This window comes from Felis catus, chromosome B1, assembly GCF_018350175.1.
Source record: "Felis catus isolate Fca126 chromosome B1, F.catus_Fca126_mat1.0, whole genome shotgun sequence".
NCBI lineage: Eukaryota > Metazoa > Chordata > Mammalia > Carnivora > Felidae > Felis > Felis catus.
Genome location: NC_058371.1, coordinates 47,790,501 through 48,035,448, shown reverse-complemented (window position 1 = coordinate 48,035,448; position 244,948 = coordinate 47,790,501). Strand labels below are relative to the sequence as shown.

Below are 244,948 nucleotides of genomic sequence, written 5' to 3'. Positions count from 1 at the left end.
GTGCTTTTTCTGTTCCAGTTCACCACCTTCCTCTGAGTGATGAGTTTCTGGTGAAAGTCAGAAGGCTGGAGAAAGGCTCTAGAGGGAGAGAAAGTCTGGAATAAAGTAGGGAGACCAGTTAAGAGTATTTCAGAGTGAATAAAGACTATAGCCAGACTAGTAAGAGGGAGATGAAATATATGAGAAATATAGAGGTTAAGATGAATGGGACTTAAAAAAAAAATAGCTCACCTGGCTGATAGAAATATCTAGGTAAGGGAAAGGAAACCCTTGTAGGGAGTAAGTTGTTAAGATTGATTTACACCCTTAATTTAGGGAAGAGTGAATGAAAATATCCAAAGACATTGGGGACAATATGACTGCTGTTTGAGAAAAAGATTAGATTGGCACTGGGTGGGCAATGATGTGTCACAGATTCCATGGGCTTGTGACTGGAATAGTTTCCTAGCAGAGAGGGGGGTAAAAATGAATGCAGTTCTGGAAGCTAAGCCTTGGGAATACCTTCATTTTGGAGACAGAAGAAGAAATAGTATATATAAAAACAAACAAGAAGCCATAATAACAACAGATGCTTTGCCTAGGGATTCAGACTAGTTTACTTTCAAAGATGAGGCTTTAGCTTAAGAATGACTTCATCGCTTTCATGGGCTCTAATAGTGACAATATAATTTCTTCCTCTTTTGAAGTGCTATGGTATAATTATCAGTTCTAAACAAGTTAGTGCTTGATTATATTCTGCCTTGCATTGTTCTCTAATTATTTTTTTTTCATGTATAACTCTTGTCTCCCTAGTCTCAAGACCAGAGAACATGTCTTCTGTTTTTTATATTTGCTATAGTATTTGATAATGCTGAGCACATAGTATGCACTTAGTAAATACTTATGTTAAAAAATATTTTTTTTAACGTTTATGTATTTTTGAGAGAGAGAGACAGAGTGCGAGTCGGGGAGGGGCAGAGAGAGAGGGAGACATGGAATCCGAAGGAGGCTCCAGGCTCTGAGCTGTCAGCACAGAGCCTGACGCTGGGTTCGAACCCACGAATGGTGAGATCATGACCTGAGCTGAGGGCGGATGCTTAACCGACTGAGCCACCCAGGCACCTTGAGTGAATACTTAAATTTATATGTAGGATGTAACTGAATAAAAAGATCTATATCGATGTAGCCATTTCAAGTTTTCTAAGTCCTGAAAATAGACAATAAACATAAGTAATAATATTCTTCATTTATAAGTGATGTAAATAAAGTGGAACCATCAGTGGTAGAACCAATGCTATTATTTGGTGTTATTTAGTCAAATCAGATATGTGTTAAACTCCTATAAACCAAGCACCAGGAAGCATAAGAGACATCTCCCCAAAACTACTCTTGTAGCAAGAAGATGTGAAGATTTACTTTAACATGTAAATTTAGATATCATTCTTGGAAAATTGAATAAAAGTGTTCAGAAGACATTAGGAAAATATTATCAGAGCTTAAGAAAGAGGTTAGATTGGCAATTAAGCAGTCTGAAGATGGGGACCATAGGCCCCATGACATAGATAGGATAATTATTTATATTATAAATAGTTATTTATATATATAGTTGTATATATAGTTATTTATATTATAAATAGTTACTCTTTATGTGCATATGATACTATGGCAAAGTCTATAATTATTTGAGGACATTGATTTATAAGCAGCAGTTCATGGTAATTTAGAGAATTTAAAGGATTTCTTTTGTACCTGTTGAAACTACTTTTCAGACAGCTACAATCTTTAAGAAATTTCATCCTATTTAACTTATAGGTCCAACAACTTGAGTTAAAATACCACTAGCAAATGATGCATGATTGTGGGGAATCATAAAGCTGCAGATTAAATCTAATACTCAGGGGAAAAATGATCATCTGTCTGGCCATATGTATTCAATCAACAAACACTTACTGAGAATGTTTTATGTGACAAGTATTGCTTGTATAGTATTGTTAGGTACTAGGACCATGAGGAGCCCAGATATTCTCAGCTACCAAGTTTCTGAGAATCTAGAAGAGAGACAATCAAACGAATAAACTTTATAGTACAGAGACTTCTGATACAGGAGAATTCAAGAGGCACAGACTTAGGAAGACACAGGGACTTTGCCTTTAGTCAGATGTGAATATGCTATCTGGTTTTACCTCTTCCTGAGTTGTGTGAATTTGAGCAACATATTTAACCTCTCTGGGGTTCAGATTCTTACTGTGACACAAGGAGAATCAAGAGTACCATGCAGGCTTCTTGGGAGCATCAGAGACACTGCATTAGCTTTCACAACATGCTGCCTAGTATAGGGTGGATGGACCCAGTAAAGATTGCTGTCCTGCAAATGGCAACAATGATGGTGGTGGGGCTGATGATGAAGCACACAAAGACATTAGGGAGGGCTTCACAGAGGAGGAGAGGATTAGTTGCCATAGTCCAGACCTGCCTAAAGAAACATATCCGCATGAATGCAAATAAATTCAAAGTGGCTGGAATGAAGTTAACTGTAGGATAAGGATTATTTTGTTACTGTTTTAAAATCAGGCCTCTAAAGGAGCTTCCGTATATATAAAGTTAATTTTTTTCTTCCTAAATAATTGAAAAATTGTGTTGGACAAAATGTCAACAAGAAATATTATTTAGAGCCCAGAAGGACCTTAGAAATCCTCCAGCCCTACCTCCTTACTTTATTAATGAGAATATTGAGGTCTGGAGTCGGCGGGGGGTCTTGGGTAGGGTCATACCAGCTTGGGAGTGCCAGGGCTGGGATCCGAACGGGAGAACCCTGATTTTGTCTGGTGCTGTTTCTACCATACCATTCTGCCTGGATAATGAGAAAGGAGTGCCCATTAGCACACGTAGATTGTTATTATTGTAACGGCATGTCAAATAACTTGCCATTTCTTTGACATTGCCAACTTTTCACAAAACTTTCACATCTTTTATCTAATTTGATGGTCACAATAGCCTGTGAAGTATTTAAAAGTAATTTCACTTGAAAAATAAAAATAACATGTACAAATTAGGGCAGGCCCTAAAGAGAATATGTCCAATTAGATGGAGGAAATAGTCATAATTCTCCAATACTGTCTTCTAGGCCAGAGATGGAAGAAAATATGATAGAGAGACTTATGGATAAGGTCTTCAAACATTTTAGATTCCTTGAAAAAGTCACAATTTCTAGTGTTGAATACATCAAGGGTCACAAATTTGCCATAGTGTGACTGATGGTCAGAGAACACGTACCTTCTTCATTTTGCCTATTCAGGTCTCATTCTGATACCACACTGCTGGTTAATGAGAACAAAAATTAATTTGGGTTCAACGCTATATAATATTTGGCCCATACTAATGATTTAAATCTTCCCCTTCGGTAATGCCAATTCTCTCTAGAAAATATGTGGTCCCTCAGTTCCCTGTACCTTCACCCGGAGAGAGTACCTAAGGATATGAGGGGAGAAATGTGGTTTACACAGACTTGGGGTAGAATTGAGGCTTGGGTCTATGGAGAAGTGCCTTCTGGCTCTAGGGAGTTATGGACTCATGTTCTTATCTGCTGGGCACTGTTTGCCTTGCTGGGATTCATGATCGGAGTCTGTGACTGGTGTAAAGAGAAGTCTGGTTGGTTACTCTTGGCTTGGTTAGATCAGGGCCTGTGGGGAGGGGAAGTTCTGGCTGCTCAGGCCTCAACTTCATTTTCACTGGCATTATGAGTCCCTTGAGGTCTGGCTATAATTGTCATTCAGCTCCAGCTTGGACAGGCTAAAAAGCACCTGTGGCAGATCGCAGTGATAGCTTCAATGCCTTACCCTTCCTATTATCCAGGCCCTTTGCCATTGGCTTTGTAATTGCTCTCACTAGGAGGTGGAGTCTATTCCCAATGCCTGCCCCCCTCTGCCCCCAATCTTGTGGTGACTTGTGGTGGACCCTTGTTGTAAATATAGGTTCTTTTCTTTTTAAAAAAATGAGGCAGAATGATGTTGTGTCACTTCTGAGCCTAGGCCCTCAAGAGGCCATGAATGTTTCCTCTTGCTCTGTTGTGTCCCTGCCACTACCATGATAATATGCCAGGGCTAGCCTGCTGGAAGATGAGCGCCATATGGAATAGAGCCAAGGTGACTAATCCATCCAGCCCAGCCTACATCATTCAGAAATCATCTTATCCCAGAAATCCTATCAAGTGCAAATCAGCAACCTAACTGACCACCATATTAATGCGTTACAACTACTAATTGCCTTGGGCTATTGAAGTTTTTTGTTGTTGCTATTTTTGTTATACGGCAAAAGCTAACTGATAAACCATCTCACCCCCAATATGGCAGCTCTCTCTGGAAATCTTGCCAACTTCCCTGCTTACTGTTAACGTCTTTCAGCTAGATGCCAGCAGGAACATACTTGTAGTTGAAGAAGCTGTATTTATTTCTTGTTGTCGTGAGGAAAGTACGGAGTGTCTCAGTAAAAGGGTGTTTGAAATAACCTATTACAGAATTTGGTTTCCATTTGTTAATAAGTAAGCAGAGGCTCCTTTTAGATTGGGTATGAAAAAGCAAATGCAATTCCATGATTGGGTATTTCAAGACATCTTATCTATAGAGGAGAGACTACAATGAGAATAAAGCTTTAATTGTAAAGAAGTAGCAGTCACTTGGGCGCCTGGGTGGCTCAGTCGGTTAAGCATCCGACTTCGGCCCGGGTCACGATCTCGCGGTCCGTGAGTTCGAGCCCCACGTCGGGCTCTGGGCTGATGGTTCAGAGCTTGGAGCCTGCCTCCGATTCTGTGTCTCCCTCTCTCTCTGCCCCTCCCCTGTTCATGCTCTGTCTCTCTCTGTCTTTTAAGTTTTAACTTTTTAATAAAAGTTAAAAAAAAATGTTTAAAAAAAAAAAGAAGTAGCGGTCACTCATTTAGCACAGGGACATGTTAGGTGTTTTGTGTTGCACAGTGACCTTGTTTTTGTCTTGCTGTATCATGGTCTCAGAGCACTGTCCCTTGACATGGTATTCTGGGAGGTCATTTGTATCCAAAAGTAAATAAACTGGCCTGCCTGTGAGCATCAGACCAGCTTGTAATAACACCAAGGTCTGGTTGTAAATGTCAGACGAGTTCTGGATATCAGCGCCTGGCTTTTCTCTTTCTCATTAGCTTGGAAATCCTTCCAGGGGACACACAGGAATTTGTGAATTCTATTGAAGCCATATTTGGGCCAAAGGAGATTCTGGGGGGTTAGATTTCACATACCTTCTCTTTTTCTCAACTCTTTCATTTTTCTCCGTAGCTTTTACCCTGATGGAGGCACTCGTGGGTGGGTATGTGTGGAAGCCTTGAGGTGATGTTTGACAAGCAAATGGAGTGATAGTGGGGAAACACTCTTCCTCCTCTTTGCTGGCATGATCCTCTGTTATCTAATGCCCCTCTCCTGTTCTAGGTCACAGGCAGGAAAATGAGGGGCCCTTTCTCTCAACTTTTATCTGCTTTTGTCTTGTCCCTCAGCAACTCTTGAGCTACGAAGGGTGTTTATTTTATTTTCACTTTAGAGAGGCGAAATAGTGCAGTCTTATGAGCTCCTAAGACTTCCTAGCTCTGCCACATGCTAACCAGATCCTGGACAGAAAAAGCAATCGTTTTTTCAAAATATTACACCCCTTACAAATATCAGTGATTTTTTTCCTCCTCTCAGTGACTGTCTCTACTCATTCTTCCTGCCAGTTATTTCCCTGAGGTGTCTAAGGGGAAGATGAAGTTGGGGGAATTATCTCTGGTTTTGTAAATATGGTACTGAGTAGAGACCCAAAAGTGTCTGTTTCCCTAAGCTGTGGCTAGTCTTTCAATAGACCCTTTAAAATCCATCGTATCTCTCTACTAGGAGGATTAGGAAGAGTGGTTTCCTCCTGAAACCCTCTCTTTATGATCTACAGAAAAAAAAAGATATTTCTCCTAGTACTATATCTTTGACTCTATGTAGGTCAAATAGACTCAGAATGGGGACAGTGTGTTGTAGCCATTAGAGTGCTGAGCACAAGCTCTGGAGTTAAGCTGCCTGGGCTCCATTGGTGACTTCACCAAGAACGTGAGCATGAAACATTTCCTAACCTTCCCACACCTCAGTTTCCTGTATACAAGGTATATGTGTGAAATCAAAACCTGCCTTGTACATGAATGCATTGTGATGATCACATGACTGATCTGCCAAAAGCACTTAGAACAAAATCTGATACCTAATTAATAAAAAGAATACAGCCTGTGAGAACAGTGCCTGCCATATAATGACACAATATAGATATTTACTATGGCTATTATTAATGCTTTTATTTATAAACTAAGACTCCCGTTCTATTAAGACAAGGTTTCTTGCTCTTTCCCTGACCTGTATCATAAATATTCCTTGCCTAAGAGCCCTCTCTCTAGAGTAGGGAATGGAGCATGGGTGGTGGGTCCATTTTTCCATTTTCTAGATCTTTGTTCTCTGTGGTGAACAGCCCCTTTAGGGTACTTGCATGTGATGGATGCTTAATAATTATTTGTTGCATGAATGAACAAATAGTCTATTCTATAGTTCCTGACTTTTCCTTCCTTTATTCAGGGCTTAGAACTATTTAGTAAAATATTGCATGAAACTGTTTTTTCAACTCTGAGAATACCATTGTAGACTGATTTCCAGTCTCCTGAGAGACAGTGGCAGGAAGGTGGCTGGTAATAAGTTTACTATACAAACTCTGTCCTTTGCAGAGAACAGGAGAAATGTCAAGTGGATTTGAATTCACTTAAACTGCAAAGTTATTTGTCCATCCTGTCCATTTCTTCCTCTCTTCTTCCTGCCTGAAAATAATAAGTATTTCTCCATATTTACACATAACAGAGGGACTCACTGATGGATTGATTCCATTTCTATTACCTGAGTAAGAATTGGTCCAATTACTCCTCATTTAATGAAAATTCAATGTTGGACAGTAAATGTTGGAGACTTAGATGCTAAGAGTATACTAGGAAGCCAAGAACCAAGTGAAACAAGAAGGGATGCCTGAGCATCCCCTGAGCTTACTGCCTGGAGTAGGAGAGGTCAGGTGGATTGAGTTCCATCTCTCTGTCACTGCTGTCTGTTGTCATAGCACAACACACATTTTTGGGAATACTCTAATGTTCCTGGCTGGGAAGAAGTTAGGAAGAATAATCTAGAGATTAAAGAAGAGAGAGGGGAATTTCTAGTTTCACTTAGAAGGTATAGCATCCTCGAGCACCTGGGATACTTGGGTGGCTCAGTTGGTTAAGCATCTGACTTTGGCTCAGGTCATGATCTCACGGTCAGTGGGTTCGAGCCCTGCATCAGGCTCTGTGCTGACAGCTCAGAGCCTGGAGCCAGCTTCGGATTCTGTGTCTCCCTTTCTCTCTCTCTGCCCCTCCTCCCTTGCTCTCTCCCTCTCTCAAAACTAAATTAACATTAAAAAAAAAAAAGATATAACATCCTAAGCCAACATCATAATCATACCCTTCAAAGCCAAATGTGTGTCATCCTGGGCTCAAGAGAGCAGTAAATGTACTATTCTATCTGTAGCTGACCTGCCTCTCTCAGGCCCCAGTCTTTCTCCAGGGCAGAGCGAACTTGCACCACTGCTTTTTAGGTGGAGGGACAGCTCAGCAGCGCCACAGGGCGGGCGAGGGATATCCAGTAAGTGCAAAGGTGCTCTGAGGAGCTGTGTGGTTCCCAGCCCACAGGGCAGGAGTGAGAGGGAATGGCAGCATGCCTCTCCTGGGGACTGGGTGCTGGCACCACAGTGCCACCTGTGGAAACCCAGAAGGTCTGAGGGAAACTAGAGCAGTAGTCTCTGTAGCAGATGCTCATGTTCATTGGCCTGCAGGGAGAATATATGATTATTCTCTTTATAGTTAAGTTTTAATTCATTTAAATACACACACACACATGCACACACACACAATATGTTCTAAAATTTTATACCAATCATTTACTCTTAGGGTAGGAAAGGACTTTCAGTGTTGTTCATCTTGTTCAATGCTATCTAGCCCAGTGTCTGGTTGGGTAACTATGGCTGTAAATCAAAACTCCCTAAAACTCGGGGGCTTAAAATTAGTAAGTGTTTATTATTGTACATGAGTCTATGGGTCTGTTAGTTCTGCTGGTCTAGGTTAAGCTCTGCTGATCAAAGTGAGTCTTGTTTATGGTCCGTGTTCAGCTGGCTGGTCTAGAATGGCCTCACTTGCATGTCCTATTGTTGGATGACAATTAGCTGGTGTGATGGAGGTGATTATGGCTCATCATCCAGGAGGCTGGTCTAGGCTTTTCCTCATCGTAGCTGGTGAAGGTTGTAAGAGAGCAGGCTTCTTGAAGCAGAGGCTCAGAACTGGCATAGGTTACATCAACCATATCCCATTGGCCAAAGTAAAGTCACAGCATCAGTCCAGATTCAATGAGGTGGGAAGGGGGAAGACTACTCTCTGATGGGAAGCGATGCCACGTCATATGGTAAGGGGCAAGAATATAGCAAGGGGAATAATTGGGGCCATCTTTATAATTGGCACAACATAGACGATGATTCCAAATACCTTTTTGCCAAATGAATCAATGGCCTTAAAGGACTCCTAGTCTTTGTCACCGTGTGCTTCAGTGCTCTTTACTACATCTTAACCAAATGGTTACCCAACCTTTGCTTGAGCAACCAGGTATACTAGGAAATTTTGCTTTCAATTGTAGCCCTCTTCTTCTGAAGCCAATAAACTGAATTAAACTGAAAAAAAAACAATTATTTACCTATTTGGAGCTTTGTTTCTCTGTGGAATATTGGGAAGGTCTTCAAAATTCCTAATAGATTTAACAGTATATATTCTTTAATGAGATTCTGTGCATGGTTTCTGAAACAAGGATCACATTTCCTCATCTTTCTACCTCTCCCCTCCATTTAGTACAAAGGCATCATGTATTTATGAGGACGGGTGCCTATGAAAACATCTACTCAGTTTTTGTCAAAGACCCAGAGGTCAGAAATTGATGAGCTCCAGACAGTATATTTTTTATATCACTTTCATGATGGTATCGGCTATAGAACATTTCTTGCTGCATGAAAAGAGATACTTCCAAAGAAGTCATTTGGCATTTCCAAGGGGCTCTGCCGACATTCTGAGTTTCCCCTGTGGCAATTCTATGAGGTCAGTAAGGGTTTTCCTTCTTCTTAACTTACAGATAAAGGTGTAGATGCAGGTGGTATGGCCTAGTTCAGAGGATATGTCAATGGTTGAACTCGGATAAAAGCTCATGGCCTGGGGCTCCTTCAGCTAGCTGACCTGTGTTTATATTGGTAGGCAAAGGCAGATTGAAGATTAAGTCCGTGGGCTTGGGTTCTACCCTGCAGCTCTGACACAGCTAGGAGTCAGAGCCTTAGCCTGTACAGCAAGAAGGGATTACAGAAACCTTCCGCTTTAGGTTCTGATCTGGTTGTGAAATCAATTTAGTGGATCGTAGGTTCACATTTTTAAAAAGTGATATAAAATATAATTAAAAAGAATAAAATAGAAAATAAATTGAAATCATATAGTAAATGTTAATAAAATGTATTTTATATAAGTAAATGTGTATTTTATATAAATAAATATGTATTTTATATAAATAAATATGTATATATGTAATAAAAATTTTGATATAAATAAATATGTACATATATGTAATAAATACATATTAAAGTAGTGTATACCTATAGGTATATAAAGTATTATCCTTTAAAGTATGATTTCTTGTTATAGGTCATGTTCCAAACATTTTAAAAGCCATTGGTGTAGTCTAGCCTCCCTTAGTTTAGAACCCAGGAAATTTAGGCTCAAGGACATGAAGTGACTAGACCCAGGTCACACAGAAGTTTGGTGGCCAAAGGTTGGCTTAGAATTTAGGTTTCCTAATTCCCATTGAAGAAAACATAACACAGTGGAAAGAGCAGTGGACTTTGGTTCAAATAAAAGTTGGCTCAAACCTTTGCCCCATTATATACTGGTCATATAATGATTGACAAATAGCTTATCTTTATTTTACAAATGAGAAATCTGAGGCTGGGAGAGGTCGAATCTTACATCTTAGGGTTTAGGTTGGGGGTAAGTTAAATAAGGTGATATAGATGAAATAACTAAGACCTGGCTCATTTGGTAAATAATTTTTCAGTCTAGGTATCCCAAAGACTACCATTACTCCACTAGAATTCATATTTGAATATGATGATTTTAATACTTATTATGCCAAGGTTTAATGATTTCATATAAAATCATATAAAATATGTAAATAAGAAATAGGATATTATATATATATTATATACATGCATATATATATTTGATCATTAAACCTTGGCATAATAAGTGATCAGGAAGCACCTGAGTAATTCTAAATTGAACCTTATGCAACAAATATGTGCTAGGACTTCTAAAGATTATAAGGAAATATAAAGTTAATCTAGTAGAAAAAAATGAGACATATACACATGAGAAGTTACTCTGCAAAACAAAACAGGACTTGATAATTGTATTATATGAATGGCCCCTCAAATAGATGTTGTAACATCTCTGATGAAGGAGAAATATAAAGGAATCGAGGAGGGCTGCCTGAAAGGGTTTGATTCTGTGATATTTGCAGGATTAGTAGAATTTTGAGAGTCATGGGAAGATAACATCATGGGAGTGAGGGAGGGGATAAATAAAGGTACAGAGGTGGGAGACTTAATGGTTTAAGACATATTCAGTTTGGGCAAATGGAAACTACAGACACAGAGGCAGGAGTAAGGAAGCCTGGGATCAAATTGTGGGTGGCCTGGATTGGAGGCTCAGGACTTGGGATGCCATTCCCCGTCGTGGCATGAGAATAGAGTATTTAAACGTGATGAATTCCGAATTCAGTAGGAGCACATAGTTTCTTGGAGATGAAATGTCTGGTTCAATTTTTAGCATGGTAGGCTAAAACGTCACCAGTCATTGTAGCCACATATCACTAAAAAAATAAATCAATAAAGGGTAAGATTTTCAAATTGGCTCAATTTGAATAATTCAAGTTTGAGGCCAGACTGGCTAACGACGCACCTCATGGATCTTAGGTAAAGCAGATTTGGGGCAATTTTTCTGAAAGCGTTAGACAAGAGGTGGCTAAGATGCTAAGCTCTGGAGATCGGTCAGGACGGAGGAGTAACCCAGTCCTGACGGGGGCCAGCAAAATGGTTGGGATGGAGGGTTGATCAGGACCCAGATGAAACTGCGTGAAAATAAAGAGGTTTGTAGAAATGGTCCCATTAGAAGTGACTGATGTCCCTTAAAGTCTTTTTTTTTTTTTTAATTTTTTTTCCACGTTTATTTATTTTTGGGACAGAGAGAGACAGAGCATGAACGGGGGAGGGGCAGAGAGAGAGGGAGACACAGAATCGGAAACAGGCTCCAGGCTCTGAGCCATCAGCCCAGAGCCTGACGCGGGGCTCGAACTCCTGGACCGTGAGATCGTGACCTGGCTGAAGTCGGACGCTTAACCGACTGCGCCACCCAGGCGCCCCATGATGTCCCTTAAAGTCTTAAGAAAATGACTATTTGGAGCTCAGCATGGGCATGGCAGTGGATAGCCTGTGATCACCAGGAAATAGGTGATTTGTGGCTCTCACACTTAACCCAAGGATACAGATGTCATTTCCTGGGAGCGCAGTGCAAAGCCAGTAATTAGTACTTTCTCATTCTTGAGGCTGTGGTCTTGTTGCTGTTCCCATATTCCAGACCCATCCTTCCTCTGATATTATCCAAGTTTCAGCTCTTCTGCTCAAGATAGGACTGTAGTGAAAACAAATATATATATATGATATAAATATTCTCTGTGCTTCTCGTATACAGTATGTGTGCAAAACAATCATATTATTTAATTATTGTTACTGCTGTTCTCATTATTAGTGTTTTTCTTTTTATTACTTTGCAATTTTTATCTTCCTCCTGGAAATATCAATATGTGTTGTCAGAGGTAACTGATGGAAAGCAATAGTAAAAATTTTATTAGCATCTCTGAATAAGAAACACACTTTGTTGATAATATTTGTGTTTCCTCCAGCTTTATTGAGGTATAATTGGCAAATAAAAATTGTGTATATTTAAGGTACACATTGTGATGTTTTGATATATGTGTACATTGTGAAATGATTACCATAAGCAAGCATCATCTCCAAAGTGGAACTCATAAAAGCAGAGTATAAAATGGAGGCTGCCAGAGGCTGACAGGTGGGAAATGCGGAGATGTTGGTCAAAAGGTACAAAGTTTCAGTTATGATCCTATTTGTATTTAATTAGCCTGTCTTCAGATTCATATTTCCAGACTTTTCAGTTGAATTTCCAAATGACCCTGTAATATAACAGCTGATAGAGGGGCACCTGGGTGGCGCAGTTGGTTAAGCGTCCGACTTCAGCTCAGGTCACAATCTCTCGGTCCGTGAGTTCGAGCCCCGCATTGGGCTCTGTGCTGACAGCTCAGAGCCTGGAGCCTGTTTCCGATTCTGTGTCTCCCTCTCTCTCTGCCCCTCCCCCATTCATGCTCTGTCTCTCTCTGTCTCAAAAATAAATAAACGTTAAAAAAAAATTAACAGCTGATAGAGAATTTAGAGATCATTAATTGCCTTCCTCTTCCTCCTCCTCCTTTGGCACATACTCTAGCACCTACAACAAGTCCTACACAGTGTGTTTTCCAGACTCTTCCCGATTATGGCTATCTTTATCTTTTTATGTTCTTGTCTTGCGCTCATCCTTCCTCTTATATTAGGACAGTAAGAACTGAATACAATACTCTGTCCCTGGTTTGAGTTTAGTGAGTCACAGAGGGGTGATTATGTGACTTGTCCAGGACATACAGTTTCTACTGGTACAGTTATATATATTAGATTTGTGACACAAAAATAAAAGTACAAATGATATCATACCCAAGGTAGATATCTTTCCAATTATTGCTTGGCTCCACCTGATTCCTGGTCCCTCTGCCACTTGCTCTATTGAGTCTTGAGGCATCTGGCTCCTCTCTCAAGACATGTCTGGCTCTCTCGGCTCCCCCAGTTTAGGCCAGTCTCCCAGCATTGCCTCTGTTGTTCCCATTATGGCAGAAGTCTCAGCCCCTCCAGTTCTCAGATTCAACCCAGCTGGAGCAGCCGAGACTCTGGTTCAACTCCCCTCTGCAGAACTCAAGTGAAGGGTGATGGGGCACGAGATCTGGTTTCTCCAGTGGCTGCTCAAAGGGCCAGGAAGCAGAGATAGATAAATGGGGGTGTTAATGCCCCAGTGGACAAGGTTTGATCAATGACGAACAGGAAATAGAAGGGACCCAGTAGATTTTTTTTTCTCCTTTCTCCTGCTGGATTGTTCTAAGGTATAATCAGTCCAAAATGCATAGTGGCATTCGGTGTGGATGGACAATCAGCTAAGTTTTCTTGTGAAGTTATGGACAGTGTGATACGCACAACCTTTTATTTGCTTTCCCGCTTTCCTGCCTCACACCCCGTGTTCTCCCTTCTTGCCGGCCTAGCATTGCCATACAAGGAGCAACACGTATGCTGCATCTGTAGCTCTGTCTTCTAGAAAACTTGGGCTAAGCCACGTGCTGATTCTGTAATCATTTCTTCTACAAACATTTACTAATGCTTTCCATGGATTCCAGATTATGTGCTGAGAAGTGTGGCCCTCGCTTGTCAAGTTGTAGTAGAGGGAGTTAATTATTTGTGTGGTACTTATAAATCTGTGTTGGATCACAACTTTTCTCAATGATATTAGTACAGTTGATGTTTAATAGAGATTAATGTGGAATTTGACACTAGGACTTATTTATTTGCTTGTTTGTTTGTTTGTTTGTTTATTTAAGTTTAGGGAGAGATAGAGCATGAGCAGGGAAGAGGGGCAGGAGAGAGAAAGAGAATCTTAAGCAGGCTCCACGTCCAGCACAGAGCCCAATGTGGGGCTTGATCCCACAGACGGTGAGATCATGACCTGAGCCATGAGTCAGACGCTCAGCCAAATGAACCACCTGGGTGCCCCTGGCACTAGGGTTTACATAACACCTTATCACAGCATTGTCTCATGTGATGTAACATATTTCAAAGCATTTGCTTTGTGGTCATAAAGTTCCATTTAATGAATATCTAATATTTAATTAACCATCTTCCTGAATTTGGATATGTTTGTTGTTTTCTTCTTTCCCATCCCCCTCTCTCTTGTCTCTCTTCCTTCTCCCTTGCCCTTTCTCTTTCACACCCTCCTCCTTTCCTCTCTGTCTCCAGCTCTGGGTCCCCTCCCCTTCCACACTCACCTCCTCTTTCTCCTCCTCTTTATTCTCTTGGATTACACACTTAATGCTAGGATGAGCACCTTAGCATGCAAATTTTGGCCAATATGAAAGACAAAGAACCTAGAAATGTTACCTCATAACCCCATTTCCAGAAATACCAATGCAGTGTATTGATGAACAAGTAATGTGTGAGGGCAGAGGGCACCTATGCTCTTTTCCAGGAATTATCACCTTTTACAGCATCTTTAGGAACGTTTATATCTGTTGCAAATATTCCTAGAAATAGAAAATGTGTCAAAGGATAAGGAGTATCTCAAGGCAACTGGTAGGGATGGCTAAATTTCTTCATAAGTTTATCCCTAAAAGTAGACATCCAAATTCCTTTGAGATTTGTTATTTTAATAGGTGGATATAGTGTGTTGTTTCCATGATTTTGTTGGTGTGGTTGAACATAATTCTTTTAAAAAGTTTAGCCATTTTGTGTGTGTGTGAATTGTACATTTATATCTGTTGGGGTTTTAGGGATTTTTAATTAACTTGTGAGAAGCCTTTGCAGATTAGGAATATCCTCTGGTTTCCTGTAGTATTTCTCATAAATACTTTTCTTAGCCTAATGATATTTTTTATTTTATTTTATTTTTTATTAAAATTTTTTTAATGTTTATTCATTTTTGAGAGAGAAAAAGAGAGAGACAGAGACCGACTGAGCGTACATGGGGGAGGGGCAGAGAGAGAGGGAGACACAGAATCTGAAGCAGGCTCCAGGCTCTGAGCAGTCAGCACAGAGCCCCATGCAGGGCTCGAACCCACGAACCGGGAGATGGTGACCTGAGCTGAAGTCCAACGCTCAACCGACTGAGCCACCCAGGTGTCCCTGATGGTTGTTTTTTTAACACATGATTTTACTTTACATAATCAGACATTTTTGAATCCTGTTTCTCACACTTTATATTACATCGACTGTCAACTTTGTCTCATCTGCAAATTAGACCAAAGATACCTTTTTCAAAGCCATAGATTTAAAAAAATAGCACAGAACAAAACACGTTGAATCCAATAAGACAGAGGTCAGAATCAGGCAATACAGGCTGACATTTGTCTGCTAACAAATTTAACTTAGCGATTTATCATTCACAGATGTCTTTCTCTCTTCTCCACAAAATCATTGCAAGAGGCTCCATCTGTCTTGACCTCAGCATGGTGTTTGTGTCCCTGCACAGCACCCTTCCTACCACTTTCTTTTATTTTTTTAATGTTTGTTTGTTTGTTTGTTTTGAGAGAGAGAGAGAAAGAGAGAGAGAGAGAGAGAGAATATGTGTGCGAGCATGAGGGAGGGGCAGATAGAATCCCAAGCAGGCTTCACATGATTAGCACAGAGCCGAATGTGGAGCTTGAACTCACGAACCGTGAGACTACAACCTGAGTTGAAACCGAGAGTTGGATGCCCAGCAGCCTGAGCCACCCCCTTGCCACCACTTTCTAATGGCTCCAGTACAACCATGCAAAATGGAACGGCTGGACTTGTGTTTATAAAAAAGGCAATAATTCTGGAAAACCGCAGAGGCACCCTCTGTTCTCACACTGTAGCTGCTCGTTAATGCGTGCCATAGTATTTCTGGAAATGGGGTAATGAAGTGACATTTCTAGGTTCTTTATTTCTCCTACTGAGAATTGGGACAAAACTGATGTGAATAATCATGCCATACGGGAATATGCCAGAATTCTCTGTCAGCAGAGTCCATCAACCCTGTTTCTGTGACCTCATCCAAACCTTAGGAGCTTCCTCTGGGACAGATCAACTTATATCATGTTAGGAGGCATTATTTTAGCTTGGGCTGTAATTCCTTCTCAACTGTGTTTTCCTTCCACACCCTCTCTAGTTTTTAAATAATTAACCTTGATAAAAAAGGTAGAAACCAATTAGGAATAGTCCTGTCTTTTCTCTGTTGACATAAAATGGTATGTTGAATCCTTGGTAATTATGGTTTCTTTTGTTCTTGTTATTATGGTTTCTTCCTCGTTCTTGTCCTCTCTTTAGACCTGCAAAAATAAAATCAACCAGTGTGAAATCAGCATGTACAATTCTGGGGGCAAGTGTGGGCTGAAGCTGCCTGAGGTTTACGACCATCATCAGACCTGCCCAAGGCCTCATTCAGGCCATGCTATCAATCACCTAGTGCTTTGAGCTGTGGTCTAACATTCCCATTCTGCAGGGGAGAGCCGGGAACCCCAGACCCATATTCAGTTATGCAGTGTAGATCTGGTTGTGTCTGATGTCTATTAACTGATGAGTTTTACTTTGCTTCTCAGTTTCTTCTTGCGGAAAGGGAAGGGGACTACCAAAGTCGTAAGATCGTGCTTCCATCTAGGGATCCTTTTCTTCCTTCCCACAGAACTCCCTGGAAAGATACCTTCACCTTGCTTCGTGCACAGCTTCCCTGGATGTTACCAGGAGACTGACTAAAGGAGACAAAAGACTCTAGTTTGGACAAGAATGTCTCCTGTGCTGTTTAACTTTTTGGGCAATAAATGTTCCTAGAGCTCAGCTGCAGAGGTGGATAACACATACGTTCAGGCTTGAACCTGCAAGCTGTTAAGGGCAAAGAGCACAGGAAATTCAATTCCAAGGTCTAGTTGTTCCTGATCGGACTTGACGTGTGTGCCTGGACAATAAGATTTGTGACCTCAGCAGAATAAATGTAAACCTAATCCCAATTAGCATGTATAAATAGCCCTGCTCCAAGTATTCCGTCTCCACTTCAGACCCTCCAAATGCAGGGGAGGAATGGGGTGCAGGCTGTGGAGCCTGGTAGATCTGGGTTCGAGTAGATCGGATTCTCTCCCATCTCCCGGCACGTCCCTGTGGGCACATCACTTGGCCTCGCAAAGCTTCAGTTTCTTTATCTTAAAAAGGATGACGAAAATAGTAACTGTCTTGTAGCTTTGTGAATATTAAGAAAGCATATGCTTCGCACCGGGCTTTGTATGGTTGTATTTTTTTAGTTTTTTAAAATGTTTTATTTTTAATGATAAAGTAATACTATAATAATTTTATGACTACTAATAAATATTATACAATAATGCATTTTATCTATACGCCTGGACTTTCATGATAAGGATATTAATAGTAAACATTTTTATCATTGTCATCAAGATCGAGCCAAGAATAGAGATGTCATGCATCATTACACGTTTCCGAGGACCTAAAAGCAATTCACAGGCAGGAAGTCCTTCTGACTCTATGTGATATTTTTCTTTTGTCTTTTCTCAGGACAAAGGCATACTGTCTGAATCCTTTCTTCTTGAAATTTATTCTCTTTTCACCCACATATGCCCCTGAACTAGATTACAAGCCACTCCAGCCCAGAGGGTGCCTAATGTATGGTTATATGTGAAGTAGGTTTGGAAAGGCACAGACCAGGCTGAGCTCATTTTCAGAAATCAGTGTGAATGGTGTTGTTGCCATTTTGCAAAGGAGCTCAGAGAGATCCTAGGGGAAGAGACCCTTTGAAGAATGACACAAATTGTTTTTAGACTCAGAAATAAAGCCAAAGTTCTCCACTTAAAATGTATGTTGCTTAGTTCTCTCACTCAACACATACAGACACAACCACAACAAACAAACAAACAAAAACCAAATAAAAAGCCAGAAAATTATTTCTTCTAATGGGAGGAAGGAGCTATGGATTTCCCCCTAGGTAGGGATCTCTGCGTGTATTAGAGGTTAATTGCAGATCACAAAGCTTCCCATTCAGTTGAAATTCGATGTAAAATCTATAACTATTTGTGAATAATAAGTAATGGAAGTGTAATTAGTGATGGTAGTAATCCTAGTAATGGAAACATAAATAGTGAAAATATATAATTTCTTTTTTTTTTTAATTTTTTTTCAACGTTTATTTATTTTTGGGACAGAGAGAGACAGAGCATGAACGGGGGAGGGGCAGAGAGAGAGGGAGACACAGAATCAGAAACAGGCTCCAGGCTCTGAGCCATCAGCCCAGAGCCTGACGCGGGGCTCGAACTCACGGACCGCAAGATTGTGACCTGGCTGAAGTCGGACGCTTAACCGACTGCGCCACCCAGGCGCCCCTTTTTTTTTTTTTATTAATTTTTTTTTCAACGTTTATTTATTTTTGGGACAGAGAGAGACAGAGCATGAACGGGGGAGGGGCAGAGAGAGAGGGAGACGAAAATATATAATTTCCTAAGTATTTTACATGCTAACTACTGTACAGAACACTTTAAATTCTTTCTCACATTTATGCTTTATAAGGAAGCTATTACATGGGCAATTATTATCCTACTCTTTTCATTTTACATATGTGAAAACAAATTCAGAGATGAACTAAATACCCAAGGTGAGTTTAATTCTTAGAAAAATACTCACGCAATACCAGATACTGCCCTGGGGCCTGAGAATATGGCAGTGAATGTAGCAGTCAGAAATCTCTGTTTCTGGGAGCTTCCATTCTAGTGGAGAGGCAAAGGATAAACAAAATAAATAAAATGCAGAGTATAATAGAGGCAATAACTGTTGAAGAGGGAAATAATCTAGAGACAAGTTTAGGAAGTGTCAGAGGCAGGGGGAGACACAAATTTTAGGGGGAGGTGACATTTGAAAAGAGATCTAAAGATTCGGAGGGAACCAACCACGCAAACATCTGGAGGAAGAGCACTTACTTCAGGAAGCGGAAAAAGTAAATGCAAAGTCCCTAGATTAGGAGTACTTCCTGTCTGAAGAGCATTTAGGGGCCAGTGTGATGGGAAGGAGCTCCTGGGGTCAGACATGTGATTGTGGGCCACAGTAAGGTAGGAAGCCTTATCAGGAGTTCTGAGTGGGCAGATGAAATGATCTAACTGATGTTTTTGTTTGTTAATATATTTTCAAAAGTTTGGAATAATTTTAAACTTAAGAGAAAAGAGAGTACAAGTGCAAAGACAGCACACAGTGATACCATATATCATTCACCTAGTTTCCCCTAATGGTAAATAACGCCTTACATAACAATGGTACATTCGAGGAGTGCCTGGGTGGCTTGGTCAGTTGAGCAGTTGAGTGGCCGACTCTTGATTTTGGCTTAGGTCATGATCCCAGGGTCCTGGGATTGAGCCTGGCCTCAGGCTCTATGCTGAGCACAGAGCCTGCTTAAGTTTCTCTCTCTCCCTCCCTCCCTCTGCCCTTCTCCCCTGCCTGTGCACGCTCTCTCTGTCTCTCTCTCTAAAATAGCCAAACAAAACAACATCTCCACTTGGGATTGTCCAGCGTATTCTCATAGTTTGACAAGGCTTATCGTTTTGTGGAAGAATGCCACAGAGGTCGAGTGTCCTTCTCATCACAACATTTCAGAGGGTGGTGACATCTATATGCGCTATCACTGGTGATGTGAGCACTGATCACTCAGTTAAGGTGGCATTTGCCTGGTCTCTCCACTGTGAAGTGACAGTTTGTCTCTTTCTCTTCCTTATTCTTTGGAAGTGAGTCATTCAGTCCAGCCCACACTCAAAGTCAGGTGAATTAATCTACATCTCCCCTATCTCCTTTTTAAGAGATTTAACAGATTTCTCTGGCAGGGAGATCAATTAGAAAACTACTGCACGAATCTAGAAAGAGATGCGCGTGGCTTGGGCTAGGGTAGCCGCAGTGGAGGTGGTGGGATGTAGTTGGGTTCTGGGTATATTTTGAAGGTCAAATCTACTAGGATTTACTGACAGATTGGTCATGGGATGTAAAGAGAGGAGTCAAGGATGCAAGTATGAAGGTGCCATCTGCTGAGATGAGGAAGAGGGCCAGTCCAGAAGGTCACAATGCTGGCAAGTGTAGGGGAGTGAGGGTGTGACCCTGGTTCTGTCTGACTCCAAAGCCCAAACTCTCAACTCTTGAGGTATTCTGTTTCTGTATCTCACTCTCATCATCTGGGAAGTATCTGCTGGCGGAAATCACAATAAAAGTTCAAAGTATTCTTTTTTAAAAGTTTATCTATTTGTTTTGAGAGGAGGGGTGGGCAGAGTGAGAAGAAGAGAGAATCCCAAGCAGGCTCTGCACTATCAGTGCAGAGACAAAGGCGGGGCTCGATCTCACGAACTGAGATCATGACCTTAGCCGAAATCAAGAATCCGATGCTTAATCAACTGAGCCATCCAGCTGTCCCCCAAAGTATTGTGAGTTTATGCCTCTCCCTTTAAAGCTGGTCCTTTCTCTAGTTGTCTAGCAGAGGTGTGTTTCCTCTTGCTCTGCAGTTCCGTGGCAGCTGGCCAACAGCAATACTCAGAACGGGAAGCACTTGGGTAAAGCCAGCTCCTATTATGGTCATCATGGACTTTTACTGGATTCCTTTATTATCTCACTGCAAATGCTGACTTCTTCCCTGCTAATTCAACAGCAACTTTTAAAAAATCATCATTGATGAAATTACCCAATAACACAGACCCTAAAGCCATCCAAATTGGTCCAGGTTAGAAGAACGTGCTATGACACTCAACGCAAGAAAATGACAAGGGTTTTGGAAACCCTTGGCCACACTGACCGAGCTGATTGAACGTGTCACACCCACTCCCTTGTTTATGCCTCTTGTGGATTTCAGTGGGAGCTCTGTAGGTGGAGATGAAGCCCGAACTGTACGACGGGGACTCCCCCAAGTTCAGGTATATGCACGTGTACTTAAGGTACCATTTTCAGCTAATTGTGGGCATGTGCTGGTGGTGATGTAGTTGCTAAAATATTTTCTCCTTATATTTTGAATCACATTCAGACCCCTTATTATGGCAACAAGCCCTTTCCTGCCTCTCCATCATCACAGCTCACACCGTCCCAGAGCCAGAGAATTCTACTTCTTGCCCTGACACTCTCAGTCGCTCGATCCCTTTGTCCTTTGAACTTGTCCCTTTTGCCTAAAATCCTCTTCCCGGGCTTTTGCACAGCTCACTAATTTATACTTTTTTATATCTCAGTTAAAAGGTTACCTTTCCAAGAGTTGCCTTCTTTTCCTGCCAGACCTAAAATGGGGAACCTCTTGATATTCTGTCTTACAGGACATATTTCTTTTCATCGGATGCTTTCTAGCACCGACCCCTGCTTATTTTAGTTCCAGCACTTTGAATAATTTGAAGTTAATATTGCTCATTTCCTTGATTATTTTCTAACTCCCTCTGCTAGAACACAAACTCTTTACTTAGCAAGGGTGTTATTTGCTTCTTTCGAGGCTCTGTCTTCAGTAGCGGGACGAATGCCTCAATTGTTAGTGATCCACAGATATTTGTTAAGTGAGTGGGTTACGTGTCCTGAGGGTTTCCTGAAAACAGATTGTGAACGATTCACTTCATCACTTTAAATTGGAACGTGTGGGAAAAGGCATCTTAGATAAATAAGTTATAGGAAAACCTTTTGAGTTGAGGACTCAAAATGCATGTTTTGAACGGTGTAAGAATGAGCACCTAGAACAGGGTGCTGCAGAAATGTGGATGGGGGGAATCTAGCAGAATAAGGTCAGAAGCAGGTGTTTGAACAGAACTAGTTAATTTCCACCAATATGAAGCAGCCCCGGGGCAGGACACCTCAATTCCTAAGAGATTCATTTCTATGGACTGGTTCTCTGCCACACATCATACACCCAAAGAATCCCAAGATGTTCTACCATTCAATTCCCAGAAGGGTTGTCAAAAAATAGAGAAGGGGGAACAGGAGGGCATGTGGGAAGCCAATTATCTTTAAAAGTTCATTTATTCATTTCCATTCCAGTCCCCTGGGAGCGATGGCAGAATTCTCTAATGGGTACTTGATTTTTAAAGATGGAAACTGAATGGAAATCTGGGCATCTCAAATTAGGGTTTCAGAAGAATCTGTTACATGAAATAATAGCGGGAAAGTATATAAAAACTTGCATCTTCTGGGAAAATGTGTTCATCTTGCAGAACAAGAAACTAAAACCAATATAATTTTGCCCATTTGCAGGTGGTGGAGTTTGATGCTAAAGGCTCAGGGCAGTGTCCTTTTCTTATGAGCCTTATCTTCAGATAAATGTAGGCCATGGAGGTGTGTTCAGGTAGAATTCTCGGATACAGTAGTGGGATCCAAAATCTCTTTAACCTTGGAAGGAGGCGAAGCTACTCCAAATTCAGAGGCAGGAGTGGGCATTCCGGGAGCCCTCTTGAGAGCCAAGCTACCCCTCCAGCTGGATGCTGGAATGAGCAAGGAGGCAGGAGGCATAGGAAGGGCAAAGAGGGCCCATGGCCCCTGCGTCCAATTCAGAGTTCCTAAAATGCTAAGACGTTATGAGATTTGAGAATAAACAAGCCAAAATATGAGATGATTTTAGCAAGAAAACTCCTATCAAGGAGCAGAAGCAAATAAAAGGGGACTCTATACTATATCCATATAGCAGAAACCATTGCAACTTTATTTTATCTCCGTTGGTTATAGAATTTTTTCCCTCATTTTTGTTCTTTTTGTTGCTTTTGTTAAAATTCTGTTTGCCACTCAGTCTTTCCTTGAGGAGATACCCTATTTTTTAAATTTTAAGTTTACTTATTTATTTTGAGAGAGAGAGAGAGAGAGAGAGAGAGAGAGAGAGAGAGAGAGAGAGAGACAGAGAGAACGAGCACAAGAAGGGGAGGGGCAGAGAGAGGGAGCGACAGAATTCCAAGCAGGCTCCACACCATCAGTGCAGAACCCGATGTGGGGCTTGAACTCACAAACCGAGATCATGACTTGAGCCGAGAGATCAAGAGTCGGATGCTTAACCGACTATGCCACTGAATCACCCCTATTTTTTTAATTATAAATTTATTTGTATAATATTCAAGGGGTGCCTGGGTGGCACAGTCGGTTAGGTGTCCGACTTCAGCTCAGGTCATGATCTCACCATTCATGGGTTCAAGCCCCGCATCGGGCTCTGTGTTGTCAGCTTGGAGCCTGGAGCCTGCTTTGGATTCTCTGTCTCCCCCTCTCTCTGTCCCTCCCCTGCTCACATTCTCTCTCTCTTTCTCTCTCTCTCTCTCTCTCAAAAATAAGCATTAGAAATTTAAAAAACCCACCATTTTGTAATATTCAATCCTTGCCCCTTTTCCCCATCACTGTGCCTGACACAGGTGAATGGCCACAAAATGGTCCCCTCTCCTCCTTTCCACTTTCCTTGGTACAAAATGTCCCCTTGCTTTCATACATTCCATATTCTGCTTTCCTTCTAAAACTGAAGGGATTTTTATGGCATCTCACACTAAGGTGTTAATGACTACCCAAAGTATAATTATTCTCGCAGAGCAAAGTGACAGGAATGGAGAGTGTAGAGGGCCTTTTGAGATGCGCCTACTAAGTAGAGTGATTGTGGAACTGACTTGCAAAACCCTTTAGCCAGTGGAATCTGGGATGATGGGATCAGGAGTTAGAGAAAGCCAGTGTAACATTTAGTCGAAGTCGTTGTGTGCCCCATCTAGCCCATTCTGCCTCCCAAAGATACCACCGCTGCCTTCTTCCTAGTGTTTTCTCCAAGGACAGACAGGACTTGTTGGGAATGATGGAGAGAGAGTGACAAGCCTGCAGAGAGGGTCTGACCTGACGGAGAAAGGGGCCTCCCCTCTGTGGGAGCCAATGGAACTCCCCCAGTTGTGCTGAAGGCAGGAGGCTAGCTGCCGCCAGCTGCGGACTGCGTCAAGCGTTGGAACACGTGGAGAAAATGAAATCTAATCTTCAGCCACAGTTGTTCTTTCTTCAATCTGCCGTATCTGCCGGGGAAATCGGATCTGGCAGCTCAAGTGTCCGAGACTGGTACAACGCGTCCTTTCTTGCCTCTTCATAAATTAGACTCTCGGAGTTGCAGAGAGGAATAAAAGAAGGAACAGGAGTTAAAAACACAAGAGGAGAAAGTGGTCTGGGACAAGGAACCCACTAGAATCTGAGTTTCCACCCCCTGCCCTTGGACGTCTGTACAAGGAATTAAATAGTTAGGATACATTAAGGATACTGTATCACGTGGCTGAACTGGGCTTGGAGTCTCCTTCGGAGGAAACCTGAATTGCTGCAGCCTGCTGCTTGCTTCTGAAATGAGGGAAGTAACACAATTAGGGATGTGGCCGTGCATGTATTATCAGATCCCCTTCGCGGCGCCTGGGTGGCTCAGTCGGTTGAGCGTCCGACTTCAGCTCAGGTCACGATCTCACGGTTCGTGAGTTGGAACCCCGCGTCGGGCTCTGGGCTGATGGCTCAGAGCCTGGAGCCTGCTTCTGATTCTGTGTCTCCCTTTCTCTCTGCCCCTCCCCCATTCATGCTCTGTCTCTGTCTCAAAAATGAAGAAACATTAAAAAAAATATATATCAGATCCCCTTCTCCTAGAGGGGTTAGAGGCATTAGAGTTCGTTAGCAGGTGCAGTGTTTGAAGGGATACTTTCGATTCTCAGTTTGCTGCCTTTGTGTGGGTAGAAGAGAGGGGCAGCTGGGGCAATCAATTCCTGTCACAAAGCGAGCAGAGAAGTGGGCCGCCACCCTCAGTTGTGGCTGGGACAGGGGAGGAGCAGGAGGGAGCCCTGTGCCTGGCCGGACATGGCCCCGGTTTAACCCCCCACCCTCCCCCGCGAGGGAGCCTCATTCTTATCCAAGGGAGAGCTCCCATTCCAACTTGGCTTGGCACCTTTGGAGGGGTGCCCTCGTCACCTCAAAGTTTGGGAGGTGATTATATTAATCGGGATTCTCCAGAGAAACAGAAGCAATAGAATAGAAGCAATAGATAAAATACAAGCAATAAATAAATAACCGTACATGTGTGTATATACACATATAATTTTATATACAAAATAATACATAAGATAATATAAATCACACACACATACACACACACGTATACATATGACACTTTATTAGGAATGGGTTCACACAGTTACCGAGGCTGACAAGCCCCAAGTCTGCTCTCTGCAAGATGGACACCCAGGAAAGCAGATGGCAGAATTCTAGACTATGTCCCAAAGCCTGAGAAGCAGGGAAGTCAATCCCAGTGCAAGGGTAGGAGGTGACGGATGCCCCAGCTCAAGCAGGCAGGTAGGAAGAAAAATAGGTGAATTCTTTTCTCTGATTTTTGTTCTGCTCAGGCCCTCAGCTTGGTGAGGCCCACCCACCCTGGGGAGGACAGCCAGTGCACCTATTCAAATGCTAATCTCATCCAGAAAGGCTCTCACAGAAATACCCAGAAATAACGTTTAAGCTGGGAACCCTGTGGTGCTGGCACGCTGACACAAGAAATCCACCATCGCAGTGACTGAGTTGCACAGGCAGGTACCTGTGCCCGCATTTGGTCACCTGCTTTCTCCTCTGAGGATGGAAAGCCTGGGTCAGGGCTGTGACCAGGGCGGGCGAGCAAGGCATTCACAAGGGGCTGCGAAAAAACCTAGTCGTGGAGACAAATACTGTTTTAATGCAATAGTTTTAAAAGGCAAAATTAATGTAGAAAACTCCACAGCGAACCAATTATCAAAATTTTCAATAAAGGCAGGCTCCGTGTTACTGATTTTTCTTTCGCCTCCGGCTTCAATGTTGCACAGCTCGGCACTGACCTTGATAACAACCATTCTGAGGACAGAGACCTTTCTCCCCCAACATCTCTTCCTTCAATAAGGAGGAAGAGGACTTAATAACGTAGCAGCTAGGCCAAGGCTGGAGGCAAGAGCTTGTGCCCCCAAAGATCAATTGCACGAGCAAAGCCTCTTGCTGAGACAGTCTCTTAATTAGCTGAGCGTTCCCTACACTGCCTCCCCCCTGTGAGGTTCCTCGCTGGGTATAAAAGGACTGGCCAATCAGGAAGATTCTGATCCTACCAGGGCAAAAACTGTAAGGTTATCATTTGAGCAGCTGTCTTGGGTGGTAATGCCACCTCCTACGTACTCCTTCAAGATCCTCTATGTACTGCCGGTCTATACTATTTAGACAGCCTCTGGGAAAAGAGTTTGGGTGTCTAAGGAAGACGTTTCATGGCACCTGGTAGATATTAGCTTAAGGCTCTGATCTTTGCTAACCGCGAGACTCCAGGTATCCAGGAGTAAGGAAGGCAACAATAGCTATGCTTTCCACTGGTATGAAAACTAGCTATTCTGATTAACTGATTTTTCTTTTTTTGGGCTTATGGAGTTATGGTGTCCTCTGGGAATGTGTTGTGTTTCCTCAATGCTCTATATCATGAAATATCTTTGGAGCACCCTGGGTGGCTCAGTTGGTTAAGCGTCTGACTCTTGGTTTTGGCTCAGGTCATGATCTCGTGATTTGTGAGTTCGAGCCCCACGTTGGGCTCTGTGCTGATGGCATGGGTCCTGCTTGGTATTCTTTTTCTCTCCCCCCTTCTTTCTGCCCCTCCCCCATTTGTGCTCCCTCTCTCTCTCTCTCTCTCTCTCAAAATAAATAAACTTAAGAAATATCTTTGATGGGGACTATATTATGGATTTTCTCAAATATTATTGTTAATAACAATAAGGAAGTAGAAAGGGCCTTGCAAGTTATGGATTGTTTCACAAGCTCATCTCAGTCCTTGAAATAACTCCGTAAGGTAGGAAATATCATTTCTATTCTATGGATGAGAAAACTGATGTTCAGAAAGGATAAGTTATTTGTTCAAGGTCATACAGTTAACAGCCAACTGGTGGCAGAATTGAGACCCAAACTGAGGTCAGCCAACTTCCCATTCCTGGTTCTTGAAAAAATTCGGGCTTCTTTAAAATCACTCTGGTATATTCCGAGTTCACTCATCCCACAATGCCCCGACTCATTCCAGAAATCTATTAGACATGACTCCTTCTCTAAATTGTGGCCCATTGAGACAGGAATGGTTAAGGAATACCCTGCATCAAATGAAGTTTGCTCATGGGAACCTTGGGTTTTATTCAGCATATGGGAAATATTTGCATAGATTTCTTTTCTCTGGCAGTACTGGAGAGTGGTATTTCTGGAGGGAAGATGGCATGTCAGACTCTGGAGAACAAGTCTGCTGAGAATGTGCCCCTTGAGGTATTTTTATGTATTCAACTCCCAAGTCTGGTGAGACTGACCCTTGGGACCCTTACAAATTCCCACAAAGCTGGGTCCACACGATTTCCTTGCCTGGATGGCAGCAGATACGTTGTACTCAGCAAAAGACAGAGCGAAAAGAAAAAGTCTTAGAGACTCTGGCTAGTGTCGAAATTAGCAACCATATTTTGGGAGACATGACTTGCCTGGCAGCTTTTGTTTGACTGTATGCAGTGATGAGCTGGGTCACCTTGGGGGCCACACTCCAGTAATTAGTGCGGCTCATCGCTGACCAAATACACTTTCTCAGAGACATTATCTTCCAGGCTTGGATTTCCTGTGATCTAAAGGAAACATCTCCTTTATTATCTCCCCTTTGAGGAAATTGTAGGCTAAACCCAGAAACAGGCACCAAATCAAAATCTCTTTGCTCTCACGAGGTTCTGATATTTGCCAGAATTGTGAAACTGGGATCGAATTGCAAGTTTCTGAAAAGTAAAAATCAGGAGGCCTTGAAGGGAAAACGTGTGAAATAAACAGAGACAAGCGCCTAGAAATGAACTAGCTGGTGGTGGTCTGTGGACGAGGTGGGGGGGGGGGGGGGCGGCGTGGAAACAGCAACCTCGTTCTTGCTTCACGAATGATGTCTGTCCACAAATGAGAGAAAAGCCCGTGGCCTCCTGGCACCTTAAACAAGTCCATCTTCCTCTAAAGCATAAGCTTGAAGAAAGCAAGAAAAATTAAGATCAGAGAAAAAGGACAAACACCAAGTGACGGAGGGTTTGAATCCTCCTGTTCTACAGCAGGTGGAGACACTGTACCTTTAACGTGCTGGATAAAGAATTTCTTCATTTTTTTTTCGTTATCTTCTGCATTTCCCCCCTTGCAGCACAGTCCTTTTTTGTAGTTATAGATTTTGCCATCATTCTCAGCATGCGTATGGGGTTAGTTATCGATGAATTATTATTTTTTCAATATTTCCAAAGAAAAAACCTATTTTAAAAGGCAGAGGGACATTCTTAGATCTACATCTCAGACTAATTAATGCTAACAGCAAACTGGGCTTCTGCTACATTTTTTCCACGTTTACTGGTTGTGCTGAGCTCTTCTACCTAAATCCTAACAATACAGGAGCAACTTGGGATGTTTTCTCTAGTCATTATCTAAGGAGATGGAGAGTCTTCTCTTTTTATTATCTGAAAGATAAGAGTCTGAATTGTCCACTCCCAGCTAATGAGTTGAATTACATTTTGAGTTTGTGTCCAGGTGTGCATGTGGGTGTAGGGTCTCAGGATAGGTCACCCCTGAACATGTCACAATGAAACAGTGATTATTTTGAATTGAAGCTCCCAGGGAAACGGCTGGTACAAGGACACTCGGACCCTCCTTAGTCCCCCTGGGAGCAGGAAACAAATCTCCCATATGACAAATACTTTCACTGTACTAGGAAATTAAAAAAAAAATGTTCTCATCACCAGAGACAGGGGCTTTAAAGCCAAGAAAGCTATAGAAGCACACCTTTATTTTTTCCGCATCGACTACCTTAACCTAAATTCCACTTAGAATTCTTTATTAATTAAAGTGCCCAAATGCCTATATTCTTTATCCTGTCAATTCTTCACAAAATTATTGTTTCTTTGTCTACAATGTATGGCTCAGTCGGGTAAGTGTCCGACTCTGGATTTCAGCTCGGGTCATCATCTCACCGGTAGTGAGTTTGAGCCCCACATCGGGCTCTGCAGTGACAGTGTGGAGGCTGCTTAGGATTCTCTCTCTCTGTCTGCCTTTCTCTCTCTCTCTCTCTTTCTCTCTCAAACTTAATAAATACACATAAAAAATAAATAAAATGTGTAAAAACTACCCACCAAGTCATTTCTTTGGTTAACAATTTCAATATTGGACCTCTATGTGCCCACAAAAAAAAACTTTGTGTTTTTGGGGTTTTTTTGTTTTTTTGCTTTTTTTTTTTTTTTTTTTTTTACCCCTGTTAATCTGTCTCATGCCAATGTTATTCCTAAACCAGCTACAAGAATCCTTTACTGGGTAGTGGGGGGAAAGGGGAGTTTCTTCTTCCCCTACCTGGGCATGTATACACACTATGTTCAGAGCAGTCACCTTGACCTCTTTCTAGGACATGATTTACCTCTATTTTGCTTGTGGACCTTCTATTTCTTGCTCGTTTCTATCCTTACCTATCATTCAGATGTGTCCAGACCTTCAGACTTGACTCTATGCATTTTCTGGTAGGAACAAAAGGGAGTGCTCTGACTGAACTTTTCAATCTTCTTCCAGCTGCCTGGATAGGCAGCCCTTCCACGTTAACTTAATTGGAGATTTTTCTTTCCCCATCAATGTATGGGCAGCATTTTCTCAAGACTTGAGAAAGTAAATGGATAGTAAGAAAAAGAAATACATTGACATTAACACGCAACGCGTACTCCTTGTCAAATACTTGCGTCCGACATTTGTCAAAGCTTTTGCCTTTTGTCTTAAAATGCATGTTCTATTCCTTAAAAAAAAATTAAAATGTTATCCCTGCCTGCCCAAGGAAAGGCTTTTTCTGTTAGTATGAACAGTAAAAGGATGAAAGGAATCTCTTAAGTTGACCGAAGATCTTTCCCTGTTTCCCATCTTTGGATCTTTGTTAATGCTTATTTCATCCAGACAGAAAGGTGTTACTTGGGTAAGATACAGTTTTACTCCGAAGCATTTTCCTGGAAACCTGATTCCAATAATAGATTTCTTCCATTTAATAAGCTTGATCAGATTTTCGTCTCAGGAGAGAAAGTAAATGAATCTTTCTCTCTCTAGGTCTGTCTTTCCAATCTTTTCTCCTTTCCTCTCCACTTCTCAGATTTTCTTTTGCATTACTGAATTATTTCTCTGATCTATTATCTTCCTCTTTTGAATCTGATAACAGGTGTCTTCAATCCACCTGCCTGACTGAGGGAACTCCTGAAGCCATTGTAGGTAGGTAGGATAGATACAAATCCATCACAACAATTCTAGGGCTCTCTTTCAGCAGCCAAATCACCAGAATTGCCAGCTCATTCTCTCTGTTTCTAGCTCCCCATGAGGCCCAAAGGCATATGATATGTCAGCAAAAAGAATGTAGACACGAGCCACCGTGACTTATTCTCCCCCCACCCCCAAACTCTTTTGTTGCTATTGATGCCACCACCGTCACACTCTCTAGTCACCTATGCAGTGGTTAAAGTGGCTGCCGTTACCCCTGAAAAGATGGTGGGCAGCTAGACTGAACCACAGGAGCAATGCAATGAACATCCAAGTAACATCAATTTCGTCAACATCCCAAGTTACTTGGTAAGGTTATTTGGGATGGCTAATTTGGAAAGATATAAAGTATTAGCTTTGAATATGGTTTCTTTAAGATTTCAGTAAAAATGAGGCATGATAATTCTCAAAAGAGCCTTTTAAGCAAACGTGATCAGTGATTTGCTGGAGTTGGCACATATCAGCAAGCAAGCGCTGACTGGTACATTTCCAGGAGTTTCGAGAGCAGGTTGTAAAATATAGACATTATTAAAAATTAAATTGTTACAGAAACTTAACTCAAAATGAATTATATGAAAGCAATGGTAATGAAAACTCAAACTCATTACTTCCTAATTATTGTACTATATTTTACTATTATCTATGCTTTCTAGGCTATGTAAATCTATTTCTTATGTGTGGTGGAAATACTATATAGTGTTGTTCTATGGTGCATCTCTTCCTAACTCTGCGTTCCAGAAGGTTCTACTGGTAGTTTGACATTGATCATTGTGAGTCTATTTAGATCACAAAAATGGGCAAATGTTACAAATCAGGGCTTTTCCTCCAGAGAGCTGATTGTGAAAACACTGACCAGCACACGACTGTATGCAGTTATTCCTATTTTATGGAGGTGAGAACAGAAGATCAGAAGGTATAGTAATCTTGCAAAGGGTTCAATAATCCTGCCATCACTGGTCCACAGGACAGCTAGAGCAGGGTGAACGTTCCGGTTACTTTGTTAACTGTTAAGCATTAGTCAGGAACAAGAATCCCTTTCTTTACTCCCCAGGCTCCCTTCTCCTCCTTATCTAAACTTCCTAAAATACTGTCTCTACTTTCTACCACCTTCCTTCCACTCCATTCCCCAGCCAATGCAGTGTGTTCTGAGATCTTCAGCTTACAAATTCCACGCTCTACCAGAGGTAGACGTTACATCACACCTAGAAATGCACTATTAACCTCCACTCAAGTGTGTGAGTCTCAAGATAGAAAAGCCTCAGAACATGATGAGAAGCTATGGGTACACTGGAGCTGGTGTGGGTACCGAATGGGCCAAAAGGTGAAAAAAAAGGGTAAATACAACAGAAAAGAAAGTGTGTTTGTTAAGTCTGGGAACCTGCCAGTCCATGTGTGTTCAGGTGGTATTTATAATGACAAACCTTATCCCTTTATTCTGGTTCGGAGGAGATCCTGGCTTTGACATTTTTATTTAGTAACAATAACATCTAAATACATCTTTCCAAAAGACATTTAAGAAGCTTGCTGAGCCCCCTCGGAAGATTCCCAAATAATTCCCTGATAATATTACTATTATCATTAATTTTCACAATCATCATCATAATGCCATTATCCTCCTTTTCATTTGTAGTGCACCTTATATGTTTTAAAATGCTTTTGCATACTTCTACATGGGAATTATACAATGGCTTTTAAAATCTTGTTTTATCATTGGCTCCATTAAGGCATGGGGGGATAATTTATCCAGGTAACTAGATCAATGTGCAACTCGGTTGGTTTTAAAATTTCTTTTTTAAATCTTTATTTATTTTTAAGAGAGATACAGAGTGTGAGAGAGGAGCAGAGAGAGAGGGAGACACAGAATCTGAAGTGGGCTCTAGGCTCTGAGCTGTCAGCACAGAACCCGACATGTGGCTCGAACTCACAAACCATGAGATCCTGACCTGAGCTGAAGTCAGATGCTTAACCGCCTGAGCCTCTCAGGCGCCCCTGGTTTACAATTTTTTTTTTTAACATTTATTCATTTTTGAGAGACAGAGACATAGCATGAATGGGGGAGGGGCAGAGAGAGAGAGGGAGACACAGAATCTGAAGCAGGTTCCAGGCTCTGAGCAAGCTGTCAGTGCAGAACCTGAGGTGGGGCTCGAACTCACGGACTGCGAGATCATGACCTGAGCTGAAGCCAGAGCCTCAACTGACTGAGCCAGGAGCCCCAAATGAGCCAGCCCGCTCCTCCAACGTGGTTGGTTTTACATGTAAGCTCTGGGGGCACCTGGGTGGCTCAGTCACTTAAGTGTCCAACTCTCGATTTCAGCTCAGGTCATGATCTCACGGTCATGAGATTGAGCTCCACATTGGGCTCTGTGATGACAGTGCAGAGTCTGCTTGGGATTCTCTCTCTCCCTCTCCCTCTGCCCCTCCCCCCCTTATATGTGCACATGCCACTCTCTCGCTCTCTCTGAAAAAAAGTTCTGATGGGAAGTGAACTATTACTCCATGTGATGTGGTACTAGATGCTTTACATACTCTAATATGGGTCCCTCAAGATAAGTATTATCGCTCATATTTTATAGATGGGGAAATGAGGCATAAATAATTAGATGATTTGTCCAATATCCTGTAGTGAGTTGAAGTTAGAGTTGATGATAGAATCCAGCTCTGTGTGATCTCCTTCAAACTAATAGGTGCACAGCTAGACGACATACCCTCTTCTAAAGTTACTTCCATTAGTGGGAAAATGCACAAAAGCATAGCCTGCCATGAAGGATGTTTCACACGTACCCAGCATTCTGGTGAAGTGCTTCCCTAGTGAAGGATTTGGGAACTCAGCACCATAAGAGAAAACTGCAGAAGGGACATCAAATGACCCCAGTTTTTTGTCCTCAAACTCTGATGTTTAGTCACCGGGAGTTCTGTGTCATAGGAAAGCGATCTAAAAATAGCCTCAAAACTTACTTCAGTTGGGTGGAGTTTATAATGCAAACACCAGAGTGTTTCTGCATGACATTCAGTGTTTCCTTTTCTACTCCATTGATCCTTCTATCCCGAGAGAACTCTGCAGGTGGGTTTCCTTGGAAATACAAGCCAAATACTTGGAAGGCGTGAATTGAAAATGCTTTTCTGGGCTTCCACGTGCATCTGTGGGCAAATGTGTTAACTTTATCTGGTCTCCCTGGTGCCTCAGTTTGGGCAGACAGGGCTCTGGTCCATGTGGACCCCAGCTTCCCACAGGCTCCACTGAACCTTCTTTGGTGGAAGGTTGATGTGCAAAAGTGGCACACCATCACTTCTGCTCGCCAAAACAAGGGGTAAAACCAAGTCAGATTCCAGAGATGGGGAAATAGAATCCATCCCTAAATGGAGTTGTTGTACCATTACTCTGTGAGGAGCATCAGGATAGGAAGAGGGATAATGGCAGCCATTTAAAAATAATAATCTATGATAACAGCTAATCTTCAGGTAGCATTGACTTTGCACCACCAAGTTTTGTTAAGTTTTCTAGATGTATGGTTCATCCGATATTCAAACCAAAGTTTTAATTTTCATTATCCATATTTTGTAGATGAGAAAAGTAAAACAGAGAACATCACTGATGTCCCCAAAGTCACACAGCTGGGAAGTGATGAAAACAATATCCACACCCAGGCGGTCTGGCTCCAGAGATTATAATTGTAACTCCTACACTATTTCTGTTCAGAAATTTCTTTTTACGGGGATGACCCTGTGACAGCTCATCATGGAGGGCTTATTTTCATATAGGAACTGAAGGGTCATATACTTACCAACATATTACTTGTTGGTTAGTGCTGGTTCTCTGGATCACAAAGCATGACCTTTGAAACTATTTTGTCACGGAAGTGGAATGCAAGTGAGTTCAGCTTGCATCATTAAAGCGACAAGGAGATTTTATTACATGCTTGAAGAAGGTAACACTGAGTGGCACAATCTTTGAGTTTGAAAATAGAAATGCGTCTTGCTTTTGTAGTTTTCCTTCCTCATTTTTCAGAAGAGGGCATTGAACTGAATCAATCCCTGGTTCCTCAACAGTCCAAAGCCTAAGTCCCATTACCATCATAATTGCGTGTTGATCCAAAGCTATTTAAGGGTTATCTTAATGAGTATGACAAATGTACTACTAACTGATAGTATTTTGGGGTTTTGATTTTCTACACATTCTTTACATATATCTTAAGCCATTTGCCTTTTTAGTTCCTAGGTAAAATAATTGGAAATCTACCATTTTCTTATAAAATGTGCCATTTGGGAAACATGTTCATAGGGCATGTTAATGGATGTTTAGATAGGCATTTCTTTTTTTTTTAAATATATGAAATTTATTGTCAAATTGGTTTCCATACAACACCCAGTGCTCATCCCAAAAGATGCCCTCTTCAATACCCATCACCCACCCTCCCCTCTCTCCCACCCCCCATCAGCCCTCAGTTTGTTCTCATTTTTTAAGAGTCTCTTATGCTTTGGCTCTCTCTCAGTCTAACCTCTCTTTTTTTTTTTTTCCTTCCCCTCCCCCATGGGTTCCTGTTAAGTTTCTCAGGATCCACATAAGAGATAGGCATTTCAATGAAGATTTCTTTAGTAAAATAATAATAATAATAATAATAATAATAATAATAGGACCCATACAATGAAGAAGAAGGTACAAAGGGAAATAGATGGGAAGAGAGGGAAGGGGAAAGTTAGAAAATGAGAAAAAATAGAAGTGGTTCAAAATGACATCTGTTTGGGTATATACAGGCTTGATGAAGCTAACTTCTGGAAACTTTCATTGACATGGGGACTCTTTGGAAAGTGTTGGCATCCTCTGGGGAAATGCGGAAAGGTATCTGTCTTCCAAAAGTGGCCTCTCTGATAGATCCAGCCAGGGCATCTCAAGGGAGATACCAAGGCCTGGACAACTCCTGATGGTACCTTCCATTATTCCGCCACTTGGAAGAAAGAGGTTCAGCATGTCCATCCTTTTATTGGAACTTGTTTTAAAAGAAAAGTGGAGAAATGATCTTTTGCCTGCACAAGCACAGGCAAGACCACAGGATGAAATAGTAGAAAGAGCAGTGGAGAAACAGAGAGTGAGGAAAAGCCTTGTATAGACACTTGCCATTTGATCTCTGAGCTGCCTTTTCTCATCTCTGTAAGTGGGGGGGTGGGGGAGGGGCAGGTGGGTAGAAGGATATTGCCCCAGATGAAAAGTAAAATAATTTTCTAAGTGATTTCTGACGTTGTTAAATCAATGACAAAATTCTAATCTCAGCATCATGGCATTCTGAACTAACGCAAAACCTCTAACACAAATACTTAGAAATGCACATTTTAATCAGCATGTTTATAATGATCAGTTTACCAATTGCTGAATATTTAACCATTAACCCTTTCTGGCCTGTATAAGCTGGCTTCAGCAAACATTAACACAATCCCAAGGTGCCAGAAATAATTTACAACCAGACAAATAAGAGATGTCAACCTGAACCGAGATATACAAATAGATGTAAGATGCAGTGGCTAGGCACTAGGATTTTAACGTCCATACCAGATAAGAGATGTGGCTGTAGGCACACATGAGACTGAAGCAGGCACCAGCGAAAAGCTGGGATCCCCTAAGAGCTGCCCAGTTTGTCAGGTGAATAAGAAAACACCATAAGTCCCAAGAAATGACATGGAAACCTATTTCCTTTATGTTTCGGATAAGAAAAAAAAAAAAACAAAAAAAAACCAATTAAGAACTGAAACTCAGGGCTCACACCATGCCCAGGTATAGCATACAAATTCATTCTCCAGGTACAGACATGAATTTTAAGCTGATAAATTAAAAATGTAAATACTGATCCTGGACAGGTGAATTCTCAGCGGTGCCCAATAGAAGTGAAACAAAATTGCTCTTTAGGGCTTCTATAATACAGGAGGAAAGGGATTCACCGAGGCAAGAAAATAGTCAAGCTGAAGATAAATACTCATTCAAAAATTACAAACCACAGGAGGAAATGAACCATAATGAAGGGAATCAGCAGATACAATGAATTGCAGGATTAATATTCTAAGAACTTGAGTGAGTAAAATAATCTGAAAAAATAAAAATGTAAAAATAATCAGAAAGTTAAAATAGATAAAAATGCAAGAAAAGGATAGTCATTAACAATTAATGAAAATCAATAAAATTTGAAAAGAGAAAATGATAACAGAAATTAAAAACACAATGGAGGCTTCCATTTCTGGAAAGATGGAGTAGATGTACTCTCCCTATTCTTCTAAATACAGCTAAAAACCCTAAAATGAAAATAGGTACACGTATGTATATATACACATATATATGTGTGTATGTATACATGTATATGTATGTATATGTATGTGTGTATATATATATATAATTGTATTACTTCTTATTATAATATATATCATAAGAATATATCATAGAGGGATGCCTGAGTGGCTCAGTCAGTTAAGCATTCGATTCTTGTTTTCAGCTCAGGTCATGATCTCACAGTTCGTGAGATCAAGCCCTGCATCGGGCTCTGCACTGACAGTGCAGGGATTCTCTCTCTCCCTCTCTCTCTGCCCCTCCTCTGCTGATGGTCTGTCTCCCTCTCTCTCAACATAAATAAATAAACATTAAAAAAAGAAGAATATATCATAAGATAACTCGGAAAGATGGGAAAAAAGTAGATGGGCTAGAATCCTTGAGGCCCAAGGAATGATACGTCAGCGAATTCCTAAGGTTTCTTTTCTTTTAGCCTTCTGAATCTCAGACTTGGAACTGAAGAAATTAGATAGCTGGAAATGTTGGGGTACCTGAGTGGCTCATTTGGTTAAGTGGACTTCGGCTCAGGTCATGATCTCACAGTCTGTGAGTTCGAGCTGACAGCTCAGAGCCTGGAGCCTGTTGCAGATTCTGTGTCTCCCTCTCTCTCTGCCCCTCCCCTGCTCACTCACTCTCTCACTCTCTCTGTCTCTCAAAAATAAATAAAACATTAAAAAAAGAAACCTGGAAATGTCAATGATTACAGACAATAAAAGCTCCAACAAAAGCCTCCCCTCTAGAGTCAAAGGACCAAGAAAGGTACGGGTTACAAGACAGCAAACTTTTAGACAATAGTAACCCTACCCCAGTCAAACACCACACAAAAAAGGTGTCTACACCCCCAGCCACCCACAAAGGCTGAGTGAGGGTCCTAGACTTTCACTCTCACCAGGCTGTAAGTAGGAACTCCAATCACACTCACTAGTGTGGAGTCAGAGAAGATTGAGTTGAGACATTCATCCCCATTGTGTGATAATGAGCCCCTAATTCTCATGATGTCAGTGAAGACCAGATGGGGAATCTGGATTCCCCCTGCTCCCCACAATGGTGACATGTCCCTCCCCCTCCCTGCTAGAAGTCTGTCAGAGGATACCTAATGGAGAATCAAACCTCTTACCACTACCATATGGTAGTAAGGCCATACTTGCCCTCACCATGAGGTCAATCGAGGCTGTCTGGGGAGCCACAACTCCTACCCTGTCAAGTGGTAGTGGTAATGATGAGTCCCCAGCCCAGATGTCATTGAGAGGTGAGGGGGAACCCAGACTTCTACAACCACTTGCCTGCCACTTCTCTTGTTAGAGTCGTGTCAAAGGAAGCCAGATAAAATAGAAGGTTTAAGATCCAATGTGTCATAGCATAATGCTCAAATCTCCAGGTTTCAATAAAAATATATATATAACTTGTCATGCCAAGAACCAGAAAAATTTTAAATTACACGGAAACAGCACTACCATCACCAACAAGGGATGCCAAGACCAACGTGACAGAGATGACAAAGCCTTTAAAGTAGCCATCATAAAACATGCATCAATGAGCAATTATGGCTATATTTGAAACAATGAAAAATAATCTCAGCAAAGAAATAGAATACATACAGAGATACACACACACACACACACACACACACACACACACAATGCATGGAATGTTTAGAACAGAAAAATACAATAACTGAAAAAACAAAATGACAAAACCCTCAATGATTGTGCTCAACAGCACACCTATAGGTGATAGTGGAAAGAATCAGTGAACTGGAAGACAGAAAAATAAAGATCATCTCATCTGAGCAACAGACAGAAAACAGACTTAAAAACGTAAACCAGATTCAGATAGCTATGGGAGTATATCAAAAGATCTAACATTCATTTCATCAGAGTCCTGAAAGGAAGGGAGAAAGAGGTTGGGGCTTGGAAAAAGTGTTCAAAGAAATAATGCCTGAGGACTTCCCAAATTTGGCAAAAGGTATAAGCCTACAGATCCAAAAAACCAAGCAGTCCCAAACAACGTATTCCCTGATTTCTTCTCTAAAGAAGTTCACAGCAAGACACTTGATAGTCAAACTTCAGGAAAACAGAAATAAAATAATAAAAGAAGTTAGGAAGGTCAGGACACAGAAAGAACAACAGAAAGAGCAAATATACAGGTAGATACAGTATCTTTTCCTTCTCTTCTCAAGTTTTCTCAATTGTGATTGGTAGTTGATGTGAACATTGCTTCATATGGTCTCAAAATGTATGTGAAGGAAAGATGTAAGACAAGTATATTAGAAGAGAATTAAGGGGCATAAATTAGGATAAGCTTTCTACATTTCACCCAAATGGTAAAATGGTGGCACGCCAAGAGATTCTCTCAAACACTGTTTTTGAGTACAATATGTACTTTTACTGTCACATTATTTCAGGAACTAGTTAAAGGACATTTTTTTAAAGAGCTCTTTCCCCTGCCCCCTTTGGAGCATTCCTTCTTTTGTAACCTCTGTTTTGTAAATGGAGTATTTGCTTTTTGAGAAGATTAATAGTTTTTTTTTAATGTCTCTCTTAGTAACTTGCATATCTACAATACAGTAGTTTTAACTGTAGTCACTATGTTGTCCGTGACCTACATTTCTGTAACTTACTTGTTTTAAAACTTGACGTTTGGACCTTTAAAAAAAAGTTTCCTAATATTGGCATTCTATTTTCCTCAAATTCCTTTTTTTATGATTTGTGTTAGGTTTTTCATGTGTTAGACATGTATCTGATGATCCTTGCTTGTCTAATGCATATTTAGGAATGAGGCCCTAAAAACTATATTTGAAGTGCTATGTGCAAATGGCAGGGCTCATCGAAATTGTTAATAAACAGGAAGAAAAAGCTTCAGAAAAAATAAGGAACCCCAAAAGGTAGATAGTGATTTTTTTAAAACATTATTGTTTCCAATGATTCTCCTCTTCCAATGATCATACATCTCCACCCGTCACATTTGACTTGCCTGTTTATTGTGTTCCTCTGCCTCTGCCTCAGTGACTCTGAATATGACCATTGACATGCTTTGGCAAATGGGATATGATATTTGTCACATCTGAGCACAAGATTTAATTGTGTTTGTGTGAGTTGACTATGTCTCTTTACAACTGCCCTCCACCAAGAGAAAAGCCTTTACAGGTTATGGGTTCTCCTTCATTCTGAATCCGGGGATGAAATGATTGATGGAGCCCAGTCAAGTCCAGCCCAGCTCAGGAATGCCCAGCAGAACCGAGGTCAACCACAGCTCTTATTATAAGGTGAATGAGCAAGAAACAAGTGCCTCTTCATGTAAGTTACTGATATATTAGGGTTATTTGTAAAAATGATGAAATTTACCAGTTAATTAATAAACTAGCCTTTGGTTGTGTTCTCATTCTGCAAACTGACATTGAGCAATATTATCAATACTTTTACCACTAAAATATTGAGGACACAAATGTCCCTTCCGAACCTTTGTGTTTCTTCTGAGCTTCAGACCCGTACTTCTATCTGCCAACCTTGGCTCAAAGATCATTCTATCTAAGGAAACTTTCCTAAATCCTTCCCCTCTGCACTTGTCTGACCAAAGTTACATGTTCCCACTTTGCCTCAGCATCACCTTTTCCATGCCCTTATTTATAATTTTTTACCTTACCTCAATGCAGTTACTAATTTATGTATGCTTTTCACCACTAGACCTGATCTCCTTGAGAGTAAGGACTTCTTATTTCCAGCCTGTGGTACAGAATGGGCCACGCAGTCATGTTCTTTAAATATTTGCTGAAATGATGTGATAGTAAAACTAATATTGGATTCAAACATAAATATTATCACAGTTTTAGAAAAATCTACATTTCCACACATTGGAAATCTCTATAAGACAACAAGTATGGGTAAAAAGAAGGAACATAATGATAATTTTAAGGTATAATGGTTTTCTACTTAGAGAAGCAGATCATTTTCAATTATAGGACGTGCAGCCTCAAATATTCAATACAAATTTATGAAATTCTATTCATTTTACACTTATTGTTTTAAAATCTACTTACTGTTTTAAAATCCCCAATTTTATATTAACTACACAGACTCTGCTTTGAAGAAGTGATGGAAACAAGAAAGTAAAGAGGAAAGAAACCTTTTATCGATAATCTATTTACTAGACTGTGTGTTAGGTATTTTTTCATTGTCTTATTTCATTCCCTTTGAAACGCTTCATAATATGTACCTGTAGACAGACTGGTTTTTAGAGAAGTTAAATCACTTGCCCTAGCCCAGTCATCTAACAACAAGGACGGCCAGGATTTGAACTTTATGTCCCGATTTCTTATCCAGCAGCCTTTTGATGATTTACTCTGCCATCTGTTTAAGAGTCCTTACTGTTGGGTAAACCAGGAGGTCATTATCCTCACTTTCACACCCATATGAGAGGAGGGAAGACAGAATGTTTGCTATATAAATCTAACCATCAACATTCGGGAGAGAAGTCAGCAAGACCCCTTGAGGATATCATGGCTCTTTCTTCCTCAATGAACTGTTTGTTGATACGACGCTTCCTCAGGTTTTCAGTGATCACTCTGTGATTTATCACCCTAATGTGTGTCTCAGTTTAAGTGTTCAAAGTGGGAGAAGAGTTGTCTCAGACAGGCAAAGTGAACTAATTTTCCGCCATTAATAACCTGTCCACTCCTATTTCCTTTCTGGCATGCAAAGGACTACATTATAGGCTCACCGACCTGTTACATTTAATTTGGAAAAAAACCAAACAGACAAAAATAAATAAATAAATAAATGTACTTTTGAAGTCATGAAGACCAAAAAACAAAACAAAACAAAACAAAAAAACCCACATTATTAGAGCAGAACTTTATTTTCACCCTGGGAACTAAAAATCGTGGCTATGATTTGAAATGCTTTAAAAAAAAAAAAAAAGAACATGGGGCGCCTGGGTGGCGCAGTCGGTTAAGCGTCCGACTTCAGCCAGGTCACGATCTCGCGGTCTGGGAGTTCGAGCCCCGCGTCAGGCTCTGGGCTGATGGCTCAGAGCCTGGAGCCCGTTTCCGATTCTGTGTCTCCCTCTCTCTCTGCCCCTCCCCCGTTCATGCTCTGTCTCTCTCTGTCCCAAAAATAAATAAAAAAACGTTGAAAAAAAATTAAAAAAAAAAGAACATATTCTTCGTATAGAAATCATTATTAGAATAGAAATATCTCTGGGTTTTTGAAACTACATGTTGTTACGAATACTTTTTTAGAGCAATGACCTGAAATGCTTGAATATTTTAAGTTTTATAACCTAATTATTGCATCTTGTTTCTCACCAACTTCTGGGTATGAGCTGTCCAAAAGGAAAAGCTGAAGAAAGTGACAAGGAAAGTGAGCTGCCTGGCACAGTAATTCAGTGGTCACTTCAGCTCTAACCACTAGGCTCCCTGCTCCTTTAAGGAGCCCTCCCTCCATTTCAAACATAACACTGCCCTGTGCTTACCCATTTCATTTCTTGGAAATATATGTTTGTCTAAATAGAATATTAAATATATTTGTTACTGATGCATTGATTCCATTGATTTAGTATTAATGAGTGCCCACTGTGTGCCTGGTGGTGGTGTGTGTGTATATGCACATGCATGCACATGCAGCGCCATTAGGGATGATGCGTGGAGAGCGATTAGAGACCTGGGGAAGAGGACTGTTTTAGACAAGGTAATAAAAGAAAGCTCAAATCAAATTTGACTTGAGTCCTGAATTATGAGAAAAAGTTACAGAAAGGATAAGCAACAGGTGCTGGAAGTGGCGAGGAAGATAAGTGCTCTTCAAATATTTAAGCAAAAGAAGGAAGACCAGTGGTGGAGTATGGAAAACAGGGGAAGAGTTCAAGAGGAGGCAGACCAGTTGGTCTATTATTTATGTTGAAGATGTTGCATTCTATTGTAATTTGCAACCATGGAGTTTTAACTAGAGGGGTAATATAATCTGATCAAAATAAAAAGTTAAAGTCTACCAATTGAAGATTTAAATTTTGTATATACTATGGGTTTTTTTAAGCAGGCTCTGCACTGTCAGCACAGAGCTGGATGTGGGGCTTGAGTCCACGAACCCTGAGATCATGACCTGAGTGGAAATCAAGAGTCACACGCTCAACCGGCTGAGCCACCCAGGCACCCTGTACTGGGGGTTTTAAAGTAAAGGATCAGCAGGAATTCAGAAGGTGGCACAACAATTGGTGTGTCTTTTCTTCCACTTCCCCCTTTCCCTCTAGAAAGTGCGTGATTTGGCTTAATGTTTTTGTTATGGCAAGAACCACCCTGGATTGGTGGTTTCCCTTCATATGTCAGTGGAGTCTGATGCCAGGTGGAGGTCGAAATAAATACAGTGTATTAGTTCAATCACTGTAGCCTTTCTTTTTTTATTATTTATTATCAAATTTATTGTCAAATTGGTTTCCATACAATACCCACTGCTCATCCCAACAGGTGCCCTCGATACCCATCACCCACCAACCCCACCCTCCCACCCCCCATAAACCCTCAGTTTATTCTCAGTTTTTAAGAGTCTCTTATGTTTTGGCTCCCTCCCTCTCTAACCATTTTTTTTTTCTTCCCCTCCCCCATGGTCTTCTGTTAAGTTTCTCAGGATCCACATAGGAGTGAAAACATATGGAATCTGTCCTTCTCTGTATGACTTACTTCACTTAGCATAACAGTCTCCAGTTCCATCCATGTTGCTACAAAAGGCCATATTTCATTCTTTCCCATTGCCACATAGTATTCCACTGTGTATATAAACTACAAATTTTTTTATCCATTCATCAGTCGATGGACATTTAGGCTCTTTCCATAATTTGGCTATTGTTGAGAGTGCTGCTATAAACGTTGGGATAAAAGTGCCCCTATGCATCAGCACTCCTGTAGCCCTTGGGTAAATTCCTAGCAGTGCTACTGCTGGGTATAGGGTAGGTCTATTTTTAATTTTTTGAGGAACCACCACACTGTTTTCCAGAGTGGCTGCACCAGTTTGCATTCCCACCAACAGTGCAAAAGGGTTGCCGTTTCTCCACATCCTCTCCAGCATCTATAGTCTCCTGATTTGTTCACTTTGGCCACTCTGACTGGCGTGAGGTGATACCTGAGTGTGGTTTTGATTTGTATTTCCCTGATGAGGAGCAACGTTGAGCATCTTTTCATGTGCCTGTTGGCCATCCAGATGTCTTCTTTAGAGAAGTGTCTATTCATGTTTTCTGCCCATTTCTTCACTGGGTTATTTGTTTTTCGGGTATGGAGTTTGGTGAGCTCTTTATAGATTTTGGATACTAGCCCTTTGTCCGATATGTCATTTGCAAATTTCTTTTCCCATTCCGTTGGTTGCCTTTTAGTTTTGTTGATTGTTTCCTTTGCTGTGCAGAAGCTTTTTATCTTCATAAAGTCCCAGTAATTCATTTTTGCTTTTAATTCCCTTGCCTTTGGGGATGTGTCAAGTAAGAGATTGCTATGGCTGAGGTCAGAGAGGTCTTTTCCTGCTTTCTCCTCTAGGGTTTTGATGGTTTCCTGTCTCACATTCAGGTCCTGTATCCATTTTGAGTTTATTTTTGTGAATGGTGTAAGAAAGTGGTCTAGTTTCATTCTTCTGCATGTCGCTGTCCAGTTCTCCCAGCACCATTTGTTAAAGAGACTGTCTTTTTTCCATTGGATATTCTTTCCTGCTTTGTCAAAGATTAGTTGGCCATACTTTTGTGGGTCTAGTTCTGGGGTTTCTATTCTACTCCATTGGTCTATGTGTCTGTTTTTGTGCCAATACCATGCTGTCTTGATGATTACAGCTTTGTAGTAGAGGCTAAAGTCTGGAATTGTGATGCCTCCTGCTTTGGTCTTCTTCTTCAAAATTACTTTGGCTATTTGGGGCCTTTTGTGGTTCCATATGAATTTTAGGATTGCTTGTTCTAGTTTCGAGAAGAATGCTGGTGCAATTTTGTTGTTTTTTTTTTTTATTATTAAATTTTTTTAACATTTATTTATTTTTGAGACAGAGAGAGAGCATGAACAGGGGAGGGTCAGAGAAAGAGGGAGACACAGAATCTGAAACAGGCTCCAGGGTCTGAGCTGCCAGCACAGAGCCCGACGCGGGGCTCAAACCCATGAATTGTGAGATCATGACCTGAGCCTAAGTCGGATGATTAACCGACTGAGCCACCCAGGCGCCCCTGCTGGTGCAATTTTGATTGGGACTGCACTGAATGTGTAGATAGCTTTGGGTAGTATTGACATTTTGACAATATTTATTCTTCCAATCCATGAGCACAGAATGTCTTTCCATTTCTTTATATCATCTTCAATTACCTTCATAAGCTTTCTATAGTTTTCAGCATACAGATCTTTTACATCTTTGGTTAGATTTATTCCTAGGTATTTTATGCTTCTTGGTGCAATTGTGAATGGGATCAGTTTCTTTATTTGTCTTTCTGTTGCTTCTTTGTTAGTGTATAAGAATGCAACTGATTTCTGTACATTGATTTTGTACCCTGCAACTTAGCTGAATTGATGTATCAGTTCTAGCAGACTTTTGGTGGAGTCTATCGGATTTTCTATGTATAATATCATGTCATCTGCAAAAAGTGAAAGCTTGACTTCATCTTTACCAATTTTGATGCCTTTGATTTCCTTTTGTTGTCTGATTGCTGATGCTAGCACTTCCAACGCTATGTTAAACAACAGTGGTGAGAGTGGACATCCCTGTCGTGTTCCTGATCTCAGGGAGAAAGCTCTCAGTTTTTCCCCATTGAGGAAGATATTAGCTGTGGGCTTTTCATAAATGGCTTTTATGATGTTTAAGTATGTTCCTTCTATCCCAACTTTCTTGAGGGTTTTTATTAAGAAAGGATGCTGGGGGCACCTGGGTGACGCAGTCGGTTAAGCGTCCGACTTCAGCCAGGTCACAATCTCGCGGTCCGTGAGTTCGAGCCCCGCATCGGGCTCTGGGCTGATGGCTCGGAGCCTGGAGCCTGTTTCCGATTCTGTGTCTCCCTCTCTCTCTGCCCCTCCCCCGTTCATGCTCTGTCTCTCTCTGTCCCAAAAAAAAAAAAAAAGTTGAAAAAAAAAGAAAGGATGCTGAATTTTGTCAAATGCTTTTTCTGCATCGATTGATAGGATCATATGGTTCTTATCTTTTCTTTTATTAATGTGATGTATCACATTGATTGATTTGCGAATGTTGAACCAGCCCTGCAGCCCAGGAATGAATCCCACTTGATAGCCTTTTCTATCTGACTGGGGGTAGTAGATATCAAGTGAAGCTGATGAATTGTAGAGTTTATTCACTAACTGGCAGCTGTGATTAGAATGGAAACCCAGGCAGATTTAGAGGTGATGGCCCTTTGAGCAGGAGACCCTGGAATAACAGCTCATGAGCTTCCCCTGCAGCCCCTGTTCCTTGGCAATAACATGCGTTCTCAGCTGTGCTGGCAGGGACCGCATGACCATCTGTCCTAGAGAAATGGCTTTCTGTGGTGTCCTGTCATTCAGTTAAAACTGTTCACAGATCAAGCAAAAGGATGAAACGGTTCAGCATGTCCCAGCTCTTCATCCAGAGAAGGAGTGATATCTGGGTGACCGGAGACAGAATACAAGGTACCGTCCTTCTGAGATTGCCTGGAAGCAGCAGTCTGGAAAATTAATGCAGATTTCACGTTCAGAACATCTGATTTGTAGTTGCTACATTTCCATGGTTATTCTGCAACCCATTAGGCTACTGATAATGTCTGTTTGAGGATATTTGCATATTCATCTTATCTGAAATGTGATTCTTTTCGTCAGTCACTAGGAGACTGAAAAATATTACTACTCTCTCTATATGTATGAGATATTAAAAGTCTACATCTAAGGGAACTGTCTTTCTTTTTTAATCTCTATGTATGATTATGGAATTTCTTATAGCTGTCTTCATATTGCAAGGCTGTAAATAAATATTTTAGCCAGTATTCTTCCTTGTAAGATAGGTAGGAGGCAGGTGTAATTACCCAATCACTTTCTGCAAGTATAGGACCTGATGCTTAAGAGGTTTGCTAAAAGAGTTACACAGAAAGGCATCAGATGAATAGAAAACAAGAGAATAAACTTTAGTTTGATAACGTATTTTTTAATACCTACCATATATTCAAATGTGGTAGATGAGGTTTTTGGCCCTTCCCTTCACAGAGCATGAGAGATATGGTACGTAATTAAATTTGCTAAAATTTAAATTGAAAATGCACTATCAGAGAGGTCACCTAACAGGTAGTTGGAGCTTCGTACCAGAAGGAGAACAGTATATTAAAAATTGAGACTTTATCCTACAATGTGTTGTGAAACTATTGACAGTTTTTAAGCGGGAAAATAACCAAGATTCAGTTAATGGTACTAGGTCAGTTGAGTGGCCATTTGGAAAAATAAACTGAAATTGAATTCCAACTTCACAACTTAACACCAAAAAAAGTTACCAGTGTGTCATAGATTTAATGTAAAAAACGAAAACCTGATTTTTAGAAGATACCAGAGAAGAATTATATATATGCAAGTATTACTTATTCAGAATTTATATGTGAAAACTAAAGCCCCGATGCATAAGCGAAAAGTCTGATCAATTCAACTAGGTTATCAGCATCATTATCATCACCGTCATCATCACAATCATCTATGAACAAACGTCAAAAGACAAACAACAAATAAAAAAAAAGCATACACATAAGGACTAATTTTTCTAGTATTGATTTTCCAGTGAAATAACTCTCAAATAACCCAATAGAACAAATGAGCAAAACACAGTTCCAGAAAAGAAATATAAATGGCTCAAATATGTGAAAAGATGCCCAGCCACACTCGTGATATGAAAAATACAAGTCAAAACTCTACTGAGATACCAATTTCACATACAGTTTGGCACATGTAACGCTGTTGATGAGGGACTGGGTGACCAGGCACTCTCAGACGTTTTGGACAGAAATGTAAATTGTTATAATCTCTAAGGGGAAGCAATTTGGAAAAAGCTAAAATAGAAAATGCCCTTTAGCCATTCTACCTCTCAGAATGTATATCTAAAGATATTCTTTGCATATGTGAAATGATATATCTAGGTTTATACAGAGTAATTTTTTTTTTTTTTGAAATAGCGAAACATTAGAGACAACCTAAGTATCTACCAAAGGGGAGAAGTTATGAAGTATCCCAACCATGGAATATTTGAAACTATATAAAGGCGTAAGAAGAGTTTTCTAATTTCTGATATAGAAAGATGTCAACATTAACTGAAAAAATCAAGGTGCAAACGGGTGCATTGGTATCCTAATATTTATACAATACGGGATTAAAAAGATTAAATATGTTTGCATGTATGTTTCTTGTACAATAACACCTTGTATTGTGAGTTCTGCGAGTGTTGCACAAGACGAGCAAACATTTCTAATAAATGTTAACCCGATGAACCAGCGCTGTCTTGCAATACAAGTCGTACGTGACACCAAACGTCACATGATCACAACTGAATGAATGGTTCTTGAAATTCACTTTGATATACAAGTGCTTTGGATTGCAAGCATGTTTCTGGAACAAATTATGATCGCAAACCACGGGTTTACTGTATGTGCATGAATTATGTCCGGAATAACATAAAGGGAAATTATATAATTTTTTTTACACAGAGGAGAGAAACTGGGTGTCTGGAGTTTAGGACTGCAGAGAGAGTTTTTCCTGTGCTCTCTTCCTTTTGTACCTTTCACATTTTGTGCCATGTGAATACATAACCTATGGAAAAATAATGTTAAATGAAAAGCAGAATCAACGATCAGAAGCCAAACATAGCTCACCATAAGTGAATAGAGAATGCCATAAATTACTCAGTTTTTCCCCATCTAGGTTTTTAATTTAATCCTTATATATCTGTTACAATTTCATTTCATAGGAAAATACATTATAAAGATAATTAACATGTCCACAGTCACACAACTAAGAAGTGACACTTAGATCTGGCTTTATCTATCACTCATTTGGTCTCATTTGCCTTTCAATTTCCAATCCTTTGTCTGTTTAAGTAAAGGTTTCTGTCTGTCTGACTGTTTGTCTTTTCATAATGGGCACTGCGATGACGTGTTGGTGCCCACTTCTATCCTGCACAGAGTATTTCCACTGTTGTCTTTCCTTTCTAGAATTTTAGGGAGTTTAGGGGTAGGGTTGAGTCCAAAGAAAGTTCCTGAAGCATGAGGAAAAGAAACAACATCTGAGTGCAGTGTTAGCTTCCCCCAAGTTAGACTTCACTTTGCCACTCTGCATTAGGTACAACTGGCAACTCTACCTCTGGCAACTTGAAAAACATAATAAATCATTCATCCTTGTTTGAGGGGTCACTTTATTACAGGATGCATGGGGTGGGAAGTGGCAGTGAAACAAGCAGAGGGGAACCAGGGATGCTGCTTTTGTCTGTGCACCCTGTGGACATTATGTTTATTAAGTTCTTCTTTACTTTCAAGGAGAAGATTGTGCCCGGTAATTATATGTCTCTTACTTGGCAGTTCCTAAGAGATCCTCTGACAGATGGGGTGCCAATTATATTGACAGATTCTGTTCCTTGAATTCTATAGTGGCATGGCTTATCCTTGCCCTCTCTCACCTGCTGGGAGCAGATCATTAAAGTAGGTAGAGAGACAGCACCAGGAAAGGTATACAGCCAACAAGATGGAGGGGCCAAGTTTTCTTTTAATCATAACCTCCCTTCCGACTGAGCAAGTTCCAAGGATGAGACTCGTGTAAAACAAGAAGTCTCAGAAGCACAAAGGTGTAAGAACACAGAGAAAGACTGAGAAAAGTCCATGACGGTCTCGTTGAAATGAGCTTGGCTGTGAGGCAAGTCTCTAATTCATGGCTTAGGTTTTTTTTTTTTTTTGTTATTTGATTAAAGAAAAAAGAAAATAGGGTGTCTTCTCTAGTAGAGTTAATTAAAGTCTGGGTTGAAGTATGAAAGTGCCACTTGGCAATAACTCCTGCTGCTTGGGAGCTGAAGGGTCTGATTTGGGTCTTATCCCTCATAATTAGAGGCACTCATGATATTAACTTGGCTAAACAACTGTGTCTCAGTTAAAATAGCTATGAGAGAATATTTCCTTCTTTCAATAAGCAAACATTAAACTTAGAATTAATATCTAGTGTTAGCGAGGAGCAAATCGACAGTTTTACACCTGTAACAAGTGCGAAATGAGTGCAGTCTTTCAGAGAGCTTTAACAACATTGCAAATATTGTTAAAATATTAATATATATACAAGCAACAATTCCACATCAAATTATTTTACCTAAGGAGATATTTGGAAAAATAGACAAACATGCATGTAAAGGATGTTCCTATCAGTGTTATTTACTACAGTTAAAAACTGAGCCTTTTCAGTGTACAAAAAAGAATTAAGTGAATATTCAGCCATTAAAATTATAATGTCAATCTGTATTTATCCATATAAATATCCATGTGTTGTGTGAAAAAAACAGTTTACAAACCATATTTGTGGTGCGATCCTAGTTTTTGATATAGATAATGCACGTATAATGTAAGAACATAGAATAAGATGTGCCCAGCAATTTTCTTTGTCTAATAGACAAAATAATGCCTTTTTCTTGAACATTGGGTTTGTTCACATCTCCTAGTTTCTTCCACTATAAACAAACATGAATTATTTGTAAGATGAACAGAATATTACTCAGCCACAAAAAAGAATGCAATTTTGCCATTTGCAACGATATGGGTGGATCCAGGAGGCATGCCGCTAAGTGAAATACGTCGGAGCAAGACAAATACCATACGATTTCACTCATATGTGGAGTTTAAGAAACAAAACAGATAAACAAAGAAAAAAAGAGACAAGTCAAAAAAACAAGACTCTTAACTATAAAGAACCAACTGATGGTTGCCAGAGGGGAGAGAGGGGGATGGGTGAAACGAGTGAAGAGGACGAAGAGTACACTAACCCTGATGAGCACTGAGTAATACATAGAATGGTTGGATTTTAGTATATTGTACACCTAAAACTAATAGAACACTGTATGTTGGCTATTGCTGGAATTAAAAAAATAAAAATTTTAAAAAGATAAAAAAAGAATAGGCGAAGGGATTTACCAAAGTGCTCTATCTGAATTTTAAATCGCAATGGCAATAAAAGTAAATAATACCAAATGCTGTAGCCAGATAAAACTAGTGTGCTTATTATATACTGGCTGAGCATCTCTTATATTAATATTCGACATGAAGACTGCCTAAGATAAGACCCCACTAAACTTACATCATTTTTCCTTTGCTAATATGTTAGCTTTGAATTGCATTTTGCTTTTTATTTATACGAAGACTTGCTTATCTTCAGTTCGTATCCACATGTTTTCTTAGTTCCACAATGGGAATTAATTCACAGCTATGAGTCATATTAATAGTTATTTAACATTGATAATTTTTATCAAAAGAGAGATTATGACTGATATGATACATAAAGAATACAAAGATGGTAAGAAATTTCGACATTCTGTATTCTTCATTCTTTCTAACTTTTAATAGAGTATTATTCATCAGATGGATATAACAATGATAGTGCATCCAACTATACATATTTCATTAATTTCCTCACAGATATTCACAGAGCAATCATATAAGGTTATGGACTTGGGTGACAGGGTATAAAAAGTCACAATTCATTCTTTTGAAGATCTTTGAATGGGTGATATTTACATATCATCTTACTCTGTGTGATATGCAAGTGACATAAAGTAAGTGTGAACACAGTTCTATGAGAGTTAGGAGGAGGGTAACATTGCTTCTGATTTCAGACACCTAATCAAATGCAATTTGATTTTGTTTGGGCTAGGGGTATTTCTCCAGATGGAAATTGGAAGGAGGTATTTTGGGTAGAGGATCCGCCCCAAGCAATGGGGTAGAAGTGGGGGATTGAAAAGCATGTTTGGAAGATGACTACCAGTTTGGATTGCCAATAGCATAATTTATAAGTAAGTGATTAGCAGAGCGGTGGATTGGGGTCAATATACAGGGACCCTCAATAGGAATCTAAAAATCCTACACTCTGTTCAGTAGTCCTTCAATAAATTGAAAAGGCTGTAGCATGTGAATAGGGTACCGATATAACTAATTTGTGTCTAAGAGAATCTAGCAATACCTTGTGGGAGTCTGGAGGAAAGAAGACCCCTATTTTTAAATATCTTGACTGATCTTCAGAAATTTGTCAATAACAAGTAACTTGTTTCTTTCTGTTTATAATGCTCAGTACTATCTTTTTTAAAAAGTCAGATTGGTATACATTTAGAGTTGCATTGATAGGAGACATATATTTACTTGAGGAAGGCAAAGCAAGGAAGATCATGAACTTAACCTTCAATAAGACTCTATTTTTGTTCCTGTGGCTTTCTCATCATTACAGTTGGATCAGGTCCAAAGAAGTTATTCATATACTGGTTAAGCATTTATTCTGTAGGATCAGAATGTCTGTTTCTGAATCCTATCACTTACTCGATGTGTGAATTGGAACAGGTTACTTATACTTTCTGTTTTTTAATTTAGTTACTTTTAAATGGGAATAATTACTGAACCTGCTCCATAGGACTGCTGTGAAGATTAAATGTAAAAATAGCAAGAAAATGCTTAGAACGGTGTTTGGCTCATAGTAAGCCTTCAATGAATGTCGAGGATATTATTTTTTCCCCTTTTGTAGGAAAAAGAAAGACTGTCTTGTGTCTGGAATTGAATTGGTTATAAATTGCAGTTCTGCAAGGAGAAAGCCAGATTCAGAGGTCGGTTGGTCGGTCGGTTGGTTTGCCTGCGTGTTTGTTTTGGCTAGCAAGAACATCACGTGATATATATAGAGTGGAAGGTGCATTAACACGAGGCTAGAGAATTCATTGAACAGTGTGAGAAAATTTAATTCTCCTAAAAATGTATTTTATGCTTTAAATGGACAAACACGATTTCCAATAACAAAAATAGAGTACAGATTTCAGTGGCTAAATTATTGTATTTATAAATCTCACTTCTCACTCCCAGGAAATACAGGGAAAGAATCTCATAACTGAGCTTAGAAAGTTAGTCTGGTTTAATCTCGTAAGATTTATCCCTCCTTGTTTCCTGTTTATATGGTACTGGATACTGTTGCGGACACTGAAATATAAATAGCAATAGTTATTTACTCTTCTTTCCCCTTGAGTTCATGATTAGGAATACACTTTGAATTCCACTAGTCTTATTATTAATGTTTTTTCTTATTTTTTATTTTTTTATATTTGAGACAGAGAAAGACAGAGCATGAGCAGGGGAGGGGCAGAGACACAGGGAGACACAGAATCTGAAGCAGGCTCCAGGCTCTGAGCTGTCAGCACAGAGCCTGATGCAGGGCTCGAACTCATGGACTGTGAGATCATGACTTGAGCCGAAGTCGGATGCCTAACTGACTGAGCCACCCAGGCGCCCCATTAGTCTTTTTTTTTTCTTTTTATGTTTATTTATTTATTTATTTAGAGAGAGAGATAGAGTGTGAGAAGGAGAGGGGCAGAGAGAGAGGGAGACAGAAAATCCCAAGCAGGCTCCATGCTGCCAGTCTAGTCTTATTATTAATACAATGGTATTTCTTTATCCAAGGTCAAAGATATGAGAAAGCGTGATTTCTTATTTGTACATCCCATTTATAAAATGACATGTGTATCTGGGATTCAGTATTCCTGGGAAGGTGAGAAGCTTGCCAGCATATCACACGCCTAAGGTGAAATGGTAAGTAGTTTGGTTTCATCTTGTGTGGGCATATGGTTTCATGATTCCAGGTGGTTTTAAGGATCATTTATCCAGCTAATATCTGATGAGCACCCACTAAATGCCAGGTACTGTTCAAAGCACAGGATTAAACAAAATAGACAAGGTGCCTGGTCTTGTGGAATTTACATTCTACTTCAGGAGACAGAAGATATATAGGAGATAAGTAAACAAGACTACTCAGATTGTGCTAAGTCCTGAGAAGAAAATAAAATGAGGAACTGTGGCAACAAGTAACATGGAGACCATGTTAGATCAAATCGTAGCGGAAATTCGGAAGAGATGACGTTTGGGCTGCACTTGACCCCAGAGAACCCCTCTGCCCATTACTCCCATAAATCCTTTGTCATAGAGCCCAAGATATTCAACTATGATTTTGGAGTTCTTTTGTTTGTTTATTTTTAATAAACTTTACATTTAGAATAGTTTCAGATTTACAGAAAAAAAAACCTGTGAAAATAGTACAGAGAATTCCCACATGCCTCACACCAATTTCCTGTATTGTTTGCACGTTAAGTTAGTGGGTGCATTTGTCACAATTAATGAACCAATATTGACACATTATTATTAAAGTCCATACTATATTCCTTAGTTTTTACCTAATCTTATTTTTTTCTATTCCAAGATCCCATCCAGGTTACCAATTACATATTGTTACCATGTCTCCTTTGGGGCTACTTAGCTGTGGCAATTTCTCAGATTTTCTTGTTTTTGATAACCTTAACAAATCATAGAGTACAGATCATATATTTTGGAGAATGGCCCTCAAATCAGTGCTTGTCTGATGATTTTTCTCATGATTGAACCGGAGTTATGTGTTTTGGGAGGAGACTACAGAGGTAAATAGCAATTCTCATTATATCTCATCAACAACCCACAAGCAATGGAGTTATCGCCATTGATGCTGCCACAGTCACCTGGCTGCATTAGTATCCATCAGGTTTCTCTACTCTATTATTTGGCAGGAAGCCACTATGTGTAGCCCACATGTAAAGGCGGTGGGAGAGGAGTTAGGCTTTGCCTCCTTGAGGCTGGAGCATGTACATAATTTATTTGGAATTCTGCATGTGACATTGTCTGTTCTCTCTCATTTATTTATTCTATCATTTATGTAAGCATGAGCTTGAGGGTATTTAGTTGATATTTCCATTATAATCCATTATTTACTTAAATTTTTTCAGCTTTGACCATTGGGAGATCTTATAGTAGGTGTTTTGTGTCCCCTTGACATATTGCCATCATTGTGGATTTCTTTCTTTCTTTCTTTCTTTCTTTCTTTCTTTCTTTTTTTTTTTTTTTTTTTTAGAACTTCCTTACTTTCTGGCACTTTAAGGTGCTCCAGGCTGATCGTGTCAATTTTCTCCTGTAGTCTTTAAACTAGCCCTTTCTCTAAGAAGACCTGGTTCTTTTAATAGTATTAGAAACTAAGATCTGGGTGCTGGGTGTACTGATTGCTACATGGTGTTGTTGCTTCTAGTCCCTCTGGTTGACAGAGCAAGGAAATATCTGTGTGTATGCTAATGCATACACATATGTGCATATCTATAAATATTTCTCTGTGTAACCATCTCTGTGTATGCTAAATTATACATGAGTTCATGCTGATGTCTCCAATTCTAATCATCCATTATCTAATTATTCATTAGCATATGGATTTCTCAAGCCTCATCTCCTCACTTGTATGAAAGTTCCAACTGTGGAGAATTAGCTTAGGAATTCTGAGCTTGCACCAATGGGTTAACAAAGCATAAAGAAAGAGAAAGCCACAGGATGAATGCATCCAAGATTAGGTAAACAAGATTAGGTAAAACAGATTAGGTAAACAGGGCAAAGGCCCCCAGTATGGGACAAAGGTAGAAGAATAGGAAATCTCAGGATGAAAACATCCAACATGAGGTAAACAAGACTAGGTATTCAGGGCGGGAGTGCCCCCCAATTTACTACAATAGTAGAAAGCTGCTTTCACAGGAAGGAAGGTCCAAAATAGGTACACAGGTAAAGAGGTAAAGAGGGCTGTAGACTGCAGCAGGGCAGAGTTGCCCTGAGTGGAGCTAATTAGCAAAAGAAAGGTACCTTGTTGACCCTGAGGTAGCATGCTCTGTCTTTCTTGCCTCCTAGGCCAGTTTAGGTAAACAGAAGTGGTGCCTCATGCCTGCCATAAACAACCATCTGCCCTGCCCAGGATTTTGTTTTGTATTGACCCAAACTCCTAACACTGAATATCTTCAAAACCTCCTTTCCCTCACGCCCATGAGTTAATGTTCACAGTTTCACTGTCTCTTTGTGCACATCCATCACACTTGTAAGCCTTCTGATCCTAATAAAAATGGAGCAAGGACCCTTATTTGGGGGCTCTCGTCTCCTCCTGAGCATTCACTTCTCTCGCATTTCAATTCTGTGTCCGCTCTCTTGCTGGACAAGAGAGAACTCCAGACCCAGAGTCTATGACATCCAACTTTCAACAGTGAGACACTGGATCCTCTACCCCCCATCCATTGACTAAATGGTTCAATTACAGTATACATATATAGTGATTTCAGAATTCTTAACTTACGTTCCCATAGGAATTCAACTTTATTAACTAGATTACAGTGCTTATGTATAGTAGTTTTTGTCTTACTGCTATTTGTTTTCTAAAAGTAGTTCAATTTCTGTTTTTTTGGGTTTTGATCAGGAATTTTCCCCCCACGTTTCAGATGGAGAATTCTATTTATAGCTTTATGCTGCTTAAATAGCAAGGAAACTAAGGAGGATTCTTCGTCATCCAATCTTTTTAATGGGTGTGTGGATGGAAAATAGAATAGTATTTTGTGGATGCAAAATAGACCATGAGAAAGTATTGAAATAAACTGTTCTTTATATCAAAGTAATAAAGGGAGAAGGTAGAGGAGTCTAGAGCCATGAACACAGAAAGTTTGCTTGTTAAGAATAGTGGAGATAGAAGGTGATCCATTTGTTTGCTTGGACAATTTTAGAGGAAGGGGAAATGGGCATAAAAAAATTATTCTCTAGGGGCGCCTGGGTGGCTTAGTCAGTTAAGCATCCGACTTCAGCTCAGGTCACGATCTCACGGTCCGTGAGTTCAAGCCCCGCGTCGGGCTCTGGGCTGATGGCTCAGAGCCTGGAGCCTGCTTCCGATTCTGTGTCTCCCTCTCTGTCTGCCCCTCCCCCGTTCATGCTCTGTCTCTCTCTGTCTCAAAAATAAATAAAACGTTAAAAAAATTAAAAAAAAATTATTCTCTAATATTTTCCTCTAAAAATTTTATATTTCACAATTAAAACATTTTATATATGTTCATGGTATGATAAAATAATATGTTTTTTATGTCAATAACAAATATATCAGTACATTTTGTTTAATAGTGTCTTCTTTCTCCACAGATCTGTACTATTGCCTCTTTCATGTATTTCCTTATTTTTATGGGTCTGGATCTGAGTTTTCTATTCTCAATTAGTCTACTTCTATATCACTATGCTGATTCTACATTGTCTTAATTATTATAGCTTTATGATAATTTGATATTTCATTAGATAAATGACTTTTCAAAATTGCCAGGAATATTATTTCATAATTATCTTGGCTTATAGATGGTCAAATTCCATTAAAAAACTCATTGGGATTGTGAATTGCATTGAATTTATAGGTGATTCTAAATAATATTGAGTCAGTGCATCTATGAACTATGTTGCTGCCTTTGTCCATTTGGGCTGCTATAACTAAAATACCATAGATTGGGTGGCTTATAAACAACAAAAATTTATTTCTCATAGTTCTTCAGGCTGGTAAGTCCAAGATCAAGGAGTGAATAGATTTCTTATCTGGTGAGATCCCCTTCCTGGTTTTCATAAACAGGTACCTTCTTACTTGATCTTCACCTGGTGGAAGGAGTGAAGAATCTCTCTGAGATCTGTTTTATAAGGACACAAATTTCATTCATGAGAGCTCCAGCCTCATGAGCTATTACCTCCCGAAGGTGCCCACCTTCTAATCCTATCACATTGGGGGTTAGGTTTCAGTATGTGGACTTGCGGGGGACACAAACTTTAGTCAATAGATTCTGCTCTTAGTTTTCCAAAATCTGTGCCTCCTTGCATGAAAAATACGTTCATTCCATCCCAACAGCCTCAGAAGTCTTAATCTATTCCAGCATTAACCTTAAATCTAACATCTGATTCAAATATCATCTAAATAAGACGTGGGTGAGACTTAAGATACTCTTCATCCTGAGGCAAATTGCTCTCCAACTGTAAATCTGTGAAATCAAACCAGGTATGTGCTTCCAAAATGCAATGGTGGAACAGGCATAGGATATTCACTTCCATTCCTGAAAGGAGAAATAGGAAAGAAGAAATAATTTACAGGTCCTGAACAAGTCCAAACCCAGCAGAGCAAACACCATTAAACCATAGAACTCCCTTATAATCTTCTTTGGCTCAATGCTCTGCCCTCCAGCCCACTAGGGCAGAGTGTCCTGCATTCCAGATATACCTGGGCTGAGGTCCTGCTTTCCAGACATGCTGGGGCAATGGTCACACTTCCTGGACCCAAAGGGGCAGCAGTCCATTCCCTTAAATTTTGCCAGGCAGTTGTTGGGTTCCAGAGGGGTCTAGGCAGCTGTCTCCACACAGCTTTAGGCCATCCTGTCACCACAACTTTGGGTGGCCAGTCCTTGTGAGACCTTTTTGTCTGGGACTCAACCCCAATGGATGTTGGTCCTTGTCTTTAAAATCTAAGTGGAGGCAGATATGCCCCCAGAGCCTGGGCACTATGTGCACCAGTGGAGACAACACTGTATGGAGGTCTCCCAAGTTTGCTTCCTGTGTCCTCCAGAGGGGTGCCACCATGGTCTCTGCTTTACTGACGCCCTCCAGAGCTACAGCTGGGGCAGCCAAGAAGCAAGGCAACAATGCATACTGTGGTGAGATGGTGCTGAACAGTGAGCTCCAAGGTCCTACAGGCATGAAGGTGCCCTCCTATGAAACTCCTCTGCTCCCAGGCCTTGCACTTTGGAACTGTGATGGAAACAGTAGCCCTGCTCATCTCCGAATGGCCTTCAGGCTCACTCTTCCATTGTCCTGGAGAATAGTTCTTGCCTCCTGTTGAGATGGCTTATCCATACTAATGTCCTTATCATTTGGTCTCTTGGACATACCCTTAGTGTTCTTACCAGGTGGATAGTCTGAGAGTTTTCTAAATCTTTAAGTTCTGCTTCCCTTTTAATTAACAATTCTGTTTTTAAACCATTTCTCTCTTCTCACATTTTACTATAAGCAGTGAGGAGAAGCCAAACCATACATACCTTCAACACTTTGCTTAGAAATAGCTTTCAGCTAAATATATCACTTTGTTATTTGCAGGTTTTACTTTCCTCAAAACACCAGAACATGAACACAATCCAGCCATGTTCTTTGCTACCTTATAACAAAGATGGCCTTACCTCCACTGTCCAATATCACGTGCCCCGTTTCCATCCGAGACCTCATCAGAGTGATCTTTTCTGTCCCTGTTTCTACCAACATTCTCTTCAGGATAACTTATGTACTCTCTAAGACTGAGAGTTTTCACCAAAAGGTCTCCTTTTTTCTTTCTGAGCTCTCACCAAAATCACTCTTAATGGTCTGTCAAAGCAATGAGGACTTTGTTGTTGTTGTTGTTGTTTATTTACTTATTTTGAGGGAAACAGAGAGAATCCCAAGTAAGCTCCACTCTGTCAGTGCAGAGCCTAACATGGGGCCAGATCCCATGAATACCAAGATCATGACCTGAGCCAAAATCACGTCAGACGCTTAACCAGTTGAACCACCCAGACTTTTTTTTTTTTTTCAGCAAGAATCTCAAAAGTCTTCCATTCTTTATTCCTGATTATAGCCTTCACATTTTTAGGTATTTGTCACAGTAGCACCCCTCTTCTGGTGCCAACTTCTGTCTTCATCCGTTTGAGCTAAGAACACACTTATATATGGTAAGAGCATACTTCTTGGCTCACAGGCACAAGTCTTGATGAAAGGGGGTAAAGAACTCTCTGAGGTCTCCTACAAGGGATTGTCTTCATGAGATTTAATCACCTCTCTAAAACCCTCCTTCCAAATACCACCACACTGGGGTTTAGGTTTCAATGAGTACATGTTGGGAGGGCGCAAGCATTTAGTCTCTAGCAGTTACAGTTATAATTCTTTGTATTTATTCTGGAGTATCTATTCATTTATCCATTCACCAATGAGATAGTATATAATAAGAATATGGGATTTTTGTGGCTAACGTAGGGTAGAAAGAAAAGATTATTAAAGGACAGGAAACCAAGGAATCATATTGCTATGCTGGCATTATATTGGAAAGATCATCTGTGTTCTATTTGTAATCACCAAGAATTGTGACTGGCAGTGTTGACAGAGTTGGAGAGAGTGAAAATGAGCCAGTAGTTAAAATCTTTAAGATGTGTGTATGATTTGAAGAAGGAATGAGTATGTAGGGTAGAGTCTAATGACTTGAGATTTGATGTCAGGAGACTTTAAAGGAGGAGGGACAGACAGTGGTTTGGATAGAAGTTATGAGAACCATTCAAACCCTACATCCATGTAAGGGCAGACCTGTGGTGTTAGATACTTGAGAGAATTTTTATTCTGTTTTCTTTTTATACCCAGTGACCAGACCAGGCTAGGAAATCTTATTTATAATTCCCTGTGCTGGTGAGCTTATGTGTGTTTTTTCTATAGTTCGCCTTTTCATCAAGAATATAGCCCTCCAATCCTGGCTTTATAGGGAGGAGGGTTTCACTTCCCACTTTGTCTTGCCCAATCTCAAGAAGGTTTCCCGTGATGCTGTTGGCTACTGAAACCCACGTCCTTTTGTTCCAGAACCTGCTACTGTCCTCTCTACTCCCCCAGCAGAATTATCAGACTCTTGTTTATAGTCTGGTTTTCAGTATCTTATTTACTTGGTTTCTGAGATGTCTTTTGTATCCTTTATATCCTTATTCATCAAATGCGTATTTAAAAAGATGTTATTACATATTTTACAGCCTTTTATTTTGCTTTCTATTAGTTGGCCATGATGCTAAAAATGGAAGTTGTTTACACTTGCTCTCTCTCCTTAAAAATGGACAAGCAGAGAAGTTTGTATGAAGACCAACACTTACCATGTAATGTTAGAAAACAATTTTGAAACTATAGCAACACCAATGATCATTGCAACAGTTTTGACCTTCTGTAAAAACATCCCATTTTCCAAACAACACTTTACCATCAACGTATGTACAGATATTTGATATGATGTAGCCATTTCATTTCTACTTTGTAAAACACACACTGCAAGTAGTCTAATCATATATAGCCGTTTATGCAAGTAGTTGTTTTCTTAAATAGAATAGTATACAGGTACGTACAAAAGCATGGCTGCTTAATATTTAAACCACACTCAGATAATGTATTTTCATCAAATAAAAGTGATTTTTTCCTTTTTCACTATTCTATGATAAATATATAATATCAACCAAACACTACTTGTAAAATTCCCTTTTGTGCATCACACATTTGAGTTACATTATTTTAATGTTAGTCCAAAGGAGCGCCCACCCTTGGATGCGGGCAACGGGGCCTGATACCAGACTGCGCATGTGCCCCGGGCCTCCCCGGCCCCACTCCCTTCTGCTCTTTGGAGCACTAACCTTGACGTTTCCTAGATGCCGCCAGAGCCTCTAGCTGTCAGGGTGGCTGTACCTTTGAGGCAGGGCGCTGAGAGTCCACACTCCTTCTGGGAGGGTTGTCTGTCCTCCAACCCTCCACCTCCCTGTGGGGTGAGCCAGATGCGTGGAAAAGCCCTGGGACTCATGCAGCCCCACCCACGTCACTTCCTGGAGGGCAGCCTGGGGACTTTACCAATCTCATTGCAATCAAATAATTCTGTTCTTGGCACTTAGTATTGGATTGGACCATCAGAAAGGTGCTGACTTAGCGATTTGGGGTGACCCCATGTTTATAGAGACAGAGGCCCTGCAAAAAATATTTGTCCATATATCTTAGAAGGGACTTTGCCCTAAAGATGCGTTTTGAAAATATTCTTCCTCCTATTCCATCTCTTTGGTCTGCTACTTCGAGAGTAAAGACTAGTGAGCAACTTCACCTTTATCACTTACTCTTTAAAGGAAAGTGATTCCTGGACGCCGGGGTGGCTCAGTGGGTTCAGCTTCTCACTTCAGCTCAGGTCATGATCTCAAGGCTCCTGGGTTCAAGCCCCCTGCACAGGACCTGGTGCTGACAGCTCAGAGCCTGGATCCTGCTTCGGATTCTGTGTCTCCCTCTCTCTCTGCTCCTCCCTTGCTTGTACTCTGTCTGTCTGTCTCTTTCAAAAATTAAAAAAAAAAAAAAAATTAAAAATAAATAAATTAATTCAAAAAGGCAAGTGATTCCAGATTCCAGTGAATTCCTAAGGCTTCAAAGATCTTAGAAGAGCCACAATAATCTTCCCATCCATGGCTTCTCCTTAGGAAGTTAAGTTGCAGTTACTTCAGGGGAGCCAAAGGGGCTCAATTTCCTGAGAAGTGAATTAATGCCACACCTTCCAGGCCCACCGTTGTTATCAAAATGCTGCAAGGGGGAGCCCAGCTTCTGTAGCTCACTGAGGCTTCACAAGCAATAAGGCCAGACATCAGAAGCCCCATGTAATCAGGTGTGAGCGCAATTTGATGAAAAACGGAGGTAAAGCTGCATATAAATCTGTATGCCTTTTTTTCTTTCCTGTAGCCCAAATGCCAAAATATGGCAAGAGAGAGGCCATTTTCACTGATTTCTGGCCCATTCATAAATACTGGAAATTTCCTGAGAAGCAGTTGTAGAGAAATTTACAGTTTGGTTTTGCTGACCCAGTAGGTTTAGATGAGAATCAAAATGTATTATTGGTTTGTGAGATTTTTCTCTTTGGGGGGCAGTGGATGGATTATGAAGTAGACTCTGAAAACCCATCAAAATCTGTTCATAATGGAGTATCAATATCCTGGAAGCAAAGACGTTGGGGGAAAAAATACTCTCATTTAGAACTTTTTATCTGCTCTTCCTGGACTACTCCTGTCTGAGACCGAAAAGCAAATAGAAAAACATGGCGATTTAAGCACAATAGCAATAGATACAAATCAATTCTTATCCAGCTTTTCTTTATTATGAGCGGGATCTTTGGAGATATTAATTCACTATTCACAACCCCGTATAAATAGAGAATAATGGTAGAAACATGCATTTAATTATCTATTTTCTGTCTGGAGAACAGAGAAGTGTCTGAAATGATATTATTACAGGATTACCCATTCGGTCTCTGAGGAAATGACTGAGAACGGAATACAGGTGACCCGGGGGCTTGTTATTTTATACTCTATGAAACAGGAAGGGGTCTGGAGGAGGAAGCAAGGGATTCAGGAGACCCAACCTCCATATTCCGAAAGACTTGAACAAAGAGTTAGAATCAGATGCACAGCCTCGTGGAGCCCCCTGCTCACCCTGTTTTGTATTCCACGCACAAGGCCTGGAAAAGAGTGGCAGAAAGTCTGAGGAACCGACCAGCTGCCTCGGAGACACTGGTGCTAATTTCTCCTGAAGCAAATGGCCAGCATCTTGTTGATGCAAGAAGAAACTCGAAAGATAAACTGCAAAGGTGAAAGAGAGTGGAGGAGGGGGAAAACAGGGAAAGGAAGGTCAGTTGGGAGGGATCTATTCATTTTCCAATTGGCAGCTTATTCAAGTCCATGGGCACAGTGCTGTCACCAGACACAACACTGTTCACTACAATTTAATAGGCTGAACCTAAAATGAACAGGACGACAGCAAAAGAGATAGACCACAAGGGGAACATCCCTCCACTCCAACTGAAGCTTGACCAATTAATGAAGTCTGTCTCTCCAACCCGTGTTCCTCATTTTAAGCATTTGAAGCTCTGTCATGTTTTAATAAAAGTAAACAGCCATGTGAATAACATACACAGGCATCATGTTAGCTTCCTAGGGCTGCCGTAAACAGAGTGCTGCGGACTGCGTGGCTTAACCGACAAAAAAGTATATGGTCTCACAGTTCTGAAAGCTAGGAGTCTGAGATCAAGGTGGGAGAGAATCAATCCCAGGTCTCTTCCCCAGCTTCTGAAGGATTGTTGGCAATCTTTGGCACTCATTGGCTTATGGATACATCATCCCATCTCTGCCTTTTTTTTTTTTTTTCCACATGATATTCTCTCTCATGGCTGTCTCTATGTCCCACATTTCCCCTTTCATAAGGACACAGTCAAATTGGATTAGGACCCACCCTAATGACCTTATCTTCACTTTATCCTCTGTAAGTTCCCCATTTCCAAATAAGGTCATGCATAGGTATCGGGAGTTAGAACTTCAACATATGAGTTATTTGGGGGATGCAACTTAACCCATGACAGGATGAGTATAATAAGTAACTTAAGTACAGTCTTTATTTAAAAAGGCAAAGAATGAGGGCGCCTGGGTGGCTCCGTCAGTTGAGTGGCAGACTTTGGCTCATGTCATGATCTCAATGGTTTGTGAATTGAAGCCCCACATCAGACTGTCTGCTGTCAGCACAGACCCCACTTCAGATCCTTGTCCCCCTTTCTCTCTGCCCCTCCCCACCTCACGGTCTCTCTCTCAAGAATAAATAAACCATTAAAAAAAAGGCAAAGAACAAAACCAAGTAAAAAATGTATTTAAATTTAGGAAACTAAATTCTTTTTTTTTAATGTTTATTTATTTTTGAGAGAGAGAGCACAAGCGGGATAGGGGCAGAGAGAAGGGAAAAGAGAGAGAGAGAGAATCCCAAGCAGGCTCCACACTGTCAGCACAGAGCCCAATGTGGGGCTGGAACCCACGAACTGGGAGATGGTGACCTGAGCCTAATTTAGACACTTAACCTACTGAGTCACCCAGGGGCCCTGGAAACTAAATTCTAATATAGCTCCTGTGCCATAATTGAAGGAGACCACAACATATTGCAACTGACCGTCTTATTTGCAATTATGATATTTGGGGTATAGTATGGGACTAGTTTGGAGGACGATACCTATAAAGAGTGCCCCTGCCAGAAAAGTGTGAATAGATACTGTAGGAACATAATTTTACAATTGAAAATTGTAAACCCTCTTCACATGAAGCATCATGGTACAGCTTTTGCTAAGAATAAATGGTAACATTTAATATTAAACCATTTGTGTTTTTGTTTTGTTTTGTTTTAACTTTTATGAAGTCAAGTTTGGTTCTGTGCCTTCCCTTTGCAGCACTCCTTCCTGATCTGGTCTTTAACGACTTTACACCTGAGGTGTTGTCTGAGCCAGAAATGGCCAGATTCCCTATACAAAGTTTCTGTCAGGAACAAGGAATAAACATTTCCCAGTGAGCATAATTTGGTTAGGAAACAGGTGAGTGTACTTTTAGCGTGATGCAAAATTGCAAACTGCTCTCTGATCTTGAAAATTATCCCTTGATTTCACCCATATTTATCACACATTGAATATCTTAGGAAATGAATCACCATCACATGATTAAAATAATCTCTATATTTTAATTCTCAGAGTTCCCATGGGAAGAAAACCAAGCTCCTCTATCTGTGAAAAGGAATTGGGCAGAAGGGATTGGAAGTTTTACAGAACGAGGAAATAAAAATGGTTTCAGAACCCTAAAATACTAGCAATATCCAATATTCTAAAAGAGGCTTGGTTAAAAATTGTTGCTGGGAGGTTAGCAGATGCTGGGAATTTACTGAGAAAACACACACACACACACACACACACACACACACACACACACACTCTTTTTGATGTTGCCCCAGAATCAGGATTCAAAGGTCAGGAAATGTCAATTTGCTTCTTGATGTGTTATTCAGAAGAAACTGGCTAAGCACCGAGAGGCTCTCAGGTATGATGTCAACTCCCATGGAGGACAATCACACAGAGAACCATACTGTTGAGTTGAGGGTAGACCATCATTACGTTGTCGTTTTCACTCATGTCACAACATGGCTACAATGAAAGTTATAAATGGCAGGATCACACCATCCTCCCTTTCCGAGCTAAGGACACAGGGGAAGTGACTTTCCTAAGGTCATCTGTGCTTCCTGGAAGATCCTGGTCCAGAATCCAGCTCATAGGAGACCCACACTGATGTTCTTTTCACCAATCAGAGTTGACCCAATAATTTTTAGGTCTGTGTTTGGAACAATTCTTTTATTTCATTCCAGGTGCTTCTTTGAATTTATATTGTGTTAGTTCTACCATCTTAAGTATGAGCGGATATTATCTCTAGACGATTTGAATGGTGTGTGTGTATGTTTGGAGGCTTGTAGAGACAGGGAGACAGAGACAGAGAGAGATTTCAGTCAGTGAAGTATATTGTCAGTCATTTAGCTAAGAGAAGGAATGAGAATCTTCAGAGAGATCATCTGTTTATAATATGTGCTTATATGATCTGACAGTCTCACTTTCCAAAATTGAATTAATAAATCATTCACAGTACTGGCTGGAATAGTTAATATACTTTTTGTGCCCCAGCAGAGAGGAAAATGGCCCTGCATTCCTTAGCTTTATGACACATTAAGCCTAAATAGAATTAATGATTGAGCTTTTGAATCATATTTACTGTGGAGAGGCCGGTGAGCTACGGAAATACACAGGAGACTTCTCATATTATTAAAAATATCTTTTCATTGGCTCAGAGAACTTTTTCTGGGTGTTGAGGTAGCATTACTTGATGACATAAATTGTGTGCGTGTCTCTCTGTATGAATTTTCCAAGTTTTTATGTATATCAAAGCCATCAGAAAAGCATACACATGTTTTATTACTAGTGTTTTGTATTATCATACTATTTACTCTGTCTTGAATCTTCCAAAGCTCTGCATATTCTGTGTGGGGAAAGAGAGACAGAGGGATGGAGAAGGAGAAATGGGGGGAGGAAGGGAAGGAGAGAGAGACAGAGAGACAGATACAGAGAGAGACGCACAGACACACAGAATGACTAGAAATACAATTCTTCTTGTTGGCCTTCAAGGGGTGATTTAAAGGAAAGAAAACGAAATATTTATATTGAGACTCAGCTGTTAAAGAATTTCTGATGTTTTCTAGTCACTGGGATATTATGGAATAGATGTAGATGATGGCAACAACACTTAGGTATTTTAAAGGGTGGAAAGAAACAAATTGGATCAGATTTCCTCTCCTATTGCTAGAGCAGTTACTTATTGAAATGTTAACTGTATCATACCTAATGAATAATGAAATAATAATTCTAATGAAATATCATGATTTTAAAGTCAGACCAAAACATGTAAATTTTACTGTAACAACATCAGAACATGTCTTTCTTCTCTTTGGCAAGTGTCCTAGTCCAGGAAATGCCAGTTCTGTGATCAGAATATATTTTCTTCTGTCTTGTAATTCTAGAACAAGAAAGGTAGATTAAAAGGTTATTTCATCCATTCCTCTGGCTTGAGAATAAACCACATTAAAGAAATCTGAAGTAGATTTTTAAAGTACCCCCACCCATCTACTTTTATTTGCAAAGATACGATGCATCTGCAGAGATATAACGCGTGTGAAGTTTTTTTCTTTTAATATGAAATTTATTGTCAAATTGGTTTCCATAAAACACCCAGGGCTCATCCCAACAGGTGCCCTCCTCAAGCATGTGAAGTTTTTTAAAAGTTAGAGTGATACCTTTCCAGTAAAAATAAATGAACCTTTTGTCTAAAACAAGTCTCTATGCTAATGTGTGCACAACAGGAATGGATATTCCGCTAAATTATTGGACTTTTCAGAAATGCTCAGGAATTATTTTATTCCTACATTTTGATATCCTTGAGCTTGTCAAGATAAAAATATTATTGAAGGAGGAAGTAGGTACAGAAGTAAAATATTTACCATCTATCAAATGATGAGTGATAAAAGAAACTTAAGACAAACAAGAACACATCCAAATAGAGAAGTAGGAAAGAAGAGTGGCCTCTGTGACACCAAATTTACATTCCTCTCCTCAGACTTATGGGTGATATCATATTATTTACCTTTTTTATATGAAAACCTTCTTCTCCTCTCCTCTGAATGTTAATTTCCAAAACCCAGACATTCAGAGGAGAAGGGCATGAAATATGGGGGAACATTTAAAGCTCCTGAGATAAGTTACTTGAGTAAATAGTCATACAGCCTTGTCCAAGATAGAAGGCTGGCTAACCTAGGAAAATATTGTAATCCCCAGAAACCAGAAACTAGAAGTCCAAAGCATATGTGTTTATTAAAAGTGTTGGCAGCTCAGCAAATGTGACTGGAATCACTGAATATCATCTTAAGGCACCAGGCTTAACCTGAACACTAACCCACTCCTCGTAAAGCATTTCTTAGATAATAACCTTCTTCAGAAGGGAAGAGGAAGAGGAACTGCAATTTTGGTCGCAAAAAGCAAATGAACAAACAAAACCCTTTTGTCTTCTTTTTACAACCTAAATATTCATTTAATATACCAGATTAATTGAATTTTTGTAGCCAGTGGCACATCGGGAATGAACTCAACCTTCAGTCCATCATTAAACTGTTAGCTAGTGCTGTAAATGTCTTTGCTGAGTTAATTAATCCCTTAGAGATTTCTCTCCAAATCAGGTTTTTGTCCCTTGTTCCTGAGAAGCTGAATTGCTGGTGACATGCAAAGCTTTTGCAATCCTCAGTTTATAAGTCGAGAGCAATTATGGATGGCAAATTAATCAATTTCGGACGTAATAATCAAGTAGAACCATGGGAGGAAAAAAAAAGACACAAAGTTGTGATTTTTAGTTTTCAACTTTGTTCTACCACCTGGATCTCAAGATAGCAATAGAATTTGTTTTCCTATGTGAGGAGGCCCGGACACTTAGGTTACAAATCCTTGCCAACCTCTAGGGTGAGTGAAATGGGGGACGCTAGTTTATGGTCTGGCTAGGAGGGTGGCAAGACAAGTTCAGTGGGAAGTTGATGAAGAGAAGTACATGGGAGAGAGAAAAAAGGAAAGATGTTTTGTCTTCTAGAGACTAAAGAGTCTACTCTACACATGACTGACTGTATTCCCAGGCACCATGTATCTAGATAGGGTAGGTTAGCAATCGCATATAAGACATCTATTTATGCTAACATAAATAATACAAATATGCAAATGGAAAGTTAAGCTGGCAGGATGCTGACGATATATTTCTAATGATAGAGGAAAAAATATAGGGTATGCATGAGTCAGGGTTCCCCAGAGAAACAGAATCAATGGGAGAAAAAGAGAGAAAGAGAGAGAGATTGATTGATTTTAAGGAATTTGCTCATATGATTGTAGGTGCTGGCATGTTTGAAATCTTTGGGGCGGGTCAGCATGTCGGAGACATGTAGAAGAGTTGATGTAGATTGAGTCCCAAGGCAGTCTGGAAGTGGAATCCTTCCTTCCTTCCTTAGGGAACTTTAGTGTTTTCTCTTGAGACCTTCAAAGATTTGGATGAACTCCGCTCACACTGTGGACGGTCATTTGTTTTACTCAAAACTGCTAATTTTAATGCTAATTACCATCTACAAATATACCTTCAAAGGACATCTAGAGTGGTGTTTGAACAAAAACTGGGTACCATGACCTAGCCAAGTTGACATATGGAATTAACCATAACAGGGTACTAATACAATAAAGAACGTTCTGCAAACTGCTAATCACAGAGCACTGAGTCAAAGAGTATCAACTTTGGAGGCAAGAGATCTGGCTATTTGTCCTGGACCTGCCAAGCAAGCAGCTGAAGACATTACCGATATTTTTTTCTTGGGAAAATAGGTGGATCTTGGTGACATAAAATGAGTTAGGTAACCAAAGGAAGAGAAACCGTTTTCTCAGTGGTGACTCTGAAGTTTCTATAGCACATGGAAGTGAAGAAGTCCTGTAAGCAATGGAATACATCAATCCATCTGGAGTTCATGAGACAACTCTCAGTAGAAAACGAATGTTGAGAGTCATTAACGTAGAGATAGCAACTGAGGCTGTGTGAATGACCAGAAGGGAGATCCAGAATGAAAGAGGAAGTGCGTGACGAAAGAAGGGGATAAGAGGAAGAAGAATCAGCACAGCATACCGAGAAGGGACAGTCATGGGATGAAAACGACTGCGAGGTAAAGAGAATGAGAACCAGCATCATTAGGGAGTGTTATTGGAGGTCAAGGCAGTAGAGGTTTTAACATGAGAGGTGGGTCCAATAATGTCAAACATCACAAGGAAGTTAGGAAAACACTAGGTCTGAAAGTACTGAGTTGGATTTGGCATTCAGTTGGTCACTAGTGTCTTTGCCCATACAGTTTAAATAATGGCTTACATAATGACGTAACACTTGTATTCTGATCTTGTACCATGTTTATACTGTGCTTGGTATGTACTGTCTTTTTTTTAAAAAAAAAATCATTGTTTATTATTTATTTTTGAGAGAGAGAGAGAGAGAGAGAGAGAGAGAGAGAGAGAGACAGAGTGCAAGCAGGGGAGGGGCAGAGAGAGAGGGAGACACAGAATCTGAAGCAGGCTCCAGGCTCTGAGCTATTAGCACAGACTCCGACGTGGGGCTCGAACTCATGAACCATGAGATCAAGACCTGAGCCGAAGTCAGATGCTTAACCAGCTGAGCCCCCCAGGTTCCTCGTACCGTCTTTTCAAATACTTCTTATAGCCTATGAGGCAGATATTCTTATCACTATCCCCATTTTATGGATGTATAAGCTCAAGCTTAGGGAAGTTAAGTATCTTTCCCAAGGTCGCACAGCTGAAGATTGAAACATGGGCCTGTAATTCATTTCCATTTGAGTCCAAAGTCTGTTCTCTTCGTTCTACTACCTCTCCTGTTCAGTGGAGGAAAGGAGGCCAAGCCACTTCACAAGGTCCATAGAATGAATGAGAACTGGGAAGAGGGGGAAATGATTACAGATGATTATTTTCAGGGATAGTAACTGGAGGGGAGATGCTTGTTTGAGAGCTATGTTGATATGAGAAACTCGTGCATGTTTGTGCACTCTTAAGGAAGGAGTGCAGAGAGGAGAGAAGAGAGATACAGAAGATAAAAAAGCAGCCAGAGGAGCAAGGTGTCTGGGGAGTCACAGGAGTGTGAGCCCAAGCAGACCCCTAGAGAGACATACTGGGGAGTGACAAGTGACACCTCTTCCCTTAGACAGGACAGATAGACCCAGAGGTAGAAATAGCAACCTCTAAATGTGGCCTGTGGGTCAGGGGATTGACTGGAAGGAGCTGAGACAAATGAATGTCTTAGGTTGTTCTGCAGGAGGTCAAAGAGGAGAGGCTGTAGGTACAACAAGCAGGAACAGGGGCTCAGGGCACCTCTTCCTTGAGTTCCAGTTCTACCTCTACCCCGCCCCCACTCACTCAAGAGCAGGCAGGCTGTTCTTCAGGACTCAGGTCAATGCCCCCTCTGCAGAAAGACCTATCCTGACCACCTTCTCTGGAGAAGGACTTCCTCTTATTTTTTTTTTAGCTCATGACGTCATGATTTATCAATATTTTATCTGTGTTTTTCTTTTTGCCTTGGCCCTTCACTCCTACCATAACAAAATCTCCATGAGAGTACCTCTATATCTTTCTCACTGCTGTTTTTCTCACACCTAATACGGTGCTTTCTGGCACATAATAGGTCTTCAGCAACTAGGTGTTGATTGAAAGATCGAAATGCCGCTCTCTATTATTCAATAGCTGTGTGAGCTTGGGCAAGATCGTTTCACTATTCAGGCCTCCCTTTTATCATTTGTATATGAGAAATACTTGTCATACCCTATTATGAGGGTCTCATGAACAGAAAAGAAGATGAACACGAAGGAAAGATGAACAAGAAGGGATTACCCTTTTCAGAAACACAGTGTGTCCAATAAATATTAGCTATTATTTTGGGGGGTGTGGGAGGGCTTAAGGTTTAGGGACTGTTGTTCTAAAAAAAAGGTAGTTTAAGATTTTAGAAGGAGCTCTTCAGAATAATAATAGAATCCAAACTGAGATCTTCCTCTCTTCTTGGACTGATGGATTGGTGCCCACTCAGAATGTTGTTTGACAGTGAAGACAAAGGCATGTGCACACAGCATGCAAGTGGATCTTAAGAATATAAACATTTGGTTCCAGGGACAGGAATTAGAAGGGAATTCAATCCAAGTATATTTCCTTTCAGACCGGTGTTGTCCTCTGAACTGGCCTGCCGAAATAGAAAAGTCGCTGCAATATCATATCTCATTACATCCTAGCTTGATGCAGGTTAATACCAAGCAATATGCCCCGTTAATCAAATTTAAGGCACTAAGACTAGAACCTGGGAGTTGTAACCTGAGTCACTTTTCCCCAGGTAAATAGGAATGTGTTTGTCTGTAAATTGCTTTGAGGTACCCTGAGATTTCTTTGATCTCATCACAAGAAATGATGGCCAATACCTTACACGTTGGGGCCACATTGGCATGCCTTTTCTCTTCTTCCATTACTTTTCCCCCCAGACAATAAGATTCCACAGGCTCTGGATTGAAACAAACAAACAAACAAACAAATGCATTACCGCTATCACAAAGGAAGGAGGTAGAGAAAAGGTTACTACCTGTTTGTTTTCTGTGGCTCACCAAGTACCAAAAGTTCTCTGTTGGTTGAACATAGGGTTAGAAGTGTAAAATTCAACTGTGATTCAGGTTCTTGTAGATTCTGTCAGACTGGACATCTCACGGGTCTTGGATTATTTCGGAACAAGTCTGTATGATACCACTAAACCACACATCGTACCCAGAGGCACTGTGAAATCCACTCAAAATTGTTTACTAATATTTAAACTAGACTCCACTTAGATCTAGAGAGAGCAATAATGCCTTGCATAATGTAATTATCCCAACTTATGCATTTCTTTGTGTATAGAAGATATCTATTCTTCATTCATCTTTGACTAGCACAGAAACATCAAAGCTGTCATCATTCTATTTGTCAAGATTAGTTATTTTTTATTCCCCTTTAGTTATTAATAATGCATAAGCAGAGAGATCTTTGGGCTCCTTCTAGATGGTTTATTTCTTTATTCTTCTTATTTCCTCAGCATGAAAATTTATCAAAGCTACCTCTCTAATCTATTGTTCTCTGCCTTGAATGCTCTTTGTCAGATGATTATCTCTGAGGTTTTAAGCCTTTAAAAACACCCTTAATCTCCCTTTATCGCATTGCACTGTATCTGGCTACAGGCTCTCCTAATATCACCCTCTCCTGTTTGTTTACAGCCAGGTCTGGGTGCACCGAGAAAAGGCGGATGTGACCCAGTGAACATTTCTCCAGCAGCTCCTGGGAAACATGCGTTGGGCATCCACTGGCTTCTCATAGACAATTTTAAGAGGAATGATTTTCCGTTTCTACCCTCAAAGTGGCAAAATCAGATTTTCCGATTCCACATTTATCCCATGCCCTTCCCTATGTTTCATAATCAGGAAAGGCGTGTCTCGTTTCCACTGAATCTGCTGATATCCACCCTGCAGCTCGGTGTCTGGCGTCCAAGTTTGGTACGAGGAGAGGGGCACGCTGTGCCTTCTCACACCTCTGCATTCCCTCTAAGACTCCTGCCAACCAGCCAAGACAGGTGCACAAACCAAACCAACATTTTGCACCCAGACTTCTGTGGTCTCTGCTAACTTGCTAGTTACTGCTCAGTATTGTTTCGTAAACATCATTTGAAAGTTTATACCAAAATCTTAGCCATTTCAATGTGTTCCATTCTTAATGTCTCAAATTTACTCACATATACTTGAACACACCACAACCAGCTCTCCTTAAAAATGGGCACACATTGGAATCACTTAGGGAACTTAAAAAATTTTTTGCGCTGCCTGGTTCCCCATCCCAGACCGATTAAATCTGAATCTCTGGGTGAGGCTCAGACATCAGTATTTTGTATAAAATGTCCCCAGATGATTATAATATGCAGCTAAGTTTTGAAAACCATGGTTAACCCACGGTTACCTAGGTGCTGAGTATTTCTGCCTGGCTTACCATCAAGCAGTGTTTGTAAAAGCCCTTTTACTTTCTCTGAAGTTCAGCTCGGGTCTTTGAGATGCTTTTTCTAAAGGTTGGTGCTGACAGTCTGATTATCTGAGTTAATGCGCCCTCACAGCCAATTCTCCCCGGGATCACGGCACGCGGTCACAATCCTATGGTATTCACTTGCAGCAGCTCAGGGATTGGGCTCAGTAACTTAATAACTTCCTTCTAATTTTACTAAGGAAGGCAAATTGCTAGAAAGGTATGGGAGACAAAAGAGCAGAGAGGCATTTCACCTACCCAAAGACAGGAATGTGGAAAGGTAATATTCCCTTGAGATCATCCATCAAGTCATAGAGTAGCCCAACTTCTGCATGTTCAGGATAAAACATCTTCTCTTTCCGGTTAATCATGGTGCTTGAACCACACACGGCCCTGCACGGGCGGTGTTGGTACAGTGTCTGTTACCGCGACCCGACTACACGTGTTACAAGTATGCTTACCTGCAGCTACTGTCATGTCGTGGAACCAGATGGCTTCAGGATGCCGTGCTCCTTACACAAATGATATTCACCTAGAGCCTTGCTTGGAATATAAATTAAAGCATCACTTCACAATAAACTATACATGTTTGGCGATCAATACAGAGCTCTAATTTTCTCAAGTTAATGCCTTTTAATGACAGGTTCCCAATGCTAGCTGTAGACAGTTACATGCAAGATTATAAATCACGGTGATGTCTTAGCTCTGAATTATTAATCTTTGCTCCCCCCTGCATTACATAATTGATAATGACTATATTGACAGTTCCAAGAGGGCTCTGGAGATTGATCTGTTCAGTGGAAGGAAAAGCATTACCGGTGTGGAGTGCAGCACGCAGTGTCGAAATGACATGCTGTGTATTCTAATGAGTGGATTCTGTAACCTTTACTAGCATCCTTGAGTTTTCCAGGCTTTTCTTTCTCCTCAAAAGCTTAGTTGTGGTAAGAAAGTGGCCGTATAAATATGTTATCTTCTTACCATGGATATTTGTTCCCTGTGTACCTTTCAGTCATTTCTGATGACTTTTACTGACGGAAAAACACATTTCATCTCCCATTGGGGTCCACAGATCCAATAAAGCTACATGAGAGAGAACTGAAGTGTATTCTTCCCAGCAGATCCGCGTTCTTTATGGAGTTACCCTGTTTGGTAGCAAATGAAAGGCAGAAGAAAGGGTAAACAAGACAATTTAGGGCAGAGCAGATACCCAGAGGCCCACCACGTTGACTAAATTTTAAAAATGCATGTCTCCTTTGGAATGAGGATTTTATTCATTTACAAAGGAACTTTTTCCCCTATGAGCTGGGCTGGCTTCCTCTGGCAAAGAGGATAAATGCAAATTATTTTACAGTTTTACTTAGGACAAAAAGTCCAGTCTAGAGGGAGCAATCCACTAGGATGTGCCTAGTCTGTGAAGTACATCCACCATACACTCGCCTCTGTACTGCGGGACCAGTCCCTAAGTGGTAACTGGCTTTTCATAATTTCTCTATAAATACAAGCAAGTTGCCAACACCTCAACTGACCATTTTTGTTTACAGCTTTTCCTTTTATTTTACACTTGCCACTGGAGGACTCTGGACGCACTCCACACACAGGAGGGCACCTGTCTGGGGAAAAAAAAAAAAAACACATGCCATTTAACGCAGGTCACTTTCACTAAACCATAAAGAAAAGTCTCTTGGAATAACTGACCTCACGGTCCTTTTCTCTCCTCTTTTCCCTGTAACTCAGAGGAACAAATGACAGATAATTTCCTCAAAGTGATTTTAACTATTACCCCAAGAGTCCATCTGACACTTGGATGGTTATAATATCATTCCCTCTCTTGCCTCCCTCCTTTATCTTTTGCCCACATGGCCACACATCTTGATGGAGTAATGTCAAGGCCACGGGCAGAAACGAGGAGGCTTTACATTTTGCTTTGGGTGGTGTCCAGAAAGTCACGTTATGTTCCTGAGTTCTGTCCCTGCATCTGGGCAGTAAGTGACAATAGTATATGCCCTGACTTTTGGGTCGTATGTGAAACTTCTTTGAAAGGTGTAAAATGTAATGTAAATCTAGGTGCCGTTAATATTGTTGAAAGCTCCATGGTCCCAGATAAATATACCGAGGTTGGTGAGGAGCAAGTCTCCTTGGATTTTCTTAGTAATGTTCGTTAAATCTCGAACAGTGAACCTTTCATTCCTTTGTCTCTCCGTTACGTAGCTAGTCTCAAATGTTTTCTATTTATTATACAGTTGGCAACTTACCGGGTGCTTTCTTGTTCCCTAATTGTTGACTTGTACTAGTCCACGTGGCATCATCATCTGTTGTCTTACCCTTAAATTGTTTCATGAAGGTTTGAATTATTCTCTCAACCACAGGGCACCTGCCTAAATTGTCTAGAAAAGTGCAATGTAATGTAGTCTGTCCTTGATAGATAACAACAGAACTAACAGTCCTGTGTATTACCTTCACATCGTGCAAGGTGGGAAATAAGGTTTATTATCTACTTTTCTACCTAAGCCTCAGAGACAGGCTAGATGTGCTGATGTATAAGAGTTAACCATGTCCCAGATGAGAGTGGTTTGGACAAATCTCATTGATACAATGAGTATCTGCTAAAAATGCACGTTTTATAATTTCTGACAAAGAAAATAAATTGTGTTTTAGTCTGAATTCCTGGTCTGATATCTATGGAAGGAAGGTGTGTTGCATTTTCAGGCATAATTTTCTATTTCAACTAGTCTACATTTGTGCGCAAGAGATTTTTTTTCCTATTTAAATAAATATTAAGGAATTAATGTTCCTCATTTTAATGAATATATCAATCTTCTAAATGTTCATGCACGTCATATATTGGAATAGATTTCAGCTATGGTGAGATCACTGCTAAATCATTTCCAGTTGTATAATCAACTTATGGAAAGAAGATTGACTTGAGGTTACTTGGGGGAAAATATTCCTTCATTTTATAGATGAATTGGAACACTTAGACTAACCACATAATGGCAAAAACTAATTTGACACCGACTATTAGGGAAGGACTTGGTTCCATATCTTTTAAATGCCCTTGTTTTATATATATGGGATACTTGGCTTTTCTCTAATATATTGTTTTTCTTTCTACATGTATTTTGATTAATAATATGTGTACCTCAATTTGACGGATACTATGTTTTCCCTACTTCTCGACATTTATCTTAAAATGGAGGGCTTTTTTGGATTTTCCTTCAAACTAAAACTGAATTTAGATGCTAGTTTTTAAAAACAAGTTGAAGGATCGTAATCTAACTTTGTGGTGATAAATCCTACCTTTCTACTACTTTCTGCCACTCATCTTGCTCCACGGCCAGACCCTGCTTTTTACTGATCTTTAAGAAAACTCTTTGTACTCATTACCAGGCCATCCCCATGCTGCTAGTCTCACTGACCTGTACCCATTTTCAACTATTTGATATTTCCTTCATTGATAAGATTTCTGTATTTCCTTTTCTTGCTCCCTTCTTCCTCCTTCCTTTCCTTTCTTCCCTCCTTCTTTCCAGCATTAAGACAAGTGTCTCTTATGCTATTTAGCCAGTTGTCTTTATTCTACAGCTGCAAACTAAGCATCTTTAGCTCATGAGTACTTGCTAAGTCCATCTCCACCTTCGCTGTCCTCTTCGTGAGGAGCAGTCTGTTTGTTAGGGCTTCTCGATTCACCAAGGGAGCAATGCGAATAGCACTAGCTATCTGCAGATTGACACACGTATGTGTGTTGTTTTAGCTTCTCTGGCAGGGAAGTGGTTAAAGAGCGACCAGAAATGTATCCATCTATTTTATATCCAGTTGCAAATTGATTAAAAATATCCTGAATACCAGTTTAGAGTTATTCTCTAAAAGGACTTCCGATTTTCTAGTGAAGTGATCTGGAAAGGGACATCAAAACAGCGAAGGATGAATTGATATAGTTTGGTAAAGGGTGAATTGTCACGTGTCTTAGTCCATTTGGGCTGTGATAACAAAATGCCATGGACTGGGTGGCTTATAAACAACAAGTACTTATTACACACAGTTCTGCAGGTTGGGAAGTCCAAGGTCAAGGTGCAGGCAGATTTGGTGTCTGGCCATAGTCTGCTTCCTGGCTCATATATGATCATCTTTTTGCTGTCTTCACATGTTGAAATGGGCAAGGAAGCTCTCTGGGCTCTCCTTTATAAGGGGACTAATTCCATTCATGAATGCTCCCTTCTCATGACAGAATCACCTCCCAAAGGTCTCACCTCCAAATATCACACTGGGCACTGGCTTACAATGTATGAATTCTGGGGAGACACAAACATTCAGTCTATAGCATCAGGTTACTGGTATAATTGTTAAATAAGTTTGCTAATATATCTTTCTCTCCTCACTCCCTGATCTTTCATTCATTGGATTATTTTCTATGTTCTATTTTTAAGGATGTGACAATTATTACTACAGGGTTATTAGTATCTCATAACACTCTGATTTAATCTGTTTCTTCAGCCAATATTTATTGAATAACTATACTCAGTTTGTAAAAATTAGCTATTAATTGGGCCACAGTTGGGTGCAAAATGTTACGAGAAATACATAATTATACTCTTTATTTCCAGAAACTTTTCTTGAAAAGTAGTATATTTTAGTCATGGGGTTGTGTGTCCTATATGAAAAGTACAAGTGGCATCTTAATGAATAAGGCATGCAGCCTGCTCTCGAGGATGTGACAATTGAATAGAAAAGCTAAAGCATTTACACAAAAAATTATTTCACCTCCTTTTTATTTCTTCCCAAAGTGCATTTTCTTATTTATTTTGAGACAGTGACAGAGACAGAGAGAAAGAGAGAGAGAACAAGTAGGGGAGGCGCAGAGAGAGAAGGAAGGAGAGAATCCCAGGCAGGCTCCGTGCTGCCAGAGCAGAGCCCCCACGTGGGACTCAATCTCACAAACCTTGAGATCATGCCCTGAGCTGAAATCAAGAGTCACATATTTAACCAACTGAGCCACCAGGCGCCTCTGCCCCTCCTTTATGACACTGATCACTTCACTTAAGAAATGTTGTAGAATTTTTGTCAGTGAAATATATTGGAAGATTTTAATAATCAAATTAGCAAGACTAATTACAAAAAAAACATACAAAAAAACAATTTTCCTCTGACTCACCCTTCTTTATTTGTGATATTCTTCCACAGACTCTTTCTTTCCCAGTTCTCCTCATCTGTTTTCCCTTTATGGTTACATAATAATGCTGGTTCAATTTATATTCAGGTTTGTTTGTTTGTTTGTTTTTAAGTAAACTCTATGCCCAACCTGGGGCCCAAACTCCCAACCTGAAGATCAAGAAAGAAGAGTCACATACTGTCTACTAAGCCTGCCAGCTGTCCCAATTTGTATTCAAATTTTATCTTAGTGCAACTGGTTGATGTATTTTTCCTTGAATTACATTTCCTTTTCGTATTTCCCCATGGAATCATAACCCCTCTATTATGGGTTGAACTGTGTTCCCTAAAATTTATATATTGAAATCCCAAACCCCACCACCTCAGAACATAACTGTAGTTGGAGATGAGGTCTTTAACGAGGTGAATGAGTTAAAATCAGGCCATTATAATGGACCCTTAATCTAATATGACCGGTGTCTTTATCAGATGAGAGAGAGACATTAGGGCACCTGTGCACAAAGGGACAACCATGTGGAGCACCGGTTAGAGGGTGGCCATCTGCTGTCTAAGGACAGAGCCTCAGGAGACACTAATCCTGCTGACAGTTTGATCTTGGACTTCTAGCTTCCAAAACTGTAGGAAAATAATGCCTGTTGTTCAAACCACGTAATCTGTGGTGAAATAAATGGCAGCCTGAACAAACCAATACAACCTCTCTGAACACGAAAACATTTCGGGTATTGTGAGTTCTACCATTTTCCAGAAAACCTGCTCCCTGTTGGACTTAGGCTGGAACCTGATGCACACACCTTGTCCTGGGACTTCACCCCTGCTCTTGGTTGGATCCCCGATGCCTGATTTACTAAAGTCAGAGTCTTCCTTTTTCTTCTTTTACTATCTCTCTCTCTCTTTTTCTCTCTCTCTCTTTTTTTTCTTTTCTTTTTTTTGCCAGCACACACATCTACCAGTAGCTTCTTGACAAAAGTAGAAAGGGAGATATTTTTTTCAAACTCATATAGATGAAAATGTTTTATTTTGCTGTCAGGTTTAATTGACAGTTTGGCAGCATTTCTAATTATAGTTTGGAAGCCATTTACACCCAGAATTTTGAAGAAATTGTTCTATCAGCCTCTAGATTTGAGTGTTTTTGCGGAGAAGTCCAATGCCTTTATGTTTTCGGATCCTTTTTATGTTATCTGATTTGTTTCCTGGAAGTTTATTTTTTCTTGCTCTCTGAATTTGCATGTTGATATGCCTTGGGTAATTTATCATTCAGTATGTGGGGATCTCAGCAAGTCCTTTGACCTGAAAATAATGTCGTTATCTTTTAGAAAATTGTCTTGAATCATTGTACCCCAGATTTAGGTTTAAAAGACCAGTGGGCTCACAAGAGGAATGGTGGGGACCCGGCTGTTTCCTTAAGGGACCACCAAAGGTCAGTATTTATAAGACTTTTTTGGGTGCTGTTGTGGTTTCACCGAGAAGACTACTCTAAACTCCTGCCTGAGAATATTGGCCAAATAGAGAACATTCTGGCAGTGGAGTGAGATTCAGAAGGTTTGAGCATGTCATCAGTGTCTTTCCAGAGCAGTGCCTCTCCCTCATCTTTCCTCTTCGCCAGGTGTGCCCAAATCTGGGCATTTCTGATTCCATTTTTCCACAAATGAACCACCAGATTCTGGGAAGGGGCGAAGTATTTACACACTTCCCATGTGGACTTTCTGATAGACTTTTGGGTTTTAGTTCCATGCCCCACCTGAGTCTTCCTTGATAGCTAAAATCTCAGTATCTGAGCCTTTCAGAGCTCCTGCTGCATGATGCATTTGTTGACATCTCTTTATCCCTCATAGTGCCTCTCCCTTTCTCTTTGTGTTGTGGATTTATCTTTCCTCTCATTTGAATGGGATTACCTAAGGAGCAGAGAAAAATCTCTCATGTAGTCAATGCTCCATGTTTAACCAGAAGTTTTCACTTTGTCTTTGAAATGTAAAATTCTAAAGAGGTCAGAGGAGGAGGTTATTTTTGTCCGAGGGGCTTGAATAGGTCAAGAGGCTTTATGTAATAATAAAGATACTTCTTTTCAGAGTACATAAAAGACAGGACATATGGCTTTTTATTATCAATACAGTCTGTCTAATCTGTAACAGTACTGAAAATGTTGGACTTCTTCTGGCAAGATTGATTATTGATTTTTTTTTTTTTTTTTTGGTCCTCTCTGGAAAAGGCTATTTTTTGCTGCTGATTCTTTCTCATTGACTTGGGAAAAAAAAAGAGAGAGAAAGAAAATATGTAGTGGCTAGGGTTAGATTAAGCTTTCTTTTCATCTCCATTTTCTCTATCCCAAACAGAATTAAAGTATTAAGGGGGAAAGGTGCTTAACAAATAGTAGTTGTTCTTGCCATTGCTATCATTAATCTAATAGAGCTGCTCAAAGTTCTGTGACTGTTCCATTTAGTAATGTCAACATAACCTTGTTAGAGAAAAATGCTTAACTTGACCTTCAAAATGCTTGTCCTTTATATATATATATATATATATATATATATATATATATATATTATTAAATTTGTCTTTTAAGATAAAGTAAATAAAAATTCTCTTTAAAAAACTCTACTCTGTTTATTTACTTCTATTTTTTTTTTGGAGAAACTCTTCAAGGTGGGAACTTCACTGGCATGAAGTGTCAGAATGTATGATTACTTTATGTCTTTGATTACACATTATTGCAAAAATTTAGAAGTTTTATTTTGGTGACATTTTATTTGGAAGAATGTGCCACTTCGTCTGATTGTGTTCTAAATGCTTTTGGTTGTGTTATGTTTTTTTAAGCGGAATCTGGAATTTAATGATTATGAATATAGCCCAGTTATTTATTTTCAGGTTTTATGGAGAGGACTGACATTATTACTTTTTACCTACTGATAGATTTTCCTTGAGAGCTCAAGGGAATGAAGGATGAAGGGACCAGAGATACATGTTAGCTTCCATCACCAGTATTCTACTGAATTTACCCTTCAAAGACCAATGGTGATCTCCTCACTGACAAAGCTGAAGGTAGTTTCTTAGCTTTTATTCTCCATAGAATCTGTATTGCTAAATGATTGAGAGAGCAGTTCTTGAATTTGTATTCTCATTGTCTCAGTTTACCCTGCATTCCCTTTAACCAACTAACCCTTCCCGTTTCTGTGTGTGTGAGCGCATGCATGTGTGTGTGTGTGTGCATGTTGCTGGTTCCCTTTTCATCCTATCTCCTCTGGGAGTCACGCAGGAACTGTGTTTTATTCATCTCACTCTAGGGTCTAGTGTTGGTTTGACCAACATTTGTTGAAATCAACTGAGCTCAATCATTTTTAAAAACCGTGATAATGGATAACACATCCATAAGGATGAAAGAAATGAAGAGAGATGAGATAATGACTTCTTTGAACAAAACTATGCACTTTGGCTCTACTGCTCACCTTAGCTCTGTGTTTCTGCTACTTTTTAGGGACAATTCTGTCTGACCATCACAGAGTTTCCATGACAGTATACATCACAAATATATACACATGTTTTAGATGTGTGTACATACAAAATGGATCTCCATATCTTTTCTCCTTTCTTTCAAAACAAGTCCCTGTCCCCCTTGGTGTTGTCCAATTAGTGCATACTTGCCATTGAGGCCTAACACCTCACTTCTCTTTGACACCTGTCACTTTAACATAGTGCTATGTCTTTCTCTCTCATATTTTCTCAACTCCGAAGTTTTACATCGTAATTTTCACTGCTATTGGCCATCATCCTTCCCTTCTTTTCTTCCCTAAAAACTTATTTAGCATTTAGTTTTCCAGGTTGTGTGCAATAAATAAACCAACCAACCAACTAACCCATGAGTCACTTAGTCAGTGAATATCTACCAAGTACACCATCCCCCAGAGCCCCAAGAGGCGGTCATTGGAATGGGGATTAGTTTAACCATGGTCAAATAATTCATTTCTCCAACTCATAAACAAATCAATAACTATTTTTTATACAGAAAAATCTATGACATTTTCAGAAGATTCTGAGGTTGAATGCACTCTACAATCAGGTTCAGTTTAGCTCTTCACCCTATCGTCTCCTCTTCTGTATATGCCATCCATTACAGACACACAGGTATGTTAAGACCCATTCAGCATACCTTGTGCCTTGAGTCTCCCACCTGTGATCCTCTGCATTTGTTGCAACTCCTTTGCCTGCAGCGACCGTTCTTTTTCTCTCAGCTGATCTAAACATCATGCTGAAGCCCACCTCCTCCAGGAAGTGTCTTTGAATCATGCTAGCAGGGCTTGATGGCTTTCCTTTTGAATTATTTTGCCTTACATGTGGATCACATGGCTGACTGGCTCCTGGGAGTCATTTGGGTTTCAGTCCAAATAAGTTCTCCTTCAGAGGCCTCCCCTGACTGACCTAAGACACGTGGTCTCCCAACCTATTTGCTATCCCATATCCTGCTTTTATCATAGCGCTTACCACTCTGACGCTCCCTTGCTCATATATATTTACTGAGTCTGTCTCTCTCTAGAATGTAAGTTCCATGAGGGAGGGGAACTTGTCTTAGTTCTGTGTATCCCGCACAAATTGACACTCAACACCTATTTACTGAATAAATAAATGAACAATAACATTTAGTGGGTACGTATCTGTAGGTACCATTCTCATTACTTTATATAATATATATTTTCACTAATGTAATACCCATAAAAACCCTGTGATGTATATGGTGCTACTAATACCATTGATAATTATAGTAACTAAGGCACAAGACCATTGTCACCCAGCCTCTAGAGTGGGGAGTCTGGCTCCAGAGCACATAAGCTACATTTGCTTTTCGTCATTTTTTTTATGCTAAAGCCCCAAGTAAGTGGCAAAATAATGACATATACCTTCTCTTCAGCTCTAGAGTAAATTGCTTGAGGATAGGCAACTGAATCTCATAATCCTTTCTGTCTCCTGTAGTGTCTAGAATTATCTTAGTTGAAGTGAGCAAGATTTAGCAATAAGTGTGAGGTCACACATTAAACCTAGCAACACCCTTCTGAGCTGCCTAAATGGGATATAACTGCCTTAAGAAAGGGGGAAAAAATCCCCTTTCAAATCACAGAGTGAATAGCCAGAGAGAAATGGATGCAGACACTGCCTTTTTTCCTGATGGGCTCTTCCCCTCTTTCCAAACTACACAGGCGTCACTAGGAATTAGAACAAAAGAAACAATAATGTTTTATATCTTTTTGTAAAACTAGAACCTGTTTATATATCACTAACCTGGAAGTACTTAGGGCCTGGGAAGCGGAGAATAAATGACAGTTTCTGCCAGTGTTATGACATCTTTCCCAGGGATATCAGAAGATCAGCTTTCTTAAACAATTTAGATGTTTCCGTTTACATCCCCAACGAGGAAGCAATGTAACTCTGATGAACGACTTTCTTTACCAGACCAGACACCTCATTTCCTGCCTTGAAAAATTTGGATTAGCATCCAAACTGTCCCTAGAGGCAAAAAAAAACCCTAAACCATATATATAAATGTATATATACATATACAGTAAGACACCAAATCAGGACTATTCTGAACGGTGATTGTAACATGTTAGAAAAATACCCTGCATTGATTTACGCAGTTTGACCTGATAGTGCTATATAAAGTTTCCCCATTTTAAAATAATCAAATCAATGTTTTAAGATCTGTGAAGTCAAGGCTTGAAATAAATTAAGCAATTCAACCAGAAATCGGTCTGTGTACTCAAAAAGAGCGTCAATGAATTTTGACGGTAATTTTGGAATTGATTTTTTGGGTTAATATTATTATGAGCTTATTATAAGCAGCATGAATCTAAGTGCAGCATTTGTTTCTGTGAATTTCACCTGTGCAGCTAGATGGATTTCATCTTACTTTCTTCTGTTATTATCAGACCATCTCTGTGAAGTCACCCTAGCGTTCAACATCCATCAATGAGTCAAATGGGAAAATGAGAAGTCCAAGCTGTGGTGTGTGTGTGAGAGCTATTCTCTTGCTAAAAATAAAGTTGAGGTATGGCGCTCCAAGGCATGGTGATTGCCCCAGGATCCGTCCCCACTGCAGGAGCATCTCCATTTGTCCTTTTGCATTGTGTTATTGGTAGCCCACTTTGTTCTGTCAAAGCCCTAACTTATGCTGCAAACATCTTCTGCCAGATATCTGTGCTTCTTCTTCTTTTCCTCTCCATGTTCAGGAAGCCTATATCCATAAGATGTTGTTATATAGTTGTCATTTCTGTCCTACAACAAATCTCACTGTAGCAGAGTGTCCTGTGGCTGCAGATGCTATTACCGTTTTCTCTGCTCTCTCAATTGATTTCAAGGCTGGCCTCCCTTTGCAGTCGTGTGCTCTTTCAAAAGGTGTGCAAGCCAGACTGAAGGAAAGGATCGTAAAAGTGTCTGACACTCTCACATCATCTTCACGCAACCTGTCATTCCTGGATAGATTCTTCCCATGTGGATCTTTTGAAAAAATTCTTTTTGTTTTTTTTTTTTTTTTTCAGAGAGAGAGAGTGTGAGAGCACGAGGGGGGAGGGGCAGAGAGAGAAGGGGAGAGAGAATCCCAAGCAGTCTCTGTGATGTCAGTGCAGAGCCCAACATGGGGCTCGATTTCACAAACCATGAGATCGTGACCTGAGCCGAAATCAAGACGTGGGCACTGAGCCATCCAGGCACCCCTTTCCCATGTAGATCATTTTGGAACACTTTCCCCAACTCTCCAGTTAGCTTTTCTCTCTCCCACTGTGTGAAGCTTTTTAAGTGAACTGAGGAAACCATCTGGATATTTTGCAGCCACCATGGGTGTCATGTTTGTTTTCAAAGTAAAAATAAAATGACAGAGCAGATGTTATCTCTCTTTTAACTCTTAAGATTGGCCATTACTGATATAAAAATGGATCCCATCGACGCTTGAATTTTAATATAGGAAAAGTGCCCATGACTTTCATCAATGCTTGGCAATTCCCCAGGTGCTTGCCTCTTTACCCCTTACCCACCATTCAAGCCCAGACTCTCGTTATGTCCCCGGTATGTAACACTTGCCCACTGTTCCAGCTCACAGAAAGTGGCTGTGTGATAGTGATTACAGAGAAGCCATAAGAATGGATGACATTACTGAAAGAAAGTGAGCTGAGCGGGAAGAAAATAAAGAGTGTATTAACCTGTAAGTGGTGAGCCTAATGTACTCATACTTCCCTTCCAGACCACTCTAATTCTCTAAAATGGGATCATTTGTTTTTCTGATACCTGGTACTTGCTCACCTTCTGCGACTCCTCTCTTTCCCCCTCCCAGACAGTTTTCTGGCACTGAACCTTCCTCATCAGCTCAGTCCCAGGGTTTGTGTGACATTCAAGGAGGTGGAGAACGATTCTGCCTGTGTTCTTTCAGCTGGAATGCAGATGTTTTCATTAAGGGCTCAAACAGGCCACACTCATGACAATATCTCCCAGGACACACACAACTCCTTTACCTCTAACGATCTTCTTGTGTCCTTTGGATAATGTAAAAATTATGCGGCATGGACTATGAAAAGCTTTGAGATATAACTTCAACATGTCTTGTGACACCTCTTTGGCTCCTTCGTGTGCATCTATTCTTGCAATATTTGATTCGGTTGTTACTTTTCCTGGACATCCTACGTCTTTTCATACCCTGAATTGCAATTCACACTCTTCCCGGGCTCATCCATACCCATTATGATGAGCTAGTTATCCTTTGTTTGTTTCTTTACCTAAAATCCCCCAGTGCACTTAACTGATCACACACTGCATTGATTTTTGCATATTTCTGCTTTGCTATCCTATGGGGTCCTCCAAATTGAGGACAATCTTTAACCCACAATGTAGGTACATCATCCTTGGCAGTGTGCATGTCAGGTAAAAAGACTAACACACCAAAACTCAAGAAAGAAAAGAAAATACTTCTCATTTGAAGTGTTTCGTAGGAGGAGGATGCCTGTCCCTTTCTGCACCTCCTCGTGTTCATAGCATCCTGGCAAAAGGTAAGTTTTAGAGTTTCCTTATTTATATGAAAATAGTTTTCCTTTATAGTGAGAAAGAACAGAATATGAAGTAAACTAACAGTGGAGGCCCCAATGTAGGGATATAGCTGATATGTAGAAATCAACAAGGCACATTGACCCTTTAGAACCAAGGCAAATTCATGCTCAAGTTTCAGTTCTGGTGTATGTAGCAGGTGGCCAATGTTCCTGTTCCCCTGGGGCTAAATGTACCACATATTCTGTTTCAATCAACATTTCTGTTTTTACCCTGAGCTTTTCATGCAAACAACAACAAAAATTCATCTCTCTTGGCAAGCACCAATGGCAAATTTCTTTGGGGGAAAATGAAATTTTATAAGTGATACTGGGTGGCTCTAGATGTCACTGACAAGGCTGTCATCACTGTCTGCTTTATCTCACAGTGTTGGTTCCTCTCATGTCCTGACTGCAGTTGGGCACAGTGTAGACCCTTGAAGAAGGGGTGGTGGGAAAGTGATGTGTGGGGAGGGGTGAGCTCAGGAGATTACTCCTGCCCCAAGTCCATGAGTAGGAGGGAAGGGGGAGGGCAGCACACATGAGTGGCAGGGGTTGGGTAGAAACCTCTCCATCACATCTCTCCTCACGGTGATCCTGCTGTCACTCAGGCAGCTCTACAGCAGGGGCAGACGGAGCTCTCAAGTGAGAAAGACAACACAGATCCAAAGGGAAAGCGGTGTGCCACGCATCCAGTATAAATGAAACGAGGCATCTATGATACTTTGTTCATTGGGGTTGTGATGAACCTCAAAAGGAGAGGAGACCTGTCTCATTGGCAGTCATTTGAAATACCCAAGCTCACTGGGCACACTGAAGCGAAATGAGCAAGCTCTCATGAAGGGCATGGGGAGAGATGGGGATTAGAATAAAACCACGGATGTGCCAACAGGTGGAAAATACAGCTCTCTTATCTCCTTCCCTCTTCTTTTATGTGCTTGTGAGATAATAGCACATGTTCTCATTCAAACTAAACTATTGACTATGACTTAATGCAGCCACTCGGCCTCTTTTTACTAATTCTAGTGGGATTCGTAATGTTATCTCCCTGCTGCTCAACCCTTCTGAACCTGTCAAATAAGCGCTCTCACAATGCATATTAATCTGAGACATGTGGTTGAAAGAAAGAGCTGATAAGTCCATCTTCAAGATGTGATAAGTATAAAGCATTCCTAAAGAACGAGTATTGTGTTAAACATTTGCAGTATCACCAGGACCCCGGGATATTTAATTAAACACACACACACACACACACACACACACACACACACACAAGGTAATGAGAGGGGAAGGGAGACTCCACCTGTATGTGGCTTTCTTGTTTCTAAAAGTCAGCCATCTTTTGCTGTACTACTGTTAATTAAATATCACATCAAAAGTCATGCACTGATCTTGAAAGGAGGGTGTAGTTAAACACCTTCTTTAATTTACATATGACTTCTGTGTGTGTGATAAACAAAGAGTGTAGGCATTAAGGCAGTCGTAAATACAACATTGGAGGTGTTTCAGTTCCTGGGAAAGTGATGTTGTCCTGTGGAGACAAATTTGTTTTGGGATAAGAAGAAAGAACATGGAAAATAAATAGCTTTCCTCAACACTGCACCGTGAGGCTAAGCTGGAAAGCTTAAATAATCATTCCTGAACAAAGGGGACTACATCGCCAGAAGCCTGCCAGGGGTCCAGCACGCATTTAAAGGGAATTCTGGAAGGCTACTTCTGCCAAGGAAAGTTAGGTTGAAAAATGACAAGTTTCCCTTCCCCCTTGGTAGGCTATAATTTACACTTTGAGAACTATTTTCCTTCCTCCCCTCTGCTTCAGATTTACTAGCTCTAGTTATCTAAGAAGCACAGTGATTTGGCAAACAGAGAGGGGGGCTGAACCTTGAGAAATTGTAGTATCCCTGGGCTCCATGGAGACTGTCAAGCCTTTCATCTCCTCTCCATTAGGTCCGACTAAAAACTCCTTGTGCCCTTTTCAAAGGTCAGGGTCTATAGATATTTTTGTAAGGGGCACGTTTGGACTAAAGAGATGAGCAAGTGTGCTGACAGCAAGAAGCATCTGCAAAAGAAAGAAAGGAAAGGTCACTGGCCTGGAATCCTTCCTCAGGGTGGAGGCTCAGGGCAAAGGGACAAGGACCCAGAAGGAGGACGAGATAACAGAATAGGGGGATTGACATGGGTTTAATCCTGAGCTTATCTGATCACTGGAAAGCACTGGAAAGGCTACTGCCAAAGGAGAAGGGATGTGATGAAACCCAATATGGAAGCCAGGGCAAATGGTCCCTTCTCTCTCCTTTTTCAGGGGTGGCTTACTTTTTGTTTATTTGTTCTTAGGGCATCTGAGTGCCCCACTCAAAGATGATATCAAATATGGGCGTTGGAAGAAATGTGATGATGCCCCCAGTTTATTCAAGAAACATTAAAATACTGAAATGATGCCTAAAAAGTTTTGATGCCTTCTGTGGCATTCACCGCTACCAATGCCTTTTCAGTCTCATACCTATTAAAGAACAGCCTTTATTCTTCTGCTGGTTACTGTATGTGAAATAAAGCTACAGTGGTACCACATAAACAAAGTCCTGGTTTTACCATCGCGACATTCCGATCTTCCATATTTAGTGTTACGTATATCAATAGAGAACATATGCTTTTCTACTTTCATTTGTTTTTTTAAATTTTTTTTTCAACGTTTTTTTATTTATTTTGGGGACAGAGAGAGACAGAGCATGAACGGGGGAGGGGCAGAGAGAGAGGGAGACACAGAATCGGAAACAGGCTCCAGGCTCTGAGCCATCAGCCCAGAGCCCGATGCGGAGCTCGAACTCACAGACGGCGAGATCGTGACCTGGCTGAAGTCGGACGCTTAACTGACTGAGCCACCCAGGCGCCCCTTCATTTGTTTTTAAATAAAGAAAAAGTCCCAGAGATATCTCATATTCTGGAAGAATGTGTAAAACAAATAAGTAGATTAAAAAAAAAGAGTACTTTCAAAAATTGCATAAAAGCATATTGACTGTATCTACCGTCTTTTTTAAATGTAATTCAGAACAAGAGGTAAAGGAATATGTTTCCCTCAGCATATAGGTATCTCAATCTTGAAATGTCTTGAATCACTTTTTCACTGTCTCCTTCTTGATCAGTTGGCCATAATTTTCTAACTTGTTTTGAGCCCCTTGTCCATGCATTTCAAGAGTGCCCACTTCTTTGGCTCACTATTCAAAACCTTTTTTTTTTTTTTCCTTCCCTGTTAGGCTTTTAGTTACTTAACCTCAACCCTAACAAGACAGGTCTGACATATGCTAAAGTGGAAGGGAACCCTCTGACTTTTCATATTTTTTGCTCATTAGCATCTTTTATACTCCACTGAAGAAATAAAAGAGAATAAAGTAACTGTTGGGGAAAACTGTGATTGGACTCTTAGGAGTCTTTGATTTAGGTTTTTTACTTGTTTTTTCTCATCAAAGTACTTTCAGACTTCTTCCCATGAAGATGCTTGTTCTGCATTTGTACATAATTTATCTTTGTACTAAAACCTGCATTTACCTCCCAAAATTTATGGCCTGGAACCAATTGCTTAGTCTACAACAGAATTTCATAATTTTGAACTTCCATCCATTCTAGGTCTCTTAAAAGTAAGTTGTCTCTGTTTTACTTGCACATGTCAGTTTATCAAATAAAATATACACTAGTTGCTTCAAAGAGCCTAACAGTGAGTTCTAGAGATGACAAATAATATAATGAAATTAAAATAATAACTGAGGGGCGCCTGGGTGGCTCAGTCGGTTAAGCGTCCGACTTCGGCTCAGGTCATGATCTCACAGTCCGTGAGTTCGAGCCCCACCTCAGGCTTTGTGCTGACAGCTCAGAGCCTGGAGCCTGTTTCAGATTCTGTGTCTCCCTCTTTCTCTGACCCTCCCCCGTTCATGCTGTCTTTTCCTGTCTCAAAAATAAATAAACATTAAAAAAAATAATAATAATAACTGAGAAATCTGGATATCTTAACAATTATTGATGAAACCAAGAGAGTTTGGATGAAGGGCAGCTATTAATTGATAATAAAGTAATGCAAATTTATAGGAATTGGTTAACTTTAAGAATCAATTTGTTCCTTTTCAGGAAGACTGGGAAAAAAGTGGTTAGATTTCATGTGTAAAGGGTTTATACATTTCTTAATGTTTTTCTTTCACATAGAATAGATTAATTTAGCCACTGCTTCTCTGTCACATGGTTATGGTGATTTTATTTTTATTTTTATTTTGTCAAGTGAATAAATGATTCACAAGAAACTCATCACTTTATCTCCCTTCCTCTCATTGATATTTCACTTGGTGTGTTTTTATTCTTATAAATTACCTTCTCTTTCCCCGTAAACAAAATTGTGTCCCAAGCTTGCTTAAAACAAAGAAACAAGAGGCGCCTGGGTGGCTTGGTCGGTTAAGCGTCCGACTTCGGCTCAGGTCATGATCTCACGGTCCGTGAGTTCGAGCCCCGCGTCGGGCTCTGTGCTGACAGCTGAGAGCCTGGAGCCTGTTTCAGATTCTGTGTCTCCCTCTCTCTCTGCCCCTCCCCTGTTCATGCTCTGTCTCTCTCTGTCTCAAAAATAAACAAACATTAAAAAAATAAAAATAAAAAAAAAACAAAGAAACAAAACAAACCAAAAATCCCACCAAAAACAAAAGCCAAAAAACTGAACAAAACCCAAATATGTCCTTTATTTTCTATTTTCCTAAGATCTACAACCTTAGTTTACAGAAAGCATAAGAGATCCATTAATAAGAAGAAAGCCTCTAAGAAGAAAGTGTCTTTTTAGAGCACTCTTAATCCAATCCTTAGGTACATTTTCTTCTATCTACTCTTTTTTAACAAGAAAACTTGTTAATTAGACACTTATCCACTGTTAAATATTGGTAAGCATTTGGTTGACATAGAGCCTATGTCAAGTTTGTAATTTCTGGGTTTGCATTTTAAGTGGTTGCCATGAACATTTACTTATATTTGCTATAAATCCTTTCTTATTAACTACATCATGTCAGCCATATAGGGGTAATTAATTTCTATCACTCTAAGCCCTGAATCCAGATCCCTGAATTACCATTTTACTCCTTCAGCATTGATGAAGTTCACTTGTTTCCATGTCATTTAAGCATCAAGATGATAAAGTCTATTTGTAAGCATTGAATCCAAGAATGAATATAAGTGCACAGAATCATTATTTTATTCCAAACTAAGGAGCATCCCAGATCAATGCTATGATATATTGTTGAATATATTGTTCTAGTTCTAATGACACACACATTATATTGTCAATTTCAAGTTACTGGGCAACTTGTTCCAAAATGCTTCCATTCATCATATTGACGGTGATGTTAATCAAATTGACTCTCCTTAACAAAAAGCCCTGCTTCATTTGCGTTATATTGCTTTTCTGCCTACGGGGAACATTTACACAATTAAAAAAGCAGATCGAATGCTAATAAAGAAAACAAATGAAGATTTATTCATAATCCTCAAAAGAATTGTAATAATTTAATTAAGGTGTATGGTACTTTTGGAAGGAAAGTGATGAAATGGAAAAAAAATCCTTTGTGAGGTGAAGGGAGGGGCAAAGAAGCTTGTTAAAGAATTCTTTGGCTTTTGTAATATTCATTGATTTAATCTCAAAGAACAATAGACAGGAGTCCATTGAAGATAGAAGTTAGCACTTGAGGAGGAGAAAAAAAGGGAGGATCAATCAAAATCTGAAGCTTGCCAAATACTTGAAAGATATAGAGACAGCCAGGAGGGAGAACAGCAGTCTGGGGTGGTCCAAGGGAATAAAGAAATACTTAATGGGATGAAACTAAGGAGCAAAGAGAATTCAGACTGATAATCAAGTAATGTTTTCTGGCAGCCACAGATTATTCATTCCTAAGCAATGCTAGACTTCCCGTGGAGATGTTTTCCTTTAAAGTTTTATTCTCGGCCATTAAGAGAGAAACAAAGCTTCCTGAATTGTGATGTGAATGAAACGTCAATGTTTGTGAAGACTGTTGGCTCAGCTAAATGTAGAAAGGTCTTTTGGGGGCAAGAATACTAATGAAGTGATAGCATCCAAACCCAGAGTAGACTTTGAGGCACATCCACCCAATTAATAAACCAGGTACAGGAGTATTTGAAAGTAATTTGGGAAGTCAGAACTTCTCTTTAAAGTCATCAAAAATACTAATTCAATCCTTCAAATTTGTATATAATTGAGAAGAAGTTATGACAAACATGGCACCAGACTCATTCCCTCCCAGGCGAATGTTAAATACAGTCTAGTTGAGAGCCACAGCCCTGATAGGTGCAATATGAGTGCATCATGTAGGGCAAATACACATAGGATTGAGTATAAGAGGAGGTCTGTGAAGCCTGGATTCTTCAGGGAAGTCTTTATGGAGTTAGGAGAGGAATAACTGACAAATTTGAATGTGTGAAAGAGGTATGAAAGTATATGGGAAAGGGAAATCCACGCGAAGTCACTAAGATAACCATGAACAGTGTTATTTCACAAAACTGAAATGTCTGAAGTCTATGTGTTCAACTTCCCCAGACAGCTTGCTTGTAGCGAGAGACTCCTATACAAAAAGACCCTAGAATATTATGTTTCTTATTAAAAATAAAACAAACAAACAAAGCTATGGTATATTCATGGAGATGCCTGCCTAATAAAAGGAGTAGGATGTACAATAGAACAAGTACTGCATCAAAACATTTAAGCCATAGATGCTAAACACAGTTCTGCCATGAAATAGCATCAGACTTTTGGTAAGGAACTTCACCTCTCCGGACCATCTGTAATGAAGAGTGAATTGAATAAGACAAGTAAATAAATAAGTAAAATTTCCTACCTGCTTCAACACTCCTCTCCGACTCTACATTTCTAAAATTCTCTTTGGACTGACTAGAAAAAATTGTAGAGTTATACATGTTATAATGATTTGGAATGTGCAAAATATCATCAAGATTGGAGTTTGACTTGGGAACCTATAAAAGATACCCAGTTCTAAGGAGTAGTGAGAGGAACTACCAAGGAGCCAAGAGATTGTTTTTTGTTTGTTTTTTTAAACATAACTTTATTTTTTTTTACAGTGGTATGTTAGTCTGGTGTACAGTAGAGGGATTCAACAATTCTGTACATCACTTGGTGCTCATCACAACGCGTGCACTCCTCAGTCCCCATTACCTATTTCACCCATCACCTCACCCACTTCCTTTCTGGCAACCACCAGTTTGTTCTCTATAGTTAAGAGTCTGTTTCTTGGTTTGTCTCTCTCTGTCTCTCTTTTTCCCTTTGTTCGTTTGTTTCGTTCCTTAAATTCCACATGTGAATGAAATCAGATGGTATTTTTGTCTTTCTCTGACTTATTTTGCTTAGCATTACAGTCTTGAGCTCCATTCATTGCAAATGGCAAGATTTTATTCTTTTTAATGGCTGAATAATATTATGATATTAATAATTATAATTTTTTATGGCTGAATAATAATACCACCTATGCATTCATCAATTGATGGACACTTGGGCTGCTTCCATATTTTGGCTATCGTAAATAATGTTGCTATAAACACTCATGGTGCATATATCCCTTTGAATTCGTGTTTTTGTATTCTTTGGGTAAATACCCAGTAATGTGATTGCTGGATCATAGGGCAGTTCTATTTTTAACTTCTTGAGGAATTTCCATACTGTTTTCCACAGTGGCTGCACCATTTTGCTTTTCCACCAACAGTGTACGAGTGTTCCTTTTTCTCCACATCGTTGCCAACACCTGTTGCTTCTTGTGTTGTTGACTTTAGCCATTCTGACAGGTGTGAGGTGATATCTCATGGTAGTTTTGATTTCCATTTCCCTGATTGTAAGTGATGATGAACATATTTTCATGTGTCTGTTGGCCATCTGGATGTCTTCTTTGGAGAAATGTCTGTCTGAGGAGATAAGAGATTGATATTCTTGTCTTGTTACTTCTTCCTCCCTTTGTCAGTCTTCCTTCTGTTGGCATGGTAAGTTGGGTCCCAGCTTTGAATCCTGTGAAGAGATATCATACTAATGGCAGACAGATGAGGGAACATTTAGTTATACCCTATTTGGTTAGAAGAAAGAAAGAGATGAGGAATTTCGGTGTCATGTTTGGAAAGAGAAGGTTTGATCCCTGAGCTAGGCAGCACTTCCTTCTGTTTGCAACATCATCACTTCTGTAGGACATACCGTAAAGATCTCAGATGGCCAGTGTGTTTCCTTTCACACACACCCAGAGGGATTCAATCCCAGGAGGATAAATTGGAATTGGAGAATCCTAGTTGATAAGGAAGATGTAGAAAATGGGCAGAATGAGGGGCACCTGGGGTGGCTCAGTCAATGGGAGCATCTGATTTTGGCTCAGGTCATGATCTCACAGTTTGAGTTCAAGCCCCACATCCGGGCTCTCTACTGTCAGCACAGAGCCTGCTTCAGATCCTCTTTCCCCCTCTGTCTCTCTCGCTGTCTATAAAAAATAAATAAATATTAAAAAATAAGAAACAATATAAAATGGATAGAATGAGGGAATGGATTAAGTGTAACACAAATATGTCCTGCTTTTCAAAATATACACTTTTTATAGTGCTTATTGTTATTAATCTAAGTTCTGCTTTGATGTAAGGAAAGAAAATACATGCTTGCACTTACCTATGTCCTTTTCTTACTTTTTTGTTTAGAAATATGAAAAACTATTGTGTTGCTCAATGCCAATGTTTATAACTGTTAAGAAGCAAGGTGGGGTTAAAGATGGCATGAAATGAAATTCCTTATATTTTAAGCAATTCGCTGTTTCCCTTTGAAAACATAAATTAAATATAAGCTGTTAGAAAGGCCAGGACTTACCACAAACCCATGTCAAGGAAGACTTAAGAGATAAAGCCCCAGGTATTGGCATGTTTAACTTGTTTTACATAATGCTTTTGAATATCCAGGTTCATTTCTCTAGACTGTGGCACTGATTAATGATTACACAGATGGAGATACCTTGTAAAAATTGTTTAAATAATGAAATAAAGTCTGGACATATTTCATGTCAAAACAGGAAATCTGACTAGTAAACATAAGCGACTAGTTGGATGAAACCCCATCAGTCTGAATATCTCTTATAACTCAAAGATGACAGATTCAGTCTAGAACTAATATTCCAAATATTTAGTTTGTCTTGATAAGGGAATTGATAATAGATAGCGGAAAAGGAACTGGAACAGGTGTAAGAAGTGTTGAGTCTTCTCAACTTGATGCTACCATTTATGGGCTATGTGGTCTTGGGGCAAGATATCTTAACACGACATACACAAATAACTCTCCTACGCAAAAAGTGGAGAGGATAATGCCTACTTTTTCTTACACAGCATTGTGAGGATTGTTTGCAATGAGTTTATGATGTAACAGTAATTACATAATAACTCAGTGCTTGAGTCTCAAGTTCTTAGCTTTATCCTAAACACTATCATCAAATCATCTTTAATTTTTACAAATGACCTAAGAAATCAGTGCTACTTTTTCCATCTTAAAGATGAAAACTGTTGCTCAGAATGGTAAAGGGACTTATGTAAACACACATGATAAGTAAGATTCAGAACAAAGCTTCAAACCAGTTCTTCCTAGTCCTAAAGTCTATGCTTTTCCCATTGTACCATAGTAATCGGGGAAACAGTGGAGTGCCTAACAAGTGGCTTGTAAGTTTCATTGCTGTAAGCAGAATTATGTTGTAAAGAGTCCCTATTGCAGCACTGGTTATTTCTATTCTGATTTTACAAGCAAGGTTAGAAAACCTACCAAAGTCTACCCATGGCTTAAGACCCATTTATAATGCCACTCAGTTCATGAAGTCTTCAGTTAAACTCCCAGATAGTACTATTTGCTTCTTGGTTTTATTAATATGACTTTTGTCAATCTGAAACAGGCTCTAGGCTCTGAGCTGTCAGCACAGAGCCCGACACAGGGCTCGAACCCATGAACTGTAAGATCATGACATGAGCTGAAGTCAGATGCTTAACTGACTGAGCCACCCAAGCACTCCTTAAAATTTTTTTTAATGTTTATTTATTTTTGAGAGAGAGAGCGAGAGAGTGAGCAGGGGATGGGCAGAGAGAGAGAGAGGAAGACAGAGAATCCAAAGGCTCCAAGTTATCAGCTCAAAGCCTGATGTGGGGCTCAAACTCATAAGCCGTGAGATCATGACCTGAGCTGAAGCCAGACGCTTAATGGACTGAGCCACCCAGGAGCCCCTACCTTTGTCATTTTTAATATAGTCTTTGTATTTTTCTATGCCTAGTTTTTCCTTTAGATCAGGGCTGTTCAATGCAGTAACAACTAGTGTCACTGGCCATATTTCATGTGTTCAATAGCCACATGTGGCTATCAGCCCCTATATTATATTCTTTATTATCTTATATATCATGTTATATTGCAGTAGACCATGCAAATGTAGAAACCTCCCACCATGACAGAAAGCTCAATTGGATAATGATGCTCTAGATCAGGTGTGAAAGCTACAGCACATGGGTGAAATCTGGACTGATGCCTATTTTTGTATATGAACTTTTATGGAAGACAGTAATACTCATTCATTTTATATTGTCTTTGGCTGCTTTTGTGCTAAAATGGCAGAGTTGAGTAGTTCCAACAGAGATCAAAATGGCCCACTAAGTCGAAAATATTTATTATCTGATCCTTAATAGAAAAAGTTTGCCAGCTCCTGAATTAGACTACAAGCTGCTTGAGGCGTAAAGCTCCGCGTATGTTTCTTTTATTTTGGGTCCTGGTATAGTAGATTACCTATAATTGAGTTGACATCACATTAAGAAATGAACCTGTGGGAACACATCCAGTAAATGATAGAGTCAGAATTTAAAACGGTGAATCTAACACAAAGCTATCTGCTCATTTCATGCCATTGTGCTGCCTCTTGATCTTCTGGGGTCATTAAAGCACCAATCAGAATGATGACAACCATGAGCCAAGGTTATCAGTAAGGTCTCCTTGCATAGGCTGTATTGTCAAACATGTCTTCTACTTATGGGGCCTTCACCAAAACAAACAAACAAAAAACCACAAAAAACAAACAACAACAACAACAATAAAACAATCACCATGGGTATTAAAGGGAAACAGACTCATTTGGACTCCTATTCCTTTTCTCATCGAATTTCTCTTTATTATCCCTTTTGCTCTCTCTGGGCTAGCTCCAGTGATCTCTTTTCCTCATGAACCTGCAAGGCATGCTTCTGCCCAGCACTTCGCAGTTGCCACTGACTCTGCCTGGCAGAAATACTGGGTAGGGCTATTTAGGTTGTGCACTACAACACGCACAGCTGACCATGGCCACCATGCTGCCTACAATTCTCTTTCTGCAGATATCCAATGCCTTCCTCTTTGTCTTCTTTCAAGACTGCTCATTGTCATTGTCTCATGAGGCAGCCCTTGACACTCCCAATCCCCTTTACACGGTTCTGTTTTCCTTAACAGTTAGATTCGAACATAGTACAATGTTTAACTTATTTATTTTGTTTATTGTTTATTTTCTGTCTTCTCTCACTAGAAAACAAAACTCCATGAGGGCGGATATTTTTGTTGTTTATTGGTGTTCTCAGGGCTAAAAGGATTTGGATCAAAATCCTCCAATCTCTTCTTCTGAATTTCTGTGCTGGCTGGCAGTCTGGATTAATGGCTCTCATAACCTAAAGGGACAAGAATGAAGTACACAACTAAAGTAATAATACTAACAATAAACACTTTTGCTGATGTTTCTCGGTGGTTTCTCCTTTCTTCTTTAATCATAGAGGGCCTTATTTCTGTATATTTATATATACTTAAGTAGATCAGGGAATGAGAGTTGTGGCCAAAAATGAAGAATAAGGAATTGTATGTGTGAGTGTGTGTGTGAAAGAGAAAGGGAGACAGGTTGAGAAGGTGGTATTGACTAGAAAGAATGGGAGAGCTCGGATTTGGTCAAAGGCTAATAAAATGTAAAGTATATTTACTGGGCACACGTATGTATGTTGTGGCAAACATGATGTGAGTCACTGAATGTCCGATGCACTTACCAGATAGTGTTCTCACTATTGGTGCTGTATTATTTTGAGGAATTTCTTGGAAGCTGAAAGAGATTGTTTTTTCCCATCGAAGTTGTCCATTCCCCACCCCCCCCAGCCCCCCGCCAACCAGGAAAACTTAGAGATTGTCTATAAATCAAGTAGAAAGGCAGTAAGAAGCAGAATTCAGGATTCTGTTATCCCTCTGGATCCTCCTCACATTTTACTCTATAAATATAGTGAAACATCAGTTCTATTCCCTTGAATCATTCTTCTTAACTGAAGGAAACAATATCTCGCTGCTATTTCAAAGAATTGATTAATTTTGCATAATCTGGCAGATAAGAAAATCAGGTTCAGTTCTGAGGATCATAAAAAGAGTTTAGTGCAAAGTGTCCTTGCTGTATAATTTAGTGTTGATGCCAATCTTTTAACTGCCTTTGAAGTGGGACTGAAGAGACTTATAATAAAGATAATAAGGCTATGAAATTTAGACCTCGTATTGGCTGAAATTGGATAATTAGTTTAGAACTTCTTAAATTACATATTTAGGAGTAGGAAAGAAAAAAAAGCAAGAACCTGATTCCCAGCCACACAAGCTAATAATTTAATCTGTACAAATTGATGACTATTCACTGGATGCCCACGAAATACTAATCACCTTTATGCAGGGACTGACTGGGTCTAAGTTAGCAGAGAAAGAGAGGCTCTAAAGCAGGGAAGCTTCACCAGCCTAGAACAATCTAACCTCTAGAAGACAGGAGGACAATAAAAAGTCAGGGGAAAAAAAACCATTTACCATTGTAAACTGTTTTTAAATGTATTCATCCATCTTTCCCCTTATTTTATTCTTCCAGTAACCTTGTGGACAGGAGACTTATGCTTAAAGGAGATTGGACAGATTTAAAACAAAGCAAAACAAAACAACAAAACACCGTACCCAGGCGTGTACTCCTTTTTGGTTCTTTTCTTTGCTTTTGGTGTTTCTGTCTAATTTTGTAGTAACTGACCATAATAATGTTGCCCACTTCAAGTTTACATTGTGGGTGAAAAACTGATGAGGGTTTCCATCTGATTCCTGGACCACCCCCGTCCCTATAGCCTCACCATCACCTCTAGCTCTCCCTTTACTCGCCTCAGCTTTACTCTCTCTCTCAGGCACATTACAGATGCAGACATCCCACTAGAGAAGAGTCTTTTTTGTTTTCATTGCTAGTTTTATTTTTTTCTTATTTTTTAAATGTTTATTTATTTATTTTGAGAGAGAGAGAGCAGGGGAGGGACAGAGAGGGAGAGAGAGAGAACCCCAAGCAGGCTCTACACTGTCAGAGCAGAGCCCATTGTGGGGTTCGATCCCACCAATCACAAGATCATGACCTGAGTCAAAACCAAGAGTCACCCACTTAAATGACTGAGCCACCCAGGTGCCCCCATTGCTAGTTTTAAAGAGTACAGAAAGCATCCTGGCACCCCAAATAAATCAACCCAGATCTTTTTTTTAAATATAGAAAAATAAAATACCATTGAGTTGCATTTTCCATGTAATGAACTAACTTTGTTTTTAAAACTCCAGATGAATATTCATTGGGTGCCCACGGAATCTGAATGACACAGGCTTCATGAACTGAATTGAAGTCAATGATCCTTTACTTGGCCTTCAACCCTGTATATGGAGCCAGTTGTATGAAACAAGTCTTCAGATCCCCGAGATAAAACAGGGAATCCTGTATGATGGCCAGTATATGCAAACTGTAGATTATTAGCTGGAGGGGTAAATTTATATAGTTTTCTGAGAAGAGACAATATCATTAGAGTAAGTGTATATAAAACTTCCCCAAATTATTTAGATTCTCTTTATAAAACCACCGAAATATAAGCATATCTAAGTACTTCTGTGTTATCATTTTGCTTTTGAGATCCTCTTTTGGAATTATTCTCAGAGCACCAAGCACACTTTTAATTATTTCTGCCTAATCATAGCAACCTGCAACTTCTGACTGAGGGAGTTGATTTTCAGAAATGGCCAAAACCAATTTCACCAAGTGTAAACAATAGGATGGGTGGTCAGGCTAGCTAATACTGTTTCTTAATCAAAAATAATTGGTGAATATTTAGTATTGAATTGGATTTTTTAAAGCAGTATAAATACTGTCTACAAAGGCAATTCTAGAGTTTGAATTATGATCAGATCAAAGAATATTTGTCACATGCAACATAGATCTATCTTACTCTCTTCTCTTTGAAAGTCTTTCGTTACTGAGAGAGAAGATTATAGAATGAAGAAGAAAGTGTTGTGGGGTTCACCTTCTTTGTTACATTGCTTTAGTGAGTCACCTTGATGAGTCCACATGACATGATGACACTGTAGCAACAGGTTTATAGAATAGCTCTGAAAATTCATATATTATTTTTTCTCTGAGATTTTATCATGTTTGAAATGAGGTTCTTTCCAATAAGAAAGGTTATTTTATATTAGGCCTTTAAATCAGGTACAAATAAAAACAATAAACGATAAAGAAATTAAATTTTGCTTTTTGTCAATAGAAAGGCCTCTCTCCTTGGCAGAAAAACAAATTAAGGCTCTGAGTTAATTTCTTTCCTACAGGGAGAAAAGGAAGGGATTGTCTATTATCTAGTATCTATAACTCCCAGTTTTAATATTAATTTATAGGAGTGAATCAAGTGATTTTTTTTCTTTAAAATATTGCCTTCCCGTATAGGTTTGGTTGGAAGTTAACATTATTAGTGATAAATTTGGTTCTAGATGTGGTTTTTTGGGTGGGAAGAAGGATTTTTATTTAGCATATTAAGCTGATTGTGTATGCGTAGGTGTGTGTATATGTGGGGAGTGAGAGAGTAAAAGGAGGGAAGGAGGGAAAGAAAGAGAGAGAGAGGAAAATATCAGAAAAAATTTAACCTCTCATTTTGGAGGTTACACAAAATCCAATTGACCTTTTTAAAAACATCTAATTGTCATGCACCCAGGTACTCTCCTGGCTCGAACTGGCAGTCAAATATCACAAGAAAGGTTATTCTTGTTATTTCAAAACCTGTTTGAACCAAGAAGTATTGAGTGTCCTTGGGGAGATTCCAATTAAGTTCATCATGGTCTTCTCTTTAATTAATTAATTACTTAATGTTTGTCAAGTGGTTTGAAGATGCTAAATGAAATGTATGTGCTAATTAGTATTATTTGTGAAAAGCAAGTAAGATATAAATGGTTTCTATTTCCTCATAAGTGTATCACTTTAGCTGGCTAAGTTATGAACCCAAAAAAGAGTTGCATGTCTATGCTTTCATAACATGCACAGTCCAAAAAAATGTTTAAACTCAGAGATGCAGCTGGTAAGACCCAGATAGTATTTTTTTCTCTATCTCTCTATCTAGCCTATGCACTCTGGTTTTATCAGTGATAAGTTGTCTCTGTAGAGTAAAATAAAAGTGGTGTGTAAATATCTAGTGGTGTTTTACAGTGTTCTTTGCATTATTTAAGTAAACTTTAGGATTGTATGAGAACCTTGAATTTCTATGTTAATTTAAAAAGAGGGCTTAAGGTTGATAGGAATAGGAGATTGTTTTCCCATGATACTCTTCACTAAAAATTCTTAATAGCTGTTTCACTGTATCTTCTGTTTTACACTATTTGTGATAAAAGGGAAGTTCATTCTAGTTGAGCTCAATTAAATTTTGACCTCACTGTTATAGTGCTCCTGAATATATAATAACTACAGGAAAATACTGGTTGGGACTTGAAACACACACACACACACACACACACACACACACACACACACACACAAAATAGTGTAGAAAATGAAGGGTGACCGGGACAGCTAACAACTTAGATTCTCCCCAATCCATGTCTCCCATTTGTCACTAGATGCCAAGAGGAATCCAACACCAGAAGAACAGCTCAAGTAGCAATTTTTGAGACTCTGAAACATGCAATCTTTGTTATTGAACCTAGTGTAGCTGCAAATCATGTTTTTAAATATAAAATTGCACAAGGTTTTGCAACCTTTAAATCTTTTCTTGTCGTTTTATGATTCTGGTGTTAAATTTTGCTGTGTTAATGTCATCTTCACTTGGTACTATTTACAGCACCTAAATCAATGTTGAGGACACACAGAATATTGAAGGATCAACTCTACTTATTCCAAATACACTTTAATATTTTGACTGCTAGACCAGAGTTCGAGAAATAACGGCGGTAGAATGATAATGAGAAGTTTAACAGTTTTATGATGGTTGAAGCTGACTTTATGAAAGTTGATAAATTTCATCTTGTAGGTTTCAATTTCTCATTCCCTACCGAGAGACGGGGAGAATACATTGATACTGCATTTCAAATTGGCTAGATCAGAAGGAACAGCAGCTAAAATCCATTACAACCCAATTACATCCATCAGCTGAAGCTGTGTGCATTCACTCGTGAACATCAGCATTTAATCCATAAAGAGGAACTAATGAGAAATTTGAAAATGGAATCCACGCATCAGTAAGTTTGGAGAGATTTTTCTGGGATTAATGATCTGCCAGAGCATCTTCAACATGCTGGAAAGCTATTCTCTCTGGGTTTGTTTACTGACCAAGAGAAAAAAATAAGGGGGTTTCCTTCTGTCTACTCATCAAATATTTGAAAGACTTGACTCATCTTAGTCCTTGAAAACGGGATGTCGTGTGCTTTGGAAATAAGGTACGTGTTGATGGACACAGCTGTCTTTGAATAAAAAAAATTAAATTATTAGATGGGGAGTTCCCGCCTAGATATTAGCAGCAAGTATCCTATGCAAATTCTTCCACTTCAGGAAGCAGTGCCTTTTTCACCTGAGTCCTAGGAGCATGTTTAGAGCTGCACATAATGGCAAAAATTCTGAACAGGAGAAATTTAAAAAATAGTTTTCTTTTGTTGTTTGAGTTTTGGTGACTGCATAGATAGAAAATAAATATTCTACTTATTGAAATGCAAGGACTTAAAGAAGAACGAGGCAGTTTATAGATGGTGTGATATAAACTTGTCTACGATTGCGTAAGTTTATATGTATAATTTCTGACTGTAATAGCCATATCATTTGTAAAAACTAAACAATGGATGAAGCTTGAAAATTTGAGGGGATTTATTCTCATCTGGTCATACTGGTTTCTGTCAGCCTACAGTTCAAGGATGTTACTGTATCTGAGGTCTGTAGTGTCGTCATTCAGATGAAAGAAATATGTATTTAAAGTGGACAGGATCTGATACCTAATGATGTTTGGAAGTGGATATAGTTTATATTTTTTAATCACATAGCACGGTATGATTTGTTCCTCTATCTTTGGAGTGCCTGGAGTATGTTTATCTAAGTAGCTGTGAATATAGAACCTCATGATGTCAGTGGGTTTTTTAACAGAGGTTGAAAGGTATGAAATTAAGAGTCCTTGTTTTTTTCTCTCTCCTTATTTTTTTCTAAGTTCCAGGGAGAAGTTTGACCTCTTTTCAAATTTAGACAAATAAATTGCAAAAGGTATATAAAAGAGTTAGGACTGTACATTTGGCAAAAGGAAGCCTGGGAGGAGTTTTTGAGGGGATAAGGTAGATGTGTTGTGAGCGTCACTCTACAGAAGATGGGGTTGAGGTGAGGTAGTGAATGGAACGTGTGGAGATCACAATGGGCCTGTATTTTAAGTAAGAGAGTATTGGCAGTGGAAATAGTATTGGGAGAAGAAACAGTGTTACATCAGAAGTAGAATTGGTAAAAATCAGTGATTGAAAAACCAGGATTTTTGTCTAGGGCTACCAGGTTGTGGTGGTGCCATTATTGAGATAGGGGCCCGAGGCGAGGGGAGGAGATTAGTTGATCTTGTCATTCCTCTAATCTTTTTGAGACTCTTTTTAGAATATATCCACTGAGAAGAGGTGCCTGGAGTGGGCACTTTGGTGGTTACACTTCAAAGGGCTGGCTGCATCTTTGCATCAGCTGACCAGAATTTACACCCTGGTCCCACCTTTCTTACATGTGAAAAAAGAAATCTAGTGAGAGACTTTTAAATAAGAAATTAAATAGTTTCTCTGTGAATATCAAAACACATCCTCAGGCACATTGAATAAAAGTTAAGATTTTTCTTACAAGTATTTCTGTTCGTACGTGTTCAAGAGACCAACTCCATCTAAGAAAGGAGTTGGAGAATTCAGGCCATTCCAAAGCGGGGTGAAGTCACCCTGAGATTGAGAGAAATTCCTGATTGGTAATTTCCTCTTCTCTGGGCATGCCTGTGGTTTCAGAATTAGGGTGTAGAAATATTTATTTTTTTAACCTTTAGTCATAGTAAGTTTTGACCCCATTGACTCAAGAAGGACTTTTCTTAATCAAGGCCATGTTTCTGTGATGGGGAAGGGGCAGAGACAGGGAAATAATATAAAAATTAATGAAAATAGGTGAAGATGGAGAAAAACGACCTGAACTGTACAGATGGATCAATTAGCTGTGTTTTTTAAGTGTAGTTACAGTTTTCAATGAAGTAAAAGTCAGTAATATAAAATGTCAGGATTTATAGTATTTAAAAGGGGTAATAGAATTTTCAGATGCCATTTGAGACTCTAGTATAATACATTCCTGAAGATTCCTGTAATTTGTAACTCAATAAAAGTAATGCAATAGTAAAATATATGAACGGTGTGCCAATGCTTACTTAGTCCTTCCAGAATTAAGATGTTGCTGTGAGTATTTTCTGCTTTCTTTATATCACTTCCTTGTTCCTAAGTTTTCTCGTCCTCTCTCCCTCCATTTTATTTATTTAGCAAGGTGTAAAGAAAAGAGGCAGTAGACATTTCGTTTAGCCACAAATATTGGTATATCTTCACTGTCAGTTAAACAAGAGAAGCTCTTCTGAAGTTACTTCTTCTTACCCCCGTCCTACCCTGCAGCACCTCATTTTACACTTACTGATGAAACGGTGATAAAAGACACAGGTAGTACGTTGTCATAAGACTAGTTAAGGTCTAGGGCGCTAAACACAGTAAGCTTGGATTTTCTTCTCATTTCTTCTTTAGCTTTTGAGATTATTATAGATTTACAGGAAGTTGAAACGGTCGTACAGAGGGGTTCCAATGATCTTCTCCCAAGTTTCCCCTAATGGTTACATCTTATCTTGGTACAATGTCAAAACCAGGAACGTGTGTGATAGTTATGCGATTTTAATACATGTGTAGATTTTTCTAACCACATCACAACCAGGATACAGTACTATTCCATCACCATAGGTATCTCCTGGTGCCATCATTGTACCAGCTTGAGTGAAGAACAGAAGCCTTACCATTTTTTAAATTCTTTTCCCTTCTCTTATGTGTAATTGTCTTAAATATTTACATGTATCAAGATCCACATCAGATATCATTATGTTTGTTGCTTTTACTGTCAACATAAATTAGAAAACTGAAAACAAGAAGGAAACTATTGTATTTACTCATATTTTGGCCCTTTCTATTTTTCTTCCTTCTTGATGTTCTAAGGATCTTTATATCATTTTTTCCCTCTTTCAAGAACTTCCTTTTGACAATTCTTTTAGGGTAGGTCTACCCGAAAACAAATTATTTTAGTGTTTATTCATTTGAGAAAAATCTTGATTTCTGCTTCATGCTTGAAGGATATTTTCACTGGGTATAGGATTCTAGATTGACAGTTCTTGTTTTTCAGCACTTGGAAAATATTGTGCCACTCCCTTCTGGCCTCTGTGGAACCCACCATTATTTAAATTGCTTCTTCACTACAGATAAGGTGTGATTTCTTTCCTTCTACTTTTAATATTTTTTTCTTCTTCTTAGTTTTTTGAAGTTTATGATGTGTACTGGCATGGGTTTCTTCAGATTGTCATCTGTTTAGTAAGTTTAGCAAGTCTTTTCCTATTTAGGTTGAGATTATCCTGGTTCCTGGAAGGATGTGTGGTTTAGGCTATATCCTGGACATTTTTGGCTATTGTAAGACTGTGGACATTGTTTAAATCTTCTGTTATAACAGGTTTTTTCTGACACCACACTGGTGGGGCAAGGAGAGGTGCCACCTTATTAGAGCCAGGTGGGTGGTGGAAGTCCAAGTTACCCCCTTGACCTGTGTGCTGCCTCAGAAGACAGATTTCCTTGCTCCTGATGGGCAGATGGAGGGGAGCAGGCTCTCCACTAGCCTAATACATTATGGCTAGGATGAGGAGGGGTACCTCATTACTGTTCCCCATTTCTCTCAATTGACACTGTAAGCTGAGGGGAGGCCTATTGTTTCCAGGTAATGTTGAAAGTTCCAGCTTTCCTCTTGGTCCTCTCAGTGACATTACCACAATGAGAGGTTGGAGACTGCCTTGTTACTGCTGGGTTGGGATGGATGTTCGTAATTCCCATGGGGCTACATTATTTCTGAGCAGGTATGAATGTCAGGGCTCCCCATTCAGCCTTTTTTGACACCACCCCAGTGTGTGTGTGTGTGTGGGGGGGCGGTGGTTGGAACACCTCATTACAGCCTGGAGAAGATGAAGTCTGGGGTCACCACATGGCCTTTACTGGTGGGAATGGAGATGGGGCTTTTGGTTGATGTAGTTTGGCTATTATCTAAAAGTTTCATGCCTTGCTAAGTTTCCTCTTTCCTGTACTTTAGCTACAAAGAGATGACTTTTGATGGGATTTTTATTGTGTGCTTTTGTTGATATTTCCAGGTTGCTGGCTTCTCTAGCAAATAATCTGGGATATATAGGGCAAAAAGGAAAATCATGAAATTCACAATGTGTCATTCCTTGTGTCTTAAGGTCCTCAATAGTATGCTTCTTCTTTCCATCTTTTGGTCTTCTTATGACTGTTTTATATATAATGTGCAGGGTTTTTAGTTGAATGAAGACAGAAGAAAAGACCATCTGCTCTATTTTAGTCTGGAACTGCAAAGTGATTTAGAATTTCTTAAGCTAGAAATGATTCTAAGGGAAAAATACCAAGGGAGAGAAGACTAATACGAAAAATAAAGTTCTAGTACTGCTTGAAGTTGTGAGTCTCAAAATTTAGACCTAAGCTTATGGAATCTTTATTTAAAACTCACATTTTCAGATTTCTTTGCATTATGAGGAATACTGACAGATTCTACTTCAAAAATAAAGTGAAGAAAGGCCTCACACCATGTGTTACAAGTGAATTCCATTAATCTCATTTAAGATTAGAAATGCTGTTATTTAAGATTAGGAAAAAAAATTATTGAGATGTAATTGACATATAGCATTATATTACTTTCAAATATATAACATAATAATTCAATATTTCTATATATTGTAAAATCATCACCACAATAAGTCTAGTTAACATTCGTTGCCATGCATAGTTTCAAAGCTTTTTCTTTTTTTAAATTTTGATAACATCTAAATATGACTGGTTTTTTATTGGAAAGTCAAACAAAGTAAAGGGAAATTTAATATAAATTCAGTATAAAATAGAAGAGATGAACAAGCATAGAAAGTACACATACAAAAGAAAGCTGAATTCATTTGCATAAATCCAAACTGTAGCATAAAGCCATTGCTGAAAAACTGATTAAATATAATTTGCTAATTGAAGAGCAGTTCTATAATTATTTGTGTATAAACTTTTATTATTAAATACTCATATGTAATCATCTGCAGTATAAGTTGCTGTCAGAGAGAACAGTAGTGAAAGGAAGAGAAAGAGAAAATTAGTGATCAATCAGGAAGACAAATGATTTTTTCCTTGTCTAGGAAAAAGGTGGATATTCCAGAATGGGTGGATGGATAAGCTCCTCAAAGTTTTAAGCATCTAGGCTTCTTCACTTCTAAAGCGGTTCCCTTCTTCTGCAAGATCAAGGCTAGCTTACTGGCACCAAGTGCTATAGCCTATAGAAAGGGGAAAAGAGAACACGAATGGCATACATATACCTTTCAAGGAACCCATACAGAGTTGCAAACATAATTTCCATGCACATTTCATTTGGTGACACCCCTTTCTCTCATACCCTTGCCGACTACTTTCCAAGGATACTATCCCAAATCTCATTCAGTTACAGTATACAACTTGAAATCTGGGATCTCTGTGTAAGGTCCAGTCCTTTCCACATCGTCCAGACATGGCCTCTGGCATCTGATGCAGCCCAAAATAGGAAATTTATCCTCCGCAATTCTCCACACAACAGGATAGTTGCACTGAAATCCTACATTGAGTGAAGGGAAGGACCAGAGGCACACGGCAGTTCTAATTCTATAGCAACAAAGAATCGCTGCTGGCTAGGGATGGTAGAGAGTCTCTACGTTGGCAGTAGTTTAAATTTCCTGGTCAACCTCTGGCTCTGATTTCTGGGAGGAATCCTTTTGTCCAGTAACTCCCATTGCTTCTGACTTTGCCCTCTGAGAAATTCTTCCTGTCCATTATTACCTGTGCACCTATCTGAAATAGAAAACAACAACAACAACAACAACAACAAACCAAAAACCAAAAACCAAAACCAAAATAAAACCGGAAAAACAGAAAAACACTCCTCTTCAGGACTGTGCAGACATCACAGCCTAATTCCTGTGGGCGCCATTTTGGAGATCTTCACATTGCTTTATCAGTGGAACAATCACTGGCTTTTCTAGGCCAGGTATATAGTTCCACTGACAAAGTAATTGCCTCAAAACTGAGTAGGATTTTGGGTTATTTACCTCTAGAAACTTCCATGTGAAAGTTAAAATAGTAATTAGCTTGTCAGATCATGGTTTTTTTGTCAGCACATTTATTAACTATAAATGTTATTGTGAGGCAGTCTGAAACAGCAGGCTTAGGAGGTTGTTCAGTCTGTAAATGCCAGCAATCATAAAATCTCAGTGCTACACAACACCAGGCATTCATTTCACTCATGTCTGCCATTGGTTGCAGTTCAGCTAATCTAGGCTTTTCATTTAGATAACTCTAAGCTATAGGTTGATTCCAGGTATCTCTCATTCTGTTTGGATGAGCACGTCAGCTGGTAATTGCAGAGGCAAAAGAGGGTCTTGGCAAGCACGGAAATTTGCTATACGTCTCAAGGCCCATGCTCAGATGTGGCCACTCACTTTTGCCCACCTTTCTTTGGCTAATGGTAACTACGGAGCCACGCCCAAAGGCAAGAGGTGGGGGAATATAACCACCTTTAGCACGGATACCAAGTCACATGAGAAAAGGTGTGGACACAGGTAGAGTGAAACATTAGGGTCAATAGATGAATCTACCACAGAAATTAACACCATTTATCTAAACTTTGTCCCTGATGGGAAACACTCAATGGGAAGTTCTCGTAAGTCTGGTTTGGCTCTTCCAAACTTCTAAGTCCTGAAATTCCTAACCTCTGAGTCAATTTATATCGCAGATTATAAGAAAAGAGTTTCTTTTAGGCGGTTATATTTCTTCCATTACTGCTTATACAGTTACACTTCCCTGACATTACCTTTCTCTCATGTTTTTTTTTTTAATTTTTTTTTTAACGTCTATTTATTTTTTGAGACAGAGAGAGACAGAGCATGAACGGGGGAGGGTCAGAGAGAGAGAGACACAGAATCCGAAACAGGCTCCAGGCTCTGAGCTGTCAGTACAGAGCCCGACGCGGGGCTCGAACTCACGGACCGCGAGATCGTGACCTGAGCCGAAGTCGGCAGCTTAATCGACTGAGCCACCCAGGCGCCCCTCGTATGTTTTGTTAAAAGCAGCAGAGAAGCTAATACACACCAATGTTCTAATCAGTTATTAAGCCAGTGCCACCTATTCATGCTTTATCTCCATCCAGGGCTACTCCCCTACCATGTCTAATACCGAATACTCTAGATGTTAATGTTCAGTGATGGAAAGAAATCTCCTTCTAGGTACTTTTTAAAAAAAATTCTTAAGTTTATTTATTTTCGAAACAGTACAAGTGGGAGAGGAGCAGAGGGAGAGCGAGAGTGAGAGCGAGAGAGAGAGAATCCCAAGGAGGCTCCACATGGTCAGTGCCGAGCCTGACATGGGGCTTGAACTCAAGAACTGAGACTATGACCTGAGCCGAAGTCTGTTGCTTAAGGGACTGAGCCACCCAGGTGCCCCTAGGTACTTTAAAAAAAAAAAAAATGTGTTTATTTATTTATTTTTGAGACAGAGAGGGAGTGGGAGAGAGCGCGCGCACAAGCAGGGGAGGGGCAGAGAGAAAGGGAGACAGAGAATCCCAAGCGGGCTGTCAGCACAGAGCCCAACTCAGGACTCGAAACTCACAAACTGTGAGATCATGACCTGAGCAGAAATCAAGAGTCAGACCCGTAACCAACTGGGCCATCCAGGCACCCCTCCTTCAAGGTGTCTTTAAGAAAAGGAATTTCCTTTACTACAGGAAATTTGATGCTTACAAAAAACATAGAAGAATGGAGTCAGGGGTTGCCACAGCATTAAAGAATCCAAGGACAATGGTCACAGCTGCAATCCAGACGCCAAGAAGCTGCAGCTGCTGCTACTTCGGCTGCGCATGTAACTGCCTCTCAATAGTTTGGGCAGAACTGGTGACGAGACAAAAACGGGAAGTATGCTACAAGTAAGCACACACATCATCTTTATCTTGCTTGCTCACAGGGAAAAAAACAAAACAAGACAAAACAAAACAAAAAACAAAAAAGCAGGAAACTGCCCTTGCCTTTATGACCCTACATGGTATCCATACTAGCATGTTAGCTAAAACCCAGCCACCTCCCAATCCCAGCTGTGGGTGAGTCTTCCAAATGTACTTTTCTCTATAGTCCAGAAGAAGCAGGGATATGAGGGTGGGAATGGTGGTCAGAATGCCAATTGGCAATGTCTGGCACACAGGCCAAAGGAGCAACCTTATCCCTCAAATCTCAAAAATGTCTGCTCTTGAGAAAAATAAATTTGAAAAACAAATGACAATAGTTAATTGTATGCACAAAGAATGAGAAAATAAAGAAAATATCAGTGAAATCTTACCAAATGGCTTTGTATTATACCAGAAGTTAAGAATACAATTTTCAGGAATTAAATAAATAAACTATGAAAAATGCTTAGGAAGATAGTTCTGAGACTGTTCTCATGTGTACATCACAGAAGAGAATACTAAAATCTGTAAATGTAATGGGAATTCTAATGTCATCAAACCTATAAATAATGAAAATGATGTAAATTCAGAGTTAAGTTTTTTGAAATTTATTTTCTTTAAACAATTTTATCTAAAATGTTGATGTGCTATCATAATGAATATATTAAGAAGGAATATTGTTCATCTTTAAAAGATGGACGGTAAGCATGGCATTACAGGAGTTGGCACTGATTTGAATTATGATTTGACATGTTAACTCTAATTTTTTTCAGTATAAAAATGCAAAAACCTATAAAGAGCTCATCACTACCACCATTTCAGAGAACATTGCTGTTACTATTGACAGTTTATCCTTCCATTTATTTTTCTACACGTTTGACAGATATATTATACATAGCCTGCTTTTTTTTCATTTCAGTTCACCATTTATGTCTTGATTAATACTTAATGACCTTTTTATCCTTTTCTAAGCAATATTGTACTTAATACACACATATGCCTCCTTAAACTGCATAACTACACCAGAAATACTGGAAAAAATGGTGCGCACGACTTAAATTTTCGTCATTCCACCAAATAGCTGTTAAGAAAATTAACAATGTATATTTGAAAGAAAGAGAAAAATGCTTTCTTTTCCATGTAGTGGTAATACTGAATTACCGAACTTCCCAAACTGTTGGAGAAGGTCATAGAAAGGATATGACCTCTGGTGGACCTGCCAGCTGGACCCCGGCAATCAGAGGCTTCTCCCCCTTCCACTGCCCTTGGAGTGTATGTTCTCTCCACCCTCCCCACTGCCAAAGACATGATCAAGGACAGCCTTGAGAGAGTAATGTGTTATTGAAATCATCTGGGCAGTATTCCGTGCCTGACCCTTGTTAAGGCCTCTATATAAACTCTTAAGATTCACCATCAGGTGTTGAGATTTGTCTTGCGGAAGCCCAGGACCAGCTTAGTAGGTAAGTTCTCTCACTTATACCCACCATCTACTTATCTGGAATGCTCTGCCATTTTCTTCGTTGTCTCCCTTCCCTCTCTGTCCCGGGGACTAGTTTCAGGTTTCACCCACTCCTGAAGCTCCCAAGGTTGTGAACCAACACCAGCTTTGCCAATCTCATAATATATAAAGTTACCATTAAGATTTAAATGTGAATTACCTCTATTATCAGTGAGTTTGAGTATCTTTTCATATTTCATCACTTTTTGTTCATTTCTTTTTCTGAAAACTGCCTGTGTATTACAATTTACCATTGGATGTGGTAAGTTTAATTTTTTTAGTTTCCTAGAACTAGAATATATGTGTTTGTATATGTATAATATATATTCTATATATAAAAAGTTTCTTGTCACATTTTCCTTTTTCACTTTATTTGCTGCTCAGAGATGTAAAATATTTCCATACTCTATTCTTTGCAATATATTAATCTTTTTATTTATGATTGTTATGCTTTAAGACACTATCTGCACCACAATTATCAATAACTCTTCTTTAAGTGAGAGAGATGTATTTTTTATTTTTAAATTTTAAGAATTTTATTAAGTTTTAAAGTTTAATTCCAATCTAGTTAACATACAGGTTTATGTTAGTTTCAGGTGTCAATGTAGTGATTTAACAATTTTGTACATTGCTCAGTGCTCATTATAAGTGTATTTTTTAATCCCCATTACCTATTGAGCAGTATGTATTTTTTTAATTGACTCTCTTTAGATATAATTTGCATACAATAAAAGGCTCATTTTGTTTTTATTTTGAGAGAGAGTGCGCCTGCGCACACACAAGCAAGCGCATGCCCTCAAGCGGGGGAGGGGGAGAGAGAGAGAGAGAGAGAGAGAGAGAGAGAGAGAGAGAGAATCCCAAACAGGTGCTGTGCTGTCAGCACAGAGCCAGACATGGGGTTCGAACTCATCAACTGCGAGATCATGACCTATGCTGAAATCATGAGTTGTATGCTTAACTGACTGAGCCTCCCAGACCCTCTCACAAGGCACATTTTAAATGTATAGTTCAATGAGTTTTGACATACATATGCTTATTTAATGAACTTCCTAATCAAGATAGAGATTATTTCCATCCTCACAGGTGCCTGCTGGCCATCTTCCCCACCCTCTGCCCCAGGCAACCACTGAACAGATTCCTACTAGGAGAGATTAGTTGTACCTACTCTGGATTTTTACATAAATAAAATCATGTAGTGTGTACTATTTTATGTCTAACTTCTTTCCCTGAGGATACGACTTTTAAAATTTATCCATCCATGTTACTATATGTATCAGTAGTTAACTTCTTTTTATTTCTGATACCATTCTATTGCATGAATGCAGCAATTTATGTTTTCACCTGTTCATGGACGTTTGCGTTGTTGCGAGTTTTTTGACTATTCTGAGTAAAGCTGCTATGAACACTTATGCACAAGTCTTTCTCTGAACTTATGTTTTCGTTTCCTTTAGGTACATACCTAGGAGTGGGGTTCCCAAGTTTTTGGTAAGGATATTTCAATTTTATATGAAATTGACAAATTTTTCTAAAGTGGGTGTCCTATTTAACACTTCCATCGCCAGTAAGTGGGTACTAGTTGCTTCATATCCTTGTCAGAAACTTGGTAGGTTGTGTTTTGTTTTCTGTCATTCTCATAGTTGTGAAATTATTTTAATTTGCACTTCCTTGGTGACTAGTACAACTAAACACATTTTCCTGAGCTAACTGACAATTCATAGATCTACACTTGTGAAGTATCTGTTGAATTCTTTGACTATTTCTTTTTTGAAATTTTGTCTTCTTAGTATTGAGTTGTAAGGGTTTATCATATATTCTGCATATATGTCCTTTGTTGGATGTCACAAATATTTTTGGCACCCATCATATTCACAATGTAGTGCAACTGTCACCGCATCTATTTCCAAAACTTCTCATTACACCAATCAGATACTCTATAACTATTAAATAATAAATCCTGATTCTTCTCTTCTTCCAGCCCCTGGTAGCCTCTAATCTACTTTCTGACTCTGTAGATTTGTCTATACTGGATATTTCAGAGAAGTGGAATCATATAATATTTGTCCTTTTGTGTCTGGCTTCTTTCACTTAGTACGTTTTCAAGGTCCATCCGTGTTGTAGCATGTATTGGAACTTTGTTCCTTTTTATTGATGAGTAATGCCCTGCTGTATATATACCACTCTTTTTAATCCATTCACCTACTGGTAGACATTGGAGTTACTTCTACCTTTTGGCTATTGGGATTAATGCTGCAATGAACATGGGTATAGACGTATCTTTTTGAGTCCCTGTTTCCATTCCTTTCAAGTGTGTACATAGAAGTGAAGTTGCTGCATTATGTGATAATCCTAGGTTTAGTTTCAGAAGATCCATTATACTGTTTTCCATAGCAGCTGCATCATTTTTATATCCCCATCCACAATGCACGAGGGTTCTTATTTCTCCACATCCTTACCAACACTTGTTGTTGTTTTTTTTAAAATAATAATTCTAGTGGGTGTGGAGTGGTATCTCATTGTAATTTTGATTTGCATTTTCCCTAATGACGAGGGTTTTGTCAGGTGCTTATTGGCCATTAGTATAGCTTCAATGTAGCAATTTCTATTTAAGTCCTTTGCCCATTTTTTAGGTAATTTTTGTTGTATTTAGGAATTCCATGTATATTCTGGATATTAAACCCTTACTAGAAAGGATTTGCAAATATTTTCTCTCATGCTTCAGGTTGTCTTTTCACTTTCTTGATAACGTATTTTTATGACTGAAAGTTTTAATTTTAACGAAGTCTAGGTTATCTATTTTTTCTTTGTTGCTTGTGCCTTTTCTATTCTAAGAGTCTATTGCCAAATCTAATATTAGAGCTTTGCCTCTGTGTTCTCTTTAATGAGTTTTATGATTTTAGCTCTTATATTTAGGTCATTGATTCATTTTGAGTTAATTTATGTAGATGATGTGAGATAGAAGTTTTCTCTCTCTCTCTTTTTTTCTTTTTGCATGTGGAAATCCAGTTGTTCCAGCACTTTCTATTGAAAACACTATTCTTTCTCCATTGAATGAAATTGGCACCCTTGTCACAAATCAAGTAAACATAAATGTATGGGTTTAACTGTGTAGAAGAGAATATTTTAATATTGTGAATTCCAATATATTAATATTAATTTTTCAAAGCCAGTTTAAAAAATCTTTCCCTACACAGAGATTACAAAGGTCTTTTTCTTTTTTTTATTGGTAATTAATGTTTATGTATGATGTGAAGTTGGCATCAAAGTTCATTTTCTTCCATATCGCTATCCCTTCCTTCCATCATTTATTGAAAAGATTCTTTGAAGATTATTGAGAAATTTATTCAATTATGGTGATACATAATGGTGATACATATATGGTGGTATGTATGTATCACCATATGCTGATACATATGGTGATACATATATGATATATATATGTATATTCTGGGTCATCTTTTTTTCCCCACTGATTTAGAAGTCTATCTTTACATCAATACCATATTATTAGATTATAATAGTTTTACTTTTAAAACTTTAAATCACAATTAAAAACAAACCCTATAACATCCTTTTCAAATTGTTATTCTCTAATCTTACTGGTTTGTCAATATTTAACAAAGTTTTTTTTCTGGGATTTGAATTATGGTTAATTTATAAATCAGTTTTGAGAAAATGAACATCTTAACACTGTTGTTAGTGATATTTTGTAGTTTTCAGTATAAGAATGCTGTGTACCTTTATCAAATTTATTCATAAGCATTTTGGTGTTTTTTTTTTTTGTTTTTTTTTTGTTTTGTTTTTTTACTTTTTGAGTAGTCTTACAAATGCTATTTAAAAGTTTCATTTCCAGTTATTGCTAATATAGAAATATACTGTGCACGTTCATGTATGCATGTGTATGTGTATTGGCGACATTGCTAAATTCATCTATAAGTTCTAGTAGATTTTTTGGTACATTTTTAGATTTTCCACATAGGCAATCATGGCAAGTAGAAGTAAAACCATTTTCTTTTTCTTTATCTCTTTCCTTTCCTTTCTGCTTTCAAACTTTGTGAATTTGCTTTGCTTGCCTTATTGCACTGAATGTTACCTTTAATACAACACTAGATAAAAGTCGTAAGAGTAGTAGCCTTACCCTGCTCCCAATCTTAGAGATTCAGTTGTTTTCAACATTAAGTATAAAGTTAGCTGTAGATTTTTTGTACAGGCTACTTATCATGTTGAAGGAAATTCCGTCTCTTCCTAGTTGATGTGTGTGTTCATTTTGAAGACATGTTGAAATTTGCCAAATATTTTATAGCTAATTCATCTCTTAGTTTTTGAAGAGATAAGAAAAATGTGTTAAGCTCTCCTAATTCAATTGTATTTCCATTAACCATCCCTTATATTGATGATGTTTTGACATGTGTTTAAATGATGTGCTACATGGTACACAGATAGTTCTAAAATTTATATCTTTATTGTGAAATATATTTTTCCTCAATAAAATAATACTTTTTAAGCTCTGTTTATATTTTTAAATTTAATTCTAATATGTTTGGTATTAGTATTGAATATTCTACTTTCTCTCATGTTCTCTTTCTGGTGTATCTTTCCCACTTCCTTTTAATTCAACATTTCTTATAAGCAGTATAGGTGTTTGAAAAGTGTTTATTTTATATAGGAGAGATTTTTTCTCTTAATGCTTTAGTTTAATGTTAGAATTTATGTACACAATATGTATGATACAATAGATACAATAAAAGAAAGGAATTTGGCATTGAAGAAAAAGAGAATACATAGCCTTTTTGAAAACAAATAGGACATATTAAATAGGTCAAGAATTAAGGCCTTAACAGAAATTCCAATTAATTCCTAAAGCAGAAATAATGGTCTATATTTCCCAAATATAATTCATTAAAAACAGAAGCCTAACATTTTTACACAGGTAAAAGTCCTGTTCCTTTAAATAAATTGTGAAATAAAGACAAGTCTAAATGTAAATTAACAACTATTTTGATGCTAAAAAGCATTAAGGGTGGCATACATCAAAAGCTGTAGTATCTGTCCGTAGTCCTACTGAGCTGAAAAATGAGAGCTTTAACACCTATATTTTAAAATAAAAATTCAAAACAAACTATGTATACAAAACTAAGAAGCAAGGGGGCAGCTGGGTGGCTCAGTTAAGCCTCCGACTTCTGGCTCAGGTCCTGATCTCGCAGGTGGTGAATTCAAGCCCCGCGTTGGGGTCTGTGCTGACAGCTCCGAGCCTGGAGCCTTCTTCAGATTCTGTGTCTCCCTCTCTCTCCACCCCTTTCCCACTTGTACTCTGTCTCTCTCTGTCTCAAAAATAAATAAAGATTAAAGGAAAGAAAAACTAAAAAACTAGGAGGAGCAAAGCAAAGTGAAGGGAAATAAAAAAATAATAGAGATAAAACTAGAAAGAAGTGAAAAATAGGAATAGAAAGAAGAGGTGATCAAAAAAAAACTCTTTAAAATTACCAATAAAATGCATGAACTTGGGTAACATTCACAAAAAACAAATAACAATAGGAATGAGAAAACAAATGCTATTCTAAATATAGTAACAATTTAAATGTAGTTTGTTAAAAATTGAGCACTTTAGTAAAAATCATTTTTATTGGTACAAATTACCAAATTGCACCTATGGAATGGTAGAAAATGTTGATAGCATATGGAGGAAATATTGGAAGTTTATCTGCCATGACAAGGTGCAAACAGGGTCAGAGTATTCTCTGGGTGAGGTTAACTGTACCTGTAAGGAAAAAATAATTTCCTTGCAATAGTGTTTTTTGTTGTTTGTTGTTGTTGTTGTTTTATAGGATTGAATCTTTCTCAAAGCATTCTTTGGGTGTAATGTAACTCTGATATCAAAAATGAACAAAAATAGTACATGAAACTCATGAACACAGATATGAAAATCATAAATGAACTAGTACCAAATTAATTTCAGGGATGTATTAGCAGACTACTAATTATGCTCAGAAGGTGTAGGTTGAGAATGCAAAAGCATTTCAGATTATGAAACCTATGCATTAATGTAATTAGTACAATAACAAAGGAGAAAAGTGAATAAATATCTTAATATAGATGAATAAAACATTTGATTCATTATAATATTACTGACTCAGAAAAAGGAAGCTTTCAGTAAGCTAGTTATAGAAATATATTTTTAAATAAAAACATTTTTTTAATGTTTCTTTATTTTTAAGAGACAGAACCCAAGTGGGAGAGGGGCAGAGAGACTGAGAGAAAGAATCTGAAACAGGTTCCTGTCTCCTAACTGTCAGCCCAGAGCCTGACATGGGACTCAAACTCACGAGCCGCCATGAGATCATGACCTGAGCCGAAGTTGGACTGTTAACCGACTGAGCCACCCAGGCGCCACTAGAAATACATTTTTAAAAGTTGGTTTTGAAAATCTGCCAGAATCCTTAAGAAAACATCATAAAAGTGAAATATCTTAAGAGTGGTAGGTTGAATAATATATACCTCCCTCCGAGAAAAGTCCTAAATCCTGCAACCTGTGCATATGTTACCTTACACGGTAAAAGTGTCTTTGCAGATGTGATCAAGTTAAGGATGTCAAGATGGGAAGGTGATCCTGGATTATGTGGGTGATTGGAGGTTAGACAGAGGGAAAGGCAATGTGGTGATGTAATCAAGTGACCCAAAGGAGCCTTATGCCATGGAATGTAGGAGGCCTGTGGAGGCAAGGAACCTCTTGGAGGCTGAAGAGGAGACCAGCTTTGGCAGTAATTTATAGCCCTTTGGAATCTGACCTCCAGAACTGCAAAAGAATACATTTATGTTTCAAGTCAGGGTTCCTGGTAATCTGTGACAGTAGTACCAAGAAAATAGATACTGGAAGAATTGTAGCAATCAGAAATCGAAAAAAGGATCCCAGTTACTACGTTAACACTGATATTTATTAAAGAGACCATGCAATAAATTAAAAGTAAAAGAATGTCTGTGTATACACACACACACATATGCACACACACACACGCAGTATGACAAACTGACACACACACACACACACACACACACAAAGAATAAAAGATAAAAAAAATCAACGAGAATCAATGGGAAAACTATCAGAACTAGTAAGAGTCCAGGAAAGTAGCCAGATAAAAATCAATATTGAAAAATCAATAGCTTTCTTATACAGTAGCAATGACCAATTTAAAATGTAATAGAAAAATGGGTCTCATTTAGAATAGCCACAAAGGTCATTAAATACTTATGATTAGGTATGACAAGAAACTTGTAAAACCTATTAGAAAAACTATACAAGGTTACTGAAGGTCATAAAGCAAGCCGCGAGAAAAGGGAAAAGTTGAGTTACGTTCCTAGTTAAAGATGGTTTAGTATTTGAAAGAGATGAAGTATCCCCCAAATTATTCTTCATATTAAAATTAAAATATATGATGATTTTAGGTGTACTATGGAGCAATATGCACAAAATTTGAGATTGCATTTAAAAGGAACTTACTAGAAGCTAGTCCTACCTAATATCAAAACATAGTATAGAATTACAGCAATTTAAACAGTTTGGTTATTGCTGGACATAAGAAAATTGGTACAGAATGTAAAGTTCAGAAATGTCCAGGTTTTTATGAGAATTCAGCTTATCAAAAGTTGGACATATGAAATAGGGGGCAAAAGACGGATACATTACACTGATACTTTCACAATCGGTTATCCATTTGGAAAATGTTATTTAGCTCTCTCCACAACCTCATTAAAACATAACTCAGATGGGTTCAAGAGCCAAATAGAAAACGGGTTTCTAAGGCTTTTAGGAAAACATACAGGAAAACATTAAAAATATTGGAATTGCAATGACTTTCTCATTATAATGACAAGGGAGATAATCTCTGTAGTTGACTGCACATGAATTATACATTACCTATTGTTAAACAGATGAAAATATGTGTACCATCTATGAAAAACAAAGCATTAATCATTAAATACATTACAGATCCTACAAATCAACAAGAAAAGACAAACAGTTCAGTAGAAAAATGAGCAAAAAACTTGAAGAAACAGTTGACACATCCACACACTCATATGCTCTCGTATGCACAAATATAGATGTCAACGTCACTAGTGTTCACATTTGGCAAAAAACCTAAATGAATGATAATCAAAAGTTGGCAGAGTGTTATAGTTAGAACATATTATATAACAAGTTACCCTAAAACTTAGCAATTTGACAACAACATTTATTACCCTAAAGTTTGTGTGGTTGCAATCTGGGAAGCTTGACTGCATGTTTCTGGCTCAAGGTCTCTCCTGAGGTTGCAGGCAAGCCATTGGCTGGAGCTGAAGAATCCACTTCTAAGTTCACTCATATGGTTATGGTTCTTCAGTTCCTTGTGAGTTGTGGGACTGAGGGTCTTTGTCCTTGCTATGGCACATGGGTCTCTCCAAAGGGCAACATGGCATCTTGATTCCCACAGCAAGAAAAGGAAAGAGAGACCAATACGGAAGCCCCAGTCTTTTTATAACCTCTCATCGCTAAGATACTCTGTTAAAACTAAGTCCTGCCTATGATCAAGGGAAAAGAATTATGTTAGTGTGTGAATATCAGAATAGAGAGATGATAAAGGGCATCTTAGAAACTCTCATAATCTTAGTTGGAAAATAGGTTAGTGGAATTAATTTCAGAGAGTAGTATTGTCTACTGAAGCTTGAAAGGCACAAACCTGAACCCCAAATCCTGAAATCCCTCTTTATAAATCTGTTCTATAGATCTATTTGCACAAGTGTTTGAAGATAACATGCATAAGAATGTTCAGTGAAAAAAATGCATTAGTGAAAATGAGAAGCAGCCTAAATTTTCAATTATGGGAAAACAAATTATGGTACAGGGTATCTATGAGTTTGGTGTGGTAGCTAGAATAAGGTAAAGTTATACACTGGCAAGGAAAGTATTTAAGCCATATTGTTAAATGACAGAAAACAAGTTGCAGAACAATGCATTGACTCCAGTGAAATCTCCTTATGTGAATTATAAATAAAGGCAAAATTAAAAATAAATTTAGAAATAAAAATGAGTTCTTGAGTTCATGTATTTAGAAATGGGATATCTTGCTTTATAAACTCATGAGTTTAAAATTCTTTTAGAGAAGACATGTATCATTTAAATAACTTGTTAAAACAAAAGAATACTTATAAGAGTAGATAATTTTTAAAACAATGGTATTACTGATAGCACTTTTAGTTTAATTGGATTCTAAACTTGGCATGCCTTAGGTTTAGATAAACATTACTCCAGACATAGATATTGTTCTTTTATTGACTAGATATAAGTTACAAATCATAGAATCTGAGATTATGTCTCACATCTACAGTAAACTCAAATTCAAGTACTGGAAAATATGTTGCAGGCAGATGTAGATATTATCAGGTCAAGTCATATTTTTATGACAATCTCTGTAGAAAGATAACCTGATGGAAGATTAAATGTGGGAGGACAGCTCAATGGATTTTTCTTCTGATTAAAAAAAAACAACAACAACAAAACAAAACATGAAGTAAGGCAGCCAAGTCGAAGTTTTTAGTATGGCAACAGTTATATACTGCCTCTTCTCTTGACTGTTGCATTTACTATTTGGGTTTCTGCTTTGTAATAATAATAAAATTCCAAATTAAAAAAATTTATTCAAATATAAACCCAAATCTGACAAATTGTAGGTATACAGCTTGATGCAGTTTCACACAGGTGGACACCTACTGTGACTTTCAATCAAAAGAGATTGAATATTAACAGTATTGAGGAGAGCCCTTCATGTATCCTACCAGAAACTACTTACCTTCTCACCCCACTGCAAAATACAATCTTGATTTCTACCATAATACATTTAAAATTTAGATGGATGGGATCATTCTAAATGCATTATATTGTCTGACTTCTTTTTCTCAATATTAGGTTTGTAAGATTCACTTGTGTTATATGTAGCAACAATTTATCCATGCTATTACAGTGAGTGAAAAATTTTGGTGCTTTTCCAATTTTTTGGCATTTGTGAATGATGATGCCATGATCACTTTTGATCTTGTCTTTTGGTCTCATATGTATACATTTCTGTTGAGTATATACCTAGATAAATAGGGCACACATATGTTGTGCTGGTAGATACTTCCAAACAGTTTCTAAAGTGCTTTACTAAATTACATTCATGTCAGTATAATTGCTGAGGTTTCAAGTACTTTGTATCCTCCCAACACTTTTTACTGGATGTTTGTTTTTGTTTTGTTTTAAGCTTTTCTGCTGAGTACTTGATGGAATTGTAACTGGTTTTCATTTATATTTCCTTGATCATCAATGAGATTGAACATCTTTTAACAGTTATTGACCATTTTGATGTTTTAGAGGGGCTTGATCAAGGCTTTTGCCATTTTTTCTATTTTGTTATGTACCTTCCTCATATTCATTTGTAGGAATTCTTTATGTATACACACTATGAATCCTTTTTCAGATAAATATTACAAATGCCTTATGTCCGCTATATTGGCAGGTCAGGGTTAGAAGGTGATTATTTGCTATTTTCAGGGTTAATCCTATACTTTGGCTTGCATGTCTTCGCCCTCTTGTAATAAATGTTAAATAATCCCAACCCATATGTACTCAAGAGAAATTTATTTTTCTTTCCCCACTATATACTTAAATCCACGAACTAAGGCTGCTTTATTCCTAGCCTTAGTCTCTGAAAGAATATAGAGTAATTCCCCGTGACTTTTCTGATCCCTCTTGGTTAAAATCTTAAAGTGACACATTCACAAACAGCTATAATTGGTGAATATGTTTTCCAGTTCTAAAGTCAATTTAGATTCTGACCTTAATTTCATGTTCTGTATTCTTCCCTCTTTATTTGGGTCCTGTTGTGAGTTGTACCATTGCCTCGAGTGTGTCTGTGTGTTTTTACCCACTCTTTCTCCCTACGATGTTGCTCCTTCTTCACCTTGCTGACTATGGTTTAGTACTCTATCAGGGGCAGAGTCTGGGAAAGAAGAAAGGTAAGTAGGATAAGGATTTCCTTTTGTGACTTGTATTATGGTTGGGTGCTTTGGCATTCTGAGTCTGTCAGGTATTTAGCATTGAGTCTCCCATGGATGCTTCCATAAGCTGGCTGGCTAGCTGGTTGGCTGGTTTGCTTGCTTGCTTTCTGTCTGTCTTTCTGTCTTTCATGTTTATTTATTTTTAAGGAAGAGAGAGAGAGAGTGCACAAGCACATGAGTTGGGAAGGGGCAGAGAAAGAGAGAGAGAGAGAAAGAGAGGAGGACAGAGGATCCAAAGTGGGCTCCATACTGACGTCAAGGAGCCTGATGCAGAACACGAAATCACAAACCATGAGATCATGACCTGAGCCGAAATCAAAAGTTGAATGCTCAGTAGACTGAGCCACCCAGGCACGCCTAGGTTTTCAGAGGCTCCTATTGGATAAAACTCTCTGTCCTTAGACTTGGCACTGCACTTTTCCCAGCAGACTGCTACTGTCTCAGCTCTGTTTGTTTTTGATAATTCCCTCTATGCAGATGCTCTTAGAGTACCATGCCTTAGATAAATAGCTAACAATCTCTTGTCTTTACATTTGCCAGTGATCATCAGTTCACTGTAACCTACTCCCAGACCTAGAGGATGCATAGCAGCCTCTGTGAGTGTTCCTGGGAGTAGTTCTTCCCTTTTGACTTCAGGTGAAAGTGGAAGCATATTCCCTCCTGCTACTTCCCCATGAGATTGAGGAGACTGTATTCTCGACATAGTTTTGCCCCAAATCCTTCTTATGAATTCCTGACATTTCTAACACTTCCTATTCTCTTGATGTTCATGAGTCACCCTATTGATTCTGAGAATCTACTTTGCAATTTTTGCTTTATAGACTCTTTTACACTGTGCTTTGGTATCAATCTTCATTTATATCATGACTCCTAAGTTGAAACTGCCAAGTAATATCTTATTCATTCACTCATTTATTTATTCACTTATTCATTCATTCATGTATGCATACATTCAACAAATAGTATTTACTGTGTGCTAAGCACTTCTTTTGGCACTGTGGCTAGAGTAAAGAAAAGAGAAATATCAGAATTCTTGCCCCCTTTCGAGGGAGAGGAGACACAACAAGATTACATACAAGTTACATTGTACATTTGAACGTGGCAAACAAATGCAGAAAAATAAAGCAGGGAAGAAAAATAAGACGTTAATGGGGATATGGAAACAATTATACATACAGTGATTAAGGAAGGTCTCACTGAAGCATATAATCTGAGGGAAGACTTCTATGCAGACTGTTCCAGACCAATGAACTGAGGTGGGAGCATGTGTGGCCTATTCGAGGGACATATGGTGGCCAGTGGCTGGAACAACATGATGGAAAGCACACAGTCACTGGAGGGATAGAGTGCAAGAGAATTGACCACGGTACTTCCCCCTCCTGCCCCCACCCTGAGTAACAAAAGAAAGTTTTAATTTTTTTTTTAATTTTTAAAGTTTATTTATTTTAGAAAGAGAGAGACAGAGTGCAAGCTGGGGAGGGGCAGAGAGAGAGAGGGAGACACAGAATCCGAAGCAGGCCCCAGGCTCTGAGCTGTCAGCACAGAGCTCGACGCGGGGCTCGAACCCACGAACCGGGAGATCATGACCTGAGCCGAAGTTGGACGCTTAACCGACTCAATCACTCAGGCGCCTGATGGAAAGCTTTTAAAGGATTAGAATAGAGTGGCTGCTGACTCAAATTTTCTAAATGATCATTCTGCTTTCTTATAGACATAGACTGTAAGGAAGATGAATATAGAAACAAGGAGACTAGCTAGAAAGCTACTGAAATATTCTAGGCAAGAGATGGTGGATTGGATTAGTGAAGTAGAAGCTGAAGTAGTAAAATAGAAAGGTCAGGTTATGGATATATTTTGAAAGTAGATATAAGAGGATTTGCTGACAGATTTTATGTGGGATATGAGAGAAAGAGAGGAGGTAAAGGCAATGTCAAGATTTTTGGTCCAAGCAACTGGAAGAGTTAATTATAATTAATGGATGTAAGGGGAGGAGTAGATTGGCAGGGGCTGGGAGAAGCTAGTGAACAAGGCCAGGGGTTCATTTTCATTCCTTCATATGTTTAAATTAATTTACATAGATATCTTATTGAAGGTGTTGAGCAGGCTGTTAGATGCATGAATCTGGAGTTCAGAAGTTTAGTGGAAAGGTCTACACTCAAGACATTAATTAGAGAGTCATCAGAGTATGCATGACAGAATTGGATCATCCAGAGAGGGAATATAAATAGACAAGAGAGGAGGTTTTGAGATGGAGTCAAAGTCACACAAAAGGCTAGAACCATGAGAAGGAGCCAGCAAACTGACTATAGGGGTGGCTAACGAGATAAAGAGGGAAACAAGAAGAATGTAGTTCCAGAAGCCAACAGAACATGTTTAAGGATGAATGAATGAGCACTTGGGTCAAATGTGCTAGTAGGTGTAATAAGATCAGAACTGAATTTTGATCCTTGAATTTAATAGCATGGAGGTCACTGATGACCTTGACAAGGGCACTTTTAGTAAAGTGATGGAAAGCCTCTTTGGATTAAATAAAAAAGAAAGTGGGGGAAACTAAAAATTTCAGTTATAGATTACTCAACACAAGTTTTGCTATAAATTATAAAAATGGAGTAACAGATAGAAAGGAACCAGAGTCAAGAGTGGATTTTTAGAAAGCTTGAGTTTGTAACTTAATCCACTTACCTTATAAAGAAAGAGATACAGATCCAGGCGAGCATGAGGGTGAATTTGGCTGGATCCATGTCTTTATGCAGAAGATATAGGATGTTAAGTTAGTGACTAAAAGGCAAAATTGCCTGAAGAACCATGGGAGAAGAGCAGTTAGAGAAACTGTGAGGTGAGGTTACGGGAAGAGTCATCTACATGGACCCTGAAATTTCCTGGATGTGATATAGGAGCAGTGTTGGAGAGGGTTATACCTAGCCTGAACTAAAACAATGAGGGTGGGTTGACCCAAGGGTTGGCAGATGGTTAAAACAAGGAAAGAACATGAGTAGTATAACTGATGGATGAAGGATTGGATTTGGGGTTTCACTAACTCAGAGGGCTTTGAAGCAGGATTTCAGAGCAAGAAGATGAAAGGGATATTCAGAGAAGAATTTGAGAATGCAGTTTTTCCTGCTGAGTTCTAGAGAGCACAGTTGGATGACTTTTCAGAGTGGGGAGGGATTGGAGACCAGAGGAGAGAGTAGGCTGTCTTTGGAGGATAAGAATAAGGAGATGAATGGGGACCTATGATTCTTAGGCTTCCCATGGTCCTTGGCCTAAATTGTAATAAGGAACATAATGAGATTAGTCATAGTGACTCAAGGCCAATAGGTAAGCTGTGATTTTGGGTGTTGGGTGTGAAAGTGGGGATCCCTCCCTCTTCCTAAAGTACGCTTAAGGGCTGATGGGTAAGTCTTACTCTGAGCTCAGAACCAGTCGCCTTCTGGTTCTCTTTCTCATGCAGAATATGCCCCAGATTTTTTTAAATGTTATATTGACTTGTCGTTTGTAGAGTGTATGTGCTAGAAGCAAGCACAAGTCATTTTGACTTTGGTTCAATATCATTGTTTTGGTCATTTGATCAGTTTAAGAATATGACCATATAATCTGTTTTTGCTTAAATAGTAAAGAATGATTAGATGAAGTTTAATATAAGACACAGACTTAGTTTATAGTTTAGGTGCTGCAAAATATGGGGGAAGGACTTTTTTTTTTATTAATTGTGTCATTCTGGTTACCATTAACTGATTAATGTAGGAATTGAAAAATGAAAGTGTATGGTTTTTGACCCAAGGCAAAGGAAGCAACAAAGAGAGGTATAAAGGAGAGATAATCCAGAGATTATATGTGTTCTAGAAAGTCTTCTAATAACATTTCTTAAGATCTTTACCAATTAGAGTCCAATTTTTTACTTCAAAGATAATTTCTATTCTATAGCATTGATTTAGATTTGACACTGTGGAAAACTCAGTCTTATCTTGCACATTATGTTGGCATTTTCCTTCAGCATCTGCCTTCAGACTTTGGAACTGATGCCCAAATGGACAGTTCTGACAGGTGGTTCCTCAGAGAGCCCTATTCCCAGCGCTTCTCATTCAGTAGAAGTGATAGCCAGAGATGGGATAGAAGAACCTGGCAAACAAGAGATAGATTAAACTCACTAGGTGTCAATAATGGACAATGTCAGAGTCATGAAGAGAGTTGGGGGAAATAATTTGGAAAGATTACTAGGGATGAATGTGAGCAACCAGTTTTGTTGGTCTGTTTCTTCAGTGTGAAATTCAACAACATCAGGAGTCAGAGAATATTCTTATCATATTCTTAGACCTATTAGACATAGACATTCTTAGACATATTAGTAATTCTCAGTTATTAAGGAATTAAATTCTGATAGGGTAATAAGGTCTGATTGACACTTGTCTTTGATTTCTTCCTCAGTGTGTTCAGATCATACACACACACACACACACACACACACACACACACACACACACCCCTATCTTTCTGAGTCTTTATTTCCTGGATTTCAATCACTGCCAACAGCAGTACAATCTGATTTATATGTGCTGTAACTGCCTGCTTCTTATTAATTTATTCAAGAAATATTTATGGAGTATCTTTCATGCCCAGGTACTATTCTAGGCACTGGTGATTTAGCAGTTAAACGGGATGGTTAAAGTCCCTGATCTTCTAGAGGCATCTATTCTAGTGTGTGTGTTGACGGGAGGGGAGTAGAAACAATAAATATGTAAGTAAATAATATGCAGACTTGGCATATTAACAACAGGAAATCCAAATTTTAATATTTCTGTCTATGAATCACATAGAATCATGCACCTGTGCTTGGAATATATGGGATCACATGGCTAAGAAGAACCGTAAAGACATGTGACATAAAATATTGCTCTGACTTCATTAGAAGAAAATTTGAGACGGAGGTGGTGATCATAAATTGTATAAAGTCAAACTGAAATAGGGAACTTAGCAATTACTATTAAACCAAATCAATATTTAATTTCAATTTAAAGAGTATTTTACTCCCCACTAACAGCTGAAAACTTGGGCAAACCCTTCCAATTACTCAACTACCCAAACTACATAAAAACTCTAATCATATGAATCAACATTCTTTCTTTTTAGCCTAATTGTTGGTAATCCTTTGTTTACCATATTCCTGCCTTCATGTTTTTAAAGACCTCACTCTCTCTCTGTTCCACTTTTTAATTATATTGATGGGACATGGGTCAAATATAAATTCCATGACTGCTGTCTTTAACAATTATTTTTTTTAAATTTTTTAACGTTTTATTTATTTTTGAGACAGAGAGAGACAGAGCATGAATGGGGGAGGGTCAGAGAGAGGGAGACACAGAATCTGAAACAGGCTCCAGGCTCTGAGCTGTCAGCACAGAGCCCAACGCGAGGCTCGAACTCACGGACCGCGAGATCATGTCCTGAGCCGAAGTCGGCTGCTTAACCAACTGAGCCACCCAGGCACCCCGTAACAATTATTTTTTAAAAATGTTTATTTATCTTTGAGAAAGACATAGAGACAGCACAAGCAGGGTAGGGGCAGAAAGAGAGAGACGGAGAGAGAAAATACCAAGCAGGCTCCATGCTGTCAGCACAGAGCCGAAGGTGGGGCTTGAACTCATGAACGGTGAGATCATGACCTGAGCTGAGATCAAGAGTTGTCCGCTTAACCAACTGAGCCACCCAGGCACCCCAACAATTCTTTTAATGTTTATTTATTTTTGAGAGGGAGAGAGAGTGTAAGCATGGGAGGGGCAGTGAGAGTGAGGGGAGAGGGGGACAGAGAATCTGAATCAGGCTCTGCGCTAACAGCAGTGAGCCCAGTGTGGGGCTCAAACTCACAAATGGCGAGATCATGACTTGAGTCAAAGTTGGACCCTCAATTGACTGAGCCTCCCAGGTGCCCACAATGACTGCTATCTTTTACAGACAAAAGAGGGGCAGAAATCTGAAGATTCCTCAGACTAGGAATAGCTTTGGGGTACATTGACTTCTAGCCAGAGCCTCTTGTGACGTGGAAAGATGTTTTAGCATCAGACCACTGAGCTTAAACCAAGAGCCATTGTTCACTGTACTCTTTCTTTCAGCAAAGTTACCTCTACAGTACTCTCATATGAGATTATAGAGGTGGACAGCCATTCAAAAAAAATCACTTCTGCTGTCAACTAATTCTATCTTCACCCTAACCCACTGAGGAGGCATGCACTATGGCTGGCTATTCCCCCCCCCCCCCCCCCCACACACACACACCCAACAAGCTTACTTTCAAGTTCTCTTTCAGCTTCTTTATTCAAGCGTTTGCCAGACAAAAGAATTTCCTTCTTGGAATTGTATCTTTTCTCTGCTCAAAGTGTCAAGGCAAAATTAGAACAGTAGACCATTCTCTGCAGCACGGACCTTCCACTAATTCCTAGATTTATAGTTTCTCAAATTAATTTTTTGTTTGTTTGCTTAAAGTGGCTGGAAGTTCAGTCATAGTAGCTAAGCTTATCTTGCAATATCATATGTGTGTATTCAGATGGATCCACATTAAAAAAGGAGGAGGTCAGGTTCAGAGATCTTATACTATTTATGTGTCGACATGCACCATATTCCCAGACAAATTTCTATTTCCTTTAACATTTTTAGAATTGGTTCACTTCTCTGGCTATAGCCTTTAATAGTTGTAATTCATTTTTGCATATCCAAAGTAAAGATACAAAATATCCAAAAAAAGAAAAGAAAAGAAATAAAGAAAAAAGAAAAGAAAGAAAGAAAAAAAAGAACTAGAGAGGATCACAACACCTGAACACATGTAGAAAAAAGAGAACACACATACACATCCCCACTGGTCTGGTTAAAATCTCTGAAGACCATTCCTAGTATCCTTTACCATTTTTATATATTGCTTTAAAAATAAATCATAAGAAATATTGGACCAAATGTTACTGAGTTAATGCTGGATGAAGATTTCTCATATATTCCTAAAAAGACACCATTTCTGTTTTCAGATGAAATCTCAAATCTCCTTTGTTTTCTTAAGAAAAAAATATACCATTGGGGTGCCTGCATGGCTCAGTCAGTTAAGACTCCGACTTTGGCTCAGGTCATGATCTCATGGTTTGTGGGTTCGAGCCCCATGTCAGGCTCTGTGCTGTCAGTGCAGAGCCTGGAGCCTGCTTCAGATTGTGTCTCTGTCTCTCTCTGCCCCTCCCTGACTCGTGCTCTGTCTTTCTTTGTCTCCCAAAAATAAACAAAATGTTTAAAAAATATAAAAAAAAAGAGAAAATATATGACATTTGCCAAATTCCAATATACACACATTTACACAGACTTATTTACCTGGTAGTTCCACCAAATATCTAAGATTTCACATAAGGGATACTAAAATAAAAAGGTATGACAGAGAGTAGAAGGTGAAGAAGGGGAACAAACTAACAAGAAATAAGTCCAGGGACATGAAGTAGAGGTAGGGATTGCACTGAAATATCCATCAGCGTCCTCTTCGTCAAGGATGGAACACAAGTTTGGTTCCACGCTTTCTTACAGTCCTGCACAAAGAGAACCCTTCTCTTATAATATGACATTATAGTAGTTAACCAAAAGCAAAGCCAGAAAATAAAAATTATTAATACTTAAAATATATACTTTTTATGAGAGTCCTCCTAAGTGAGATGATGTATGATTTTGCAAAGAACTCCCTCTTAGCATCTTTACAGTAGATGCAGAGATGGACCAGCCAGCTATTTCTGCTAAAGGGCAGCAGTGCAGGTCAAGGATGTAATTTTCCTGTACAGCTCTGTTAGGGACCCAGAACTGGGGTTCCGGGAAGGACCGTCCTCAATGTTGATGGACATTAGAAACAACTGAACAACTCTTCATGTGCGGATATCAAAGTCCACCTGCCTACCATAGTCTTACTTAACGAGTCTGGAATGGAACCCTGGAATATTCATTTTAACAAGAATTTCAGGTGATTCTGGTTAGGCACATATTTAAGAGCCCTTAAGTAACAGTTTTAATTTTTTTTAATACTTGACAGATGATGCTTTTATGACTGAGTCATGTATGTAAGGCAGGCTTCAGAAATCTCCACTAAAAAAAATAAAATAATGATAATAATAAATAAAATTCAGAATGCAAATTAGCCACAATGATGTTGGAAGAATAACCCTACATCTGTTTTAATTATTTGTTTTTAAATAAATCATTTGTAAATTTTACCCTTTGAACTCTCATTACTAATAAATAGCTTCCCGTATATTCCACAACTGACAGGAACACTGCACTGTGTCACCCACATACAAATAAATTACCTGGAGGAACGTGTGGACGACGTATCCTTCAGACAATGCTTGACAAATATAATTTCTTTCAGGTTTTAAAAATAGATATTGAGTGAAGGTAAGAGTGAACTCCCTGACAGATACCTAGAATGTAGCTGTTGTACCTTGCCAATTAAATCTAAACAACATGTTTAAAGAGCAGCGAAGTGTAAGATTTTTATGTTGTGAAAATCGAGGGATCTGATAAGCATGTGCACCGGGAGAGAAGGCTTTCTATTTCCACTTGCCACATCCAGTGTTCTCCTTAGAATGTGTTTTTCTTTTTTTTCTTTTTATGTTTATTTATTAGAGAGAGCATGTGCACGCATGTGTGTGCAAGCAGGGGAGAAGCAGAGAGAGAGGGAGAGAGGGAATCCCAAGCGGTCTTCATGCTGACAGCACAGAACCTGATGGGGGGCTAGATCCCATGACCATGAGGCCGTGATCTGAGCTGAAATCAAGAGTCAGACATTCAACCAACCAAGCCACCCAGGTACCCCTAGAACATGTTTTTCAATTTTCATACATAAATAGGTGTAACCAAAGTGGCGCCTTAACCAAAAAAAATAGCAGTATCTAAGTCATCCAAAGAACACTTAGATTTGAGAAATGTTCACTACGGTCCCTTACAAGGTAAATTATAGTCCCAGTCCTGCCCGATGTGGCTTCCTCTAGAGTATTGCTTGTGAAAGCATAATCTCCAGATAAAAAGCATCAGTATCCATTGGGAACTTGTTACAAATACAAATTCTGGAGCCCCATCCTAGATCTAATGAATCAGAAGCTATGGGGGTGGGGTTGAACAGTCTGTGTTTTAACAGGCTCTCTGGGTGATTCTGGTGCATGCTAAGGTTTGGATACCACTGCTCTCCAGCATACTAAAAATTTGGGAACTGGGAAAATGTATGGAAAATAATAACTTTAGTTTTGGAAAATTAGTTTGTTGTTTCTCTTCCTGCTAACAGAAATATACATGTATTAATTCTAATTATACTGAAAATTCTTATTTCCTTTGTTTCAAATTGTGCTCATTTTTATCTATTTTATTGTCTTTTGAAAGTTGCAGAAGGGTGACTATCAGGAAGACCTATATTTTGCGGGGTCAGGTTAGCATTTTAAAAAATAGATTTCGGGGTGCCTGGGTGGCTCAGTTGGTTAAGCATCTGATGCTTGGTTTAGGCTCAGGCCATGATCCTGTGGTGGTGGGATATAGCCCCAGCCCCACCTCAGTCTCTGGACTGTCAGTGCAGAGTCTGCTTGGGATTCTCTCTCTCCCTCTCTCTCTGCTCCTCCCCTGCTCAAGTTCCCGAGCTCCCCCGACGCCCCCGTGTCTCTCTCTCAAAAAACAAAACAAAACAGAACAAAAACACTTAAAAAAATTTTAACAACAAAATGAATAGATTCAACAGTATAATTTGAAAATGCCCTGTCCACTTCCTTACAGGCTATTTTGTTTTACTTTTGCTTTATTCAGATTTGTGTCCCTACCTGGTCCCTGAATGCCTTCTGCTATAGTGATTCAAGTCAGAAGGACATTAATTTAAATGCTACTGTGTTCTCCTGCTATGCTTTCTTCTACTCCCTTAGTCCACTGGATGTTCTTTTACTTTACCAAATGCATCTTATATTTTTCCCCTTTTTTGTCTTTGTTTATTATTTCTCCTATTCTAGAATACACTTTTCCTTCCTCTTCCATATTCTTCAGGGGGCAGCTGAAATCCCATTTCTGTCCTGAAGTCCTATCTGACAAACTGAGCTCAACATAATCTCTACTGCTTTTTTTTTTTTTTTTTTTGGACTTGTGCCAGGAAATGCCATCTGGACAGATGAAACCTGTCTAGCAAGAATTTGACGCTCCTTCAAATACAGAGGTTGCATCTTCTATTTGAATACACAGCGTTCAGTTAAGTGTCTTGTACACAAATTATACCTCATAAGTTTTTTTTAAATTTCATTTTCGTATTGACACAATCCATTGAATAGATTTAAAACTTCAGTGCATATCAGATACCAGCTGCCTTTTAAAGAAAGGTCATCCAGCCAAGACTTTGTGCCCAATAGACCCAGTTCTGTTTGTATTCAGAAATGAGCTTGGCTGAAGAAATAGAATCCATGAACAACTGTGCTGTATAACAGAAGAGATGCAGGATTTCTTGAGCAGAAATGTAAACATATATGTTCTGGCAGAGAGGACAGAGCCACCTCTGTGAACTGGCTAGAACCTTGCACAGAACAGGAACTCTGCTCAAGGTGGTCCCAAGCTAATCCAAACAAAGGAAGGATGAACACAATGTGGGTTGCCCAGCTCTGGTTTCCATCTGGAGCACCGTTGAGCTGACTTATTGAAGTCTGGGTTCACTTCAAAGATTTAGAAAATGGAGATTCAATCTGACTTATGGGATGATTTCAATCCACTTTATTTTACTCTGGCAATTAACACACATCTATTCAAACCATACTACAGGTAAGAATTTCTTCAAGATATTGGGAGAGATGGTGAACAAAATAGACTGAGTCTTACCCTTATGAAACTTACAGTCCAGTTTATCTGTGTATCCATATAAATATCAACTCCATAAGCATTTCTTTGATTTGTAATACTGAATCATCTGACCAGTTGGACCACTATGCTATACCTGTTATGAGTAGATCACACACCTTTTACTAGAGGGATTTCTAGTAGTCTCATTTTCCAGTGAGTAATGACATACTTTTTGGTGGGTAACGACATGCATTTTAACCTGGGTGGCCCATATTAAATGTTCTCTTTCGGTCTATAATTGACCCGATTGTAATAAAATATATGATCTCATTACTCAGTACTTCAATGCATTATTTAACTGCTAGCAGTACATGTACTGGCCATGGGGGAATGTGTATGGCTCTGTGTACATGAAAATATCTTGTTTGTGCAATACTTTGTCTTTGACATAGCGCTTTCTTTTATGTTCATCTCATTTTATTAGAACTGCAATATGGGGTGCATACTATTATTTCCATTGCACAGTTGAGAAAATGCTCAGCAACTGTGAGTGCCTTGCTCTCCTGTGACTCTCAAGGCCATTCTCTTTCAGTTCCACAAGCTGCTTCTGACTTTACTGAGCTAAATGGGTTGTCCTGAGCTCACCATTAGAGGCTGCTAGCAAGCAAAACTTCGGTTCATAAAGCTCAAATACCATTTTATTAAATTAAAGAGTTTGCTCTTTAATTCCTTGGAATGATTGATTTAAAAACCATAAATCAGACCCATTACTCTATTTGACAGAAAGGTTAAAAAAAAAAAAACAACTTAGGAAATGTGTGAACTTTGTCAGTAACTATCATACAGAAAGTCAATGGAAACCCCAAGACATCTTTAATTTTTTCACTGTAGAAAAGGTCACCTGATTAAAATGAGCCTTTGATGATAACTTAGCTGTGGTATGGAAGGCAGAAAAGTAGTGATTTATAGAGTTCACAAAGAATGCTCTGGGAAGCGTTAACCATCCCAACATGCAGACATCAGCCACCCTGAGCCCTCCCGCACAAGGGATTACTAAACTCGTTTTCATGTTTGTAACCTAATTAGGTCTTCAGAGATAGTCTCCTGAGGCCAAAGACTAACAATATGCCAAACCCCAGTGCTGCTTTATTCACATTAAAAAAAGAGCTTTCAGTCCTTTGGGAATAACGGTTTCATTAAAGCAAGAAAATTCCAGGGAAAACCAATCGGGTTGTAAAGAATTTACATCCTTCCTTTTATAAATGATTCTCTCAGCCCTCTCTTTTTTAATCTTCCTAAAAGTTGGCTGGTTTTTTAATCTTCTTTAAACTGTCACTTCCCTTCCTTTCTCCCATTTTGCCCAAGTATAGTCATTTTGATATATTTGCGGCAGCCAGGAACCCATTGCTGAAGACGTATGTTCTAAATATTTTCATCGGATTCCATGTAGCTACATAACGTGTAGAGACATTTTTCAGTGGTGCTGGGTACTGTCTCGGGGATTCAAAAGTACCCCTTGAGGCACAAAATCCTCTGTGTTAAACCTAAAATAGTAATGTTCATTTCAATCATCTAGATTATAGCTGTAGAAATGTCCTACGGGTTAGATTTTTATCACCAACGACACTTCTATATCCATGCTTGCTTGAGGTTTAAGCCTTCTTAATGTGTTTTTCTTTAGCAAGCAACCAGTCTAACTCACCTGCTGTTTCTATGAAATAGAGCAAAAATGCAGCTTGATGAAACTTAATAGCTGATCCTTGTTTAGATATAATCTTCTCAATCAAGTTATTCCAGCGGGTGCACCTGGTTTATGCTGTAACTGTTTCTCTGGAGTGGAAGGTAGCAGCGAATAATGTGGGAGAACCGGGGAATGGTTGAAGAAGCCATGGGCTGGGGTAGGGTATTTCCCAATGGCTATGAAGTGCCATGTTGATGGGGAAGAGTGATGCGTAAGCCCCTTGCCACAACACCCCATCCTCAAATTGGTTCAAGGTGGCTGATTACCCAAAAGGCTCTCAGAAACAAAACAAAACAGAGCTCAAGTCAAATATATTTGAAAATGAAAGCATGAAGTAGTTGTCAACAATTACCACCAGAATCAAATGCTGTGCAAATTATATATTTGTGTACATATTTCCTCCATCGTGGCACTGGTTCATTGTCATGTGAAATATATTCTAGCAAGAATCCTGTAGGACTAAGCTTTTTTAAATGACTGAATAATTCTTATGATCATCGTAGTGAACTATAACTCTAAACCCTTTCTTTTTCTTGTGCTTCATATATTAAATACAGTTTTATGAGACTTTTTTATCTTTAATATATCAATTATTTTACAGGCACACTTAATAAAAAACTGGGTACTTTCTACAAGGCATGGCTGGAGGCTGATAAATTGATACCTTTGTAAAATATAAATGAAGGGTCACCTGTGGTTCAGATGACATATAAAATGGGGGACACACAAAGTTTAGTCTATGAGAATGGACCTCAGGGCTACCTCTATATCACTCTGGTGATTCCCTTTGACTATTTATTCTCACAGATGCTTTAGGTATGAATAGCATCTACTGGTCGAAAGCAACTTGTTTATCAAAACACCCATGTAGTTGGGTTTCATGAAATGTGTACTGTTTTTTCATCAAAACCATGGTCTTGTCATGAAAACCTTCATAAATCACACTCCAAGAACAGCTCCTTAACTGCTTACTGTTTTCTTTTCAAATACCTATAGTTCATCTTCCCGACAGTTCTGACAGTCGTGTGCCTGCAGCTTTGAATTCCACATGTTGTAAGTAGCTTAAAACTTCAAGCCAAAGGAAAAAAATATATATATATATATATATCCATGGTAGAGACCCTAGATTCTCATGTGCTACGTCGTCATATGCAGGCAGAGCTCAAAGACGAGGTTCTACTAAGGGTTGAGAGTTTCTATTTTATCTGAGGGAAGATAGAACACTAATAATTTTCATTACTGATGATCATAGCAAAATCTGCTGTATTTTTAGGGTCAGATAATTTATATGCATTTATTGTGATACTTAAAATAGTTATATTAAGGTGAATATTATTGTCTAAGGAGTAAGAGATGACAGACCTGATGTCCAAGATGTTGTAACACCCTCACGATACAGCCAGGGAGTGGAAGAGCCAGGAGTCAGGCCTAGCTGTTATTGAAAGTCTGCCTTATTTCCATCTTGCCATGCTGACCTTCATTCCATTTATCCCATCTAACTTGGAAGGAATGATTATCCTAGTTTGCTCTCATTATTAAAAGGAGTCGGTTGAAATTGCAATGTCAATCAAGAACATTCCAGAAAGGTTCTGCCAAAGGTCATGGTTGACAAGGGGATTTCTCACAAAGTTAGCTGCCATATGTGTCTATAGTCTGTGTTCTGACTTTTTGTCTAAGAATATCATTCAAGGTGTTCTGAGCTCTGTGTGGCAGGTGAAATTTTCTTCTTCAAACCCAAGGCTTGGGATGAGCCCATAAGCTTCTCTTTCTGTCCTCACTCACCTATGACTAGATAAATACATAAAAGGAGGGGACAGAATCCAAGCCTCCACTTCCAGCCACAGTGGGCAGGCCCTTGAAGGACACCGTGGATTGGAGGTCACTGCCTGAGTCCCATCTAGGCGGGGCCATGCTAGAAGAAGTTACATTTAACCTTATATTTAGGATATAAGATATTAGAGTTTGAAGGGAAATACAGCACTCTCATATTCTTTGCTTGACTGGGAGACCATCCTCCCCGTGAAACATCCAAGCTTTCCAAGAAGGATTATAAAACAGGGCTATCATGGGGTAAGGCTCGGATTGCCATGGAGCTTACATGTAGGGCATGTGAGTTGTTAGAACTATAAGGGGACCCTGTGGATTTATCACTTGCTCATCTGATGAGGGAACTGAGTCCCAGAAAAATTGACAAAACGTTGGGTTAAAGTCCTTGACTGGTCTTCCAGGCCCTGTTGAGTCTGGGCCAACCTTGCTCCTACTCTCCCTCACTGACTCTGCTTCACATTCACTGTATTTCCTGAACACACACTCACATATTCCTGGCTGCCCATAACACCTCCCCCCACACCCAGGGACTTGCTGGCCCCAGTTCATCCAGTTCTTAAACACTTTCTTTGGAGACTCCATTTTCACCTTTCTCTATCCCTGTGATATTGTGATTTATAACGAGTATATATTTGGTCTTCATCCATGGCTCTCGACTCCTATCTCCTAAACCTTTGACATGTCCTGAGCAGTAAGAGCAACAGAAGCATCTTTTGTTATGATATTTAATCTCCGTCCTCAGTTCCTGAAGTAATTTCAGAGCCATAAGGGTGAAATGGGTGTCTTGTTATAACAAGCTGACTTTTGGAAATCCGTTAAAGAAGAGTGAGACTGGTTGCCAGGGGAACCAATTACAAAAAGAGGGTTGGTAACTTTCAGTCCCAACCCGATTCCAAGGGAAAAGAGAGGTCTGGAGGTTGAATCAATCACCAGTGGCCAATGATTTAATCCGTCATTCCTATGTAATGAAGCTTCCATAAAAACCCAACAGTACAGGGTTCAGAGAGCTTCCACGCTTGTAAACCAGAATACATCTATGTGCCATTGAGCTGGGCCCCAAACTCCACAGGGACAGAAGGTCCTTTGAGACCTCGCCCCAGGTATCTCTTCATCTGGCTGTTGATTTGTATCCTTTAATATCCTGTGTAATACACCTATAATTTGGGGAGTAAATTCATTTTTTTGAGTTTTGTGAGCTGCTTTAAGAAATTAATCAAACCCCAGGAGGGGGTTGTGGGAACCTCTGATTTATAGCTAGGGGATCAGGAGCACAGGTGACATCCTGGACTTACAAGTGGCATCTAGAGTGGAGGATAGTCTCATGGGACTGAGGCCTTACTCTGTGGAATCTGATATCCCCTCTGGGTAGAATTGAATGGGATGGTAGGACACATGGTGTCTGAGAATTGTCTGCTGTGTGGGGAAACCTCCTTCAGGTTGGAATGGGGTCAAAACTGTAGTCTCCTTACCATGCTTTCATTTTCTTGCTTGTTCCACTTCTCACTTTATGCAGATTTTTGACCCTCTGTGCATCTTTTCCAGGGCCATTGTTTGTTATAATGCCGTATCCCCAGCAACTGTGTTATCCAGGGAATAATCATGAAAGAATATTGAACAAGTGAATGCCTGTATTTCACATTTTGCTCTGTTTTGCTCATTTTGTTGTACTTGAAGGAAATATCAAGAACTGTATTTATCCTCTGGGGATCACCTCGCCCAGAAATCTTCCTTAACTCCCACCTATCTTGATTTGGCTGAGTATCTCTGACTCCATGTTTCCACATCACCCCCTTTCTTAGCACTTAGAAAAATCTATTGTGTTACCCCTAGCCTACATGTTGACTTGGGTTTCCTTGAGAACAATCCTTGAGACAAAAGTGTTCCCAGGTATCAGGAATGAGGGGCTGGAGGATAGCAGAAGAGCGACGAAAGAAAAGCCAACATAACTATCTGATTTGAAGGTTGCTTTTGTGGACACTGGGGGGCCTGGTTACTCAGGGACCTCTTGAGGGGCCTACAGAATGTCTCTCAAAATTGTCTATTTGTCCACTAGGTTCTGTCTTCTAGCTATTGAGGGGTGTCTTCCTGGTTGGTAACTGCCACACTTTTCAATATCACCTAAACAAGGAAGTGCCAGCTCCTGATGGCACCCAGTTTCAGACAGGGCACAGGCTTGAGGGGAGGAGCTGTCAGTACATAGTGAATCAGGAGTTGGAGACCACCTGGAACTCTCTACCAGACATGGCTGCATCAAAGGTGAGGCCATGAGCATGTAGATAGGGGCTCCACAGATGTTTGAGCTGTCATGCCATATTCATCTTCTTGTCTAGAACCTAGACAGGCAGTGGAACTTCAATTAATAGCTATGGAATTGACTTAACTGAAAGAGGAGCGTGAGATCAATGTGGGTTGTAGACAGAGGCTTGGTTTAAATCCCAGTTCTGATCCCACACATTGAAAAAGTTGTATATGTCTCTAGGCCTTTGTTCTGTTCTCTGAAAAATGGGGGTAATAATAGTAATTACTTTGCATGAGAAAACCAGTGTAGCATTCACAGCGGACATGGACGGCAAATAGTATGAGCTAAATAAATGTTAACTACATTAAAGACAGTAGTAAACATGTTGGCTCACTCTACTTGCCAAGCACTGTGAATGCTGTGGTTATCCGTGTGGTAATGGGTCTGGCCCCAGCTCCACAAGTCCTAGTTCATTGCTTTTTCTACCACTCTACCTCTACTCCGACAGAGCTGAGGCAACCTTGTCCTGGTTCCTTGAGTGTGAAAGTGAGCTCACCTCTCCCCAGGTTCTTATGCATAGAAAGGATTTCCATAAAGAGAAAGCCAGCACATTTCTGTGGGAGGTAGTGGACTGACCACAGTGCTTATCTCCTCTCCTTGCTCAGAATCCCTTGAAATCATATTGGGCTGTGAAACCAGTGATAGCTGCAAAGATGAGCCGAAGTTCATCAATCGATAAGAGGTTATAGGTCAAATGGATGTGAGTTTTTAAGCACTTCTTAATGTATGTTTCAAGAGAAATATTGGCACACAATAAGCACATATTCCTACAATTAATGATTGAGTGAATGAAAAGAGCAATCTTGATCTATTATTTAGATACATGTAGGTAAGGACCAGGAAATAAAAAAAGAGCATAAACATAAAAATCGTTCTCTAGGGAGTAGGACACAGAACGGGGAAAAGTAGTAACAATGGATTATTGATTTTCATTATGTTAACCCTGATTTTATTTTTCAAACAGTGTTTATGTGTTACTTTGAACAAAAGCACAAAAATAATTCGAAAGAAATTTCAGGAAGTTTGAGTGGTGACACATCTATGAGATCCTTCCATTTTTACCGAGGGAAACTTGTTATATATACTGACCTCGGTGGCAAGTCCTGAGCCTCGTAGATAATGATTATCTAATAGATCTCAATATGTCTGGTGACCATCAATGTAGGAGCAGAGAGGAGATTACCTGTGAATAAAACTGCAGAAGATCAAAGAGCTATGTATAGATCTGGTTGCTATGTTTTGGGAAATAGACTATGTTCAAGCAGCTGTGAATAATTACAACTAAGGAGGGGGAAAAATGATCGTTCACTTGGGTAGTGCCTGCACATTTAATAAATATATGTAAAATTAAGGAATCAATGAACCAAACTAACTTTTATAAATATTTTCCTTTTGTTAAGTCAGAAAAATTTCACTTTATGTATGTCAAAGAATTTTCTAGAAGTGACTATATGTCTTTTTGATCAAACTGGATCAACAGATTGACTGGTATAATGGGAGGTTTATTTTCTTAAATCAATGTAGAGTAATTACTATATCTACCTCATTTTGAAGGCTACCTGAAGTTTATTGACTAATAAAACCCTATTCTTTGACTAGGTGGTGAGAACTGGAAAAAGAGGGTATAACAGCACACCTATCATGTGTCCAAGCTGTGGTCAGGGGCAGAATGATGGAGAGGTCAGTGAGAGCACAGAGTGTTCACGAACAGCAGCAGAGAGCCCTGCTGTGTTCCCCGACTAGAATCCCAACCTTGTCATTCCCTACCTAGAATTTGCAAATCCACACTCTCTCCCTACCCTACTCGCCTGATCATCTGGAAGCCTCTGCCTCTGTGGGTGGGGGGAGGGTCAAAACATGCATATTCACAAATTTCCGTTTTTATTGAATCTTCCCTGATTTGTATCTCTCAGAACCCTATTATTATCATCATTCGCTTACAAAATGCAAATACACTCCATCTTCCCCCCCCAACAAACATTTTGGGATAAACACAACCAAACTGCCAGAAGGCTTTATTCCCAGAGCAGCCTTTGCATGAAAAATCTGGCTCCTTCCCAGCTCCATTTGTTCAGGGCTCCCTCAGTGTCTAACCTATAATCTGCCTTCACCGGAAGTAGGAACCTGACCAGTCTCATGGGTTCAACAACTGGAATAGCTTTTCTTCATTGTTACATCCCTGTCTCAGTTCATGAAATGCCCGCTGACATAAGGTGACAGTCAAAATTAAAAATCCTATTCAATATTTCATTCATTGTTGTACAGATGCAGTAGTGGCATTTTGCATGTTAATATCTGACACTCGTTTTTAATTTGTTCTAAATGGCCAGTTTATTTGCATTATCTCTCTGTGCTCTCCCACCTGTGCAGCAATGTGGGGGGGAAGCCTAACCATGTATTTACCTACTAGAACTTGACTCACCATCAAAACCTGATCTGAGGACAGCTCATTTTTTTTTCTGAACATTCTTTACTTAGGCTTTGAATTTGGTTCTTAATACTCGATTTATTGTGAGGCTTTAAAATGCTCACCCTCCTGGACTAGGCTGAGTGGCTTTATGGCACCCACATTGCTGGGTCCACACTATGTCAATGCCCAAGCCACTCTGCTATCTGTGGTAAGTCCGTTGCTTGAATAGTGAGGAGAGGAGACAAAGCTCTAAGTATTAGGCTTATCATGGTCAGGAAAGAGGAGAAAGGAAAATGGATGTCATAAGTACAGAGACTCCAAAACAAGTATATTTCAACAGTCTTCACTAGCATGAACCTCTGCTATTAAAAACAACAATAACAACAATGCATGCACACACACACACACACACACACACACACACACACACACAAAACACAAAACCCCCAAAACTGTTCATTAGTTCTTATTATCTAAGTACTCACAATCTAGGAAGGAAAATAGTATCCTATTTTATCTTCTGCATTATAAAATAAACATTTGAAGAATTGAGCTTTACCTTATCCCCCCAAAAAAACATTAATAGAGCCTAGAAAACAGAATCTGGCATAGCAACAATATGAACTGAAATCAAGTATAATAGCCTCTTCTTTAAGACCTATGTACCTACGATATAAAACCCATTTATTTATTATATTTGTTGTTTATTATCTATCTCTTCCCAATAAAGAAGATAAGCTCCATGACAACAGGTATTTTTATCTGACTTGTTTTTTTTTTAAGAGAGAGAGACAGAGTGCAAGCAGGGAGGGGCAGAGAGAGAGGGAGGCACAGAGTCTGAAGCAGGTTCCAGGCTCTAAGCTGTCAGCACAGATCCAGATGTGGAGCTCAAACCCACAAACCGTGAGATCATGACCTGAGCCGAAGTCAGGCACTTAACTGACTGAGACACCCACGTACCCCTTATCTGACATTTTGATAACTGATGGATCGCCAATGTCTAGAACAGTGCCTGGCACACAGTAGATACTCATAAATACTTGTTGAATGAATGCATAAATGAAAATCTCTGCCCCCCTTTTTGAGTCTGTCACCAGAGAAATCTTCCTGCAAAGTGGCTTCTAGTCATTGAAATTTCATAGACCAAATGCATTGAAAGAAAAAAAAGGGGGGGGGTGAGAATTAGTGCTGCATTTTGGAATGATTCAATGCAGACTTGTGAAAAATAACAATGAATACCCTCGTACTCTACCAAAAAATATTTTAGATAAAAGGATGGGCTTATAAATGCAAAAATAAGAAATAAGGAAATAATCTAAAATAATTTATTAGCCTTCTGAAAACAGACTGATGCTAACTTCAGTCACAGACCAGTACCCATCCACTGGCAAACTTCTGAGAACTCTGAGCTTAGAGAATTAGAGCTGTAAGCTCTGCTGAGTTTACATCAGTTTCTTCAAAGATGGGCCAGGCCTAAAGACATGCTGGATTCCAGACTAGACAAGGTCAGTGACTAGAGGAGCAGAGCCTTACAGGGAATTTGAGAGATCATCTGGTCCAGGAACTGCAGGCAAGTGAAATTGTGAATCATGCAGTTTTGTTGGGTGGCTTCCAGTTGATTCAGTCCCTCTTGAGTGCCCTGATGTTTTCAGCCTTAGAGGAAGCACTCACCAGCCAGCTGGCCTGGTGGAAACTTCCCATCTCCATCCCATTTCCCCACAGAAGCCTGAACAGGGAAGAACAAAAGTCAGAAGACAGCTCCTGATTGTCTCTTTCTCACTGTTGACTTCTTTTCAACAACTTCAACTTGTGTACATAATAATGGATATAATCCAGTGGTAATTTATGAGCCAAATGAGGAGGATTTGCATCTGCATCTATAAATTGTCCATCCATCCATCCATCACCCATCAATCCATCTATCTATGTATATGCTAAAATTTCAGGATGGCCTAGGGACCCTCTCCAACCTTGAGGGTTCCTAGCTTCTGCACGCTTCCTCCACCTACCAGAGGTATGCATAGTCCTCAAATCTCCACTTGCCAAGACCATCCTGCTCATGAGAGCATCCAAACCTGAGCTGGTTCAGAAATCATGGCTCCTGCCTTGCTGTTGAGCTCATTTCCTTCCTTGCTGGCTTCATCTCCACCAAGTGCTTCAAGAAATAGGTAACCAGCACCAGACCAGTTTGAAAGAATTGAGTTTCTCTTCTGGTATAATTTGACTGTTTCCCTAGTATTTTTTTCTTCCAGAGAGTGAGAAAGAGAGTGGGAGAAGGACAGAGAGAAGGGGAGAGAGAGAGAGAGAGAGAGACCGACCCAAGCAGGCTCCACACTGTCATCATGGACTCCAATGCAGGGCTCAAACTCATGAACTGTGAGATCATGACCTGAGTCAAAACCAAGAGTTGGACGCTTAACCGACTGAGCCACCCAGATACCCCTGTCCCCAGTTCTTCAAGTTCCTCTGGGGAGTGTTCACACCATGGATATGAGGTCTCTTCTGATCTTGTGCCTGGTTGGTGGCTGTGAAGGCAGTGACAGGAAAGTCTAAGATTTCCTTTCAACTTGATGATAATGATGATGATTTTGCATTTTTTTCCATAACAGTGTTCAAATTATGTCTCGGCATAAGGCACTTTTTAGGGCTGACTTCTTTTTCTGGATTCTCCTGCATAAGTAAGAGCAGACAGTGACAGAACAGTGAGAAGCTAGCCTGAAGAATCTTTTTTAGCATGGGCAAGGAATATTGTAAGTGGTAGGTTGTTAAACTTTCTAGAATAAGAATGTAATTTTTAAAGATTTTGTTTCTTGGGTCTGTGGATTTCTCTGTAGTGACTTTATACAAAGAAAAAAAAAAGCTGTGTCCTTTGTGTAATCCATCTTGTTATTTCCCCTCCCAAGTATGAGGTTGTTTTTTTAAAAAAAGTTTTTTGGTGAGTGTTTTCAAAATGATTTTTTTTCCCTAATACAGAATATAAAGAACAAAGAGGCAAGTTTACTGGTAGACACATGTGGGAAGAACCCTCACTTTTCCTAGAAGACTTCTTTTTTTTAAATTTTTTTAATGTTTCTTTATTTCTGAGAGAAAGAGAGAGAGAGAGAGAGAGAGAGCGAGCATGAGTGGGGGAGGAGCAGAGAGAGGGAGACACAGAATCTAAGGCAGGCTCCAGGCTCTGAGCTGTCAGCACAGAGCCAAATGCGGGGATTGAACACATGAACTGCGAGATCATGACCTGAGCCAAAGTTGGACGCTTAACTGACTGAGCCACCCAGGTGCCCCTAGAAGACTTCTATTGTCAATACAGAACATAACCATGTTCAGTCTTGGAGACATTTCTTGTTATAAAGAATTATTTCCCATAACTAGATCACCAAACATTTTCTTTACTAATGTAGGTGAGTCATAAGACATGGAAATAGCTTCATTGAAACATATGTGACAGTTATAATTCCGGCATGGATAAGGTTATTTTATGGTTTTTTATTTCTATTTAAATCCTTATTAGTATGATGTTTTAAAATAAGTCTAAGAAGCGGCTTGACATATATAAGACAGTTGCTTTAAAATATACATATAATAGTATTACTTTTCATCTGGCTCCACTATTGATATCCAGATGGTGGATGTGCAAGTGGAAGTTCACTTATTCATTGTATAACCTCAAAATGGAGCAAAAAGAAATCAAGGCCACAGCGTATTTGCCAGCCTGATCTTACATGAAATGTAAAATCATTCAAACATTCTTATGGATTAATGCAGCTTACTGCTGCCTGCTGTTTGAGATTTCTTTGAAGAAAGTGATAGAAAGTGGACTTTATCAACATCTTATAATGAAGGCACACCTAGCCAGTTAACTCTCCTTGTGCCTCTAACTTTTTTCCCCTCTCATGCAGTATCCAAACACCATGTAAGCCATCACTGAGTTCTAAAAACAAAACGTCTAAACATATTTTTTTGCTTTCCCACAATTATTTAATTGTCTTCCTAATTAATTCCACGGTCTGAAATAAATTATTGACTTACCAGACTTGCCTATTTTCTGTGACAGCTTCAGCAGTAAACAGGCTATTAACAATTCATAATGAGCAGGACAAGTTTGTTTCTTCCATGTGCTAATTTGGTACCCCCATTAGAGACTTCCTTTGACTCTTCTCTTTCCTGTCGACGCATTTTGGAAAAGGGTGACAGACTGCTATATGTTTGAATAGAGAGACATTTACAAGGAAAAATAAAACTCTATTTTGTTAAGTCCAACTACATATGCAAAGATGGTACATGGAACTTTTGTCCTTCTCTTGTCCACTTATTTCTTTACTTTGTAGAGTGACAGTGGTGTTCCATACGTGGACTGAAATGTTCTTGACCTGGGCTATTCATCAATAATCAGTGAGTGCTTCCAGACTAGGTTCAAACTGATCTTCTATGAGAAAAGGCTAATATATACCATAAAAATAGATCAGAATATTCCCTCATAAAATATGCCTTGAAAGATGGGTAGGAATTTGCTAGAGGACAATATCCTTACAGGAGAAAGATTATGGGCAAAGAGAAACTGAAGAAAAATCCTGATGGGATGGTAGGTGGTATGGAGTCAAATAAAATTTGAATGGGTATTGTTTAGTTTGGAACATAGAGATGGGAGACATTGGTACATAAGATACTTTATTTTGCGAAGGAATCAAAACACCTTGTTGGAGAGAATCAAGAGGACCTGATGGCTAGTTGTCCTGATAGGTGTTGACCTGAGCAGTAGATCTGGGTAGTCGGAGACTCCTTCCCCTCTCTCCGTCCTTGGAATGTACGTTCTGCCTACTATTCCCATACTAGCAGCTGTTTCAAGGATGTAGGCTTGAAAGAGGAAGGTGTTGTTGAGACCATCTGGACTGAATACATTACTGAACCTAGTTAAATCCTCTATATAAATTTTAAGATTCCAGTGGGCGGGTGTGGAGATCTATTCATCTTGTGGATGCCCAAGAGAAGCCTTGTATGTGAGTTCCTTCCCTTATTAAAACTGTCACCAACCAACCTGGAGGAATCTGCCTCTTCTTTTGATCTCTCCTTGCCCTACATGTAGGGGGTCAGTTTCAGATTCCACCCTGGAAATTCCTGAGGTCAGTAAGAGTGGTTGTTAAATTTAGAACTGAGCATGGCAGATAGGGAAGCATCTTGGACAAATGTGGGAGACTAATCGGAAATAACTCTTGTCTCAGGTGGGAGTCATTACCTGGGTTGGCTTAGAAGAGGAAAAGGTAAGGCAAAAATGAAGAGAAACAGGATGGCATTGTCTACACTTTAATGTACACTTTAATGTAACTTTGAGGGAGTCAAGAGTAGAAACAAAGGACATTGACTAGAGAGGGTACTTTGGAATTAGACATAGGTTCACATTTAGCTCTGGACCTCAGGTTCTTTATCTGTAAAATTGGGGTAATGATGTATACCTCACCAAATGAGAACCTAATGCAGAGGTTGGCATATAGTAATGATTTAATAAATTGGAATAAATTGTTTAGTAGATAATTGTATTATTGCTATTTATATTATATATTAGGTTTGTCTGTGTTTATATTATTATTTATTTATAAGTACGTTATTCAGTGAGATACATGGTATTTAAAGAATCTCAAAATTTGGTTGCTGAACCTTTGCTTTAACTTTTTGGGTAAGAGGGGCACCTGGGTGGCTCAGTCAGTTAAGCGTCCGACTCTTGGTTTCAGCTCAGGTCATGATCTCGTGGTTAATGGGATTGAGCTACATGTGGGGTTCTGCACTGACAGCATGGAGCCTGCTTGGGATTCTCTCTCTCCCTTGCTCTCTGCCCCTCCCCCTCTCACTCTCAGTCCCCATTCAAAATAAACAAATACACTTAAAAGAACTATAAAATAATCCTTCTTGGATAAGAGAGAGAATGATGGCTCTATGATAATAAATCAAGTTTGTAGGAATCTCAACAAGTTGAACAGCAGAATGACAGAGTACACTGTATTCCTTTAAGCTTCTCTTCAATCTGCTCCTTTTGAGCACAAAAAAAGATTGTTTGCTCAGTTAAACCAGGACATGAAATCTAGGAAATGTGTGCCCTTTTAATCAGAAGTTCATGTGTGCGGCCCCAACATTAGATGGATTGTTTTAATGTCTCCAAGTCTTCGTTCTTTGTTGCATCCATGCCCTTGCTATGTGACTTCTATCGAGAGGAAGGAGCTTTTCCTTACCTCTTGAGCCCGAGTTTGGTCATGTGACTTGCTTTGACCAATAGGATGTGTACAGTTGCAGTGCAAATAGAGGCTTGAAAAAGGTCTTGCTGTTTCCCCTTCTGCTCTTGTTCCCCTGCCTTAGGCAGGAGAACATAGTAGGTCAGCTTGTTAGAAGATGAGTCACAAGGAACAGAGCCAAGTCAACCCCAACATCCTGACAAAGGTCATCTTGGGCTAGCTGACTCTCAGCAAACTTCCAAACGTGTGGGGAGCCCAGTCAAGCCCAGCCTAAATTGCTGGCATGCAGAGGTTTTGATGTAAGTAACTTTTGATCATGTTAAGTCTCTAAGTTTTTGGAGAGGTTTGTGCAGTAGATAAGCCATACATTTCCACAAGAGCAAAAGTATGAGATGAATGAGTACAGAGCTAAAGGGAAAAAAATGGAAAGGTAAGTATTTTTTCCCTGTGAAACTAATGATCTGGAACTAATTAAAAATAAACACTAGAAGCCAGGGTTAGTTTCAAGTTTATACCTCATTCCCCAAGCTTTATTCTCCTCTCCTCGTTCTGATCCCGCCACCTAGCCCTAATCAGAATCAACTTAACTGGAAAAGCTTCAGCAAATAACCAGAAGGCATATGATGATATGTCAGGGAAGAAAGAATGGAGTAAAGTAATCATATGCCATTTAAACTGGGCAACAGCACAAAATCATGGAGATAGCAATGGTGTTAAGAGTCCCATATCTTCACATTTGGATCCCATTTCTGGCATTATTAGATGTGCAGTGTTAGAAAATTTACTTTTGTTCTCATGCAATGTGTGTGCGTATGTGTATACATACATAGATATATATGTGTATACACATATATACACATGTAGATACATATACATATATATGTATATATGTACATACATATATTTGAAGAAAAAGAAAAGTATAGGAAGAACAATTGGAATGGAATAGTGGAATGATGACTGCCTTTGCTCCATGGCCATACTGCATTGCTTGCTCTTGCACACTTCTTGTCTTAACCTTGATCACAGATCATGTCTTCTTTCCAAGATCCCTTTATGAGAAAGAACTCAGTGTCTTTTATGTCCCTGTCTCCAGGATTTAGCATAAAATCTAGTAAGATAATCTTAATGTCTACTAAATGAATAAATGAATGAATGAACCAAATCTCAATTAGAAACAGTAAAACAGGTGTTTGCCATTGATGTGTTGGCGTCCGGGTTTCCATTGCTGTTTTGAAAAGGAAAGTCTGAAAAACGCTTTCTTATTTAGGATTCAGTGGTCTTAGTCATGTTTCTTGTCTATTGCACAGGCCTGGGGCACAGGTTTATGGAAGAAATGTTGGTCATATGGAGAACCCGGAAGTAAAAATGAAGGGGCAAGAAAAAGCCTGGGTCTGTTTCTACCCATGTCTTATGTCCACTCTGAGGTGAAGACCCTCAGTGAGAGACTTAACTGTGGCAAGAAAATGATTAAGGATTTAACTCCCCGGGATGTCTCCATATAGATCCATTGGAAACAGGAGCTCTGAGAAGATGAAAAGTTTTAATTGTAAGGGCTCATGTTATTAGCGCAGTCAAGTGGAGGAACAGTGAGGGGCTGCATAAAATAAGTGGAATATCATGTAAATTGATCTGAAAATTGCTGGTAGTTACACTGTCTCCAATGAAATGAGTCATGCTAATTCAAGGAAATGTTTCTATCCCCTGTTAACAGCCTTACTGCTCTGAGTGCAGGAAAGTCATAGAAGCTAAAGAAGCAGGCTCTGTTCATCACCTACTCCTGGGAAGGGCAAGCCTGTTGCACAGCCCTCTAAAAGCTTTACTTTGCCACAGGGAAATGAATTCTGCAGGCCCGGGACCAGGTCTTCTGTCTTCTCCCTCCTCTCCTTGGCGTCTAGCATGGCATCTGTGTCTGGAACGTAGCATTCGTGTCCTAGAGATAAATGCATGACTTTACATCCATTTATTTTCTTAAATGAAATCAGTAGCTAGTTGGAAGGCTGTATTTATTGGCTGATAAATCTTAACTACCCTGTTTTTGTTTTAATGAGTTTGGGTATGAGTGTGTGCTTGTATTTGTGTGTGTGTGTGTGTGTGTGTGTGTGTGTATGCGTGAGCGCACGCATGTAGTGATAATGCGACAAATAATTTGTTTTTCACTTCTCTGAAGTAGTGACTACTCAGCGTATTCTGTTCCTTCTGAAACTGGCTCGGTATAGGCCAGTTGGTTAAGAGAAAACTGCAGAACCCAGATGTGTAACTGTCATTTCTTTTTTTTAACGTTTATTTATTTTTGAGAGAGAGCGCATAAGCAGGGGAGGTGCCGAGAGAGAGGGGGACAGAGCATCCAAAGTGGGCTCCATGCTGACAGCAGAGAGCCCAATGTGGCACTTGAACTCACAAACCCTGAGATCATGACCTGAGCTGAAGTTGTAAGCTAAACTGACTGAGTCACCCAGGCGTCCCATCTGCCATTTCTCTTTAAAAAAAATCTGCTTCACGTTTACAAAAGGCAGAATGGCAGTGTTTCCCCCTGCTTCCTTACTCATCTTGAACAAATCACCTCTTTCTGGACCTTAATCTTGCCACCTGTATATGGGGGATCACATTTACAGATGTATAGGATTAGGTAGAGGTCTGCAAAGGGAAGGCAACTATATGAAAACATCAGGCAGAATCTGCAACCTTATTTTTATTCTTATCGCTGTATTTGATTTATTCTAGGAATTTTGATAATCACACTCTTAAACCATTTCTTAAAACTTTCAGTAATTTGCATCATGGTTGGGCCAGGAGAGCGCAAAATTGAATATTCATACAAGTGCAAATCATTTCATTTCTGCTTCTCTCTAGACCTGGAGCAAATGAATTTTAGCTTAAATTTTCATCATCGCAGATACTAGGTAGCTGCCCTTGCTCATTTGCAGAAAAGCCACCTACTACACTGCGTTCCAATTTATAGTCTGAAACATTTTTAACACCTATTAGAAACTATTTCCTAATGTTCTCCTAAAGATCCCTATTTCTGATTTACAGTAATTTGCCTAGAAGATCATATAGTAAGTTAGTGTGCATTTATTACATTCTTGTTCTTTACTCTGTACTGAGTTTGGTGCTTGAGACACTGCTAAAGAAACATAGGAGAATTTCTGCTGACCAAGTGCTCAAAATTCATGTAGGCTAGTTTTGCTTTCCCAACCCGAGTGCATCTTATTGTATCTGTATCAATTGATCTCTTGGAAGAAAAGAGTAATATGCATTGGAGTAGTTGGAGAAAACTCTATGAAAGTGATGGGCTAAGTGGCTAAAGGAGAATGGAAAGAAACATCCAGAGGAATCATGTAGGTACACCTAATTTTGAGCAGGCTGTGTGTGCCCAACTTTGGGGAGTATCATACACATAGACGGCAAAGCAAAGAGTGCTCCCTAGAGTTGGGCAGTGTACAACCTAACCAACTCTACATTGTGGCTCTGATAAAGAGCATAACTTGATGGGAGTGGGAGGCAATTAGGGCAGTGGTAAAGAGTCTAAGCTCTGGGTTCATATGAATCACATTTATGACATTTAGAAGCTAGGGGACCTTGTGAAAATTAATTAACTTCTCTAAATCTTCATGTTTTGCCAGTAAAATCAGATTTATAAAATTTATCACTCATATAATTGATGTGAGATTTGATGAAGATTAGAGTAATATACTATGGGTCACAGTAGTAAAGTTTAGTTTTTAGCTATTACTTTTTTGTTGTTGTAATTAGAAGCTTGAGAGAGCCTCTACAGACTTAGTCATTCAATTCATCAAGTTGGTCAGAAAACTTTGGTTGAAATGTGTGTGGTGCATATATGTGTGTGCATGCGATTTGAGGATGATATAGACAGAATTTTATGGACTTGTTAGGATCTATGACCCTCATTCCAGCCTCCTGCTGAGTTAAAACCAACTTAACATGTTAAAGAATATGCCTTATTAGTTATAAATACTTTTAGTAAAAAAGTACTTAGCATATTATTTATTTTATTACTTAAAATTATTTTCAGTATTTTACTATCATTTATTATTTATTATTATTTAATTCCTCTTGGTCTATTTCCCAAGTATTATTTCCCAAGCACTATTTCTTCTTTCTTTCTTTCTTTCTTTCTTTCTTTCTTTCTTTCTTTCTTTCTTTCTTTCTTTCTTTCTTCTTTCTTTCTTTCTTTCTTTCTTTCTTTCTTTCTTCTTTCTTTCTTTCTTTCTTTCTTGCAGTGCTTTAACCATGGTGTATATACTAAGTTGTATATTCCTCTCTCACTAATGATGTAAATATTTTTCATGTTGCTAAATCTTTTTCATTACCACTCATTTTAATCTCTATATAGCACTGGAAGACTGAATATAAACATTTTATGAAATTATCGCTTTATCATTGAAAAGTCTCATGGTTTTCAGGGTTTTTTGTTGTTATAAAGCCTGATGGTCATCTTAATGCTTAACACCTTTCCTACATCTTGGTTTTCTTCTCTTTGAAGGGAATTTACTAAATAGAATTACTGGTTAAAATTACTGGTTTGAATATTTACATGGTTAAATACATTTTATGGGGACCTATTTCTTGAGAAGACATAGATATTTACGTTTTACCAATCATCCTTCTAAATTCCCCCTTTCCAGTCCCCAGGCCCTATCACCAGTCATCTTTCCAAAAGATACAGACCATCGCTGCTGATGTAGAAGTTGACAGATCCCATAGCCAGCATAATTGCTGTCATCCCTATAGCTAGTATAATTCCAACAGAGGTTCTGAATCATTTCACTTCTTAAAGAGGCAAAGCCTAAATTACATCAAAAGCCAAATATGTCCTGAACTTAATTTCCCTTGTTTCCAGACGTAGAGAGTGAAACATTTACCTGCTGAATGAGACTAGCAGTGGCTTAGTAGCTCAGCATGGATTTTGTGTTGTGAGGAGGGTGGGAATTGTAAGCAGCTCACCTATTTCTAGAACAGCATGGAGAAGGCCCTGAAATGAACCAAAGGGATGCAGGAAAAATGGCTTAAATATCGAGCAGCTACCACCTGTCACTCTGGTCTGAGTGGGTGAAATAAATTCATAAATTAAATGAAAGAAAAGAGCTAAAAATAAAATCATACGAAGTGAATGAAGCTGCAACTTTGAATACAAATACAATTCTATGTCTTTGGGTGAAATCCATAACCAGTTTTCGGCAATACCCACCTGACTTGCTCATTGAATTGCAAAATGAGAGAATATAAATCAGAGTTGACGACGAGGTCTTATTTCCCTCTTTAGAGATTTTAACTGAATAATAAATCATACAGATCCAGAATCATGGACCTCTTAGGATTCAGTTCCGTTCTCTTTGTTGGTGCCTACAAACAATAATTCCTACTATGTGATACATGGAGAGAGCAAACCTCCCATCTTCTTGCTGGCACCTTCCGTCCTAATTAAGCAGCTCAGTAAAGGCAGAGAAGATGTGCTTGCTCTAGCCAGAGAGAGCAGAATTGGCGACTCATCTGAGAAATACCCAGGTTTCAGTTTTCTCTGCATGTCGCAATCAAGTTATTTTTTTAATGTAATTTTATTAACTATTACGTGTAATACATAGACATTGGTCTGTTAAAAACTCAAGCACTCTGATATATAGAGAACAATAAATTCTAGTTTTGGCTCATCCCCCCTCTTCAGTCATCCCAAATGCCCTAGAATTAACTTCATCAACATAATTAACCATATAAGCAGCCAATATCTCTCTCTGCATGCTTCTCCTATATATTTACATTCTTTTTATATTTGTATGTATTGTGTTATATACAAACACATTCATATATAGTTTAGGATGTTTAAAAATAATATTGTATTATTCACATTGTTTTATAATTTATTTTAGTAATATGTTTTAGGATATTTCTCTGTATATGTGTGTGTGTGTGTGTGTATATATATATATATATATATATATATATATATATGGCTACCTCATTCTATTTAAATGCATTCAACTTGCAGCAATGGCGTAAATATAGTCATTTACTTCATACTTTGTTATTATTGAAGAACACTTAAATGGTTTCCAGATTTTAACTTTGAGATGCACTGCTGCAGTAAAATGTATGTGTGTGTGTATTTGTAAATGCATCAGGATAGACTTCAAGAAATAAAATAGCTATGTTGGTTAAGACTCAGAGATTTAAACCTTTGATAAACCTTGACAAACCGTTTTTCACAGTATAAAAGAATACTGTCACCCCCCAACACTTGGTAATACTGGATAATATAAATGTATTTGCCAAATTATAACTGAAAAATGTTGCCTCTTATCATTTTTGTTAATCCCTAATTACTACTGAGATTGAATATATTTGTTGAGTGTTTCTTGTCCACATTGTATTTCTTTTACCATGAATTTTCTATCCATATCCTTTCCTATTTTTTTTAACTTGATTTTTTGTATTTTTTACTGATATGTGTGTGTGTATAAAGTTTTTTTCTCTTTGGCCAAAAGTTTTTACTTTTACTTTTTGATTATTTTACTTTTAAGGAAAGTAAAAGATATTTTGTTGACAGTTATATACTAGGAAGAATGTGGTAGATATGGGGGTTGAGGAGAAAAGTGCATTTTATATTGTTCTCTTATTACTAGCGTTGGCCTATAGAGAGAGCCTGCCATACACTTTAGAAAAATAGATAGCATTTTGTAAGATTGGAGAAACATTATGAAATATAACTTTTAAAGATGAAATTGGTATGTACGTAAAATGGCTGACATCTGGCAGGTGCTCGACTCACTTCTATGTTTTAGTTTATATTTTCGTCCAGCATCTAAATCAGGTTTCCAACTGAATCCAGTGGATATCTTTTGTACTAGACAACTTCTGGGTATTACATTTTAAAGTGTAGCTCTTAGCATCGTTACTCATCACCATGTTTCTCTTCCTTGAAGGACAGAGCTCTCTTCCTCATCAATAACAGATAGGTATCAATGGTGAAACCTACAATTTCCTAAATTTAAACAACTGTTATAACCCATGTCCAGTTTCAGAATAAATATTATTTCGATTTCTGTCAATATCCAGATGCTTGAGATAATATCAAATGCCTTCTTCACTTGCATTTTTCACTCATTGTGTTTTCCATGAATGTGAAATGTGTTATGTCATGCTAATGCCACTCTCATTTCTCTTTCTTCGTGGTTCTTTAGGTCACTTTGCTGCTACTAAGAGAATGCCACTTCTTTATAATGATAAACTAACGTAGACATTAATTGATCCCACCTCTTGGTAGCCGTGCCTTTGTATAATCCAGTTTTCTTGTGCCATGGCTTGCTTCTATTAATAGAATACAGCAGAGATAATGGGATATCACTTCTGTGAGCATGTTACATTATAGTGTAACTTCCTGTCTTGTTACCAGACTTTCTACTGACTCCTTCCTTGCTGGCTTTGGTGAAGTAAGTCAGTATATGGAGGGGCCTATTCTGCAAGGGACTGAGGGCAACCTGTGGCTCATAGCCACCAAGGAACTGAGTCCCCAGTCCAAAAACTGAAAGGAACTGCATCCTTCTCCAAACCTGTATGACCTAGGAAACAGATACTCTGTCAGCTGAACTCCAGATGGAGTCCTAGCCATGATGGATCCCTTCACTACAGATGACCCAGCTAAACTATTCATGGATTCCTAACCCATAGAAATAAGAAATATGTCTTGTTTTAAGCTGTTCAGTTTGTGGTAATTTGTTATGCAGCAATAGAAACTCCAGGAAGTCTGACAAAAAAGCTAATACCATTGCCTCTCCGACTAAATCTTGCAGGGAAACACAAATCTGCGACACAGATGAACGAGTGTGTTGGATTACTTTGACATACAAGTCTGGTGCAGGGTTTATAAGAATAGGTCCCTGAGGATTCTGGGGTGAAGAAAAAAAACCAACAAAAAAAAACAAATCACAAGACTACTGTGCTTCAGGACATGGTGTATTGATTCTCTATCTCTTCCCTTCACCTGGAGGGTGCAGTCAGCCTCAACAGAACCCTCCTCTAAGGGTCCTCAATGCTGTATGGCTTTCAGTTCAATGGCTGTTTTAAACTTTTTTTGAGGACCTCAAGCTCTGACTCTGCATTTTATTTGATTCCCTGGCAGTCCCTCTTGACTCTTATGTGACCACAAATCAAGGATTCTTGATGTGCATTCCTTTATAACCCTCTTCTCCACATCAAAATCTTTCACTATCTTCACATAATCTTTCTTGTTTTTCTCCTGTCTTCTCTCTTTAAATGTTCTACACCTTTCCCCTGTGCTTCTAATCTCATTCCCTCCAGCTTGCTGTCCTGCTGGCCTCAATACACCAATTATCCACTCTCTTTGATAACTAGCAGTCCAGTCTTCAACGACTTTCCCATCCCACCAACAAATATCACTTCCTCCTAGCATTCAAACACAAAGAAATAATTCCCCTTCAAACAACAAAACAAATGAGAAAGCAAACAACACCAGACCAAGACACTATTCTTTAATTTGCAACCCATTTGAACTACCCAGAGAAAAATCTAGGGTTAGCCCACCAGAGTTATTCACCAGGGAACCAAAATTTGGAGGACACAAAAATTTAGGAAGAGATTTCAAAAGAAAATGGAAATACAAAGTATCTCTTCTCTAGCAAAACTCCCCAACTACTTCTCTTGCCATTTCTGGCTTCCATATGACTCTAGGTTCAGACCCTTGTCAGGGGACTTAGGTGGAATAAAGGCCAGGTCACAGATAGGTACTTTTCCTCCGCTAATAGCCAGTAGTATGACAGGAAGTCTTTTTGTTTTGTTTTTGTTTGCTTGTTTTTCCTCTTGTCCTGAATCTCTTGAGAGAGCTACTCAGTATGCAGAGTTTGGGGCTATTTTTCTGTCAATCTTTTATTTCACTAAAGAAATAAAAGTTGTTTTTTTACCTACTGCTTCCTCTTTAACCCCTTGCAATCTGGCTCCTGTGGTTCTGGTGAAACTACCTTCAGTAAATTGAATTACCTCTTTACTCAAGTCTTGTATTTCTGATTTCTCCATAACATTTTTATTTTAAAAAAAAATTTTTTTTTCAACGTTTATTTATTTTTGGGACAGAGAGAGACAGAGCATGAACGGGGGAGGGGCAGAGAGAGAGGGAGACACAGAATCGGAAACAGGCTCCAGACTCTGAGCCATCAGCCCAGAGCTTGACGCGGGGCTCGAACCCACGGGCCGCGAGATCATGACCTGGCTGAAGTCGGACGCTTAACCGACTGCGCCACCCAGGCGCCCCCATAACATTTTTAAAAAGTTGGTCATCCCTTGCTTGAAACTCACCTGCTTTTTCTTAGAAAATGCTGAACTCCTATGGCCCTCATTTCTATCACTTGTATCTATTCTTTCTTTGGTTTTTGTCCTTAGCTTATTCTCTGTAAGATCTCCCGTGATGAATACCATTCTCCCTTTATCGCTTTAACTGTGATACTCAAATAGCTTTCTCCACTTTTAACTTCCCTCCTAATCTTGGCATCATCTAGGGATGCCTGGGTGGCTCAGCTGCTTAAGCAGCCGACTTCAACTGAGGACAGGATCTCAGTTTGTGAGTTAGAGCCCCACATGGGGTTCTCTGCTGTCAGAGCAGAACTGCCTTTGGATTCTCTGCCCCTCCCCTGCTTGTACTCTGTCTCTCAAAAACAAATAAACATACATACATACATACATACATACATAAATAAATAAATTTGGCATTATCATTTTCAAATGTCCAAGGGAAATCCCTGCAAGAAATTCCTTCCTCAAGCTCAACAATATCCAGTGAATATTTATATTGTAAATATAAATTGTAATTTATATTGTAAATTGTGATTTACAATTGTAAATATTTATATATAGGTGAATTATAAATATTTATATATATGTCTGTGTACCATTTTATTAACATCTTGATGGCAAGGATCCAGTTTTTCCTTTTCTTTGTTTTTATGTCATTAATGCCTACAATAATTTCTGAAATATAGTGGGTTACCCAATAAAGATTGGCATTGTATGTTTGTGGATGGAATAGCCCTCCTTTGCTCACTAAACGGAATTAAATAGTCATGACCTGTCTTTCTAGCCTCACAATTAGCTCTCCAACCCTCCAAATACCCTGTGTGTTAGAAATCACCATGCCTTTGATAATTCAGTTTCTTTCATCAGAAATGACCTAATTCCCTTCTACTTCCTGGCCCCATGTCTTCATTGTCCTAAAAGGCTATTATGACTGTTTTGACTATATTCCTTCTGTAGCAGAAAAGAATGAAAATAAGCTCCTTTGTTCTTATAAGCCTCATAAGTTTAATTGTGATAAGTGTTAATTATTTTGGAGGAAGAATTTCAAAAGCAACAGGACAGTCTTTTGCTTCTCATGGAAAAGCTGAATGATAATTCTGATGAGCTTACAAACCACTGTTTTGATTCTGTCTCTGGTTTTTTGTTGTTTTTTTTTTTCAAGCCAGGATAGGAGTGGCTTACTTATGTTAAGAACTTTAGTCTTAAGGGGCTCCTGGGTGGCTCAGTCCACTGGGCGTCCAACTTCGGTTCAGGTCATGATCTCAATGGTTTGTGAGTTCTAGCCTGGCGTCAGGCTCTGTGCTGATAGCTCGGAGCCTGGAGCCTGTTTCGGATTCTGTGTCTCCCTCTCTCTCTGCCCCTCCACTGCTCATGCTCTGTCTCTATCTCTCAATAATGAATAAACGTTAAAAAGAAATTAAAAAAAAAAACTTTAGTCTTAAGTGTTGTTTGTGTTAGACAGAAATATATATATATATATATATATATATACATGTATATATATATGTGTATATATATGTGTATATATATATGTGTGTGTGTGTGTGTGTGTGTGTGTGTGTATATATATATGTGTATATATATATATATATATATATATATATATATATATATATATATATTTGACCTCCTGGAAATTTTGGAACTGGAGAGAATTTCAATTTCTATTGATTTACATAAAAGTAGGGACTGGTTTTCTCAGGATCATGTGACTGTTGCCTCCTGGATGTTATCCTGCAGGATGGCAGGTCCTCATATCTCAATCATCCGCTGATTCACTCCCAGAATTCTGTCATTTGCCTCCTTAACGGTTATCTGCATAAAACAATAGCTTGTACAGCTCAGATAATTGGACAGATAGCTGGAGCTCTTGCCTTATATAGGTCTTCCTAAGGTCCTTCATGGCTCCATTTTACCCTTTGAATTTACCTCTAAAATGAATAGCCCTACCACCATGTAATATATAGCCATATGGATATAATTGTGAAAGATGCAAATCCAAAGTTGTGCAATTATAATATGAATGAGGTCTTACTTTCATGAACATAATATGAAATTATGCAGATGCCCTGAATTTATTATTTTTTTTCAAGAATCACAGAATTCCGGAGTTGGCAGGCTGAATGAGCTGTGTTGACATTGTGACTGCCACATGGCGGTGCCACTTTAACTGGTAAACAGAGATATCTGCCATCATTTGACAGGATTAGTTTTACAAATGCATATTTCAAACTAAGTGCGGTCTTTAGGATTCCATCTCTCAAATACAATGCAACCATTTTGCATGCAAATGATAAAAAATTGCTACACAGAAATTCTGCATAATTGCTAATCTGTAATAAGCAAGAAATTTATATGGATGGATAAGAAGAAAGGGCAGAAGAAAAGTCAGACTCCAGGAATAGATGGTGGGGGGAGTGATGAGAGAAGCTGGAATGAGGCATTTGGAACAGAATGAGCAGGGGATAGATCATGGCAAGCACAACACCGATGAGGACAGTGGGAGGGACGTGGGAGCACAGGGGGTAGGGGAGTGGAAGCTCTGGGGATCCCAAGAGGGACTAAGATTCAGGGCAATACTGGCCCCCAAACCATTTCCATTTGGTCCATTTGGCTTCCCAGTGAAGCCACAGAAGACCAGAAAGGGCAGGAACAGAGACTCTGCTCTGAGCTTCAGCTCAGCTGCTGCCCCCTCTCCACCCATCAGCCCAGGATATTCAACCAGCTCCTGTCCACACTGTAGTCTTCCTCCTGTCTTAACTGAGACTCTTCCTTGGCTCTGATCTTGGCTTCTATTCCTCCCTTGTTGTGCCCTGGATCTCTTTCATTCCTTCTTGGATAGACCTGTGGGTTTATTCATTCTACAGAGTGATGCTAGCTACTGTTTAGTGAGTACTTTATACCAGTCTTTGCCTCATGTACTGTATTCAACGATACAAAAAAAACCTATCTCCTCCCTGAAAGGAGTACAGTCCTTATAGCTGGTTTTTTTTTTAATGTTTATTCATATATTTTGAGAGAGAGAGAGAGAGAGAGAGAGAGAGAGAGAGAGAGAGATCAGAGGAGGGGCAGAGAGGGAGGGAGAGAATTCCAAGCAGACTCTACCCTGGAGGTAGGGGCTTGATCTCAAGAACCCTGAGATCACTACCTGAGCTGAAATCAAGAGTCAGATGCTTAACTGACTGAGCCCCCCCAGGCACCCCTAAGTTGTCCTTTTTTAGAGCATAGAGCAAAGATACCTAGCTTTGCTATGTGAACATATTTTGGGGGGTGGGGAGTGGCACTTATTAAGAGCTTATGAGCGGGCTGCTGTCAGACAATGCCTTCAGCTCTTCTGCTATGCTTTTGTTCTAAATATTTGTTTGATGTGTCGATCTCTATTTGTTGTGGTTTTAGACCCCAAGATCTTGCATGGAAATTTAATGTTTCATATAACGATGTACTGAGATTTTATGCAAAAATAGCTTCTCAGCACTTTGTGTAACTCCTTTTACACATTAATTTCTATAATCTTTGAGCAACTGTTATCTGGCGAGAGCTAATGTTACAGTTGCTTCCGGTTCCTGAATGGTTAAGGAGGTTCATACATTTTATTAATGTAATAATAGATTTTATAGTTAACTGAAATATGTAATTATAAGTGCCCACTATCAATATTGCCAGCTTGATGCTTGGGCTGAGATTCGCATTGATTGAAACACTGCAGCTTTAAAATTAATTATGAAGGGAGTTAATGGTCATTTAAGTTTTCCCACATGAGGGGAAGAAGTGGAAGAAAGTATGCCTGGGTAGCAAGTGATAATATATAATATGATAAATGCTTTAGGAGAAGCGTGATGGGGACAAGATTTATTAGCATGACAGGGATCCCTTAACGAATTCCTGTCTGCAGGAGAAACAAAAACAAGCACCAGAAAATCTGCAAGGTAATGTATAAGGAAAGATAAAATGTGGTGGCCAAAGAGAGAGAAGGAGTCACATGGTGTGGTGTGGTCTGGGAACTAGGATTTTTTTTTTTTTTTTTTTTTTTTTTTAGACTTGAATGAGTGGTCCTGCTGAAGCTCTAGGGAGTGAGAGACTAAGGTGGCTTATGATGGAGTCTTTGGAGAATTGTGGATTGTTAATTGGATCTGCTTTCCTGTTCTTCACAAGGCAAATTAAAAAAAAAAAAAAAACCCAAAAACGGAATTTGTTTTTAATTACTTTTAATTGCTGCTGCCCTGCCTTTTTTTTCCCCCAAATAATCCTCCATGGCAAGACTGAATAATGTGGAGCCCTGGGAAGTGTTCAGGTTACAGATACATAGAGTAGTAGACGGATGTTCATTAGAGGCACCAAGGTCATACTGAAAGTGGGGGGAGGGGAGACAAATTCTGGGGCAAGAGGAAACATTTAAAAGAAGGAACTACGGAGCTGAATCCTGAAAAATGAGCAGGATATTTTCTCTGATGGTCTCTCCCCTAACCTCCTACCTGAAAGCCCATGTAACACAGATTTAAGAACAAGGTCTCTGGTCCCGGTTGCCTGGTTCTCATCCAGGATCTACTACCTGCTAGTCATATAGCCTTTGGTAATTTGCTTAATTTCTCTGGGCTTAATTTCCTTCTCTGCAAAATAGGAGTAAATGGAATTACCTATGTTATAGCGTTGTGTCATTTAAAAATGAATGTATTAACAGGTGCCTGGCACATAGCAATGTAATATAAATGTCAGTTATTATTACAGCATATGGCAAAACAAGAGAACGTAATATATGCAAGGAAAGGGTAGGAAGTTTTGTATAACTGGAATTTGGAGTGTGGTTGGGAGATGACAGGAAAAGATATACTGTGAAATGCCTGGTATTCAGGCTAAGGAGTTTGGCTTTTATCCCAAGTACAAATGGAGCCATTGAAAAGGTTTGACGAGGGGAGGGGAGGGGAGGTATTGAATTGTGTCTGGCAAAAACTAAAAAGACATGCTGAAGTTCTAACTCCCAGTAACTCAGAATGTGACGTTATTTAGAAATATGGTCATTGCAGGGGAGCATGGGTGGCTCAGTCAGTGAAGTGTCTGACTTTGGCTTCCATCATGATTTCACGGTTCATGAGTTCAAGCCCAGGGTTGGGCCCTGTGCTGACAGCTCAGAGTCTGGAGCCTGCTTTGGATTCTGTGTCTCCCTCTCTCTCTGTCCCTCCCCTGCTCATGTTTTGTCTTTCTCTGTCTCTCAAAAATGAATAAATGTTAAAATAAATATAAAAAAAAGAAATACAGTCATGGTCATTACAGATATAATTCTTTATGATGAGGTCATGCTGGAGGTTCGTCTCTAGTCCAGTACGACCGAGTGTCTTTAGGAGAAGACAGCCATGAAGAGACAGAGGGAGAATATTGGGTGAAGACAGAGGTGGGAATTAAAGTGATGTGTCTACAAACAGGGAATGCCAAGGATTGAGGGCAGTGACCTGAAGCTGGGAGAGAGATATGGAACAGACTCTCCCTCTGAGCCCTCAGAAGTAACCAACCCCACTGACATCTTGATTCCAGACTTCTAGTCCCCAAAAAGATGAGAGAATACAATTCTGTTGTTTTAAGCCACTCAGTTTGTTATGGCCGCCCTGGGAAGTTCATCTGGGGGTAAGGGGGCTCCAGCTTTAGCTTTAAAAAAATAAAATTATCAACTGAGGTAATTACAGAGTCATCTTTATGTATCTGGAAATTTTCTAGACAAAGAATTTTAAATTTATAAATAAAGAGAAAGTATAGTACAAACAAGCAAGCAAGCACACTCTGGTTTTCACGTGGGGAAATGGAGTAAAGAGAAACAAGATTGAAAGTAGAGAGCAAATTAGAGCTTCTTCTGTTGTCTTGCTCCTGCCTTTGCTTCTAGGGGTTTCTCTCAATGGACCTCAGCTCTAGCTTCCTGTTTCCCAGGGGATTCATCAGTGTGTCAAGTACGGCTCTCCCAAGGGAGCTTCGTCACTGCCTCTCCTGTTCCCACAGGTCATGCTGCCATGTTTAACCACAGCATGCTGCTGGATTGAATTCTCTGGAACCCAGTACTTCCTCAGTATAGGAAAATTATTAAAAAACTTGAACCTCATGACTAGGAAAAGGATTTAAAAGTAAAAAATATACGTAAGAAGAACTCCAATGTTTTAGGATCTATTAGATTTTAAAAAGCAAATAGCTCCAGCTGGTCTAAGTAGATAATTGGCGTGAATTTTAAAAATTAAGGTAGAAGAAAGAATTGTTTCTCTGCAAAGCTGTTTTCCAGGAACTGCAGAAGCAAGCACTGATAACAGTCTAGGCTTGTTTTACCTAATGTTTTTCTCATTGCTGCATACCTACAGTGTATGCCTGTGTGATCAGGTGAAAAATTGCTGGGCAGATATGTGTAAGAACTGACTTATGCTTAATGGAGGTGGCATCACTGGGCAAGAAAAGATGCTGAAGGAGGCTCATTCCGGAGGGAACCAGGCGGCTGGCGCATGCTGTCACTAAACTCAGGCTAGGAATGGAGTTATATAGATTTGGTTAAAAGAGGCAGGCAGCTAGTCTTTAGAATAATAAAGATTTGGACTGTTTGGTTGACTTTTATTTTTTAATTTGTAATTTTATTTCAGAGAGAGAGCATGAGGGTGAGCAGGGGAGTGGGGCTGAGGGGAGAGAGAGAGAGAGAGAGAGAGAGAGAGAGAGAGAGAGAGAGTCAGTCCCAAGCAGGCTCCAAAACTCAGTGAGGAGCCCAAGGCGGGGCTCAGTTCCACTATCCAGCTATCCAGAGATCATGACCTGAGCTGAGATCAAGAGTGAGATACTCAACCAATTGAGCCACCTAAGTGTCCCAAGTTTGCCTTTTTTTTCCATATAGATAATCAATATGATTCCCCAGCAAGAAAGTGGATAAAATTGTACCCCAAACTACAAATTAAAGCAGAACTATCCAAACTGTGCTTCGTGTGACAATGGAGTCCTTTGTAAAGTTAATGGTGTTGGGATGGGGTGTGGGTTTTCTTGTAAATTTCACTGGATTCTACACTATTAATTTTAAAGGGTAGCAAAAATAGATACAATTTCCTAAAAGCTAATAAATTATGGAGAATATCAGCATCCCCCAGTATACCAATATTCTATTGAATATAGCTTGGGATACATGGTATTAAATCATAGTCTTAGAAGGTAACTCAAGCTCATTCCTCTTGAATGAGTATATATAAACAATTTCAGAATTATGGAGATGTTCAGTTGTCTAAATTGTCTTTATTTTTTTAAGTTTTTTTCTTTTCTTTTTTTCTTTTTTTTTTAACATGTATTTATTTATTTTTGAGAGACAGAGAGATAGAGCATGAGTGGGGGAGGGGCAGAGAGAGAGAGGGAGACAAAGAATCTGAAATAGGCTCCAGGCTTTGAGCTGTCAGCACAGAGCCTGACCCAGGGCTGGAACTCACCAACTGGACCACGAGATCATGACCTGAGCTGAAGTAGGCGGCTTAACTGACTGAGCTACCCAGGTCCCCAAGTTTTTTTTATTTTAAAAGAGAGAGAGAGAGAGAGAGAGAGAGAGAGGCGTGCATGCACATGAACAGGAAAAGGGCAGAGAAAGAAAACCAAGCAGGCTCCCGTGCTGTCAGTGCAGAGCCCGATGTGAGGCTTGATCCCACAAACCGTGAGATTATGACCTGAGCCAAAACCAAGAGCGCAATCCCACAAACCATGAAATCATGACCTAAACTGAAACCAAGAGTCAGACATTAACTTGCTGAGCCACCCAGGTGCCCTTGTCTAAATTGTTTTCAGAGGAGACAATTCCTTATCAACCTTATTATTTGGGGTTCTTTACAGTTAGAATGACTTATGTCATGTGAACTCCCTCATGCGAAGGCAGTTGTTTTCTTAATCCGTGTAATTAACAAAAACCAAATTCCCACCCTGTATTAGAATCTCTTTCTCAAAGGCCAACCATGGGGCCTGAACTTCCAAATATTTGTTTTATGTTTGTTTTGGGGGATCATTTCTAGAAAGCTCAGTTAAAATGGAGCCCAAACTTGCAAAGAACAGTCATAAATCCCAGGGATTGGATATATCAGAGATGCTTAGAACTTAGATGGTAGAGAAGGAATCCTAAGAAAAATGACAAAGACATGGAACATGGCACAATTCCCAGGAGAGCTGAGTTAGTGAAGTTCCTAACCATGTTTCTAACATTTCCGGAAGGCTTCTTTCAGGCAGTTGGTCTTTGTGGGAGGGTGTGTGTGGGGGGGTCCTCCAAAATGACAAAGTGACAGCAGATGGAGAAGAGAATGAAGGGAGCCCCTAAATAATTTTCTCTGTGAGCAATCCTGCCCTTAACAAACTCTATCAAGACTTTTTGCCTCCCTGAGGATTATAATCCTCTAAAACAGTACCATTGCTGCAATGACTCTGCTACAACTCACCAGCCACGCTCAGGTGGAGAAAAGGTGGCTAAAATAAAATTTGCATCGTGGATTATATCTTTCTTGATGCCTGGCCAATTTTGCGGCTTCATGTAATTTACACACGATTTCACGAAGCTCAGGATTTAACATCTTTCCATACTAGATGTTTGACAGGTCTTCTCTGTCATTCTCCTTCACGTTTCCCTTTGTATTTTCAGCTCCAACAGATGCAGATTTGCCAAAACGAATGTTAATTGCCTATTTACTGTCTCCCTGCCTGTTCAATTTACTCACAGATCATTTCCTATTCAGAGCCCGGCAGCAGGTTTGTCTCTCATTTACTCCCCTAATCGGCTCAGGTTCTAAGAAAACCACATTTAAAAAAATCCAGCCTTCCCAAACCTCACCTTCATCCACAAAAGGCCTCGCCGCACTCAGAACTGAGCTAGTCCTGCTGGAAGACAGACAGCAAGAAACCAAAGGAAGAAAAAGATCCCTGAGCTGAATTTCTCTTACAGCAAGTCATTAAGAAACAAGGAAGCACTGTCTCTACAGATGCATCTTTCAATAAGCTGAATTTGACCTTCTTAATTTCTTATCCATTCAAGGGTTTTCCCAAAGTTCATCCCTTCTACTTAGCCACTTAGTAGTACATTTTAGTTTCATCTCACTGATTTCAGCACCCCAAATCTTTTATTCCATTTGTTCTGATGGTTAAGCAAAGGAAGAAAGACAAGTGGAAAGCAGATACTGTGACTCATCATGAGAGACGGTTGAAAAGTCTCATCAGCTAGAGCTGAGAGATGAGGAAAAATATGGTCTTGGGAGTATGAGTGTACTTAGAATATATGTTTCCTGGTCACCAGACTATTTGTTTGCAGGTAACAATTCAGATCTGATTTAAGGCTTCAATTTCCCTTGTCAGATGTAAAATTCCCTTGTCAGATGATATATATGTATCATTAGCTATATTGAATAATAAAGGTTAGAGACCAAATAGTTTGTCAGTATCTGCAGAACTAGTGAACATATGTCCAACCTAGGAAATGGAATATAGTCTTGAGAATTTTATTTTCAAACATAAAAGCTCTATGCACAGAGTCGATGCATGCCTGGATTTTGGCATGATGATGCCTATCTATGTCCAGCACAGCCATTATGCTCTTTGCACGTGCAAGCCTCACTCATCAGGGGCAGAAGTGGGTCAGATTAGATCGAGGCCATTATGATGGAATTTGATTTGATTGGAGCAGTATATCTGGGATGACTTTGATTTAGATCAAGGAAAGCCACAGCTTAAGTGATAAACACAAAGGCACTGCTTATAGTTGTGTTGTCCAAACCCGTGGTTACTTAAATTTAATTTTCAGATCATTAAGTAAATTAAAAATTCAGTTCCTGAATCACAATTGCCTCATTTAAAGTGGCTAGTGGCTATTCTAGTGGACAGTACAGGTTTAGACTAATCCCTTCCTTACAGAAAATTTATTACTCAGCACTGATGAAGTGTTACTCTTTTATGGACATTCAGAACAGTCAAGGTAGCTCTGCTCCCAGATAGAATATTCCAGTCTTTATGTCCTTGAAGCAGCCATATTAAAAGAAATAACTGACCTATCTAGATGGGAACTTCCCTTTTTACCATCTGAAGAAGCACCTTGTCTTTACAGAGAATTGAGTTTTTTGTGGGTGGAAGTGGGGTGGCAAAACTTTATTCCTAAATATGGAAGGACAAGGTCACAAAGGAATTTTCTAGTGTAAGAATAGATCTCCTCATTGTCAAAGGCTATATTTTTTATCATGGGAAGGCTAAAACCAGTACATACTGATGGCCTATTACCTGTTTATAAGAGATCATCTCAACTCTCTCGTTTAGTGAGACACTCCTTCCCGCCATAGTGTATTTGGCACTTGGATTTACAGACAGAAATAAGATCATGTTCCTTCTCATCACCTTATTTCTTAACAGGGTCAGATGAGCCTAGACAGCACCATAAACACTAGGGTTTATTCCACCGCCTCTCTTTCTAAGAGTTACTTTCAGGGACGCTTTCTAAAATTTTTTATTTTCTCCCTGGCTATTTGTTCCTGATTGTTTTACCTACATGTGTGGCAGGGCTAGAAATTGGCCATTCTGACAGAAAACAAAGGACAAAACAAAACAAATTAAACCTCTTTAAAGAGGCTATCTCTATTCCCATGAATGAGATCTTTGTTCCCAATCCTTCACTTCTTCTGAGAACTTTGATTTGTCTTGCTTTCTTCCTTTGGGTGCAACCAATCACTTGGGTTTAGACTATGTGCATTAGTCATAAATGGTAAAAAAAAAAAAAAAAAAAAAAAAAACAAAACACTTTAAAGTGAAAATGTGGGGAAAAGTAGGGTAAAAAAAAGTATAGGTGTAATGATCTCAATAATGTTAAAAAAAAAGAAAAGTGGGGGGGCGGGCATAGAAAGTTTGAAAAGAATAAACCACAACAGTAACCACAGTTATCTCTGGGTGGAAGAAATATGGAGTAGGTACGTTTTCTTTCTTATACCATTTTGCATTTAAATAAAACCACTTTTCTTATAAAAAAATCTTTTGAAACAGTATTTGTAATGCTCTGGTTGTATTACAAGAATTCTTTGTTCTCTTTTAACCTATATCAACATAACTAATTTTAAATAATTATATTTGTGTATAATTCTATCTGCATGAAATTTTGGTTTCTATTTTTCTTGAAGAAACATAAATACATTTTAGATAAGAAAACATGAATTGTATGTCAAGAAAGAAGAGACATAGATCTAGCTCTGGAGACCTTGAAGTTTAGAGAAGAAAACAATAAACAGGCTGCATCTTGATGTTGGAATAGAGGGACAAAGTTCTATAAAAAAAAAAAAAGTAAAACAAAACTGAACAGAACAGAAAAGGCTTTATAAAAAAAATGACAGTCAGGTTGGCTCAGGAGTCTACATCATTACCCTGATTAATTTTTAACAGCTTCATTATATTCTAATCGATTGATATGTCAGATTTTACTTAACCTAATTGTCTAATTATAACAATGTCTATGTCTTAGTTACTTTCATGCTCTCACTGCCTTTGGAAGTGCTACTATGATCAACTTTAATTCAAGAATCCTACCCCTAGGAATTCAGCTAAAAGAAATTGTTTAAATGAGAAAAAACCTTTAATATATACATGGTTATAAACATTTTCATGCCTGTTGATGTATGTTACCAAATTATTGTTATTATGATTAACTTAATTATTATTTTATACATTTGTGATTTCTAATTTCATTTTGATCTTTGCTTCATCTTTTAATGTGGGGAAATAGGTTCTACTCACATAAATGAAGTAGAAAAAAGCTTAGGGCAAAAGCCACCACCCCACGGTGGAAGCACTGGAGGTTAGCTAGCCAGATATTGTAATGGGATCACGAGTAACTTGTTATATCACCTGCAGGAAATTACTTTCCATCTGATGCCAATATATTGTTGTGCATTGATCACAAATTCCACTTGCCCACCCAGGCCCTTTGCTTTTTACACACACAAGTTAATGATTACTGTCTGATTGTTTTCTCCACGTTCACATGTCTAAGGTCTTGTTTTCTTCACATTTGCCATGTGGGTAATATCTTGTGAGCTCAGCAAATAAGGAGGTGAAACCCCCTCTTTGGTGCTCTTGTCTCCTCCCAGACATTACTCTCTCGTGTATTCAATTCTGTGCCCACTCTCTTGCTGGACAAGAGAGAACTCTAGACTCACAGTCTGCCACATTTTAACATTTTTGGCATTTGGTCTTTTTTGTCCTTGGTCTTCTTTTCCATTTTTCTGATCTATCATATGTTTGTTCTGAACATTCTTGGTGGGCAGCTGGCCTCAGAATCAGATATTGAGTTGACGGTTCTCACCTAGACTTATAAGTGAGCCATTCTGGATAGTCCATGATCTCTGTAGTGACTAGACTTGAATTATATTTCAATTCAAAGGAAAATAGCTTACATATACTTCTGTGTGGTGAGGACTATCATAAAGTAAAGAATCAAATGAATCATCAAAAATGTAGACAGACAAATCAAACAGTAATATCCATAATATATAAGCACTCTAGAAAATTTGTATGAAAATGATTAATAATTCTAGATTAAAATGGACAATGGCCATGCATACATTTTGTAAAAGAAGAAATACAATGAAATAATGAATATATGAAAGAAACATGTGTGGAATCAGAAAAACACAGCTTAACATAGTGATATACCATTTTTTTTCCCCTGTGAGAAAGACATAAGTTGGAAGTGATTGCTGTATGTAGTGTGGGCAAGAGAGTGGAAAAAAAGGTAGTTTAGCCAGTGTTGGTGTACCTGTGTAGTTCTTTAGAAGGTGATTTGGTGGCAAATATGAACATTTTAAATACACATACTGCATTAGGCAGTTTAGTCTAGGTTATTTTTTTTAATTAATTTTTTTGAGAGAGAGAGCACAAGTAGAGGAGGGGCAGAGAGAGGGGGACAGAGGATCTGAAGCTGGCTTTGTGCTGACAGCAGCCAGCCCGATGCAGGGCTTAAACTCATGAACTGAGAGATCATGACCTGAGCTGAAGTGAGCCACCCAGGCTCCCCAGTTTAGTCTAAATTACACTCTCATGTCCACGAACCCCAAACTATGGTCATTTATAACCACGAAGGCTTACTGCTTTTGTTTCTCCACATATCCATTGTGGGTTGGCTGGCATTCAGGCTGATGAAACACCATTTGTAGGGGTCATCTTATGGGAGGATGAAGGAGAACATATACATCCTAGCTTCTGAAGAGTCCATTTATAGTCCATTTGCTGGCTGGCACACTTGGTGGACCGTGTGACTCTTGATCTTGGGGTTATAAGTAAGTTTGAGCCCGTGTTGGGTGTAGAGATTACCTAAAAATTAAATCTATTTTTAAAAAAAGGTCTGGATGAATATGTAACAAATTACTGACATAATTATCCCTGGGGAACGGGGGTAGAAGGCAGGGAAGGAGAGGGAGAGAATTGTACTTTTTAGTTTTTACATTTCTGTGCTATTTTGTATTATGAAATATCTTACAGAAAATTAATGAAATTACACATGTAGTTAACATGTAATTAAATATGTTAAAATATGGTTACTAAATCTGATCTCAGTAGAGCAATTGAACACTTCTATGAATTCCATTTTACATATTTTTATTGAAAACCCACTTATATTTAGTGTTAGACATAATTGCTTAGTTATATGACCTAATACAATAGCCCAGGCACCTCTGTCTTCTGAACAATAGTTTGGGGCATTTTATTTTATTTTTATTTTTATTTAATTTTATTTATTAAAAAATTTTTAATTTTTATTTATTTATGTTTTAATATGAAATGTATTATCAAATTGGTTTCCATACAACACCCAGTGCTCATCCCAACAGGTGCCCTCCTCAATGCCCATCACCCACCCTCCCTTCTCTCCCACCCCCCATCAACCCTCAGTTTATTCTCAGTTTTTAAGAGTCTCTTATGGTTTGGAACTCGCCCTCTCTAACTTTTTTTTTTCTTCCCCTCCCCCATGGTCTTCTGTTGCAGCCTCTGGAAAACAGGGTGAAGGTTCCTCAGAAAATTAAAAATATATCTACCCTATGACCCAGCAATAGCACTTCTAGGAATTACTCAAGGGATACAGGAGTGCTGACGCATAGGGGCACTTGTACCCCAATGTTTATAGCAGCACTTTCAACAATAGCCAAATTGTGGAAAGAACCTAAATGTCCATCAACTGATGAATGGATAATGTTTATTTATTTTTAGAGAGAGAGAGAGAGAAGGGAGGGAAGAGTCAGAGAGAGAGAGGGAGACAGAGAATCTGAAGCAGGCTCCAGGCTCTGAGCTGTCAACACAGAGCCTGATGCAGGGCTTGAACTCAACAGACCACGAGATCATGAGCTGAGCCAAAGTCAGACACTTAACCGACTGCGCACCCAGGTGCCCCAGTTTGGGCATTTTAAACAGAGAAAACTTTAGAAACTTAAAGATCTATTCTTGTCTGTTTGTTTGTTTGTTTGTTTGTTTATTTATTTATTTATTTATTTATTATTTGTTATTTCATTAAGACATAGTCCTCTTTCTAAATCCAATGTTACATGTGAATCCTCTCCCCAGAAAAATATACTTCAATGTTAACATAACTTTTATATAATTTTACGCGTTTAGGAGCCTATTGATTCCAGTTTAAGAATCTTCCACCCTTAAAATGTTTATAGAAAAAAAGGGAGCCTGGATGGCTTAGTTGGTTAAGCATCCAACTTCAGCTCAGGTCATGATCTCACTGCTTGTGAGTTCAAGCCCCGCATTGGCCTCTGTACTGACAGCTCGGAGCCTGGACCCTGCATCAGATTCTGTGTCTCCCTCTCTATCTGCCCCTCCTTTGCCCATGCTCTGTCTCTCCCTGTCCTTCAAAAATAAATAAACATTAAAAAAAATTTTTTAAATGTTTGCAGAAAAAATATTGTCTTTCTTAGAAACTTATGACTGAAAAAATACTTCTCTATAATGAGACTGCCATGTTGGTGTCACATTCTATTCTGGAGCTGTGCCGTGCTATATAGTAGCTATTAACTATGTGTGTCTGTTTGAATTTGAATTAATTAAAACTAAGCAGCTAAAAATTTAGTTCTTAAGTCACACTGACCACATTTCACACGCTCCATTGCCATGTGCAGCTAGTGCCTACAATATCACAGAGCACAAATAAAGAATATTTCCATCTCTGTAGAAAGCTCTATTGGGCAGTACTGCTCCAGATCAGGTGCTCCAGGCTTCAAAGTGAATAAAGATACAATTTAGATTAAATAATTCTAAATAATAAATTATTTATAGCAAAGTAATATTTCTTCACCTATAGGCACTGTCATATAGGTTATCTTATTTATTCCCCATCACAATTGCGTGAGGGGGGTTATTATCTTCATTTTACAGATGAAGATACCAAAGCCCAGGCAGTTTGAGTTCAGATGACAAACTTTAGCATAATCTGTGCTTTCAAACCCAGACCTTGACCATGCTGGTGAGCGCTCTTTAGTATTCTAAGCTGCCTTTCCTATTCTAAGGCTTCAGGTTCACACCCCTCTGGAAAAAGTAATATTAAAGCTCTGCTCTATCAAAGGTTTCTTATTCATTGTTATGCAGAGAATAACTATTATCTGACTATTTTCTCATATGTTTGTACCGATAGTAATGGGACATCTTGCCTAAAGGCTTACCTGAAGATAGCACAGTGCTCAAGAGTTGGAAAGCTCATTCCTATAACGCATAGTTAGAAATACATAGAAAGGTACTTCTCTTGTTCTGCTTGCCAATGGTGCCCCATTGCTTCAGCATCTGGACCAAGCCATTGTTTAGGCTGTTTGAAACAATCCTACTGAGGATATTTCAGGGGAAAAATTGATATACAAGAAAGCACTTATTGTAATCATCGTATGGCATGAAAATGGCTTTAAAATAATGCTTACGCCTGGAATTCTCTAAAAGCTGAGGTTTTAAACAGGACCTAGACTACACTTGAACTCATTTTTGTTTCCAAAATATCTCTTGGTCAATTAAAGCTGGGGCTAAAAATAATCTATAAATAGCCTATAATTAGGGCTTTCAGGAATCACGTATAGAGTTTGCTACACCAAGGCCAGATGAGGGCTGAAACCTAGCCATTGCTCAGCCCACAAAGTCATGCAGAGCTCAGGTCTGGGTTACTCGGAGTAAGGGCTGGCTTTTTCTAATCTACGTGAGGATGCCATTGGCTTGCCAAGCCGTATTCTCATGGGAGGTTTTCCATGTGGAAAATGCCACACAGAGGGAAAAACTTTTCTGATTTGCTTGATAATATCATGCGTAGATATGTAGCAAAAATTTTTTGAATGACACTTAATTGCCGACATAAAGAACTTCAAGTAGGAGGGGCTGAAAGTACTCACCATTGGATTTGTGCACATTTTAAAGCAAGAAGACAGTTTGAATGCTGATGCCCAAAGCACTGATAAAAAGTGAAATGAATTCTAGAGAAGAGAACTCTGGATAAAGATCAATTCATCTGTTTATTCAATAATTCATTTTGAAGAAAAGCGGCTGTATGTCAGTGTAGTACTTTTCAAGTTGTGATCTGCAGGGCTCTTTAGGGCTTATGTGAGTAGAAGCGAGGCTGGGAGAAAGAACCAGTTGGGCTTCCGATGCCCACTCCTGCTTCAAACAGAGAGCAGCTGAGAGTTAATCCATTTTACATAAGGGACTTCTAACATTTGAAGAAACTCTCATGGCTAAAATATATGTGAAAACAACTACCCTAGAAACTTCACTATAGCTCTACTCTTTGAGTAGTCACCACATAGCAGATAGTCACCGGTATTACCGATTTAATCTTCATGAAAGCCTTCTGTGGTCTTATTATCATCCATTTGTGAAACAGAAAGGTTAGTATCTTATAACTTGTTAATTAATATCTAGTAACTTGTTAATTTCACCTAGCTAGTAAATGGCAAGGCTGAAATTTCAACAAGCTATAACTTCCTTCCTTGATAATGTGCTATCAAGGAATCCTAAACACGGTGTTAGCTCGACTACAATAAAAACAATGCAAACAAAATGTGTATTTTTGGAAAAATAAAATTCATATGAAAAATGAAATTATTAAGACACAGTTTGAGATAAATACAATCCCAATTAATTTTCCTAGAAGGAGCTGTATTTAGAGTATTATGTGGTGACTATTGATTTACATCATTTGTCTGGCTATGTCTTTGGCCGCATAGCTTCTAAACCTGATCCTCTGATCCCAGAGAAAACTCAATAATCATGAAATAATCATTTCTTTCACAGTGTGCATTGAGTCTATTCCCTCTTTTTATCATTATCTCTCCATTGCCTCTCATCTGTAGAATTTTTACCCATTTTTGAGGGTCTTTCTTCTCCTCCCTGATTTCCTCGCCCAGTTTTAACCAATTTCCTCCTCTGAGTTTCTGGAGCATTTTGAATAAAAAATTTCATTATGTGGTTACATATAAAAACATAAATGTGTTGCAATTATCTCTTTATATGTCTTGTAGGACAAGGATTCTACGATTTACCTTTATTACTCCAATATGTATTAGATCTGCAATAAAAGTTAGTTGAATGAGTAAATATAAGAATTAATGACAACCACTGAAACTCCCCACGTCTTGAAAACGTGAACTGTTTAATGTGGTTTCCAAACAGTCTCTCCATCTCGCCTATTCTTCTGCTCCCAGACCCCAGAGGACACTTTACCAACAAGTAAAGGAGGTGATTGATTGATGACCAGCTCTAATGCTCTTTTCTGGTCCTTTCTGAGGCACGTTCATCTCTCCAGCCTTCAGAACGCAACCTTAGGAAGATTTTACTTTTACTCCTCAAAGCTGGGAATGGCTTTTAGTTGTGGAGTGACATTTGATATCACCTCTCCCCACAACAGCTCCAATTAGAAATGAGGACAATGGAAGTTTTAGAAGTTACTAGAGAGATTCTGTATTCTTTCCTTCCCTAATGCTATTCAGTCCCCTTCACTGTTTATATTTTATTTGCGTGATTTCTGGTTTCTGATGCTTCTTTTGGGATGAGGACAAATATCGTGACTTATTCCTTATTTTTTTATATCACCCTTCTTCACCACAGTCTTCATGCAGGACTCGGCAGTGTTCTTTATTAGGTCATTCCTGAGTTATGAAATAAAATGGCTGTCTCTGGTCAATCTCTATACAAAATGCAATATAGCATGCCAGTGCATTGCAGTCATGCTGGTATATTGCATTCTTCATGGTACCTCACACACGTCACTGCTGTGCAAGCAGTAGTTTCAGCCACCATTCTTAAGAAGTTTGTATTTCAGTTAGCAAGAAGTTTTTTTTCTTCTTTACCAGGCACTTGATTGTATGAAGTGTTTCACGTGATCTCATTTGAGATAAATCATCATGGTCCATCATGGTCCCTGCACCTCAGGTCTCATGTGTCACGTGCCTGTCACTCTAACTGGAAGCCTGCATCAGTTATCCATGAGTGGACGTGGCACGAGAATCTTGGGCAATAGTATTCCTTCCTTACTGGATGAACAGTGACTTCAATACAATATTCCCTCTTTTTAAAAATTTTTAAGGTTTACTCATTTTTCAGAGACAGACAAAGCGTGAGTGGGGGAGGGGCAGAGAGAGAAAGACATGGAATCCGAAGCAGGTTCCAGGCTGTGAGCTGTCAGCACAGAGCCAGACATGGGGCTCCAACTCACGGACCGTGAGATCATGGTCTGAGTTGATCTCACTCAACCGGACACTTAACCGACTGAGCCGCCCACGCACCCCAAAAGAATATTCATTTTTATGGAACTTTGGGTATAAGAGACAGAGAGAAGCAGTAGAAAGTATTGAAAGAGGTCATAAACCACTGGAGAGGTGGAGAGAAAATTTGATCAAAGAGAGGAAGAGATGAGGAGACACTGAATGAGAGGCCCCTTCAGTAAGAAAAATGGAAGCCAGTATTTGAATGGACAAAGTAGTCAAGCAGAGCTACTCTAGGCCATTAGTGGTACTGTGGCACCTGGAGAGTAATCCAGCTCCCATGAGCAGTTCAATTTCACTCCCCCCCACCCCCCATTTTTGTAGCTCATGAGGTTACCTAATGCCTCAGGCTCTTTCAGGTTTCTTTGTGAAACATTCTTCTGTCAACACTTTGTGTTAAAGAAAAGATTAAAGGTTAATAACATTTGGGTCAATTAGGACCTTCTAGTTCAAGATTTTGCATATAGACCAATTTCGATTTTAAGCAGTCAGTATACATATGTTCGGTTGGTGTTTATAAATCAGTACAGATCAACTGAAGGTGTACATAGAGCTCCCTATTCAATTTCTCCTCTTTCTATGTCTCATTTTTTGCCATTTCTCTTAAGTACAAGTAACAGAATCTGCCTTTAGGGACCAAAGAATGTCCAAAGAGAATAAACTCAGTCATAATATTAACGGTAAGAAAGAGTTAAGGCAGTTGAGAAAGTTCTGTGTTGTTTCTCAAAAAAACAAATTCTGTTATGTGGCTTCAGTAGGATAAAGAAGGTATGAAATATTTTCCCAATCCTCACAAAGGAATGGGCATATTCCTACACATAGGTATGTGTATTTGCTCTAGCTTGCCCAACTTATAGCAATATTTAACGACCGAATGGTGATCAAGTACTGAACCCGTCAATTTAAGGTATGAAGACGACATGCCTTGTGACTTTAAATGGGAATTACAACCATATGCCTTTGGTGGTTTGGGTATTTAACTGTTTAAGTCAGTGGACTGGATAAATTACTTTTTGGACATCTTCAAAGGTATGATTTTGTGTTCATTTATGAAGGTTGCATAGCAGATTTTAAAATGGGTAAGTGCAGCTTGAACAATAAAAAGATCAGAAATACTTTATCAATGGCTCTGTAGGTTTGTGTTTTAATAGCTTTGTAACATGTAGTAAACACTCTGGGGTATTTCAGTACAAATGATACAGTATTATTAGGAGTTGTAGTAATCATAGATGTGATTAAGAAAGCCCCATGTCATGGTTCATAATGATGATCTTAAATTGTTATCTCTATAAATGTTCTTTTCTGTTCAATTTTCCTACTGTTTTCATTGCCTCTGCAGCTGGTTCAGATAATCTAAAACAAGGACAAAGGTTATTTGAATGAAGGGTGCTACAAGTACAAACACTTTGTAAAGAAACCCAGAATCACATTGCCTAAGTTATAATGGTATTTCCCATGGGTAAAAACTGTTCTCCCAAACCTACTCGGGTGTCCACACACTTTGAAAAAACCATTAGCTGTGGACTTTATTTCTTCTGATTTTGGGGGGAATGCAACAAAGTTCTCAAGGAAGTTTTTATTCTCTTCCTGGGTTTTCTGTTACAAAGCTCAAGGGGAACATATACAAATGGTCAAAATAGTCTGATGACTTTTGGACTGCTAAGTTGAGGTCCCTTGGGGATGTTTACTCTTTCTGACTTACTTCCCTTTCATCTGCGGGGAGGGAATCTCTCCATGAATGAGTTGTTGATGACCACAACTGTATCTTCCTCTTGTTGTCCATTTGGTGGTTCACTCATTCTGTGGATCCCTTTAAAAAAATTTTAAAGTTTATTTATTTTTGAGAAAGAGAGTAGTGGGCGGGGGGGCGGGGGGTGGGCAGAGCAAAAGAATCCCAAGCAGGCTTCGCATTGCCAGTGTGGAACATGATGCGGGGCTTGAACTTGACGCAGAGCTTGAACTTGATGCGGGGCTTGAACTCACGAACCTCCAGATCATGACCTAAGCCAAAGTCAAGAGTCAGATGCTTAACTGACTGAGCCACCCAGCACCCCAGGAATTGGGCACCACAGAACTACAGAAACCCTGTAAAAGAAGTGTGGATGACCTTTTGTAGATAAGCATCAGGAATGATCTTTGAAAATAACCATTCAAAGCTAAAAACCTATGAGACACCTTTTTACAACTTTCTTTAAAAAAAAAAGTCCTAGTGTTAAAGAACTGAACGGAATCTTTCGAAAGAAATTTTGTGAAATATGTAGACCAGCAGAATATTTTTATTGAATGAAGGACAAATGATATTCTGAGAAAATGCAGTCTGGGACTCTATGATCTGAAAATAGAAGGCCAACACAATCCAGACTCTGATAGAGATGCACAGTTTCTAGGTTCCCATAGCATACTGACCATGTTTAACTTTAGAATGAAATTTTCAGAGGTTCCCCCCCCCACCTTGTTCCTCTGCTATGTGATCCCATGTGACAAATATACATTATTAATGGTCCGTCTTTGCTACTGACTGGATTCATATTATGGATCACTGGTGCCCATACCACTAAAAGCCACTTCCTCTACATTTGTACTCCGTTAATAGTTCCCTAGTTTGTAGTTGTAATTCTATGCCACAGGCTCTAACCACCATCTCTGAATCAGGAGCTGACAGATATGAAAAAGGTTTGAACAAAACCTAAAACCTCATCTAGAGGAAAAACAGGCTTCCCAGAGTCATTATAACAAAGTAATAGTCTCCACCAACAATAAATAACATTTATTAAAAACAAAATCTATATAAGACTCTTTGTTGAACATTTTTCATACATGATTTCACTGAATGCTTTCTCTCACCCTACAAGGCAGAAATTATTTCTCCTGTTTTGTAGATAAGGAAACAGGCTCAAATTGGGTCATTTGTTTTTAGCCACACCACTGGTAATTGGATTCAAATGAAGACTTGTCTGACCCCAAACCTGTATTTTTACCGACTCACCTAATGTTAAATTTCTGCTGGTGGCTGAGCCCTTATAAGTTAGAGGACAGAGAACACAAAATGATAGAAGGAAGGACAAGGTCTAGATTCATGTGGACTTAATTCCAGTCTCAGCCATAGCACGTACCAGCCATGTTACCTTTCACAGACCTCTGAACTGTGGTTTCCTCATTTGTAAACTGGGGCCCACAATTGTAGGCATCTTGTAGGTTTCTTGTCAAGTTTAGATGAGGTAGGGCCTGTTGCATAAGTGCCTTATTGGTTCTGTAACAAATCACCACAAACTTAGTGGCTTAAAATAAGACAAACTGATCATCTTAACATTTCTGCAGTGCTGAAGTCGGAAGTGGGTCCTGCTGGCTAAAATCAAGGTATTAACCAGGCTATGTTTCCCCTATCAGAGAATCTGTTTCCTTCCCTTTTCCAGCTTCTAGAGAACATCCATGTTCCCTGGCTCATGGCCTCTTCCACCATTTTCAATCCCAGCAATGGCTGGTGAGTCTTTTTTCATGTTGAGTGAGTTTAGTGTTGACCCTTCTGCTTCCTGTGTCTGCTTTCAAGGACTCTCATGATTACATTGGACCCACCCAGATAATTGTACAAATCTTCAGATTTTATTTTATTTTTTATTTATTTTAAGTTTTGAAATCTACTGATTTTATTTTTTTTAATTTATTATTTCTTTTGAGAGAGACTGCATGAGCAGGGTAAGGGCAGAGAGAGAAGGGCAGAGAGAGAATCTTAAGCAGGTTCTACCCCAGCATGGAGCCCCATGCGGGGTTCAGTCCCATAAACCATGAGATGATGACCTGAGGCAAAACTAACAGTGGGACACTCAGCCACCTGAGCCACCCAGCTGCCCCCTCACATCTACTGTTTATAGTCAGCTGCTTAGCAATCTAATCCTCCTTTGCCAGGTAACATAACATATTCACAGATTCCAGTCATTAGGGTAGGGACATCTTGGGAGAGGGGCATTATTTTGCCTATCACAAATATAAAATATCTTGTGCTTTTAAAGAACTTACTATATAATTTCTGATGCTATTATTAGGATTATTTTAATATGCAGATAATATATGAATCTGTTTTCCTTACGAAAAACAACTCAGAGATACATACACCTACATTCATTTATTTACCTGTGTGCGTATGTGTGTGTGTGTGTGTGTTCCTAAATCCCACTCCCTGCCAGTAGTAACTACTGTTAAGAGTTTAGCATGAATCCTAGTAGCATTTTTGAAATTCATTTCCAAATCTATAAATATGCATTCATATGTATATACATATACATATATGTATCGAACATAAAATTGAATTATACTATTCACATCACTTTATAATTTGGATATTTCAAATAGTTATTCTCCCTCAGTAAGTGTATCTCTACCTTACTCCTTATTCTGTGCTGTTTCATAGTGAGAATTACTATAATATATAAACCCAACTCCTGCACCGTGAATTTTAAGGTTGATATGACTTCTGGTTTTTGTTTTGTTTTGTTTTGTTTTTAATTTTTTTTTTCAACGTTTATTTATTTTTGGGACAGAGAGAGACAGAGCATGAACGGGGGAGGGGCAGAGAGAGAGGGAGACACAGAATCGGAAACAGGCTCCAGGCTCCGAGCCATCAGCCCAGAGCCTGACGCGGGGCTCGAACTCACAGCCCGCGAGATCGTGACCTGGCTGAAGTCGGACGCTTAACCGACTGCGCCACCCAGGCGCCCCAATATGACTTCTGTTTTTACAAACAATGCTACAGTGAGCATCTTTGTGCACCCTTGCAAATGTATCTCTGGAAGGGATTTCTTAGAGGACAAACTGATGTTGTAGTTTTAAAACATTACTTAAATTCTTTAAATAGACATGTCTCCCATATATGCGTAAGTACAATTAAATCATCTGTGCCCCATCCTCTCTCTCTTCTGCCCATAGCCACCCCGCAACAATCAGGGTAGCTTTCTGGTATTCATACTGGTAATAGATCCCACCTCCAGTCTGCTGCCAGGTTTACGGGTATAGAGTCTAATATAATTCACTGTCACTTTAACTTATGCTTCCTTGCTCATCAGAGATATTAAACAACTTTCCTTATGATTATTGGTCATTTAAATTTGCTTTTTCATAAATTATTCATATTGCTTCTATTGGATTGGTTATCTTTTCATTATCAATGTGTAAGTGTTCTTTATTATAGAGACTAATCCTGTGTCATCTGTGTTACAGACATATTTTCCCAACCTATCAATTTTTTATTGATCTAGTTTCTGATGTGTCCTGAAGTGGTTTTTTTTTTTTTTTCACTTTTATGCAGTTGAGGATGCCTATTCTTGCAGAGCTCCTGAGTTTCTAGTCTTCATAAAGGAGATCTCATATGCGCTTAAGTGGCTCATATAGCTTTCTAATGCTCATCAAATTTTAGTTTGTTATTTCATAATCCTTTCTGAAATTTATTTTTATATGTGATGCAAAATAAAATTCTTAATATATTTTCTTTGATTGTGTACAACTAAGGGCAGCACCAATTCTTAAATAATATATCCTTAAACCTCTAAATTAAGCTACAACATTTGTCATATATTAAATTTAAAAATATAGCAGGATCTACTCTTGGGTTTTCTATTCTCTTCTACTGATATGCTTGTCTATGGTTCTATTAAAACTGTAGTCCTATTGTTGTAATGGCTTTATGCTATGTTCTGATTTCTGATAACTTCCTCCTTGTTCTCCTTGCTAATCTCGGGCATGCATCTTTCCATAAAATCTTTAAGATCATTTTTAAATCTACTTCAAAACAAATAAGAACAAAAGTAAATGAATAATACACCAACATCCTGTTGGGAGTCCAAAGTAATTGTATTTGTATTAAATGTAATTATATTAAATGTAATTGTGTTAAATGTAACTATGTTAAATTAACATATTTATTTTAGGAAAGATATTTATTTTCTCCCTCTTTTTTAGCAACACAACCTTCAAATTTTAGCTAGGTGTATGGGTACCTGGAATAAAGCCTGTATTTAATAAACTTTGCAAATGTGTGAGCTATGTACTTAAGTTCTGGTAATATTCCCATTACCTTCTGCTAGCATCTTGCCTGGACAGGCTAAAATGTGTGGTGGAAAAAAGTAGCTGTGATAATCAACTTAGACCTTGAGACTGGCTCAAGAAATAGGGACCTTTATGGTTATGTTTTATTGTTCATTAATTGTTTCTTTTTCCCCCTTTCTTCTACTAATTTATTTAAGAACACAGCAGTAGGATTGTATCCAAATGTATTATCACCCTGTGGTGACAGAGAAACTATTAGGACTTTGTCTAGCCCTATATAAGGGACACAAATTAGTCACCTGGGCAAGGGGCAAAGATGCTAAGAAGCCATGTTTTGGACTTTCCCGTGTATGTTCTGTCTAGCCCTCAATATTCCATTTCACCTTTCCCCCCCTCCCCCAACAACTGACATGTGTGTGATACATCAATAAGCATCCTCACTTCCAGCTTCCTGTTTGGTTCACTCTGTGGCAGACACTAGTGGGAGATGAGGGAGAATGAATTCTGATCTTATGTTCTTTCTGTGCTGGCTTATCTCAAGCTGGCTGCTTCAGTGGCTCCACTGAAGACCCCAACTCTGGCAGACAGCCCTTTCTGTACAGCTGCTCTCAGAGTTCTAGTATCTACTCCCTCCCTTCACTGCTAAGAGTGGTCATGGCTCCCTGCTGTTAAGAGCCCCATCTTTTGTCCATTTCTCTCATGTCCACACATTTTATTAAAATCTCCATCATTGCCCAGCTTGCTGAGTATGCTACTTTTTTAATCACCAGTTTCCCGACAATGCACTAAATTTGCCATCTAGAACACTCAACCTCAGCTGACTCTGGTGTCTCCAAATAGTGTCCCTGTGAGTATCTCATCTTCTCCTAAGAGTCTTGCTTTTTCATAAATTCACATGCCGTGTAACAGATTAACACAATCACAGGAGTTTAAAAGTCACCCATTTATTATCTTCTGTTTCTGTAAGTCAGAAATATGGGCTCAGCAGAACTGCGTCCTCTGCTCAGGTGCTCATAAGGTTGAAATCAAGGTGCCAGCTGACTGTGTGTGTGTGTGTGTGTGTGTGTGTGTGTGTTTTAAGTTTATTTATTTTGAGCGAGAGAAAGAGACAAGCAGGGCAAGCAGGGGAGGGGCAGAGAAAGAGGAAGACACAGAATCCAAAACAGGCTCCAGGCTCCAAGCTCCAGGCTCCAAGGCTCTAAGCACAGAGCCCAATACGGGTCCCAAGCCCACAAAAAGTTTGTGACCTGAGCCAAAGTCAGATGCTTAACCGACCAAGCCACCCAGGTGCCCCAAGCTGACTGTGTTCATCTGAAAGTTGGAATTCTCTCCCAAGGTTGTTGGCAGAATTTAACTCCATGTGGTTATAGACCTGAGGTCTTCTCTTACTGGCTGTCTGTTGGGTAGTGGTCACTCTCAGCTCCTAGAGGCTGTCCTCAGATACCAGACACATGGCCCTCATAACATGACGGCTGCTTCTTCAAAGCCAACAGAGGATCTCTCTAGAGTGAGCTATCACAGAGTCTAAAATAATATAACATAATTATATGAGTAGCTGTCCCATTACCCTTGCCAAATAAAGTGACCTAGCCAAGGGAGAGATATCCCATTATATCCACAAGTACTTCCAAACTCAAGAGGAGGGGTTTATGTAGGATGTATCCCTGAGGGAATGAGAATCTGGGGGACCCCTATAGAATTCTATCTACCACAATGGCGAAGGAGGATTTTGGGGTATTTAACTGCTTCAAGTACCCTCAATTAATTTTGCTCTTTTCTTCATTAGTATACCCTCACTATCTGAGACACCCATGCCTCAATTTTGCAACCTTATCAGGATTCTTTTGTCAAAAAAAAAAAAATGACCTGTTGATAGGCTTTCTCAACTATTGGCTTTAGGTTCAGCTGTCTTGGGTCTCATAAGATTCAGTGATTTAGTTTCTCCTTATGAATTCTCTAATCTCCTGCCTGGGGGGCAGGGTGGGGGGGGAGGGGAAGTTTAAACTAGGCTATGGTTACCCTGGAGCTTGTTGGAGAAAGAAGTTTGATGACCTTACCATTACATATATAGACTTTCACTTAATCATTCTGTCTTCAGGCCAGCATCTTACCTCTTACCTGTACTGTCTCCTGCCTGTAATTCCCAGTCTGGGGTTTCTTTGGTTTAATTTTTTCTGGTCTCCTATGAAGGGCATGCAGGAGTGGTTGCCTGTCTGCTCCAGCAGTGTTGGGAAGCTGAACTTTCAACTGCTCTCCTGTAGTCTTTAAACCAATCCCATCTTGTTAACACCCCACCATGCCTGCCACCTGTAATGCTCTCAGTGTCTCTAGCTTCTCGGTTTTGGGGGGGATTTTGTGAGGAAAACCTACTTGTTCATCTTCACATTTATATGTTTGGCAATTATCTGCCCTGATGACTCATTTGCTGTTCCTGACTAACAGCTTTCCATTCCCACCATCGTGCTTTGGAGTTCTAGAGATCTCCTTGTGCACTGGATATATTCACTGAAGACGAAAGTTTTTGTTTCCGTGTGCATTCTGATTGTTGTTTGAGGGTGAGTGATTCTCAAGGGAAAAAGGGGACATACCTGTTTTTATTCTGCTTTGAAAACCAAAAGGCAATGTTCTGATGATGATGATTACTGTCATTATTGTGCAATAAAGTACAGGTCATGGTATCTGCTTGGGGAGTTTGGGTTCTTTTTACACAAAGAAGGTTTCAGCTTGTCTGTGAAGGGATAAAAGAGGTAACAGTGTGACCAGGACAAGTGAAACTGACAACGTGCATGAATTACCTGTGTTGGCGTAATCATCTACTTGCCCTGTGCACTGAAGAAAATCCCCTTATTAAGTCGGTCAAGTCCCTTGTAGTTGAGAGAGTGAAGATGAGATCTCTTCTCTCTCCGGATAATTCATGTCAGCAACGGATCTACTGGTGACCTTGGTGTGCCTCAAGCCACCTTTTTTTTTTTCTTTTTCTTTTTTTTAGATGCAAATAGTAAACACAATGGAAAACATGAGTGACAGAGTAATATTTGAAGAAGAATTCCCATTAAAAAATCCCATCTGGACTAGTCTTTTTTGTCTAATATAAATCTATTATTAGAGAGCTCATTCGGCCTGTTGAAAGAATGATGAAATATTTGTATCTCTTGAAGAGATCGTGTAACTTCTGGCTAAGGCATCGTAGAGGACATTTGGATGAAGAAGACACAGGAGACTTCAAGGAACTCATGGGTGGTAATACTAACCAAGACATACATTGTCTCTTAGTTTTAGTGGAGAGGTGGATAAAACAGTAGTAAAGGGCTGGAACTAAGCTCATTGGACCTTAAATTCGGGTTCATATTAAAAAAAAACCATGAAGATTCTGTATATACACGTGTGTGTGCACATGTGCAAACCCACACACTGGTGCCTCGCCCCAGGGTAATGGAACCAGGACTCTGGGGATGGAGCTGGGGCTCTAAAATTTGCAAATGCTTCTTAGATAATTCTAATGTGTAGCTAGGGGCACCTGGGTGCCTAGTTGGTTAAGCGTTGGATTCTTGATTTTGGCTCAGGTCAGGATCTCAAAGTCATGAGAATGAACCCAGCATTGGACTCTGTGCTGACAGCATGGAGCCTGTTTGGGATCCTCTTGTTCCCTCTCTCTCTGCCCCTCCCCCACTTATACATACACATGCTCTCTCAAAAAATAAACTTTAAATTTTTTTTTACGTTTATTTATTATTGAGAGAAGAGAGAGGCAGAGCATGAGCATGGGAGGAGCTGGGAGAAAGGGAGACAGAATCCAAAGCAGGCTTCAGGCTCTGAGCAGTCAGCACAGAGCCTGATGTGGGGCTTGAACCCACGAACCGTGAGATCATGACCTGAGCCAAAGTTGGATGCTTAACCGACTGAGCCACCCAAGTGCCCCCAAAATAAATAAACTTAAAAAAAAGGGTAGATAGGGGTGCCTGGGTGGTTCAGTTAGTTAAGTGTCTGACTTCAGCTCCACTCATGATCTCACAGTTCATGGGTTCAAGCCCCGTCAGGCTCTGCGCTGACAGCTCAGAGCCTGGAGCCTGCTTCGGATTCTGTGTCTCCCATTCTCTCTGCCCCTCCCATGCTCACACTCTGTCTTTCTCTCTCCATCTCAAAAATAAATATAAACATTGAAAACATTTTAAAAAATAAGTTAACAACAACCACAAAAAAATCTATCCCCAAAAAAGTAGAGCTAGAATTGAGAGTTACTAAACTGAGGTTATAGATAACTTTGGTGGAATCTGAAGACAGGGGGAGAGGTAGTCCTTTTTTTCTTTTTGTATTGACATCTCATTTTATAATTTCTGTGAAAGCCATTGAGAAACCTTTAAATATTCTCTGTTCCCTGTACGCTTCCTTTATGGGCAGGAGAGATAGGTGATTGGTTCTCCATCACTGAATCGCTGTCTCTTCACATAGAGAAAAAAGAGTGAAAAGGCCCTGGTTTTGAGCAAAGAGCAAAGGCCAGGTCAATTAGCATTGGAGAGTTTTGCTCTGTTTCCAGAGGTAGAGTTCCCCCTCTCTCCACTTGCCCTGCAAACCCATCCTCCCCCTTTAATCAAACCACCAATTGCCATGTCATCAGTTTAATCACGGGCTTCATTTGGAAAGGTTTGCTGCTGAGGAATTAGTTTCCAGGGTCCCTGAAGCCCTGTGAACAGCCTCACCTCTGAAGCCAAAGAGAGAGCTCATTTGGAATTCAAAGGCTTACCTGCTTAGATCTCTGCTGCAAACCCCAGCGTGTCCTGCTAAGAAAACATTGCTCAGAAATAAACTTCTGAGGGCTTGCCTGGCCCTGGTTAAGGTATTGAGTTCAGGTCTTATTTTTTAATCATGTTTAAAGAGAGGATCTCTTTTCATTCCTTGTAATAAGACTGGTCTTTCATTTTGAAAGGCAAACCAAGGCAAGAACAAAACAGAGTGTCATCAGTTTTATGGGCAGTTCATGGCTCACATGGACATATTTCAGAATTACAGCTATGAGAATGAGCATTTTTCTATTAGTGTGAATTAATTCCCAGGAAAATTTTCCCCTTCCATTGTCAAGGAGGAGGGAGTTAATCAAAATGATTTCATCTTGCTCCAAAGTAGTTTCTATCTGCATTATCATTGTTTTCTGGTTGTTTTGTTTGTTTGTTTGTTTTTAACCAGCATGAGCAGGTTTTAATACATTTGTTGTAGCCTCTGAAGACCTAGGTATCTGGGCATAAACTGATCTGGATTCTATTCTGTTTTGCAAATCCATACCCAAGGTGGTCCTCCTGAAAAGTGGTTGCAGACTTTTCATTTCAAATGACAATGAAGGAGACTAGAAGAATATAGATGGAGTTCTTAGAAAAAAAATTTAATGTTTATTTTCTGAGAGAGAAAGCAAGTGGCGGAGGAGCAGAGAGAGAGGGAAACATAGAATCTCAATCAGGCTCCTTACTCTGAGCTGTCAGCACAGAGCCTGATGTGGGGCTCGAACCCATGAACCGTGAGATCATGACCTGAGCCAAAGTCGGGTGCTTAACCTACTAAGCCACCCAAGCGCCCCATAGATGAAATTCTTTTCTTTTTTTTAATTTTTCTTTTCTTTTTTTTTTTAATATGAAATGTATTGTCAAATGGTTTCTATATAATACCCAGTGCTCATCCCAACAGGTGCCCTCCTCAGGGAGTTCTTAATCCCAAGTGGATTTTTCAGCATTGGAGTAGGCAGGAGTTAAAAAAAAATCAACTCTGTTTGACTTATACATTTGTTATAAGATGAATATTGAATGCTTCAATGCTAGTTTTATCAGCCCATTTTCTCTGAAATAATATTGCAAGTATATTTCACTTCTTTCCTCCTTGACTCTCAAACATTCTGTAGGTTATGGATAGAAATGGTCCCCAGAGAAAGAGAGAAAGGGACAGTGAACATTGCCAATTCTTCAGTGATGTTGGAAACTATTTGAATTTAGGATAGTGACATATGTATCCCTTCAACATATCTATTAGGCAATTTCCCAGGTTTTAAGTTGAATATGTGGCATTGGAATAGTGAGTTACCGTATAATAGTGCCTCTATTTTGAATTTCTTTATACAAAGGGAGAGAAACAGAGCCTTAAAAAGCACGTATTTATATTATCACAGAAAAGGAAACAATTTCTATAAAACTACTCACAAAATTTCTAAGTTGAAAAAGTTTTTGAAACATTTTGGTGAACTTTAATATTTTCATAGAGTTGGAGAAGACATCCTTCAAGGAACAAGCACATGCATTTTAGATTCTCCCCCAAGAAAAAGACTTGCTGCTTTGCTTTGTTCTCTTGTTCTTGAACGAGAATCTAAGGGAACAACACATCTTTTTTTCTTCAAATCTCAATTGATCCAAGTTCACATTCAGTCTGTGGAATCCAGGAATGTATTTGTATTTTACCCAACCTGGATTGCAGTGAGCTTTTCTAAAACAAATTAGACCTTTGTCTCCCTTCTTCCCCCCCCCCCCCCCCCTGCCGATCTGAAGGCATTGCTATGGGTTCTTGGATCATTCTTGTCTCCTGTTGGCCTCAAATGCTCTACATATAATTTTGGTGACTCCATCAACCACAGTAGTCTGTGACAGCATGGAGTTAATGGAGTTTGGGTGTTCTTTCACTAATAATTTATCCACTTTTACAATTTGGAGACATAATAATAAGAAAGACATGCCCTGACCTCCATGCGTTTACATACTACCAGGCAACAATCTAATGAATCATTTTAACAAAATCATCTGAAAGAAGATCTGTAAGATGGCCATAAACAAAATGGCACAAGGATTCAAAAGGAAACCAATGTAATCAAGCGAATTAAGAATTAACACTTCAACTAGACATCATCTCATGGCAATTCTCAACGGAGATGCAATGGGCAAGATATTTCTGGAAATGGTGTTAACTGTGAAGGGCTTGTTTCTTGGGGGAGATTATGGAGTTCCCATATATAAATTTCCTTCCCTGAAGTCATGAGAGACTACAACAAAGTCTTTCCACACAGAGCATCCTATTTTTTTTCCTTTTGAGCTTTAATAACCATAAGTCAGGCAACAATCAAGTCTGAAGAAATAAGAAAGTAAAAAACCCTGTAGAATGGAACCAGGCTACTACACAACATAACTCCGAATGAGCAAGATGACCTTGGCTATGACTTCACCTGTTCACCTCAAGGCTCAATTCTGAGAAGACACTGTGGGGCAGGACAGACCCACATCTGCCTTTTCACCCTTGCTGATCCACAAACTGAAACAATGCTTATACCTTCCAGAATGTTCCCAGATTTTGCTGCAACCCTAGAATAAATATTCCAAGACAGCTTTGATTCTCTTGTAGGTCTAATACATTTTTTCCCTGTAAGATGTGATTTATGGAACGTGAAACCGTATATTCCAAATTGTTCTTTTCTAACCATCTCCCTTATGCCTGAAATTAGACACCAAAAGAAATAACCCTTTAACTTAGAGAAATTCATTACTGTTCGATGTACATATGTCTTAAAACACATGCTCTATTAAGTCTTATTAGTCATTTACACCTCAATGTGAATTAGTTTAATTGCATATTTTACTCAAAGTAATATTTAATGAGAAGGAAAAGGAGGCAAGAAATAACATTTGTTAGGTTTAGGCAAGTAAGTACATTATTTCGAGTAATCTAATAACTTAGTGAAAGACACATGATTACTGACAAGGACTCTGGAATTCAAACAGGCTAAATTACTATCTCAGGTTAACCCAACTAGAAAAAGTAGTATATATCCAGTTCTGTGTGAATACAAATTAAACACATTTGGAGGAGAGAAAAGTGGAGGAGGAAGAAAAAGGCAAGGAGAAGAGGAAGAAGAAGGAGCAGTGATTGGTGTTGCCAAATTTTTCTGCATATTCTATATATGTGCAAAGCACCCTGTTGTTAAGAGTGGTCTTATTGGACAAAATGACCTGGTTGAAATGATATTTCTGCACAGTTGTACCAATGAACAACAGGGACGATCTCTGTATTGATAATAAATGATGTGATCCATACATCTGTATTGCATCTCTATGAGGGGATAAACTTGAGTAGCAAAGGCAAAACCAAACAGAGTAGCAGGTAACAAACAGCAACTACACAACTCATTTGACCTTAACATATTGGTCTCTCCTCTCCGGTGTATGAAGGAAAAGGAACACTCATAGGTTAGTGCTTCAGGGACGGTGAAGATGTGAGCATTGGTTGGATTCTGTTACTGAGAGGAGCTACAGGTGGGCGTGGCTCGTGTTTAGCATGCATCTACACTTGGTATGCACTGCTTGGAAATGAAACTGTTGAAAAATAGCTCTTAAAGGTAAACTTTGGGGAATATGTTTATAAACATTGTTTTACCGCTCACGGTCGTGTAGTGGAAAGACTACATCAATATCATTGTAACCACTTAAACTGGCTTTTCCCAGAGTGTTGAGTGCGTCTGGTGGTATGGGAGATGATTTGGCTTTGGTAGTTATATACATATAATAATATATATTTTAATATACATAATATATACTAATGAAGTTTATTATTTTAATAAATAATACAACATGCCTTTGATTTGAAAGGAATATTAGATAAGGTGAGGCCAAGTTCATTTATGTATTGAATGTGTGAGCTGATTAAAATATATTAAGCTAGAAAAAATTAAGTTAATACTCATGTGGGTAGTATCCAGATGTAACAAAAATTATGATAGTGATATGTTAATGAAATTTGGAAAACACACACATTTGCACACGCCCACCAGGCAATAAACTATAGGAGACCAAGTCAGCAAACTTAGAGGCCTTGGTCTTGTTCATATCTTCAGTCCTTGTGAAAAGTGTAGCACATAGTAGGTGTTCACTAAATATGGAATAAATCAATAATAAATGAAATTTATTTAAAAAATTAAGTTTATTTACTTTGAGAGAGAGAGCATGCACATACGTGTGAGTGTGCAGGGGAGGGATGGAGAGAGAGGCAGAGAGAGAATGCCAAGTAGGCTCTGTGTGCTGTCAGTTCAGAACCTGACGTGGGGCTCAAAGCCATGAACCTGAGATGGAATCAAGAGTCCAATGCTTAAGCGACTGAGCCACCTCGATGCCCCCTAATATGAAATTTTAAAAGCTATATTTACCTATACTGTGAGTTTGGGGAAATTATTCCTTCTGAACCGCCAGGTACTCATCTAATAAAAAGAAAATGATAATAGTTATCATCCTCCAATCCCACAAGGCTATTGTAAAATGTAAATACAATGATACAAACATAAGGGCTTTGTAAACCACTGAATATCACACAAATTCAAGGTAATTTTACATTAAGTTCCTAATCCTCGTGTCATAGATTGGTAACATAGGTGAATGAATTACCATTTTCCTTAGTGTTAGAAACCATGCATGTATCATGAAAGAGTTTAGGGCTCTTAGGGCATATTGAACATTTTCTTCCAAGTGCTGCAAGAAATAGAAATATGTGATACAGTTGTGCTTCTCATACCCTGGTCTGGTGACCAGTGCTTGTTCTTGCTGTTTTACCAAACCCATAAATAGTTGGACAGTTTTAGAGGAAAGAGAACGTAAATAACTTTATGTACACGTATGCATATGTGTATGTACAGATATGAAATACATGATTTAGCTTTGAACATTAGAAGTCTTTCAGGGCTCTTAATAATTGTCATCATGAAAATCTGCCCATATACCACCAGGATTGTCTTGAACAGTTGGCCTTGGTGCAATACATGAAAAATGGCCACTAATATATTTTGCCATTCTTCCCAGCAAGAAGTAGATTCTAGGGTGCCTGAGTGGCTCAGTTGGTTAAGCCTCTGACTCTTGACTGGCTCAGGTCATGATCTCACAGTTCATAAGACTGAGCCCCGCCATGAGACCCTGCACTGACAGTACTGAGCCTGCTTGGGATTCTGTCTCTCTCTCTCTCTCTCTCTCTCTCTCTCTCTCTCTCTCTCTCTTTCTGCCTCTCCCCTGCTCACACACTCTCTTTCTCAAAATAAATCAATAAAGAGTAAAAAAAAATGGATTCTAATTCATCTTCCCTTGAAACAGAAAGGGAGATAGTGAATACTTCTGACCAACAGAATAGGAAGGAGGTGACACTTAGCCAGTTTCTGGGTTCAGGCCTTAGGGGACCTGTTTCTACAGCCTGTTCCCAAAAGCACACTTTCTCTGGGAGCCCTGAACCACCAGGTCAGAGCTCTGATTCCCTTGAGACTGTCATTCTAGAGAGACCACTTGTAAATCTTCTGGTACGGAGTTGAGTTGGGCCCAGAATCCCTGACAAAGCCCCAGATGCAAGGGGGAAATTGTCTTGGCCTTTCCAGACTGCGCTATCTGCCAGCCGAATATTGAGGACGTTCTTCAACAACACAGGGAACTGAGAGGTGTCCGGCCCTTCTTGATTCCTGACCCATCAAACTGTGAAATATAATTGAGAGGTGGTTTTATGAAGTACTGGGTGTAGTCTGTTTTACCGTAATAGATAACCAGAACACTTTCTTTCACCTCAGCCATAATAGCTCCACATAATTTGTGTGTTCTGTATAGTTGCTGAAGTTTTCTGTTTCATGTTTCTTAAATCCTCAATTCACACATACAAAATAATGGCTCCCTGAAAAATAAAAGCAGTAAAATAGTTCTTTTAATGGAAATCTTATAACTTCAAAAATAGCAATGTGAATATTGATGAAAATTTCAGTACCGGCATGGGATACATTTTTTTTTAATGTATGGGATCAAATGAGGCGGTGGGCTTTATTTTTTATTTTATTATTACTTTTTATTAAGTAGGCTTTCATGCCCAGCATGGAGTCCAGCATGGGGCTTGAACTCACAGCCCTGAGATCAAGACCTGAGCTGAGGTGAAGAGTTGGACGCTTCACTGCCTGAGCCACCCAGGTGCCCAGAGGCTGTGTGACTTTTAACTGAAAAAAAAAAAAGTACAATTGAAAAAATATACACATAAATATTGAAAACTTCAGACAAGTTTATCTGCTGTTAAGAAATTCGGTGAAAAGTTAGCATAAGATTTAGGGAGTCCTTCGTGTCATTTTCACGCAAAGGAAAGTAATCTCTAGGAATCCAAATTACTTTAAAAAATTTTTTTAATGTTTATTTATTTTTGAGAGAGAGACAGAGCACAAGCAGGGGAGGGGCAGAGAGAGATGGAGACACAGAATCAGAAGCAGGATCCAGGCTCTGAGCTGTCAGCACAGAGTCCAACATGGGGCTCGAGCTCACAGACCGCGAGATCTTGACCTGAGCCAAAGTCAGATGCTCAACCGACTGAGCCACCCAGGTGCCCCTCCAAATGACTTTTTTCTAACAAGTACAAAACAGTTTTCAAGTAAAACTTGATGTCAACAAGGTACCATTCAAAGCTGTTCTTTCCTAGCAAAAATGAGGTATAACTCACATTAAAAGAAGCTTGTAAAATCAGCTGACAAAACTAACAAATATTATGCTCTGACACTTATCCCTAAAATTCCTTTGCAAGTGACACTAATGAATATTGCATGTCATATGGAGAAGAAATCCAGTTACTAACGTGTGCATTTCTGCCAATAGAGATTTGTCGTGAAGTTTGGATAAAGTCAGAAGGTGAATCAGTGTGTCATGAGAGGTTCACACATAAAAGATATGCTCCACAGCTTTCTGTTGTTTTTATCACTGAAAGCACAACCTATGGAGGAAAACACTTTTGGTTTGCTTTATAATTATCTGATAAGCCATGATGTAGACTACTACTACCGGTCCATCAGGCTTGGCACGGATCATGTGGGTTGTGTACCCACTCTGTAGGTGTGTAGGGAGAAGGGTACTCCTACGAGAGTAAACCTCAGGAAATGCGGTGGCCAGCGATTTGCTTTATTCAGCGTGCAGACGAACACTGAACATTGGGAAGAGCGTCAGTTCTTAACTGTTGGGAGTTAATGCTTTCACCATGTTGCTCGAAGCAGCATATCAATTTTGCCACGCTGACCATCTAGAGAATGAATATCACACATGAGTTTAAAATCTAAGAGGAGATTCAAAATATTGATCATTAGTTCTGAAATTCCAAGACTGTTTTTATTATTCCAAGTGGCTTGGTCAAGGGGCGATACATTCACATCTTGACTTATCTGAATGTATCACTTCACAAGCACCACAAAACACATTTTTTCAGTTGTTTAAAAAACATTTTTTTGAGAATAGTTGACATACATGTTACTCTGCCTCCCCTCTGGCAACTATTTGTTTGTACTCTGTATTTATAGGTCTGATTCTGCTTTTTGTTTGTTTACTTATTCGTTTGTTTTTTTTAGATTCCACATATAAGTGAAATTATATGGTATTTGTCTTTCTCAGCCTGAGTCATTTCACTTAGCATAATACCCTTTAGGTCCATCTATATTGTCTCAAATGGCACAATCTCATCCTTTTTTATGGTTAAGTTATATTCCATTTGTGTGTGTGTGTGTGTGTGTGTGTGTGTGTATAATATTCTTATTTATCCATTCATCTATCAATGGATACTTAGGTTACTTCCATATTTTGCTCTAATAATAAATACTGCAATCAACATAGGGGTGCATATATCTTTTCAAATTAGTGTTTTCATTTCCTTGGGTAAATACCCAGTAGTGGAATTATTGGATCATAATATATCTGTTTTTAATTTTTTTGAGGAACCTCCATACTGTCTTTCACAATGGCTGTACCAATTTGCATTCCCACCAACAGTGCATGAGTGTTCCTTTTTCTCCATATCCTCTCCAACACTTATTTCTTATCTTTTTTATTTTAGCCATTCTGACATGTGTGAGATGATATCTCATTGTGGTTTTGATTTGCATTTTCCTGATGATGAGTGATGTTGACAATCTATTCATGTGTCTTTTGGCCATCTGTAAGTATGTCTTCTTTGGAAGAATATCTAGCTGGGTCCTCTGTTTACTTTTTAATTGGATTAGTTTGGTTTTTGTTTTTGTTTTTGTTTTGTTTTGTTTTGGCATTGAGTTGTATAAGTTTTTTTTTTTTAATATATTTTGTATTTTAACCCTTTATCAGATATATCATTTGCAAATATCTTCTCCCATTCAGTAGGTTGCTTCTTTGTTTTGTTCATTGTTTCTTTTGTTGTGCAAAAGCTTTTCATTTTGATGTAGTCACAGTAGTTGGTTTTTCCTTTTTTTTCTCTTGCCTCAGGAGACTTATCTAGAAAAATGTTGCTATGGCCCATGTCAGAGAAATTACTGCCTGTACTCTCTTCTAGGATATTTAAGGTTCCAGGTATCCCATTTAGGTCTTTAGTTGGTTTTGAACTTATTTTGGTGAACGGTGTAAGAAAGTGGTCGAGTTCCTTTCTCTCGCATGTAGACGTCCAGTCTTCTTATCACCATTTATTGAAGAGACTGTCTTTTCCCCTTGTATATTTTTACCTTCTCTGTTGTGGGTTAATTGACCATATAAGCATGAATTTATTTCAGGCCTCTGTTCTGTTGATCTGTGTGTCAATTTTTGTGCCATTACCGCAATGTTCTGATGACTACAGCTTTGTGGTATACCCTGAAATTTGGAATTTTGATATTTCCAGCTTTGGTTTTCTTTTACAAGATTGCTTTGGCCATATGGGGTCTTTTATGATACTATATAAATTTGAGTATTATTTGTTCTAGTTTTGTGGAAAATGCTGTTGGTATTTTGATAGGGATTGCATTCAATCTATACGTTACATTGGTTAGTATGGACAATTTAATAATATTATCTCTTCCATTCTATGAACATGGAGTATCTTTCCATTTGTTTGTGTCATCTTCTGCTTCTTTCATTCATGAGCAAAATGTTTAATTTTAAGGCAATGTGCATGGATTTAAGAAGACTTAATTTGAATCATTTTAAAAATAACTGAGAGTTGAGACTTATCCCCGAATTGATGATTTTATGTAGGCATTAGAGAAAATATATATATATCAGTAATAAAGTAGAGATATCACCTTACAGTTTCCTTCTAACCTGAAACATTCAAAATTCTTTCTTTTGAACGTAAATGCTTGTGGTTTTGCCCTCTAATAAGGGCACTGAAAATAGACTTTGGGGAGAAATTGCTTTGAAATTCAAAGTCCATTTAAAAACCAAATATTCAGAATTATCCATCAGAGTTACCCAAGCTGGTTTCCATTCCAATATCCTATAATTATAGGTTTTTAAATAGGAGTAAACAAACTAGATTTTTATCTGACCAATGTATTCTATTCATTATTGAACCATATGCATAGTAGATTCTTTGGTGAAAGTTTATAAACTGTATCACCCTTTTAGTAAAACAAAAGTATTTTAATTAAAAGTAAGTCCACTGATAATTGGGAAAGTCCACTGATTATTCTCTTTTCCTAAGAGAAAAGAGAACTTATGAGTGATTGCCAAAGGTTAAGTCTTGGGGGAAGGCTCTAAATACCAAGGGCAGCATGAGGAGGTCTTAGGGGTATTGAAAATGCTCTGTACACTGTTGTAATGATTACCAAAATCTACACGTGTCTAAAAACTCATGGAATTATATGCCAAGACAGGGTGAATTTCATTATTTGTAAATTAAAAAAAATAAAATGAGGGGCGCCTGGGTGGCTCATTCAGTTAAGCATCTGACTTCAGCTCAGGTCATGATCTCACTGTCCATGAGTTCGAGCCCCGTGTCAAGCTCTGTGCTGACAGCTCTGCTTCAGATTCTGTGTCTCCCTCTCTCTCTGCCTCTCCCTTGCTCATACTCCAACTCTCTCTTTCTCTCTCTCTCTCTCTCAAAAATAAGTAAATCTTAAAAAATTTAAAATTAAAAAATGGTTAAAATGCTAAATCTTAAGTGTATTCTACCACAATACAATACAAAAGACATGAGAACAGCATAAGCAAAGAACACACCTAAATAGGACTCTCAGGCATTATGGGAATTTCTATTCTTTACGAGAATTTACTCAGGGTGTACCCACTATCATGCCCTGTTTGGCAGGAGGAATCTGCCATACCTTAAAAACCTTCCAAAAAATAATCTTTATTTTTATCCTCCCCTCTGCAGAAGAAACCTCTGAATGCCCAGACAACACTTCTATCAGGTACGACAATAAATTTGCCACCAAGTCGGGCATGTCCCCCAGGCCTAGTATCCTGGTAGCAAGCTCCGAAATGTCTTGCTCTGCCAGTGTTGTGCAAGATCTTTTTTCCAGATCTTTGCTGAACATTCAGAAACCTCATTGTGCTGTGTCTGTGTTGCACGACCTAGAAATTTTCCTTTTTTATTTTTTTTTTTAATTTTTTTTTTAACGTTTATTTATTTTTGAGACAGAGAGAGACAGAGCATGAACGGGGAAGGGGCAGAGAGAGAGGGAGACACAGAATCGGAAGCAGGCTCCAGGCTCTGAGCCATCAGCACAGAGTCCGACACGGGGCTTGAACTCACGGACCGTGAGATGGTGACCTGAGCCGAAGTCGGACACTCAACCGACTGAGCCACCCAGGCGCCCGTATTTTTATTTTTTTAAATGTAAGTTTGTCCATAGTCAGGCCTGGTTATATCTACAGTAAAATAAAACAACCACAGCAGAATTAGTTTCTTCTCCTTCCCGGAATTTTCTTCTATGTGAAGGGAGCTTCATATTATAACGTTCAAGGTTCCTCATTGTCTCCTCACTCCTCTCCAAGAGAAGTAACTTAATCAGTTTATTGTGTTTGGAAAGTAGTGAGGAATGCATAGCCAGACTCTTCCTACTTCCTTCCTCTGAGAAGCAGCCTTGCTCACACAGATTATGCACTGTCTTCTGTTCCTCCTTATTGTACATTCTCTAGGGATCTGCCTCAATGCGGGGAGATGCCTGAGATTGAGTGAATGTGTCTAGTTTCAGGTTTAACATTAGGCAGCATGGTATGTATGACCAACATTCTCCCATTTCAGCTTTTTCAGTAAATAAGGGCAAGATTTTGTCCTCGCCCTAATCCCCTTTCCTCACTCTGTTTCATTTTCCCAGCTAGTTTCAAACGTAGGTAGACAAGCAGGATGCTTTCACAAACTCACTGAAAAATCCCGACATTTGCCACATAGATTGATGAGTTTGAAAAAGAGGGAATGAGGAAAAGGTGGGAGACCATAATATGTGAGGAGTAATTGAGGTTTTTTGCAGACCCAGAGTAGGTAGGTTGAGGTTTGGAAATGCTTTATTAAAATGTATTGGGGGGCACCTGAGTGGCTCAGTCGTTGAGCGTCCATCGTTGGCTCAGGTCATGATCTCATGACGTATGAGTTTGAGTCAGTGCAGAACCTACTGTCAGTGCAGAACCTGCTTCGGATCCTCTGTCTCCTTCTCTCTCTGCACCTCCCCCACTCATGCTCTCTCCCTCTCTCTCTCTCTCTCTCTCTCTCTCTCTCTCTCGCTCAAAAATAAATAAATAAATAAATAAATAAATAATTTTTAAAAATACAATACATTGGATATTCAGTAGGTGATGTGCAGGACTTGCCCTTTGTGTATAAAGGCACACAGACATCAGGGAAAGTACAGGCCTCAGTAAGAGCGACAGTGTTAGCAAAGGTTTAGGTCCTACTGAACAGTGAGCCAGCCTTAGCAAAGGACTGAGCATCAGCAAAGATTGAAGAGTGATTATCTCAGCCCAAATCCAGGCAACAGGCCTTGGGAGACTTACCCAAACCAGCTGGCCCCTGACCGTACCAGCAAAGACTCAGCTGTGTGCTGAGGCAGTCTGGCTGCTGTGGGTGGGGCAGCCTGGCCTCACAACGTTTTGCAGGAAATGGGATCCCCACTTTCTTGTCCACCATTCACAGAGGTCTCTGTAGGCAGGCTCAGACACACAAGTTTTCAATCACACAGGAAAGAGTTTTGCTGGTTTCTTTTCACTGTGGCAGATGGGCAATTTTTGCTGCTTTTAAACAGTAAAGCAGGTGATTTCTACGGAACTCTAGTGAGGCTCTAGCTGTAAATTGCTAATGCCAAATAAAGTGTCAATGAGTGAAATGACAAGATGCTTTGGTGTTTTGCATTTTCAAATAAGCAACAAGAGTAGCGAGCGGTAGCAGCAGAAGTGGGTGGTGGGGAATTGGTGAAAAAAAATGTTGATAGTTGTTGAAGCAAGGAGTTGGATGGATGGGAGGTAACTGCCAAGACTCTCTCAACTTTTGTGCATTTTAAAGTCAGGCCTAAGTAGGCGGTACTAGGTCTTGTGTCTAAAGGGCCAAAGAGAATATTGTGGACAGTCCACTTGAATTCGAATGGTTTGTCTACAGAGTCTCAAGTTCGATGCCTGTAGGTTAAGTTCCTGAGACTTACAGTGAGGAAATGGCTATTTACTAATAATATATAAATCTGTCACTAGGCAGAGTCCACCCTCAATATGTCACTTGGTTGACAAAACCATGGTGCTCAGAGAAGAAATTAAAGTTTGTGAATATGCTGAATGGAAAAAGAAAGACACCTGAAATAATTGTCTCATCTTGGATGGGCTTCATTGGTCAATGCAACTGGACATAATTGGGAATATTAAGATATGAATTAAGTTTTTAGGTTTGAATCTGGTGTTAATCTAACAAATATATTTTTGTTAGATTATTTTTGAGTCTTTGGGGGAAAAAAATGACCCTGCACACCAGTGGCATCAGGAAAGTACCCAAAGGATCTGTACTTGCTTTGTGGTGGAACTGGGCGGGGGGCAGAGGGGGCATAGGGGACACCTTCATAAAACCAGGAGCAGGCCCGTTCTCATAGACAGACCCCCTCTCTTCCCAAAGAGGAAGAGCCACATCTTAGTTGATCATGAACTTCTTGGTTAAAATGAATGGGTTAAAAGAACAAATAGTGAATTATTTAGAGGGAGTGGGGGAATGCTACTTCTTTCCCGGGTTTGGGGTGTGCTTTCATATGGAAAGTGCTCCATTAGGACAGCACTATCCACTAGGACACCTCTATCCATCTCTTTGTTCATCATTCCTTCCTTCACATGGAGGAGAGAGATAATCCCTTCAACAGGTTAGAAGAAGAACCTGGACACGAGTAGCTATGAAGTCATTAAGGCCATTCTTACCTATCAGATACATGATAGAGTTGCATCTCTCTTCACAAATGAGCTTCGGCTATTATTGACTCCTTTCTTCTTCCACAAGGACTAGATAGAGCCTGTTCCAGCAGCCAGGAGGATGATGTTGGGTAGAGCTCCCAAATAACCCTTGATGGTCATGTTGCCAGAGCCTCTGTAACTTGGAAAGGTTTGCTGTTAGGCTACCACGCAGCCTATTTTAATTGAAGTGGAAATTGGTTCCTAGAAATGTTCCCATCAAAAACTAAACTACGTAGCATTGCCTTATTAAAGCCCAGGTAATGAAGAGTGGGGCACCTAATATTGAAGTTTGGAAATATTGTGAACCATTTTATTCAGTGGCAGAGTATTTGGTAAAAAGCATTGCCTGCAATAACTCAAAAGGCAGATAATGTATCCAGCGAGCTTATAGGTCATAGGGAGGAGGTTAGAAAAAAAGAACATTAGTACCACATGCTGCTTACTGTTTATTGCATTTGAAAAGGTACTACAATCTCAGAACAGAGGGGCTAGTTTGCAAGAAACCATGAAAATACAGAAGGGCCATGTAGGATTAGAAAGGGCCATTACTTCTTTCTTCAAAAGGCAAACTATAAGTCATAGGAACTCCTTGAGTAGCAAAGCTGAAAGACTGAGAAAACTCAGCCCCGTTAGGAAAAAATCAAGGATTTTAGTCATCACAACTTGTTAAAACTTGAAAATAAATAGATTAATGTAGCATCCAGTAAATCCTTTCAGCTAGACAATGTGGTTCAGGGAATTGAGGTTGAAGATGTGGTTCTGACCATAGAACTTGATAAGCTCCAAGTACTTATTGGTAAGTCCAGACAGAGAGGCATGCCTTTGGGAAAACAAAACAAAACAAAACAAAACTGCAATCTTGACTATTGGTGTGTGGATCTGCCTAGAATCAAATAGAAAAAAATATCTTTGTTTTGAGAATTGTACAGTCTGGTAAACTATGAAACAATACTAAAATAATTTCTGACTCTTTGAGACTTATAAAAAAATATCCTTGAAACCCTAACCTCCCGTGAGCAGGAAGTAAGCTGAAAAAGAAGCTCTGCATCTCAAGAGGGAATGTTCTCCAATGTTCTCTTCAGATGTGGTCAAGGAGAATAATAAAGAAGATCTTTCCAAAAGGTAGAGCCAATTGCCATAGAGATTTCTGGATCGTGAGGTCTTTTCCAGGAATCAGAGTTAAAGTATAATCAAGGAACATTACCTCCATCAGGAAAATGGGCCCATCTAGCATCCGCTTAGAATCACTGTGAACCAGTGATACAGAATGTCTTCTATCCTTGAGTTTACCCTTTTCTGAATGGCAATGCTAGGCTGTCCTGTTATGTTTCATTGTTGTATGGTGTATATACAGGTGGAGGACATGAGGCTGTGGGGAAATAACTTATCTTTGTACTTCATAGGTGTCTGGAGCAAGAAGAGTCCTATCTGGACCAATACAAATGTTTCTCACCTCATCCTTTGATGCAGAAACTTCCATTCCACCCACAGATCCTAGACTTGACTGATTCTTTGACTAATAGGGACTTTGGGTTGCCTCCCTAGGGAAAGAAGTGAGTCTACTTTTGTGTATAAAGGATAGTGAACCAAATATTTGGTGGCAGGAGCAAACTACAAGTTTTTGGGGGCTGTTCACAAATATGCTGCTGCTCTTTTCATTCCCTGAACGTAGCAGGACTAAATTTCCCTACTTACATAGGTTTCATTTGACCATATGGCTTGTTTTTCTGAATCTAATGTGGGAAGTTAGTCACTTCCACTAACAAGTTTAACAAGCAGTGGGCTTCACCAAGCCCTCCTCACCATCGCCACAGATATTACCAGTGGTCCAGATATTGGCTACTCCATCAGCTTGGGTCTGGGAGTGAGTTGCACCTGTAGCATACCCCTAAGGCTGCCTAAACTAGAAATGTGTGTGGGCTGGAAATAAACTTGGCCTAGCCTGCTGATACAATATCCCTGGCCATTTCTCTCCCCTTCTTTTTGGGAGCAAACCTGCCCACAGAGGGTACACGTTGTGCTCCTGATTACCACACGTCTTACAGATTCAGTGATGCCTGGAACTCATGTATTCGAAAGCTCACTGCTGGAGCTCCTGGGTGGCTCAGTCTGCTGAGCGTCCTACTTTGGCTCAGGTCATGATCTGACAGTTCTTGTGTTCTAGCCCCGTCTTGGGCTCTGTGCTGACAGCTCAGAGCCTGGAGCCTGCTTTGGATTCTGTGTCTCCCTCTCTCCCTGCCCTTCTCCTGCTCTAGATCTCTGTCTCTCAAAAATAAATAAACATTAATTTTTTTTTTTTTTAAAAGCTCACTGCCTACAGATGTAAGTTAAATCTTCCAACTTTGCCTTTATAAGTAATACAGATGATTTGGCCCTAATCCATGAATTCTTTGTCTTATTCTCCATTGTTTCAAAATTCAGGTATAAAAGAGGAGGGTTGAATTGGGACACATTAAATGCAATGTTTCCTAAGCAACATTTGCTTTGCCAGGCACTATTCTAAGGGCTTTATGTATAGTATCTTACTTAATCTTCACAACTATGTTATGAAGGAAGTTTTATTCCTCCCATACCCATACAGCCCTTACTGATATTCTTAATATTAACAATCCTTACAGAGGAGGAAATGGAAATACAGAGAAGTTAATTACCTTGTCCAATAAATTTATTTCATTTCTTTTATCTTTATGATTACCCATTTTATTAAATAAGAGGGGATACTATCAAAAGTGAAAGACACATTATTCTTTTTATTTGTACAACCTGTGAGATTTTTTGGTTGCAGAATTTTAAAATTCTGCATTACGCTTTCAGGAGAAAAGGATTTAGGATCTTTGGGAATAAGTCAGCATTGTTCCCCAAATAAGTAATTTACTAAAAAAGAATTCCAAGAAAGTAAAGGAATCTGAGAATTTATTTTAAAAAATGTACTCATTAAGAGGCCATCAGAACAGAAAAATGAGAAACTCTGGAACACTTCATATTGTCTATTATAGTCAGTATGCAGTGAAAATTTGATTTCACTTTGTAAGATACTGAGTCTTTCGATTACACTTTGAAAAATCTTTGAATCTCCTTGTTGATATGCATAGATACAGATATCGGATATATAGTTGATTAAGAATTTAAGACCACTTAAGCCCTCAAAACAATCATGCATTATCACATTTTCATATAAAAGAGTTTTAGCCACCAGCCTGTTCTCTAAGCATATACATTTACAACCTTATTTGTAACCTTCTTTCCTAGTATAAATTTACCTTGAATTGGTCTGGAGCCAGAATTTCTGACAGGTGGAGTCAAGCAACTAATGAAGTTAGTGCTTCAGCTGCTTTTGCTCCTCGGGATATAACCCCATTAAGTTATGTTAGATGGAGGGAGAGTCTTCAGCATAAAAGGGTTATGAAAAGAAATGCAATTAAGTAGGTGGGTGGAAGCTCAATATACTGGAAGTTCTTAATGTTGGAAATTTCCATTGTTTATACAATTTTGTCCTAGAACTTTCTAAATAATAAATCTTTAAGTACCTTCTTAAATTGTTAATCAGAATAATACCCTTGATCCTGACCCCTTTTCCATCAAAATCTGCTTGATGAAACAGACATGAAGATAGACCAAATAGTTTTATAATAGACCATTATATATTTGATACCGTCTCATTAGCATTATTATAAATCTTTTAAAGGTCAAGAGGTCTCATGTATTTTAGCTCTAAAATGTTATATGATATATGTCAGTCATTTAATTTTTCAAGAATGAAGGTATAAATATTAAAGGACCCCACCATTAAATAGCATATTCAAGGAAAATTTTTTTTCTGATAATTCAGAAATAATTCACCTAGGCATATTTATAATTCTATTTCAGTTTATTTCCAGTATTTAAAGGTCATATAGATTAGTGATCTGAGGGTAGGTCAAGAAAGAATCCATTGGTAATCCCTCCTGTTTGTATGGTGTCTTCATTTTTCCAAAGATATTTTATGTACATTAGTTCATTTGATCCTTCATATAATAATCTGAGTTAGGTATTTGCTGTCTTCATTTTTTTTTAAGAGACAGAGAGGGTGCAAGTGAGTGAGGGGGCAGAGGGGGGAGGAAGAGAAGCAGGGCTCACCTGGGGCTCATGTTTTTACCCAAAGTGGGGCACGAGCTCATCCATTATGGGGCTTGAACTCACCAACTGTGAGACCATGACCTGAGCTGACATCAGACGCTTACCAACTGAACCACCCAGGTGCCCTGTCTCCACTTTTAATACGAGAATATCCAGGCCCAAAATTGTGTCCAAATCACACAGGGCGCAGTCTCAAAATGAAGTCTTCTGCTTCCAAGTCCAGGGTTTGGGTCAGAAGATCACTGTTCCCGTGTTTAGTTGTAATATGTGTTTAGAAAACTCAATGTGTATTTATGTTTGTTTGACTTTAACTAGAGGCCTGATGTTTGTTTTTTCTGTGTTCACAGAGGGGAGAAGAATCACTACCACAGCTTAATTTAAAACTGCACATTTTAGCTATGCATAGTTCATGTGGAGTGATTGCTAGGATACATTGAAATCAATATACTTTCAACCACATAACACAGAAGACTCCATGCTAAGGTTAAAAAAATAATAATCATTGTCCTTTCTTATTTATTCATCCAGGTGAATGTCTCCATGTTTCATGACTGCAGCTCACAGAATGGGCATTATTGTGTTCAAACACCAATGGTACAAGCCCCCGACAAAATTCTGCACACTTGTGCTTCATTGCTGGCATTCTAAACTCTTTGCCTTGACCTATTCCAAACTCAGTAACTTTTTACCTTATACAAATAGAGAACTATTGGTTGCAGTGAGCTGTTTTAATCCTCACTTAAAAGTGAGGCCAGATTTCCAACTCAGCTCATATTAAATACGATGTTCATCTCTGGCCCTTTGACAGAGCAGTAGCTATGCAGCATTCCGTTTCAGAGATGCCTGTCAATGCAGCAATGGGTGGACTCACACTTTCTGTGCATTTATCACTTTAAGATGGAGATGAAAATGCTCTGGGTAAATGTAAGTTATTATCAACCATTTACAGGATTAAGGACTTCCCCAATACAGGATGATGCCAGATACGTTATTAGCTCTGAAGAAGCCATTACAGTTTATGGTGTCAATGATCTGATGAGAACATATAATAGGGACATCATCTCTGTGACCCAGCAAATATCATTCATACCTTCGATGAGATGGAATGAAAGACATTAAACTTATGGGATATCTTAAGTTACAGAAAGAATGGTAGGAGAATGTTGGGTGACCTTGTGAATCAAGTCTGTCATTGTTTCCAGGGACAGTAATAAAGGCTAAAATGGCAGATATATCCATTTATGTGTGAAGCCTTTCCAAAATATCTGGGGAACTGCATAGATAATTAAAATAATCGTAAACCATTGTATGGTAGAAACCAACCACAGCATTAATAATCACAGAAAACAGAATTTCCGCAAATCCCTGGGCTAACTATCTAGCCATCGTTTCTTTTTGTTTTGAGTCATACTGCAAAATATAGCCCTTTACTTCTCCAGTTCCCCGTTGCAGAAGATTAAATATACAAACAGCCATTTTGCATAATGTAAGTTTGAAGTTTATTTGTATATGAGTTTATGTATGTTTATTAAACACCCTCTCCATACTTCTATTCCCATGCATCTATCCATGCACCAAACAGAATTCACCGAGGCAGGGCTGATTGGGGAGGATTCGTTGTATCTTTGCCTCAGCCATGTTTATTTTCTCTCCTTTTCTCCCACCAGCTTTCTTTTCACTACTATGAATGTCACGCTGATTTCACTTTTGGGAATCAGTTTTGCATTTCTCTTTATCTGTTTGAGCTGTATCTCAGTAGACACCAGAAGGGAGTCAGAATCTATATACTTAAGCAGTGGGGCACCTGGGAGGCTCAGTTGGTTAAGTGTCAGACTCTTAATTTCAGCTCAGGTCATATCTCACTGTTCCTGAGTTCAAGCCTCACGTCCGGCTCTGCACTGACTGCACGGAGCCTGCTTGGGATTCTGTCTCTCGTTCTTTTTGCCCCTCCCCTGCTCACATGCTCATGCTCTCTCTCTCTCAAAATGAATAAACATTTAAAAAACATATACTTAAGTAGCAACACCGATAAGGAAATTAGGTCTTAGCGTAAGTGAGAAGCAATTTGGAAGAAATGTAGGGGGGAAATATCCCTTCTATAGCTACATGTTTCCTACATCATTTGTATTTATTTCAATAGGAGAAGGAACTATATAGTATGAAATGCCCTTTCAGAGCAAATATTCTGTCTAAATGGGGCAGGGTCATATGCATTCTAAATAGTAAGCTGGGACAAGAATCATTATATTATCTGTCAAATGACAATGGTAATGCTCTGCCCAATCAGATGGTATTTATTATTATCATCATAATATTTGTGCCCCCTGGACTACCAAAACTTTACATTTTTGTAGATTATAAATACTTTTTTATGTATAAATTCAGAATCTCAAAACATCTATGTCAGGTAGATAGAAGTTATTTTCTGTATCTTACACATACAAATATCAGGACACAGAGATATCATGTTATTTGTCCATGGTCACATAGTTTGTAAGTGGTGGAGAAGAGATTTGAACCCTCATTTTTCCTAGAGCCCAAACTTGTCACTACTCTCTGACACTGCCTCCAAAGACAGTGCATGGTAAGGACCTGGTTAAAGAGTCAGATGTGACTTGAAAATGCTGTCTCTCATGCAGGGCATCTGAATGAGCCGTTCTGGCCTTCACCTAGGATCCTGAGTGCTACAGAAGCTAACACCTCGATCATTAAGAATATTCTGGAAATAGAGAATTTTGATTATTTTAAGGGAAAAGGTAAGTTATGGGAGGAGCTAAGAGGTTATGAATGACAAAAGGGTAAAACCAAGTAATAGTCCATTGAAAAAAGTTTGGATGCTCATTATATGATCACATTCTACTAGTTCCATACCCTCATAAGTTTCTGTCACTCCATAAAGCACCCGTGACCGCTAAGAGGTGGGAAAATTGCCGTGTTCTCAGGTACATTTTCCTATTAGGGAATGCTGGTAGCGGTGGGGTGGGAATCTTGGCACCTGGGAGAACATTTGTACCTTGATATATCAGTGCTATAGAATGTTCTTCCATCAGTACCTGTCCTGTACAGGTTTGTGTGTATGTGCACATACATACACAGGCATATCAGTGGTAGGATAGAGTTCCTCTACACTCCCTTCCACACTCCTTCCAGCAACTTGATTTGAAAACTCAGTACTGCTTCTGTGTATGGGGCAGAGTTGGCTAATAAGAGTTATGATCCTTGGTTAGGCAGAGAGGAGTCCAGGAAGTGGTTGAAAGTGGAAACTTATTAAAGCAAAAAGGAGATGATCCTGCTAATTGATAGAAAGCAAACCAAATTCCAAATCTACGTGCCCGTTAAGTCCCATTTTATCCATAATCTCTTAATCACGGCCAAGGAGTTCTTCTCTTACCCACATCTCCTATAATTAGTATCAGGGCAAGAAGCAGGTCTCTACTCTCTCTGTCTCTCTCTCTCTCTGTCTGTTTAAAATGTTTTTAATTTTAGGGGTTCTGGGGTGGCCCAGTCAACTGAGCATCTGGTTCTTGGTTTTGGCTTAGGTCATGATCTCATGGTTTATGGGGTCGAGCCCTGCATCTATCAGTGCGGAGTCTACTTGGGATTCTCTGTCTTTGTCTCTCCCTCAAAATAAATAAACAAGAAATTTTAATATAGAATAAGTTTATATCTACAGAAACGTTGCAAACATAGTGCTGTGAAGTTTAGTATACTTGCCACCTAGTTTCCCCTATTGCTAACTTACTATGATAAATTTGTCATGAAAAAGCAATCAACACTGGTATGCTACTATTAACTGAATTTTACACTGCATTCTGGTTCCACTAGTTTTTCCCTAATGTCATTTTTCTGCCCTAAGATCCCAGCCAGGTTATGACTTTGCACTTAGCCATCATGTCTTCTTAATTTTGTCTGGTCTATGACAGTTTTGAGGAGTAATGATGGGCTGTTTTATGGAATGTTTGTTAATTTGGATTTAGTGGATGTTTCCTTATATTTATATTGGGGTTATGGGGTTTTGGAAGGAAGACTACGGAGGTGAAGTGCCACAGCCATCACATCGTATTAGGTCTACATGTTACCAGGGTGACTCCTCACTGATGATGTGAACTTTCACCTGGCCCAGAGAGTGTTTGCCCGTTTTCTCCCTGTAAAGATACTTTCCCCCCTTTACTCTTTGAAGGAAAGTCACTTGGCATAGCTCAAACTTGGGAAAGAATAGTAAAGCTCCACTTCCTGGATATTAGAGTATCTATATAAATTATTTGCAATTCTTTCAGTTTGAAAAAAGTTTCTTTACATTCCACAGTTCTTGTATCGCAACTCTACTGGTGACAAATTGTCTCAGTTTTTGTTAATTGATAAATGTCTTTGTTTTGCCTTCATTTTTGAAGGATGTTTTTCTGATGAATATAGTATTCTAGATAGACAAATATTTATTTGCCATCAAATTCTTAATAGTCCCTTCCATCTTATTCTGGCTTACTTTATTTCTGATGAGAAGTTAGTAGTTATTATTATTCCATTGTAGGTAGTGACTGCTTTCAAGATTTTCTCTTTAAATTTGGATTTTAGCAATTTGACTATGATGCTCTTAGGCTTTCTTTGTCTTTATCTAGATTGTTTTTCTTGAGTTTATCGGATTTATCCGTTGATAATCATCATCAGATTTGAGAAATTTTTTGGCTATTATTTCTTCAAATGCTTTTTTAAAAAGCCCTTATTCATGGAGACGGGCACTCCATGGGATGAGTAGGGATGAGCACAGGGTGTTGTATGGAAACCGATTTGACAATAACTTATATTTTTTAAAAAATAAAAATAAAAAAGCCCTTATTTTCTTTCTTTTCTCCTTCTGGGATTACAAATATCACTGGACCACTCATTACTGTTGCACTGGCAAGTGACATTTTGTTTTTATTGTATGTGTTTGTATGTTTGTTTTATCCCTATGTATTTTAATTTAAATAGTTTTATCTGACCTATATTTAAACTTAGTGATATTTTCTATATCTAATGTCTAATTTGCTGTTACACTCATTTCACTACAAGTATTGAACTTTCACCTTTAGAATTTCCTTTTTTTAATATAGTTTCCATTTCTCTCTTATAATTCCTTATTTGTTAACTCATTATGTCCACCTTTTCCTTTAAGTCATTCGGGATATTTGTGATGGCTCTTTTAAAGTCTTGATATGACCATATCAACATTTGTGTAATATCTATGTAATTGTCTATGTTAACTTTCTTTCCCCCTGATTCAGAGTCATATCATCTTGTTCCTTCTTATATCTAATAGATTTTTACCTGGGGATAGACATTGAGAATGTTACATTGTTGAGAATCTGATTGTCAACCTCAGCCTCTTCTGGTCGGAGTTTGGTTTTAGGTTTTGCTGGAGTAGGTCTGGAGTAGCCTACCTCCTCCAATGGCTTTTCTAGAGACCAGCATCTCAACCAATGGGTGAGTGTGTTCAGTGAGGCCTTTCCACTGTGGCTAGTCACAACTCCAATGTCTGCCAGTATTGTTCAACTCCTAGGATCTCTGTTTGGTTCACAGGTCCCCACTAGCTGTTCCCCAGAGATCTTGCAGAACATTTATTGCATATGTACAACTTTGTACTTGGCCAAAAGCATAAGGGAAGTTCTTTCTAGATTTATAGGGCTCCTTATCTATGCAGCTCCTTCGTCTCTGGTGCCCTGAGACCCAGATAACAATTTTCTCAGAAATTCTGGACTTTCACGTCTTTCTCCTGACTGTCAAGACTGCTGCTCTCTCTTGTATTCCACTTCCTTGTATTATGATTTGGATGTTGGCTCCAGGCAGAAAGTCTGGTGAATTTAGAGCTCATTTTATATATTTTCCTTATCTCAAGTATTACATTCCTGCACTGTCTGTTTTCCATTGTCTGAAAGGAATTGCCTTATATATTGTCTCCAAATGTATCGTTCCTTGTGGTGAAGTAAGAAGTATGATATTGGTTATTTCCTAATTACTTAAACTGGAAGACTTGTTTTGAAATTTATTTAGTCATTCTACCAATTTGGCCAGTGTTTCTAAGTATTCCAGAGCTACTCTTTCCTAAGATATTACTCTAAATCTTTGTCTTTATTTCCAATGCACAGCATCTACCAGTAGAAATAGAAGGTTATGCAGACTCTGTATTACAAAATGTGGGGAACCCAGAGCACTATCGGGATATTTTAAATGAGTGACATTAAAAATAGTACAGGTTTTTTAAAAAAAGAAAATAGTACAGGTTATTCTATGTCATAAAAGCCTTATCAGGCAACAGAGAAATGTTATATGTAAATGTAGAGACATTCAAAGATACTCAGCTTTTTGAGGGACAATGTCTGATCCTAAATAAGGCAGAGAGGAAGAATCAGACAAGAAATTAGAACCCTCCTATTTTGAGGCACAATTCACTACAGTTTTGTTTGAATTTCAGATTTTTATGTGATGATATCAGACCTCCAAAACATGAGCTTTACAGGATAGATGAATATGATGCTTTAACTTTACACCTTGTCTGTAATTAGCCCCTAAGAATGAATTGACTGGTGCTTTTTTTTTAATTTTTAATGTTTTTATTTATTTTTGAGACCGAGAGAGACAGAGCATGAACAGGGAAGGGGAAGAGAGAGAGGGAGACACAGAATCTGAAGCAGGCTCCAGGCTCTGAGCTGTCAGCACAGAGCCTGACACGGGGCTTGAACTCATGGACTGTGAGATCATGACCTGAGCCGAAGTCAGACTCCCAACCTACTGAGCCACCCAGGCGCCCCAATTGACTGGTGTTTTTAAAAATTATCTTATTACCATAACCTGGATATACCTAGTACCTTCTTGGCAGAGAGGCAGGAATATTGGTGTTAATCACATGGGACCAGGATGAAACAGAACCAGAATATAAGTCTTTTTATTCTAAGTACTTGTAAAAACATGGGGAAGTCATAATCTTCTGAAGCCTCCTTTTTATTCTCTTAGCGATAAGTACATATTAGGAAATAACTCATTTGTTTACCTAACACACATATATGTGAAAGCACTTTTATATAGTAAAATGCTATACATAATGTAAAGTTGCAGTTACATGGGGTGTTTTGTGGTATGTTTTAAGGGACATCAAAAAACATCAACACATATCCTTCATTAGCCATTAATGCCTAAAAACCCCATTATTTGACTCTTCCTCTTTGTTTAACACATTGACTTCAGAAGGGCCCCAACTGAAATGTAGGAGGAATTAGTTTATGTACTGGTTTTGTTCATTGAACACTGAACTGAGAATGGAAAGTAGAAAAGTAGACTTTTTTAGAAGACAGGGTTGGGAAGTTTTTAAAACTTGTGTGGTATACCACTGGCATGAGCAGGCCTAGAACAGTGAAGTCGCCTGAGAAGTAGGGAATAGATTATAGCAAAATGGGGTGCTGACAGAGAAAGGGATCTTGAAATAGGAGCTGATCTCTGCACTCTAATTTAAGCCCCACCTTAGACCAAAATTTTTATAGCACTCAACACACTAATTTTCGCAATACCCTACCTGTAAGAGGCAGCAATTGTACAAAAGGGAAGCTTTAGAGAATATTAGCGATAATCTAATTTTAGTTTGAAGATTAATATGCCAAATTTTCTCTTAATTCTATGACCCAAGCATGTAAAATGACTTGCTCTTAACACAGAGTTTGTCGGTATTAGATTTCGGACTGAGCTGAAGGCCTGTGGCTCTCGGTCCTTGGTCCTTTCCACCCCTCCAGGACACCTCTTATGTTTCCCATTATGGGAACTGTAAGTGAGGACATAACCTGCCTGCAGTCATAGCACAAACCAGAGGCGTGATTAAATCTCTGCCGTGATTTCTGAACGTATGTTCCTACTCTCAGGTGGCTCCAGACCTCTTTAAGCATGCTCTAGTAAAGTTTTGGACAGAAATATAGATGTGTGTTTCTATCCACAGACAGTGATCTATCCTTATAGTATATATCATTGTTTTCTGTAATCCTGTGCTGGCATTGTTACTACCCAAGAGGTTAAAAAGATTGATGTATAACCCGGAGTGCTTTCCATTTCAAGAAGAAATACATGTTGCAAAACTGTCTTCTGGTTTTAGTCATTGCCAAAGTGTTATGCCCGAGATTGTGTAGACACATCAATAAGCACCCTTAGTAGGTCTTGCATTCAAAATTCTGTGGAATGAGTAATTGTATGCGTTATTAAGAAACCTGAGACATGGCGTGAGGTACCAATGAGTCAGGGTCATCTTCTCCATGTCTAAAAAATAGCTGTCCAAGAATTACTCCCAATTAATTATAGATCAGTTCACAGACAGAATAATGAGATTCTACAAACCTAACTCTTTTTATATATTAAAAAATATAGATGATACTAAATGTTAAATGGCTCACTTGAGGCCACACAGAGTTTGTAGCAAAGCTACAATGAATTTCAGGCCCAGGGACTTAGTCCCGTGGTCAGAGCTCCTATGAGGATTCATACTATTCAAGTGGAAAAAACAAAAACAAAAACAAAACCCTAAGTCAGGAAAATATCTTGAATAACTGAGTTTTTCACATAAAAAAGAGAAACAATAGAATATTCATGATAGACTCTCAAAACATATGTCTTTTATTGGGTCTGACACAATCAGACATATAAACACAGACATACACACACTCAGAAACCCATTCCAGATAAAAATTGGGTGAAATTCCCCAAGTTGCTGCTTTGTCAGCCACTGGTATCATCAAATATTTTTAATCTCTTTTCTGAGCACAACTCAGATATTCAACAGCTGGGAATAAATAAGCAATATAAATCTCTATTTCTTGAAAAGAGAAATGAAGTCTATACCTTTCAGATAACTTAATAACCTCTAGCATCAGTAATAAATATCCAGCTTTCTGTGTAAATTACACTGGGTCTTGGAATATTGTACCCAGCCCTGAGTTATTTGTTTCATATATCGTATCTCTGTGTATACAAATTAGAAAGAACTGCTTTGGAATGTGATTAAATTACAGTTACAGGGAGGTGCGTGATGATATTATAACTCAGACACATTTCTCTCTATGGGTTCCCTGGTTCTTTGTTATAATTGCATTTAATTAAATAACTACTCCAGAATTTCAGGATAAGGTAGGCATTCTCAAGGGAGACCACCTAGTCATTCTGACATCCCACCAGTCTAATCTTGCCCTAGACAGTGAAGGTTCATCATCTGATGATCACAAGCCTTTCCAGCTGTTCCTTCCAAACCCTATAAGCTGCTCTATCTTTTGTAGAGAGCCAGGGTCAGAGAGAAGCTTGGCAAAGTTTTAACAGTTTTATGGTTCGGGTTGAGTTGTGGTGCTCTGTTCATGTTTGACCAGTGACCAGGCCTATTGCATGGCCAATCTGATCTTTGCACCTGTCATCAAAGCTTGATACTGACCTGCACAATCACGCTGATTCAGGATGGATCTTCATCAGGGTCCATTCTTCCACGGTTCACTAGTTGCACTGAGCAACATGTCATTACAGAGCTGAAGGTGGTGGGTGGGCCTTCTCAGAGAGGCTTTGAAAAATTGAAATGGATCTTTATTATGATGTCAATAAGCTTAGGCACTGAGTAAACAGAACTCTTAAGTTCTAAGAGAAACCAGTGAAGATTATTTGGGTAGCTCATTCACTGTCAGTTCAACATTTCATTTTAATCAGAATGCATTCTGCAAGAAACTCCTATCTGATATGCAGAACAATGAACTTGTATCTGCTTGTACATAGACCCATGCATAAAAGGAAAAAACCCACAGCACAAGATGTATCACACCCTATCTCTGCAAATCACTGTCTCCCAGAGTCACAGATTTCATTATATAAAAATTTCATTATAAATTTTGCTTGGATCACTGAGTTCTTGACCTTTTTTGTTGCTTAACAAAACAAAATTCAGTTCAACATATTAATATTTTACACAATAAATAAAATGTACCTGAGAGGAAATTATATATATATATATATATATATATATATATATATATATACACACATATATATGACTCCATGATATCTATATCTATTTATGTATATATACATATATAATTGAACATAAGTTTGTCTTGTGCTTCTTCCTTAGATTTTTTATAAGGGTCATAAAAACTTAGAAGGGTGTAAGTCAAATGTTAGAACTTTTAGTTTTGTAAATAATTGGCAAAACAAACAGGTAAGTAGCCTTTGCATGGCGCCCTGCACATGTTCATCTTTTAGACTTCAAGATGACAGTAGCAATATCAACTCTGATAATCAGCGTGTCTGGGCATGCTGGGAACACTGAAGGAGCAGACCAGCAGAAGCTCCTTCCCATGAGGTCCTCAAAGCCTCTTGGACAAATTTATCTGAGGGAAGAGAGAAATCATCCATTGCTTGCCCTGTCCCCTAAATATATCATGGTATTGGAGATAGACACAGGTTAAGGACAAATTAAATGGCCTTTTTTTCCTAATCTTTTTATCATGCTGGGGCAAAATTGTGCTATCCTGAAACCCCTCTAACATGGTATCATAAAAGGGGATACTCTTTTTTCCTAGCGTATGTATAGATCACCTTTCAGCTCTGATAACCTTGAAGCTTTAAGGGACAAGCTGGAATGTCCAGTGGCAGAGGTCATAACATCGTTTCACTAGATCAAATTTCCTTTCCTAAGGGAGGAATATTGGGGTAACAGAAACATGTTAGGAACAGAGGAGACCCATGTTGAGTTCCAGTTTGACCACCAATTTCCCAAGTTATTAACCACTTGGAGTTTGGTTATATATTGTTATTCACTCATATTACCAATGAGAAAACCAAGGTTCTTTTTGCTTCTTTTATTCTAAGGTTTTCATACTCCTTACTAGTGTGACTGATTTCAGATAGCACGTATGCAACAGACTGATTAGTAATATCACTATAACAGCTTATAATGACCTTCCAAGATTGCCTTTTGATTCCTATGGCAAAAAGCCTATATTTGTTAAATATTATATAATATTAATGGTTAATAATGTACTCTTTGGAACCAAACAGCCCTGGATTATAATTAAGCTTTATACATTAATTATATGATCTTAGGCAAGTTAAGTAACCCCTCTTATGACTCAGTTTCATTAACTGTAAAATGTTTATAAAAATAGTTCCATACTTAGAGTTGCTGTGGGGTTGAATGATTAATACTTGTAAAGCAATTAAAATAGTCCTTGACATACAGAAATATTGCAATAAATATCAACTCTTAATACCATTATGTTTTTACAGAAACAGAACGCATAAAAATAGGACCCTGAACATTATGGTAGCCTAGAAAATTTTATTGATTTCGTGTAGGTTCTGAATGGATCTCAATATGGTCCTTCTTTCGAAGGTCACAGAGCCAACTTCAGTTCTTTATAATATGAGCTCAGTGAATATCAGTGTGAGCACCTGACACTTTTGCAATCTGTTAGTAGGATTATAAGACTTCGTACTGGAGGGAAAGAGTGAGAATTCCCACTAGAAAAAGATATGGCTGTAACCTGAGCAGTGTGTTTGTTTGTTTGTTTGTTTGTTTATTGAGTGGTGTTAAATGTTCTTGTAATCCCCCAAGACCCATTAAACATGAAGGCATTTCATCCCAGGCTGCCAAATACTGGGAAAGATACAGTAATTACTACAGAAGTTTTCATATCTTAATTGGTTCTAAAACATTAAACAGTAAATAAATTATAAAGTAAAAGTTGACTAATTCATTATGAAGCTCAAATTGAAGAAAGGTATATTATTCAATTAAGCTATTTATTTTGAGATTGTTGTAGGTTTATATGCCGTTGTCAGAGATCATACAAAGAGACATTATGTACCCTTTAGGAAGTTTCCCCAATGATAAGTAACATCACAAAACTGTAATAAAATCATACAACCAGGATATCAATATTGATACAGTCAAGATTCAGAACATTTCTATCATCACAAAGATCCTTCCTGTTACCTTTTTTTTAATGTTTATTTGTTTTTGAGAGAGAGAGAGAGAGAGAGAGAGAGAGAGAGAGAGAGAGAGAGAGAGATGCGGGCAGAGAGAGAAGGAGACACAGAATCTGAAGGAGCCTCCAGGCTCTGAGCTGTCAGCACAGAGCCCAATGTGGGGCTTGAACTCACGGACTGCCAGATCATGACCTGAGCTGAAGTCAGACGTTTAACCAACTGAGCTACCCAGGCACCCCTTTCCTATTGCATTTTAAAGCCATATCCACTTTCTTCCCATCTCACCACCTTCATAACCCATAGCAACCACTGATCTGTTCTCCATTACTTAAAATTATATACATTGGGGAATGTTACATAATGTAGTCCTATAGTATGGAAACTTTGGGGATTGCTTTTTCTATTCAGCATAAATCTCTGGCGTTTCATCCAGGTGTGTGTACCAATAGTTTGTTCCTTTTCACTTCTGAGTAGTATTCTGTGGCATTAATGTATTACAGTCTCATTAACCATTCACCCTTTTTTTTTTTTTTTTTTTTTTGGTGAGAGAGCACATGCAAGCAGGGGAGGGGACAGAGAGAGAGAGAGAGAGAGAGAGAGAGAATCTTAAGCAGGCCCACACTCAGCATAGAGATCCTGTGACCCTGGGATCATGACCTGAGCCAAAATAGAGTCTGATGCTCAATCGACTGAGCCACTCAGGTGCCCTAAACACTCACTCTTTAAAAGATATCTGGGTCATTTCCAGGTTAGGGTGATTACAAATAAAGCTGCTATGAAGGTTCATGTACAGATTTTTGTGCGAACGCTAGCTTTTATCTGGGAAAAATGCCTAGGGGTGTAATTTCTAGATCAAGTTATAACTGCATATTTAATTGTTTAAGAAAAAGCCAAACAGTTTTCTAGACTGGCTGTGCCATATTACATTCCTACTAGCAATGTATCAGAGATTGTGATCTAGTTTCTCCAATGCTCACCAGAATGTGCGGTCGTCACCGTTTTTTATTTTAGCTATTTTGATAAGTGTGTAATGATAGCTTTTTATGGTTTTAATTTGTATTTATCTCATGGTTACTAACAATGAGCATCTTTTCATGTGCTTATTAGCCATTAATTTCTGTATATTCTCTTTAGTGAAATGTCTGTTCATATCTTTCCCACATAGTCTAATTGGATTGTTTGCTTTTTACTGTTGAGTTTTGACAGCTCTTTATATATACTAGATGTTGGTCTTCATTGGAAATGTAGTTGGCAGATATTTTCTTCCAGAGTGCACCTTGGCTTTTCATTCTTTTAACAGTGTTTTTTGCCAAGCAAAAGTTTTTTTAATTTTTACGAAATCCAACGTCATTTTTTTTTTGTTTGTGAATTGTGCTTTTGATGTCTACTCTAAGAACTCTTTGCCTTGCCACTGATCCAAATACTTTCTCTTATGTTTTGTTCCCTTATGTTTTGATAGTTTCATATAGTTTTATAGGATAACATTTTATATTTGAATCCATGATCCACTTTTAGTTTAATCTTTGAATAAGATATGAGACTTGGGTTGAGGTTAATATTTTTGTCTACAGATGTCCAAATACTCCAACACCACTTTTTGAAAAGGCTACTTTTCCTCCATTGAAATTCCTTGCATCATTGCTGATGATCAATGGGATATATTTGTGTGAGTCTATTTCTTTGGTCTGTTCTATTCTCTTCTAATCGTTGTGTCTGTGTGTTCACTAATAACACATAGTCTTGATTATTAGATATATATAAAAAAGTCTTGAAGCTGGATTGACTGATTCTTCCAGCTTGATTCTTCTTTTTCAAAGCTATTCTAGTTCTTTTGCTTTTTCATATAAATGTTAAAATAATCTCCATATTTACAAAAAAATCTGAGATTTTGATAGGAATTTTATTAAACTTCTATATCAATTTGGGGAAAGTTGACATCTTTATTATATTGAGTCTCCTAATCCATGAATACATTATATATTTAGATATTGTTTGATTTCTCTTATCAGCATTTCATAGTTTTAGTATAGAAGTGGTATATATATTTTTCTAGATTTACGGTTAAGTATTTTTGAGTGATTATAATGATGTTATATTTTTAATTTCAGTGTACAAGCACACATGGTAGTGTAAAAAATACAATTGATTTTTGCAAGTTTATCTTGTGTCCTAAAATAGCTTAATAGTGTCCTATTGATGCCTAGGCGGCTCAGCCTGTTGAGCATCTAACTCTCGATATGAGGTCAGGTCATGATCTCACCGTCGTCGTGGGATTGAGCCCCATGTCAGACGCCAGGCTGTGCAGAATCTGCTTGGGATTTTCGCTTTCCCTCTCTCTCTGCTCCTTCCCTGCTCGTGTTCTCTATCTCTCTCTCTCAAAATAAATAAATAAACTTAAAAAAATAGTGTCCTATACTAGCTTTATAAAATGAATTAGGGAATTTTCCCTTCCATTTTTTGGGAAGAGATTGTTTAGAATTGGTATAGTTCTCCTTTAAACATTTGGCACAATTCTCAGTGAAACCATCTGGGCCTGGATTACATTTGGAGAATATCTCGAAATTATGAATTCAATTTCCTTCCTAGTTATAGGAGTTGTAGTAGATTTTGAGGAATTGATCTACTTCATCTTTGTTGTCAAATTCAAATGTGTGAAGTTATTCCGTATTATCTTTTGGACACCTGCAATGCCTGTAGTGATATCCCCTAATAACCTGCAATGTCTGCAGTAATATGTTCTGTATCATTCCTGATGCTGGTATCTTTTTAAAAAAAAAAAAATCCATCTTGCTGGCAGTTTGCCAATTGTATCTATCTTTTCAAAAAATCAGTTCTCCTCTTCATTGATTTTCTTCATTGTTTTCCTGTTCAATTACATTGAATTCTGCTCTTATCTATATTATTTCCTTCCTTCAGCTTCTTTTAGTTTATTTTGCTTTTATTTTTCTAAGTTCTTTACATAAGAACTTAGATTTTTTATTTGAGTCTTCCTCTTTTCTAATGTGCGCCTAACCTGCTACAAATTTCCCTCTTGTATGTTTTAACTATGTTCTATAAATTTTGATATATTCTATTTTCATTTTCACTCAATTCAATGCATTTTTTTATTACTTTTGAGGCCTTCTCTTTGACACATGTATTATTTAGAAGTATATTATTTAGTTTCCAAGTGATTGGAGATTTTCCTGTTATATTTTAATTCTTGACACGCAGTTTGTTGCCATTGTTTTCAGAGAAAACATCTGTATGGTACAAATTCTTTAAAAATTGTTGAGGTTTGTTTTATGCCTAAGATATGCTCTATTTTTGCATATATTCTGTGAGCATTTGAAAGAATGTGTATTTTGCTACTGTTGAGGAAGTGGGATAAATGTTGATTAAATTCTGTAGGTGGATGGTATTGTTGAGTTTTTCCACATCCTTGCTGACTTCCAGTCTAGTCATTCTATAATTTATTGAAAAAGAGGTGTTGATTGTATCTCTTTGCGTATCTTTTTTAATGCTTTCTGTAGACATTATATACACATAACATCAGAGTTTACTGGTATCACCATTTTACGAGTTTAAATGGAGTATAGAAAACTTTTACCCTTCCTCGTTCGTAATATTATTGTCTTAAATATTTCCTCTACATACATTTAGAACCACATTAAACATCACTGCAAATTTTTGCTTCAGTTGTCAAACATGAGAAAACCCCAGAGAAGAAATAGTTTTGCTTACCATGTTTTTCCTTCCTTCTTGATATTCCAAAATTCTTTTCTTTTTCTTCCTTCCCAGTTTTTTTTAGCTATTCTTTTGAAACAAGATCTGCTGGTGACAAATTCTTAACATTTCCCTTCATCTGAAAATGCCTTGATTTTCCTTTCATTTCTGAAGGGTATTTTCACTGGATATAGGGTTAAAGTTGACAGTTCTTTCCTTTCAGTAGTTAAAACGTCTTGCCACTTCCTTTTGCCCACCATGGATTTACCTAAGAAATTCACTATCATGTATTATCTTTTTTCTCCTATATTGCTTTTGAGATTTAAAATTTATTTTTAGTCCTTGGAGATTAGACTCTAATGTGTCTTGGTGTGGATTTCTTTATGCTATTCCTGTTTGGGCTGTGCTCACCTTCTCTAATCTGTAGCTCTAATCTTTGCCATATTTGGAATGCTTTTAGCCGTTGTCTTTGAGGCTTTCTTTTGAACCACACTCTTTTTTTGTCTCTCCTTCTTGGACTTTGATGACATGAGTTATAATCTTTGTCATAGTTTCACAGGTCCCTGAAGCTCTGTTGTTTTGTTATTGTTTTTGTTTTAAATACTCATTGTTGTTCAAATCGTGCAGTTTCTATTGTTCCATCTTTTGGTTCAGTGATTCTTTCTACTGTTTTCTCTGTTCTGCTGTGGATCCCATTCACTGAATTTTTTTTTCAATATATGAAATTTATTGTCAAATTGGTTTCCATACAACACCCAGTGCTCATCCCAAAAGCTGCCCTCCTCAATACCCATCACCCACCTTCCCCTCCCTCCCACCCCCCACCAACCCTCAGTTTGTTCTCAGTTTTTAAGAGTCTCTTATGCTTTGGCTCTCTCCCACTCTAACCTCTTTTTTTTTTCCTTCCCCTCCCCCATGGGTTTCTGTTAAGTTTCTCAAGATCCACATAAGAGTGAAACCATATGGTATCTGTCTTTCTCTGTATGGCTTATTTCACTTAGCATCACACTCTCCAGTTCCATCCACGTTGCTACAAAGGGCCATATTTCGTTCTTTCTCATTGCCATGTAGTACTCCATTGTGTATATAAACCACAATTTCTTTATCCATTCATCAGTTGATGGACATTTAGGCTCTTTCCATAATTTGGCTATTGTTGATAGTGCTGCTATAAACATTGGGGTACAAGTGCCCCTATGCATCAGTACTCCTGTATCCCTTGGGTAAATTCCTAGCTGTCCTATTGCTGGGTCATTGGGTAGGTCTATTTTTAATTTTCTGAGGAACCTCCACACTGTTTTCCAGAGCGGCTGCACCAATTTGCATTCCCACCAACAGTGCAAGAGGGTTCCCGTTTCTCCACATCCTCGCCAGCATCTATAGTCTCCTGATTTGTTCATTTTGGCCACTTTGACTGGCGTGAGGTGATATCTGAGTGTGGTTTTGATTTGTATTTCCCTGATAAAGAGCGACGTTGAGCATCTTTTCATACCATTCACTGAATTTTTAATTTCAGTTTTTATCTTTTTTCAGTTCTAAAATTTGTTTTTCCTCATTATCTTCCATATCTTGGCTGATGTTTTCTGATTTTTCTGTTCCAAGTGTGTTCATAATTGCTCACTAAAGCACTTTTATGGTGGCTCCTTTACATCTTTGTCAAATAATTCTAATGTTTTTGTCATGTCAGAATGGGCATCTATTATGGGCTGAATTGTGTTCTCCCCGTTCCTCAGACTTCATAGGTGGAAGCCATAATTCCCAGTGCCTCAGAATGAAGATAACACTACTGACACCTTTATTTTTGGACTTTCAGCCTCTAGAACGGAGGAAATAAATCTCTGTTTAGCCACCCAGTCTGTGGTATTTATTATGGCAGCCCTAGCAAACTAATACAGCTCTACTGATTTTCTTTTTAAGTTAAGTTTGAGATTTTCTTGGGTCTTGATATGATGAGTTATTTTCAATTGAAACTTGGACATTTTTAAAGTTCTTATTATGTTCTAAGACTCTGGATCTTATTTAAAGCTTCTGTTTTAGTTAGCTTCCACTGGCACTGCTCTCATGGGGGCAGGGGAGGATGCATATTCATTGCCAGGTAGAAGCAGAAGTCAGTGTTTCCCTATTGGCTTTTACTGATACCTGAGGGGATACTTCTCATTATTGTTAGTTAGGGTCGAGGTGCTAGCTCTCCATTAGCCCTCCATTGGTATTTGTTTGAGGGTAGGATTGCCTCCTTACAGCTCCCTAACATGGCCTCCACTGAGATCATTGGAAGGTGTAGCCTTGTTACTGCTGTATGGTAGGGAGGTCCTACTTCCTCTAACAATATCTGAGCAAAAAGGTGAAGGTCATCTTGTCACTGTTCTGTGAGGGCAGATGTCCAGGCTCCCCATGTGGTATCCACTGACACTGCAGCAGTGGGGCCCTTGTTACCATCTAGTGGGGATCAAAGTTCCATCTCCATGTTTTGCTTTTCTGACATCATTTAGGAGAGTATTTGGGATGCCTCATTACAGTTCAGTGAGGGTAGAAGTTTAGACTCTCCATGTGACATTTCTGGTGTGGGTGGGATTAGGGTCACAGCTTTGTTTCCTGTGGTATTTGGCTAGAGCAGAGCAGTTATTATATCAAAGTTTCTTGTCTTGCTTGGCTGCCCAATTCATGGTCCTTTGACTAGACAGATTAGGCCTTGTTTTGTCTGTTTTGGTCTGTGTCTGTTGACATTTCCAGTTGCTGGCTTCTCTAGCTGGGATATATGAGGCAAAACGAAAGCCCAGAAATTCACCATTTATCTTTCTTCAGGTCCTGATTCCCCTTGCTGGTATCCCTCCCCTTCTCTATTTGTTCTACATATGAGCAAGGGTTTTTTTTTAGCTGTACTTACTTGGAGAAATAAGGAAAAGTACATCTACTTCATCTTCCTGGAAGTGGAAGTTAGATAAGTTTTTAAGGGTTCTAACTACTTTAATCACTGATGCAAGTAACTAAAATGCCCAACTCAATTTTGGCACCATGGCTTGGCTAGTAAAATACTCATCACCCTTTACGTTTAACAAAAAAATCTGATCTGTGTATGTCGGAGTAAGAGGTAATGTTGCCTCTTGATTTTGTTTTTTAAAGGTAAGTTGATTATTTTAATACATCAAGAGTTATTTCATATGTAATTGCCATGAGGGTAATCACATCCTTGATTCATGGAATTCTAAGTAGTCACCAGTCCTCTGAGACCACGATCTGTCATCAAAAGCAAACACAAAGGGTCTTTGGTCTGGAAGTACCAATTAGAAGCCAGAGATTGGCTTAGAGTCATAACCGATAGCTGAACTTCTGGGGAATACTTTAAAGAAGACAGACCATGGTCTGTTAATGCAAACAGAATTAGGCACTAGAGGACCTGAGAAACTAGCTGATAGTGATAGAGCAGAAACAGAACTAATGGGAGAATGTGAAGAACCAGACTTGAGTCCCAGTTTGACCTCTAATCAACTATGGAATCTTGCTCAAGACAGTTAAATTTTCTAAACTACAGCCACTGTGGGTATTTAGAGAGTTGACTGAGCTTATTCACTATATAAATGAAAACTGATATTATTTGCTATTATTATTATCATTAGGATGCCTCTTGATACATCTCCTAATCTACACAATAATTATTATTTTGGAGATTTGTGTTTGCTTAGTTTGAGATGCTACAAGTCATAGATTTGCAGATTAAAAAAGAACATTTAAGGTTATCTAGGTAAGTATCTATAGATCATTGGTTCTCAACTTTGGCTGCACATTAGAATTACCCAGGGAGCTTTTTAAAAGCTTCAATGCCCTGGCCCATCTCCCAGAGATTTTGATTTAACTGATCTGGGGGGGAGGCTTGATCATTAGTACTTTTGAAAAGCTCCCCAGGTGACTCTAATGTGTACAGGGTTGAGACTCACCAATCTAGATAAACATCTCCAGTCCTGACTCAAAATGTCACTCAGCCTGAATAATTCCAAATTACCATTGGTCTAGTAATTTCCAAAACAGGGTTGGGAAAAAGGGCTAGTTTGTCTTCTAAGTCCTGCAAGCTTCTCCCTATCCATCAAGATGAGGCCTTCATATGTATATTTTGAAAATATTCCATAGTGATTCTGTTACCATGTTCTTTTGCACTCTCCACCCCACTTCGTATTTCTTATCTCCTACCCTTCCAGTTGGGAGTTGACCTGGTGCAACTATACCTTTAAAGCTTAAGTACTCTCTGCAACATGACTGCCAGCTTCTGTTTGAACACCTTCTATGACAGGAGCCTCACTAGCTCCTGAGGCATGTAATTTTATCTTTGGAGAGTCCTCAACAAGGCAAGATTTAAAGATGATAAGGAGAGAGATTTCAGCTCAATATAAAGAAGATTGTGTGTGGTAATTTAAAAGCAAGTCACGACTTAAGTTACAATGTCTCTTGAAAATAGCTGACTTTTTCCTTTAATAAGAAAACCTTTTTATTAAGCCTTTTACTTCACGACAATCCTATGGAGATGTTATGATTATCTTTACTTTCTAAATATAAAAGCTATTTTCCTAATTTTTGCATATGGGAAAGCAAAGGAACATGGAAGATAAGTAAATTCACAGAGCCAGTAAATGGTCAAGTGGGGTTTGAACCACAGCAGTCACTCTGATAGCTACATTCTGACATAAGATTTCCATCTATGGCCAGGTTCATTTGTTTTTGTTTGTTTGTTTGTTTGTCTTTTTAATTTGAAGAGCAGCTCTTTCAATAATGTGTCCAAAATATGTTTTCAAGACCAGTCAGTGTCTATGAAGAAAGGTCTGATAGAGGTGAAGGGATGCTGTTACAACCAATGTTCAAGAACAGACTGGAGACAGAATCCAGGAATCAATCTGAGAGTAGTTTTCTGGAAGATGACATCGGTGAGGGCAAGGCATACTAACTCTGCTGGCTCTTCCCTTGGCTGCTATTTCCAGCAAAGTGTGAACTCAGGTCACCCCTTGCATTTAAAGGCAAAACCTGTCATTCCCAAAAGGAGCTCTCTGTACTGGCCGGCTCACTACTTCACTGCTGACTGGGCTTGTCTGGTAAGGGAACACATTAAATATTTAAACCTTGTCCTTCCTCAGATGCAGAGTAGCAAAGATGATTTTCCACGGAATTTAGCATTAAACTCAGGCAATTTGTACAGCTGTGCATATAAATGGCTTTTCACATAATCTCTAGAGGCCAGGGTCAATGTTCCTCGTACATTTTAATACTGTAGATGACATAGCGACATCCTTCCAATTTATGTTCCCTCATAATTGAAAGGGGCTTAATAAAAGTGGGGAAGAGGCAGTATGTACACAGCAACATCGATTTCTGCTGACAGTTGAGCGGAAGTTAATTGTAATTTTAATGTAATTTGTTCCATGGGTGATGTTGAGCCCTGGAACATAACTAAATCCATTTTAAAAGGAATGTGTGTGTGTGTGTGTGTGTGTGTGTGTGTGTATTTGTATGTGTATGTGTTTGCATTATAATATTAGAATGACCCAATTATGCAGCTGTCGTGAAGACACCAAATATAACTTCCCCCGATGAATACTTTAATTATTTTCCCCACATATATATTTGTTTAAATAAATGGAGACCTGGCCTTTATTATCAGCACAGAATTTTACCCAATCAGATTTGGGGGTGACATAGATGTTATGTTGCTTGAAAGGAGTATGCACATTATTTACCAAGGCATGAGTGCAGCACAACCCTAATTGTTAAAGTTAAGCTTATCTGCATGAACTGTAGTTAATATTTATTCTGGTTGAAGCAGTTTTTTATTAAGTCATTTTTTTCATTTCGTAGAGCAAGAACATGCTAATAGTTTTGTTGGTAATTCAAACATTTCCTGCTGTGGGTAAAAACAAATGTAAAACTGAAGAATGATGGTGTTCTCTGGCTCTGAAATTTGCTAATTGCAGAGCTATTCAATTATAGGTAATATCCTTTTATTGCTAATAAGATTACCGTGTGTCAACACAACTGCAATTCTGAAAGGGAATTTGCCCAATTTGCCTTGTACGGAATTTGAAACTGTTTTGTGTAAAAGACTTTAGAAAATTAGCACTGAAATATGAATGACAAGGAGAAGAAATCCGTAAAATGCCTAATCTAAAATCTTTTCCCATCCAGATGCTTTTCTCTGAGGACAGTTTAAAAATGGATTTTGCCACCAGAAAAAAAAAATATATATCCAACAAAAATATATGTTTGGATATATCCAAGAAAAAGTATATGATTAAATCTATTGTCATCTAGTTTAAAAATGTCTTTAGTTTATAGTCTACTGTTATAAAATTAGGTATTATCCAACCCCCCTCCACCAATCAGTGTCTAGTATCACATTAAGTACAGAATAAGAAGAGAATGAACATAAGATTATAGTTTACATCAGACAATCAAGAAAGTGTCAGAGTTAATGAGTTGGGGGAAAGGGGCATGTAAAATATATGTTCTTGGATGTATTAATGAAGGTTCTCTAGAGGAACAGAACAAATACGATATAGATAAATGATTGATGGATAGAGATACACACACACACACACACATATATATATGTATATATATATATATACACATAGGATTTATTATAATAAATTTCCTCATGTTATTTATTGTGGATTTAATGTGGCTGAGAAGTCCCATAATCTGCCATCTGCAAGCTGGAGACCCAGGAAAGCCAATGGTGTAAATTTCAGCTTGGGTCTAAAGGACTGAGACCTGGGAATGCTGGTGATGTAAGCCCAGTTCAAGGGCAGAAGACTGATGTCTCAGCCCATGCAACCAGTAAAGAGTTCATTCCATTTGCCCTTCCCCTGCATTCTTGTTCTATTCAAGCCCTCAGTGGACTGGATGATGCCAACCTCCATTGGGGAGGGCAACCTACTTTAATTAGGCTACCAATTCAAATACTCATCTCATTCAGAAACACTCTCACAGATACACCCAGCACCCTGGGCCGAGTCAAATTGGCACATGAATGAACCATCACACGAGGTCTTACCTTGGACCAATTAAATCAGACTCAGAATGACAACACAGGACTGTGCATGCTGTAGTTGATCCCCAATGTGCTTCTTCTACACATGAGGTTTAAGAACTACTAGCCCAAAGGGATCATTCAGATACCTGATTAATGGCTTTTGTGCATATCCAATATCCCTCAGATGGGATAAAGACCACAGAATACAAAGACCATAGAATGACTCCCATCTTTTCTTAAGGAGAAGGCTATATTTATCCACTTAACTGCCAAACACAGCTCGAACAGAGGCTTCCATGATGTTGATGATCTTTAAATCATTACTAATGATGCCGGCAAATACAGGTGTCCAGGCTCCTCTAGACATAGTAGGATGCTTTAAGAGTATAAAGGATAGATTGCTTGGAAGGCCTAATCTTTTATTCTAAAATACTGTTTCTAAAAACATAATTTATGGACCACATATATCAGACAATTTAAGATTCCAGACCCATTCAATCAAAATCACACAGAACGGATCCAGAAATCCATGTCTTAACATGCTATATCACAACCCATGTCCGCCTCCCACTCCAGTTTCACCCCCAGTTGAGTCACTGGTGTTTGATGAGCTTGGGAAAGAACTTTCTTCTCCTTTCCCTGGATATTAGACTAAGGTGAGCAATCATCTCTGTTGCCTGGGACTTTAACACTGTAAGTCCCATGTTCTGGGAAGCTCCTGAGTCCTGAGCAAATTGGAACAGTTGGTACCCTAACTCAGACCTAATTTCAAATCTTGTTTTACCGTATATTAACTATAGGGCTTTAAACACAGCACTAAACCATTGTGAGATACAATTTCCTCATCTGTAAAATGGCTATACTATCCCATTTCACAGAGATATTGTGCAGATTAAATGACAGTAGATGTGATTACATATATGAAACACTTACCAAGTAGACATTCTGCAAATGTTATTTCCTTTCTCTACCATTGGCAAAATTGTATTCTCAAGCCCAGGGGGAGGATCCTGTTATACACAACAAGAAGGTGGATGCCATTTAATTTGTTTCACCTGCCAAAAAAAAGAGAGTTACTTCTTTGTCAGTAAATAACAGGTTGTCATAAGCTGTTTTCAGGCAGATTTGTTTTTGCATTTTTTTTTCAATTTGTAAATATGCAAATCTAGAGTCATGATTCACTTCACTTCCATGTAAAATTAATTAACTATAAAATTCTGGATATAAACAAAAAAAAAAAGAAAAAGAATGAGTTCAAAGTATGGAGTTGTTAGTTTTAGAATTTCAACAAGACAGAGTCCTATAAACCCAAGCAGGTACCACTTCTACAATTAGAAAAGATATGTGGAGGGGCGCCTGGGTGGCTCAGTTGGTTGAGCGGCCGACTTCGGCTCAGGTCACGATCTCACACACTCCGTGAGTTTGAGCCCCGCGTCGGGCTCTGTGCTGACAGCTCAGAGTCTGGAGCCTGTTTCGGATTGTGTGCCTCCTTCTCTTTCTGACCCTCCCCTGTTCATGCTCTGTCTGTCTCTGTCTCAAAAATAAATAAACATTAAAAAAAAATTTTAAATAAAAAAAATAAAAATGAAATAAAAAAATTTAAAAAAAATTAAAAAAGTAAAAAACAAAAAGAAAAGATATGTGGACAATGCCCTAAGACAGCTTGCATTCCCACTGCTGGCTTTAATAAGCTATAGAGAACTAGATAGATCTCAATTTTTCTAGACCTTAGATTCCACACTTATAAAAAGATGAGGTTGAAATAGTACATTAAATTGATCCCTGAAGTTCTTTCAAGCTTTATGATTCTATTCTTGATAAATTATTGTTTTGCTTCTATTTGAATTCTCTCAGTAAAAGGGAGCTGGCTACTTTAAGACATTTGATGCTAGAGTAGGGAGATTAATTTTAGATTGCTCTCCTTTATTTTGAATCAAGTCTTCTTTCTGTGGCTTATTTCTACTAGTCTTAAACCTGTCCTTAGAAAAGCTCAGAATAACTTTTTTCCCCCATGAGCTAGTTCTTCAACTATTTGAAAGGAATAACCACATTAAGCTTGGGCAAATTTTATTTATACTTTTGCCAGAAGTGGTTATGACATGGCCGTGTTTAACTGTGGTAGGTTTGATTGAAGCCCTGACGATTTCTCAGACCAGATGAGACTCTTCTGAGCAATACGTGACCGAACAAGTAAAATCCAGCCTGATGATTAGGGCAGTCATGCATTGGCATCGAGTTTGGATAATCAAATGAAAGTGCTGACCCTTTCTTACTCAGTTAGGCTAAGAGGGTCAGAAAGAAAGACAAGAGTGGGTTAAGGAAAGGAAAAGTGGGCAGAAGCTCATTCATAGAGACTTCTTTCTAGAATGGGTAGATTTGGCTAAGGAGAAGTCTCTGTAGAGACTGAGAAATGGAGGTGTTTAATCGGTAGTAATATCCCAAGTTGGAGTTGAGAATACAAGGGTTAAATATAGATTAGACAGAATATTTATTTCTTCAGCCATTGATTTACCAAATGTGTTTTAAGTACCCTCTCTGTGCCAGGTACTATATTAGGCACTGGGATAAACCAAGATAAGCCTCGTTTTTAGCCAGTATAGCATAGTATACCCAAACGACCACCTGTCAAGCATCTATTAGCACATTAGTGATCTAATTAAGTCTTCGTATAATTAAATTGGAGGAGAGGTTATGATAGACAGTATATTAACACATATAGGTTTCTGGATCCATTCTCAGTGATTTGATTAAACGGGTCTGGTATGAGACCCAAGAACATATCCTTTTATTTTTTTAAAAAAAATTTTTTTTCAACGTTTTTTATTTATTTTTGGGACCGAGAGAGACAGAGCATGAACGGGGGAGGGGCAGAGAGAGAGGGAGACACAGAATCGGAACCAGGCTCCAGGCTCCGAGCCATCAGCCCAGAGCCTGATGCGGGGCTCGAACTCACGGACTGCGAGATCGGGACCTGGCTGAAGTCGGACGCTTAACCGACTGCGCCACCCAGGCGCCCCATATCCTTTTAATAACCTTGTTAGATTATTCTGAAACACAAGTCCCCATAGATTATATTTCTAGAAAGATCACTTTAGGAGGAGAGATTGAATTTCCCAAGACATCTACCCTTTATATGCTTAATGGTCCTCTAATATTCAGAGGAGCCTGTATACCTTTATCTGCTGAAACAGTACTTTGTGTTTATTAATATATGGCTCATTCAATGCCCTGACAACCTCTTTATTATTCAACATGGTCACAATCACTTTGTGTTTTCAATCACACCTTAGAGATCTGGGGATAGAAGTTTACTTGCCAACATTATTCTTTAAGGATGAAACCCAGAATTAGCCATGATGCTCTAGATACATTCTGTTTCCAGTGGGTATGTTCACTTTTTCTGGACAATGAATTTGTATTGATGCAGTCAAAGAATACATCTTTTTTTTTTTTTTTTTCTGTTTAGTGAAGTCATGTTTTTAGCTTGTATTGATCTGGTAGTCAGTTATAACCCATATTTTTGACCTATTTCTCAAACAAAATTGTATCAACCAATCACCTCTGTGCATGGGATAAGTCAGCTCCTTCACTCAAGGGACTTGAATTTTCAATCTCTAGTTATTCCACATTTTTCTGAATTGAATCCCCCCTGCCCCCAACCAGGGGCCATCAGCACTGCTTCAAAGTCTTCAATCCCATTTCTGGTTTCCAGAATTAAAGCACTGTACCTACAGCAGATGCAGAAATCCAAGTTTCAGTACTATGTGTCATAGTACAAATGATTATCCCTTTGTAATTGTTTACATTCACTGATCTGATACTAACTCCCAATCCCGCACCTGCTCTAATCTTTCAATATCGTTGGAATCACTATCACAAAGGTACTTCATTCTGTTCTCTCCCCCTTCTTTGAATGGTCCCTTTATCCTCTTGCTTTGCTAAAGTGTAGCCACATGAAAGATACAATATCTCTGTAACTTCTTGAATGAAGACTGTTTTTATTTCTACACTCCACATAATTCAAGTGTCTCCCTATTCCCTATCACTACCTGAAAATCATTCCTTCTTCCTCCTTAAAAATACTAGCTTTGGGGCGCCTGGGTGGCTCAGTTGGTTAAGCGTCCAACTTCGGCTCAGGTCATGATCTCACGGTCTGTGAGTTCGAGCCCCACGTTGGGCTCTGTGCTGACAGCTCGGAGCCTGGAGCCTGCTTCTGATTCTGTGTCTCCCTCTCTCTCTGACCCTCCCCTGTTCATGCTCTGTCTCTCTCTGTCTCAAAAATAAGTAAACATTAAAAATAAAAATAAAAAAAATACTAGCCTTTTTCAGGTTCAACTCACTAGATTTTTTTTAGCTTTCACTTCCATTTTGTCAACTACTGATACCTTGTTTCTCCCATTATTCATAAGAGTATCCAGCTCTTGTTTCCCTCTCTGTAACTATGACATTTTGAGATTTCCTCATGCAAATAAATAATACATCCAACCCCAAAATTCCTAGAACCTTCATCTACTTGATTCCCACATTTCTTTGAATTCCTCTTGGACTCATGACCATTGCCTACACTATATTACTTCCAGAATGTTAGTTTCAAACCTTTCAATAATCTCTGATTATCAACTTCTCTTCTTCCAGCTTGCTGTAATATTTTTATTACAACAATTCTCCAAACTCATGAAAACCTGCAATTTTTATTCTAACACTTTTGCACTATCCATCAATCACACCAGTCCTCATTTTCCCTGGAAACCTAGATTCTCTATTTCGGCCCTGGGTTCTCTTTCACACCTTCTAAATTCTCTGTCCTCTATCTACTCATCTGGAATATCCCAACCCTGATTAGGTCAACCATCCTTTTATTTTGCACCTATGAATGAGAAGCTCAATGATCAGAGAAAATTCACTGATTGGGCTTACTTTAAATTTATGTCCGCTCTATCAAAAGGAATCTCAATAGTGACAGACAACTCTGCTAAATTTTCCTATTAAATTTACCTACTTTCTAAAGTGACAGTTCTATGACTTCTCAAATGTTCAATGCCCACTCCTTGCATAGTGTCTTACCTGATAACCTTGCAATAAATGGACTTTGATGAAAATTATTCATCTTGACTGCAAATTCCACCACCCTACTGTGGTGTTTCCCTTATTATAGTATCTTTGTAGCTTCCCTTATTTTAGATAAACAATACCCTTACATAAGACCAAGTTAAATTGTGCCAGAAATTCCATCCACTATTACCATCTTAAGGATTCAGCTTCTGAAATTAAAGTCTTTCTCTCCCAAATCATCAAATTTCCATTCTTTACTGATTCCTTCAAAATATCTTTTTAAAATATCTTTTAAAATATTGTCCCTTACCCTCATATAACCTTGAATTGCTCTGCTTCAATCATGAGTCCCTTAAATTTGTGTTCTCCACATACTCAGCTCACATTTTGTTTCTTACCCATACGCCTTCCAATTGGAATTTAGGCTTTGTCATTCCTTGTGCACAGTTCCAAACACCATTAATATATATTTTCCCATGAATAATGGTTAGTTTTCCATCATAGTGCTATTGTCCTCTACAGTATTTCATGTGATTGATGATTCCATCCATCCTGAAATGAAATTTTTTTTTTTTTTTTGCTTCCAGGACACAGTGCTCTCCTGGTTTTCCTCTTTCTTCACCAACCGCACTTTTCAGTCTTCAGAGCTCCATGTTATCTGTGAAATCTCTAATTGTTAGAATTGCCATAGGACTCTGGTCTCGGCTCTCAGCCTTCTGACCCTCTTTATCTATACTCTCTCACTAGATGATTGCAGCCAATCTCATTGTTTCCAGTACTAGATGTATTCTTCGGAACTTTCCATATTTCCATTCAAACATTTCTCAAGGGCTCAAGTCCAGTGTGGCCAACTAATGTAGCCAAATACTTGCTACTAGGCTATTTAATGGGCATCTCAAGTTGAATATGACTAAAGCCGAACTATCAATTGCCATCTTGTACCTCAGTCCATACTATCCCATAGCCTCAAGGAATGGTACTACCATCACCACCTAGATGCTCAGGCTATAAATCTAGGAGTTAGTAATGCTTGATTCTTTTCTTCTTTCGTGTTCTAGACCCAGTATATTAGTTAAGTTCTACTCGGTCTTCTGCCAAACCATTACTAAATTTCAACCACTTCTATCTCTACTGCTATGTACAGTCCCAGAGACCATCACCTGATGAAACTCAAGCAGGAGCCTGCTTACATATCCCCCTGCCTCTTTTCTCATCTCCCTATAGACCATTCTCCACAAAGCAGCCACAGTGATCTTTTCAAAAGTAAACCCATGCATGTTCGTAGTCTAAAACCCTGCAATGGCTTTTCATTATGCCTGGAATAAAATCTCACTATAGTCTGTAAGGCCCTACATGACCCAGCCTCTGTGTGTCTCCAAACTCATCTGTAGTTATTCTCTCAGTTATTTATGATATGACATCCACACTGGCATACTTTTTGTCCCTCGAACATACCAAAGTTTTCTCCATCTTTGAGCCTCTGTCCCTGCTGTTTCTTTTGCTTGAACCGTACTCTTGCTTCCATATTTTTGCACACCTTCCTGCTGCTTCTCCAGGACTCAAGGCAAACACTACCTCCTCATCAAAGGGCTTCCCCGATTTCTCTTGCTACAGGGGCCCTCTTAGTCACTTGTTACCACATGACCCTATTTTCTCATTTTTATCAGTTGCTGAAATTGGCTTATGTGATTCTTGTTCTATGTGTTACCACATTTTTCACTCCTACACTCTCCACTGAAGCATAAATTCCGATAAATATTAGGTGCTGTTTTTCCGGAGCCTATAAATGCACCCGGCAAATAATAAACCCTCAGTACATTTTGGCTGACAGTCATGCTAGCATTTCTTATCTAGCATTTGTGCATCTGCTTGCAACCACCTAAATGCAGCCTTCTTCCTATGGGTCAGCATTTCACCCTGTTGATTCTGGTCATTGTTCTGGCCCCTTGAGCTCTCTTTATTTACGATTTTCTTGTCCATTATCTATTACCTTCCGTATTAGCTCTACTTTTTAGCTTCATACTTTTCCAGTATTTATTTGTTTCAAATGGCTTTTCTAGAAGCATTTATACATTTCAAAAATTAGAACTATAAGGTGGCAACCACTTGAGAAAGGGCTAAGAGGTATATTTAAGAATAAAAAAAAAAATCCCAACTAAATGTGAACTCTATTCTTGTTTTTGCAAAAAGTAACAGGTTTTTAACGTGTGAGTCAGTTTCCTCATAAGTTAGTTGAAGATTGAAATAGTTTGAAAGGCCGTTTTGAGGTTTAACAAGATATAATTTATATAAAGCACTTGATGCAAAGTTTGGTTTGGTGAAGTTACACAAGAAAGAGAATGAGTTACTTCTTGGTTTGCATGAGCTTAGAAAAAGAGGAATCCAGTTTAGGCAAGAAACAAAAAAAAAAAAGGCATTATATCCTCAAACTTATTACTTTATACGTTTTAGTTTTATAATTTCATGTGAATTACTTAAATTAACTTTTAGCATCTTGATTTCCCTTCTAATATGAGACTTGATCAGATGGTCTAAATTCTCCTAGCTCTAGAATCTCTGATCAAATTAAAGTAATTCATTTGGAAGACCCAAAGAAGCGAAACGTTTTGCCTCGGGCCAAAGTCCTGTTTTCTAGTTCTAGTTCCATTAAACACTCAGGGATTTTTACATCCTGTATCTCAGACTGATTACTGCCTCTCTGTCCATCCGAAGACACTGATCATAGTTGCCAGATGGATTGATATTAGGGAAAGACGAGGTTGGGCAAGAAAGAACAATATTGAAGAAGAAGGCAGGGTAGTTAAAGCAGGAGATTGTAAAGGAATGCTTCAGAGAGTGAGAGGGATCAAGAAATCTGTGTAAGCAGTGGAGATACTAGTAGGTAGCAGAGACGCTCCATTTCAGTGTTATCCAGAACCTTTATCTTGACTGTCAGCCATGTGGCCAGCAGTATAAGAAAACAACTAGAATCTGGTGGAGTAGCAGTTTAAAAAAATGACGGGGGGGGGGGGGGGGTGGGGCGGGGAGCCAGATTATATGTGGTTAAGACCTGGCCCTAATCCCTTTTTAGCTGTGTGAACTTCACCAAGCCTTTACTGTCTCTACATGTCAGTTTTCTCATTTGTTATAATTCAGATGTCTTCTAGCTCCTAACTCTTACCTCAGATAGTTGTTCAGGTGAATTTTAAATAAAATGAAACAGTCAAAATTTCCCAATCTTTCCTGATAATAAGAATTATTACCTGGGGTTTCTTTCACACGTACGGGTTATGAAGATTCATCCTGAGAAAGTCTGATTCGGTAGGTTCTGTTTGGTGACCAGAATCTATGGGTTTTTTTTAAATTTTTTGAGAGAGAAAGAGAGAGAGAGAGAGAGAGAGAGAGAGAGACAGAGTACAAGCAAGGGACTGGCAGAGAGAGGGAGACACAGAATGTGAAGCAGGCTCCAGGCTCTGAGCTGTCAACACAGAGCCCGATGCAGGGCTCAAACTCACAGACCATGAGGTCATAACCTGAGCCAAAGTCGGTTGCTTAACCGACTGAGCCACTCAGGTGCCCCAGAGAATCTATGTTTTTAATGACCAGAATCTGTTTTTAATTCAGGCATATTTGGAAGATACTGAAATAAAGGTGCTATGTAATGGTAATATTAAATTAGTCCATATTGTGAGGCCCACGGAGTCCTGGCTGAAACAAGCCAGTCCAGGGAAAGAGGCTGCAAAATGGTTTCTCTTTCCCTTTGGTTCTCATCTATGTAAGGGAGATAGTAGTGTCTTGTCCAAAGGTACTGCATTTGCCAAGTAGAGATGAAGAGACTTGGTTTTGTTTTTGTTTATGTTTTTGTTTTTGTTTTTTTCTGTCTACATACCTCCCTACATATCATCTATTTATTTACTATATTTTGGTAGCTAATGCAAACTTGGTTTAGATAATTCTCCTAATCATAGATTGGTCTATTATTATAATACTTAAATGTAATAAACCTCAACATAGTAAAGAAAGAGAAACAAAGGGAGAGAGAGAGAGAGAGACGAGACAAGGAGCAAGTATATTATAGTATTATGTTACAATGGCAGCTGCATTAACATCATAATTATTTAACTTAAAGGCAGTATACTCTCATATAACTGTGTTTACAAACATTAAACTGCAAAGATACCGATTAATATTGGCATATAAAGCACCTATCTAAAACTTTGGAGCTATTAGCTTGTTGGCTTGTGTTTTAGTTGAAACTTAATTGATAAAATTGAGATGCTATTCTTACAAATTAGAAAATAGTTAACAGATAAATTGCTTTGAATCTCTAAAGCTCCAAGAGCCATCTATTGTCTAATATCAGTTGACTCCAGTCATAAAGTAATGCATATATCATTCATTACCAGCAAGAGACCTGGTAAAATTTAGCAAGCTGCCCTGAAGTATTGAGAATCTTTTACTATTTTCTTCTTGCACTGAACTTGCCTTTGAGTAAGTATGTGAAAAGGACTAAAAAGAATTTTCAAGGGCATTTTCCAATGTTATGATACATATATGGTCCTCAAGTCTACCTCCTTTGTTTGCATTTCTGAACTTAGTTCTAAATCTTCAGTGTATGAATGGGTTTAGTTCCTATAGCAATCATCTGTGAATGAATTGTTACCATGAAATATTAATAGTCACCTTAATATATTAGGTCTAGTACTTTGCACGCCTTGCATATAAAAATGCCTAAATAAACATATATGCAACTAATGGATTGTTTCATTCAGCCATAATTCAATAAGACCCAGATTTTCATCTCAAGGAGTTTAAAGTCTATTAGGGATGATAAAACACAGACACTATATGCAGTAGGTATTTATAAGTAATAAGTAATATATAAGGGGTTAAATGAAATGTCATGGGATTTTGAGGCTAGTGAGGCCACTTCTGGGTGTGTGTATAGAGTCACATACGTTTATACGTATGTGTGCAAGTTTGCAACAACAAAAAAAAATCAAATTTTCTTCCAATCTCCCCTATTTGTAAGGCATTGATTGGCAAGTTTCAAAACTCTATCCTCCTTCTCTTCCTCTCTCTCTATCTCTGAGTACCCAATTTTCAGAACCTAGTCCCTGTTTTGAAGAGTGTGGCATTAATAAGCACATGATAAAAATACTGATAAAATAAATATCTTTGTCCTTTCAGAAGTATTTATGTTTTTCAAAAGTATCACAGAAAGAAGAAACTTTAAGAATTCCTTAACAGAGGAAGAATTTCAGACTCCATTGCATCAGGGTTGAGAATATTTTGAAGTGGGAGGCTGAGCAGCTTTTCTGGCATCTCTTGAAACATGACAGAGGACATTGACAATGGTCCCTTGGTGGATACAACCATGTTCCTTTGAAACAGACTGAACAAGACACAAGAGGGATATTGAAGCAAACAGACTATGTTTATAGCATTATTCGTGGAACTGCCCTGGTGCCCTTCTCTATTTGAATTGATTTTGACCACTCCTTTTGTAACCCTCAGTTGATTCTCATCTGCTAGGTCAATATACTCTTTGACAACTCTATGGGACACTTGGCTCTTGTGTTTTCATTTCTTGGCATGGTTTCTACACATTTTCTCTACCCAGTGGTGACTTCATATTAATGATCTCCCTTTGGCATGGCCCCAGTATAACTCCAAATTTAGTGCTCACTCTTAGATTTTTATATCTTGGCAAAGTCTAGCCCTTGGTCCATCTCCTTTCCTTCACCTGGTTTCTTAATAAAGATTTCATAAGACATTTCCAAGCCTCAGTTGTTTGGCATTTGGTTGTGATGCCCCCTGAAGTCTATCTTTCTTAGCAAATAATGTTTTAAGAGTTTTGAAAGTGTCAGATGTGGAGAATACTGATGATGGGCCCAGGGTAGAATGTGGTGGGAAATAGTGGTTCTGCTCCTGAAGTATCTGCTGGAGGTGCTGCCTCCCTCCTTGTTAGATTCAAAACGCTTCAGGACCTCAGGCTTCCCATCCACCCTGTAAGGAACTTAGAAGGTATCACTCTCCTCCTGTAACAACAAAAAAGGCTTGAACGGACTGAGCATAATCAACTCTTCTTAGAGCCATCAGATAACTGAGGTTACAGGGTAAACCGCTGCTCTCCAAATTGAAAAGACAAATAGGTGGAAACAGAGAGTCATAGTTTATTGGAGCAAAAAAACCCCACTGAAACAGTACTGGGGTAGGAAATTTTAGCTGTAATTGATGAGTTGTTTGAGGTTCACTGTGGACAGACTCAAGGGTTAAAAAACTCCACAGAGGTCTTTGTTTTTAATGTTTATTTATTTTTGAGAGAGAGGGAAGAATGAGAGCAGGGGAGGGGGCAGAGAGAGAGGGAGGCACAGAATCCAAAGCAGGATCCAGGCTCTGAACTATCAGCCCAACATGGGGCTCGAACCCATGAACTATGAGATCATGGCCTGAACCAAAGTCAGATGCTTAACCAACTGAGCCACCCAGGCATCCCCACAGAGGCCCTGTCTTAACAGGACTCCTAGACTTACATGAGTTTGACTTCCAGGAGCTTTTCCAGGTTCTCACAGGGAGTATTGGAGAGAAATCCCTCTTGTGCTTCTGGCATGTGGAAGGAAAAAGTAACCATTTTGAAATATGCCCTAAACATTCCTTTTCCTTTTGTTTTCTTTTTAAAGAAAAGTTTATTTTAAGAGAGAGAGAGCTTAAGGGTAGGGGAAGAGAGAGAGGGAGAGGGAGAATCCCATGCAGGCTCTGCGCTGTTGCAGAGCCTCATGTGGGGCTTGATCTCACAAACTATGAAATCATGACCTGAGGTGAAATCAAGAGGCTGCTTTGCATTCTGTGTCTCCCTCTCTCTCTCTCTGCCCCTCTCCTTCTTCTATGTGCGTGCGCACGCTCTCTCTCTCTCTCTCTCTCTCAAAAATAAATAAATAAACAAAAAAAAAAAGAATCTGTAGTTTGAAGAGTGTCTGGAATATATGTGAAGGAGACTTATTAATCTCAGAACATGTGCTGGAGGGGAAGGGATCTTTAGGAAACTTACCCAAGAACAAAAGGGCATGCAGTCACAATTTCTCTGCCCCCCCCCAATCCTAGATAGATGACCACCTGTGAGAAACAGCAGGAACACTTTCCACCTGCCTTGCTAACACTGCAAACCTCTCCCCTACATTTTCCTGCAGATATGCCCCATCCACAAGAATAAAAAAAACTACATAATGATAAAGAGAACAATCCAACAAGAGGATATAACAGTTATACATATTTATGCACCCAATGTGAAACACCTAAATACATAAACCAACTCTTAACAAACATGAATGGAGAAATTGACAGCGATAGAATAATAGGGGACCTTAACACCCCACTTATATCATTGGATAGATCATCCAGACAGAAAATCAATAAGAAAACGGTGGCTTTGAATGATACATTGGACCAGATGGACCGAACAGATATATTAAGAACATTCTATTCAAAAACAGCAGAATGTACATTATCTTCAATGGCATGTGGAATATTCTCCAGAATAGATTACATGTTAGGCCACAAAACAAGTCTGAGTAAATTCACTAAAATTGACATCATATTATACATCTTTTCTGACCAAAACTGTATGAAACTAGAAATCAATCACAAGAAAACATCTGGAAAGAACATAAATATATGGACTTAATAAACTACTAACCCATGAATAGGTCAACCATGAAATCAAAGAAGTCAAAAATACCTTGAGATAAATGAAAATGAAAACACAACTGTCCAATATTTTTGAGATGCAGCAAAAGTGGTTCTAGGAAGGAAGATTACGACAATTCAGGCCTACCTCAAGAAGCAAAATTTCAAATAAATGACTTAAACTTGTACCTAGAAGAGCTAGAAAAAGAAGAATATCCTAAAGCCAGCAGAAGGAAGAAAATAAAGTTTAGAGCAGAAATAGATGAAGTAGAGACTAGAAGAAGAACAGAACAGATCAATGAAACCAGGAGCTGTGTCTTGAGAAAGTTAAAGAAAATTGATAAGCCTCTAGCCAGATTCATCAAGAACAAAAAGAAAACTCAAATAAATAAAACTGGAAATGAAGAGGGAGAAATAACAAATGACACCATAGAAATATAAAGGTTTGTAAGAGAATAATATGAAAAATTATATGCCAACAAATTGAACAACCTAGAAGAAATGGATAAATTTCTAAAAACATATAATCTTCCAAACTGAATCGGGAAGAAATAGAAAATTTGAACATTATGATCAATGCAATTGAACCAGTAATCAAAAAAACTCCCAACCAACAAAAGTCCAGGACCAGGTGGTTTCAGAGGTGAATTCTTTCAAATACTTAAAGAAGAGTTAATACTTACGCTTCTCAAACTGTTCCAAAAAACAAAAGAGGAAGAAATGCTTCTAAATTCATTCTATGAGGCTAGCATTACCCTGATACCAAAACCAGATAAAGACACTTTATAAAAAGAAAACCACAGGCCAATTTTCTGATAAACATAGATGCAAAAGTCCTCAATGAAATACTAGAAAAATAAATTCAGCAATACATTAAAAGACCCATTTACTACAATCAAGTGGGATTTATTCCTGAGTTGCAAGTGTGTTTCAATATTCACAAGTGAATCAACATGATACATCACATTAACAAGAGAAAGGATAAAAACCACACTATTATCTCAATAAATGCAGTAAAAACATTTGAAAAAGGCAAAATTCATTCATGGTAAAAACTCTCCAAAAGGTAGGTTTAGAGGGAACATACTTCAACATAATAAAGGCATAAGTGAAAAACCCACAGTTGACATCATACTCAGTGGTGAGAAACTGAGAGATTTTCCATTAAGATCAGGAAAAAGACAAAGATGTCCACTCTCACTACTTCTATTCAACATAATACTGGAAGTTCTAGCCATAGCAGTCAGACAAAAAAAGAAATGAGTCTTCAAATTAGTAAGGAAGAAGTAAAATGTTCACTATTTGCATATGATATTTGCATATGATAAGATACTATATATAGAAACATCTAAAGACTCCACCCAAAAACTACTAGAGCTGATAAATTCATTAAATTTGCAAGATACAAAATTAATATACAGAAATTTGTTGAATTTCTATGCACTAATAATGAAGTAGCAGAAAGAGAAATTAAGGAAACAATCCTATTTATGATTGCATGAAAATTATTAAAATACCTAGAAATAAACTTAACCAAGAAGGTGAAATGCCCATACTCTGAAAAGTATAAAACACTGACAAAAGAAATTGAAGATGATATAACAAATGAAAAGATCAAATGTCCATCAGTTGATGAATGGATAAAGAAGAGGTGGTATATACATGCAATAGAATATTAGCCATAAAAGAGAATGAAATCTTGCCATTTGCAACAACATGGATGGACCTAGAGGGTATAATGTTAAGTGAAATAAGTCAGTCAGAGAAAGATAAATACCATATGATTTCACTCTTGTGAAATTCAAGAAACAAAACAAACAAACAAGCAAATAGGAAAACAGCCTTTTAAAAATAGTTTTTAAAGTTTATTTATTTATTTTGAGAGAGAGAGAGAGAGCACAAGCAGGAGAGGGGCAGAGAGAGTGAGGTAGAGAATCCTAAGCAAGCTCCAGGCTCAGCGCAGAGCCTGACACAGGGATTGATCCCATGACTGCAAGATTACAATCTGAGCTGATATCAAAAGTCAGGTGCTTAACTGGGCCACCCAGGTAACCCAAAATAACAGACTCTTAAATACAGAGAACAAATTGGTGGTTGCAAGAAGGGAGGTAAGGGAGAGGTGTGAAATGGTGAGGGGGATTAAGAGCACACTTATCTTGAGTGCTGAGAAATTGCACAGAATTGTTGAATCATTATATTGTGCAACTGAAACTAATATAACATGATATGTTAATTATACTTGAAAAAAGTGCAAAAAAAAAAGAAAACTTTCTCGATTAGGTAAAAATTGAGGAAATTTTTTCAGAAGGAAATCCCCCTTGCAAGAAATTATAAAAGCAGTTCTACAGAAATAAGGAAAATTATATAGGTCAGGTACTTGGATCTACATAAAGAAAGAGCATTCGAAGGGAATAAATAAAAGTAAAATAAAGTTTATTTTTCTTATTCTTAATTGGTCTAAGAGATACGTTTCTTGAAATTAACAATAGTGACAGTATAGTCAGTGGTCATACCTTATAAATAAGTGAAATAAATGTAGTAATGTCACATGTCGTAAGAGATGTAAGGGAGGAATTACACAGAGTCTGTTATGAGGACCTTTTGCTACCAGTAAAGTGGCACAGTGCTATTTGAAGTGAACTTGGATTGGGGCGCCTGGGTGGCGCAGTCGGTTAAGCGTCCGACTTCAGCCAGGTCACAATCTCGCGGTCCGTGAGTTCGAGCCCCGCGTCGGGCTCTGGGCTGATGGCTCAGAGCCTGGAGCCTGTTTCCGATTCTGTGTCTCCCTCTCTCTCTGCCCCTCCCCCATTCATGCTCTGTCTCTCTCTGTCCCAAAAATAAATAAACGTTGAAGTGAACTTGGATTAGTTGTAAGTGCACATTGCAACTATAGGGCAACTAAAAATTGTAAAAATGAAGTAAAAATCATTATGATGAAAGAGAAAATGGAATCTTTTTAAAAAAAATTTTAACATTTATTCATTCTTGAGAGACAGAGACAGAGTGTGAGTTGGGGAGGGGCAGAGAGGGAGACGCAGAATCCGAAGCAGACTCCATGAGCCCCGACGTGGGGCTCAAACTCACAGACCACCAGATCATGACCTGAGCCGAAGTTGGATGCTTAACTGACTGAGCCACCCAGGTGCCCCGAGAAAATGGAATCTTACAAAATGCTCAATTTAAACAAGAGAAGGCAGAAAGAGTGAAGACAAAAACAAAAACAAAAACAAAAACAAAAACAAAAAAAGAACATTGACAATAGGAAAAATAATAAATATGATAGATATTAATCTAAGCATATCATTAATGATTTTAAGGTAAAAACACCAATTAAAGAGATTGTCAGTGCTGATTTTAAAAAAAGACCCAAATATGTTGTCTACAAGAAATCCCCTTTAAATATGAAGACACAAGGAGATTAGAAGTAAAAAGATGAAGAAAGATAAACCATGCAAACATTAATTAAAAGGAAACCAGAATAGCTATATTAATTTCAGAATAGGCTAACTTCAAAGAAAAGAAAATAAGAAATGAAGAGGGCCATTAGTAATGACAAAAGGGGTAAATTCTTCAAGAAGACAGCAATGCTTAATATGTATCCACCGAATGATACAGCATTATTATACATTAGGCAGAAACTGCTAGAATAGCAAGGAGAAATAGATGGATGAATTGTTATGGTTGGAGACTTCAACAAACTTCTGTTGTGTCTATTGACTGATCCAGCAGGCAGAAAATCAATAAGGACGGAGTTGAACTGCACAGCACTACCAATCAGGTGACTACTACTTCCTCTAGCAACAGCAGAATATTACATTCTTAAGTTCACATGGAACATTTACCAGGATAGGCCATAAAATACATCTTGACAAATTTCAAATAATAGAAAGTAAGCAAGGTTCACTCATAGGCCACATATTAAACTAAACATCAGTAGCAAAAAGAGAGCTGGTGAACCTCAAAATACGAGATTAAGTAACACCCTTCTGACACATGGGTCAATGACAAAATCCTAAGGGAAATTTCAAAGTATTTTGAACTAAACTTTAAAGCACAAGTTACCAAACTTTGTGGACTGCAGGAAAAAAAGCAGTTTTTTGAGGGAA

General features: G+C 38.9%; 1 long non-coding RNA gene across 1 annotated transcript; it reads left to right on the top strand.

The window, feature by feature from the left end:
- The first annotated feature begins 112,359 nt into the window (after positions 1 to 112,359).
- Positions 112,360 to 238,716, top strand: LOC123384856. The gene is made up of 4 exons (XR_006596540.1): positions 112,360 to 112,691; positions 114,181 to 114,214; positions 208,075 to 208,191; positions 238,347 to 238,716. It is a non-coding gene; the product is annotated as an uncharacterized LOC123384856 (long non-coding RNA).
- The last annotated feature ends 6,232 nt before the right edge of the window (positions 238,717 to 244,948 follow it).